Source organism: Balaenoptera ricei, chromosome 20, assembly GCF_028023285.1.
Source record: "Balaenoptera ricei isolate mBalRic1 chromosome 20, mBalRic1.hap2, whole genome shotgun sequence".
Taxonomy (NCBI): Eukaryota; Metazoa; Chordata; class Mammalia; order Artiodactyla; family Balaenopteridae; genus Balaenoptera; species Balaenoptera ricei.
The window spans coordinates 36,246,245-36,534,602 of NC_082658.1; the positions used below are offsets into that span (position 1 = coordinate 36,246,245).

General features: G+C 39.9%; 1 protein-coding gene across 1 annotated transcript; it reads left to right on the plus strand.

Moving 5' to 3' along the window:
* Positions 1–101,225: 101,225 nt before the first annotated feature.
* ANKFN1 (ankyrin repeat and fibronectin type III domain containing 1) lies at positions 101,226–239,973 on the plus strand. The gene is made up of 17 exons (XM_059907590.1): positions 101,226–101,426; positions 104,213–104,423; positions 117,570–117,764; positions 119,530–119,643; positions 169,628–169,725; positions 172,751–172,841; positions 178,233–178,340; positions 185,507–185,606; positions 185,897–186,029; positions 186,507–186,623; positions 194,670–194,885; positions 203,701–203,867; positions 206,506–206,656; positions 208,209–208,377; positions 218,009–218,175; positions 225,269–225,482; positions 239,177–239,973. The coding sequence occupies exons 1-17, from the start codon at positions 101,241–101,243 to the stop codon at positions 239,971–239,973; spliced, it is 3,234 nt and encodes a 1,077-aa protein (XP_059763573.1). The 5' UTR covers positions 101,226–101,240.
* Positions 239,974–288,358: the final 48,385 nt, after the last annotated feature.

The following is a 288,358-nucleotide window of genomic DNA, read 5'->3' on the forward strand; positions in this document are numbered from 1 at the left end:
CTACCAAATATCTATTGTCATAAGTTCTCCAAGATTTGCTCAGCCACCCATTCATCAGTGTACAGCAACAACCATTGTTTCCATTTATTGTTCACCTCTCTGTGCCAGCTACTTAACTATGTTCCTTATATAAGTTGTGTCTGGAGAAAAAAAATGTTTGTTGAATGAATGTAAAATTTAACATGTCATTCAATAATCAGAACAATATTATTCTTAAGGCTTAGGTTACTATTTTCATGTAGGTGGAAGACAGAGATTTATCGAGACCATACAGTGAAAACAATCAGGAAGCTGGAATACAGGCATCTATCAGGCCCCAAAGACCACGCTCTTCCCCTGAAAGACCCTACCTGAAGGTTACCACAGGTGGAGTGTCTTTAATTTCAGGTTCTGAGAATTAGACTTTATTACATTTGGTATGGAAATCTATGTAATACTTGTCAAGGTTTCCCCAGAAGCAGAGCCTGAGGCAAGGATAAAAGTACATGTGGTTTATTAGGAGGTGATCACGGGAAATATGGGTAAGAGAGAGGAAATGGGGCATAGAAAGGAAAGCTAAAAGGTGCATTATCAAGCAAGTTAATATGTGGACAGTTGGAACTTGATCCCACCGGGAGACTAGGACCAAGGGAGACAGGGATGAGGAGCACGCTGCCATTGGGAACAGCATGGAATGGAGCTGAAAACTCCTCAGTCATGGCCAGTCTAGCCAGAACAACTCCAGTATCATTAGTCAAGTAATTCTCACCTGTAGCTAAGATCAACCTAACCTTTGAGATTTTCACAAGAAAAGATTGTTGAAAGACATAAGAATAGATTTGATGAACGGCCAGAATTTTCATGTTCATGCACAGAAAGTCTCAACATTGTAAAAATATAAGTGATCTCCTAATCTGTAAATGAGAAAGAAATTCAATCAGAATACCAACAGGTTTATTAACAGAACTTGACAGATTGATTTTAAACTTCATATGGAAGAACAAAAGTGCTAGCATAGCCAAGACAATTCTGAAAAGGGACAAAGGTTGGGCAAATTTGTCATGAACAGATAGCTAGACTTATAAAGTTGCAGTCATTCAGATAGTAAATACTGTCACAGGGTTAGACAAATAAATACTGCACTAAGATAGAGATCCCAAAAATGGTAAGTAAAGGAGGAGGTTGTGAGACTTCGGTGGACTATTCAGTAAGGGCTGTGAGTCTGTTGGCTTTTCACGGGGAGATAAATTAGAATAGGGGTTTTGCTCTTTTCCATATGAAAAGCCAATAGTCCCACAGCACTTACTGAGATTTAATCACTGGGGCAGGTTCCAGTGCTTCTGGATTTTTCTGCTGTACCATTGTTGGCATTTTTTTCCATGGAAAAAAAAAAGCTTCTGTGAAATAGTTTTACTATATGTATTTATTACAGTGGTTGAAAAAGGGTTAGGACATTGGACATCCCCTCAACAACTTCCCCTCTCTCCCAGTACCTCCCTAGGCATAGAAGGCCTGTTTTCTCACAAAAAATGGAGCAGAAAGGATAACGTAACCTAAGGATTCTCCATCCTCTTTTTCCTTTGAAATTTTAAGGTTCAAAAAACTCAGTTTTATTCTTGGTTTAGAATCCAGGCAGTGATATACAGGCCCTCTGCTATATTTTGCCTGCTTCAAAATGCAAGGCAAATAAGTCTCATCTTACATGTGAACTACAATCCATTGAAACAGTAGTTCAAATGCTCTTGAAGCCGAGTCCCAACTCATGAAAAAGAATGTCAGAGTTGATTAGTAATGTCTGCCTTGAGCACAATATGGGAAAGTGACAGTACGCTGGCCAAGAATTTATCATTCTTTAATTTGACATGTTTCTATCCAGAAATATAAACATAATTTTATGTCATTAATCTAAGAAGCTTGATATTATTATTCAAATAAATCAATACCAATTTCTGCCCAAAGAGTATTTTTTCATAAAGCATCTGGTTGGAATATGCCACACAAATCAGATCTATACGTCATGTTATAGCTCTTCTAGAAGGAAAGGGGAAAGCATACCCTCAAGAGTTAAGTTGTTTGGCTTCAGCAAACCAAACACTTGACTAGAGAATATGATATGCAGCCCAGGGTTTCCCTTATAAATACAATATACAATTACGTATGATCATGTATCTAAAATGGTATAGGCATCATCAATAATCACTTGAAACTTTATTACTTTTAAACAATTTGAACAATTTTTCCCATGCAGGCAAGTTGGAGGGCAAGCTAAACCTGACACATCATTTTATTTGTTGAAAGTACTTATATTTCACCTCTTTCCAAAAAAAAAAAAAAAAGGAAAATTGGAGCCACTTACAACAAGAGCCATATACAATCTTGTCAATAAAAAAAAAAAGATAGTCTTGTTAATGAAAAAAGATTGGTTATTTTTCTCCAAGTAAAGCCAAACTGTGTTTACTCAATATTTTTAATTGGTCTCCTTTGATATGGGAGCTTTGCATAGCTTTGCACTGGTGTAAAATAATATTTCAACTGTAATTTATAAGAGGTGCTCCTAAAAGCACTATCTTTGACTCAGGGAATAAAGTAATAAATGAACTCTTATGAAAGAATAGGTAGGTGATTTTTTTTTTTTAATGAAGTCTCTGTTTCTAGGGTAGTTTTCATTCTAGTTAAGCCAGCATTTGACTTAGTTGCATTTATATTAGCACAGACTTTTGTTTGCAATTAGCAGAGAGTATACCTCTTGTTGCCCAAAAGGTTTTCTCTCTGATGTCCAAATTTTCAGATTAAGCAACCATCTCACAACTGCACAGTTTTCATTTTCACTTATTGTTTTGATGCTAAGGACCACCCACTTAACCTCATCTCATTTGTTGTAACTCCCACTCCAGATGAAGCATGAAGGCTAACATGGAAATGCATGTTCCATCAGGAGAATTAAAAGAAAAAAAAGCAACAATACTCCTAACTTCTGTAGAAAGAGATCTTGTGAGTCCATAGAAAAGTTTCCTGGTATATGAGCATTAAGAATCTAAAAGTAGAAAAATAAAGCAAGGGGTGAGGAGAGCTTATAACATGAATGCCAAGACATCCTATTCAGATGCTGGAGTTGAGTTACAAATCTGTCTCTAAATCAGTGGCTTATATCTTTTTGTATTGAGTTATGGGTCCCTTTGAGGGACCCATGAAGGATGTGAAGCATTCCCTCAGAAACAAACAAACAAGAAAGAACCATTTATCAAAAAGTTATCAATAAAAAAAAAAAAGTTATCAATAAAAATAACAGGTTTTTTAACACCATAAAGTTTTCCTAACAATTTAATTTTAATTGTAATAATACTTACAAATAGATAGATGTTTAAATGCTAATTAGGAAAAATAACTGGAAATATTTTTTTCAGAAGTATCATCATAAATCTTTAGAAGTAGTTCCCTACTTCTGGGGTTGGGAAGTGAGAGGGTCAATGTACCACGAAGTTATATGGGGACTAGGAATCCATATCCACATTAAGAATTATTTGTCTACTGAATAACTCTTGCATGGATGTAGCAATCTTTATGTATATAGGTGTTATTCTAATAAATGAAATAAAAATTACTCAAAAAGAAAAAAATCCAAAATTTGAGAAGCCTTTGGAGAATATATCCATTCATTCATCACTCTATTTATTTACTCAACAAATAATTAAATGTTTACCAACGCACCCTGGTATATTGAGAATGAATTTCAGGGATTTCCATTAGATCATAAACTCCTTGAGGGAAGGTACCAAGTTGGCTCAAGGCAATTAGCTGTCAGGTATTTCATTGTGAATTTTATGCGCTCCGTGGCTCCCAAGCTGGGTTCCATCTGTCATTCAGTACCTTTCTGGGTTGATGATGTATGCTCAGAGAATGTGAATTCCTTTATACATCCAGGGTTGTCACCACTGAGGGGGACTTTTATAATCATACATTTCCACTTCTTCACCTACAGATAGAGAAACAGAAGGCCTGTGGGATAAAGTGGCTTCTCTAAAGTTACACAACTCACCAGTGATGGAACCAAGGCTGGAACTCTTGTTATTATGTTCTTTTCACTAAAGAAAAAATTAGGGCAGTAAATTTGCAAAATAATTATTTAAATGCATTCCTAGGCCAATTGCATTTATTTTTCTGCTTGTTTACTTTCCTTCCACTTCTTGAAAGGTTTTATTTTTTTCTAATTTGAAATACATACAGTGTTAATAAGATAAAAATAACAATTGAGGGAATCTGGAGAAAGAGGAGGTGAGAAAAATTAAACGAAGTGAGAGGTTATTTTAGTAGATGAAATGCACCCAATAAGGTTCCACACAGTTACTAAAAATGGGTCACCAATGAATGCTGTATTTCCTAGCAGCCAAGGAAGGAAGGAAACAAAATTCATTGTAGGTATCCGATAAAAACAACCAAAAATGGTTCTGAAGAACCTAGGGGCAGGGCAGGAATAAAGACGCAGATGTAGAGAATGAACTTGAGGACACGGGGAGAGGGAAGGGTGAGCTGGGACGAAGTGAGAGAGTGGCATGGACTTATATATACTACCAAATGTAAAATAGATAGCTAGTGAGAAGCAGCCGCATAGCACAGGGAGGTCAGCTCAGTTCTTTGTGACCACCTAGAGGGGTGGGATAGGGAGGGTGGGAGGGAGACGCCTGAGGGAAGAGATTTGGGGATATATGTATATGTATAGCTGATTCATTTTGTTATAAAGCAGAAACTAACACACCATTGTAAAGCAATTATACTCCAATAAAGATGTAAAAAAAAAAAACAACCTAAAATCTGAAAAGGCCACATACTCTGTTATTCCAACTATATGACATTCTGAAAAAGGCAAAACTACGGAGGCAGTCAAAAGATCAAAAGTTGTCAGGAGTTGGGGAGGGGAAAAGGAATGAATAGTTGAAAAAGGAATGAATAGTTGGGGAGGGGAAAAGGGGATTTTTAGGGCAATGAAATACTCTGTATGAGATTATAGTGATGGATATATGTGACTGTACATTTGTACAAACCCATAGAATATGTAACACCAAGAATGAACCCTAATGTAAACCATGGACTTTGGGTGATTCTGATGTGTCAATGTAGGTTCACTGATGGTAACAAATGTACCCCTCTGGTGGAGGATGTTGGTAATGGGGGAGACAATTCATGTAGGGGGGCAAGGAAGTGAATGGGAAATCTCTGTGCCTTCCTCTCAATTTTTCTATAAACCTAAAATTGCTCTTAAAAAGATAAAGTCTTTATGGAAAAAAAAAAAAATCTCGATTCTCAGGAGAAATACAATGGCTCCTGGCCTTGAAGCCTCAATTAAATTTCTCCTGTGGGTCCTCAGAAAATGCATTGCTGCTACGGATTCAATAGTAAATTTCAACAGGCTGGTTCCTGAGCCATTATTCACAGAAGACAGGGGGATTGCAATGCCCGGGAGAGAGAAAGCATCTGGACAAGAGGCTGGAACACTGTGGTCCAGGCACACGGCTCACTGAGGGTCTGGCTTCATCCAGGAATAGCATTTAGACTACCTAGAGGAATAACAAACAATTCACCTTGATTGAGCCCTTGCCATGTGCCCAGACTGTTCTGAGCATTTACATGTTATCTTCACATCTTCTGGGCAGGCCCTAGTGAATATTGTTGCTTAAAACTGGGCAGGCACTAGTGAATATTGTTGCTTAAATATTGTTGCTTAAATATTGTTGCTTAAGGACTGAGCAATGGAACTTTCAAGGTTATAAAGGTCATATATTCTGTCAAGAACTTGGAGAATAAATATTCAGTATTGCTCTAATTTTTTCTAATGCTGAATCAGTAGTCTTCTATGAAAATTAAAACATTTCACCAGAACATGTGCCAGAAAATTTTCAGAGGAATAAAGACAAATAAAATAATTCTTTAGCATATTAGGATCCCTGAACCTGTCTCGTCCCCACCAGGAGAGCAGGTAATTGGGAATTTATAGTATTTGAGGCACTCCAGTATATATGAGAGTGCAAGGTGTGAATGTTTTCACTAGTTTTAAGATTATGGCTGTGAGACCTTGTTACGTGGCCAACAGGAGCCTGAGTGTCAAATTAGCAATTCCACTTTGGGGTAGTCACCCAAATTAAAAAACACTAATTCAAAAGGTTATATGTACCCCTACGTTCACTGCCACATTATTTACAATAGCCAAGATATGGAAGCAACTTAAACGTCCAGTGATAGATGAATGGATAAAGATGTGGTATATATATACAATGGAATATTACTCAGCCATAAAAAAAGAAATCTTGCCATTTGCAATAACATGGATGGATCTAGAGGGTATTATGCTAAGTGAAATAAGTTAGACAGACAAAGACAAGTACCGTATGATTTCACTTACATGTGGAATCTAAATTAAAGAACAAACAAAATGAAACAAAAACAGACTCACAGATGCAGAGAACAAACAGGTGGTTGCCAGAGGGAAGGGAGGTGGAGGGACGGGTGAAATTGGTAAAGGGGATTAAAAAGTACAAACCTCCAGTTATATGATAAGTAAGTCACAGCAATGTAATATACAGCATAAGGAATACGGTCGATCATATTGTAATACTTTGCAAGGGGACAGACGGTGACTATCGTGATAATCATTTCATAATGCTTGCAAATGTCAAATCACTACGTAGTAGAGCTGAAACTAACATAAGAGTGTACATCAACTACATTTCAATTAAAAAAACACAGTTAGTGTTTTTTATCAAATAACAGTTACAGCAAATCTGCTCTTACTACATTGTCTGTGTGTACCGTTACGCACACAGGATGATTAGTCGAGCCTGTTAACCAGCTCACACTGCCTCTCCACAGCCAGAACTTCCAGGTAATGCCTTTCCCATGGTTACATCTCCAGTATCTATTTTCCTCTGGACTGCATGCGGTCTGATGTCCCTAACACCCATGTGGGTCCTCATAAAGAAGACGACTCCTCCACAGCAGAGCTTCTCAGCATCCCCTACACATCAGAATCACCAGAGGAGCTTTGAAAAAACCCAACATCCAGGCTGGACCCCAGCACGGGGATCTCAGAGCCTCTAGGGGTAGAACCTTCACAAGACAAAGATGGATATAAAAATAGGACACACTGGGGCTTCCCTGGTGGCACAGTGGTTAAGAATCCACCTGCCAATGCAGGGGATGCGGGTTCGAGCCCTGGTCCGGGAAGATCCCACATGCCGCGGAGCAACTAAGCCTGTGCGCCACAACTACTGATCCTGCGCTCTATAGCCCGTGAGCCACAACTACCGAGCCCACGTGCCACAGCTACTGAAGCCCGTGCACCTAGAGCCCGTGCTCTGCAACAAGAGAAGCCACCACAATGAGAAGCCTGCGCACCACAATGAAGAGTAGCCCCTGCTCACTGCAACTAGAGAAAGCCCGCACACAGCAACAAACACCCAACAGAGCCAAAAATAAATAAAATAAAATAAATTAATTAAGAAAAAAAGAGGACACAGAACTCGAGTCCCATGTCCCTGGCATCCCGGAAGCGGGGAGAAGAGATGGTGAGGAAAGAGACCAATCAAAGGGCTGGAGCCTGTGGCAGAAAGGAATTGACCCTGTGGCTCTGGCTGCAAATGTAAAGCAACTCCCAGACACAAAGGACCCTGCTCCTTCCCCACTTGCTGTGCATCCTGCCTCCTGACACCAGACCAGTCCTGCCTCTAATCCATGAGCACTAAGGCTTAAATGACTACAGTCCGAGAGGGCCAGGGAGAGGAAGAATGAACAGTGAAAGGCCATGAACAGGAAGGAATGAGGGTAGGGGAGAAAGGCAGCAGGGAAAGTAAGTCCTGGGTGCTAGCCTACCCTTGACCATGGCCATTTGATTCAGTGATTCTCTTTTGTGCCAGCCCTGCACTGATGGTGTTTTGGTGGAGACAGCTGGTCACAACTGGTGGTTACGTTTGCACAATCCTTGAGCTTGGAACTATAGAATATACTGGAAAGAGCACTGGTGCCTTTGGGTACAGAGAGGGTGGAGGAGGTGGGAAGTAAGTCCAGCTTTTTTTCAGGCTCCCTGCTTTTGAGTCACAGCACAGCTCCAAATGCCTGGAATGTAGGATTTAGCCCTCTCTGCCAATTCCATCCACCAAGTACAGACACTTGCCCCAGAAGAGGACACTCGCTACTCCCTTTAAGCTCAGGCTGTGTGGAAGGGGATACTCCTTGTGAGAAACACACTCGTAAAAAGAAAAGTGCATTTCCATCCTTTCCTTGGTACCCCCAGAGAAGTCCAAATTAATTGTATAAATTTAGAAGTGGCTAATTTTTAATGGAAATTTAATCTGTATGTTACCCCAGTGAAAAAGTAGCCTGTTTACAAAGCAAGAAGGTCAGTGTGGTAACTGTAACCCAATCATGCTTTGTAAATGGTCAACTTTTCCCTGGACTATTGTATATCACACAGCTTTTACACAAGCTTGTTAAATTTTAGATATTCAAGACAATCGAGTCTAAAACGTTTGAGTGCCTTGGTTATATTTTGTCATTACTGGTTAAGGCTCCATATTCTAATAACAGGAATTTATATAAGAACTGCAAATTTACTGTGGAGAAGAATTAGTAGATAATGACTCTGCCTAAATAAAGAATGTGTCATGAGCTAAGACCTACCCAAAGAGTGGCTGTTTCTATTCTGAATTCCTTCATTGTCCAGCAGTGTAAACCACCAGTGCTAGCCTTAGTCCGAGAACAGCCTGTTAGGAGTTAGAAAAGATTAATGAAAACATTTTCAAAAACTCAAGTCAAGCCATTTCACTGGGGAGTAGAGAAGTGTTGATTTTAATCCATTATCTGTGAGCTTGGAAGGAAATCATTATTTGCAAACTACAAAAATAAGAAAGATGTGATATTTCTCTTAGTCTCTCAAAATTTGAGTATTTTCCTCTTGGCAGACCCAAGCCTTCCCTCCTCTACTTCTCTCACCTTATGAAAGGAAGCTGGAATTCATCAGGTTTGTTTTTTCATCATATGAGGCTGAGAACTTGGAGTAAAGAGTCGGGGGCTGTCATATTCTGAAGGTTTAAGGATGGTAGGCAGAACATGAGGCCAGCTTCCCTTGACTTTTACCTGTCCAATTTTCTTAAAAGATAGTTTTAGGTCACTTGTAATAAGCAATTAATATAAACATTCAAGGTATTTAAAAATAATATGCAACACATATTAGTGACCAACTATGAACCAGACACACTATATATTGTATTTTAAAACTTTAATAACAACTCTACAGAGTGGTTACTTTTATCCCTATTTACAGGTACAAAATTAAGCTCAGAGACATAATTACCTGCCTAAGGCTACACATCTACAAAGTGATAAATTTGGAATTCAACCCTAATTCTAGCTCTTTTGCCAAACAATTATTATCTTCCAATATTATCAACAGTCACTGAAGTGAGTTAAGTCAGAATGGGCCTTTGTAATTATTTGTTTATTCATTTATTCATTCATTCATTCAAGTTAGGTCTGGATTACCTAACTGCATACTGACCAATGCCATAAGCTTCGAGGTCAAGTCCTAGGTCTGTCACTTGCTATCTTCGTGGCCTGGTCAACTCATTTAACCTTGGGTTCCTGATTTATGAATAGGAAATTGTGGTGGCACCAACTTCAAAGGGTTACTAGTAGATTAAATTAAATGATATCTTAAAGCCTTGGTTTGGTACCAGAAATAGTAAGCTCTCACTTAGCTTTGCGTTGATGGTGGTGGTGATGAGGAGGAGGAGGATGCAGTGGTCCTGGGGGTAGAGATGTCATTTATCTACTAGGAAAAGCTGGTACTTGAATCCTGCAGCTGATAAGGACCTTCGAGATTCATCTGTTCACTTGCCCTTGGTTGTAGATTGAGCTGTAAACAACAGGGCTGCATTAATGCCACGTGCTACACGACTGATTTTATTCACTGGCCCTTAAATATTAACAGTCTCTCTCTTGCTCATGACTCTGGAAAAAGAGGGTCAATCCCACAGGCTCCAGGCTTGCAGACACCCCAGTGACACGGTGGGGAGCATTTTCCAACAGTGTGTAAAACCCTCCACTTGGACTCTCAGCTTCTTTCCCAGAATGATGTGCTCTTCAGAAACCCTGCCAGTTTACTCAGAGTCGCCGACCCTCCAGGCCACAGCAAATGAGGACAAATCCCCTATTCAGAGGATTCCCTCCCCCCAGCCTTCATCCAGATGTTTGGCACCATGGAAACAGGCATAGCCACAGTTTCCTTTGGACAATTTAAGAAATTAATATTAAAGGATGTGTCACCCTGGATCTAGAAAACAGGTCGCCATCGGTTTTCTCCAGCAGCATTTGAAGCTCCAGGAGGGGATTTTGGAACCAAAGGGGAAACGTGCACTGGTTAGCTTACCTGTCTTGCCTCCCAGCACCCCTGCCTTCCAAGAGCACTTGTCAGCCTCTTGCCCTGTCCTTATTCAAATGCTACCCTGGAAACCTCACTATAATTCCTCAACCTAAGATAAACAAAAATCTGGAACTAACCCCAGCTTCTGTAGCAGACTGATAATGTTGTTACTAAAAGTCTCTGCTGGAAGTGTAGCATTTTAGCCAGAATAAGAAGTGTTGAGTAAAGGCTTACAGATTTAACCCTTCCTTGCCTCCATGTTCACTTGCACATGATGATTTTATTAAAATGATACAGTGTTTTTATTTGCCATGAAATCCCCATCTCACAGTTCTAATGGGATTCAGATGTCTTTACCTGATAGGTGAACTTTTAGGAACTTTCATGACCCACGGTGCAAACTAGAAATCATAATGCCCTACTATGGCTTAAAAATTATATTTGAAAGATAATACTAGGCTATAGATGTGAAAATAGTAACAACATTAATAAATGATGGCTGTAATGCTTTTTTTCCGCCTCTAAATAGTCTCCATTCTGCTTTCACATTCATTGCCACAGGATGTGAGAGTTTTGTTCAGAGTTCCATGTCGGGAAGGTGCTGACCCCATCTATATGCTTTCTGTTGCAGAGCTGGGTGTGCACGGATCCTGCCCATCACTGGGCAGGATTTGGAATAAAGAGTGGGTACAGAAAGGACTTTAGAACATATACAAATTATCCAGTCCACTGCAGCTACCCTGGTCTCTTTATTCATAAAATTCCTTTGCCCTGATGAGATCCCCAAATTATTAGTGATATAGAGTGACTGTACAGAGGAGTAGAAAGAATGTCAGCCATGATTTCTTGAGTGTCTATTACATCTAGACATCATTGCGTGGAGTGGCTTATGTAATCTTCACAACAGCTCTGTAGTTTAGGTACTATTATGATGCCTATTTTTGAGGGAAAGAAGATGTAGCAAGGTTAAGTAACAGGCCTAAAATCACCAACCATTGAGTGGGGAAGTCAGTATTCAAACACGCTTCACAAGTCCTCATTTCTAACCACTATGAATTTGACTTCAGGAGTCAAAACTTCTATGTCCTAGTTTTGTTACTAACTCTTGGACTTCTGTTTCTGCTTCTGTAAAATGAAAAGGTTAGAGTAGGTGAGTGTTCCCAGTATAATTTATACCATGAGATTCAGGGGAGGAAGACAAAAAGGGTTTAGAAAGAGAGTAAAGTCCACTGGCATACATTGTCATGGAGGAGAGAGAACAAGGGGACGGTAACAATTTGCCCCTCTAGTTTGTCAGTGAGCTTGATGACACAGGTTCAATGACCTTAACTAGTCTTCAACTAGGACTAAAGAAGACTATATCCCGTGTGTTTCCCATTAATGTTCATGGAAACACATAAACCATTTCACGTTGATTCTCTCCTCTTTCTCAGCATACAATTCCATCTTCAGTCCCCTCTTACCAGGTATATTTAGCGTCCAAAGGATTTGTTATCACACGCACGCACACACACTCCGTTCAAATTACTTAAAGGAAGTAACTTACTCACGGATGCAATTTGGCTCATTACGTGCAATTATGATCATGCATCTGCCATTCAAGCAGAGCACTGCCCTGGGTTTCATGTGAGGATAGCCAAAAATAGGTTTATCGAAACCACGGTGGCTTAAAAATTATCATACCAAGTTTAAACTTTGGGACAGTCACCTTTCCCAGTGTGACTTCCTGTTTTGCAGAAAAGGGCTTGATGAAATAATAATAATAAAAGAGGCTCGTACTCATTTCTGTTTACCAAGTGGCTGCTCCAAACAACATTTTAATGATTTAAGTGTAAATGAATCAGAAGCATATGGATTAGATTTCCCTTAAAATGCACACGGATTTTTAAATGAGGGAGAGTGGAATGAAGAATTCCCCCAAGTTTAGTGCTCCTTGCAAATGGCTTTTCTAATGTTATTAAAACTTGGTGGTGCGGGGGTGGTGGCTCACTTTGAACTACATTTGGCAAACAGGGCTGAGGCAGGAGAAAGCTTCCTAACATCTTTAAAAGGGGACCAGCCTTCTCCTTGGGCATCGACTAATTCATCCCAACCAGCATTCTTGATGAGTTAAGTGTAAATGAATCAGTAACATACGGATTGCATTTGAAATACACGTGGGATTAAAAAGTGAGGGAAAAAAGCACTTGGTAAAGTATGCCTGGGGTTTTGCCAAACCCATAATGCTTAAAAAAAAAAAAAAAAAAAAAAAAAAGGTTTGAAACAATTGATGAATTCCTCCCAGGCCCTGTCGTTCTCTCCAGGCGGAATGGACGCAGGGCTGTTTGTGTGACTATTCCAGGCCCCTCCCTCTTAAACAACACTGAGGAACAGCCCGGGCCCAGCCTCACCTGCCTGGTGCCCAGGTTGTTCCCTAATTTTAAGCTTCCATCTGAAAGAGGATCACTTCTTGAGTAAGAGAGAAAGCTAACATACTCATAACCCTCTTGTGAGAGTAAGCAAATATAGTACACTTGGCTATTCAGCCATTTGTTTTCCTAGATACACATAAGAGGCAACTGAACAGAGATTGGCCTCTGTCCCTGATTGGGATCTGATCTTGTGTTTACTTTTCAGTTTCCTCACTTGGCATCCGAATAAAAAAAGGGGTGATTTGGTGCTCTGTAGCCCACACGGAGCCCCCCTAGACCAGTGGCTCCTCACTTTTCACCTCCATGGACCTTGTTATCCTCCTTTCCTCTCCGAGTCCATATTTGTGAAGGATATACACCAGATGCAATTACTGAAAAACAATTTCCTCATTTTGTTATTGATCAGAAACTGCCATTGTAAGAGAACCAACACAAACACATTGAGTTGATAGGACTTGAGTTAGAAAGGTTTTAGCTCTCCTTCTCAGTCTGAACCCAGTTAGTTCTGACTCCAGTGGGTGTTTCTGACATATTGGGAATATCTCTGAGACGCCCGTCTCCTCCTGCATGGGTCCCCGAAGGGCCAAAATCTTAGGTACTGAATCATTAGCCTAACAGGTGTGACAGTCATTTTAAGGTAGAGAGATTTCCAGAACAGCTCCAATGGAGTTCTGTGGGTAAGCCCTCTCAAGCATCCTGATATCCTTCCCAAATACAGGGCAGGTCCAAAGACTTCGTAGCTCTGAGAATCATCTCAGAGAAGAGGACCGGAGAGGCCACTCTCCCCAACACAGAGCTCCCGGTTCCTCAGAGCCTCTCCCCTTCACTCTGGGGCATCCTGCTCCTCCTTTGGAGCCCGAAGCCATCTGGCCGGCTCCAGTTAGGACCTCTGCAGAGACTTCAATGGTTTCGATCCGTCCGCAGCCACCCAAACCCCTATTTTATTTTCAAGAAAATTAAGTGTGTGTCGTCAGGGCTCGTTAGAGGGCTTAAAGGAAAATTGACTTTATTATTTCCCTGCTCTGTTTTTGAGGGTGGGGTGGGGGAGTGGACAGAGTGGGAGGGAGTGATTATGTGAAGAGCTATGTAAAACGGGTAAGCTGTGACAAAGTGAGAGAGTGGCATGGACATATATACACTACCAAACGTAAAATAGCTAGCTAGTGGGAAGCAGCCGCATAGCATAGGGAGATCAGCTCGGTGCTTTGTGATCACCTGGAGGGGTGGGATAGGGAGGGTGGGAGGGAGGGAGACGCAAGAGGGAAGAGATATGGGAACATATGTATATGTATAACTGATTCACTTTGTTATAAACAGAAACTAACACACCATTGTAAAGGAACTGTACTTCAATAAAAACGTTAAAACAAAACAAAAGGGCTTCCCTGGTGGCGCAGTGGATAAGACTCTGCGCTCACAATGCAGGGGGCCCAGGTTCGATCCCTGGTCAGGGAACTAGATCCCACATGCATGCTGCAACTAAGAGTTCGCATGCCACAACTAAGGAGCCCATGTGCCGCAACTAAGACCCTGTGCGACCAAATAAATAAATAAATAAATATTTTTAAAAAAACAAAAAAAAAATTCAAAAGTTCATCTAGTCACATCAGAACTTCGGCAAACATATTCCTGCGTGTTTTTAGTGGAGTAGGTAGGAAGGCAGCTCCTTTCTAACATTTGAAAAGAAGCTTGTTCTCTGAATTGCTGCAACAGACACAGCTCTGGCAAATGCCTCGGGAGACCCATCATCTTGAGACAGCTGTGGAAACAGTTTGACATTAATGAAAATGTGCAAATGAGATAATAAACTAGGATGGAAGAACCATTTCAAAACAACCTGTGACCCTTTTTCTTTTCTTCCTGCCGCACCCACTCACGGAACACAGATGTTCAGAGAAATGTGCCACAATAGGATTAACGATGACGGAAAAAGGAGAGTGTCCGTCCCCTTTTGCCTGATGTCCTTTCCGGTGTCAAGCACTGGAGTTAAGGTGCTATTGTCACACTAGGCTGCGCTTTGAAATGAATTATGTCTGTGGCTCAAATGACTGAACCTCAGCAGAAGGAGAGTCCTGGGAGCACGCATATATGCTTAATTTTATTTCAGGAAAGCAATCAAACCAGGGGCACTTAGGCCTTGCAGTGGGGCCCACTCAGAAACAAGACGGACAAGTTCACAGGCCATCGCCCAGGAGCCTCCGAAGGGCTGACATGAGATCGATTGGCCATCCTGGGCCATTTAGCAAACAGTTTACATAGGCAGCCTGGGTCCTGGATTTAAACTAAATGAAAACTATCGGGAGAATTCCCTATAAAGTGGACTTGATCTATATTAGGGAACAGGCTAATTATAGGGATTGGCATATATGGAATCAAAGCGAAACACTATATGGGACTAGAGAGTGGTGGTCTTTTATACCAGGGTGGTCTGAAACCGGGGTTTAATGTATGTACAATATACAAACATTTTTGACAGACCATTAACACCTATAATCTTGTAAATATTTGCAATTTTCTAGATCATAAATATAGCTGCATAAGCAGTTCTTTCAGAACATCATTTATACACCATTAAAGGTTAATTTACAAGTTAGTACCTTATAGAAAGAAGATATGCAGGCTTTATGCTAACTTTCTGTAAAGGGAGACTGGTGTCTCCAAAAGCAATTTGTAGCTCTCCTGTGGGTCTGACTGGGGGCCTATTCAAAGCACTATTTGAATTCTTTTCATCAGCTCATGTTCACAGCAAACTTAATCTTCTGTTTTGGGGGAAAAAAGAAACAGAGGGGAGAGAAAGATCTGAGGTCTTCAGGCTGTACTTCCAAGCATCCAACTGTTTATTTGAACAGTCTCTCTTGACACCATTCTCATTTGTCATTGTCCCTCTGATACCTGCTGTTGTACCTTAGCCTACAGCCCAAAGGGCTTCAACAGTTCTCAACTTAAAAACCCCTCAGAGGGACCAACCAACAGTGAAAGTCTGACCTCTGAGGCTACCATCATGTGACATTACATTTTGTGAAAGATCAAAAGGGCGTGGATAAGAGGAGGGAAAGTGTTTTGTGGGGGGACTCTTTTCCCCCTCCAGTAGGGCAATACTAGAGTCTCACTGAAGATGGTGATAGGGACCCAGGTTCCTATGGGAGCTGTCCACAGATTAGGGCGACGGGAAGATACTGGGGCTCACTGGGAAAAGAGCATCTTCTCTGTGAGAGGGTTGGTAAAAGTGGGTCAAATCCGTGAGGAGGAAGCCACAGAGTGAGGTCAAGTGACCACATCGGATTTGTGCTGTCTGTAAAGAAGCCGAACTGTGAAACTTATTCAGTATGTGGAGTCTCTTTTCCTCTGCAGAAGGATTCCATCAATATCATTGCCCTTTTCCTGAAATATGAACAGCTGCCTGCCTGCCTGGCCCTGGCATTTTTCATGCATCGTCTGCCTCTTGGACCTCCCGCATGGAGAGACCTCCGTATTTTCCTGGTGTTCAGGAGCTCGTTAGGACACCGGAAGCAAATTTCAAAAAGTTTGCAGTCTACATACGTACGCCTCCCTTCTCTTTCTGTTGATTTGGGGAAATTTCCCGAGTGTAACCAATCTCCCCTGTGCTCTTCTGTCCCCTCAAAGTCAGCCCAGATCTCAGGACAGCAAAACAGCTCTCTCCACACTTGCAGCCCGTCCAAGTCATGTGGCAAATACACTAATGAACTGGGAGTTCAGAGGTGGGTTTTGTTTGTTTGTTTTTTGGCCATGCTGTGCAGCATATGGGATCTTAGTTCTCCCCAACCAGAGATCAAACCCATGCCTCCTGCACTGGAAGAGCCAAATCTTAACCACTGGACTGCCAAGGAAGTCCCCAGAGGTTTAGATTTTAACCTTGGCCTTGCCACTATCTGATCTTAGAGAAATGACAGTCTTCTGGCCTTCAGTTTTCTCATTTGTAAGTGACTCATCCATGACTCACAGTCTATCTTACATATTTCCTCTGGTTTGGAACCCATAAAACCTATTAATACTCTCCTCTCCCCTCTACAAAGCCTTCGTATGGGGGAGTAAACAGCATTACCCTCTCCAAGCCCTCCCCCTTCCCCTCTGGCCCCATCCTCACATCCTTTCTAGCATTTTCCTACAGGAGCCCATCTAAATCACAGCCACTGTGAGCAGCTTCCGTTGCTTCTTTCTCTGCCCACGTTTCCCTGTTTGTGCTAGTTTCATATTATTAAAAATAAATAAATGTTGATAGAGCTAGATAGAGCTCATAGGTTTTGTGGGAATTAAAGAGTCCCTGAAATTCTGAGAAGAAACCCAATATTTGAGCAAATGTTGCAATGTTTAATAAAATTAGAGTTTAGGGATTTGGGGAGCCTGAATAGGACCATCACAACCTGGAGGCCAAGTGTTGGACAAAGTGACCAAAGGGTACAGTATTTGATGGGAGGGACATATGAAAATGGCTCTTGTAACTGTTAGGATGGTCAAGTTATTAGCTTTTCTCTGAAACAACCAGAGTGTAGAACGTTTACATCGGTGAACAGTGAAATTTGGTTTTCTTGACATTTTTCAACTGTGCTTGAGTCATTTGTAAATTACACTTAATCTGAGTGTTGGGGGTCTCTTCCATTTGGAAATACAATCAATCATTTTGAACCCTGGGTTGTATATTGTTCCTTCAATTTTTGATTTGGGGCTTCAGAGCTAGGTTTCATTGTACCAGCACTATCTTAGGCCATCTACTCTCTGAGAATTTTACCCACTTTTGAATCTAATTCTGTGGCCTCCAAGACACATCCTTGCTGAATCATCATGAGTCTGTACGCTGCTTCCACCTGAGCCCTTCTCCCTACTATTCCTCCCCCTACTTTCAAAATGATCCTGCCCTATACACATTTCACTCAGAACCCTATTCTCAGCTTTCTCCAGTAGCACTTAACCAAGGTAATAACCAACTCTGTGCACATCAGTGATCTCCACCTGGTTAACTTGTTAACTCTCCCTCTTGTGAGAGTCCCTGATCTGTCTACGCCCCGTGTGACTTGAGATCACTAAGTAACGTGCCAGGCTACAAGACCTTAGTTCACTGCAGATATTCCCACGAAGGGCTGTGACTTCATACTAAGTCTTTGGTTTTTGTTATATGTTAATAGAGGAAACAGCCATATGAAGGATGTTTCTATGCCTTCTGTAAATTCGCTGTTGAAGACCATCTAATATGTTATTCAGTGTCTCTTATATAAGAAGCCATATGATCAATTATTTCTTAGAATTAAGTGTTAAAACGAAAAAGAATTCTTTGTCTCTCTCAAGTACCTATTTTACTTGCTTTTAGGAGGTAATTAGAGCCACAAAACTCAATTCAGGAAGGAGAGTCATTACGGTTTCCCCTCCTGTCTGCCGTGGTTACCAAGAGGCTCAGGGCCTGGTCTTTCCCTCTGTTGTCACCACTTCCCTTATCCTACTTTCTGAATGGGCCCCATACTCTTCCTCCCTCCTCCTCTTTTCCATACTCCATCCTTGGTCTCTTAGCCATTTGTTCCATTCTTCTCTCCTCTGCACCTCCACTGGTTTGTGGAAAGAAGAGAGGATAAAATAATGTTACTTTGCCCCAGCAGTATGTGACTTTGCAGGGGTCTTCTAGGGAAACAATGCCTTAACCCAAGACCCATAAAAGGATGTTCTTATGAGCGGCTCCTCCAGCCAAAGGAAAACAAAACAAAGAGTTCTCTGAACAAAAAAAGTAGGAAATATATGCTCCAGCTTCCTCTTGGAGATTCTCAAAGAATATTAGGAGAGTTAAATCTAAAAAAGTCCTGAAGTAAAGAAAATAAATGTGTTTGAACACACAGTCCTTTTATATGTGGTATTCAGAAGAATATACTTTGAGAATGTCTGACTTAATCCAAATAGTGGATTCCAGTGGTGGCTCTTTCAGGTACTGGGTCAGTATGAAATGGAGGGGTGGCCTTTCCTGCTTCCCAGATTGGACCAGAGGTAACTGCTCTCTCCTTCAAGACTCATCCCTCAACCCTAAATTACTTCTCCAGATGCTAACGCCATTCAAATATTCCTGGCTCCTACAAATGATCTGCTTATCTTCATCAACTAACACAGCTTCCCCAGCCAGTAGTAACAGGTCTACAGAGCACCTTACCAATCATATTCAACTGTTTCTTTTTGTTTTTTTAACATCTTCATTGGAGTACAATTGCTTTACAATGGTGTGTTAGTTTCTGCTTTATGACAAAGTGAATCAGTTATACATATACATATGTTCCCATATCTCTTCCCTCTTGCATCTCTCTCCCTCCCACCCTCCCTATCCCACCCCTCTAGGTGGTCACAAAGCACCAAGCTGATCTCCCTGTGCTATGTGGCTGCTTCCCACTAGCTATCTATTTTACGTTTGGTAATGTATATATGTCCAGGCCACTCTCTCACTTTATCACAGCTTACCCTTCCCGTTCCCCATATCTTCAAGTCCATTCTCTAGTAGGTCTGTGTCTTTATTCTTGTCTTGTCCCTAGCTTCTTCAGGACCATTTTTTTTAGATTCCATATATATGTGTTAGCATATGGTATTTCTTTTTCTCTTTCTGACTTACTTCACTCTGTATGACAGACTCTAGGTCCATCCACCTCACTACAAATAACTCAGTTTCGTTCCTTTTTATGGCTGAGTAATATTCCATTGTATATATGTGCCACATCTTCTTTATCCATTCATCTGTTGATGGACACTTAGGTTGCTTCCATGTCCTGGCTATTGTAAATAGAGCTGCAATGAACATTTTGGTACATGACTCTTTTTGAATTATGGATTTCTAAGGGTATATGCCAAGTAGCAGGATTGCTGGGTCGTATGGTAGTTCTATTTTTAGTTTTTTAAGGAACCTCCATACTGTTCTCCATAGTGGCTGTATCAATTTACATTCCCACCAACAGTGCAAGAGGGTACCCTCTCCACACCCTCTCCAGCATTTATTGCTTGCAGATTTTTTGATGATGGCCATTCTCACTGGTGTGAGATGATACCTCATTGTAGTTTTGATTTGCATTTCTCTAATGATTAATGATGTTGAGCATTCTTTCATGTGTTTGTTGGCAATCAGTATATCTTCTTTGGAGAAATGTCTGTTTAGGTCTTCTGCCCATTTTTGCATTGGCTTTTTTTTTTTTTTTTTTTTTTGATATTGAGCTGCATGAGCTGCTTGTAAATTTTGGAGATTAATCCTTTATTAGTTGCTTCATTTGCAAATATTTTCTCCCATTCTGAGGGTTGTCTTTTCGTCTTGTTTATGGTTTCCTTTGCCATGCAAAAACTTTTAAGTTTCATTAGGTCCAATTTGTTTATTTTTGTGTTTATTTCCATTTCTCTAGGAGGTGGGTCAAAAAGGATCTTGCTGTGATTTATGTCATAGGGTGTTCTACCTATGTTTTCCTCTAAGAGTTTGATAGTGTCTGGCCTTACATTTAGGTCTGTAATCCATTTTGAGTTTATTTGTGTGTATGGTGCTACGGAGTGTTCTAATTTCATACTTTTACATGTACCTGTCCAGTTTTCCCAGCACCACTTATTGAAGAGGCTGTCCCTTCTCCACTGTATATTCTTGCCTCCTTTATCAAAGATAAGGTGACCATATGTGCGTGGGTTTATCTCTGGGCTTTCTATCCTGTTCCATTGATCTATATTTGTTTTGTGCCAGTACCACACTGTCCTGATTACTGTAGCTTTGTAGTATAGTCTGAAGTCAGGGAGCCTGATTCCTCCAGCTCCGTTTTTCTTTCTCAAGATTGCTTTGGCTATTCGGCGTCTTTTGTGTTTGCATACAAATTGTAAAATTTTTTGTTCTAGTTCTGTGAAAAATGACAGTGGTAGTTTGATAGGGATTGCATTGAATCTGTAGGTTGCTTTGGGTAGTAGAGTCGTTTTCACAATGTTGATTCTTCCAATCCAAGAACATAGTATATCTCTCCATCTGTTTGTATCAACTTTAATTTCTTTCATCAGTGTCTTACAATTTTCTGCATACAAGTCTTTTGTCTCCTTAGGTAGGTTTATTCCTAGATATTTTGTTCTTTTTGTTGCAATGGTAAACGGGAGTGTTTTCTTAATTTCACTTTCAGATTTTTCATCATTAGTGTATAGGAATGCTAGAGATTTCTGTGCATTAATTTTGTATCCTGCTACTTTACCAAATTCATTGATTAGCTCTAGTAGTTTTCTGGTAGCATCTTTAGGATTCTGGTAGCAGCTTTAGGATATGTATAGTATCATGTCACCTGCAAACAGTGACAGCTTTACTTCTTCTTTTCCGATTTGGATTCATTTTATTTCTTTTTCTTCTCTGATTGCTGTGGCTAAAACTTCCAAAACTATGTTGAATAATAGTGGTGAGAGTGGGCAACCTTGTCTTGTTCCTGATCTTAGTGGAAATGGTTTCAGTTTTTCACCATTGAGGACGATGTTGGCTGTGGGTTTGTCATATATGGCCTTTATTATGTTGAGGAAAGTTCCCTCTATGCCTACTTTCTGGAGGGCTTTTATCATAAATGGGTGTTGAATTCTGTCAAAAGCTTTCTCTGCATCTATTGAGATGATCATATGTTTTTTTTGCTTCAATTTGTTAATATGGTGTATCACATTGATTGATTTGTGTATATTGAAGAATCCTTGCGTTCCTGGGATAAACCCCACTTGATCATGGTGTATGATCCTTTTAATGTGCTGTTGGATTCTGTTTGCTAGTATTTTGTTGAGGATTTTTGCATCTATGTTCATCATTGATATTGGCCTGTAGTTTTCTTTCTTTGTGACATCTTTGTCTGGTTTTGGTATCAGGGTGATGGTGGCCTCGTAGAATGAGTTTGGGAGTGTTCCTCCCTCTGCAATATTTTGGAAGAGTTTGAGAAGGATAGGTGTTAGCTCTTCTCTAAATGTTTGATAGAATTCACCTGTGAAGCCATCTGGTCCTGGGCTTTTGTTTGTTGGAAGGTTTTTAATCACAGTTTCAATTACAGTGCTTGTGATTGGTCTGTTCATATTTTCTATTTCTTCCTGGTTCAGTCTCGGCAGTTTGTGCATTTCTAAGAATCTGTCCATTTCTTCCAGGTTGTCCATTTTATTGGCGTAGAGTTGCTTGTAGTAATCTCTCATGATCTTTTGTATTTCTGCAGTGTCAGTGGTTACTTCTCCTTTTTCATTTCTAATTCTATTGATTTGAGTCTTCTCCCTTATTTTCTTGATGAGTCTGGCTAATGGTTTATCAATTTTGTTTATCTTCTCAAAGAACCAGCTTTTAGTTTTATTGATCTTTGCTATCATTTCCTTCATTTCTTTTTCATTTATATCTGACCTAATATTTATGATTTCTTTCCTTCGGCTAACTTTGGGCTTTGTTTGTTCTTCTTTCTCAAGTTCTTTTAGGTGCAAGGTTAGGTTGTTTATTTGAGATGTTTCTTGTTTCTTACGGTAGGATTGTATTGCTATAAACTTCCCTCTTAGAACTGCTTTTGCTGCATCCCATGGGTTTTGGGTCATCGTGTTTTCATTGTCATTTGTTTCTAGGTATTTTTTGATTTCCTCTTTGATTACTTCAGTGATCTCTTGGTTATTAAGTAGTGTATTGTTTAGCTTCCATGTGTTTGTATTTTTTAAAGATGTTTTTCCTGTAATTGATATCTAGTCTCATAGCGTTGTGGTCAGAAAACATACTTGATACAATTTCAATTTTCTTAAATTTACAAAGGCTTGATTTGTGACCCAAGATATGATCTATTCTGGAGAATGTTCCATGAGCACTTGAGAAGATTGTGTATTCTGTTGTTTTTGGATGGAATGTCCTATAAATATCAATTAAGTCCATCTTGTTTAATGTATCATTCAAAGCTTGTGTTTCCTTATTTTCATTTTGGATGATCTGTCCATTGGTGAAAGTGGGGTTTTAAAGTCCCCTACTATGATTGTCTTACTGTCGATTTCCTCTTTTATGGCTGTTAGTATTTGCCTTATGTATTGAGGTGTTCCTATGTTTGGTGCATAAATATTTACAATTGTTTTATCTTCATCTTGGATCGATCCCTTGATCATTATGTAGTGTCCTTCTTTGTCTCCTGTAATAGTGTTTATTTTAAAGTCTATTTTGTCTGATATGAGAATTGCTACTCCAGCTTTCTTTTGATTTCCATTTGCATGGAATATCTTTTTCCATCCCCTCACTTTCAGTCTGTATGTGTCCCTAGGTCTCAAGTGGGTCTCTTGTAGATAGCGTATATATAGGTCTTGTTTTTGTATCCATTCAGCCAGTCTATGTCTTTTGGTTGGAGCATTCAATCCATTTACATTTAAGGTAATTATCTATATGTATGTTCCTATTACCACTTTCTTAATTGTTTTGGGTTTGTTATTGTAGGTCTTTTCCTTCTCTTGTGTTTCCTGCCTAGAGAAGTTCCTTTAGCATTTGTTGTAAAGCTGGTTTGGTGGTGCTGAATTCTCTTAGTTTTTGCTTATCTGTAAAGGTTTTAATGTCTCCATCAAATTTGAATGAGATCCTTGCTGAGTAGAGTAATCTTGGTTGTAGGTTTTTCTCTTTCATCACTTTAAATATGTCCTGCCACTCCCTTCTGGCTTGCAGAGTTTCTGCTGAAAGATCAGCTGTTAACCTTATGGGGATTCCCTTGTGTGTTTTTTGTTGTTTTTGCCTTGCTGCTTTTAATATTTTTTCTTTGTATTTATTTTTGATAGTTTGATTAATAGGTGTCTTGGTGTGTTTCTCCTTGGATTTATCCTGTGTGGGACTCTCTGTGCTTCCTGGACTTGATTAACTATTTGCTTTCCCATATTAGGGAAGTTTTCAACTATAATCTCTTCAAATATTTTCTCAGTCCCTTTCTTTTTCTCTTCTTCTTCTGGGACCCCTATAATTCGAATGTTGGTGCATTTAATGTTGTCCCAGAGGTCTCTGAGACTGTCCTCAATTCTTTTCATTCTTTTTTCTTTATTCTGCCTCTGCAGTAGTTACATCCACTATTTTATCTTGCAGGTCACTTATCCGTTCTTCTGCCTCAGTTATCCTGCTATTGATCCCTTGTAGAGAATTTTTAATTTCATTTATTGTGTTGTTCATCACTGTTGGTTTGCTCTTTAGTTCTTCTAGGTCCTTTTTAAATGTTTCTTTTATTTTCTATATTCTATTTCCAAGATTTTGGATCATCTTTACTATCATTATTCTGAATTGTTTTCCAGGTAGACTGCCTCTTTCCTCTCCATTTTTTAGGTCTGGTGGGTTTTTGCCTTGCTCCTTCAACTGCTGTGTGTTTTTCTGTCTTCTCATTTTGCTTAACTTACTGTGTTTGGGGTCTCCTTTTTGCAGGCTGCAGGTTCGTAGTTCCCATTGTTTTTGGTGTATGCCCCCAGTGGCTAAGGTTGGTTCAGTGGGTTGTGTAGACTTCCTGGTGGAGGGGACTAGTGCCTGTGTTCTGGTGGATGAGGCTGGATCTTGTCTTTCTGGTAGGCAGGTCCACATCTGTTGGTGTGTTTTGGGGTGTCTGTGGCCTTATTATGATTTTAGGCAGCGTCTCTGCTAATGGATGGGGTTGTGTTCCTGTCTTGCTAGTTGTTTGGCATAGGGTGTCCAGCACTGTAGCTTGCTGGTCATTGAGTGAAGCTGGGTTTTGGTGTTGAGATGGAGATCTCTGGGAGATCTTCCCCGTTTGATATTACATGGAGCTGGGAGGTCTCTTGTGGACCAGTGTCCTGAACTTGGCTCTCCCTCCTCAGAGGCACAGCCCTGATGCCTGGCTGGAGCACCAAGAGCCTTTCATCCACATGGCTCAGACTTTTGGGAGGTCTGAGGTCTTCTGCCAGTGTTCAGTAGGTGTTCTGTAGGATCTGTTCCACATGTAGATGTATTTCTGATGTATTTGTGGAGAGGAAGGTGATCTCTGCATCTTACTCTTCCGCCATCTTGAAGCTCTAAATTCTCAACTGTTTCTAATAAAGGTGACAGAAACCCTTTTGCAGAAAAAGAGTGTTATTGGCTTAAGTAACTGGACTTAAGGTATGGCCGAGTCCAGGGACTTGAATTCAGTCATCATATCTGCTCCTTTCTCCTTCTCTTGGCTCCATTTCTGACTGTTCATTGACATCACCTTAGTATCTCTCTCATGTTGGGAAAGAAGGGCGCTGACTACTCTCAGCATACATGCTATGAACTAACAATGCAGAAGGAAGATGGACCCTCTCTGTCTGCTGTTCTTATACCAAATAACGTGGAAGCACTGTGGCTGACCTTGTTGACAAGGTCACATGCCCATCCCTGTACCAAGAGCTGAAATCAGAGTGTTGCCCCAGAGTGATTGCCCAGCATGTGTCATCCACCTGAATACTGGCATATGTCTTGCTTGTTTTGGAGGCATGAATTATCCTATTTTGTTTTAAAATCTGTCTTTCTTAAGAAAAAAAAAAAGCCTTATTTCATTTTACTTACAATTACTTACATCACTTTGCTCTCACTTGCAGTGCTTCAATTTTATTTTTTTTAATTACATCTTGTCTCCACAGCTCTTCCAGGACAAGAATCATGCTTCCTTTTTATTTTCTATTCCCCCCTCGTCTACCTGGTACTCTTCATTCTTTTACTCATTCTATAAAATTGTATTGAATATCTTTTGCATTCCAAGGACTATGCTAAGCTCTGGAGATTTTTTTAGTTAAAAATATAGGATGCTCATAAAATGCTTTACAAATAACTGAACCTCATTCCTTATGACCTTTGCACTGCTAAGAGTGGACCTTATTCTCTCAGCATAGGCATTGTACCATTTTTAGTGAGATAATTATATGACCTTGGGTCATTAATTTTCCCCTTTGGGCCTCAGATTCTTCAAGTGTGAAACAGAGAGATTAACAAGATGCTCTCCGACCTCTAAAATTCTAGGTTTCTAATTCATGGAGAGCCAGATACTATGGGTCAGAAGAGATGCTGCTCTTGAATTCATCCTTAATTATCTCATTCCAACTTAACTTACATCCTCACCCCTCTCAGCATAAGAGGTAAGAAGAAAACAAATTCATTTCACTGCTCCCTCTACCACACATCACTTCCAGATAAGTTTGGTGTACCATCTTAAAGCCATTCACAACCTTCTGGCACATTCATTATTATTAGCCATTTTAAAAGTGCTCTGCAATTTTACCTGGCCCTCACAAACAACTCTTGGAAGCACATAAGATAAGGAGTTGTCCCGTTTTACAGATGAGAAAGCTAAGGTTGAAATATTTAACTACTGTCTTGCTCAAGGTCAAGGAGCTGGTAAGGGTTTCTGAATGGTACCAAGACAGTGCCCTCTCTCAAGCCCATAACGCTGCAGCACAGCCTAGAAGATAGAGTCAGTTCTTGTCATCAAAAGCCTGGATCTCATGAGAACAAAGTCTGTGAACTTCTTAGGATATTTAAGTCAAAAGGGCTTTGGTGAAGCATGTTTTAACCCACAGCATAATAAGGCCTTTGGCAAGGAAACAAGGAATACCAGGAACATAGTGTCTGCAAGGAAAATGCAGCAGAATACCATATATATCAAGCAGCTCTCACGGTCTGGGGATGAAAGAAATTAGAGCAGGGGAAAACTTCACTATGTTTGGGGCCCTCCATTCTGTGAAGTTCTCATTCAGGTCCTTGCAAACTCAGCCATGCTTTCCCTCATTCTCCTAACCCCTGCCTTTCATTTTTAAACCAAAGTGCCTGCAAAAAGAAATCCAGTGCACATGTTTCTGATTCATTTACACTTAATTCATCAATAAGCCATTGAAGGTTTTTACCAGCATGGCCATGCTTGAGTTGAGCACATGTAAACAAAGTAGGACACCTAAGAGCCTAGTGGGCATGCAGGCCCAGTCTGCTTTGAGACCAAGAGACAACGCTGGTTAGCAGAGTCTCCTGGGCTCCATAGCAATGGGACTCCACTAGGGGAGCCCGAAGAAGCTTGAGACACTGCAGCTTGCCCAGAGCCAAGCCCACGTAGTTGTCACCAGAACCAACAAGAAGCAGACAGGGCTGCAGACTTGAGGTAAAGGGGTTACCCTGTCCTGCTCAGCTCCAGAGATCTGGAAGGGTAGAAAAACTACGGAATAGCCCAGAAGGCGATGGTTATCCCAAAGAAAGAGAGTTCTGCTCACAAGGCAGGCATCCCTTACCACCATCATCCCTTGCCAGGACCCCTGCAACAGCCTCCTGGCTAGGGTCTCTGCTTTCACTCTTGACCCCTTACAGCCCAGATTCCACTCTGGCAGAAACCAGAATAATCATTTAAAACAGAAATCATAGTTTGCCTCTTCTTGCTTTAGAAATTTCCAGTGGCTTCCTGGGGTACTTTGAATTAAATCCAAATTCCTTGCCATGGCCAAAATATTCATCAGAAACACGTCTCAGCTGCCCCTCCAACTTCAGACCCTTCTGCTCAACCCCACTCACTCCACTCCAGCCAAACAGATTCTGTTCTCTGACTTGAATGTCTCAAACTCATTTGAACCTCAGGGGCTTTGCATTTGCCTTTGCCTCAGCCTGAACTGTCCTTCCTTCAGATCATCATATGGCTGGCTCCATCTCGCATTTGTTTCTTCATTTAGACATCTCCTTAATTCTGGCTCCAGTGGCGCTTTCACCTTACCTTGTTCTTTAATGTTTAATTTTTTTCTTAGCACTTACCACCACCTGAAATTGCCTTAATTGGGTCTTTGTTTATATGATTATTTCTGTTGACTACCTCCAGAGTGTAAGCTCCAGGAGGTTGGGGACTACTCTTCCTTACTCACCTCTTAATCTCCATGCCTAGAATAGTACATGGCATGGGGTAGTAACTGAATAAATATTTATTGAGTGGATGAATGAATGAATGTCCTTGACAACTACTGTAACTCAGAATCACACATAACCTCAAGAAGGCAGGGAGATGCCTTCCAGTCCTGAGCGGCAGGAGCAAGCAGATCTAGCAGCACCTTGCCTCTGTCTTAGATGAGGTGGCATCAACCCATTGCTCCCAAGCATCTGTCCCTTAAGGCAAATTCTTAAAAGATGCAGCTAGAGCCAGGTAAGCCACAGCCCACATCCCACCAGTGACATTCACTGACCATGTGCCTTTGTGCAAGTCATTTACCCTCCCTGAGCCTGTTTACTCTTTTGTAAAATAAGGATAATAATATCTAACTCACAGAATGTTGTATTATATAAAATGAATAAAGTACCAAACACTGAATCTGATATAAAAAGGTTATTTAATAAATGGGAACTATTGTTACTGGAAAGAGTAGAGGTTCAAAAATCCTAATGATGAAGCAGAGAAACATGGCTTTGTTGCAGTATTAGGACATGTACTTGTCCACACTGGAGTGACCTGGGGAATGTCTCCACCCACCAGTTATATTTTTAACTGGTAGCTCAAGGAGGGAAATGCAAAAGGTGAGTGGAATACCATGTAGAAGGGATCCTAATTCCACACTTCACCCCAACTGTCTGGGAAAATGTTCTTCAGTTTGTTTTCTTTAAATCCCTGCCAGGGAAAACTGATAGATGATGCCTGGATTGGGCCCCTGGTTCAAAAGCCCAGATATTTTTTCTAGAAATAGTTGTTAATGCATCTTAAGAGACTGAGTCATCACTTTGACACAAAAGACAACAAATTCTAACTCCTACAGGACATGTTGCACGTGTCTGGAACTCTGAACCTCTCTGACAAGTACTTTGGGGTTTGCCTTCGTTCTTTCTGTGTATATATGATCAATATACATAAAATATTTTACATGACTGAATTCTTAGTATGTGTAATTTCAGTATCCCTTTGTCATTTAACATAATAGCATGTTCATTTTTCCTTGTAATAAACAACTCTTTGTAAATATCTTTATTTAATGCAAATACAATATTCAGTTCTATGACTGGCTCATAATTTCTTAGCCGTCCCCCTGGCTAAGAAACAACAGTTCAACAACAGTTCAAGAGTTAACCTTTTCAGGGGGACCCTAAAGATGGCAGAGGAGTAAGACGTGAAGATCACCTTCTTCCCCACAAATACGTCAAAAATACATCTACATGTGGAACGGCTCCTACAGAACACCTACTGAACACCGGCAGAAGACCTCAGACTTCCCAAAAGTTCAACCCTTCACCCCTTTACTCTGTGGTAAACTGCACAAAGGTTTTGGCAAGGTGAGATTTCTGATGTGTGAACTGCTGATTTTCGACAGTGAACTCTATGCTGGAAATGAAGTGATACATAACTCTCTTTTTACTATTTCCAAGGAGGATTAAGAATAGGATATATAAGATCAAGATCCATTCCATATGGAAACAGAGTCAAGGATGGACACTCGAATTAAATAAATAAATCAAGCCTAAAGTTTGGTCGTGTGGCTCACAGGGTCTTGGTACTCTGGCCAGGTAACAGGCCTGAACCTCTGAGGTGAGAAAGCCGAGTTCAGGACATTGGACCACCAGAGAACTCCCAGCCCCACGTAATATCAATCATTGAGAGCTCTCCCAGAGACCTGCATCTCAACGTTAAGACCCAGCTCCACTCAACGACCACCAAGCTCCAGTGTTGGATAACACCACATGCCAAACAACTAGCAAGACAGGAACACAACCCCACCCATTAGCAGAGAGGCTCCTAAGATCATACTAAGTTCACAGACACCCCAAAACACATAACCAGATGCAGTCCTGCCCACCAGAAAGGCAAGATCCAGCCTCATCCACCAGAACACAGGCACCAGTCCTCTCCACCAGGAAGCCTACACAACCCACTGAACCAACCTCACCCACCGGGGGCCAACACCAAAAACAATGGGAACTACAAACATGCAGCCTGTGAAAAGGAGACCCCAAACACAGTAAGCTAAGCAAAATGAGAAGACAGAGAAATATGCAGCAGATGAAGGAGAAAGGTAAAAACCCACCAGATCTAAAAAATGAAGAGGAAAGAGGCAGTCTACCTGGAAAAGAATTCAGAATAATGATAGTAAAGATGATCCAAAATCTTGGAAATGGAATGGAGAAGATACAACAAATGTTTAACAAGGACCTAGAAGCACTAAAGAGCAAACAAACAATAAATGAACTTAAAAATTCTCTGGAAGGAATCAATAGCAGAATAACTGAGGCAGAAGAACAGGTAAGTAACCTGCAAGATAAAATACTGGAAATAACTCCTGCAGAGCAGAATAAAGAAAAAAGAATGAAAAGAATTGAGAATAGTCTCAGAGACCTCTGGGACAACATTAAAGGCACTAACATTTGAATTATAGGGGTCCCAGAAGAAGAAGAGAAAAGAAAGGGACAGAGAAAATATTTGAAGAGATTATAGTTGTAAACTTCCCTAACATGGGAAAGGAAATACTCAATCAAGTCCAGGAAGTGCAGAGAGTCCCTTAAAGGATAAATCCAAGGAGAAACAGGACAAAACACATATTAATCAAACTATCAAAAATTAAAAACAAAGAAAAAATATTAAAAGCAGCAAGGAAAAGCAACAATAACATACAAGGGAATCCCCATAAGGTTAACAGCTGATCTTTCAGCAGAAACTCTGTAAGCCAGAAGGGCGTGGCAGGACATATTTAAAGTGATGAAAGGGAAAAACCTACAACCAAGATTACTCTACTCAGTAAGGATCTCATTCAGATTCAACGGAGAAATTAAAACCGTTACAGACAAGCAAAACCTAAGAGAATTCAGCACCACCAAATCAGCTTTACAACAAATGCTAAAGGAACTTCTCTAGGCAGGAAACACAAGAGAAGGAAAACACCTACAATAACAAACCCAAAACAATTAAGAAAGTGGTAATAGGAACATACATATAGATAATTACCTTAAAAGTAAATGGATTGAATGCTCCAACCAAAAGACATAGACTGGTTGAATGGATACAAAAACAAGACCTATATATACGCTATCTACAAGAGACCCCCTTGAGACCTAGGGACACATATGGACTGAAAGTGAAGGGATGGAAAAAGATATTCCATGCAAATGGAAATCAAAAGAAAGCTGGAGTAGCAATTCTCATATCAGAAAAAATAGACTTTAGAATAAAGACTATTACAAGAGACAAAGAAGGACACTACATGATGATCAAGGGATCAATCCAAGAAGAAGATAAAATAATTGTAAATATTTATGTACCCAACATGGGAACACCTCAGTACATAAGGCAAATGCTAACAGATATAAAAGGGGAAATCGATAGTAACACAATCATTCTAGGGCACTTTAACACCACATTTTCACCAATGCACAGATCAACCAAAATGAAAATAAATAAGGAAACACAAGCTTTAAGTGACACATTAAACAAGATGGACTTAATTGATATTTATAGAACATTCCATCCAAAAACAAAAGAATACACTTTCATCTCAAGTGCTCATGGAACATTCTCCAAGATAGATCATATCTGGGTCACAAATCAAGCCTTGGTAAATTTAAGAAAATTGAAATCATATCAATTATCTTTTCCGACAACAACACTATGAGACTCAATATCAATTACAGGGGAAAAAAGCTGTAAGAAATACAAACATATGGAGGCTAAACAATAAGCTACTAAATAAGAAAGAGATCACTGAGGAAATCAAAAAATACCTAGAAACAAATGAAAACACGACGACCCAAAACCTATGGGATGCAGCAAAAGCAGTTCTAAGAGGGAATTTTATAGGAACACAATCCTACCTCAACAAACAAGAAAAATCTCAAGTAAACAACCTAACCTTGCATCTAAAGCAATTAGAGAAAGAAGAACAATAAAACCCTCAAAGTTAGCAGAAGGAAAGAAATCATAAAGATTAGATCAGAAATAAATGAAAAAGAAAAGAAGGAAACGATAGTAAAGATCAATCAAACTAAAAGCCGGTTCTTTGAGAAGATAAACAAAATTGATAAACCATTAGCCAGACTCATCAAGAAAAAACGGGAGAAGACTCAAATCAACAGAATTAGAAATGAAAAAGGAGAAGTAACAACTGACACTGCAGAAATACAAAGGATCATGAAAGATTACTACAAGCAACTATATGCCAATAAAATGGACAACTTGCAAGAAATGGAGAAATTGTTAGAAATGCACAACCTTCTGAGACTGAACCAGGAAGAAATAGAAAATATAAACAGACCAATCACAAGCACTGTAATTGAAACTGTGATTAAAAATCTTCCAACAAACAAAAGCCCAGGACCAGATGGCTTCACAGGCAAATTCTATCAAACATTTAGAGAAGAGCTAACACCTATACTTCTCAAACTCTTCGAGAATATAACAGATGGAGGAACACTCCCAAACTCATTCTACAAGGCCATCATCACCCTGATACCAAAACCAGACAAAGATGTCACAAAGAAAGAAAACTACAGGCCAATATCACTGATGAACATAGATGCAAAAATCCACAACAAAATACTAGCAAACAGAATCGAACAGCACATTAAAAGGATCATACACCATGATCAAGTGGGGTTTACCTCAGGAAAACAAGGATTCTTCAATATATGCAAATCAATCAATGCAATAAACCATATTAACCAATAGAAGAATAAAAACCATATGGTCATCTCAATAGATCCAGAAAAAGCTTTTGACAAAATTCAACACCCATTTATGATAAAAACTCTCCAGAAAGTAGGCATAGAGGGAATTTACCTCAACATAATAAAGGCCATATACGACAAATGCACAGCCAACATTGTTCTCAGTGGTGAAAAACTGAAACCATTTCCACTAAGATCAGGAAGAAGAAAAGGTTGCCCACTCTCACCACTATTATTCAACATAGTTTTGGAAGTCTTAGCCACAGCAAATCAGAGACGAAAAAGAAATAAAAGGAATCCAAATCGGAAAAGAAGATGTAAAACTGTCACTGTTTTCAGATGACATGATTCTATACATAGAAAATCCTAAAGATGCTACCAGAAAACTAGTAGAGCTAATCAATGAATTTGGTAAAGCAGCAGGATATACAATTAATGCACAGAAATCTTTTTCATTCTTATACACTAATGATGAAAAATCTGAAAGAGAAATTAAGGAAACACTCCCATTTACCACTGCAACAAAAAGAATAAAATACCTAGGAATAAACCCACCTAAGGAGGCAAAAGACCTGTATGCAGAAAACTATAAGACACTGATGAAAGCAAGTAAGGCTGATACAAACAGGTGGAGAGATATACCATGTTCTTGGGTTGCAAGAATCAACATTGTGAAAATGACTATACTACCCAAAGCAATCTACAGATTCAATGCAATCCCTGTCAAACTACCAATGGCATTTTTCACAAAACTAGAACAAAAAATTTCACAATTTGTATGGAAACACAAAAGACCCTGAATAGCCAAAGCAATATTGAGAAAGAGAAACGGAGCTAGAGGAATCAGGGTCTCTGACTTCAGACTATACTACAAAGCTACAGTAATCAAGATAGTATGGTACAGGCACAAAAACAATATAGATCAATGGAACAGGATAGAAAGCCCAGAAATAAACCCACGCACATATGGTCACCTTATCTTTGATAAAGGAGGCAAGAATATACAATGGAGAAAAGACAGCCTCTTCAATAAGTGGTGCTGGGAAAACTGGACAAGTACATGTAAAAGTATGAAATTAGAACACTCCGTAACACCATACACAAAAATAAACTCAAAATGGATTAAAGACCCAAAGGCCAGACATTATCAAACTCTTAGAGGAAAACATAGGCAGAACACTCTATGACATAAATCACAGCAAGATCCTTTTTGACCCACCTCCTAGAGAAATGGAAATAAAAACAAAAATAAACAAATGGGGCCTAATGAAACTTAAAAGCTTTTGCACAGCAAAGGAAACCATAAACAAGATGAAAAGACAACACTCAGAATGGGAGAAAATATTTGCAAATGAAGCAACTGACAAAGGATTAATCCCCAAAGTATACAAGCAGTTCTTGCAGCTCAATATCAAAAAAACAAACAACCCAGTCCAAAAATGGGCAGAAGACCTAAATAGACATTTCTCCAAAGAAGATATACAGATTGCCAACAAACACGTGAAAGGATGCTCAACATCACTAATCATTAGAGAAATGCAAATCGAAACTACAATGAGGCATCACCTCACACCAGTCAGAATGGCCATCATCAAACAATCTACAAACAATAAATGCTGCAGAGGGTGTGGAGAAAAGGGAACATTTTTGCACTGTTGGTGGGAATGTAAATTGATACAGCCACTATGGAGAACAGTATGCATGTTCCTTAAAAAACTGAAAATAGAACTACCATACGACCCAGCAATCCCACTGCTGGGCATATACCCAGAGAAAACCATAATTCAAAAAGAGTCATGTTCCACAGTGTTCAGTGCAACACTATTTACAATAGCCAGGACATGGAAGCAACCGAGTGTCCATTGACAGATGAATGGATAAAGAAGTTGTGGTACATATATACAATGGAATATTACTCAGCCATTAAAAGGTAACGAAATTGAGCTATTTGTAGTGAGGTGGATGGACCTAGTGTCTGTCATACAGAGTGAAGTAAGTCAGAAAGAGAAAAACAAATACCATATGCTAACACACATATATGGACTCTAAAAAAAAAAAAAAAAAAAAAAAAAAAACAAGTTCTGAAGAACCTAGGGGCAGGACAGGAATAAAGATGTGCCGATGTAGATAATGGACTTGAGGACATGGGGAGGGGTAAGGGTAAGCTGGGAGAAAGTGAGAGTGTGGCACTGACATATATACACTACCAAATGTAAACTAGATAGCTAGTGGGAAGCAGCTGCATAGCACAGGGAGATCAGCTTGGTGCTTTGTGACCACCTAGAGGGGTGGGATAGGGAGGGTTGGAGGGAGACGCAAGAGGGAGGGTAGGGATATATGTATACGTTTAGCTGATTCACTTTGTTATACAGGAGCAACTAACACAACATTGTAAAGCAATTATACTCCAATAATGATGTTAAAAATTAATTAATTAATTAATTAATTAATTAATTAAATTTAATTTTAAAAAAAGAGGCGTTTCCTTCCAATTTTTCACTATTATTAGTAACGTGATACATAACTCTTGCCTGAATTTTATGTAGCTTCCATAAGTGTGAGTGTGTCAGAAGTGAATTTCTGGATCAAAAACAATGGACATTTTAATGGATTTTTATAGTATTGTTAAATTGATTTCAAGAATATAGTACAATTATATATTATAAACAGATAATCTCATTTTTATTTACATATGTGATTAGTAGTTAGGCTGAATTTTTTCATGTTTGTGAGTTACAACACTAGATTGGTAAATGAAGAATATTACTAAGACCTAAAGGAAATAAAAATGTATAGAAAAGAAAAAATAGAAGCATAAAAATAAATTCCCAAAGTATAGCTTAGAATCTGAGAAAAATTAAAATAGGTAATACTATGGTGTAGTTAATATGCATCAGAAACTTTGTTAATTGTTTACATTGAACTATGTTTTATCCTCATAAAAAGTAGATAGTATGGCTAGGACATTTTCAACTATAAAGTATTATGTATAGTATTATGTATAAGGTATGAAGCAACTAAGTCATTTAACTGAAAGATCTGGGATAAGTTTGGCTTCAGGTATAGCTTGATTCGAGGTCCCAGATGATATTTTTTTCTGTTTCTTGACTCTGACTTCCTCTATGTCTGCTTCATTCTCAGCAATGAATGGTTGCCCAAGAGCCTGGGCCAAAGTCTCATCCCATCTCACTGACTCTCACCAGACCACATTACTATGGCTGTGTAATACAGTACCTTTATTGGCTAGATCTTTGTCTCATACAACAGCATCCAAAGCACATGAACTGAGAATAGTGTAGAAGACAGAGCTCTGAAGGAAATTTGGGATCCTTTGACTAGGGTAAGAGAAAAGGATGCTGAGCGGAAGGGGTAACTCTACTGTAGGCAGGTGCTCTTACTAACTACATTTTCACAGATAAGAAACAGGCTCAGAGAGCTTATTTGACTGCTCCAAGATCACACAGCTAATATGCTGCAGATAGTGATCCAAATGCAGTCTCCATCTGTCTGACCCTAGCAGAAGCACTGAAGAGCTTGACGGGACCCCCAAATCTCTGATCCAAAGGTAACCTCACTCTAATCCCTTTTGAGGCTGACAGTTTGCCTGGGTTCTTCCCTCAGCTCTGGGTGTCTACATAAATATATTCATTCAGGATGAAAGCATCCATTCATTCAGCTTGAGGAGGAGGCTTCCTCTCATTCTGTCTTCCAATGCAATGGACTCATGGTTAAGAACAGGGGAGTTGGAAGGCAGGCAGACTTGGGTTCATATCTCGTCTCTGAACAATGTACCTTGAGGATATCTAAGGTATCCTCACTTGCTAAGCTTCAGTTTCCTCGTCTATAGGTGGAATAACCAACAGTCCCTACTTCACAAGGTTGTTGTGAGAATTCAGTGAGCTAATACATGAAACCTATTGAGATCCACATTTGCTCCTCATTGGTACCCAGTGATGGTCAGTCATTAGGGGCCATGGAAGAGCATTGTCCCCACCTCCTCATGGGCTATAACCACCGTGCCTACTCATCCTCAGGAATGGTTGCTTACAATTTCTAATCTAATATCAAAAATTGGATTTGATACATGATAGTGAGACAACCAAAGTAAGAATGATCATTCTTTCATAGCAGAGGATTTAACCCGTTTCAAATTGGAATTTGTGCTGATTATTAAGGAGGTGAATGTTATGAGAGTTTATTCTTAACTCACAAAATTTTCACTCTCTTTATTCTTAATAGCATATCTCTCCTCCTGAATTCTTTTTTATTCATTATTATATTTTGACATCTCCTAGGCTATGTTTACATGCCTCAGATGAGGCAGTTTTGTTTTTTTTGTTTTGTTTTTTTTTTTTTGGCTGAGAGCCCCAGCTTCACTCCATTTTCCTTGAATTGTGGCAAGTTCACTTTCAAGGTTTATTTGAGAAAAAAGAGGCTTCTCAAAAAGAGTGCACTCTATGCACTTGGCAGTAATGTTTGTGGGTTACCCTTTGTCAGGGTTCTCCAGAGAAATATAACCAACAGGATATAGTATATAGATATATAAAAACAGATATATTATGAGGGATTGGCTCACAGGATTATGGAGAATGAGAAGTCCCACAGTCTGCTGTCTGAAAGCTGGGGGCCAGGAAAGCTGGTGGTGTACATCTTTCTAATCCAAACCCGAACGCCTGAAAACCATGGGAATCAGTGTCCTAGGTCGGGAGAAGACATATGTTCCAGCTAAAGCAAAGAGCAAATCCACCCTTCCCTCTCCTTTTTGTTCTATTAAGGCCCTCCACAAGTTGTATGATGCCCACCCACACTGGAGAGGGTGATCTTCTTTACTTGTTTTACTGATTCAAATGCTAATCTCTTCCAGAAACACCCTCACAGACACACTCAGAAATAATGTTTTACCCGCCATCTGGGCATCCCTTAGCCCAGTCATGTTGACACATAAAATTAACAATCACACCTAAACTCCTAAAATCCCAAATCTAGAAACGATATAGAATATAGGAGCAATTCAGGGCTCCAAACCACCAATTGGTGACTGTTTGGTAGGTCTGGTTTTTGTTTAAATATTTATTTATAAATAATTGATTCTCTTCTTGAAATTCTCCAGGAACAAATCTAAATTCAGGAGTCAATTCCAGGATTTTTTTATTCCTCAGATTCAAATGTCATATTTTTTACCTAATCCTGATTGTCATATACAATATTCAGTTGAGTATCATCATAAAATATTCCGTAAGAAAATAACTATTTGACTGAATATTAATAAAGTAACTTTCATCTCATTCTTAAGTGATAACTAAACAAATCCTAGACAAACTTTGATAATAAGAAGTATAGGAATTTACCGTTCCAAATTCTACAAGTTTCACTTGCAAGATATCAATGTTCTTTTTTATTTAAGACCATTTCTTGTTCATTTACTGACCTACAGAATTATCCCGTAGTAGTGGAATAATGATGATGAGGATAATGATATAATAATAATAGTAGTAGCTCTCATGTCTTGAGTGCCTACTATGTGCCAAGCACTGTCCTGGGGGCTGTATGTATATACATCTTCTCATGTAATCTTCACAGTAACCCTGAGAACTAAGTAGTCATATCTCCATTTTAAAGAGAATGACATTAAAGTTAAAAAAATTGTGTCCAAACTCTCACGATAATAAGAACAGGACCAGAACCAAACCCAAATATGGCTAACTCCAAAGTCTATACTACTTTAGAACTGAGATTGCAGTCCTTCAGAGTCTGAGTTTTAAAAAGTTGGCTCACCATCATAGAATCATATTTTAAGTCCAAATGGTCAATCTGAAGAAGTAACAGTGATTTGACTAAAGCCTGAAAGCTAGTGGTGTAGGTAAGTGTTTATGGAAGAGAAAACTGAGTCATATGATCTGTAGTGTATCTAATAACACGGGACAGTGGTGTCACTGTCAGTGGCATCCTCACACTTTTCAATATACCACTCTACCAATAAGAGCAAGGGATGATACCGACTCTGTCAGCATATCTGAAACGGGGGGGTTGAAAAACCCTTTCTCCCTTAAGGAAGTAATCATTGATCAAGCAGATATCAACTGGCTCTTTATTACCAACAAATGACTTTTTAAATTTTAATTTAATTTTTATTTTATATTGGAATATAGTTGATTTACAATGTTGTATTAGTTTCAGATGTACAGCAAAGTGGTTCAGTTATACATATACATATAACCATTCTTTTTCAGATTTTCTCACATAGGTTATTACAGAATATTGAGTAGAGTTCCCTGTGCTATACAGTGGGTCCTTGTTGTTTATCTATTTTATATATAGTAGTATGTATATGTTAATCCCAAACTCCTAATGTATCCCTTCCGCCTACCTTTCCCCTTTGGTAACCATAAATTTGTTTTCAAAGTCTGTGAGTCTGTTTCTGTTTTGTAAATAAGTTCATTTGTATCATATTTTTAGATTACACATATAAGTGATATCATATGATATTTGTCTTTCTCTGACTTACTTCACTTTGTATGATAATCTCTAGGTCCAACCATGTTGCTGCAAATGGCATTATTTCATTCCTTTTTTATGGCTGAGTAGTATTTGATTGTATAAATGTACCACATCTTCTTTATCCATTCATCGTCAATGGACATTTAGGTTGCTTCCATGTCCTGACTATTGTAACTAGTGTTATAATGAACATGGGGGTGCATGTATCTTTTTGAATAAGGGAGCAAGTGTTTTTCAACTAAAAGCCACTGTGAATTACCCTCCACCGCAATATCAAAATGATCAAAGTAGCTTATATCTCATGCTGAAGGCTATCTCCTCTAAATGGTTCTTGGCCAACTTCTCTAGCATTCTTAAAGATAACAGCGGTGAAGTACAGTTCAGATTCTGGCAGGATGGCTCCCAAGGAACCTTCCCTTCCCTGCTGCCCTCCTCCCCCTCCCGTAGTCACTCCCTCCCTCAATCGTCCCCTTGGATCTAAGTTTTCCAAAATCCCCAAATTAGGTATTAAATACATGTTTACTCCATCATGATTTTCTCCTCTAATCTGGGAGATAAAAATAACAGAAAGACATGTCTGTAGTCTCATTTTATCCTCTACCGTCCCTAAAGTAAACTCGGAATGTCGCCCATCTCCTGCCTCCTCTTTCTTCTTTTGGCCCAGTCCAAACAGGATGGCTCTAAGGGTGGACCCCACATACAGCTCTAGCTTAGAAAAATTACTGTTGCTTTAGGAACATGCAGACTGGCTTTGAATATGTTTCTGGCACATCACTTGTATTTTTTTAAAAAAACTGGTTCTATTTCAAAGACTAGAGAATAGGTTATTTATTGACAACAGTAATTCTGAGAATTGATGACCAATAGGCAGCTTGAAGGACAGCTTGAAAGATGCCTTATGACAAAACACAAATAACGATAAACAATTTAGAAGCCCAATGTAGTTAGAAAATTTCCTAACTAAATAGGTACATTGGGGGACTTCCCTGGTGGCGCAGTGGTTAAGAATCCGCCTGCCAATGCAGGGGACATAGGTTCGAGCCCTGGTCTGGGAAGATCCCACATGCTGCAGAGCAACTAAACCCGTGCACCACAACTACTGAGCCTGCGCTGTAGAGCCCGCGAGCCACAACTACTGAGCCCACACACTGCAATTACTGAAGCCCGTGCGCCTAGAGCCCGTTCTCCGCAACAAGAGAAGCCACCACAATGAGACGCCCGCGCACCGCAACGAAGAATAGCTCCCCACCCTCCCGACCCCGGCTCCCTGCAACTAGAGGAAGCCCGCGCCCAGCAACGAAGACCCAAAGCAGCTAAAATAATAATAATAGTAAAAGGTACATTGGAACAGTCTTCTTTTGTCTCGAAACACCTTGAAATGAGAAAAATTGTGAAACTATGACATTTATTCTGAAAGATGTTCAACATGATGAAGCTTAAAGGTGAAAGATCCACTTAGCATGCATTGTTTTAAAGCTTTGAAATGAAGAGTGTCTGATTGTTAAAATAAGAACTGTGGGACTTTTGTTAGAGACGATCTAATGTGGCCCTTAGTTTTTCTTCTTCCATAGGATAGTTCTGTTTAACACTCATTGACAGCCCGCTATGTGCCATACTCTGTGCTAATGAGTTTACCAAGTAAGAAAAATGTTTCCTGCCCTCAAAGACCTTAAAAATCTTAAGTTGGAAAAAGAGGCACTATAAATTCGAATATACTCAATTAAAGAAGTAATAATTGTATAACACCAGTTTTTCTATTTATTGTCCTAAATTTCTACTTTCTGAACAGAAAGATATTGAATCCCACAGAGAGAGAAAATAAATGTGCATGCTGAGCAATGTTCTTTTTCTTATGATGTTTAAAAGCAATTTTCTTTAAAAGAAATTTAAATAGAAATTGCTAATATTGAAATTAGTAATATTATCAGATATTCTATGTTTTTACCCAAGAAGCATAAGGCTTCAGGCTTCATCATGTTTCTCCAAATAGTATTTTGTTTTTATAGCTTGAAAATTGACAACACAAAGACAGCTATTGACTTGGCATCCAGGGGAAGAATAACACACCTGGCCCTAATGCCTGTGTTATTTCTTTCAATCTTCCCCCCTGGACATTCCTTTTCTTTGTTACTTCCCGGAGGAAATAAATTCACATTTAGATTTTTCTCAGTATGACACAAAGAGCTAGATAAGATTCTCTGCTGGCAAGAAAGTGGCAGCTATTTAGTCTTGGTCGGGAGCTGCGGTGGTGGTTGTTTTGTAAGGTTTACATAATTTTTTTTAAACAGCCATATGACATTGCGTGAAGAGCAGTGGGTTTAGAGTGAGTCAATTTGTAACTTTTTTGTAAATTTAGGCAACTTGCTTATAACTTCTGGACCTCAATTTCCACATCTATAAATTTGAGCACCAAACCAGTGGTCCCCAAAGTTTGCTGCATATTAGAATCATCAGGAGAGCTTTTAAAAATCCTGATGCCCAGTTTGCAAGCCAGACCAATTAAATCAGAATATCTCAGGGTGGGAGTCACATATATGTGGTTTAAAGATCCCCAGGTGATTCCAGTGTGCAACAAGGTTAAAGAACTACTGCAGAAAACTGCGATTTATCCAATGTCTTTTCCAGCTGTAGTATTCTAAATTCCATGGCTCTCTGAGCTTCAGTTTGCTATCTCTATTATGAGGCTCAATCTATCAACAACTTTTCTATAGCTTCAATGGAACAACAATCAAAAGCCCAGTGGGCTTTTTTGTGGAAGTTGACAAACTAATTCTAAAATTTTTATGGAAAAGCAAAGGATCTAGAATAGTCAAAGCAATTTTGCAAAAAAAAGAACAAAGTTGAAGGTCTCAACATTCTCAAACTACAGCAATCCAGATATATGGTATTAGTATAAGGATAGACAAATAGATCAATGGATGGTCCAACACTTTACCTTCACTTATACAATCAACTGATTTTCAACAAAGGTGCCAAAACCGTTCAATCAGGAAAAGAAAATCTTTTCAATGAATAATACTGCAACAACCAGATAATAATTTGGAAAAAAATGAATCTCAATCCCTGCCTCATATCAAATACAAAAATTAATTTTACATGGATCACAGACATAATTGTACAAGCTAAAACTATAAAGCTTCTAAAAGAAAATATAAGACAAAATATTTGTGAATTCCTAAACAGGACACTGAAAATACTAACCATAAAAAAGGATAAATTAAAAATTCAGAAGGCTGCATTAAAAAATATTAATAAGCAAGCCACAGCCTGGGAAAAAAATATTCACATTACATAGGACTTGTATTCAGAATATATAAAGAGCTCCTAAAACTCAATAGCAAAAAGAGAGACAACCCAATTTAAAAATGGCAAAATATGCAAACAAACACTTCACAAAAGATAGAAAAATAACCAGTAAGCACATAACAAAATGCTCAAACTCATTAGACATCAAGGAAATGCAAATAAAACTCACAATGAAACTGAAATGAAAACTACACACACACATTAGAGTGGCTAAAAAGACTGACAATGCCAAATGTTGGCAAGGATGTAGAGCAATTGGAACTCACATACATGGCATGTGGGAGAATAAAATGGTATAGTTACACTGGAAAACTGTTTGGCAATTGCTTGTAAGGTTAATCATATATGTCTCCTATGACCCAGCAATTCCATTCCTAACTCTTTACCTAAGAAAAATGGAAACACTTAGCCATACAAAAACTAGCACAAAAAATGTTCATAGGAGCCTTGTTTATAATATCCCCAAACTGGAAATAACACAAATGTCCATCAATAGATGCATGAATAAATAAATTGTGGTATACTCATACTCAGCAATAAAAAGGAGGGAACTACTAATACAAACAACAGCATGGATGAATCTCAAAAACATGTGGAGTAAAAGAAGCCAGACACAAAAGAATACATACAGTATGACAATATTTATATAATGATAAAATCAGAACAATGGTTGCCTCTGTGTGTGACATGGGGAGGGTGTGCAATAGACTAGAACTCTCTAGGGTGCTGGAAATGTTCTATCTTGATTGCAGGGTGGTAGTTACATGGGTGTATATGTTTGTCGAAACACTTGCTAAAACTATATACTTCAGATTGCATACTTAAGATCTGTATGTAAATTATACCTCAAAAATTAACATTAGGGCTTCCCTGGTGGCGCAGTGGTTGAGAATCTGCCTGCCAATGCAGGGGACACGGGTTCGAGCCCTGGTTTGGGAAGATCCCACATGCCGCGGAGCAACTGGGCCCATGAGCCACAACTACTGAACCTGCGCGTCTGGAACCTGTGCTCCACAACAAGAGAGGCCGCAACAGTGAGAGGCCCGCGCACCGCGATGAAGAGTGGCCCCCGCTTGCCGCAACTAGAGGAAGCCCTCGCACAGAAAAAAAAAAAAAAAAAAAAAAATTAACATTAAAAAAACACTTTTGTAAATTACAAAGTGTTATACAAGTACTAGAAAGTGTTTTAGTTTTTAAAGTTCTCCAAGAAAAAGATGAGTCTGAGATGGCTAGAGTGTTGAACTGATGCTAAACAATCATATGGCAATGAATATCCCATTTTCATCTGGATATTTGAGGTGATTGGCTCAAATATGATGAGTTTGTATCATAACTTAGAAAATGAATACAGTGTCTTCTAACCACCCTAGCTAACAATTTTTTTTAAAAAGCTTAGTACCAAGAGTGATCTATGTATAAATATATAGAACCTTGAGCAAAGTGTTGGCACATTCACTTTATGTATTGTAATTGCTGGTAATTTTAGAGAAGTGCCTTGAATTGAAGCAGAAAAAAATAGAAGTTGAAGACAGGACACTAGAAATCACATTCTGTAAACCAAATTCTATTAATAACTGCACAATATAAAAGTATGTGCATGAAGCTAAAAAGGTGAAAACTGAATTATATTATTTTACAACAAAATCTCAACTAAATTTTTCAGATGGTCTCACACACAACACAAGGAGCCTCTCCTTAAGCACTTAACTAGGCATAAAGTGGTATCTCTTGGTAGAGGGCAAGCTCTTTGTGGGCTTTGCTCACTATTAATCCCGATATCTAAAGCATAGTAGGGGCTGAGTGCATTTTGTAGACTGTGACTCAGTGAATGGATGCTGACCCCATGGTAATGGTTCATTTTAACCATTAAATGAAGGAACATGTTCCAAGTGTTGGCAGAGTACCTAATACCTAGGTTGAACTTCAGCTCCTTTTCTCTTTCTCTTTACCCAGATTTTTTCCCCCCTTCGGGGAGCTACTTCCTCTTATTAGATGACTAGATCTTATTCCTTTTAACCACCACAACCCAATTCCTCTCAAAAAGAGGAAATAATCTGATATCATTTACACCTGTCAAAAGACTGATGACGCTTTGACGATGTACCTATATTATGGTTTATATGTTTCTTCACCCAGCAATGGACTTTTAGACACTTCTGATTGGGGAACAAAATACCCTATACCCTGATATTTGATAAGAGTTCCCAGAGATATCTGGAAATTGTGTGTGTGTGTGTGTGTGTGTGTGTGTGTGTGTGTGTGTAATGGGCTCAAATGCATGTGTCCGTGTTTGTGTATGAGGAAGATTGATTTGTAAAATTCCAGCAATGGATTTAACTGTTATAAATTCCATTCCTAGAAAACTAAAAAGTATTATAAAATTTCCAATTATAATCCACCTTTTAAAGTTGTCTTAGAAGGTACATTGTCAAAAGTACTCATAAGATCTTTCATTTTCCCTCTTTTTCTTCACAAATGAACACAGTCAATCTTCTTAAGTCTAAAAAGTATCTAATCAAGCTAATGATTTCCAATTTATCTTGATTGAATTTTGCTTGATCTAATAGAACAGGCCAGCATAGGAAGCACATCTTAGAACGGAATGGGATGGATGCTATTAGAGTACAAAGCAGGGTGCTTTGTTGAGTATTAATACCATCTTATGAAATTTTTGTTTCAGTTTTATATATGTGATGTGTGTGTTTACTGGGTCACAATGTAAAAAGTGTCCCTTAACGTAAGTCATGGTCAAAGAAATTGAAAGCCACTACTCTATACAACAGCATAAAATGCCCAGGCAACAGTGGTGGTGAGAAAGTCCAAATATGGTAAAAGAACAGGGGTTTAGGTACGTCAGTGTATGGAAGGGCAAGAGGGAATCCCCAGGCAAACTAAAGAGAGGCTTCATTTAGTACACTGAGATAAGCTTAGTGAGATGAAGAGAGGGTCAGGCAAACTCTCCTCTACTTCCCAGAAGAGGGACAACTGCCATAACTGTCAGAAAGAACCCAAGTTACCTGGAATGAGCTATGTAAAATATAAAGCACAAGTCAGGATTCTATTTATTCTGTGACTATATAAATATTACGCTATTTTTTGATAGAAAGGAATCTTTGACTCCTTCAGTAAATCATCTCATGGAGAAATCTACAACTATGATGTCCTTATAATCTGTTCCCTTCTCACAAAATTTTAATTGAGCCATGCCAGTGTCATTTAGGGTGACAGCAGGGGTGTGGTTGGGGACTGTGTGTGGTCTTTCCCTTGCAGACAAATTCCTATTCTTTAAAGAGTATGAGGCAGAGACTGGACAGGCTGCTAAAGGCTTATGCCCTCAAGCTGCTGGGCTGGAGGTGGCCTCCCACCCTCACTGCCATCCTTAGGGTCTTTAGGTCAGGAGCTACCAGCTCCCCAACCCAGTTCTGCTCCAAAACAGCCTCCCTCCAGAACTTCATTCTACCCCCTTTCTTATTTCCCTGTCTTTTCTACACATGCCCCCCCCAAACACAGGCACACGCACACACACTCCAGATGACTCATGCCTCTCTCCATCTTTATTCCACTTCTAGATAAAGAGTTTCTCAAAACAAAATAGTTGAAGTTCACACTCTTGGTTAAGAGAGGTCTCAGAGGGCTTCCCTGATGGCGCAGTGGTTGGGAGTCCGCCTGCCGATGCAGGGGACACGGGTTCAGGCCCTGGTCCGGGAGGATCCCACATGCCGCAGAGCAGCTGGGCCCATGCGCCACAGCTGCCGAGCCCGCGCTCTGCGGCCAGCGAGCCGCAACTGCTGGGCCCGCGTACCGCAGCTGCTGGGGCCCACGCCCCTAGAGCCCGTGCTCTGCAACGGGAGATGCCACCGCAGTGAGAGGCCCACGTGCCACAGCGAAGAGTAGCCCCTGCTCACTGCAACTGGAGAGGGCCTGTGCACAGCAACGAAGACCCAAAGCAGCCAAAAATAAATAAATAAAATAAATTTAAAAAAACAAAAAACAAAAAACGAGAGGTCTCAGAGCTGGAGCAGTATAATGCTGATGTTTTTTCCTTCTTGTCTTTCTGTCATTAAGAACAAGCCTCCCTCTCCTTACCCAGGACTTGAATCCTGCCTCTACACCCAGCTTTGCGACTCCGTGTCCTACTGCTACAAACACAGACTTGCCTGTCCAGATCTCCAAACTTTTCTTCCTAAATTCCGCCCCACCAGCCCAGCTAGTCAGCAAGCCATTCAGGACTCTCATCATCTCCTTGGTGTCAGCCCAGTCTCTAAATCCCAGTTTACCTAGGACACCCTCATCTACACCTGTTGCCCCAGAGTAACGCTTAGTAACACGTCCTTTCATTTTCAAAAGCATCCTAGTGTGAAAAGTCACCTAACACCAGCTGGCTCAGCCTGCTTGGTTAGCTCTTTTCCTGTGGGCTGCAGTGGCCCATCCCTTAGGTCTTTGGTTCCAGGTTGGCCCAGACTCAACATCTCCTGTCTCCCAGCATCTTCTTGAACTCCAGAATGGAAAGCCTCCCTGGCAAAATGAACCTTAGAGAAAACTGTGATGTTATCTTGGAGTCTTTGTGACCCTGTTTTAATGTTTTCTTATATTAGGTATCTTTTACTGCTTAACAACCTACCCCAAATTAGTGACTTAAAACAATAATAATCATTTATTATCTCTTACGGTTTCTGTGGTTCAGGAATTCAGATGGGGCATATTGGGGCCAGCTTGTCTCTGCTCCAAGATGTCTGGGGCCTCAGCTGGAAGATTCTAAAGGTTGAGGCCTGCAATTATCTTAAGGCATATTCACTCACACACAGATGCTGCTGTCAGTCAAGGCCTGGTTGTGTTTGGTGCCGGGAACACTCAAGACATGGCCTTTCCACGTGACTAGGGCTTCCTCACTACACGGTGGCAGGTTTCCAAGCACAAGTACCTGAGCCAGGTGGAAGCTGATCTTCTTTATCACCTTAGGCTCACTTCACATCGAGTCCCATAGCATCCCTCCACCATACTCCACTGATCAAGGAAGATGTTAGCCACTGCCAAGATTCAAGGGCAAAGGACATTCGATTCCCATGTCCTTCAGCAGGAGAAATGTAGTCACCTTGTAAAAAGATCATGTGGGATGAGATATATATATCCATGTTTGGAGAATAACAAGCCACTTCTTCCAAGCACCCCACCAACCACAGGCAAAATGTCATCATCCTTGTTAATGCCTTCTATCAAAATTTTCCAAGGATAAGTCCCCTGATATAATGACACGGAGTGATAATTTTCTAATCAGAAATGCTACTACAATCCCTCAGAGTTGTGAGGTTTGTTACAGTTTCACAAATCTTTGCATTTGATCCTCACAACCCTGTGAGGAAGATAAGGCAGGCCTCACTCTCCCCATTTTTTCAAGCAAGAAGGGAAACACAGCCAGGTAAATAATTTACCCACAGTCACCAAGCTGAGACTCAGTGCAGTCAGTTTGATATGGAATCAGGTTTCTTTCCACCACCAGCTGACCTCTGCCAATGGGAAAGCAGTGCAGCACTGGAGTCTGAGCCTAGGCTTTGGAGCAAACAAGCCTGAATTTGAGTTCTGGTTCTACAGCTTGGTGGCTTTGGATAAAGAGCTTAACCTCCCTCAGTTTCCATTTCTCACCCTTAGAATGAAAGCAATAAAACCTACCTTATGTTTCATTCCTGCCATGGAATTATTTATTTATTTATTTTTGGCTGTGTTGTGTCTTCGTTTCTGTGCGAGGGCTTTTCTTTAGTTGCGGCGAGCGGGGGCCACTCTTCATCATGGTGCGCGGGCCTCTCACTATCGCGGCCTCTCTTGTTGCGGAGCACAGGCTCCAGACGCGCAGGCTCAGTAATTGTGGCTCACGGGCCCAGCTGCTCCGCGGCATGTGGGATCTTCCCAGACCAGGGCTCGAACCCGCGTTCCCTGCATCGGCAGGCAGACTCTCAACCACTGCGCCACCAGGGAAGCCCCTGCCATGGAATTAAATGATGTTCATAAAGTGCCTAGTGCAGTGCCTAACGCATCTTGGGCACTTAGACAGTAGCTAAGAAGTAAATTTTAATGATGATGTGTGATATAACAGGTGACACTACCTATTTAGAAGCTGCTCTTTAAGAAGTAAATGCTGGGGCTTCCCTGGTGGCGCAGTGGTTGAGAATCTGCCTGCCAATGCAGGGGACACGGGTTCGATCCCTGGTCTGGGAAGATCCCACATGCCGCGGAGCAACTAAGCCCGTGAGCCACCATTACTGAGCCTGCGCGTCTGGAGCCTGTGCTCCGCAACAAGAGAGGCCGAGACAGTGAGAGGCCCGCGCACCGCGATGAAGAGTGGCCCCTTCTTGCCGCAACTGGAGAAAGCCCTCGCACAGAAACGAAGACTCAACACAGCCATAAATAAATAAAAAAAAAAAACAAACAAAAAAAACAGCACCTAATCCTCTAAGGCAGAATGTAATCCTATGAAACCACAGAAATATTAAAAAAAAAAAAAAAAAAAAAAAAAAGAAGTAAATGCTAATCCTGGCCAAACAAAAAAAAAGGGAGATGCTCTACATCTGAGTATAGATGGGGAACCATCCTCAAATCACCTCCGCAAGCTGGTCGTCTTAGATCTTTCTCATAGAGAGGTGCTGTTTGGTAGTTCGAAGAAGAAACCTTACAAAGGGCAGCCAATTCTCAAACTCATCTATGCAAACATTATTAAATGGGATACAGGCTAATAATTAGATCTCCAGCTCAAAAGGCTGCTGGCAATATGGAGGTTTCTTTGTTATGCAGAGCAGGAATCCGCGTTACTGGTAGATGATCTTGGAGTTTGCCAACCCTAGATGGCTGGGGCAGAGTGCAAGGCTAACACTATTGAGAGGCTCTCAGCACGGTACTCTCCTGTGTTATTTAAATGTAACTTTGTACTGCATCCATTTCTGTGAAGGTGGATCCCCATTCATTTAAAAGCCCGCATTTTGCTCCTATTGTTTCAAGCGAACAGAGTGTTCTACTGGCAAAGACTACTATTGTATTTGTCATCAATGAGTGACAAGTGAAGAGACTAAATTAGTCTGTGTTTACAGTATCTGAGAAATATGTCATGAGGGGCGGGGAGTCTCATGTTAAAGTCCCAGAAGATGCCTTGTTACACCCTGAGAAAAAGGTATTTTTGTTAGAGTTCAGAAATAGTTTTTCTCTTTCTTCTGTCCCATCACTTGGGCCCAGCTCTGAGGACTTAATTCTGCTTCCAAGGCCAAAAGGACAGCAGATTCACTCATAAGAAAGCCCATGGGATACTTAAAGTGTGCGAGCCAGTCCTCATCTCCTTACCAGGGTACAGTTCTCATTCATGTCAGCAGGAAGCCTGCCTACAGGGCAGGGCACCTCAATTGCGTTCCTTCTCTGCTTTGCTGGTTCTCAATCAAACTCGCCCTGTGGCTGCTTTAAGTGTTGATGTCTTGGCATCAAAAAGCAGGGAGACAGCTCCATTTCTTCTGGCGCCTAGAGCCAGTTCTTCAGAGCAACTCACCCCCTCCCTTCGGGATTGCTTTGGAATTCTGTGTTTATAAACGAAGCCCACATTGGCCCTGTTGTAACATGTGGCACTCCTCACTCAGTAGCAAGGGGGAGTTCAAACGTCTTAAGTGACCCTCCAGGGTAACCAAAACCCTGAATTCCCTAAAGGAGTAACTGTCTGCCATCATGCTGCTTAGAGTTGAACAGCACTCTGTGTTTTCCAAAGCTTCTTCTTACACTTAAAGGAGCTGTGGTCTCCTGTGGTCTGGCAAACCCTGCAAGGGAGGCACAGCAGATGTAATGAGTCCATTTCACAGATGAGAAGACTGAGATTCAGACAATTTAATCATGCAGCTGGTGAGTTGTGGAACTGGGTCCTAACCTCCCAGCTGTTGCATCTTTCCCACAATTGCTGAAGGTTTACTTTCTCTTCCTTCCCCTCTTCTCTACTGATTTCCCCCTTCCCATTACCTCTCCCATCCCTCTCCCCCCACCTTTCCTCTTCCCTTTTCTCCTCCTTCCTCTCTCTCAATCTCTTTCTCTACGCTCTTTCCTCAACTCTCTTATTCCAACAAGGATTTCAGGCAGGATCGTGAACACTACAAAATTATAGCACCAACTTCACCATTAATCCAGCAATTTTTTTTTTTTAATTTTATAGCTACTTTTTATTTTTTATTTATTTATATTTATTTTTGGCTGTGCTGGGTCTTCGGTTCGTGCGAGGGCTTTCTCTAGTTGCGGCAAGTGGGGGCCACTCTTCATCGCGGTGCGCGGGCCTCTCACTATCGCGGCCTCTCTTGTTGCGGAGCACAGGCTCCAGACGCGCAGGCTCAGTAGTTGTGGCTCACGGGCCCAGCCGCTCCGTGGCATGTGGGATCTTCCCAGACCAGGGCTCGAACCCGTGTCCCCTGCATTAGCAGGCAGATTCTCAACCACTGCGCCACCAGGGAAGCCCTAATCCAGCAATTTTAATAGGAACTTAAACTCTCAAGGGAAGCTCTCAAGGGAAATCTCTTTGCCTCTCTGTGACTCATTTTCTCCCTCTATGAAATAAGGATGCTATGTGGGTAATTACAAGATAACAGAAGTAAGAGCCAGAGACGTGCCCAAAGAAATACTGCTGTAGGAGATACATACAACCTGTATTTCTTTAGGTAAAATTCATGTGTGCCTTGATGTCGAAATTTCACTTTCTCTTTTAGAATTAGGAATTATGTTTGATTAGAGCACTTGAGTTGCAGCCAAACCTGGAGCATTTTCACCACACCACCTTTTCTACTTGAAGAGACATACAAACTAAATATTCCAAAGGTCCAGTGAAGAGTTGAGTCTACCTGGTGCTCTAAATAAGGATATCTTAGCAATTCTAAACAAAAGCATGCAATTTTTCATTCACAGTCCAACTTAGGCAGATGGTAACTAGTCTCATTAGTCACTGCACCGATGCCTCCTAATAGCCCCTCTCACCTCAATTTCTATTGATTTGCAGATGTTTGGAGGACTATCTGATATTGAAATTACTCTGAACAATGTCTGATCTCATTTCCTCCCCTCCTGTGAAAACTAATGACGTGAAGACAAGCTTTCATGAGGGCCTGTCTCCAGCCTCTAGGCTGTGATGGCTGTAATGCTTGGAGAACACTGACTCGCTATGAGGATTTAAATACCTCCAATCTAATCTAGAGAGTCAAAGAAAGGTAATATCTCAAAACCATGCCCCTTGACTCTTAAAAGCAGTAGGTCCAGTTTGTAAATAAGAGTCTGGATCATTCCACCCTGACAAATGACCACAGCCTGGAGAACCCTGTTGAGACTGCAAATAATTCCTTAGGGGCAAAATGTCTGTAAGAGAATATCCCTGGATCATTGCAAGTGTCTGTGTGTATTTTGGTCCTATTCCCATATCTCTTCAAAATCTGTTCTACATCTCCCTTAAATTGCGCATCTGATTTCCTCTCTGTAAAGGCCCTGGATGTGTTTTAACTCATTAATTGACTGAACATATGGGGTTTTCTATTTTGAATAGATTCACTCATAACATCAGAGGATTGGAAGGTACCTGCTGAAAGTGATGGGTGTTGTCCAGGTAGGGCAAATCAATCCAGGTCCAGACCATGTCAATGGACATGGGGTATCCGACTACATAGAACTAACCTTCCGATGCCCAGATGTATAATAGCCCAAAGCACATTTAGGGGCCTAATTGTACTGTTCCTGATTTTAGTCCAGCTAATTTAACCTTGGCTTCATTTAACTGGGCTGACCGGAACACTGGACAGCTGCCTATTACAGTGGCCTTGGGTAGCCTTCACTTCTTGCCCTATTTGGCCTATAGTCCTTTGCTGCAGGGCTTAGAACCTAATAGCAGGACCAGCAGAAGACCTGGCCACCCAGCATGCTACTCGCTTTTCCCATGGGCCATCCAGAAATTCTCCAGGGTTCCTCTGAAACAAGGAAGGGCTGTGGCTTCTGACACTTGGTCCAGAGGCATCTGTTGAACTTCTGTAGTCTGATCACCTATTTCTCGAAAGTATCTTCTTAGAGCCAGATACTTGCCTTGAAAAGTAATTAAGTGACCCCAATTTAACACCCAATTTAACAAAGAATCAGGAGCTAATTAGCTTAAGAGATGGGTACTTAATTCACTAGGCTACATGAAATTTCCTTACAGTTTGTGACAAATTCTTTATCTTCTTTAGAGCTGCTGCCAGTATTTTGTTCTTCATTTCAGTAGAAGGCAAGAGAGCCAATCAGGTGGCATCTTAGAAGGAGCATGTTGCTGAGAACGTACGTTGCTACATAGTGGGCATCATTTGTACCTGCCTGGTTTTCCTTTTCATCACTGGCATGGAAATCATGGTACCTTCCAAAGAGGAAGAGGCTGAGTCAGATTCCTACTATAACAAAATAAAACTTGGTTTCCTGAGGAGTACAGTCGAACTGACTCAGAGGCTGATGACCTAACAATCAGAAAAGGAAAAACAAACCAAATTTCAGTACTCTTGGTCCTGTACCATCTTAGGGCTGCCTTCCAGGGAACAGAGGTGATGTGATCAAAAGTAACCTGTGGTCTCATCTTCATAGAGTGTGGCTCTGAGAAGCTAAGGCCCACGTTTGGGGGAACAGACTTGCTCTAGCACAGCGTGCCACATCCAGAAGGAGACCTCTTGGGAGAAACGGAGTGTCCACTCTTCTTCTCTGTCTGCAGGGGTTCTCCAGGTGGTCTTAGGAGGATAAGGGTGCAGACAGCAGTATATGTTGTTCATCTTCTCTAGACCTTTCTTTTCTCTGGTACCAAATCAGACAGTTTCTCTGTTAGCATCTGTAACCATTTCTAGTTAACATCCATATTCCCTTAAGCAACTGGAAAGCCAATCAAATAAATGTAGAATGTCTAAGCAAAGCAGAGTTTGATTTAGAAATGAAACAAGACAAAACACTGCCATCTCACCTAGCTAACCCTAACATGTGAGAAAAGACCGCAGGATGAAGGCAGACTGCCTGGGCTGCTGAGTCAACAGCAGGAAAGAGCTTCTCATGCTGAAAAGGCAACCAACAGCCCTATTAAAGTCATGCTTTTCTCACCTACCCACTATAACTTCCCGACTGCTGAAGCAGAATAACTATTCCCAGTGAAGCCTCGCTCTTTGGCTTGAACATTCATTCATTCATTTGTTCTGATAACAAATATTTATTTAGCATCCACTTATATTCCAGTGGTTTTCAATTTCATGCATCCATCCATTCATTCAGAAATGACTTATTGTTGAACCCCTACTTATGGACCAAGTACTGTCTTTGGTACTAAACGTATGAGACACAGTTCATAATATGAAAAGTTTATAGTCTAGTTAGTAATTCATACTCTAGTCACTCATCTAGTCATTCATCCATTCACTCATTCCTTTGATGGATATTTGCTGGAGACCGACTGTGTGCCAGGTACTGCATTAGGCACTGGGACAAACACATTCACCCTCATCTTATTCTCGACCTTCTTTTTAACTCATTGTATCACACATAGGCCACCACCACCACCACTGCTAAGCACAGAAGCAAAAACATACCCAACGGTTTTGGGGGTTTTACATGTGCGTATTTGTGTGTGTGGTTATTTTAGGGGGAGAGGTGAGAGGGTTTCAGGTGGGTGGGCAGTGGTATCAAGTTACACAGGGCTCATGCAAGGAGACATTGGTTCCATTCAGGGTGGAATCCAAGAAGGCAGATAACGGATTCAGTACAGTACAAAGTGAACCTTTGAGCCGTGATTGCTGTGGAGCAATGGGATAAGCTGCCTCACAACGTGGCGAGCTTCCCACCCCAGTATGTGGTCAGAGGTCAGGTGATGATCTGCCAAGGACAGCACAGAAGAGATGCTGCTACCCAGGAGACTTCTGATCTCTGATCTAGAGTCTCTTTCTACTCTGAGATCTCAGTACCAAAACAATCTCCCTGGCACATTCTAAGTATTCAATAAATACTTGTCAAATGCATGATTAAATAAGCATTCAGCCATTTATTGGCCCTTGAGGTCCCTGAAAATAAGAGCTGGGCCTTATTCATCCCTTGCAGTCCCAGGGCTCCAGCCCTCTCCAGGGTTCCAGCCCGCTCCAGGGCTCCACGGAACAGTCTGCAGGCCTTTGTACTGGAGGACACCCAAGCTCCCTTTTCAAAATTCTAGGCAGAAACGTCTTCTGCTTGTGGTTTAGCTACCTGGCAGGTTCTCTCCGCAAGGGGAGCATCCTTTATAGGCATACTCAGTCATCTTTTCCTTAAACCCCAAGCTTTGTTTTCTTCCCAATTAGCAAATTGCTGGTCCACCTCCCCCACCATGAGGCCTTATGTACTCAGGGAACAAAAATTTGTTTTGCTATCAGCTAGAAAGGCAAAATAGCTATATAAAGAAACTGAATAACGCCTTCCCAAAGCAAACAGTAGAACTGGCTTCTGGGTTAGCTCTCTTTGGGGTTATCTGTGGCTGTTTCCCTCCCTCCGGTGGCACCCGTAATCATAAAGAGAATACATGATTGCCACTGGAAACCGAGTGATTGATCTACAGCACTGTGGGCCAGACACCACTGCCTGAAGAGAGGCAAGAGGCAGGGGAAGCCAGAGCCGACTTCAAGATTCTTGGGCCACAGGCCACACCGTAATTCAGGTCATCTCACTTTGCCAAGGAAGTTTATCAAAGAAGAAAACAGACCGACATTTTCTGGCCCTCTGGTTTGCTCTCAGAATTTGAGGTTGGAAGTCAGCCTGGCTTTCTCCATCCTGGGGAGAGATAGCAGAAATTTGAGAATTTTATTCTTTGATAGAGCTGAATGTGTGGCCTGGTACAGCATTGTATATGCTGTTTTACTTTAGCAAAACAGCTCAAGACACAAAGAATTTCAAACTGGAGCAAGGACCTGACCTGCTTGTTCATGGCTGTGTCATTCAGGGACACCCAAATCTGGCAGAAATAGCTGAAGTTTTCTGCCACAGAACTCAACCCGTTAATTTAGATGAAAATATTACTGAGTGAACACTGATTCTAAACTCCCTCTACTCCAATATGCCAAGAAACTTCCGGAAGCAATGTACACAGGACAAGACCTGAGCTATCAGGGAGCTGGGGAACATTTCACAGGGCATTTTGGCAGGCAAATCTGAGAAATCAATCACACTTTTAGCAAGGGAGCATGATCTTTCCAGCAGCAGGAGGAACATTCAGTTCCTAGGACAGCTACAGAAAATGAATAAGCTTGTTTGCAAACATCTCTAAAATTACATCAAGTAACAAAGGAGTCGATACCTTCTCCCATTATTGATGTAGAGGAGACAATCAAAAAACACTGGCCTTCTCTGGCTTTTATCTGTTAACGACCACCCTTGGGACTTCAAGTGTCACAGCTGTTCCTTGGGAAACCCCCTGTGTCATGACATGGAAGACTCAGTATGAAGTGGGCCCAATTCTCCAGGTGATCTGCTCCCCGGTCGAATACACCAATCCATCATTTCAGCAGACAGACAACGTGGCACGGAATTCAAGAAAGAAAGGTAGTTCCCTTTAAAATATTGTAACACTAAAGCTATGGTGTGGATAAAGGGTGTCCCAATGCCCCCACAGACCACAGACCAAGCCACCGCCTCCAGGTCCCCTTGCCCATAAAAAAAAAAAAAAAATACAATAACATAAAATATTGTGGCAAACACTTCTTTCCCTGTAAGGTAAAGCTTTGGCAGATCCTCTGCCCCTCTACTCAGACCAGCTATATCAGCATCACCTGGAACTTGTCAGAAAGGCAGATTCTTGGGTCCTTCCCAGATATCCTGACTCAGAAACTCTGGGGGAGGAGCCCAACAGTCTGTGGTTTCACAACCCTCCAGGTGATTCCAGTGCATGCTGATGTTTGAAAACCACTACTCTACATATTTATGTAACTGAGTATGTATAGGACCAAGTGTATATATGTATGTGTGTATGTATACTTAGGGCCGCCATATATATACACACATAATCATACATATATGTAAGTACCAAAATTATGGATTTTTTAAAAAAATCAGTTTATTTTAATACGATAGTAACTTTTATTCACACCTCAGGCTAATTGATGTGGTAACTGAGTCCTTTGTAGACTATCTTCACATGCTTCCTGTGGTCTGAGTGCCACAGACGGTAAACCAATAACCCAGGAAATCAGAAGACTTTCTTTTGGCTGATTTAAAATAGGCTATTAGGAATCTGATCTACCATTTAAGATTCTCTAAAAAAGCAAAATGCTTGGCCTTCTTTGGCACTTAGATGAGTCTGGTGAACAGAAAATTAAACAAATATTAGATATCTTCTTAAAAGAAGCTGATCAGAATAGTGGTAAAGAACATGGGCTTTGGAGTCAGATAGATTTGGGCTTAAGTCCATCTCCATCACTTGCCAGCTGAGTGAAATTGGGCAAGTGGTTTAACCTCTCTGGTCCTCCATTTATTTCTTCATTGGTAAAATGGGAAGAATAATAATACTGAGCTCTTAGGGCTAATGTGAGGGTTAAGTTGGATAATACACATCTGTAGCATGCTTGATAAATAACACCATTCAAACAACATTTGGTCTCATTGATACTATTTTACTGAGTTCACCCACAGAGAGTAGTATCAAAGTGTCCAGAGATTCCTCACTGTGAAATGCAGCTTCATTGGATCTCCCTGGAATTCTTCGGGGACAGTGTGAGACCATCCGATGAATGAGGAAGAACACCCTAGATTTTTGTGAAAGTCTGGGGAAAGGTAGGGGATAAGAAGCAAGGCGCAGGCGTGGGGTGAGGGGAATTCGTTAGTAGGGTGGAGGCTACTGTGTGTCTTTGGCCTCTGAAGCTCTGTGGTGGCCACGGTTTTCCTTTCTCATTGTTAATGGCGTCTGGGCAGAGAGGAGCTTTGGAGCCAGACCTCTGAGGCTGTGTGTGGTGAGCCTGCATGGGCTGGCAGTCGCTAAAGGCGGAAACCACTGTTTGGGAGCTGCTGGCAGTTTAACTGTTTCTGGTGCTCATTGCTGAGGATGAGAAAAAGGCAGAAGGGCCAAAGCATTCCACACTGTGATTCTGTTCGTGGTGACCAAGAGTGCCAAAGGTTTCTTTGGAACCATAAGCTTATCAAGCAACTTCTGGAACAAGATTTTTAGGTGGTTGCATGTCATAACATCAGTCTCCTAGACTGTTATCTTGATTCTCTTTTTCTACATATTTCAAAAGAACCACTTGGCCCATTTCAGAAGTCAGTGATAACTGCTTTGGGAGAGATACAGCTTCTGGAGGCTTACAAAGTCCTTGCGATGAAGCTAAAATGATTTATCAGAACCATTCCTATCGGGGATGTGATCATTACGATCCTCTAAAATGCAAAGTAACTGTTAAGTGTAAATGTTCCCTCTTATCTCACAGCCTTAGGTGTGTGTGCTTCTGTCCTAAGGCTTGAGGTACATCTTAGTGTTGTTTTCTTAAGTAGGACATCCTCCAATTAATGGGTATGGAAAAACAATAGGAGCACGGTTAACAAATCACGTAATACTATGCAAGCATGAGAAAAGATATTTTCAAATAATTTTAATACTCTTGATGCAATGTGAAGTGAAAGTAGCAAGAATGAAAGCCTTATAGAACAGTGGATCTCAGGGTATGGTCCCTGGAACAGAACCAGCAGCAGTGCCTGTAAACTTGATAGAAATGCACATTCCCAGGTCCCACCCACACCTGCTGAATCAGAGACTCAGGGAGTGAGCCCACAGCAGTGTGTTTTCATAGCCAGGTGAATCTGATGTATGTTACAGTTTAAGAACCACCCACAGAGAGCATGAATCAATGTAACTATGTAAAATACATGCATATGGAAGAATATACACAAAAAAGATAAAGTGGTTCTCTCTGTCTGTGATAGGATTATGGATGATTTTTGCTTTTCTCTGTTTATCTTTTGTGGGTTTTATATATCCTACTTTTTCTAAAATGAGCACATATAGCTTTTATATTTAGAGAAAAAGTAGGAGTAAAGTTATCAGATATTTCTTTTACACATATATTATGTCAACTAATACCATATTAACATTTTCTTGAAGACTTAACTATTCATGCACCTTCAGTGTTCTTCCATTTCTTATTCTTACAATTCAACCTCCTTATATTTTCTTTAATAAATTTTCTCAGCCCTGCTGCCTTTTTATTGATTTTTCTCAACCTCAAGTCTTGAAGTTAATAAATTGCTATTAATTAAAATTAATATTAATAAAATTTATTAATAAAAAATATTAACAAAAAATAGCATTTTGGAGACTGTCAAAAGTCTGTATGCTTGGTTTGTCACAAACAGGTGAATAGTTGGGTTTTTTTAAGCATCATATTTCCTTTTGTATATATTTAGAAGTTAATATATTTTCATGCATTAGTAACAATTTTTAGCTTCTGCATATATTTTCATGCACAATTTACATTTTGTTTGGATTGATTTTTTTTCTACTACATCAACCCAAAGCATTTTTAACAACTTGACCTTCTAATTTCAAGAGTTCATTTACAAGGTAAGCAGCTATTGCGGATTTGCACTTATAAAAGGGGGTTTAAGTTCTAAAATGAGCAAATAAGGTAAATATCACATACAGTCAAAATTATTCCATCTCAGTAATAGACGGTTATTCCTCAAGCCCTGGAACAGACTTCACCTGAGTACTAGCTAACACGATTAGGGACCATGTTATGCAAAAATGTGCACCTTTCATCTCTAGAATCACTGAGTGCTGTGAGATGCTCACATCATGAGAGGCTCTCAGAGTTGGACCCGAATGAGAAAGTAACAGACTGCTCCTCCTATCTTACACTCATTTTCTAGGAAATGGCAGATTAAATTGCCTGAGCTATTTAAATTATTTTGGAGAGTTTGTTTTCTTTTGTTTTGGCTGATGATACATAATTGCATTTGCCTAAGTACAATGTACATTCAGTGTGATTTCCCTGCATTTCTGCAGTATCTCCTGTTGTGCCCTAAGCTTCCTCCTCTCATCCCCCTCGTGGATGTTCTCCAGGCAGAAATGACTCTGACCTCTCCCCTGGTATTCTGATGTTACTCATCCTTCAAAATCTTTTGCAAAAACTCCTTCCTACACAAAACCTTCCTAATCTCAGTAGAAAGTGATCCCTCCATGCTCTGAACGTCTCTGGGACATTCATCACTCTTTATTGTATTTGCATTTGAGTGTGGCTTAGCTTGGCCAGAAGACTCTAGGGTTCTTGAAGGCAACATCCAAGTGTCTTTAACACCAATCTTGGTTTTGAATCCTAGATCTGCCCTTTCTAGTCAATCTTAAGTAAATTACTAAATCCCTCTCTACCTCCCTCCTCCTCTATAAAATGAAGATAGTCAACAGTACCAACCTCTGAAAGCTCAAGCGGGCATTAAATGAGATACTGCACAGTAATGGGCTGGCACAATACCCAGAATATAGTAAACCCCAATAAATGTTAGCTGCTTTTATTTCTATTCTCCATTGTGAAAGCAATAGTACATTTTTGCTGCATAAGCATTTGCTTATTGAATATATGAATGAATGAATACTATAGTTAAGTTCATACATACCCCTCTGAATTCTCAGTGCTCAATGGGGAGTTTATACTTGCCATTTGTCTATGAATCCATTATAGAACTTAATGAACCAAAGAGTCTCTTTTATTCTCAAGGCAGGTGTGGGGTACATATGGGTAAAGTTTCTGTCTTGAAGAAGCTGCCCCCAACCATCTAGCTTATACCTCATCAAGCTCGGTGTTTTCATCCATGAAATGGGAATTAGAACGCTGGTCTGTGATTCTGCCTAGACACAAGGAGAACCCGAGGAGGACTAGGGCTTTAGGGAGAAATTTTATAAACAGAGACTGTTTGAGGTAATCTGAAGAATCAGAGCATGAGTTTGTAAATTAGCGTATTTCAGTTAGAGAGCTTCCAATCACATGGGACTCTAAATGTCGCTCAATGAGGGCACAGGGCAAAACCAGCTGCTTTTTGGGTTTGTCAAGCATCTCAAGTTATTTCTCAGGAGCTGGGGTTTGGCAAAGCCTGAAACCCACATTGCCAAGTCCTTCTTTCCCCCTTAATTTTTAAGCCCATGTGTATTTTAAGGGAAATTTAATCCGTATGTTTCTGTTTCCTTTACACTTAACTCATAAAAATGGTTTGTCAGAGCAATTTGATGTCCCAAAAATCTTTGGAGCCTTTATAATGATATTTTTTAACCTTTCCTCCCTCCCTTAGACACAGGAAATTGCGTTTTTTAAAAGAAAATGAATCAAACTGAAAGTCTCAAGGTCAGTATTGATGGGTCAGACACACAAGCTCAAGGAACTGAGCATTTGCAAATATGGCATCTTCCACTGCTGCTCCTGCAGGGCTCTGGGGGTGAGAGAAAGATCAATTTCACATGCAGGCAGATGGCAGTAATTGGCAGTGCGTTGTGATAGAGTACTCAAATATTTGATTGTTTGCCCATCAAGCTGAGAGTCCCTCTCCCATCTGTACTTCTGTATTGAGAGATCTGCTCCTTAGAATTTGGGTCCCTCCACCTTTGTCAAACCCTGAAGTTCAGTATCAGAAGTTCATGCACAGAAGTAGTCTAAGAGAAGTGAGACCACTAATTCTAAAACACAGTAACTGTCTTCTAATCTAGTTTTCCACATCATCATCCCTAGAGAAAGAAAACAGGAGTCAGCATGCTTGTATTAATAGCCAGAGGAAGTGTCCTCACAAAGTTTTGTAAAGATAGCACTCCCCCAGAGTTAGTGAGTCTGCTGTCACAGGAAAGATTCACATAATCCCCAGACATCCATAGGGCAGGCAGAAATACACCATGCATTGCTACTACATCTCAGCCATATGAGGGATTATCTGGGGTTGTTTGACCTGCATCAGATCCAGGTTTGTAGCGATGCCACATCTTCTACCATCAGCTGGAGTTAAAGTCCAGTCAGCCCTCTTTCTGGCAGCATGTTCACTGCTGGATTGGATCAGGTCCTTCTGGATGCTAAGGATCACAGAGTCTCACAGTGCATGGCATGTAATAGCTTGGGACAGATCAACCACAGTGGATCAGTTTTTTGTTTTTGTTTTTTAACTTATTTATTTTATTTATTTATTTTTGGCTGTGTTGGGTCTTCATTGCAGTGTGTGGGCTTTCTCTGCTTGTGGCGAGCAGGGGCTAATCTTCGTTGCGGTACAAGGGCTTCTCATTGCAGTGACTTCTCTTGTTATGGAGCACGGGGCTCTAGGTGCACGGGTTTCAGTAGTTGTGGCACGTGGGCTCAGTAGTTGTGGCTCGTGGGCTCTAGAACGCAGGCTCGGTAGCTGTAGCGCACAGGCTTAGTTGCTCCGTGGCATGTGGGATCTTCCTGGACCAGGGCTTGAACCCATGTGCCCTGCATTGGCAGGTGGATTCTTAACCACTGTGCCATCAGGGAAGCCCATGGTGGCTCAGTTTAATCCAAAATGCCCTAAAATCATATGGCTGGCTTATCCTATCCCACTTTCACTATATGGTATTAGAACTCTGTAACACAGTGGCCCAAGCTGAGACTCTCTGCCATATGGACCAAAAAGCCACATGGACATTCAACTCCCAAAACAAAGTTGCAAATAGGAAGTCCAATCAAAGAATGTCCTGGTGGCTCTGTCATTTTCAAATGGGGTTAAGCGCAGAAGAGTTCAACTCATTGAATGATAAAGATTCTGAGCTTAGAAATACTTCTCTCTATCACTAGGTTAGCTTCTGATACAGATGGAACAGTGAAATTCTGGACCTGGATGGCTGACTGAAGGGTAAAAGATGGGCAAGTCCAAGGAACATGAACACCAAACCAGTGTACTGACACTGCATGTTGCTTTTATTTTGGATCTTGGATAAGAACTGACATAAAGTGGCCAGTTTTGGAAATTCAATGAGTCCACGGGGGCCTGGTGGGCATCAAGGTTTTACATGATTGATAAGGCTTAGGCAAATGAGCTAGTCAGAAATCTACCATTCTTCAATAGTCTAGGCAGTGGCAAACATATACAAATGTTCTTTATAAATTAACTGCTTTGAGCCAGACTCTGGATCAAATGTTTATTTTACTTCACTGAGTTCATATAACTTTATAAGCTAAGTATCATTATCCCCATTTTACAGATGAGGAAACTGGAGATCCTAAATTTACTTATTGGGGAGATTAACTGACTTGTCCAAATTAGCATAGTTAATGAAAGTGCTGAAGCTTAAAAACAAGTCAGTCAAACTCCAAAGCCCATGCTCCTTCTTTAAAACGCCTTTGACTGAAAGGTGCAAAAGTTAATAAATACACTAACAGCAAAAGATCTGAAAGAGAATTGAAACAATCCCATTTACCATCACATCATAAAGAATGAAATACCTAGGAATAAACCTACCTAAGGAGGTAAAAGACCTGTACTCCAAAAACTGTAAGATGCTGATGAAAGAAACCAAATGTTACACAAACAGATGGAAAAATATACAGTGTTATTGGACTGGAAGAATTGATATTGTCAAAATGACTATACTACCTAAGGCAATCTACAGATTCAATGCAATCCCTATTAAATTACCAATGGTTTTTCACAGAACTACAACAAAAAACTTTAATTTATATGGAAACACAATAGACCTCACCCACATAGCCAAAACAACCTTGAGAGAGAAAAACAGAGCTGGAGGAATCAGGCTCTCTGACTTCAGACTATACTACAAAGCTACAGAAATCAAAACAGTATGGCACTGGCACAAAAGCAGAAATATAAATCAGTGGAACAGGATAGAAAGCCCAGAAATAAACCCACACACCTATGGTTAATCTACAACAAAGGAGGCAAGAATATACAATGGAGAAAAGACAATCTCTTCAATAAGTGCTGCTGGGAAAACTGGACAGCTACATGTAAAAGAATGAAATTATAACATTCTCTAACACCATAGATAAAAATAAACTCAAAATGAATTAAAGACCTGAATGAAAAACTGGATACTATAAAACTCCTAGAGGAAAACATAGGCAGAACACTCTTAGACATAAATCGCAGCAATATCTTTTTGGATGCATCTCCTAGAGTAATGGGATTAAAAACAAAAATAAACAAGTGGGACCTACTCAAACTTAAAAGCTTTTGCACAGCAAAGGAAACCATAACAAAACAAAAAGACAACCTACAGGATGGGAGAAAATATTTGCAAACAATGCAACCAACAAGGGATTAATCTCCAAAATATAAAAAGAGCTCATACAACTCAATATCACAAAAAAAACCACAACCCAATCAAAAAATGGGCAGAAGATCTAAATAGACATTTCTCCAAAGAAGACATACAGATGGCCAAAAGGCACATGAAAAGATGTTCAACATCACTAATTATTAGAGAAATGCAAATCAAAACTGCAATGAGATATCACCTCACACCAGTCAGAATGGCCATCATCAAAATGTCTACAGATAATAAATACTGGAGAGGGTGTGGAGAAAAAGGAACCATCCTATACTGTTGGTGGGAATGTAAATTAGTACAGCCACTATGGAGAACAGTGTGGAGGTTCCTTAAAAGACTAAAAATAGAGCTACCATATGATCTTGCAATCCCACTCCTGGGCATATAGCTGGAGAAAACCATAATTCAAAAAGATGCATGCACCCCAATGTTCACTGCTGCACTATTTACGATAGCCAAGTCATAGAAGCAACCTAAATGATGTCCATCAACAAATGAGTAAAGAAGATGTGGTGTGTGTGTGTGTGTGTGTGTGTGTGTGTCTGTGTGTGTGTATAATGGAATATTACTCAACCATGAAAAAGAGTGAAATAATGCCATTTGCAGCAACACTGAGGGACCTAGGAATTATCATACTAAGGGAAGTAAGCCAGACAGAGAAAGACAAATATCGTGATATTTCTTATATGTGGGATCTAACAAAAATGATACAAATGAACTTATATACAAAACAGAAATAGACCCACAGACATAGAAAACAAACTTATGGTTACCAAAGGGGAAAGGTGGGGGATAAATTAGGAGTTTGGGATTAACATATACACACTACTATATATAAAATAAATAACCATCAAGGGCCTACTTTATAGCACAGAGAACTATACTCAGTATTTTCTAACAACCAATGAGGGAAAAGAATCTGAAAAAGTATACATGTATATATTGATATATATAACTGAATCACTTTGCTATACACCTGAAACTAACACAGCACTGTAAATCAACTATAGTTAATTTTTTTTAAAAGTTAATGATATTAATAGAAACCTATTTGAACATACAGAAATAGAGTACTGAGTTAAAGTCCCTCATAATTCTACCCCCTCCCAAGATAACCTCAATAGCATAGAGTATATATTTCTAGTTTTTCTATGTATATACTACCAAACCTAAAGACATACATACCCATTTTTTACACAAAAATTAGAACAATAATACATATCTACCAGATCTTTTTATTAGCTACATGGTACTCCATTATAAATATGGTTTATTTAAATCTATCAAGTATTTTGATTCCAGTTTTTGGCAACTAGAAGCACTACTGCAATGAAATGTGCATTGTTTGTTTATATGTTATTGTACATTTATGGAATGGTAACTACAGAATAATTTCCTAGAAATGAATTTGTTGGGTGAAATAATATACAACCTATTGTATATAGGTTGTATTGTATACCTATTGTATACTCTGTCCACTATACAAGGCCACTTCCTTTGGCTTCCTTTGGCTTTATAATTCCTTTGATCTCTGAGTAAGTTGTTTTCCAGAGTGACTGTACCATTTTACATTCCTACGAGCAATATATGTGACCCATGTTCTTTGTATCCTTACCAGCACTTGGTGTTGTCAACTATTTTTTAATTTGAACCATTTTGATAAGTTTGTAATGATATCTCATTGTGGTTTTAATCTGCCTTCCCCTAATGGCTAGTGATGTTGGATATAATTTCATGTGTTTATTGCTTATTGGCTATCTCTTTGTTGACATGTCTCTTCATATCTTTTGCCCATTTTCTAATTGAAATGTTTGGTTTTTAATCATTGAGTTTTGAGAATTCTTTATATATTCCAGACATCAGGTCTATTGTGAGACATGTGGTTTGAAAATATTTTTTCCCACCCTGCAGCTTGTGTTTTCATCCTCTTAACAGGATCTTTCACAAAATAAAAGTTCATGCTGATGAAGTCCAGTTTATCAATTTTTCCTTTTATGGATTGTGCTTTTGGCATCAAGTCTAAGAACTCTTTGCCTAGTCCTAGATCCTGAAGACCTTCCCCTATATTTTTTCTAGAAGTGGTATATTTTTTCATTTAAGTTCATGATCCATTTGGAGTTAATTTTTGCATAAGGTGTGAGGCTTAGCTTGAGGAAAATTGACATCTTTCCTATGTTGAATCTTCTAACCTATGAACGCATTATGTCTCTCCATTTATCAAGATCTTTGATTTTTTAAAATCAATGTTCTGTAGTTATCAGCATAGAAATCTTGTACCTGTTTTGTTAGATTTACACCTAAGATTTCTTTTTTGAAGCAACTGTAAATGGTATTGTATTTTTTAATTCATGTCATATATTCATTGCTAATATATAGAAATACAATTGAGTTTTGCATGTTCATTTTGTATCCTGTGACCCTCTTGAATTTGCTTATTAGTTCTAGGAATATTTTTGAAGATTCTTTGGGATTTTCTGTGCAGACAATCATTTTGTCCACAAATAAGGACAGTTTTAGTTCTTTCTCATCTGTATGCCTCTCATTTCCTTTTCTTGCATTACTACACTGCAAAATCTCCCATTACTATGATGAATAAAAGTGGTGAGAGTTGACTTACTTGGCTTACTCCTGATCTTAGGGGGAAAGCATTCAGTCTTTCAACATTTATTATAATGTTAGTGATAGATTCCTTGGTAGATGTTTTTTATCAAACTGAGGATGCCCCCTCTATACCTATATTTTTCTAAGAATTGCCATCATGAATGAGTGTTGAATTTTGTCTAATACATTTTCTGCATCAATTTATGTGATCATGTGAATTTTCTTCTTTAGTCTCTTAATATGATGAATTACACTGATTGATTGTCAAATATTGAACCAGCCTTGCATGCCTTGAATAAATGCCACTTGGCCATGGTGTTTAATTCTTTTTATACATTGCTGGATTCGAATGCTAATATTTGGTTAATGATTTTTGCATCAGCATTTATGAGGAATATTGTTGTATCATTTTATTTTTGGTATTGTCTTTGTCTGGTTTTATCACAGTAATATTAGGTTCGTAAAGTGAATTGGGGTGTGTTCTCTCCTTTTCTGTGTTCTGAAAGAGATTGTGTCAAATTGGCATTAATTCTTCTGTAATTATTTGGTAAAATTCTCCAGTGAAACTAGCTTGGACTGGAGATTTCAATTTTTGGTGTTTTTAAATTATGAATTTAATTTCCTTAGTAGATAAAAGACTATTCAGATGATCTATATCATATTGGCTGAACTGTGGTAGTCATTGTTTTTTAAGAAAGCAATCTATTTCATCTAAGGTGTCAAATTTATGTTTGTAGAATATTCATTGTATTTCCTTATTATCCTTTTAATATCAGTAATGTTCCCCATTTAATTCCTGATCTTGATAACTTGTGTCTTCTTTTTCTTTTTCAGTCTTAATAGAGGTATCAATTTATTTATTATCAAAGAAACATCTCTTGGTTTCATTGATTTTTCTCTAATGTTTTTCTATTTTTAATTTCATGGACTTATGCTCTTATCTTTATTATCTCCTCACTTCTGCTTAGTTTATTTTGCTCTTCTTTTTCTAGAAACAGAAATTAAATTCAAAGATCATTGCACTGAACATGAGAACATTATTTTCATATGAAAAATGAACCACTTGTTAATGAGGAAGATAAGTTTAAAATTTCTGTCATAATTAAAAATACACTGATAGATGAATCATGAAGCCACTTTTAGTTTCTTATATGACCTATACAAGTTACAGGAAATACTAGAGGAAACAATACAATGTCATTGTATACAATTATGTACATTTAAAATTGAATTAGGACAAAATTAATTTGTCTAAAGAATTACAGCTTTTCAGAAATTTTTTTTCTGCAAGTATCATCACCTGTTGTTATACTAATATGTGTACTTCAAAATGAGTTATCAAAAATTTATCGAAGGGAGCACACAGCAGAAGAAAGAAGAACTACAATCCTGCAGCCTATGGAACGAAAACCACATTCACAGAAAGACAGACACAAGGAAAAGGCAGAGGACTATGTACCGGATGAAGGAACAAGAAAAAACCCCAGAGAAACAACTAAATGAAGTGGAGATAGGCAACCTTCCAGAAAAATAATTCATAATAATGATAGTGAAGATGATCCAAGACCTCGGAAAAAGAATGCAGGCAGGGCTTCCCTGGTGGCGCAGTGGTTGAGAATCTGCCTGCCAATGCAGGGGACACGGGTTCGAGCCCTGGTCTGGGAAGATCCCACATGCCACGGAGCAACTGGGCCCGTGAGCCACAACTACTGAGCCTGCGCGTCTGGAGCCTGTGCTCCGCAACAAGAGAGGCCGCGATAGTGAGAGGCCCGCGCACCGCGATGAAGAGTGGCCCCCGCTTGCCACAACTAGAGAAAGCCCTCGCACAGAGGCGAAGACCCAACACAGCCAAAAAAATTAATTAATTAATTAATTAATTAAAAATTTTAAAAAAATGTAAAAAAAAAAAAAGAATGCAGGCAAAGCTCGAGAAGATGCAAGAAATGTTTAACAAAGACCTAGAAGAACTAAAGAACAAACAAACAGAGATGAACAACACAATAACTGAAATGAAACATACACTAGAAGGAAACAATAGCAGAATAACTGAGGCAGAAGAATGGATAAGTGACCTGGAAGACAGAATGGTGGAATTCACTGCCACAGAACAGAATAAATAAAAAAGAATGAAAAGAAATGAAGACAGCCAAAGAGACCTCTGGGATGACACTGAACACATCAAACATTCACATTATTGGGGTCCCAGAAGGAGAAGAAAGAGAGAAAGGACCTGAGAAAATATTAGAAGAGATTATAGTCGAAAACTTCCCTCACATGGGAAAGGGAATAGCCACCCAAGTCCAAGAAGCTCAGAGAGTCCCAGGCGGAGAAACCCAAGGAGAAGCACACTGAGACACATAGTAATCAAACTGACAAAATTAAAGACAAAGAAAAATTATTGAAAGCAGCAACGGAAAAATGACAAATAACATACAAGGGAATTCCCATAAGGTTAACAGCTGACTTCTCAGCAGAAACTCTACAAGCCAGAAGGGAGTGACACAATATATTTAAAGTGATGAAAGGGAATAACATATAACCAAGATTGCTCTACACAACAAGGATCTCATTCAGAATTGACGGAGAAATCAAAAGCTTTACATACAAGCAAAAGCTAAGAGAATTCAGCACCACCAAACCAGCTCTACAACAAATGCTAAAGGAACTTCTCTAAGTGGGAAACACAAGAGAAGAAAAGGACCTACAAAAACAAACCCAAAACAACTAAGAAAATGGTAACAGGAACATACATATCAATAATTACCTTAAATGTGAATGGATTAAATGCTCCAACCAAAAGACACAGGCTTGCTGAATGGATACAAAAACAAGACCAATATATATACTATCTACAAGAGACCCACTTCAGACCTAGGGACACATACAGACTGAAAGTGAGGGGATGGAAAAAGATATTCCACATAAATAGAAATCAAAAGAAAGCTGGAGTACCGATACTCATATCAGATAAAATAGACTTTAAAATAAAGAATGGTACAGGAGACAAGGAAGGATACTACCTAATGATCAAGGGATCAATCCAAGAAAAAGATATAACAATTATAAATATATATGCACCCAACATAGGAGCACCTCAAGACATAAGGCAAATGCTAAGAGCTTTAAAAGAAGAAATTGACAGTAACATAAAAATGGTGGGGGACTTTAACAACTCACTTACACCGATGGACAGATCATCCAAACAGAAAATTAGTAAGGAAACACAAGCTTTAAATGCCACAATAGACCAGATAGAATTAACTGATATTTATAGGACATTCCATCCGAAAACAGCAGATTACAGTTTCTTCTCAAGTGCACATGGAACATTCTCCAGGATAGATCACATCTTGGTTCACAAATCAAGCCTCAGTAAATTTAAGAAAATTGAAATCATATCAAGCATCTTTTCCGACCACAATGCTATGAGATTAGAAATGAATTACAGGGGAAAAAACGTAAAAAACACAAACACATGGAGTCTAAACAATATTTTACTAAATAACCAAGAGATCACTGAAGAAATCAAAGAGGAAATCAAAAAATACCTAGAGACAAATGACAATGAAAACACGATGATCCAAAACATATGGGATGCAGCAAAAGCAGTTCTAGGAGGGAAGTTTATAGGAATACAATCCTACCTCAAGAAACAAGAAAAATCTCAAATAAACAATCTAACCTTACATCTAAAGGAAATACAGAAAAAAGAAAAAACAAAACCCAGAGTTAGTAGAAGGAAAGAAATCATCAAGATCAGAGCAGAAATAAATGAAATAGAAACAAAGAAAACAATAGCAAAGATCAATAAAACTAAAAGCTTGTTCTTTGAGAAGATAAACAAAATTGATAAACCTTTAGCCAGATTCATCCAGAAAAAGAGGGAGAGGACTCGAATCAATAAAATTAGAAATGAAAAAGGAGAACTTACAATGGACACCGCAGAAATACAAAGCATCATAAGAGACTACTATGAACAACTGTATGCCAATAAAATGGACAACCTGAAAGAAATGGACAAATTCTTAGAAAGGTATAACCTTCCAAGACTGAAGAAAGAAATAGAAGAAATACAAAATATGAACAGACTAATCACAAGTAATAAAATTGAAACTTTGATTAAAAATCTTCCAACAAACAAAATCCAGGACCAGATGGCTTCACAGGTGAATTCTATCAAACATTTAGAGAAGAGCTAACACCCATCCTTCTCAAACTCTTCCAAAGAATTGCAGAGGAAGGAACACTCCCAACCTCATTCTACAAGGCTACCATCACCCTAATACCAAAACCAGACCAAGATACTACAAAAAAAGAAAATTACAGACCAATATCACTGATGAACATATATGCAAAAATCCTCAACAAAATACTAGCAAACAGAATCCAACAACATGTTAAAAGGATCATACACCATGATCAAGTGGGATTTATCCCAGGGATGCAAGGGTTCTTCAATATACGCAAATCAATCAATGTGATACACCATATTAACAAATTGAAGATTAAAAACCATATGATCATCTCAATAGATGCAGAAAAAGCTTTTGACAAAATTCAATACCCATTTATGATAAAAACTCTCCAGAAAGTGGGCATAGAGGGAACCTACCTCATCATAATAAAGGCTGTATATGAAAAACCCACAGCAAACATCATTCTCAATGGTGAAAAACTGAAAGCATTTCTTCTAAGATCAGGAACAAGACAAGGATGTCCACTCTCACCACTCTTATTCAGCATAGTTTTGGAAGTCCTACCCATGGCAATCAGAGAAGAAAAAGAAATAAAAGGAATACAAATTGGAAAAGAAGAAGTAAAACTGTCACTGTTTGCAGATGACATGATACTATACATAGAGAATCCTAAAGATGCCACCAGAAAACTACTAGAGCTAATCAATGAATTTGGTAAAGTTGCAGTATACAAAATTAATGAACAGAAATCTCTTGCATTCCTATACACTAACAACAAAAGATCAGAAAGAGAAATTAAGGAAACACTCCCGTTCACCATTGCAACAAAAAGAATAAAATACCTAGGAATAAACCTACCTAAGGAGGTAAAAGACTTGTACTCAGAAAACTATAAGACACAGATGAAAGAAATCAAAGATGACACAAACAGATGGAGAGATATACCATGTTCTTGGATGGGAAGAATCAATATTATGAAAATGACTATACTACCCAAAGCAATCTACAGATTCAATGCAATCCCTATCAAATTGCCAATGGCATTTTTTGCAAAACTAGAACAAAAAAAACTTAAAATTTGTATAGCGACACAGAAGACCCCAAAGAGCCAAAGCAATCTTGAGGGAGAAAAATGGAGCTGGAGGAATCAGACTCCCTGACTTCAGACTATACTACAAAGCTACAGTAATCAAGACAACATGGTACTGGCACAAAAACAGAAATATAGATCAATGGACCAGGATAGAAAGCCCAGAGATAAACCCACGCACCTATGGTCAACTAATCTATGACAAAGGAGGCAAGAATATATAATGGAGAAAAGACAGTCTCTTCAATAAGTGGTGCTGGGAAAACTGGGCAGCTACATGTAAAAGAATGAAATTAGAACACTCCCTAACACCATACACAAAAATAAGCTCCAAATTGATTAAAGACCTAAATATAAGACTGGACAGTATAAAATTCTTAGAGGAAAACATAGGCAGAACACTTTTTGACATAAATCACAGCAAGATCTTTTTTGATCCACCTCCTAGAGTAATGGAAATAAAAACAAAAATAAACAAATGGGACCTAATGAAACTTAAAAATTTTTGCACAGTAAAGGAAACTATAAACAAGACGAAAAGACAACCCTCAGACTGGGAGAAAATATTTGCAAATGAATCAATGGACAAAGGATTAATCTCCAAAATATATAAACAGCTCATGCAGCTCAATATTTAAAAAAACACACAACCCAATCAAAAAATGGGCAAAAGACCTAAATAGACATTTCTCCATCGAAGACATACAGATGGCCAAGAGGCACATGAAAAGCTGCTCAACATCACTAATTATTAGAGAAATGCAAATCAAAACTACAATGAGGTATCACCTCACACCAGTTAGAATGGGCATCATCAGAAAATCTACAAACAACAAATGCTGGAGAGGGTGTGGAGTAAAGGGTACACTTTTGCACTGTTGGTGGGAATGTAAAGTGATACAGCCCTATGGAGAACAGTATGGAGGTTCCTTAAAAAACTAAAAATAGAATTACCATATGACCCAGCAATCCCACTACTGGGCATATACCCAGAGAAAACTGTAATTCAAAAAGACACATGATCCCCAATGTTCATTGCAGCACTATTTACAATAGCCAGGTCATGGAAGCATCCTAAACGCTCAATGACAGACAAATAGATAAAGAAGATGTGGTACATATATACAATGGAATATTACTCAGCCATAATATTACTCAGAAACGAAATTGGGTCATTTGTAGAGACGTGATGGACCTAGAGACTGTCATACAGAGTGAAGTAAGTCAGAAAGAGAAAAACAAATATCATATATTAACGCATATAGGTGGAATCTAGAAAAATGGTACAGATGAACCAGTTTATAAGGCAGAAATAGAGACACAGATGTAGAGAACAAACGTATGGACACCAAGTGGGGGAAGCGGGGTGGGGTGGTGGTGGGATGAATTGGGAGAATGGGATTGACATATATACACTAATATGTATAAAATAGATAACTAATAAGAACCTGCTGTATAAAATAAAAGTTCAAAACAAAAATTCTAAACATAAAAAAAAATTTATCCAAATATTATAACTTGTAAAATACTTTTAACAGGTCAGTAATAATTGCATCAGCAATAGATCCTCTCGAAATTAAAAACATATTTTTGAGATTCACTTATATTGTCAAGTAATATTCCTCAGAATGACTAAACCACAATTTGTTGATCTGTTATCCTATTGATGACATTTGGTCTGTTTCCAGATTGGCTATTTTGACCAAAGCTACTATAAGTACTCTCATACAATTCTTTTTGTAGATACTTATTTTCCTCTCTTTTGGGTAAAACCCAAGGTAGAATTGCAGAGTCATAAGGTATATTATATTTAACTTTATAAGAAACTGCCAAACAGTTCTCCAAAGTTATTATACCATTTTATACTCCCTTTAACAATCTACATGCATTCAGCCAGTTCTCACCATCCTCACTAACATTTGATGTCAGCCATTGTAGTAGGTGTAAACTGGTATCTCATTGCGGTTTTATTTTGCAATTCTCTGTTGACTAATCAAGTTGAGCGCCCTTCCATGTGCTTAGTGGCCATTTGTATATCTTCTGTTGTGATGCGTCTATTCAAGCATTTTGCAGGGTAACTACTATTAATTCCAATTTATAGATAAGAAAATTGAGTCTCCCAAAGTCAAGTGACTTGCCAAAGATTCACAGCTAAAAAGTAGCAAACTCAAAATCCTTTAGTCACATTTCCTTACCCTAGCTGGTATTTCATTTCCCAAGTACTCTACTTTTCAACGGATCCCTGACCTCAGCTTCCCTCATCTGTAAAAGTCTACAGTGCCTGAGGGTCTGTTAGACAAGGGTGTGGTAGAAGAAGGTATAGATGTGGGGAAAGGAAAGCAGTAATGATGTTAGGTTAAATGAAAGTAACCATGGTCCTTTTTCAAACAAAACTCTAAACCATTTCGCTCTAACTCTGGGGTTCTTATGTGATGCCTGATGCCATCTCAGAAAGGAATCTACTCTCAGTCTCAACTGCTCAGTGCTACCAAGCTCAAAATAAACTCTTCTTGTTCAAGGGCAAGTGCGTTTCACTGGGCTACATGTAACTCTCTTCAGCCTATGTAGTCTTAATTTAATCACTTAAAATATAGCCACAATTTCTCCCACCCATATGTTGCATTGCACTAAATTAATATTTGGTTGATGAAGTATAAATGCTCCTAAGTGCTTGATTTTCTCACTTATATATCTAGAGGAGATGGTGAATCTGTAGTGTGGTGTGTGTTAGTGTTTGTATGTACGTGTGTGTTTTAAGAAGTAAATGCATTTTGGAAGTGGACTATAACGAAAATCCCTACTTTTCTTTGATGCTGAAGGTAAATTACTGAACGAGCAGTGAGAATGAATAACTAGCTTTGGTTGTATTTGACATGCTGAGTTTAAGTGTTGAGGATCTGAGAAATAAGTGGAACTTTGTGACCTCCTTTTCAAACCAAGCAGAGACTATCCTAGCTAGATTGGCAGTGCAGATGGAAGATGCCTGTTGCAGTCCTTTTAATCCTCTCTGAGCAAAGTCTTGGATTTTCCCCCCAAATAATGAATGAAGTGAATAAGCCATTGAGCCTCTAATTCCATTCAGTGCCTTTGCTCTCTTGCGAGGTGCATCCGGTAGGTCTGACAATGCCATAGAAGAATTACATTGAATATCTGGCGTATGTAGTCCTTGAAAAAGCTCTGCTGAGCAAACTTACAAAGTGGCCAGGGCACCCCATTTGGCCCCTCCTGTGTCTGCTCTCATGGGATTTCAGAGTCTGGGACAGAGTAAAGAAAGGGAAGTGGGACAGAAGTCTGAAGACAGAACTAGGCCAGGAATAAAAGGGCTGTGCCAACATCTGTAAGGGGAAGATGGGAATAATAGAGATGAAGCTAAATTTTAACAAGATGAATCTATAAAGCCTTCTTTAAAAGTATTATTACAACTTCTTTAACTTTATTTTTATTTCTTCCTGTTTATCTTTCTTCTTCAATTCCTTAAGTACTTCTTCGGTGCTGTGTGCTTTGGGTCAGATGCTACTGACATTTGCACAGCAAACTTGATCTGGCATTTTTAGGAGAAAGGCAAAGAAGTTTTTCTCTTCTGCTGAGAGTAATTTTAATGGGTAAAGCGGCATTTTCGGTCCAGTGTTTAAGTGACAGTGTAGACTACCTTTATAATTGCTGGGTCCTGTCCCACAGCTATAGGTCTTCATTATTATGTTTGAATGAGCAAATACAATTAACGTCTTCACTTCTCCTTTAACTTAGTATTTTGAATTCTCAACTCTTTGTGATTATTTACAAAGACTTATGTCTTCTCTGCTAAGATTCTGATGTTGTGAAATTATGGAAATAAACCATTTGTCAAACTGGTGAGGTATTCCTTGTGGGGATAGGCAGGTAAGCAATCTGGTGAGGACTGGATCCCAGGCCATCCACACAGCTATCATCTAAGAAACTCTCGGGCTGCAAAGTAAATGGAGAAAGCAACCTGGAAAAGACGGCAGACCTCTTCAGAGATTTATTTATTTATCAGTTAACCAAGGATAAGAGGACATGTTGTGAAATTTGGTCTTAGGCACCGAGAAGTCAACTTAAACCTGGACTTAAACTCCAAAGAGAAATATTCCTGGAAGAGTTTATAAAAATCCATTTTTGGCTGGCACTCAGGAGAAAAAAATAAATGAGGGTGGGAGGAGGAGAATTTTCCCTATGGCTTGACTGACCACCAAAACTACCCAGAGTATTACTCATGCAAATCACTCTTCACTGAGTGAAGACCTAGGGTAATCAAAGGATCAAATGCTCCCATGCAATATGGTAAGCGTATACAAAAGCATCAGTCCTACCAATAGAAACATGTTGTTGACTTTATCCAAAGAAAACATGAATAGATATAGGGTTCTATTAATGAGGGAGGCATATCTACATTATTTATTTTTTAAAAAAGAAAACATTCCTGATAAATAAAACGTGTTATAAGCAGATTTCAATGCACTCTAGGGAAAGAAAGTTCACCTATATTGGTTCTGAAGTATCAGATCATACAGTGGACCCTCCATATCTGTGGGTTCCACATCTGTGGATTCAACCAACCACCAATGAAAAATATTCAGGAAAAAAATTCCCAAAAGTTCCAAAAAGCAAAGAAATTTGTCATGAACCAGCAACTATTTACATAGCATTTACATTGTATTAGATATTATTAAATATTTAGAGATGATATAAGATATACAGGAGGATGTGCATAGGTTATATGCAAATAGTACACCATTTTTTATAATGGACTGGAGCATGGAGGGGGCGGGAGGTTCCTGGAACCAATCCCCTGTGAATACAGAGAGACAACTGTATTTCCAGTACAAACCAAGAGCAGCTGTTTAGAAATAAAGCAATTTGTCTTTGCGGCAGAGATACTCTTTTATGTGCTAAGTGCTCTTAGTAACCTTTTGATATCATAGCATGCTAGAGCCAGAAGTGCCCTTCAAGATCTTCTAGTTTGACCCCTTCAACTAATAGAGGAGAAAGCTAAAAGTGTTCTTTTTTCAAAAAAAAAAAAAAAAAAGGTGGGGGGGGCGAGAAAATCTTTCAGAAGATTCTAGTTGATGTCAAGACACTACATATCAACCTGCTCAGACACTTCTGCAGAAAGGGACAACTCAACACGCCTTCATCTTTGACTCATAAGAAAGGTGTAAATTCCAACCATGTCGTTGGCTTTCCTGCTGGACTGTGGCTGATTTTGAAGTTAACAGAGTTAAAGAAGCCCATTGTAAAGTGTTTGTTTGGAAGGTTAGAATCTAAACTTACACTCCCTTGTCATGGTTATTTTTTTTTTAAGAAGATGACAGATTGGAGCTGCAGGAGGAGAGAGAATCCACCCATACTAGGAATAAGAGGATGCTCTTTCTGGTTTGTTATTGTTACTGTTGTTTTCCATGTGCTTCTGGGGATATCAGGTTGAGTCTGGGAATGTGGTGGATAATGTGACAACAATTTCCTTCCTGGGATGTCCCTGAATGTCCAGCACAGTCAACATGTAATCAGACAATCTACAGCTGCACTGTTGCTGCTGACAACTTCATTATGCCTGTGATATTCAGCTGGGTAATTCATTTCCCAAGCATGGCTATATCTCCTGATATGCCTAATGAGTTGAATGTAATTTTGTAATCTTTTGAAGATGAATGTCTACCCTTGTGTTTAGCTTTGTCCTAATATGGGAAACAATGATAGCCACCATTAGGAAACAGCATCGTAGCATTCAGCTTTTTAGTGCAGGTTGGGTCTCCAAACCACAAAGGCAGGAAACATTAGTGATTGGAATTATACACTAGATGTGGGTCACTTAATGTCCTTTGTAATGGCTTTTTTGCCTGCCTCTGCATTTAACCTCCCTATGGCCAGGGCATTCTACAAAATACAGTGGCCTTGCCAAGGATATAAAATTAGCTAATTAACGGTTCCAGGGATGTGGTGGGCTTTGGCAGTCACTTACCAATGCTGTCCTGAAATGGAAGAACTAGATGAGAAATAAGAAATGTGACCAATGTGTAGTATCCAACACCCAAGCTGCAATTTTTCTTTAAACTAGGAACAAAGTATAAAATGCATTCCTCTGAGTTCTCTTCAATTCAGTTGAATTAAACATATATGCATTGAATAACATCAATGATCATCAATGATGATACACAGGGGCCCCATCCTTGAGCTGAGAGGCAAATCCAATGGTCAGTGAGGTCTGAGTCCTGCCCTCCTAGAGATCTCAATCCAGTAAGGAAAGGAGAGCCCCAAGTAACTCTAACAATGTTAGACTGTGCTGAGAGCACTAAAGCAGTTACAAATACCACAGTGAAACAAGAGAAAGACACTCCATTTGGGGAACATAAAAGAGAAAGTTAACATGCAGTCTCCAAAGCCTTCTACCTTCCAATCTGAATTCTTTTGAGAGACTCTGTTCTCCTGAGAATCTTACTTAAGTCAACTTCTTAGCTCTGAGAGTTGGGACTCTTCATCTTATCTGATTTCTCAGTGCTTTTCAGTTGTCATTGATGATGATCAGTTCCAAGTATCCCATACGAAAATGGAGAAGTCAACATAAAGATAGGTCTAAGCATCTTTCAGCTTGCCCTTTTTTCTACCACCACACCTGTTTTCTTGACTTTATAAAAGTAAATCCTACTAGGCAGACTCTTATTGGCAGCTAGAAAATAGAGATAGATTCTGTGCTAATACTTTTAACTACATATTTTTTATATTAAGATTTTCTTTACAAAAAAAAAAAAAAAAAAGGAAGAGGAGGAGAAAGAGAATACATAGGAGTAGGAGGAAGTGGAGGAAGAGTACACCTAAAATTCAGAAGTCATTTATCCTTCAGTATTCTGGCTCATCAGCTTGACTACTTTGACTTGCATATTGAACCCTTATAAAAGTCCTTATGGACTCCAATTTCCATGCTTCCTGGTGAAGATTCATATGATTTGATGGGTCAGTGTATATGTACATAAGGTTTTGAAACCATGTAGTCCGCCAGTTGCTTTATTGTCCCGATCTAAGCAAACTCTTTCTCTGAATTATAAACACACGAACTATCAAATTCTACGGCATTAACAATTTCATTTTTAAATTGTTTTAGGATTCTACACAACATTCTTAAAGTAAGTAAAGACACAAAAGTCCCTTTGATTTTGAGTTGCAAACAAAAGACCTCCCCAGAGAAATAGCCAAAATGAATGTTGTGAATGGAGAGGAGTCCCAGTGTCTCTGGGAGGGCTCATCGTCCTCCCCTACAACCTCAGTACAGTCCAAATTTCACTATACAGAGGCATGATCACGATCTATTTAGCAACCCATTTACTGTAAATGCTCTTCTTTATGATAGAATGTAGATGGCCTTGGGGGTGGTTGCGAGGAGAAGTAACCTGTGCTAATTCCTCTTGGAGAGATTTAGGTGAATGCTGCCACCTATTGATAGGTGAAATATATGCCACAAATTCCTACTGTGACATGGTATTGTGCTAATTAATGTTTATCAGAGCAAATCTCATTACTCAGTTGGCCAAAACATTTTAACAGCCCTAAGTTCATAATTCTTCATGTATTTGTCATTAAAAAATAAGTACGTTATACTAATTTAAAACAACCCACAAACTGTATTTCTGGGAAGAGGCAAAGGAGTGAGGTACAAATGCCATGAGTTTTGCAATCAGAGATCTGGGTTTGAGTCCCAGATCAGCCCCTTAGTGCACATAAACACGTTAACTAATCTCTCTGAACCTTAGTTTCCTCATCAGTAAAAAGTGGATAATCCTCTTTGTGTGAGGATTCAGTGGTACTGCTGTATGACACACAGGAGGTATTTGATAAATGGCAGCATTTATTATTATTTTTTCACTGAGTTATTAAAAGTAACTATTTCTGATGCAATGATTGGTAATATGACAAACCACATCATGTTTCAGACTCTGGTGAACTCTTCTGCGTGGTTCAGTTATCCTTCGGCAATGCTACTTGTCTAGCATAGTATCTTTGACATTCAAAATTAAGACAGTGTGAACATAAATATTAGAACTTTAAGTGTGCCAATTGAGAAAATGAGGATAAATGAGCTTCATTACCAAACGTCTCCCGACTGCCCTAGAGGATATATGGGGCTGAGCAGATAAAGAATTATGATAAAACTTTAGAGCTGCGTATAAATGGGGCTTTGTGACCTGCTGGATAAGGTTGAGACTTAGAGCCAGACCTAGGAGGTTCACATTCCTTCCTCTGCATGGTGTGGGGATCCCGGGCTCACACAGACAATAGGGGATTCATAGCTTGAGAATTCTAATGATGACTGAAAGGAGGGTGGCAGCCAGAACAAGAAGACTTTTCAGAAGCAGGACCCTGATTATCACATCGGTGCTACAGCCCAGCGAGAGGCTGCTGAGAGGCCGAATGAAGCCGTTCTTGGAAAGCTTTCAGTGAAGTGTTTGTAACCTCCTTAAGAGAATCCCATTTCTCAAAAATGCAACTCTGGAAAATCTCACATGATTAGTTCAGATAAACACCCTGTCATCAAATCATACTAGAAGTCATACGGACCATCTCTTTTTGAAGAGTCTTTTTGAATGTCATGAGTCTAAGTTTCCAAGACTTAGAGAAAAAAATCCAAAAGAGGGTTTCTCAGGATATTTGAGGACCTTTACTTTTAGTCTGAAAGGTCAGCTGGCGCTTAAAACAAAATAATCAAGAAATACCATGCCTATGAACAGTCTGCACCTTTTGAAAAGGTCTGCTTGGGACTGAATAGCCAATGCCCTCCCCCACCCCTTTTTCTTTTTTCTTTGGGGCTTAGAAATTGAGAGGGAGGAGGAGGAAGAGTTTCACATTCATTACTAACAACTTCACACATAATAAGCATGTTCAGATACACCCTGGGGTGTTAGTTTTCTTTTCCTATTTTTTGTCTCCTTTTTGGCAGCTTTTCCTATTTTTTTGTCTCCTTTTTAGCAGCTTTCGATAAGTAGCACATTTTAATTTTGAAAAAAGAATCAGAGCCGTTACTGAGCAGCCTCGCCCTAAGGAAGGTCAGGAGATTAGGGAGCGGAAGTAGGCTGGCCAAACTCTTTACTGACCACAGTAAGGGACTGCCGTTTTCTTCCCATAATTTAATTTTGGGACTCTGATGAAAAGGCACCCCCTTAAAAAAATCTTCACTGAAAAAAAAGAGTGAAAAACGGTTAGAAAATGGTCATCAGAAAGTGATCAATTTAAATGTGTCTTACAAACAAACCACATGGAACTCACCGCAGGGCAGACATGCATTTGCAATGGACTTTCTCAAAATATGGGCATGCTTTTGCAAGAGACAGTGGACATTAGTAGCTTCTGATGTTGGTGGATTTTGGCCTAATTTCACAAGTGTTCTGAAATTCTAAACGTTGCACTTCACAAATCAGAGAACAGTACAATACTAAAAGGAATCTTTGAATTTAACTGGCCCAACTCCCAGTTTTCAAGTGGGAAAACTGAGACCTCATGATAGAAAGTAACTTGCCCAAGGTCACACAGCTGGTGAGGAGAGCTCAAGGACTCAAAGTCCCCATCCCAAACCAGGGTTCTTTCCACTGAGCTAAACAACTCCAAGATGGGAAACTACAAACCCTCACACTTAATCAGGAAATCTTTCAAGGGAAATTCTACACCCTTCCCCTTGCAAATGGTCCTATGTGTTGCCAGAGGTAGTTCATCTGCCACAGCCTCTACTGACTTCTTTAGTTGCTGCTGAATGGCTTCTTCAAAGCAGTCTAGGCACATTCACCTGGCTCCAAGGACTCGGTCTCCTGCTCTCTTCTCTGTCTTCAAAAGGTGCTCACAGCACGACGTGAATGCCTAAATTATCTCTATGTTTGTGTAGGGGGATCGATATCACTGTCATCTGCCATCATGCAAGTTAAAACTCAGCTTATTTCTCCATTTCACTTCCTCCACCTGACCTGCTGACAAATCCTTTAAGTTCTACCTCCAAAGAGTGTCTCATGTTCATTTCCTAATCTACACACTCACAGACCCTCACCATCAATGTCCTCCTGCTTCCAGGTTCTTACCACTTCAGTTCATGGTCCATGATGGCTAGACTTAGAGGGATCTTTAATCAGCTGCACTGACATTCTCCTGCTCAAATCTCTGTCACCTATACGATAAAGCCCAAAACTATTTAATGCAGTGTTTGAGTGCTCTCCATTCTAGCCCCTGTCTACTTTTGGAACCTAAATTCCATTAGGTCCTCCCATCACCATTCACTCCAACAGGACTACTTGTCAATCCCCAAATATTCTAGGAATTCTGTGCATTGTCTCCATTCCCTTCTCTTCTTTTCAACCTCCAGAGGTCTTCATTCCTCCAGATCCAGTTTAAATGCAACCTTCTCTGTAAATCTTTCCTAAGCATCTCGGAAGGAAGTGATAATTCTTTTGTGCTCCCTTAGCACATTGCTCATACTTTTTTATGACACATTTACTTCTACCCTGTATTATAATAAGTTTCACCTCTCTCACTAAATAGATCTCTTTTATCTTTCAAAAGATGTCTCATTCAACTTTGTACCCCTCCTCACCGTACTGTTTCATCCAATGCTTTGCATATAATAAGTGCTTTTCTTTCTTAATATTTATTGAGCATTTACTATCTGCAAGATACTAGGCCAGGCGGTGTAAAGGCTGGAGGAAGAAATTTTGAAAAATAAGTAAAATGCAATCCCTGTCTTCAAAGGAACTTTAATCAGTGAGACATGTTCACGAATAACCTAAGCAAGTGAACTAACCGTGGGGGTGGAGCTGGGTGGAGGGGAAGTGCTGAGCATGGAACAAACATTCTCAATGTTCCAAATGAGAACACTGATATTATGATGTGGAGGGTGGGGCGATGGGGGAGGGGCAGAGGGAAAGAAAGGGCAAGGCTGCTTTTAAACGCCATCTCTGAGCTGTGGTCATTATTAGAGTCCTGTCTAGGTCTGGCTGATCCAACCCATCCTTCCCCCAATACCAGAGTAATCTTCCTAAAGCAAGACTCTGATCATTTAATTCCCTGTTCAGATGTTTGTTGTTGAATGAATCAGCATCAAATAATTGCAGGCTTACGTTAAGTGTTATGGAGAATACCAGTTTGTAGAAATGAGACAAACTCCAGGAAACAGCTGGAGAACAAAAAGCAAGAACATGCTGTGAAAGTGCTGGGGGGTATGGGACAAAGTAAATGTGTGATCAGTATGGGCTGAGATTAATCGAGAAGGAATAATCAGAGGAGACAAGCATTCAGTGATGGCCACTTGGCAAGAAAAACTAGATGTACTAAGTGAACTTTAGGGTTCCTTTCAATTCTCAGACCCCTGTTATTCTTTGAGATGGTTTATTCATCATTCAATAAATTCATGCTAAGCCCTTCAACAAAACACTCACTAAATATTTTTTGAGCACCTTCTATGTGCCAGGAACTCTGCTAGACACTGGAGATAGAGCAGTGAATAAAAGACTTTGCACTTAAACTCTTACAGTAAAATGGGGATGATTGATGTTAAACAAGTAAATGCGAGAAAATGTGATGGATATAATGATGGGAGGGTATAAGGTCCTAGAGGTCCACAGAGTGGGGACCCTAATAGCCCAGGGACTAGAAAAATATCCCTGAGAGATGATGTCTGAGTCAAGACTCTAAGGCCATACATGCGTTAGCCAGACAAAAGGGACTGAGCATTCAGACAGAAGAAAATCATATGCAGAATTCTGGAGTTAAGAGACAGTATGGCATGTCCAAGGAACTGAAAGACATTCAAAAAGGCTACAGCATGGAAGGCAAGTAGGAAGGTGGTAAGAAATTAGGCTAGAGGGATAGGCAGAGCCAGATTATGGAGAATTTTGCTGAAGTATGTTTGGGAGTTTATACTTATTGGCAGGCTTTTCATAACATTAAAGTATTTGGCACAGTGTATCTAGCCTACTAAGTAATAATAAATGTCTGTTGAGGGGTGGATTAATAAATGAACAGATGAATGAATGGATCTCCTTTGCAATAGACATGGGCTCATGAAATGACTCAGTCTTGAGCATTTGCTCCAGAAAGCAATGCCACTATTACCGGCGGCATCATCCCCTTAGGTTTGCATAGCAGATTAAACTAATGACCCCTGTGAGGCAGCCCCTAACCTTAGTAGAATTACTCAGTCACCTGGCTTACCCCAGCAGATGGAATTTAAGTCAATCTGCATTAAAGTCAAAGCTTTCCTAGAGATAAGGGTAAAGTTTTACCTGGCAATCATTTAGGCTTAAGCTGTGAAAGGGTAGCCTGACTCTCTCTTAATCCTTGATGAAAAAATAGCCTTCTCAACCTCAAGGGCATGCATATTCCCAAATTAGATTATTTCTAGCAATGCTTCCACGGACGAATAAATTCAATGAGAGAAAGAGAGAAAAAATGTTCCAGAGAGAGAATTTCCCTTTCAAATGAGAAAAGAAAAAGTAAAACAATTGTGGAAAACTTAACAGAACTCCTCCTTTGGACACCCAGGTTTTATGTCACTGAGCCTTACCTCGGATCCCGGCTCTAGAACAGCCACTTGTTAGGGATGAGTAAGATGCTGTCTCTAGAAAGGGGGAGATTTTCAGGAATACAAGATATCATTCCCGGGATTCTAATGAATTACCAGGCCAAATATTAACACTCCACCCTCTGGTTTATAACCAAGAGACTTTCTCCTGATTTGCTACAGGGTCACATTCAACATAGGGGAGTTGATTCAGCTCCAGGTGTAAATCACAGACCAACATCAGTGCCTAGTAAAAGAGTCCAAAATTATTTCTGAAGGTATCACAGAAGCTAAGCTTTCATTTGGCAGAAAGAGAATCTGAATAGAGCTTTAGAAAGATTCTCAATGCTGTTGCTAGGGACGTGTGTGTATCTATGTGTGTATGTGTGTGCGTGCATGTGTGGTATTCCTATGTGCTCTCAATCAGCAATGCCTCCCTAAATTTAATAAGCAGCCTGTGAAGATCATTTGTCATTTTATTTCAGAGAGAAACATGATAAGTGCCTACATAAGTGGCTTTCTAGGAAATCCATTCTGTGTCTTATTAGTCACATAAAGCATAACGATGTGAAAGGAGCCAGGTGCATCCAGATGAGGCTGGAATGGAAGCACTGAAATCTTTTTTCCTAAGACTGAGGCTTTTGGTGTCCTAAGTCCCAAGTCTGCTGACTACTTTCTCAGAACCCGCTCAGGCAAAAACTCTAGCATTGGCTGAGCAGCCCCGACTGGATTGGGAGCTTTCTAAAGATGCCCCTAGTTCCTGCTGGGAGCTTGTAAAGGATTGCACATGTGCCACAAGGTGAGAGGATGTGGCTGCCACCTGTGTGCTTCTGGTCCCAAGCAGCTGTGGGAGTAAGGGAGTGCCTGGACCCAGGAGAGCTGTGGACCATTTGCAGTTACAGATTGCTGGATGGGCTCCTGGATGCCAGACGATATTTCTTCCCCGGCAGTTAACATAGTGCAAAGCTAACTGGCTGCCTCATTGCCCCTTTGCTCATCCTTGAGTAACAATCCATTTCGATTCAGTCTTGTTTGCCATGTAGCTGGTTGTCCAGGCCAGCCTTTCCTGATGGACCTCACAGTTACAATAGGCTAAAGACGCAAGGAAGTCATGGCATCAATTTACTACATGCGCAAGGGCTTGAGAAATCAAGCCTTCCCGGGGCTGCAGTCCTGAGAGTACACCTAGGTTCTGAGCCAGGCTGTTTCCTTCCCCTATTCTCTCTCCGTGCATCATTTGCTCTTTTGTTTTGCATTAAGAGTAGCTTAGTGATCATGGACTTCAGCTCTCACCTGTAGTGATCCTCCTCGCATTTTATTCTTTACACAGAATAGGAAGGAGGTTTGCTTGCTTTGCGCAGAGGCTGAGCCAAAGGAGAAAGCAAAGCCAATGTGATTTATTGAATGAAAGCACTGGACAATTACCAACAACTTGTTCCTCTGCTGCCTCAGACAACCTAAACTGGTAAGTCCAATTTATTGTTGTCTTTCTTCATGTGAATGTGGGGCTTTCTTAGTTACCGATTATTTTTCAAATGTGTATGTGTTGCTGTGGTTTAAATGATTTTAAAAATCTGCATCTTCCAAAGTTAGCTGCAGGCAGTCCATGAAGAATGCACACAAGACATACTGAGTGGCTCTGCAGTAGCACATACACGTTTATGTGGATAGGTAAGGATGGGGGTAGAGAAGCCCCATTTCTGATAATTGGTCATTTTGTTTGCAGCAAACTTAAGGACATTTTGTGCTTGCATAACTGATTAGCATTAGCTATGAAAAATACATTATTCTTTTGCTGTGTAAGATCATTTTCCACTCGGGTTCCTGAGTACCTACAAAATACTTGTTGGATCAGGTAAAGATGGACCCCATCACGCTGATAATCCTGAATACAAATGCAGGCATATTGCAGTCTTTAATCCAGTTTGCAGGGTGGACATCCAGAAAGGAATGCCAGCATTCTGTCCATCCTGGGTGGGCATGCTCATAAATAACATCATGATTGTGATGTTGAGGATACCTGCCAAGGGGACACAATGGACATGCATGCAAACCCTTGCTTGATCCACTGCCACTTTTACCCCCATGTTTCTTAAGTCCTTTACTCCATGAAGATATATGGTTGGGAGGATGCCCTAGGTTTGAAAGTGGGATATTTTGAGTCCCCTGTTACCCATGCTGGTTGTTGGCCCAGCCAAGGCTGCTGGAAATACCATTGATAATCAAGGCTAAGTTTGCTTCTATGCTGGGCCCCCCAAATCCCTGCACTCTCATTTAATTTTCTCATTTCCTAAATAAGATGCAAGCCAGTTTCTGCAGAGGGGGAAAGTGAATGGAGAAAGCTGATGCTTTTCCTACCACCACCACGTCGCCTTAGTCTTTTGTTTGCCTGGCTACTGCAAGACTTTATGGCAGCATCAATCCATCTCTGGTGGGCTCCGAGTCCACATAAATGTCATATAGAATTTAATGTCTTTGGTGCACTCTATCTGCAGTATATCATTGGCTATTCAGATGAAGTTGTGGCCTTGGGTGCTGACAAGGATGGATGATGTTGGAACAGTGAGCAGCATGCTTCTTTAAATAAAAGCCAAAGTTAAGAAATCTGAGAGATGGGTGGCATTTTGCCTGGTAGAAAGTATCCCCAGGCCACTCAATCACAAGGGCAGGGTCATTCTCCCACATGATTTGGCTGTTTCACAAATGATGGCATCCTAACAGAAAGGAGACAGCATTGCTTAGTGGTGAGAGACGTCAGGAAAGCAAGTCCCTTTTGCTGGTTCTGAGACTAAGTGTGTGTCTTTGAGAAATTCACTTACTCTCCCTGAATCTCCATTCCTTCCATTCCTGATTGTTTCAAAGAAGATATGCTAAGCTCGATTAATGTATCCATGAGATACTACTTAAATCTTTCTTGTTAAAGGATGTAATAGGTAATTAAGATCATTGTTCATACACTTTAATCCAGAGATCATGCATCAGAAACCCACAAATGAGATTTTATGTGGGGATGAGGAGATGCCTGCCCCTTCCCCCATCTAATGGATATGGAGTAGTCTGAAGGAAGCACGATTACCCTTAGGGAATTAGAAGGGGAGAATAGAGATGAAAAATGTCATTTTTAAAAAACTTAAAATTCAAATAAATGGGTCACGTAAATAATTTTTTTCATTATTGGTCAATAATAACTGATTTTCTATACCTAGGATGACAAGATACTGAAGGTCTTAAATGTTTGAAATAAACAAATGTGGAAATATTTGGGCAGAGTTAACTCAGGAATGAGAAAAACCCATGTATTGAATTTATGACAACTTTCAGATGTTCAAATTACCCCCATAACCATGTACATGGAATTAGCAGCTGTAAATGTACTGTGATTTCGTTCTAGAAGGCTCATTTACGAAAAAAATCACACACAAAAAAACTTCCATCTCTAGGATTGAGGTACCTGAAATTCTTTTATCAGAAATTCAGTTAAGTATTGCTGTCTTTTATTAAATACAGATATTTCTTAGGAGGAGTAATAAATTAAGCCACCAATACTTTATCATAAATGAATGTATTAAATGTTTTCTACCTCAGGGGAAACCCAAAGAATGCTGCATTAATATTATATTAATTATCCTGCTTTCTTTTGATTTCATACATGTCTCCAAGAACTTCCCTCATAATTATTATTTCACTCTTGATCAGAAAACTAAGTAGTCTTTGGGACAAGCCAAGTCCTTTTTGTGTGGAATGCTTGGCTTAGACAATATCATCTAGATTTCTTCTAGGCCCTCGAGAGTCACACTGTGGAAAGCTGAACTTACCGTCTTTCTCCTTTAAATCCACTCTTCTTCCTGTGTTCTTTTGTTTTGTTTTGTTTTTTAAATTATTGGTGGAACCATTATTTGGCTAGTTAGCCAAGCAAAGCTCATAGAAGTTACCTTCATATTTCCTGATTCCTTTAGCCCTTCCACCCAATCACTAACAAAGCTTGGTCCATTTTACTTTCTTCATCTTTTTAATCTGTCCAGCCCTCTCCATGCCTATTGTCACATACTGTAGTTGAAGTCACTAGCTCTCACAGGGACTTCTTCAAGACCTTCAGACTTGGTTGTCACTTGTCACTGGTCCCACCACAACCCTCTCCCTTTCAAATCACCCTCTGGATGCCTCCAGAGTAATTCTCTAAAAATGCAAATATCAGCTTTTTCTTAAAGTTCTCTAGTGATTCCCTGCTGTGAACAGGTTGAAATCTATGCTCCTTAGCATGGCATGTGAAGTCCTTGATAGCCTGGCCCTCCTACCTCTCCAGGCCCCTTTCCGAAGTTCCTGGCATGGTGGATGAAATGTACCAGTGAACGTGTCAGAGCTCAGAAAAATACCATTAGGGCTCCTGTGGACATTGACTTACCAGCAGCACCATGACAGTTCACATTTCCATGTCCTAACCTGAGCTATTCTACCTAGAATGACTTTTTCTTTCCTTCCTAAATTCCTGCTCCAGCATCACCTTCTCTAATCCATTTCCCCACACCCTGTTCTCCCATGACCACCTCCTGTTACCCATGAAGTTAATCAATTATCCCTTTTGCTACTTCTTTGCCTTAGGCATTTGAGAGCAGTGTCTAGAGGTTAATTTATCAGATATAGACCCATATTACCTGGGCTTGAATCCCAGATCTGCGCCTTAGAAGTGTCTCAATTTCTTACTGCGTAAAGTGGGGATGATAATAGTCCTTACTTCACAGGGCTGTTATGGAATTCTGTGAATTGATATATATAAAGGCATTATTTTACATAGTGCCTGGCTCACAGAAGGTGCCATAGAAGTAAAAGATATTATTATTCCATAATTTCACACATCACACTATTTCATAGCCACATGCACTTGCATAACTGCCCTCCTTTTTAGCCTATGAGCCTCTTGGGGTACAGGTAGGGTAATCGGCTTGTTTCAATTTGCCTAGGATTTTCCCAGTTTTAGAACTGTAAGTCCTGTAACCAGGGAAACCCCTCAGTCCCAAGCAAACCAAGAGAGTTGGTCACCCTAGGAGGACCCTATCTTATTCACCTTTGAATCACCAGGGTCTATCACAGGATACATAGGTTACAGAGTAGACTATCCATAAGGGTTTATTGAACTATAGAACCAATACTAATTGCCTTTTCACTTTCTACCTCATAAATATGCTGTTAAACTTCAAAAATCAGTCTTCTTCTTGCTGTGAAGTCACAGCTGACTTTTCAAAACTTGTCACTGAATAACTGAATATATTATTTTTTTAAAAAATGCACAGGAACTAGAAAGGATGATTCCACCATGTTATATATCATCACCGTAATAGAATTGGCCACGCTTTAGCAATCGAAAACATAACTGTCACATTAACAACAGGGGAGAATGGGGGTGTCATACTTTCTTTTCTATCTAGTGACAGGCAGGTTGAAGTCTGAAGGTCCCTAGTTCACATCACAGCCTGAAGAGCAACCTTGTCCTAGTCAGAAATGTTCCCTTCACTGAATGTATCTGTCTACCCAGTTGTCAAGAATGGCTAGAGCTCCTGTTTCTAATATGCTTTGTCTTACAACCGCTCCTCATCCAAACTGGCTCAGATCATTTTTCACAGTACAAATACAGTAAGAAAGCCCCACAACCAAGATCCTGTTAGACAGGGACTCTGGACATGCCGGAACTCATAATGAGGGCAAGATCTTGTCTTCAGAATCAAGGTCTAGGAAGAAGCTGACAGGCAGCCAGACCAAGATCCCTCAGGCAGAATAATAGCAGAGTTGCTAAGAGCATGAGCTTTGAAGTCAGAGTTCAAATGCTACCTCCTCCATTTACTGACTGTAGAATCTTGTACAAATTAATCACCTCTCTGGGCCTCAGTTTCCTTGTTTGTAAAATGAGGATGTAATAACAGTACTGACTTTCTCATAGGATTGTTATTACATTTTGCCTTAGCCTGTGAAAACAAAGCCTGAGGCAGAATCAATTGCAAATATTCTATTAAGTATTGGGAGATATAACCTCAGGGCATCAAGAGTGAAGGGAAAAGGGGAAATGAGTCAAGGAAGGAGGGAAAACAAATACAGATGGTTTGTAACTGAACTAGCCAAGGCATCATAAGAAAACACATATGGCTGTTTGTTTGCCTGTGACTGCTTCCAAGAAGCCTTCAAAACAGTCCACAGGGAAGGAATGGAGAGGAAATTATCTGCTGGCTACTTCCAGTCTCCTGTCTCTCATTGGTCCAGTTTTTTTCCATTTCCAGATAGTACTACCCAGTCCTTCAAGGTAGACATGAGTGAAGCTGAAGCCTCCCTCCACGGGTCTGGTTGGGTCAGAGCTGTTGCAGCTCTGTCACAGCAAGCATGATGGACCCACCCTTCACTTGAGACAGCTGGTGGCATTTAGAGATAGGGCGATGGCAACAGCCAAAGCTCTCTATTTGAGCAAGTGGCCAAAGCCCAGGGAACAGGTAGTTTTGAAATAAATCTGAAGAGACTCCACTCTCCACAGGTTATTCTCGCCATTTTGGACCTGGATTGTCCAGGCTACTGTCACTCTTTCCTTACAGCTTGGCTCCAGGTATATTCACAGGTCCTCCAAAAGTGTAACTGAGATCAGGCCATAATATGTCAAAGAGCAGAAGTCTTTAATTTTCATGAAGTTCAGTTTATCAATTTATTTTATGGTTTGTGCTTTTTGTGCCTCCTCTAAGAAATCATTGTCTTATTCAAGTTCACAAAGACTTTCTCCTATGTTTTCTTCTAGAAGTTTTACAGTTTTAGCTTTTGCAGTTAGTTCTACGATCTACTTGATTTTAAGTTAATTTTTACATATGATATGAAGTAGGAGTTGAGGTTCTTTTTTTTTGGCATATGTATATCCCATTGTTCCAGCACTATTTGTTGAAAAAATTCTTTTTCTCTATTGAATTACCTTGACACTTTTGTCAAAAATCAATTGATAATATATGTGCAGGCTATTTCTGGGCTCTCTACTCTGTTTCATTCACCTATATGTCTATCCTTATGCCACTGTCTTTATCTATATAGCTATCCTTACACCAGTACCATGTCTTGATTATTGTAGCTTTGTAAGTCTTGAAATCAGGTCATGTAAGCAATTTTGTTCTTTTTCAAAGTTGTTTTGACTATTTTAGATTCTTTCCATTTTCATACAGCTTGTCAATCAATTTCTAGAAAGAAAGAAAGAAAGAAAGAAGGAAAGAAAGAAAGAAAGAAAGGAAGGAAGGAAGGAAGGAAGGAAGAAAGAGAGAAAGAGAGAAAGAAAGAAAGGAGGGAGGGAGGGAGGAAGAAAGAAAGGAAGGGGAGGGAGGAAGGGGGAGGGAGGGAAGGAGAAAGAAAGAAAGAGAGAGAGAGAAATAGAGAGAGAAAAAGAAAGAAAGAGAGAGAGAGAAAGAAAAAGAAAGAGAAAGAAAGAAAGAAAGGCTGCTAGAATTTTGTTTGAGACTGAATTGAATCTATAGCTCAGTTTGGAAGAATTGGCAACTTAACAATACTAATTCTTCTGATCTGATCATGAAGAAGGTATATTTCTATTTATTTAGGTCTTCTTTAATTCACTCATTAATGTCATGTAGTTTTATGTGTATAGGTCTTGCATATATTTTGCTGTATTTAGTTCTAAGTAGATTTTTGTAGATTTATTAGATTATTCTACAAAACTTTCATGTCACCTGCAAATGAAGACTGTCTTGTTTCTTTCTTTCCAATCTATATGCCTTTATCTTTCTTGTCTTACTTCACTGGCAAGAATGCCTAGAACACTAGAAAAGGTAGAAGTGGACATTCTTTCACTGTTTCTGATCCTAGGAGGAAGCACTTGGTCTTTAATCATTAAACATAATGTTGGCTATAGGTTTTTGCAGATTCTCTTTATCAGGTTGAAGAAGTTCCCTTATATTCCTGAAACTTTTTTTAATCATAAATGGATGTTGAATATTGTCAAATGCTGCTTTATCTGCATTTATTAAGAGGACCATATGGTTTTTTTCCCCTTTATTCTGTTAATGTAATAAATTATGGTTGAATGTTATACTAAGTTGCTTTCCTGCAATAAACCATGCTTGATCATGATGTATTATCCTTTTTGTATACTGCTGAAGTTTATATGCTAACATTTTGTTGACATTTTTTGCCTCTATGTTCATGAGAGACATCGGGCAATAGCTTTCCTTTCTTGTAATGCCTTTTTTCTGGTTTTGGTATCAGGGCTTCAAAAATGAACCCAAATTTTAAAGAGGTTTATGTAGGATTGGTATAATTTCTTTCCTAAAGGTTTGACAGACCATAACATTTAACATGACTTTTATTAAAGATTTGGGGATAAAAAAATTATTAGGATGCAAAAAAGAAAATCATAAAACTAGAAATTAGTTTTCCCATAGAGAATCTCTGCCTGGCTAATTATCTCCTAAATTCTAGTCCTGTATCCATGTTGCAGAGACCAGCACACCTTCAATCTGTGTCCCCTTCTCTTTGTAACTCAGGTCTCCTAATCCTCTCTCATGGAAGAAAAATATATATATTTTCTTTCTTTAGAGCAAATCCCGAGTCTTATTAAAGTCTTATTATTACTAAAATAATACCTTAAAATTGATTAATAGTGGTACACCCATACAATGGAATACTATTCAGCAATAAAAAGTGAAGAACTACTAATAGACATTACAATATGGATGACTCTCAAAATAATAAAGCTGAGTTAAAGAAGCCAGGTAAAAATATAGATGGCCAACAGGCACATGAAGAGATGCTCAGCATCACTAATTATTAGAGAAATGCAAATCTAAACTACAGTAAAGTAACACCTCACACCAGTCAGAATGGCCATCATCAAAAAGTCTACAAATAATAAGTGCTGGATAGGGTGTGGAGAAAAAGGAACCCTCCTACACTGTTGGTGGGAATGTAAACTGGTACACCCACTACGGAGAACAGTATGGAGGCTCCTTAAAAAACTAAAACTAGAGTTCACATACAATCCCGCTCCTGGACATATATCCAGAGAAAACCATAATCCAAAAAGATATATGCACCCCAATGTTCACAGCAGCATTATTTACAATAGCCAAGACATGGAAGCAACCTAAATGCCCATCAAAAGATGAATGGATAAAGATGTGATTTATATATATATATACACACACACACACACACACACACACACACAGTGGAATATTACTCAACCATAAAAAAGAGTAAAATAATGCCATTTGCAGCAACATGGATGGACCTAGACGTTATCATATTAAGTGAAGTAAGTCAGAGAAAGACAAATATCATATGATATCACTTATGTGGAATATTAAATAATCATACAAATGAACTTATTTACAAAACAGAAATAGACTCACAGACATAGAAAACAAACTTATGCATAGTTACCAAAGGGAAAAGGAGGGGGAGGGATAAATTAGGAGTTTGGGATTAACACATACACACTACTGTACAGTAAGTCCCCTACATGCGAACCTTCAAGTTGCAAACTCAAAGATGCAAACGTGCGTTCGTATGTCCAACCACGTAAGTTAGTTCATGTGTCTGGCGTACATTGTCATGTTTATGCATCCTCTACAAGTGGTTGTGCTTTTGTGTACTTTACTGTACAGTACTGTATAGAGTACAGTAGTACAGTATCTTTATTTCAAGCTAGATCTGCAAGAGGACGATTTCATTGAACTCTTTGCTGTGCAACACAAGGAGCTTACTAATGAAGACCTGATGGAGTTGGAGGTCCAGAGAAAGGACAAAGAGAGACAAGAGGAAGAAGAAATAACTGAAGAACCGAAGAGATTCACGATGCAGGAAATGGCAAGGGGATTTTCTTTATTTAAGAAGGCACTGTTAGTTTTTGAGGCACAGGACCCAAACGTAGCATGGTACACGAAGGTTGCAGCAGCTGGTCAGAATGCAATCCAGTGCTACCGTATTATCTATGATGAGAAAAAAAGAGCTACTACCCAGACATCACTGGATCGTTTTTTCAAGAGGGTAGATAGAATTGAATCCAGCAAGGAACCAGAACCTATGCCATCAACATCAGGCGTGAGTGAAACTGCAGCTTGTCCTCCATTCCCTATTGCTGATGATCCTTCAGCTCTACCACCTCCCACCTCTTCTCCCTCCTCCAGTCAGTAACGCTTCTTACCTGTTCACTCGATGCCAGCCACTGTATGCCAGCTGTTGTACTGTACTACTGTACCTTTCAAGGTACTGTACTGTAAGATTAAAAATGTTTTCTTTGTTTTTTGTTTTTGTTTTTTATGTATTATTTGTGTGAAAAGTATTATAAACCTACTACAGTACAGTACTATATAGCCGATTGTGTTAGTTGGGTACCTAGGCTAACTTTGTTGGACTTACAAACAAATTGGACTTATGAACACGCTCTTGGAATGGAACTCGTTTGTATGTAGGGGACTTACTTGTATATAAAATAGATAAACAACAAGGGCCTACTGTATAGCACAGGGAACTATATTCAGTACCTTGTAATAACCTGTAACAGAAAAGAATCTGAAAAAGAATACACATATTCTTATATATAACTGAATCACTTTGCTGTGCACCTGAAACTAACACAACATTGTAAATCAACTATACTTCAATTTTAAAAAATTAAAATTAAAAAAAAAGAAATGTTACCATTAAAAAAAAATTGACCCTCGGGACACCTCTGGTGGCGCAGTGGTTAAGAATCCACCTGCCAGTGCAGGGGACACGGATTCAATCCCTGGTCCGGGAAGATCCCACATGCCGTGGAGAAACTAAGCCCCTGCACCACAACTATTGAGCCTGTGCTCTAGAGCCCACAAGCCACAACTACTGAGCCCACAAGCCACAACTACTGAGCTAGCGCGCCACAACTACTGAGCCCACGAGCCACAACTACTGAGCTGGCGCGCCACAACTACTGAAGCCCAGGTGCCTAGAGCCAATGCTCTGCAACAAGAGAATCCACTGAAATGAGAAGCCCATGCACCGAAATGAAGGGTAGCCCCCACTTGCCCCAACTAGAGAAAGCCCGTGCATGGCAACGAAGACCCAATGCAGCCCAAAATAAATAAATTTATTTTAAAAATTGACCCTCAAAAAAAGAAGAAGAATCCAGGTTAAAAAAAAGTGAATGATGATGATTCCGCTTGTATGAAATTCCATAAAATTTATTTTATCCTAATTTATCCTAATTTATAGTAGCAAAAAGCAGACCAGTAGTTGCCTGGAAACAGTGGGCCTAAAATAAATAGATGTTCAAAAAATATTTATTGAACATCTGTTTATTTCAGGTACTCTGCTAAACAATTGTTATGTATTATCTCATTTAAAACTTTACTATCCCTTTAGACATGACTATTAAAATTGAGATGGGACCACTGTTAAGATGAGGAAATTGAAGCTAATATTTTGCTATACATCATACAGCTAATTATATCTGATAAAATTATTTGAATAATTTTCTAATAAGTAGAAAAACCAAAACCTAAAAGTAGATCAGCCTTGTATCAAAGTCCTTGCTTTTGATACTGTGCTTAAAACCACTTCCTTCTGGCCTCTTATCATTTTCTGGTGAAAAACCAGCTGTAAATCATTTTGAGAATTCCTTGTACATAAAGAGTTATTTCTTGCTTGTTGTTTTCAAGATTTTCTCTTTGTATTTAGCTTTTGACAGTTTAATTATGATGTATCTAGATGTGAATCTCTTTGACTTTATCCAGCTTGGTGTTCACTGAGATTCTAGGATGTGTAGGTTAATGTTTTTCATCAATTTGGGGATGTTTTTGGCCATTATTTTTTCAATATGCTTTCTCCTCCTCCTTCTCCTTCTGGGATGCCTATTACATATATGTTGGTACATTTGATGTTGTCACACAGATCTCTTAAGACTCTGGTTCTCTTCATTTTTTTTTCTGTTTTGCTCCTAAAACTGATTTCAATTGACCTATCTTCAAGTTTGCTGATTCTTTCTTCTGCCTGCTCAAATCTGATATTGAGTCCCTCCAGTCAATTTTTCATTTCAGTTATTGTACTTTTCAACTCCAGAATTTCTATTTGATTCTGGCTTTTTTTAAATAAATTCTACCTTGTACTGATATTCTCTATTTGGTGAGACATCATTCCCATAATTTCCTTTATTTCTTTAGACATGAATTCCTTTAGTTCTTTGAACATATTTAAGATATTCAATTTAAAATCTTTGTCTAAATGGAATATTACTCAGCCATAAAAAGGAACAAAATTGGGTCATTTGTAGAGATATGGATGGACATAGAGACTGTCATACAGAGTGAAGTAAGTCAGAAAGAGAAAAACAAATATCATGTATTAACACATATATGAGGAATCTAGAAAAATGGTACAGATGAACTGGTTTGTAAGGCAGAAATAGAGACACATATGTAGAGAACAAATGTATGGACGCCAAGGGGGTAAAGGGGGGGAATGGGATGAATTGGGAGATTGGGATTGATGTATATACACTAATATGTATAAAATAGATAACTAATGAGAAACTGCTGTACAGCACAGGGAACTCTACTTCACTTAGCTGCACAGTAGAAAGTAACTGAACATTGTAAAACAACTATACCCAAAATAAATAAATACATACATACATAAATAGATAGATAGATATTTAAAAAAAATAAAGTCTTTGTCTAATAAGCCCAACATTTGGACTTCTTCAAGGGCAATGATAATATACTGCATTATTTCCTGTGAATGGAAAATATTTTTTTTGTTTCTTTGCATGTCTCATTTTTTTTTCTGTTGAAAGCTAGGCATCTTAAATAATGTAATGTGGCAACTCTAGAAATCAGATTGTCCTCTAACTGAATTTGTAAAGTACAGAACTAAATCTGTAAAGTCTGTATTCTTGTCATATGTGGCCACTGAAGTCTTTGCTTGGTTAGCTTAGTGGTCAGCTAATGATTGAACACAAATTTCCTTAAAGGCCTAGAACTGATCTTGGCAAATGGGTTCTATGTATATGTTGGGGCACACCTTCAATACTCATCAGGCAGTTGACAGCTCTGCCTTAGCCTTCACATCCTGCTTGCATACAACCTCAAAGTCAGACAGCGATGAGAGCTTAGGACCTTCTCAAGTACTTTATGAGAATGCTCTCAGCTCTGGGCATGCCTGTGATCTGCCAGATCCCCAGGAATGTGTCAGAACTTTTCAAAGTCCTCTATGGACATCTAATTCCTCAACTTTTCCTTTTAAGCTTTTTGGTTATCTACTGTTTGCTGCCATTCTTATCCACCACCTCAGACAGCTGTGATATTAAGCCATTGCTGATGTTTGTTTTCAACAGATGCCCCAGAGGAAAAGGTTATTTGCACTTGGTGAGCTCAGAGTCAAATAAATTAAAAAAAAAAAAAAAAAAAAAAAGCCTTGTGAGTGAGTTCTTCCAGGGAACCACCAGAAGTGTCAAATAATGATGATTCTCTCAAAATGGGGTTTTAAAGATGCTCCATTACTATTCTGCACCATCCAGTGGCTGCCAGGCTACTGGTTTTTACTATGAATGTAGGCTGTTTAGTCTTCAAGGCTACCACAGAGCTGAGGAATATGGGAATGAAGCAAGTTAAAAATGCCACAAAGCTTACTATTCTTACCAAATTCAGTTACTTTTCTTGAATAAACACTTCCTGGATTGCTTCAAACCTTTGGTTAATTTCCAGCGTTCTGAAAAATTAATTCTGACAATTTTTGCTGATGTTCTCATTGCTTTTATGTAGAAGAGGATTTTCAGAGGTCCTTATTTTGCCATTCCCACTGTCATACTTTTCTTTTGTTTTTAATATTTCTGTGAAATGTTTAATTACGTGTACCACTTGTAAATGGTAATTTAAAAATCTCAGTTGGAGAATTTTATCTTTTATTAGGAAAAGTAAACCATCTGAATGTATTGCTCACATATTCAGTCTTAAACCTACTCCTTCATTTTACATTTCTATTTATTATGTTTCCTAATTTTGTTTCTTTTTATTTTTCAAGTATTTTTAGACATCTTTATTCCTCTCTTCCCTCTAACAGTTTGAAGCTCTACTTGGTACTTCTGTTTTACCATAACTTACTGTAAACATACACACTAAAATATCTAAACATATTTTTATCAAAGTAAAAATGAAGTATAATAAATACATAAAATCAGATTCAAAACAATGTTTAAAACAAACAAAACTATTTAAATTATTACAGTGTACTTTGGTGTTTCTGGTTTGGGAAGAAGACTTGAAGTAACCTTAATAATTGCTGCTATTTACTGAGTGGCTACTATGCACCAAACAGGATGCATACCTTTTATTTGTTAATTCATTTAATCTTCACAACTCTGTAATAAATCTTTTTATATATTACACAGACTCAGAGAATTTTATTAAAGTGCCCAAAGTTACACAGATTACAGATAACAATATCATGGTTCAAGCTTGGGTCTGCCAAATTCCAGAGCCAAAGCTCCTCTGCTTCTCAAATGCTTTTCCTTTTCCATGGTAAAAATTTTAAAGCACATTTAGCTGGGAGGGGTGTGCATGTTTATGAGAACAGATAATAGAAAGTTGTCTTTCTCAGTATCTCTCATCAGACAAAATTTTAAATATAGAGAAGGAAAAGAAAATATAATGATAGATGAAATCTAGAAAAACAGAAACGTGCTAAAGGATGGCCTGGAAGGAAGGGACAGCTGGGGTAGTATGAGAAGGAAGTCAAAGAGACAGAGAAAGTCAACCTATTTTGAGTGAAGGGAACAGATGGGAGATGAGCAAAGACAAAAGAGACCATGTGGGTAGGTGTCATCAGTTAGAGGGCAAGTCACTGGAATTTGATTAATCGACAAGAATTTATTTACTGGACTCCAGGGCACTGTGGGAGATACTAAAGAATGTAGAGTTATTTGGGGAACGATAATGATGTAGACAAGACAGATGGCTTAACGCTGAAGGAAAAGGCTAGAGATGGGAGGCAGAAGTAAATAAGTAAAGGCAATCCCCATGTAAGCTAGCTTGCATATCAATCTGGAATTTCTGTGGGAATGGTTAAGATATAGAGGAAGTGCTACGGCTGCTATTGAATTATAGGTAAAAGATTTGTAGGCAGAAAGAGAAAGATGCCAAATCACCTACTGCTTTTGTGTAAATTAAAAGATTATTAAAAATTAATGAAAATATACCCACATGTACATACACACTACAGACAGTGATTTACATCCTCCTTCCAAAGTAAATATGGCCGTTTAGCTAAGAATGGGTAGGGCCTGATGAACATGACTAATATTGAATAGGTCTGACCTCCTCAGAAGGCACCAGGAAGTCTGTGTTGGAGAAAATTACAAGCAAGACTTAAAAGGTGCCTAAAGACATTCAACAATGTAATGAAGATGGATCTCCATTTGTTAAAGTGCAAGTAAGTCAAGGTTAGTTGGTGCTAGTGGACACGGAACCCAGTTCAGAAGCATGAGAGGAAATGAGCTTTCTGGGTAGACCCTTACTATATTATACGTAATAGACTCTCAAATGTGCATTCATTTACTCTGAAGTATCTGCTGAGTATCTTCTATAATAAATATGACAGCTGCCAGAAGTCTGCCTACATTCTAAGCTATTTACATTCATTATCTCATCAAATCCTCACAACCATAATATGTAGTTGTTGTTATTTTCTCTATTTTAAAAATCAGAAAAATGAGATGCAGACATGTTAAGTAACTTGCCCAAGATCCCATATTCAGTAGGTGGAAGAGGAGATTCACATCTTAATCTGTGTTATATTTCTTTTACCCTGAGACAGGCACATTTTAGGTACTGGGGATATAAAAAGTAATATTTGGCAGTCCTTGTTCTTGTGAAGCATATAGACTAGCTGGGAGACAGAAAGCCAAACAAACAGTTGTAATGTGCAAAAAGTATTTACTGTAACAAGCATATACTGAGTGAATGAGTAAAGAAATACCCAAATTTGCCCGGGGGTGTCAGAAACTACTTGAGCATAGACTTTAAGGATCAACAATTGTTTCCTAGGGGATGAAGGCACAGATGGAATTTTCATACATACAGAGCAGTGCATACAAAGACCCAGAGGTAGCAAAGAGTTTGAACCACTTAGGAAACTCTAAGGAGGTCAGAAAGACTGAAACCTAAAATGTAGAAGTACAGAATCAGATGAAGCTGGAGAGGCAAGCACTTGTAAGTAAAGCTAAAGAATATGGTTATATCCTGTAGGAGTTGGAGAATCACTGAAGTCAGTCCTGTGAAGAGTTTGGTCAATAAAAGAGATTCTACATGATATTATATCAGAGTCCATAAAGCTAGAAAAATTCAAGGACTGGAGATGTCCTAAGGGTCACAGCTTAGTGGCAGTGGCAGCATTACAAATGGAAGACTCCACTGGAAATTTGACGGCAGGTGGTGGGAAGGCAGCCGCATGCTCCAGAGACCTGGGCCCAATGCACCAGAGGCTGCACCAAGGGTGGAGACACCTTGCACATAACTGCCTTAGCCAGTTATTTCATTCATACATTTGTTCATCCAATACACACATGCTAGGCAGCAATAGCTTTGGTAGCATCAATATTTCAATAGCAATACCCAACATAATGGTGGACAGCTTTTGAAATCCACAGCTAACCTCCTGGAAATTGACTTCAGGTATGACGTTGGTGAGGACCTGTTTAGAGATTTGTGGAACAGCAGTCAAATACTACTTGGAGAATGCCAGTAGTAAGTGTCCTGGAGAACACTATCTGGAGTATCTGGGGTGAGCAGGGATGAGCCTATCGGTACAAATTCCCCAAAGCTCTGGGCACTGCGATAGTCCAACAAATCTCAAACAGGCACAGTCTAACACCTTGAGAGAAGGGGGATCTGCAGGAAACAACCACACTCTCTTATACACCCAACAGAAGACAGCATCTAGAGTATAAGTTGCAAAATTCCAATTATATATAAGCCAAGAATAATTGAACAGACTCCCTGGGTTATAGAATTGAGATACTTCCTCCCAGTGGGACAGAGATCAAAAGATTTTTCGTAGAGGCTCAAGTCATATATGTTTGTATGTAAATGCATATGTTTATATAGTAAATGGATGTTGTCATTTCATTCTTGCCACCAATTAGCTATATGGCCATAAACAAGCTGCTTCCCTTCCCTGGCTTTCAGCTTTCTCATCTATAACATGAAAAAGCTGGATCTGATGATCTCTAACGTCCCTTCCAGCTATAATATTTTATTAGGATTCCAGATGGTTATTGGGGATGATAAAATTTTTTGTCAACTTATAATTATGTTGTGTAAATTATTACGACATTAGATTTTTCTCTTCTTAGGAATTGCCGTGTGAAAATGACCCAACAAATGCAGAATTTACATCTTTCTCAGTCAAAAAAAAATAGCGCCCCATCATCTCCCAGTGCTGCCAAACGCCTGTACCGGAACCTCTCTGAGAAACTGAAAGGGAGCCACTCTTCGTTTGATGAGGCCTATTTTAGAACAAGAACTGACCGGCTGAGTCTCAGAAAGACTTCGGTGGTAATAAAACTCTTTATTTTCATCTTGGTTTGATTAGTGCAGTTGTGTTTGGATTTAAGGAGGTACTACGATGATCCACGTTTACTTCAGAACCTGATGTTTGCAAGTTTATAAATGTTGAAAGTCAGGTAGGGTAGGAACTGCACATATATATGTTAGCCGAAGTTTAAGTGACTGTGAGATTTTCCCTTTCTTTTTCTTAATTTCTTTTCCTTTATTTTCCCTTAGTTTTTCTTTCTCTAATAGACCATAGAACCCACAAAATAGCAGCTTGACAAATATGGAGTTTGAGATTAAATAGGCTTTCTGAGAGATCCAGTGTTCACTCAAATCCAGTGTTTATTCAAATATTGAACGAACAATGAACAATATTTTATTTACTTATTTATAATGTATACCCCATATGCTTTCCAAAGGCATTCAAGACAGAATCCAGGCCAAAAAAAAATGCATATGTATTATACAATGGTAAATAAGTCAATAGCGATGGTGATTGTAGGGGACAGCAAGGGAGCAAGAAAGGGAAAAAGAAAGAAAGAAGGAAGGAGAGGAGGGTGGGAGGGAGGAAGGAAGGAAAAAAACTAGAAAAAGAAAATAGTGGGGATGGAAAGAGAAATAGATATACCAAAAACCTAGGCAAATACAGTACCTAAAATTTATCATTACATTTACCTCTGAGTTCCTAGTCAGTCAAAGCAGAAGGGGAAGGACAATTGGTAATAGCATTCCGTTAGCTAATAACTGAAAGTATACCAAATGAATATCTTCCTGTTGCTAAGTCCTCTGGCCTCTATAAGATGCCATAGTGAATTATGTAATGGAGAATAAAGAGTAGTATTGGGGATGTTATAAACATTCTCACATAGCAGTTTCTTATACTGCCCCTCAGTAAAAGCTGAGGGCATAATATTAACATGCTCAGCAAGGGTATTTCTGCGGGGGGTAATGGCACCATTTGTTTGCGCTTAAAACAGAAATGAGCCCTAGCCTTTCCAGATAGAAGCATACTAGCGTTTGCCAACAAAAGCATGGCGAAGGAAATGACTTAAGAGTGAGAGCAAGTATGGCATATGAGAAATTAGGCATACTAAGAATCACAAACAAATAAATACACAACTGTGTTGTTTGGACAGGGCAACATTTTAACTTTGCACTCATTTGTTTTCTACTTTGTTTTCTCATTTCAAACTCATCTTCTGGGAGGGCTTGGTTGTGGCTGAGTTACGGCCTAAGCATCAGAGGCTGTTCAGCTTAGCAGATTGTCGACAAAACACTTTTCCGTTCAGCAGACTGCCATGTAGCAAAGAGAGCTGCATATCAAACAGTTCTATCCCCTGGGTCCCCATTGTCAAAACAAGCATTTGCATAATAGCTTTGTATTTTCCTCGAATTTCATTCATGTGTTACGCACTCAGCTAAGTCGACCTGTAGCCTTTGATGCGGAGAATCGATTTTTGATGAGACTAAAAATAAAACCTGCCAACCTAAATATGTGGTTACTGAAGACCTTCCACATTTTAATCAGGCAACCCCTATGCTAGCTCAGGACCATTGGTATTTCAACGTGTTTAAACACCTGGCAACTCTTGGAGAAGATACCAGATAAATGTATGAATAGTATATGTGTTGTTCTTATCCCATGAGCTACAGAAATATGTATTTGAGAGAATTCTAAAGTTTTTCTCCTCTGCTTACTATTAATCCCCTGAAAGAACTTTTCAAAGGAAAGATATTGTCTTTAGTTATTCTCTTCTATAGGCGATTTGTATCCTCTGAATATTCAACTTTTGGCCCTCTCAGGCCCCAAAGCAATTGCCACCCATCCACTGAAACCCTCCCTGGACACCACCTCTTGAGCCCCTCACCTGAGGTCTCAGAAATGCCAGGTATTCAGTGGCTGGGGCTCAGGGTTGAGAAAGTGTAGAGGTTAGTATAAAGGAGTCTAGGAGTTAGGGAGTCAGCCTGCAGGCAGTGTGGACCTACTAGAGATTTGTAAATAAGGAAGGGACATGTAGCAGTGTAAATTTTAGAAAGACTACTCTTGTATCAGTATGGAGTAGGGATGGAGGAGACTAAGACTAGCAACAGGTAGGTCATTGCCATGATCTCGTAACAGTCTGAGAAACAGTCAAAACACGGGGATGGAAAGGGAGGGGATGAGTTTGAGAAACAGAGAAAGTGTATTCCAAGCTAGTCATAATTTAAATTACCTGTGCTATGATATCTATGCCAGCGTTTTCCAAACTATGTTCAGTAGAACCTTATTCCAGGACAGTTAAAACAAATATAATGAAAAATATGTCCTGTGAAAAACTATTTGAAACAGGTCATATTTCTCACCTATTAGAGAGTCATAATTGCATGTCAAAATTACTAAAGGGCTTGAGAGGTCTTACAATAAAATAATGCAGTAACTTGGTTTAATCTAATGTTTACCAAATTCATTTGACCACATGCTACTTTCTTCATAGAACACCTTATAATGGCCTACTGAACAGTATTCCACAGAAGACTGGTTTGAGAAAAACTGATGTTTGCTCTTATCTACAGACTGCATACTATATTGCCTCAATGCATCTAAATGTACAGATCTTTTCAATGTTCATGAAAAAAGATGGAGGGAGGGTCCAATAGTGTTTACTTTGGAGACCTTGGAATAAATAGCAGTTATACCACTTGTTAAGTGGGAATGCAGTCACTGAAGCAGTCCCTAAAATTCAAAACAGCTAGGCCATGAAGACAAGCTGGTCTACGAAACTGTGCTCACCTGCTTCATTCTTCTCCAGAACTTCCAGGGCAACGAAGCCATGTTTGAAGCGGTTGAACAGCAAGACATGGATGCTGTGCAGATCCTCCTGTATCAGTACACGTCGGAAGAACTAGATCTCAACACACCTAACAGTGAGGGATTGACACCTCTGGATATTGCCATCATGACCAACAATGTGCCCATTGCTAGGATTCTTCTGAGAACAGGGGCCCAAGAAAGTCCACACTGTAAGTAAACTCAAGAATAAAACATGTACTATTAAGGCCAGACCACAGCTTTATGCCACCGAAATAGCCATCGCTGGCCCTTAGAATGAATGGTTGACTAAGCATAGGCTCTGAAATCCTTTACATGTTTTCATGAACTTTCATGCAAACAGTGAGAGTGTTTATCAGTCTAAGCATCAAGTTATGTTCTAAATAGAATACACAGAATGTTATTGTAAAGGAACCTCAAAGGAACTTCCTCTTAAGAACTGAATGCAAGTTTTAAGATATGTGAAATACCCCAAGTGAGGCTACAGCACAGGACATATACATAGAAAAAAGAATGAGATAGAAAAGAGAATGAGTATGTGTGCATTAATGTCTTTCTGTCCACAGTCAATATGGTGGTTCCATTCATTCATTCACTCATTCAACAAACAATGAGGAAAGGGCATGTTCTAAGTACTAGGAATGCAGTGGTGAGCAAGACAAAAATCTCTACGCTCAAAGAGCTTACATACTAGGGGAGGAGATTTCCAACAATCAAGTAAATAAATTAATACATAAATTCAAATAGTGATAAATACTATGAAGAAAATAAAGTGAATGAATGGGTGGAGATTGATGGAGTGGGGACTATTTTAATAGGGTTGGGCAAGAAAAGCCTCTCAAATGCAGTAACATTTGAGCCTAGTCCTAGGCAATATCAAGGAATGAGCTATGAGAAGATATGGGGTCAAATTTTAGGCAGAGTGAATGGCAAATAGAAAGATTCTGAGGCAGGTAGGAATGAGATTGCCATATCTGAAGAACAAGAAGGCCAGTGTGGCTAAAGCAAAATGAACAAAGGGGAGAGTGATGGCTGAGGGAGAAGTCACAGGGACCAGATCATACAGGAGCAGATTAGCCAAAGTGAGAAGTTTCACTTTGATTTTAAGTGTGATGGGGAGACAGTGAAACAGTTTAAGCAGATGAAAGACATATTCTGGGGAATTCCCTGGCAGTCCAGCGGTTAGGACTCTGTGCTGTCACTGCTGGGACCCAGGTTCAATCCTTGGTCAGGGAACTAAGATCCTGCAAGCCGCGTGGCATGGGAAGGAAGTGGGGGGGGGGGAGGGAGGGAGAGAGAGAGAGGGAGGAAGGAAGGAAGACATATTCTGCTTTACATTTTAAAAGATCACTACAGCCGTCTGTGGAGAATACACAGTGGTTAGGGCAACTGTGAAATTGTAAAAAACCAATTAGAAGGCTATTCTAATGGTCCAGGAGACAGATGCCAGTTGCTTGGACTAGCACAGTAGTGACACTGATGGTGAGCAGGGGTGGAATTCTGAATGTATTTTTTAACAGCTTTATTGAGATATAATTCATATGCCATACAATTCACTCACTTATCGTGTACAATTCAATGGTTTTTAGTATATGCACAGACTTGTGCAACCATCACCACAGTCAATTTTAGACCATTTTCATCACCCCCAAAGAAACCCCATACCCTTCGGCTATCTCACCCCAACCTCCCCACTCCTCCCAGTCCTGGGCAACCACTCATCTACTTTCTGTTTCTATAGATTTGCCTCTTCTGGACATTTCATATAAATGGAATCACATCGTATGTGGTCTTTTGTGAATGGCTTCTTTCTGGATATATTTTGAAGTAGAGCTGATAGTACTTACCACAGGGAGCTGCTCTCAGGTCACAGACCCCGCCCAGGAGTGGATGGGATAAAATCATATAGCCCTTGCCCTGTGCCAGGCACTATTCTAAGCACTTTACATGTATTGACTCCTTTAATCCTCACACAACATTCTGAGGGAGGCACTCATATTCCCTTAGGTGCAAACTCTCTGACCCAATGTCCACAATGGCTCTGAGCCATAGTTTTTATGTTTCCTAAAAGAAAAAAGTAAACTCATCAAATTGTTAGTTTCACTAATACTGATTCACTCACTTCCAAGTGGCGGGACCCAGAAGGCTGAAAGAGAAGCAAGTAAATATATAATTAGAGGTCACATCTCTGCTCCTAAATTTCATAAACCCCTGCCACCCAAAAACTAGGTACAGAGGCAGAACCTTGTATCATAAAACTCTTTATTTTAAAAATGCTAAACTCACCACATCCATGTCAAAAAGAATGAGGACTTGGGTTCAGTAGCATTGGGGCTCTTCAATAAGAGCTCCATCATCAAAGTGCTGTTTCTTTTTAGTGGAATTGGAGGATTTGGAGGGATGGGCAAATAAGGATGGAAGAAATCAAAAAGGTTTATTTGCTGCCTTCCAATTTATGCTGCAATAATGTCTGTCCTAAAGATGCAGTGAGAGAGCGGTGGAGAGAGAATCAAGGGGTCTGAACATAGAGAATGCAGACTGAGCCCCATTCTATAGGAACAAGGAGACCATTCATCCAGATGTTGCCTGCACTGAGCTGGATGAAACATTAGTCTTACTTACCTGAGACGCTGCAAAGAATTTCTGCGTTTTCCATGAAACCAGTAATACTCCCAATCTCCCCAATCCCCCTTGTGCATAATTAAATCTCCATAAAATAACCCACGTACTAAATATTTAGTTAAACCAAAAGCAAATTCATTCAAAAGATCCCTGGTTTTTCTCATTCCCTGTGGGATGATAACTGCATTATCATCACAAACTTGTAAAGGACAGTGAGAGAGAAACCCAGGATTTAGCTTCTAGGAAATATGACACCTAAGTCACCTTGGCCACCCAAAAAGTTAAAGAGATAGGATCATGTATAGACTCCCACATGTGTAAAAATAGCAAAGGACTATTGATTGAGAACCTATGAAATCTCCACATACATTATCTCCAGTTTTCACACTAGCCCTTCAGGATGATGTTATTAACTCCATCTTGAAGAAGAGGAATTCGTGATTCTGAGAGGTTAAGTGACTGACCAAAGGTCACACATCTAGCAAATGAATAGGGATGTCAAGGATTCAAGTCCAAGTGTGTGAGATACCATGCCTGGAATCCTGCTGTGCAAACTCACTGTCTTTCCAAATAACTAATATAGAAGGCTGTGGCCACCGGGCCCCTGTACCTTTCCCTTTGTGCCTTTGCTAAAATCCTATGGTGTATTTCTTTGTGCTATTCTATGAGCTGAGATGCCATTCCTGTTGAAAAAAGGCAGGATAGAAGAACACAGTCCATTTTCAGGGATTTTTAGTTCACTTTATGTATCAAGTACCAGAGAAATCAAATTGCTTCTGTGCATGAGGATGAGCCAGCCCATGAGAAAAACCAGAGTCTCCCAGCTAGAACCAGATAAGCAAGCACCCACTGCAAATTGATCCCCAGAAGCTGCAGAGGCAGGATAGAAGAATGAGGTCTTAAGTTCTTAGAGTATTTTACACATTGCAAAAATGCTTTTGCTTGCATCATCTCATTTGATCCTGACCACTGGCTTGTGAGATGAGTTAGTTTTCTCGTTTTGATCAACAAGGAAACTGAAATAAAGACAAATAATTCATCCAGTGCTCCAAAGCTAATAAGTGGTGGACCCATGATTTGAACCCAGATCTTCTGTATTAAATGTTTTGGTATTTGTGGGAAAGCATTAGCACACTCACTGTCACACTGTAGGTGTTCAATTCCTTCCTTCCCTGACTCTCCATCTATCCTCTTCTAATGCCTGTTAAATATTTCAGGATTTCTAATAGGGTAAATTTTCTGTCTTCCCTTCCCCTGTGTGTTCCCTTCTGAAAACAGCCCAATACTCTTTTCACTATGCCAACCAAAGATCCTGACATAACTCAGAAGAAAGCCCTCTGTAATTCTCTCCCTTTCGTAACAGGAATCACAAAGACACTGATACGTTTAGGGATTTACCTCCTAAGCCACTGGTCAGGCATGTCTTCTGGGCTTTAGCCCCTGAAATCATAGAGCTATATGAAGGTGTTCTGAATAAACATGGCTTGAAATTCAACCATGTACATTTCCTTATTCATAAGGAAAGTTCCAGAAGTGGCCACTCAAATTTGCACACTGCCCCTAGTTTAAATATACACAGAACCTCAGCCTGCTCATTAGATGAATCTACTATCTTTATTCGGCAACTTTTTTCTGTTCCTCCCACCTTTAGGTAAGCAGCACAAAGTAGTATTCATTCCTTCTAGGAGAAAACATCAGCCACTGTTGAAGTAGAATCCCACCTACGTGTGCCGAGCTCAGGAAACAGGCCCAGAATCTGAAAGGACTAGCGCTAGGAAAGCTAATGTACAAAGGTACTACAGGATACCTGGGGACTATACTTTTGACTTTTTCATCCATTCAGTATCCCACTTGCCATAACTCATACTCAGTTGAACAACGGCTGAAAAAGACTTGCTCCATAACTGAAAGTCCCTCGTCATAAACCCCTCCCTTATTCTAACTCATATCCTGCCTCCACCCTCGAATCACACTTCAACAGTCTCCAGGAAGAATATACCGAATCATCAATGAGGTCCTTGCCTTTCTGAGGCTGCTATCTATTTGGCATCATTTCGGCTCTATAAATAGTAACCATAAAGAAACTAGTTCTTTTTGGATACCTACCATGTGCAAATCTGGTCACTCATATGGATGTTATCTCATCTTTTGACCCCAATACCTGGCACATATGTAGGTGCTGATAAATTTTCAGTTGAAATTTCAGTTGAATTTTAAGCCCTGCCTTACACTGCTGGGAACTGCAGGTATCGAATTTTAGCACATACACACACACACACATACACTATGTGTACAGTGCACGTGCACACATACATACGTGCACTTGCACACACAATGTATGAAGAAAACTTTGTCTTCAAGTAATTTACACTGTGGGGAACCTGTTGTTGTTGCCATTATTGTGTTTTCCAGGCACCGTTTTGAAATTTGGTTGCAGACGTAGCCTGTTTTTATTTTTACACTGATTAATAATATGGCAGAACGCTCCTCATTTTTAGTCTTTCTGCCCTTTCCTATAGCTGCATTCTCCCTTCTCTCTAGACCCTCTCCTCTCTCTCTCTGCATTCCTTTGTGAACTCCTCTCTCTCACTTTCCCTTGGATACTGCCTGTGGAACTAGGAAATGTCTCCCAGAATTAGTTATGTTCAGTTACTTCATAAAGTATGATCGCAGAGTAGCTGTCATCTGAGTGTGGTGCAGACGCCAATGTTAACATTTTGGCAGACTCGTCAGGATGCACCACTATTTCTGCAGTAGTCAAGGGTCCATGTTGGTGCTGGGACGGGTTCAGGGCACGTCTAAGAGGTGTGACTATAAACTAATGAGGCTGGCTTTATGTAAACAAACACACCAGAAAGTCTGCAGTCCATTCGAATGTTATCCTTTAAGAGGGTCCACATGGGAGACCCCACACTTGCTGCAACAGTGCCGCCATTGCTCTAAACGCTTTTGGATTTGTCCTCAGAGCCAGTTTATGAGAAAATCTGACTCACTGCTTAGAGTCACAACTGATTTTTGTTCCAAAACAGCATTGCTCAGCGTCATCACCCGCCACGCTCACCAGTCTTGGTTTCCAATGATTTAGAGAGGTTTCCTGAAATCAAATCCACCCTCAAAAGACAAAGATTTGCAACCATTAAGACTATGTCAAGAACAAGCCTTAGGCGGGTTGCTAGAATGCGTCCCCAGATATTTTTATCTGCTTCATTAAAATAGGTGTAAAAATCCTCACCCTGACTTACAAACTTGCTCCTCCTCAAACCTCATCTCATACTGCTCACCACTCACCCGTGACACACCAGTCTCCATTCCATTCCTTGAACACTCTTCACTATCTTATTAGAAGGCCTCTGGATTGCTATTCCCTATGCTTGAAATGATCAAGTGCTTTTAATCTTGATCATTACTCGGTCTACTCCTTCTTAACATTTCACCTTAAATGTCACATCTTCAAGAGAGGCTTTCTTTGGCCACCAAATCCAAAGTCTAAAGTCACTTTCTAATCACATCACTTTATTTCAGTTTTCTGCATAGCGCTGAAATCACTGTATGATATTCTCCTCAAGTTTTTGATTCCCTTATTTTCTGTCTCCCCTGCGTTAGAATGTAAACTCCACAAGAGCAAAATTTGTCTCATTTGTCACTGTATCCCCAGCAAACAGAAGGCACTCAAAAAATGTGTTTAATTGAACTGAATAAATCCCAAGGCTACTTTCACTTGTTTTGAAGGGTGTGAATATATTACTAATTTTGAAGGGAATGATTTCACTGAATATCAAGTGAATGTATCTCTTTTTGTTTGTTTCCAAATAATTATTTAGACATCAGGTGGCCATAGCCTAAGTTCCAGTCACTTGCTCTTCAAGAGTTGATAACTGTCCTTTCATTCTTTTATTTTTGATTTTTAAATATACGTGCAACACAGAATATATTCTCCTTGCCAAAAATTAAAACATATAAAGTTTAAAGATACCTTTGTTGGCCCACCCAACACATACATGTGCACATGCACACACTCACTATCTAGGTTCCTGTCCCTCAGTTCTGCCAACATAACCATTGCTATCCTCTAAAGGCATGATTGAGCCAGAGGATCCACTGCCAAGCTTACTCAGAGTGACTGCTGGTGAGAGACCCGTGTTCCTTCCTGCATGGGCCTCTCCATAGTGCTGCTCCTTTACATGGCAGCTGGCTTCCCCCAGAGCAAATGATTTAAGAAAGACAAAGAGACCAACCAAGATGGAAGCAACAGTCTCTTTTATCACCTAATATCAGAGGTGATATATTATCATTTTTGCTGAATCTTGTTATCTTTTTTTTTTTAAAGGTACAAGACTTTTTTTTTTTAATTTATTTGTTTATTTTTGGCTGTGTTGGGTCTTCGTTTCTGTGCGAGGGCTTTCTCTAGTTGCGGCAAGCAGGGGCCACTCTTCATCGCGGTGCGCGGGCCTCTCACTATCGCGGCCTCTCTTGTTGTGGAGCACAGCTCCAGATGCACAGGCTCAGTAGTTGTGGCTCACGGGCCTAGTTGCTCCGTGGCATGTGGGATCTTCCCAGACCAGGGCTCGAACCCGTGTCCCCTGCATTAGCAGGCAGTGAATCTTGTCATCTTGATGACCAACATAGATCAACCCTGGTACAGGGTGTGAAAACTAGGAGACAGAGATCACTAGGGGCCCTCTTGAAGGCTGGCTACTCCACTACCTATCTAAGATTGTTGAGAATTAAAGGTAATAGGTTTAAAACATTTCCCTGGCACATTGTAAATGGTCAAAAAGATTGTTAGCCAATATAACTCACAGAAACAAAATAAAACAACCCAAGATTTTCTGGTAGAGAATTTAAATATTTTACCCATCTGTTGTATAGTGTTGTGAAAACACTGTCCAATATAGGCACTTCTTAAAGTTTGTAGGATTTTATGTTCTAAAACTATACTAACATAGACATATGACTGTTGGTACTTGAAATGTGTCCAGTCCAAATGTAAAACTTACACTGAATTTTCAAGACTTAAGTACCAAAAAATATATAAAATATCTAATTAATAATTTTATACTGATTGCACGTTGAAGTGATAATGTTTGGATCTGTTAACTAAAATATATTATGAAAATTAATTTCACCTATTTCTTTTTGCTTTCTTAATGTCACTACTAGCCAATTTTAAGTGATGTGACTCACACTGTATTTCTATTAGACAGCATCGAAAAATCAGAAGATACAGCTATCTTATTTCATATTTAAACTCCCTATGATGTCATTGGGTAATCTGCTTTGGATTTTCTAAATAATTTCTTCAAGTGTTTTGTGTGTTTGTTTCAGAGAAAATGTCCATTTGCCCCCCTGGAGTTGGGGAGACCTGGGCAGGAAGTCCCTTTCTATGTCAATGGCTCTGGCTTCTTAAGAGCAACGATTACAACTTAAACTATATAATATGGACTACGTGAATCCACATTCTGCTGAAAGTAGCAGAGAAAAACATTCCAGAGCCCCATGTCCAGGGTGTAATGAGTTCTAGGAGAGGAAAGTTCACAGTAATTTAAATGAAACACTTAATCTCCAAATCACTAAAACCTTTCAGAAACCACACTCTCAAAGTCCTTGGGAAAACCCGAAAATAAGACAACAGGTTGAGGCCCAGGTGAAACCAAAGTGAATTTTGAGCCCTGAACCTTATCAAGACAGGTAAACTGCAACTTACGCTTTGAGTTTTTGAATTAAAAAACATTTAATTATTAAAATACGTCCATATTATTTCTTTTGACATTCCTAGCTGAAAACAAGTCAGTTGTAAGGTTGTTAGGAGGCTGTCATTTATGATCAGCAAAGATAAATATTATTAACTGCTATTCTTGGTTGCCCAGAGGACATTGGCTTATAATCAAGGGTTATACCTAAGTGACCTTGTTTTCTCCTTTGAAATAACAGGGTTGAAATTGACATGACTTAGTATATAATATATTTCTGGATGGTAGCTAGAACAGAAAATTTTTATCTGGGGCAAGAGATTTTTTTCTTTTTTGGATGGAAGAACACAGAGCTATTTTATAAAAACAAGTATTTGATTTATTTTTGTGTGCCTCTTAAAAATATAACACAGACTAATAGGTTTAATAATAATAATACAAACCTCTACTAATTGATAGTCTTCTATGTAAGATTATCACAAGGCCACCTTGGTGAGCAGTGACTTCCCCTCATGAAGGAAATCATACAGGGCCAAAGGTGCTATAGGAAGAGGCACTTAAGGCTGATTGTAAGGATCCTTCTAACACTGCTGTTAAATGATTGTCTTGGTGCCCCATATTTCTCATCAATAAAAACAAGGAAAATGCCAATAACAATAGAAAAGTTGTTGCTACATTGCAAAATGGCATATCATTAGTAATGCGCAAAGGTATTTCTTTAAGCAAGTCAAATGAATTGTTCCCTAAAAGCCTCAGTTAAAAATTAAAATTAGTTTACATTTTACCCTCATTATATTTTTCAAGCTTTAAGAAATTAACAACTAGGCCCAAATTCACCAATTGCAGGGCAAAGGCAAAATTAAGAAATGTAAGGCTAGTAAGTAGTTGGCAATCAGTAGGTTAGATTCTTTTTTTTTTTTAAGTTTTTTTTGATGTGGACCATTTTTTAAAGTCTACTGAATTTGTTACAATATTGCTTCTGTTTTATGTTTTTGGTTTTTTGGCCATGAGGCATGTGGGATCTTAGCTTTCTGTCCAGGGATTGAACCCGCACCCCCTGCCTTGTAAGGCGAAGTCAACCACTGGACCGCCAGGGAAGTCCAACAGGTTAGATTCTGATGGTGAAGAAAATCCACTTGGTCTGATTATTATTTATCTGAGGATTTAAACAGTAGCCATAATTGTATTCTTTGAACACCAAGTTCCTGCCCCTCCCCCCACTCCCACCCTGTAGTTAATTAGCTGGGCAGGTCTTATAACAAATGCCCACTCAGAAACACTGGGTGGTAGAAATGCTGTTGATAATTAAACACCACAATAGCACGGAGCCTATTTCAGGAGCCGCCAAGTGGTCTTGCCCCAGCCGGACAGCTCACCACACACTCACAGACCCTCTATTGTGCTGGCTATGGCTGCACAGAGGGATAGCTGCTTGACTGGAGAAGGGATCAACTGCAGTAAGAGTGAAAAGGCCAAACCTTGCAAACAGATACAGGAGTTCTGGACTCAAAATATCCAGAGGGTAGAAGTGAAAAGAGAATGGACCCAAGAAAAAGGGAAGTGGATGGGCAGGAAAATTAATCACAAAATTGACATTAACCTTTCTAGTTTCTATATCCAAACAGCCAACCAAAATGAGTTCACCAATCGTGTGCCAAATAGATAGCAATTAGAAAACTGCAATACACAAAGAATAGGTTAATTTGTGTTCCATTTAGGTTTAGAGGAAGTTCACTAAGTTTAAGGTTTTTAAGGAAACCTTGGATCATCATCCCACCTCCCTGGGTATCAGTTTCTTTATCTTTAAAAATAAGGGGGTTGAAAAGGTTCTCATTCTGGGGTGGAAAAAATAGGAATGGGGCTCCCCAAACAATTTCCAAGGTGTCAAAAACTTAACCAACACATCATTACTCAAGATGAAACTACAAATTCTAATATGATTATCATATTTATTTGATTTTCCTTAAAACATTAACCCAGTTTGTTAGGTCTGATTATCTAATACTGAAGATATGCTTCTATTGGCTGTTATATAGGTCATTATTAATAGGGAGAAAAATGATTACTTTAAGTCAGCTGATTTGGCAGTCAATAAAGAAAATCCTTCAAAAGAGAGTGTTTTATTAAACTATTAAAAAATCCATAGGATAAAAATAATAAAAGGTTTGCTTGGTGAAATGGTTTGAAACCATTGGCTCAGTTAGTGCCTCTCCAACTCGTGCATGGAATTACTTCTAACAGAAGCAAGTGAGTAGGTATACTCCCAGGGGTATCTGGGAACTTAGCCTGGGGAAAAAAAGAGAGAGAGATCTATAAACTTTCTTTTTTTATCTTAATTTTTTAGGAAAATGTTCCATTCTTCTCCATAATAGAAGTGTTTGTTTTAACTTCTAAATAATTTGCTTTCATCAAAATCTGCATTGAAAATTTGATGCTCCAGAAAGACACACATATTTATTCTGAGGCTTCAGAGATGCCCACTGCACCCCATCAACACCACCACCATGCTACGCTGCATGTTAGGTATCTCACTTTGAGAAGCACAGGGATCTAAATGATCTTGGAAAACTTACTTGGCTATAAAATTCTGTGTATCTTCCTTGTTGTTCTACGAAGAGGTGAATGCTTTATCTTAAAGATACAGAATCTCTTTACCACTACAACTCAAATAGCATCAGGTCTACAGTCTAGGAGTAAAGGCAAAGTCTAGAAACAAAATGTTTTGTGCTAGGAAAAGCAGGAAAAATTTCCAGGGGGAGCCAAGCATAGCTCAAGAGAAGCTGTCCATCTGAAATGCCACCTGGATTCACACCAGTAATAACTGTTGTGGATATAAAAATTAATAGGGGGGATTTCATAGTATTAGAAAAATTTATTTTTATAAATCATGTGTCTATCACCCAAGTGTTGACGCATGCATGCAATTCAAACATCAGGCTTTCAATAAAAAGCTCACTGAATGACTTAGCAAAGACAATTCCCCCATTTTCTCCATAATTTGGAGTGGAAGAAGGAGGGGGGGAGAGTGTAGAGGGTGCAGTTACTGGGTCAATTAATCAACCTGAAAACTGTGACACAAACTCTGACGCCTAACCTATGTCTAAAAATACACAAATGTATACGAATTTGTTTTAAACTGTCAATGCCTATATTTAGGACCTTCCCAGCAAGGCTATAATGAGACTGTGTTTGAGGGCTTCAGTCACAGCAGACTCTAGCATTAATCTGAAGTTAGTTAAATTAACAGCATTTAGTACTGACTTGTCAATCTCACTGCTCCAGGAAATTGCACCTTGAGGCCGCTAATATTGCCAATTTTTCCACAGGAGTATGTGCCCATGTGTGTGTATGTGTATTTTTTTTCTCCAGAACCTCTGTGTTCATACACCATCATTGCTTCCCTACATCCACAGCACTTATATTATCATTTATTCTGGCCTCCTTTAGCCTTCCCCAGGGATTATGCATAGTGTAGCTGCTCAGTGAAAGAGTTTTTTAGCTTTATATTTGTTTGTTTATTTTTCTGTCATGGCTCATGACTGAGACTTTAAAAAAAAAGTGTGACAGTATTTAGAGTACATGATTGACTGCTATAGCAACATTCATTAACCATGACAAATGTGCAGCAAAACACAGTCCTGAGTGTTCTAAACAGCAACTTTAAAAAGAAAGAAAAAGAAAAAGACGCAACTAATTTTTCATTGACCTCATCTATAAATAAATTTAGACTGATGGTGAGCAGGGGCAATAATAAATTAGTATTCGTTTCCTATAATTAATGCAAACATGACTATATAACCACTTAATTTCCATTTCAAAATATACCTAACAAATTTTCACTTGCATTATCTTCATAATATTTTCTCTCTGGATTTGAAGAATGAAATGGTTGGATTTCTTTCCCACCCACCAGGGGGAAATATTGTTTTGGTCATAGAGAATGTCAACCACATGTTGGTGACAGATCCGCAGAACTTGACTCTGATCTGTTTCATTATTTGTATGATCCTCTACCACATGCCCATGCTAAGGCTGTCTTCTTTCTCTGTCACCAACCAGGAAGGGCTCCACTGAAGTGACCAAGTGAGCACCTAGGCAGGCCCTCACATGCATGAGTGCCATGAGTAAACAGTAAGAAGCAGACTCCCAACCTGACATAAGAATTTGAAATGTTCTATCATTGACATGAACGTTCACTCACACAAGGGAAGGTTGGGTAAACAATATGATGTGAATCAAATAAAGATTATCACACACTGAATAAAACAGAAATATCAAGCCTGACAACCTCTCTCTGCAAGAGGAGCTAGTATAACTTGCTCTCTTGGGCATGGGCATCTCCAGAAACCATTCCTCCAATCAGACCACAATCAAAGATCAAACTGATCAAAGATCAATGTCTGATCACACCCAAGTCACCCAACCATCAGGACTCACTAGCTCTACTGGGGCAGCAATAGTGGAACACTTTGTTAGCAATAAGTAAATTGATTAACAAGAACAAAATTACCACTAAGACACACATACAAAAATCTCTATGAGCTGGGAAGAATATATGAACAGAAGATTTGAATCAGGTTCTACAAAAACAAACAAACAAAAAACACCAAAAACAAAAAAAACCAAACATATTCTTCAGCAGAATGCAACTTGCCTCGTGGACGACTTTTCTTAAGGCCTTCCTAGTCCTACAAAGCTTTTGCCCCTTAGTGTTTTTCCCTCTGAAAATCACGGAAACAAATGTGTGCAATGTGAAACAGAAGTGGGCCTCATACTAGTGGAATTCTAATTAACTCTGCTAGGCAGCTATTTGGGCCAGAGGGCAATGGGAATATCTTAAGTTGTTAGGTGTACGATCAACTGGTTGTGTCACCAATTAGACCTTATCATAGTAAGATAGTTAATAATGAACATAGATTCCACTTTCCCCAGGCATTTTTAAAAACCCATAGTAGACTCTCAGATATCCTGCCAACGAAGTAGCATTTCCCCAGAAAGGGAGTCACCCCGTTTTTTTCCCTTCAGTTGTCAGCCTGGAAAGCCGAGCAATGCACCTCAACACACTGGTGCAGGAAGCCCAGGAGAGGGTGAGTGAACTGTCTACTCAGGTGGAGAATGAAAAATTCAGCCTGGACAACACAGAGAAAGAGAAACAACTGAAAGCTTGGGAGTGGAGGTACCGACTCTACAGACGCATGAAAACAGGCTTTGAACATGCCAGTGAGTATAAGCAGAGGACTTGTACATTTAACTAGACTGAACCCTGGTTTGAGACAGCCGGGCCTTCCTTCACTGATTTTTTGCAGCTCTACAGGGTCATGGATGGCCGTCGTCAGCCTATGTGGAGCAAGGGCTCTGGGAGGCTGTAAAAGGATCTTTTGTCTTGCTTGATTTTCTGGCTCCTGATAGGTTCTCTGACAACAGCCATGAGGCTTTAGTGCTGCTGGCTTCCCTCCACCATGTCACACTCATCTAGCACTTTCCACCCGCTACACCCTAATGCCCAATGACTTGGATGGTCTGATGCCCTAAGTGCCTATATTTTGGGATGTGGAGGTGGAAAACCATTTGTTTGCCTACTTGTCCAGTTTCTGCTTCAAGCTCCAGTTTAAGTTGTTTTCAACTCTCTACTATATACAGCTTATATAAACTGACCTTCAGTTAATACAGGCAACAGAGAAGGACAATCAACCCATGAATTACGCTTTTGTCTGCACTTCCATTCTCTTTACCAGTTCTAACAAAAGTTAGTTTAAGAAAAGCCTTGTTTCTGGATAATACTCATTAGCACTGGAAGGTACTGCTTAGTGCCGCCCTTGATATAAAAATTCATATAAAATCCAAACACTTGTGAAACAGTAAACTCTTATTCCAACAGGTGATCTTATTTAAACAACAAAAACTAAAACTTAGGCTTGAAAATTTAAACATAAGGGAAAGATAGGTTCATTAGGCTGGGAATTATCTGCCTCTGCTTTGTGATATAAATAAACACCAAAGGCAGGGAAATTCTTGTTTTCTGTAGTATTGTATACTAAATACCAAATCTAGGCCTAATCCTTTCTCTTGAAGCAAATAGCTTAAGTAACATTAATGAAAGGTTGCTTTTAATATTAACAATCTCTTCAGCAATGCTGATACACGTTTTTTAAAAAAAGATATTCAGCAATTGTTTCAATAAATGTATTTACTATGGTACCTCATTCAGAACAGATTAATACTAGAATCAGTCACATTTTTAGGCTTGATGCCATTTTTAAAAATTTTTCTAAATTACAAAACATCTTCTGGGTGTTAAAAAGTACCTAGAGTGATCAGAAGTCCTTTAAAACCTGAGGTTAGTGGACATGACATTTGCCCATGAAGTCTTTCTTAGAAAAATAGTACCTGATGTAATTGGAAGTAGCCTGAGAGCAAGGCAAGTTAGCATTCCATACTGGCAAGAGCCCAGAATTGGGCATCTGAAGCCATGGGCTTCCATCCTAGCTATGTCTTCACTGTGTCCTTGAACCAGTAATTTGGCCTCTTTGGGTTGCAGTTTCCTCATCCTAAAAGTGGGAGTGCTGTTACTTTCTTTCTTTCTACCCAACAGCCTTGCAAAAAGGCTCCAACGAAATGATTTACATGAAAGTACTTTATGAAATGTAACAGTCTCTATCTACAATGTCGGTTCCTGCTAACACTTTCTGGCCTCCTCTCCACTGGTCCAGCCCAATCTCCTATTGTGTTTCTAAGATAATTTGAGAAGGCTTAACTGGTATTATTTACCCCTTCAGAAGATGTTCTAATGCTCAAATAAGACCACAATGGCAATGAATAAAGGCCATTGAGACTTCCAATGAAAATGTTCAAAAGCAAAATCTATTAGGCTCTACAAACAAATGTTTCCATAGTGTGTGTTTCAGGGTACCCTTTGAAGAGGCAGGAACATTGTTTGAAAAGGATTTGCTATATTAAGATCCTTGTGCTTCTCCTTCTGTCCCAGGAGCCCCTGAGGTGCCAACCAATGCTTGTCTCATGGTAACCAGCAGCACATCACTCACTGTCAGCTTTCATGAGCCTCTTAGTGTCAACGCAGCTGTAGTAACCAGATATAAAGGTACTGGATTCCAAATATTTTTGTTACTGCTCCTTCTTAAAAAACAATCCATTGTTTGGGGATCAATTGTGCATTTTGTATGTTTGTTTTTCCTGCTGATGGTATTTTTTCATCCTATTTACTTTTTGGAGTTGAAATATTTCCATAGACAGTCAAACACAGAGCAATAAAGTGACTAAGTCACAGACTCAATTAATATTAGTATTAATATTTCATTCTTGTTTGCAGAGGGCCTGCTCTGTGCATAGCATACGGTTCAGGACAGGACTGAGTAGGACACACTAAAGAATCAGCCTTGATTTACAGGGCTTAGAGGCTAAGATATGGAACGTACTAAATAGGGGGCATATAAATTAATAGCTGTAATAGCAGGTAACTAGGGTTAAGAACTAAAACAACAACATTGGAGGTCAGAAAAGAAAGAGGGATGGTTAAATGACAGAATCAGGAAGGCCCCAGGGTAGCAGTGGCAATGGGGCCTGGTTTTCAAGGACAGCTGGGATTTGAAGCAGAAGATATTGGGAGGAAAGTGAACGCCAAGTGGAGGGAACAGTGAGCACAGGTATAAAAGCAAGAACATGCCAGAACAGGTAGAAGAGAGTAAGGGAGCTTGCAGTGGCTCCAGGGGAGGGTTCGTGAGAAGAAGCAGTGAAATGTAATTAGAAAGTGAAACTTAGGGTTAGGAGGAAGGGGTAGAATGAGGCTTGAAATCAAGATTAAGGAATTTAGACTTTATGTGATGAACTCTGCGGACCACTGAATAAGATAGGGACAAGAGCAGAAGTAGACTTTTCAAAGATTTAAGTGCAAACACTGTGTATGATGTATTGGAAGAGATATGGATTTAGAATAAGGAAATGAATTAGGAAGCTATTCAGGAGAGAGGTCACAACAGCCTGACCTGGCTGCTGTAGCAGCACTGGGAAAGGAGAGAGCCCACAGGAGAAAGATTTTATGGAGATGCTATGATGATAACAGCCAAGGCTTACATAGTGCCTACTACGCACCAGGCACTGTTTAAAGCCTATATATGTATTAACTCTATTTATTCTTCACAACAACCCTATAAGGTAGGTACTATATGGTTCCCACTTTGCAGATGAGAAAACTGAAGCAATGAAATTAAGGACTTGCCTAAAGACTCGCAGCAGAGCCACAAGTATCACATTATGCTGATTCTACATATGGAAATACCCTGAATGGTCCTAAAATCTGATAAGACTCTCCGCACATATTCCAAGATGACAGGCCATAGTCCAAGAATTTCTGTGTTCAGGTCACTACTACTCCCTTGGGCCACAAAAATGTCCAAGTAGTATATGTGCTTCCTTTCTCCTTCTAGAGCCTGTTTCCAGGAGACACTCCTATGTCTACAAACATTAGTCTACCCACACCCTGTAGCTTTCTGAGTTACTTGGAATTTTCCAGATAACTCCACTGTGTTTGTAATAACTTAGGTAAAACAGCATTGAATTGGTTATCACTTTGGGTTTTCTGTATCAAGCTAAGAGAAGGCAGCCTGAGGCTACTAGCAACAGCAAATAAATGAAGCCACCAAGAATGGCTGCCCACAGCCATCCTTCAATACAATTCTGATACTTCCTCTTGGTTGCCAAGACTTTCTGAAATTCAGAGCAAGTGTTTGCAGGCAATGTTAGACATGGGCATTTTCCTTTCTTTCTACCTCTCTGCAGGGCTTTGATAAAGGGTTTCATCAATGCTGCCCAACTTGACATTTTCTTACATTTGATTAGTGAGCTATCAGGAGCTAATTTATCCAGACCATCAGGTAAATAATATGTGACCATAATGCCAGCAAATTCTATCAACATTCACATATTAACACCTATCATCTCAGGAGACTTGCATTTGGGGGAGGTTGAAATGAAAGGTCACAAATGGGATTTGTTAGTGACTGGAGGGGCTTAATTAAGCATTATAAATAGAATTGTCTGTTGCATTATGGAGCAGGTTTCCCTCTGTTAATTTATAAGGTCATAAATTGAGTCCTTAACCTGACTGCTCTCAAGGGTTATTTAAAACAGCTGCCAGACTACTGTACCTAGAGACAGCAGGACAGTTTTTCATTCAGGGTTGAAGTAATTATATAATTATGAAAATATTAGCAAAATTACCCTGAGACAAGGATATTTTGTTTGCGTTAAAAGAGAAGAAACAATTAAATCCACAGAATGAAATGGCAATTATCTAATGGGTTAGAGGGAAGGTTTAACCCTGCATTATTTAGGGTTTGGCAAAAGCATCTCATACTGTTCCCCAGAACTTCTGGGTTCAGCAAAACCTCAAGCCTATTTTGACACCTGGATGTTTTCCCCCTTCACGCTTAAGCCAGTTTTTGAAAGAAAATCTGAATCCTTCTGTTTCTTCTCATTTACACTCAACTCATCAACATGCTGGGTTTTGTTTTGGTTTGGTTTGGGTTTTCTTTTTTCAAAAAAAAGTTTGTTGATATCCAGAAATATTTTAAAGAGCATCTCTTTATACACCTTCTTCAGGCCCCGAGGGCAATGCACCAGGCCAACTGCCATCACAATTTGGAGATTAAAGGTGTAAATTTCAGCTTAAAACCCAGAAAACAGTTTTGAGTGAGACCCCCTGGACTTTTCCGCCTGCATCTTCCCTGAAAACAGAAAAATGAAGCTAAGAGAGCTACAGTCTGTTTCTAGGTGTTTCCTCCTTGGACTCAAAGAGTGCTTGCATCTTTTGGTCCCATCTCACCAGGTTTCATGGCTTACAGAGCGAAACTAGAGTTATTTCAGATACGTTGATGCTTTGGACAATTGCCAGAACTTCATTCCACATTTTCTCCTCGCTGCCTTGGGTGACCTACCTGGAGCTCTCATTTGCAGAGGATATGTCATTTCCCAGTAGTCCCAAAGCAGAAAACATTTTCAAAAGTGATTTTACTGCTCTTTGCAGGGTTAGGGGTGGATAGGAAGGTATCCTTTAACAGGTGCAGTGCAGCATCTATTTTCCATCTGCAGGATGAATTATTTTCTAGCTTTTTTTCAAAAGCAAGCCTTGAAGTGGTCACACTTTGGAGTCTGCCAATGACGTGATGCCTCTGTAGTTGTTCCAGTGCATGTGGGCAGTACCCTGGTTTGGATGATGCCCTTCCCCACCTCTCTTCTCATCTTGTTCCCTCACAGATTAGAAACTGCCACCCTAATTCCTCCCTACAAAGGCTTTAATAGCAAATTATTAAAGCCTTTGTAGGGAAAAGTGGTGGGGAGGGATAAATTAGGAGTTTGGGATTAACATATACACACTACTATTTATAAAACAGATAATCAAACAAGGACCTACTGCATAGCAGAGGGAACTCTGCTCAATATTCTGTAATAACCTAAATGGGAAAAGAATCTGAAAAAGAATAGATATATGTATATGTATAACTGAATCAGTTTGCTGTACACGTGAAACCAATGCAACACTGTAAATTAACTATACGCCAATGAAAAATAAAAATTTCAAAAAAAAAGTCGAGATTTACCCTTCCCCCAAGGTCACATCCCTATCACCAAGTTAATCTCTGTTATGAGTTTAATATATACCCTTACAAACCCTTTCCTGATGCACGTACACATATATGTATATACACATGGATGTATAGTTTTGTTTGTGTGCTCTAATATAAATATCATACTATTTGTCTAGTTACACAGCTAGATTTTTTTTTCAGTTCAACAGTATACATATGTCAGTGTGTTTGGATCTTCATTCTTTTAAATAGCCGTATAGTATTGCTATTCCATAGACAGAGATGCCATAATGTATTTAATCATTCTCCCACTGATGAACATAGGTGGTTTCAATTTTTTTCCTGTTATATAATGTTGCAATCCTAGTATGTGTCTCTTACCTGTGAGAATATTTTTTTTCTGGGATTGTAAACTGGAAGTGGAAATGTTTATGTATTCACATACTCTGTCTCACTGATCTGCCTATACTTATGCTAATGCCATATAATAACTTCATAGTATATTTTAACATCTGGTATAGCAAGTCCCTACCTGTGGTAATATGTTCCCTTCAAAATGAATTTTAGAATTGGCTTGTCAAGTTTAATTTTTTAAATCTTACTGAGATACCATCATATTCCTAAATTAATTTGGAAAGACTTCCCATCCATGACATGTCTTCCTAATAAAGTTGAATTTTACATATTCAGGAAAGTTTAATAATTTTATTTATTTATTGGTCTTCTTTCCTGTAAAGTTTCATGCTGGATATATTTTACAGTTTTTGTGGCTATTATAAATGAACTCTCTTTTCAAGATATTCTCTAATGGGCTATTGTGGGACAGTAGAAGAGCTATTGTAATTTTAAAACAATCTTTAGTTGACTGCTTTACTGAACTCTCTTAGTAACAGCTTTTTTTTTCCCAGTAGATTGTCCTGCACCTCATGAATATTTTTTGTCATTTCATCTTCAAGAAAGGATCATTTTGTCCCTTCCTTCCTAATACTTTGCATTCTTTTTCAGATCTCCTTCATTAACCAGAATCAATGTGAATTCTAGTTCCCATTATATTGTGTATAGTAACTGGGATAGTAGGTGTTCTTCTCTCTGACCTGTTTTTGTCAACATGCATCTAATATTTTACTATTAAGTATGATGTCTACTGTAATCTTCTGGTAGATATCTTTTACCAAATTACAGAAGTTTCAATTGGATTATGATTATCGATATAGTGTTGAACACAATTTTTAAATCTCCCCTGTGGTTAGAGACCCTTTAGAACCTCAAAAGTCATGTATTTGTGTCCTTTTTTTAGAATTGTTGATCATTTGTCTATTTTATTGGTTTGTTTGAAGAATTGACTTTTTTGATTCATAAAATGTGCTTCTTGCTTATTTTCTATTTTATTAATTTTTGGCTTTAGCTTTGCCAATTCCTATTGCTTTCCATGGGTTTACTTTATTACTTCTTTCCTAGTTTTTTTTTTTTTTTTTTTGAAAACCTAATTTACTTCTTTATTTATTTTTGTTTCTAATTCATGGATTTTAAGGCTATATTTTTCCCTTGATTACTGTTTTGTCCATACCCAAAAAGTTTAAAATGCATTGCTATAATGATCACTTATTAATAAATAATTTATAATTTGTTTCATTTCCACTTCAACCAAAGTTTTTAGATGAGTTATCTTAAACTTCTAACTGGCCATATTTTTTGCCATAGTTTTATTGTTAATTTCTAATTGTATTATATTACAATAAGAAAATTTTAAAATGTGGACTGTACCCTGTTGAGATTTTTTTTAATTCTTACCTGTGGCTAACCAATGAATCATGGATATGTACCATACTTGGTGTTTGAAAAGAATGTGTAAACCCCATTGGGTATAAAGCGGGAATGTGTGTGTGTGTTATTTAAATCCCTGTTTTTTTCTAAAGTACTTGTCCCTTTAATCTTTGATCTCTGAGAAGCTGCTTTATTTGTCTTGCTTAATGCTGTTTGCCTCAGTTTCTGTTTGTAATTAACATTGCTTTCTGTGGTTCCATTTGCCTCCTGTCTTTTCTATCTTTTTATTTTCATCCTTTCCATGACATTTGAAATACATTTGTCTCTTGTAAAAAGTATAGAGTTAAATTTATTTACTCTGAGAGTCTCTTTCTATACACTTTTAATTTTTTTTTTGTCCAAAGTGATATATATCCTTATAAGAATAGTATTAAAAAGCATATTTGTACTGAAAGGCTTATTTATAATGAAAAAACAACCCTTATTTGCTCCATTATTACCATCCTTCTTCCCCTCAGAGCCAGCCTCTTTTTAACGCCTCTACTTCTCATAGTTACTTGTCTACTTTAATCAATAAGCTTCTATGGCTATTTTTTGATTTAGCAATTACCGGTCTTATGTATGCAATTAGAATTATAAAAGAAAAGAATTTAACTCTCTCACAATACCACACTCATCTACACTTTCTTATTCTCTCAATATAATTATATTTCTATTTTTAGTTAAGGCAACAATGCTTATACTATTATGAGTTTAAGTTTTTGACATTGCAAACTCAAGTAGTATACTTTGATTATATTTCCTTTCCTATGTATTTTCCTCAAATCTCTAATTATATTTTTTTCTTTCTTACCCTACTTACCATTATCTTATTCAAAATTCATTTCAAATGATCCTTTCAGGGTGGTACCTATTTTCCCAAGAGTAGTTTTTACTTTCCCTCTCAGAATACACTCTGCTCATGTTCCACTGTATAATAATAACTCATTAGGTTTCCATTAGGGAAAGGCTCATTAAAACCACAAAGAAATATTACTACATGCATATCACAGTAGCAAAAAATTTAGAATAGTGACAGCACCAAATGGCCAGAATGCAGAAATATCGCATCACCCATACATTGCTGGTGGGAATGTAAAATTATACAGGCACTCCGAAAAACAGTTTGGCAATTTCTTAAAAAACTAAATATGAAAATACCATACATCTTACCAATTGCACTACTGGGCATTTATTCTAGAAAAATGAAAATTTTGTGTTCATATAAAAACCTGTACACAAATGTTTACAGCAGCTTTATTTGTAATAGCCCCAAACTGGTAACAATTCCGATGTCCTTCAACAGATGAATGGTTAAACAAACTGTGGTACCTTCATGCCATTGAATACTACTCAGCAATAAAGAGGAACAAAGTTATTGATATACTCAACATCCTGGATGAATCTCCAGAGAATTATGCTGAGTAAAAAAGCCAATCCTCAAAAGCTACACAGTGTATTATTCCATTTATATAACACTCTTGAAATAACAAAATTATAAAAGTAAAGAACAGATTAGTGGTTGCTAGAAATTAAGGAGGAAATGAGGAGGAGAGAAATGGGTATGTATGGCTCACTTTTTTGTTTTCTAAATAATTGATATATTTTTACATAACTTGTTTATCTTTTAAGAGATTTGGAGAGAAAAACGGTAGGCAGGCATGTGTCAGTTTGGCATCTTGATTCAATCTCCAAGTCAGTTCTCTTTCTTAGCCACGCTGTATGCTCAGTAAACATGACCTAATACTAGCATTAGCCTAAGCCAACAACTTATGAAAGCATATCTGCTATTTCAAAAAATTATGTAAGCTAGGTAAGGACAAACATGAAATTGGGTTTTTATATCAGCTAGTGAAGGGTTATTCCTGACACTGATGTCTTCTTCCTGTTATATTTGGAAAAGCATAGATCCATATAGAGTAATAAGGAGTTTTTGTAATGTTTTTCTCTAAGGTATGAGGAGTTCCTTGAAGGCAGAAATCTTGTCTTTTTCATTTTTCCCTTCACCTCCTACATTCCAGTGGCATTGGCCTTCTTTCTGATCTTAAACCATTTCCCTCGCTGCATGTTCTTTGCACGTGATGATCCCTTTGCCAAATACAATAAAATAGGAGACTTAAACACCCCACTCGTATCAATGGACAGATCTTCCAGACAGAAAATCCATAAGGCAACAGATATCCTAAGTGATGTAACAGAACAGTTAGACTTATGATATTTTCAGAACATTACACCCCAAAAAACCAGAATATACATTCTTTTCAAGTGCACATGGAACATTCTCTAGGATTGACCATGTACTAGGACACAAAACACCCCCTCAACAAATTTAAGACGGTAGAAATGATTGCAAGCATCTTTTCTGATCATAACAGCATGAAACTATAAATCAACCACAAAAAGAGAAATGAGAAACAAAGATTACATGGAGACTAAACAACATGCTACTAAAAACCAATATGTCAGTGATGAAATCAAAGGCAAAATTAAAAATACCTTGAGACAAATGATAATGAAAACACAACCATACAAAATCTATGGGATGAAGCAAAAGCAGTTCTTAGAGGAAAGTTCATAGCGATTCAGACCTTCCTTGACAAAACAAGAAAAATCTCAAACAAACAACCTAACCTACCACCTAAAAGAATTAGAAAAAGCAAAACTTAAAGTCAGTGGAAGGAAGGAAATAATAAAGATCATAGAGGAAATAAATAAAATAGAGATTAAAAAAAATAGAAAAAAATCAGTAAAATTAAGAACTCATTCTTTGAAAGGGTAAACATAATCAACAAACCTCTGGCCAGGCTCATCAAGAAAAGAGAGAGAACCCAAATAAACAAAAAAAGAAATGAAAGAAGAGAAATAACAACTGATACTGCAGAAATACAAAAAACCATAAGAGAATACTATGAACAATTATATGCCTACTAACTGGACAATCTAGAAGAAATGGACAAGTTTCTAGAAGCATACAGTCCACCAAAACTGAATCAAGATGAAACAGATAATTTGAACAGACCAATCACTAGAAGTGAAATAGAGTCTGTTTAAAACAAAAAAAAAAAAACTCCCTGCAAACAAGTCTAGGACCAGATGGCTTCACTGGGGAATTCTACCAAACATACAAAGAAGAACTTATACTGATCCTTCTCAAAGTCTTCCAAAAGATTGAAAAGGGGGGAACACCCCCAAAGTCATTCTATGAAGCCACTATCACCCTGATACCAAAAACAGAAAAAGAAAATACCAAAAAAGAAAATTACAGTCAATATCTTTGATAAATATAGATGCAGAAATTCTCAACAAAATATTACCAAACTGAATCCAACAACACAATTAAAGATCATACACCACAGTCAAGTTGGATTCATCCCAGGGTTACAAGGATGGTTCCAAATATGCAAATCAATCAATGTGATAAACCACACCAACAAAAGAAAAGATAAAAACCACATGATCATCTCAATAGATACAGAAAAAGCATTTGATAAAATTCAACATCCATTCATGATAATAACTCTTATCAAAGTGGGTAAAGAGGGAACACATCTGAACATAATAAAAGTTATTCATGACAAACCCACAGCCAACATAATGCTCAATGGTGAAAAGCTGAAAGCTTTCCCACGAAAATCTGGAACAAGACAAGGATGCCCAGTCTCACCACTTTTATTCAACATAATATTGGAAGTTCTAGCCACAGCAATCAGACAAGGAAAAGAAATAATGGTTTCCAAATTGGAAGAGAAGAGGTAAAACTGTCATTATATGAAGATGATATGATATTATATATAGAAAACCCTAAAGATTCCACACAAAAACTACTAGAACTGATAAACGAATTCAGCAAGGTAGCAGGATACAAGATTAACATACAGAACTCTGTTGCATTTCTTTACATTAACAATGAAATAACAGAAAGAGCAAGTAAAATCACATAAAAATCACATAAAATCACATTAAAAAATACTTAGAACTAAACCTTACCAAGGTGAAAGACTTATATGCTGAGAAATAAAAAACATTGATAAAGCAATCTACAGATTTAATGCAATCCCTATCAAATTACCCATAACATTTTGCACAGAACTAGAACAGATAATCCTAAAATTTATATGGAACCATAAAAGATCCAGAATTGCCAAAGCAATTCTGAGGAAAAAGAACAAGCTGGAGGCATAACCCTCTCAGACTTCAGATAATACTACAAAGCTATGGTATTCAAAACAGGATAGTACTGGCACAAAAGCAGACATATGGATCAGTGGAACTGAATAGAGAGCCCAGAAATAAACCCACACACTTACAGTTCATTAATCTTTGACAAAGGAGGCAAAAATATACAATGGAGAAAACACAGTCTCTTCAGCAAGTGGTGTTGGGAAAGCTGGACAGCCACATGTAAATCAATGAAGTTAGAACACACCCACACACCATACACCTAAAAAAACTCAAAATGGCTTACAGACTTAAATATAAGACATGACACCATAAAACTCTGAGAAGAGAACACAGGCAGAACATTCTCTGACATAAATCATACCAATGTTTTCTTAGGTCAGTCTCCCACGGCAATAGAAATAAAAGCAAAAATAAACAAATGGGACCTAATCAAACTTATAAGCTTTTGCATGGCAAAGGAAACCCAAAACAAAATGAACGGACACCAAGAAGGGACACAGAAGCAGAGGAATGCAAGCAGCCTCTAGAAGCTGGAGAAACCAAGGAATGAACTCTCTCCTCCAGCCTCCAGTAGGCTTATAAAGATTAACAGCATAGAAGAAGAGGCCAGAGGAGATTGGTTCAAGATGGCGGAGCAGAAGGACGTGCGCTCACTCCCTCTTGCGAGAGCACCAGAATCACAACCAACTGCTGAACAATCATCAACAGGAAGACACTGGAATTCACCAAAAAAGATACCCCATGTACAAAGACAAAGGAGAAGCCGCAATGAGATGGTAGGAGGGGCGCAATCACTGTAAAATCAAATCCCATAACTGCTGGGTGGGCTACTCACAAACTGGAAAACAATTATACAACAGAAGTCCACCCACAGGAGTGAAGGTTCTGAGCCCCACATCAGGCTTCCCAACCTGGGCGTCTGGCAACAGGAGGAGGAATTCCCAGAGAATCAGACTTTGAAGCCTAGCAGGATTTGACTGCAGGACTTTGACAGGTCTGGGGGAAACAGAGACTCCACTCTTGGAGAGCATACACAAAGTAGTGCACGTACCAGGTACCAGGGGAGCAGTGACCCTGTAGGAGACGGAACCAGACCTACCTGCTAGTGTGGGAGGGTCTCCTGCAGAGGTGGGGGTGGCTGTGGCTCACTACGGGTACAAGGACACTGGCAGCAGAAGTTCTGGGAAGGACTCCTTGGCATGAGCCCTCCCAGAGTCCACCATTAGCCCCACCAAAGAGCCTGTAGGCTCCACTGCTGGGTCGCCTCAGGCCAAACAACCAACAGGGAAAGAACTCAGCCCCACCCATCAGCAGACAAGCAGATTAAAGTTTTACTCAGCTCTGCCCACCAGAGCAAAACCCAGCTCTACCCACCACCAGTCCCTCCCATCAGGAAACTTGCACAAGCCTCTCAGAAAAGCCTCATCCACCAGAGGGCAGAGAGCAGAAGCAACAAGTACTACAACCCTGCAGCCTGTGGAATGAAAACCACATTCACAGAAAGATAGACAAGATGAAAAGGCAGAGGACTATGTTCCAAATGAAGGAACAAGATAAAACCCCAGAAAAAAAGCTAAATGACGTGGAGATAGGCAACCTTCCAGAAAAAGAATTCAGAATAATGATAGTGAAGATGATCCAGGACCTCGGAATAAGAATGGAGGCAAAGATTGAGAGAATGCAAGAAATGTTTAACAAACACCTAGAAGAATTAAAGAACAAACAAACAGAGATGAACAACACAAAAATTGAAATGAAAAATACCTTAGAAAGAATCAATAGCAGAATACTTGAGGCAGAAGAACGGATAAGTGACCTGGAAGACAGAATGGTGGAATTTACTGCCACAGAACAGAATAAAGAAAAAAGAATAAAAAGAAATGAAGACAGCCTAAGAGACCTCTGGGACAACATTAAATGCACCAACATTCACATTATAGGGGTCCCAGAAGGAGAAGAGAGAGAGAAAGGACCTGAGAAAATATTTGAAAAGATTTTTGTCAAAAATTTCCCTCACATGGGAAAGGAAATAGCCACCCAAGTCCAGGAAGTGCAGAAGAGTCCCAGGAAGGATAAACCCAAGGGGAAACACACCAAGACATTTAGTAATCAAACTGACAAAAATTAAAGACAAATTATTAAAAGCAACAGGGAAAAACGACAAATAACATACAAGGGAATTCCCATAAGGTTAACAGCTGACTTCTCAGCAGAAACTCTACAAGCCAGAAGGGAGTGGCATGATATATTTAAAGTGATGAAAGGGAAGAACCTACAACCAATATTGCTCTGCCTGGCAAAGATCTCATTCAGATTCGATGGAGAAATCAAAAGCTTTACAGACATGCAAAAGCTAAGAGAATTCAGCACAACCAAAACCATACCACAAATGCTAAAGGAACTTCTCTAAGTGGGAAACACATGAGAAGAAAAGGACCTACAAAAACAAACCCAAAACAATTAAGAAAATGGTAACAGGAACACACCTATCGATAATTTCCTTAAATGTGAATGGATTAAATGCTCCAAGCAAAAGACACAGACTCGCTGAATGGATAAAAAAACAAGACCAATATATATGCTATTTACAAGAGACCCACTTCAGACCTAGGGACACATACAGACTGAAAGTGTGGGGATGGTAAAAGATATTCCATGCAAATGGAAATCAAAAGAAAACTGGAGTAGCAATACTCATATCAGATAAAATGACTTTAAAATAAAGAATGTTACAAGAGACAAGGAAGGACAGTACATAATGATCAAGGGATCAATCCAAGAAGAAGATATAACAATTATAAATATATATGCACCCAACATAGGAGCACCTCAATACATAAGGCAAAAGCTAACAGCTATAAATGAAGAAATCGACAGTAACACAATAATAGTGGAGGACATTAACACCTCACTTACACCAATGTGCAGATAATCGAGACAGAAAATTAATAAGGAAACACAAGCTTTAAATGCCACAATAGACCAGATAGATTTAACTGATATTTATAGGACATTCCATCCAAAAACAGCAGATTACACTTTCTTCTCAAGTGCACATGGAACGTTCTCCAGGATAGATCACATCTTGGATCACAAATCAAGCCTCGGTAAATTTAAGAACATTGAAATCATATCAAGCAACTTTTCCGACCACAACGCTTTGAGATTAGAAATAAATTATAGGGAAAAAAACCGTAAAAAACACAAACACATGGAGTCTAAACAATACTTTACAAAATAACCAAGAAGTCAATGACGAAATCAAAGAGGAAAACAAAAAATACCTAGAGACAAATGACAATGAAAACACGATGATCCAAAACGCATGGGATGCAGCAAAAGCAGTTCTAAGAGGGAAGTGTACAGCAATACAATCCTATCTCAAGAAACAAGAAAAATCTCAAATAAACAATCTAACCGTACACCTAAAGGAACTAGAGAAAGAAGAACAAACAAAACCCAAAGTTAGTAGAAGGAAAGAATTCATAAAGATCAGAGCAGAAATAAATGAAATAGAAACAAAGAAAACAATAGCAAAGATCAATAAAACTAAAAGCTGGTTCTCTGAGAAGATAAACAAAATTGATTAACCTTTAGCCAGACTCATCAAGAAAAAGAGGGAGAGGACTCAAATCAATAAAATTAGAAATGAAAAAGGAAAAGTTACAATGGACACCGCAGAAGTACAAAGCATCATAAGAGACTACTACAAGCAACTCTATGCCAATAAAATGGACAACCTGGAGAAAAGGACAAATTCTTAGAAAGGTATAACCTTCCAAGACTGAACCAGGAATAGAAAATATGAACAGACCAATCACAAGTAATGAAATTGAAACTGTGATTAAAAATCTTCCAACAAACAAAATCCAGGACCAGATGGCTTCACAGGTGAATTCTATCAAACATTTAGAGAAAAGCTAACGCCCATCCTTCTCAAACTCTTCCAAAGAATTTCAGAGGAAGGAACACTCCCAACCTCATTCTTCAAGGCCATCATCACCCTGATACAAAAACCAGACAAAGATACTACAAAAAAAGAAAATTAGAGACCAAAATCAGTGATGAATATATATGCAAAATTCCTCAACAAAATACTAGCAAACAGAATCCAACAACACATTAAAAAGATCATACACCATGATCCAGTGGGATTTATCCCAAGGATGCAAGGGTTCTTCAATATATGCAAATCAATCAATGTGATACACCATATTAACAAACTGAAGAATAAAAGCCATATGATCATCTCAATAGATGCAGAAAAGGCTTTTGACAAAATTCAACGCCCATTTATGATAAAAACTCTCCAGAAAGTGGGCACAGAGAGAACCTACCTCAACATAATAAACGCCATATATGACAAACCCACAGCAAACATCATTCTCAATGGTGAAAAACTGAAAGCATTTCCTCTAAGATCAGGAACAAGACAAGGATGTCCACTCTCACCACTATGATTCAATATAGCTTTGGAAGTCCTAGCCTAGAAGCAAAAGAAATAAAAGGAATACAAATTGGAAAAGAAGAAGTAAAACTGTCACTGTTTTCAGATGATATGATACTATATGTAGATAATCCCAAAGATGACACCAGAAAACTGCTAGAGCTAATCAATGAATTTGGTAAAGTTGCAGAATACAGAATTAATGAACAGAAATCTCTTGCATTCCTATACACTAACAATGAAAGGTCAGAAAGAGAAATTAAGGAAACAATCCCATTCACCACTGCAACAAAAAGAATAAAATACCTAGGAATAAACCTACTAAGGAGGTAAAAGACCTGTACTCAGAAAACTATAAGATGCTGATGAAAGAAATCAAAGATGACACAAACAGATGGAGAGATATACCATGTTCTTGGATTGGAAGAATCAGTACTGTGAAAATGAGTAAACTACCCAAAGCAATCTACAGATGCAATGCAATCCCTATCAAATTGCTAATGGCATTTTGTACAGAACTAGAACAAAAAAAATCTTATAATTTGCATGGAGACACAAAAGACCCCAAAGAGCCAAAGCAATCTTGAGGGAGAAAAATGGAGCTGGAGGAATCAGACTCCCTGACTTCAGACTATACTACAAAGCTACAGTAATCAAGACAATATGGTACTGGCACAAAAACAGAAATATAGATCAATGGACCAGGATAGAAAGCCCAGAGATAAACCCATGCACCTATGGTCAACTAATCTATGACAAAGGAGGCAAGGATATACAATGGAGAAAAGACAGTCTCTTCAATAAGTGGTGCTGGAAAACAGGGCAGCTACATGCAAAAGAATGAAATTAGAAAACTCCCTAACACCATACACAAAAATAAACTCAAAATGGATTAAAGACCTAAATGTTAAGACCGGACATTATAAAACTCTTAGAGGAAAACAAAAGAAGAACACTCTTTGACATAAATCAGAGCAAGATCTTTTTTGACCCACCTTCTAGAGTAATGGAAATAAAAACAAAAATAAACAAATGGGACCTAATGAAACTTCACAGCAAAGGAAACTATAAACAAGACGAAAAGACAACCCTCAGACTGGGAGAAAATATTTGCAAATGAATCAAAGGACAAAGGATTAATCTCCAAAATATATAAATATTTACATATATAAATATATATATTGAGCTCATGCAGCTCAATATTAAAAAAAAACAACCCAATCAAAAAATGTGCAGAAGACTTAAATAGACATTTCTCCAAAGAAGACATACAGATGGCCAAGAGGAACATGAAAAGCTGCTCAACATCACTAATTATTAGAGAAATGCAAATCAAAACTACAATGAGGTATCATATCACACCTGTTAGAATGGGCAACATCAGAAAATCTACAAACAACAAATGCTGGAGAGGGTGTGGAGAAAAGGGAACCCTCTTGCACTGCTGGCGGGAATGTAAATTGATACAGCCACTATGGAGAACAGTATGGAGGTTCCTTAAAAAACTAAAAATAGAAATACCATATGACACAGCAATCCCACTACTGGGCATATATATACCCAGAGAAAACCATAATTCAAAAAGACACATGCACCCCAATGTTCACTGCAGCACTATTTACAACAGCCCAGTCATGGAAGCAACCTAAATGCCCATCAGTAGACAAATGGATAAAGAAGATGTGGTACATATATGCAATGAAATATTACTCAGCCATAAAAAGGAACGAAATTGGGTCATTTGTAGAGACGTGGATGGACCTAGGGACTGTCACACAGAGTGAAGTAAATCATAAAGAGAAAAACCAATATATATTAACGCATATATGTGGAATCTAGAAAAATGGTACAGAGGAACCAGTATGCAAGGCAGAAATAGAGACACAGATGTAGAGGACAAACATATGGACACCAAGGGGGGAAAGCAGGGGAGGTGGGGTGTGCGATGAATTGGGAAATTGGGATTGACATATATACACTAATATGTATTAAATAGATAGCTAATACGAACCTGCTGTATAAAAAATAAAATAAAATTCAAAAAAAAAAATGAACAGATAACCTATGGACTGGGAGAAAATATTTGCAAATGATGCAACCAACAAGGGATTAATATCCAAAATATACAAACAGCTCATACAACTCAATAACAAAAAAAATCTACCCAATCAAAAAATGGGCAGAAGACCTAAATAGACATTTATCCAAAGAAGACATACAGATGGCCAACAGGCACATGAAAAGATGTTCAACATCACTGGTTATTAGAGAAATTCAAATCTCATTGGTGTGAGCCCTCTCAGAGGCCGCCATATTCTTAAGACCTGGCCCCACCCCTATTTGCACACTTTTTAATGATGGCCATTCTGACTGGTGTGAGATGTACAAATAGGGGTGGGGCCAGGTCTTAAGAAAATGGCGGCCTCTGAGAGGACTCACACCAATGAGAACTTCCCAGGGCTGCCACTGCCTGTGTCTTTGTCCATGCAATGGGCCACAGCTGCCCTCCACCTCTCCAGGAGACCCTCCAATATTAGCAGATCATTTCCTCTTTGCTTTCTATGCTGCTGGCTTCCTTTGTGATTTGAGGAGTTTTTGTAGTGGTTTTAATTCTAGAAGGAAGAATGTTTCCACCAGGTAATATAACCATGATTCCACTGAATTGGAAGTTAAAGCTGCCACTCAAGAACGTCAGATTCCTCATGCTTCTGGAACAACAGGCAAAGGAGGGAATTATGGTGTTAGCTGGCATAACTGATCCTGACTACCAAGTGGAAATTGGTCTACTATTCCAAAATGGAGGAGGATTATCTGGCATATGAACACTTCTGCTACTTGAAATAAGTCACAAATTAAGTGAATTGCAGGACTCCACTTCCCATTAAAAAAAAAAAAAAAAAACCTAAAAAGAGGATGTCTTCTCTTTCCTTCTCCCTGGCTGTGGGAATGTTTTAAGTTTAGTCAACTGGATGCCCCCACCTAGGACTTGAAGCTTGACCTGGTGACACAAAGAACCTGAAACAGTTGGAGATTTTTATGGTGGTAGCAGCAGAGCCAAGTGGTTTCCCATTCATACTGCTCCTGGGGCCTGACCTCGGCTGTGCTTTCAGCTGCCTGACCTCTTCACTCTTGCACATTTTTCATGTCTGGTGCTTCAGCTTTCTTGTCAATTTTGTGAGGTCCCAGAAATCCCTCCAATAAATTTCTTTTTTGCTTAAAAAACAAAAAGTGTACAAAAAACAAATGCTGGAGAGGGTGTGCAGAAAAGGGAACCCTCCTACACTGTTAGTGAGAATGTAAACTGGTGCAGCCACTATGGAAAACAGTATGGAGGTTCCCTAAAAAACTAAAAATCGAGTTGCCATATGATCCAGCAATCCCACTCCTGGGCATATATCTGGAGAAAACTAATTCGAAAAGATACATGCACCCCAATGTTCACAGCAGCACTATTTACAATAACCAAGACATGGAAGCAACCTTAATGTGCCATCGACAGATGAATGGATAAAGAAGATGTAATATATATATATACACACACACATACACACACACACATATATACATACAATGGAATATTACTCAATCATAAAAAAGAACAAAATAATGCCATTTGCAGCAATATGGATGGTCCTAGAAATTATCATACGAAGTGAACTAAGTCAGAAAGAGAAAGACAAATACCATATGATATCACTTACATGTGGAATCCAAATACGACACAATGAACTTATTTATGAAACAGAAACAGACTCACAGACACAGAGATCAGACTTGTGGTTGCCAAGGGGGGAGGGGCGTGGGGGAGGGATGGACTGGGAGTTTGGGGTTGGTAGATGCAAACTATTATGTTTAGAATAGGTCTAAATGTAACAAGGTCCTACTGCACAGCACAGGGAACTCTATCCGATCTCCTGGGACAAACCATAATGGAAAAGAATATGAAAAAGAATATATATACATATATATATATATAAATGTATAACTGAATCACTTTGCTGTACACCAGAAACTAACAAAACATTGTAAATCAACTACACTTCAATTAAAAAAACAATGATCCCTCTGCCTAGAACACTGCTCTCCCATTCTCTGCCCACTGATTGCTCATGGCTCTATTATAAGTAGTTTCTTCAGGGAAGCATTTTCAAGTATTTAATATAAATCAGGCCTATTATAAGTTCTATCATGTCTTTCACCTTTTCTCCAAAGTAGTGGTCTCGGCTTGCAAACACCTCTACTTCTGTGATATATTTTTAAGTTTAAATAGGTTTCTTTACTATAGAACTTATTGGAGTCTTCAATATCTAATACATATAATAAATTATTTCCCAAATTTAACTTGAGCATCATTGGATGTTTCATGGGAATAATGTTTCATGAAACCCTGAGAGTATTTAGAACAGGAATTCTCAGACTAAGTCGAACAATAGAGTCATTTAGGATCCATACCAGGGTCGATTCCAAGACCAATCAAATCTGAGTCTTTGCAGGGTAGGAATCCAAGCATAGATATTTTTCAAGAGCCATGAGATGGCTCTAATATGCAGCTAGGTTGTTAATGTGTGGTCATGTTTTTGATACCTATCCCTCCCTTCAGACTGTAAGCCTCATGTGAACAGGGACTTTTTATCTCTGTGTTCCTAGAACTTGGCACAGGGCTCAACATTTTTATGATGGGTAGTCAATTAATTCATTGTCACAATGAACACAATAAACACAGTCCCCTTGATAATGGGGCTTAGAGGTTAGTGTAGAAAATTAAGCTCACTCACGTAAGAATTCAGTTCGCAGTATAAGGAAAATAGGGCCTGTCACTGACCAAAGTGTTGAGGCTGGAGTTTTTAACTGGCTTTGTCCAACCCCCTCTTCTATTGAGCCTCACCCTTCATCCCTGTCCTTTATAAGTAGTTTATAGTTCTCTTCTCAGAGCCCCTCCCCTTGCCTTCAGTTTCATTCTTCTGTACTATGCTGGCTCCCCTAAGCTCGCTGTCTTCAACACACTTGCCACTGGAAAGTTTCTGCAAGGGTGATCACATCACTATTGCGTACAGCAGCTTATTTCTCCCTCCTCCCCGTCGCACACCCCTCTGGAACTTTGGAGCCACGAAGCCTCTTGGCGGAGAGGGAGGCCCACCAGGCAGCTCTTTATTGCCTTGCAACTGTGAGATTCTTCCCCACACTTCCTCCTGAGGAAAAGTCAGCCTGTCAATCGAGATCTAACAGTGGAGCCGTGCACCGTAACGTGACAAGCCCCGCTTTCCCCGTCAACCAGCCCCATCACCACCTCCTACCACCATACCCACCCCCGGACTGAACAAACTGTATCACTTACCCCCTGGGAGCCTGGCAGCTGCTGAGCCCAGACGCCACAGGGGCTGGTGAGTTTCCAGTGGCCACAGAGGCAGGTCTCCACTCAAGGCACAGCTCTGTCCATGACTGCCCAACTGGGCACACAGCTGGCACTACAGCTGGCACTACAGATGATGAGCCACTTCCCGAGCCACCTTCTCCCCATGGAGATTTTCCCTTGATTCCTTTTTGGCCAGAACCCTTTGCAGCATTATAGTTTGTCAATAGCCCGCGACTGCTTTCTAGAATTTCTCTCCAGGAGAAAGTGTGTTTTTCTAAGAAATAGGTGTTCTAGCCTAAAGCCTAATTTCATGTGAGGGCTCAAAAATGAAACAAAAATAATCACCCTGAAGTCTGGAAACTGAGAGGCCTCTCCACGTCGTGAAGAGTGCTTCCTTTTGGGAGGTGGGAGGCGGGGGTGGTCCTTTGTGCTTAAGTACAAATTTTCCAATTATAAAAATTATGTATGCTCCTTGTATCATCCAGGGTCCCAGCAGAAAACACACTCAGCTTGAATTTTGAGGAAAGGGATTATTTACAGAGGATTGATCAGGGCCCATAAATGAACAAGAGATAGCAAAGCATGCAGGACTCGCAACATTGGGAAGCTGTTATCACCCCTGCTCCTGAAGGGGTAAGGGGCAAAGCTGGAGTGGGGACACCAGTCAGGAGTTGCTGTGCGAAAGGACACACCTACCACCAGACTGAGGCACTGGATGAGCCCAACTAGAAGCTGGGGGGCAAAAGGCCCTGGGGGATGTATCCACAAAGGTCAGCCCCCAGAGGAACACAGAGCAGCACAGTAAAGGTAAAAAAAAACTTCTGGGGTGAAAAGAGGGTGGAAGGACAAAAGGAAAATCAAGCATAATAATTACAGAACATTGCAAAGAACAGAAATTTTAAACAAAGAAACAAATCACTCACCCTTAATCCTACATCTCAAAGAAATCTACTCCTTGAAGGAATGTCCAGTATTTCTTGACATATCCATTAAATCTGATATAATATATTTAATAATAATGGTGAACATTTGTCAAGCCATGTACCAGGCACTGGGTCAAGGCTTTACAAGCATTGCTTCTTCTAAACCTCATACAGCCCGACAGAATAGGTATAATTATCATCTTCTCCTCATGAATGGGGAACCTAAGGCAAAGAGAGGAACTTGCTGAAGGTCCTATAGCCACGCCAGAGTTCAACAGAACCTCAGTCATCGATCCCAGAGCCTCTACTCTTAATGACTATACTGTACTGCCTTTTCCTCGTCACATCCCCACGTTACAACTTTTGCTTTGAAGCACTGTTTTAATCCATATTTACCATTATATGGAATATATCTATATTTTCTTGATTGTTGGCTATTCAAGTTGCTTCCAACTATTTCACTATTATAAGTGCTGCTGTCATGAACATCTCTGTATTTAGAGTCTTTCCTGCACTTCGGAATATTTCTTAAAAGGAGAGTTCTACTAATTTTTCCTCCATTTTTTTAAAATTAAGCAGTATAATTATTGGATGTATTTAAGACAAGGGTTTGCATATGTATAAAAATTCTCAAAACATCAAGTTGGGTTCAAATGCAGCCATGAAAGTTAGCAAACAGGAACACATCTACAAAAGAAATTTTGATTTTTTGAAATTAAAATCTAATACAGTAATCATTCTTTAACCCTTTATAAAAAGGGTAATTTTTCCTCCATTTTAAAATCAGTCTTGATTTTTCTATCACTTCTGAGTCACACAGTTGTAAATAGCTAAATGTGGACGTGGGAAATAATATTAAAACTCTCCTATTCTACCACTCTACCCCATCCCCAAAGAAAAGAAAAATAAAATTAAGAAAAGGAGGGGAGGCATAATGAGTGAAGGAGCTCTCATTTACAAGAAAGAGCATCTAAATAAGTTGAGAATCCATCGCCCCTGCCTAATCCCCATCCCAGGTGGTAAGTGGAAACACATCCATGAATGATGAGCACAGGGCACACAGAAGTGCTGCACACACATGAACCGAATCTAAACAAATGGAGTTAAATCTCTTCTATTCCGATCAACCATTTCTACTTCTGATTAAGTCTGTGCTAAGGACTACACTGATGGAGTGAAACAATTGGTCAGGAGAACTTAGGTCAAACTGTTGATTGCCAAAAAAGAGTTGTCCATTGACAAAGGAAGGGTTTAGGATATTCTACAAAGTGGTTTAAATTCTAAAAATGTGCATTTGGTTTAGGGACATTCATCCCACCTTTAAGTACAATAACTGATATCCCACTCAAGGAAAATGAGATAAACTACATTCTAAAAACTACCTAGCCAGGAATTGCCTGGCAGTCCAGTGGTTAGGACTCTGCGCTCTCACGGCTGAGGGCCTGGGTTCAATCCCTGGTCGGGGAACTAAAATCCCACAAGCCGTGTGACACAGCCAAAAATTAAATAAATAAAATAAAAACTACCTAGCCTTACTGGCAAGTGTTTGTCAAAATCTTGATTTGCCTGTTCTCTACAGTGCGCTGATTACGGCATGGTATAACTTAAGTCAAAATAAAACAGTCTCCTGTGGAGCCCATGATCCATGAAGGATGGTGTCATTGCAAACTATGGTAGCTGAGCATGAGTCTGCACTAAGAGGTCATTCATTATACAGCAGGAGGGGTCCTAACCAAAAAGTCAGGAGGCTGCTGTTCTAATCCTGGTTCTACTCGAACTAGCTAAGTGACATTCCTCGGTAAGTCATGTCTCCTCTTTCAGCCACAGTTCTCTCCTCTGAAGAAATGAGGGAATACGATTAGATGGGTGGTTTTCAAACTGACCCATGGAATCTTAGGTCTCCACAGAGATGCCTCAGGACGACGTGGCAAGGCAGTTTTGGGGGTGGGGGGAAAAGCAGGATGTTTTCCAGACTCTACAGTCTAAATAATTAAGTCTTCCTGTTATATTCTTTCAGAGCACCATGTAAGTTTCCCTTATAGTCTTTTTCCAGTTTGTAATTACGCCTTTATCCATCTATTATTTGCTTGATATCTGTTTCTCTTACTAGACTATATTCTCCATGAAGGCAAGGACTATGCCTATTTTTAGTTCACCATTATCAACCCAATGACAAGCACAGGTGGTACATGATTATTTGTTGAATGAATGAATGAATGAATTCACACCTATCATTTCTGGTCCTGGAGGTGCTTAAAAACATGGAGATGATTAGTTTCAGTAAAGTACATACAATATTTTTGTCCTTCTCTTCATTAGTAAACCAAGTGAAAACAACTATCTCTGAGTTCTGACTTGACCCTGACTTCTTAGAAACTGTATGACCTTGGGCACAGAGATCACAGCTTCTGTGAGCTTCAATTTCCTCTTTTTATAAAATGACCAGGATAGTCTATGATCTCTCAGGTCTCCTCCTGCTCTAACATTCTATGATTTTCATGATTTTGTCCCTTTTTCAATCCAAAGAAGTTTAGATAAAGCTGATGATCTGCAAGACTTAGAACTCTACAGCACAGAGTTAATCTATGGAAATGAACAACCTTTCTGGTGTAGAGAAGTATTTAGGGAATATCTGAAATATTCTGAGAGGTGTACTATGAATTGGCAAAGGCAGCACTAAGAGAAAAGTCATCACTCTTCCACCTACTAGCTTTGCTTGTGATCTTGGGAAAACAGTTCACCTCTTCTGGGCTTCAGTTTCTTCATGTACAAAGTAAGGACAGAAGTACCTGTCTCAGCTGCCCTGTGTGATGTTATAAGAATCAAAACAAATGAAGTAATATAAGCAAAAATGCTTTGTAAATGATACCATGCTATATATATGTAAGATGATGCTGTCATTATTATTATTAGGTTAACATAAAGGTCATGATATTAACCCATTATAAAGCCAAAATAATTAAACAATGAAATAGTGGAGCATAATAAGTCTATAGGTTAGAAGGGAAAATCCATTAGTAGCTCTAAATGCAGGAATTTAAAATAAGATAAAAGTAGTATCACAAATCAGTGGGGAAAAGATGTACAATTCAATAAGAGGGCTACTGAATAGAAAAATAAAATGTAATTGAATTAATGTCTCACAGTTTATTCCAGGATAAATTATAAAGAGATCAGAGATTTCAATGTAAATAAAATATAATCATAAAAGTTCTAGAAGAAAACATGAGAGAAATCCTTTACAACTAACATAGGAACAGCCTTTATAACCATGACTCAAAATCTAGAATAAATTCAACCTCATTAAAAAAATATCTTCAGGGACTTCCCTGGTGGTGCAGTGGTTTAGAGTCCACCTGCCAATGCAGGGGACGTGGGTTCGATCCCTGGTCCGGGAGGATCCCACATGCCGCGGAGCAACTGAGCCCGTGAACCACAACTACTGAGCCCAAGAGCCACAACTGGTGAGGCCCGCGTGCCTAGAGCCTGTGCTCTGCAGCAGGAGAGGCCACCGCAATGAGAGGTCTGCACACCTCAGTGGGGAGTGGCCCCCGCTCGCCGCAACTAGAGAGGGCCCACATGCAGCAACGAGGACCCAACAGAGCCAAAAATAAAATAAATAAAATACCCCTTTAAAAAAAAAAATCTTCAGCAGAAAGAACTTTAGCAACATAAAAAAGACAAAACTTCATACAACAGGCACAGGTTCATCTTTCTAACATATAGACAAGCTTTTAAAATCTATAAGAAATAATGAAGGAAGGATAGTTCATAGAGAAACACAGATGGCTCCTAAGCATATAAAAAGAAGTTCAAGTTCTCTCATTATTAAAGAAATGGAATTTAAAACTGACCTGAGCTATCACTTTTCACCTTTCCAAATGGCAAAAATCCAAAAGTTTTAATATAAACTGTTGATTAGGCTCTAATCTAATAGTCACTCTCATATAACGATGATGGAAGAAAAATTTTTATGACTCTTACAGAGGGCAGTTTGGCTATATCTATCAAAATTACAAATGCAAATAACTTTTAACCTAGCAATCCTTATTAGGGGTATTTATCCTACAGATGCACTTAGAGATGTATAATATAAAATATGCACAAGATCATTCATATCATTGTTTGAAAGAGTAAATTACATCACATACAGTTTATAAGAGTAAAACACAGAATATCTATCAACAGAGAACTAGTTAAATAAATTACCATACAAAGTAACTATAAAAAAGCATGTGGAAATCATTATGTAGTGTATGGAAAAATCTCTAAGAAAAATTAAATTTACAAAAAGTTTAGAAGAATACATATAATACGCTATCTTTTGTGTAAAATGGGGGAGGGAGTGGGGATCTGTATTCCTATTTGTTTCAGTATGCATGAAGAAACTCTGGAAGGATACATAAGACACTAAGAACAGTGTATACCTATGAAGGGCAAGTCTGGAAACTGACAAGATGGCAGACCAGGAATTGAGGGAGACTTATCCCTGTATCACTGTTTATACCTTTTGGTTTTTGAACCACATGGATCTATTCAAAACATTAAACTTAATTTTAAAAATTAAAAGAAAAAACAAAGTTCATGGGATACAGAGGAAAAAAGGTGAGGCAATGGAAAAAGACATATCAGACAAAAGATACCATGAAGTGATAGCCTTTATGGAAAAAGTGAGGCCAGGTAGAGAGACACTTTTCTTCCCATGCCCAGGAGTAGAAAATGCTCAAGAGTACACCTAAAGAAGGAGAACAAAATTTTTCTATAAATTTCCAGTGTTTTTCCCATATTTACAATCATGAGAGAATAATACAGTAAGCCAGAGTAGGAAAATTATTTCAAATCTTTTAAGGGGAAAGAAAAAAATATCTGTTGCTATCATTTCTGTGACCATAGGGGGTGAAATCCATGGAGCAGGTTTCCATGTTATAAAATAACAAATTCTCCAAAGGAGTCTTTTGTAGTACTTATTTAAGCTATCAGGAAAGTGAAGAGTCTTAAATGACAAGAGTGCTTACATATTTAATTTTTGTGTAACATTAGAACCATAAAAGTCTCTCTACTTAAGATGGGGAATATGTGACACATGCAGTTAATTTCCACATTAAATTATTGAATGAAAAATACACACATTATCCATTGTGACTCCAGGATTAGGTCAGGTCAAATTTTATTGCTTTTGGCCAAGGGCTTTTGTAAGACTTATAAGGCTAAGAGCAGGTACAGTGTTATCTTTGGTATAAGTTATAGAGTTAGAATGAGGTTCTGAGTGGGAAAATACTTAGCATTTCAGAGGTAATTTCATGAAAGTCATCATGAGACTAGCACATCACTGTGTTGATTTAACTGGAACTTTATAAGATCACTTTAGCTATGGTTTCTGAAACTGCCAAGGTTCATGTATCCGCCTGATAATAAATAATCAACCTCTTCTAGATTAATCTGTAATGGATGCTAATTTGAACTACCTCCAATAAGTTTCTGGCATGAGACCAAATAAATACGGCAAGAGAAAAAAAGGGAAGGAAATGTGGAGGATCCTCCAGCTCAGGGTTTCAAAAGTAAACATTTGATGGACTAAAGATGTCTAACAGTATCTACCTTCAAACCTGAACATGGACATGGAATCTGGAAAGGGTTTAATTTTTCTATCCGAGTAAAGAAAATTTGTATATGATAAAAACAGTCTACCAAATAGGGCATATTGAACAAAGTGCTATCCCTTAGACTGGCTTATGAAGAAATGTAGCAGAAGTGGTAGCACTAATAGTAGGAAATATTTATTGAGCTTTTAGTATGTGCCAAGATAAATGTTTTCAATGTATTATCTCATTTAATCCTTTCAACAGTCTTATGAGGTAGGATCTATTCTTCTCTTCATTTGTAGATGAGGGAAATTAAGAAGTTGCCCAAGTTGTACAGCTAGCAAGTGATAAAGTCAGGATATACATATTTCTCCAAAAAGGCATATTCATAACATCACACTGGACCTCCATTTATGTTAAAACATATACAGGCTTTTATTGTTCTGTAGTAGGTCAGAGCTTACTTATGATCAATAGATTCTTTGTATTTGATTATGGCTTCTGAAACATAGGCTTGAAATAAGGGGATCTCAACCACTCCTAGCACAAACTGCCAAAGTATCAGAGGACTACAAGTAAGATAGAAAATAATTTAGAACACTTTGACAAATAATTTTAGGCTATATTTTCTGCAGATCATTTCAACTCCATACATCCATATCGGAAATAAGTTAGACTGGAATAATCTCAGAACCATATTTTAACAAAATGTGTGGATGCTTTCTTCAGTGACTGCAATTACTACAACTATTTTCAATATGAACTTTCTAGAAAAGTATTTTACTAAGCTTAAATAGCTACATATTTAAATTCCTTATATTGGTCAATTAGTTGGCCCATCATAATATTCTGGGTGTCTTTCTGAAAATTATCATAGGTGTTTACAGGAGTTTTATCTCCCTATGTACATTTGTTAACTATGTTTCCTCCATTTGTTTTCTTTGAGACATTCTGTTTAAACCTGGATTCCTATTATGAAGTAGCAGAGGTATAAATTGCTAGTGGATTAGGATAAAGACACCTGTGGAAATGATGGGAGCTTTTATGTGGACCTGCCATGTATACTCTCTTGTATTATCTTAGCGGTGGAGGAAGACAGCAATCAGATTATATTTGTCTCAATGTTATGTTCCTTATTTTAAAAATAAATATTTTCTTCAAATCTACAGAAAAAGTCAATGAATGGTATGACTTCCATAAGTAATGATTATAAAACTCTTTTGAGAATGCCTAAAATTTTAGGTTTCTATGGAAAGAATTCATTTTACAGTCTCATTTACTTAAAAGCCTGTTCATAGTGGCATGTGAATAAATCCCTATAGCTAACAGTTCCATGATGAGGAAAACTCTACAGAAGTTCATCAGCATCTCTTTCAATGAGACTCAAATAGCCTTCATGGCCTTGTTCCTCCTCCTTACAGCAAGTTATCCCCAGATAACTAAATCATGGCCTTAATACTCTTAGTATGCCTATTTTTTTCCTAAAACATGAGTTTAATAAAGGAAGAACAGGTACTATTTTTTAAACATAAGCAGTCACAATTCCCTGCCTCATTCTTCTGAATTTGTTCCCAGTTCCTCTACTTGTTAGCTGTGTGACCTCGAGCAAGTACTTAACCCCTCTGGCCTCAGTTTCTTCCTAAAATAGGAAGGCAATGTTTCTGCCTTCCTATTTTAGGAAGTCATAAAAATGGATCCACAGTTATTTCAATAATACACAATTTAAAATAACTGAGAGCACAATAGCTATTAAGAAGAAGAAAAGCTGGGCCAGTTTTGAGAGTTGAAGCCCCAAAGGACATTTTCTTTGCCCTGAGGCATCTCCTTGTTATAACCAGGAACCTATTAGAATTCTCCAAAGTCCATGTTCTTTTCTTTCTCCAACAAGTTAGGTCTTAAGATAGTTTTGTCCACAAGGAGAAAGAGTACTTCCTGTAGGCTTTACCTTTCCTACATGACTGTTTTCTTGAATCAGAATATACTTTGCTTTGTTAGTCAGGGAGAGGGAATATAATTTCTTGCAAATGCTACTTGAGTGGTTTTCACTTGAATAGTTTGCCAAAACTTCCCCATGATGTCCAAATAAAGGTATCGTTTTAAATGATAGCGACTTTCTTTTCTGATAATTTTATTCTTCCATATTTAAACAGTCCAATCTACCTAACACTGGGGTGGTATATTCTTTGTTATTTGGTAAGGAATTAATAAAGCTAAGGAATGTGTTTTTGTTGGTTGGATGTTCTTTGAGATCAGAGGATAAAGATTTGGACTTATGGATCTTTTGCTAAAATGGTCTGATCTAATTCTGGAAAATCAAAACCCAGTAAAATTTAACAAAAGAATTGGGATTTTTTAAATGGTCTTAAGAGATGACCATTTGTTTTAAAACATGAAGAGTAAAACAGAGTGATAAAAAAGGATAAAATAAAAAATAAAAATGTATAAATATAAAAACATATAAAAATCAATTTTAGAAAAGAGTTTTACTTAAAATGGTGGTGAGCTCCAAAACGAAAGAACAAAATAGTAAAATACTAAGAGCCACATAAGATATGTATAAAAAATAATAAAAGAAAACCCCAGGATCCTGGAATTTAACAACCAAAGAAAAGCAGAGATCATTTGGTTCAACCTATTCTTTTAAAACTAAGGAAACTGAGACCCAGAGAGGTGAAGAGACTTGCTCAAGGTCACAAAAATATCTGGCAGAGCCAAAATAAAAATCCTAGATTCCTGCTCCCAATTCACTATTATTTCCCCTGTAGCATATCATTTCCCTAGTAAAAATCTCACCAGAAACCACAGAGAGGCCTGAAGCCTAGGCTAGGAACTTCAGGGGTTAATGCACCTAGCCCATAATCTGAGCAATTTGTAGAACTGAGGTGAGATTTCTTGAGTTTGCAGAAGTTGAGAATTCTCAACAAAAGGAGCTTGTTCAATTCTGATCTCCCTGGGATTAGAGTAACATGCTGAGAGTTCTTAGACACTTGCTACTTCTGCTGGCATCAGAGGTTCACAACTTAAGCCTCAGATTCTTGCATTTCTAACCAGGGTGGGATCATGGTAACCAAGACATCAGGTCAGAATCTCCAGAAATCTCCAGTTGGTGCATGGGAGTAGCCCACTGGCCCTCCCTCTCCAGGACTCTGAAAAAGAAACTAATTTAAAAGACTGACTTTGCTCTTCATGTGGTTTCTAAGTATAACCAGCTTTAAGTGGTGATGACATGGGTCCATACTCCTTAACATGTTGACAGTCTTTTCACAACCTGGCCCCAACATTCCTTTCCAGCTGCATCTCCCACCTCTTACCATCTTGCATTCTACAGCTGAAACCATGGAGCAGCTCACCTTCCCTTGGGCTCATCATACAATCTCATGCCTTCATGCCCTTGCACATGCTGTTCCCCCTGCATGGCATGCCCTTCCACCTTCTCCCAACATCTAGACTGAACAAACAGATAGCTGGATGGATGAATGAATGGATGGCAAATAAAGGAGGGAATGAATAAATATAATTTGAGAAGCACCAGAAAAACCTGCCATCTTAAAGCAGCTCCAGCTCCCATTCAAAAAATTAAAATAAGCCCCCACTATTTGAGTAGTCTCAGCTTCCCTACTAGATCACAACAGTGTTGTGATTTTCAGCTGTGAGGCATTTAGTAAATAGTTTAAATAATGATTATGATACTGAAGTTGGAGTCTTGAGTACAAAAGATGTGAAATTATACCTAGGGTGCATGTAATTGGGCACAACCCTGTATATATCAATGGGAGTGCAGCATATACGGGAACCCGTAACCCATTATGTTTGCAGTAGAGGAAACAAGTTTGGAAACTCTGTAGTAGAAATAATGCCCTATGTTTTATCTTCTTTTTCTTTTCTTTTTTTTTTTTTTTGCTAGCTAATATTTTATTTTTTATTTTTATTTATTTTTTGGCCGTGCCGTGCAGCATGCGGGATCTTAGTTCCCCAACCAGGGATCGAACCTGTGCCCCTTGCAGTGGAAGCGTGGAGTCTTAACCACTGGACCACCAGGGAATTCCCTGTTTTATCTTCTGATTTCCTATCTTAAAAACATTTTTGGGGAAAAAAACAAATAATTAATCAAAATACATAAGTGAAAATAGTCTCAGGGCATGTCTTTATGCTATTAGCCATCATTCATACTTTGATGTAAAGTAATTTATTATTAGATGTGTCTTTTATTTTTTATTAGAAGTTTAACTTTCTTCTGGGACAGCTGGGTTCAGAATTTTGATAATGGGAGAAGGCAGGGTGGTAATTTGGAAGCTTGGCACAGTGGTGCAAGAGACTAGGCTTATTTAGCGGAACAGGATAACTCAGTGAGGAACATATAGACATTGTTCTGGATGAACAGGAGAGACCCAGAGAATGCAAGTTAGAAGGTCCCAAGGACAACTCTGAACTGTTTCACAGTCTTCATCCTCTCCTTCCTTTGATGCACATTCAATGAATAGGGCACAATCCCAAGAAAACAGAACTCAGGGTCTAGAATACTGGTTCTAAACAACTTTGGTATCATTCTCCCTTAGAAAAGCTCATGGACACAATGGCTTTGCCTACCCAGAAAAACACAGAACAAAACAAACCAAAAAATGCACTTATGCATATATACCAGTATATTTTATCTACAATTTCTGGACTTTCATAGACACTCTGAAGCCAAGACTTAGATTTCGTAGTGGTCCATTAACTTCAGGTTAAGGACCCCATGACTGGTTAATATTTGCAGACCGTTCCAAAGTTTGTCAAGTATTTTTCATATCATTACGTCATTTAACAACCCAATTCCCCAGGCACCCTGTCATATTACTCATGAGAAAATAGAACATCAGCCTGGTTTTTCAGAGTATATCTTCTATTTCTATCTATATGGAAAAATATCCAGAAGGAAAGTCAAGAACTGGTATCAGTGCTTACCTCTGGGAAGCAAGTTACGGGAGAATTTAACTTTCTGTAGTGTTTGTATATTTTCCATGTGTGATGTCACTTTTTTTAAAAAAAGAAAGATATCAGATCTCCTACTTTCAAACCTGCATTTTTATATCCCTTTCAATAGGTGAAATAATGGGTATACTTAGAAAAATCAGATATTTTCAATGTCTTCTGAAAATGAAACCTTTTAATACAATTTATATATCATTTTAAAATCACTTATCCCTTAACACTAGTCATATAATTTACAGGTAAATAATACATTTTAAAAGTAAATTTCTTTGCAGCATGACGAGATTGTATCTTGTTAATATACAGCACTTATATTTGTAACAATTAAATGTTTTATTGGGTGTCCTTGGCTTTTTACCTGCAAATTAGTTTTCAGTAGAATTATTGGACTGTGGAATTATATGCCAGATTTTTTGATACATATTTTACTTATTTTTTGGGCTAAAATAAGTAAAATTTCTCTTCTTCATTCTCCAGTTCCAGGCAGCATTTAGCCACACCTCCCCCACTCCCACACACACACATTTTTAAGTATTTCTTCTCTTTGTGTGCTACTAAAATTTTTAGGTAACTAAATAATCAATATCTAGTGTTTGTACATGTTTTTTAAAAATCAAAACCCTGAATCGTGAAATGCTTATTACTTTTCTATTTTGAGGCTTAAAGAAATAAAAAATGGTGGGACATTTGTAAACAAATAAGGATGATGAACACCTTGATGTAAGACCTTACCAATCAAAATGATTCAAAATAAATTATTGAGTGGTGAGCCGGAAACACTTAAATTCAGTTGTGATCCAACTCCAGTAGGTTTTTTAGTTTATATTAAAAATGAAAGAATCGGGCTTCCGTGGTGGCGCAGTGGTTGAGAATCTGCCTGCCAATGCAGGGGACACGGGTTCGAGCCCTGGTCTGGGAAGATCCCACATGCCGCGGAGCAACTAAGCCTGTGAGCCACAACTACTGAGCCTGCGCATCTGGAGCTTGTGCTCTGCAACAAGAGAGGCCACGACAGTGAGAGGCCCGCGCCTGCGATGAAGAGTGGCCCCCGCTCGCCACAACTAGAGAAAGCCCTCGCACAGAAACGAAGACCCAACACAGCCATAAATAAATAAACAAATAAAGAAATAAAGAAATAAGCTTTCATTTAAAAAAAAAAAAATGAAAGAATCTATTCCATAAAGCGGAAAGCCAAAGCAGTGTAATTATTTTTGGTTTCTGCCTGGACTTTCATTTACTGCTGAAGCTCAATGGCAGATCTGGTGATGCAAAGGTGAACTTCAAGAAGAGCCTTCCATCAGCTTTTCCACAACGAGAGAGACCATGTTTCAGGTCTAGAACTGCAGTTGCCCAGGTTCCCAAAGTCCTGGTCATGGCCGAGGAGGGTGAAAGCAACAGCGCATTTGTGCAGCAGCAGTCAGATGATGTGATTCCAGCATTTGTCAACACCATCCAACAATTACTCTGAGTAGATTCATCTTAGTGACTGAGTTGAAGTGAGGAAAAAAAAAAAGAATTGTGTAGAAAGGTCACTGTTCTCAGGCATGCCAGACCTTCGTGGGAAATCTAAGTTATCTGTGCACAATGTTGGTAGGGAATGAGCTGGGCAGACACCCCAAACATTATAAACCATAAGCCCTACAGAAAACAAAGAGTTTTGGGGCCATGTGTCACACAGATATGTGGTTTGGTTTGTATAAGAACTGAAGTCAGAAATTGTACAGCTGAGTTGTAATACCTGCACCTACTAGCTATCTGAAAGTCAATGAAACACTCTTAGGAGTTAGCTCCCTTACTTGAAATGTAAGAATAAGAATTAACCCAGCAGAGCTAGTGAGATTTAAATGTCTCCCATTACCCTGCTTACACCAACACTGGTCATCAAGTTAAAACATGAACTGATCGGGCTTCCCTGGTGGCGCAGTGGTTGAGAATCTGCCTGCCAATGCAGGGGACACGGGTTTGAGCCCTGGTCTGGGAAGATCCCACATGCCGCGGAGCAGCTAAGCCCGGAGCCTGTGCTCCGCAACAAGAGAGGCCGCGATAGTGCGAGGCCCGCGCACCGCGATGAAGAGTGGCCCCCGCTTGCCACAGCTAGAGAAAGCCCTCGCACAGAAACGAAGACCCAACACAGCCATAAAATAAATAAATAAATAAATTAATTAAAAAAAAAAAAAAAAAACATGAACTGATCATGTCATTCCCCTGCTCATTAGCCTTCACTGGCTCCCATGAGATAAGAAAACCAACCCTCAGCACTGCAATCAAGGAATTTCACATATCAGCCCATCCCTCAGCCCCCACATCCTTCTTTCCTCTGCTGCAAAGCATCCCTCCTCTATCTTATCATGCTCAACTCTTTCAACCCTCAGCTTCTCCCCCTGCAATGCCCTTCTCTGTGCAGTAAAATCCTACTCAATCTTCAAAACCTAGACCAAACATTGCCTTCCTTTATTCCAACCCCTCTTCCAACTTTGATGGTCCTTGGAACTTCAACAACACTTTGTTCACCTGCAAGATCACATCTTACTATAATTGCCTGTATCTTTATCCATCTGCCCATTGGTCTGTGAGTCCTAGGGCAAGGATGATGTCTTATTTTGTGTTTATATCCCCATCACCCAGCTCAGTGCCTTCCAGTCTTAAAGATGCTCAAAAAATTATGTACTCATATATGGAAATGTGAATACATGAAGGTGTTTTTAAACTGGAAAGTGTCATTTAAATGTAGTAATTAGCATTATTAAAGGAGAAGAACCTGAGCAATAAGGAGAATTTGGTCCCAGAGTTTTGTACTTGAAAAAAATTTGTATCACAACCCTTCTTAATCTAGATGCCACATGTTTTTCCACGATCCTGCAGAGGAATGGGTGGGTGCACCAGCAGGTGAACCCCTTGGAGTTACAAAGCATAACACACCCTACCCTTCATTATGGGACAGAACTGGTCCATGGAACTGTACCTTCATCTGACAGCTAATTGAAGATTCAGAAGGAACATTTCTCAGACTTTCTCCAAATCAAAACTCACAAACCTGTGTACCTCTATGATTTCCTCTCTACAGCTACTGTTTTCCTCACCTCTCAGTACATGCTGAAGCGTCATTTAACTATGAGGGAAAGAGGTACTGGATTTTGAGACCAGACACAGGTTCGAAATCTAACCCCCCCATTCATTCCCAGTGTGTGGCCTTGGAAGGTGTACTCAGTCTTGCAGAGCCTGTGACCTCACTTCTAACATGAGAAAAAAGCGTAACAGGGTGGTTGTGAAAATCAAATGAGAAAAATGTGGAAGAAGGTTAAAACAATCTAAAAATGTTTTAGAACATTTAGAAAATGTGTTATTCCCATGACGAGAGGTAGACTTAGCAGCCACAGTTTCCCCTTCTTTTGTTACTTCTTCCCCCAGTTCTCCCTCCTGGATTCTTTGCAGAGGACCCACAGTACAGATATACATCTCACTGGGCTTGGGTCTGCTTTTGCATAGAGGGGTATTTGCTCGAGCCCCTAGTAAGTCTGATCTACTTTCTTCTCCGCAAAGGAGAACTTTTGCAGGGGAAATAACAGTTTCAGCAGCCCCTGTGGTAACAAAGCATTTCTTTGATCTCTTGCCACTATCTGAGTGTTGTTTTGAAAGCTACTTAAGGATGAAAGTATCCTCCAAAAAACCTACTGTCAAAGAAGATTTCAGTTCACCTCAAATTCAACCAACTCTTGAGGTTCTGCATGTGTAAAAATGAGATGGGGACAGCTACGTAAGTACTGAACGAGCAAAGAAATGTCAATGTTTTTATTACTGTTTGCAATTGAACTTTGAGTAAAGCTGAGACCAGTTACATACACCTGGAGAGAGGGCATGGTTTTTGATATGACCACGATATTTGATTTGGAAATTTTTAAGTATACAGTGTTGCTAATAGCTCTTAGTTAAAAAAAAAAAAAAAAAAAGTTGAACTCTAGTATTCACTATTTCCTATGAGAACATGAAATGCCAAATATTTGAGTTTACATAAAAATTTGGCTCACAAATGCCTCAGTGAATAGGAAAAGGTATCTCGTGGTGGCTAAAAAGAAGTCAGGCACTTTCCTCCTCCTCACAAAGGGCAAAGATAATGCCAGCCCTGAGCGGGTACCCCATCGCACATGGATCACAGCATTAGTAGTATCCTTCTGGTCTCCCTGACTACAGCCTTGCCTCTCTCCAGTTTTTCTCCCACAAGCTATAACAGTGATCTTTCTAAAATGCAAATCTGATCATACGATGGCTTAATCTTTCAATATCTCCAAAATGCCTTCAAAATAATGTTGACACTTGTTAGCATGATGAGCTCCTGCCTCCCTGTGGAATCCCATCTCTGACTAAAGCCACACCCCCATCCCATTCACCTCTTCTGTTCCCCATAATCCCCCTGCCATTCCCTGACCACAGCACAGTTCTGTGCCTTTGCACACCCACAAACTTCTGCCTGGAGTGCCTTTAACCATTCTCTTCCCTTGGCAGACCTACACATCCTTCAAGAGTCTGCCAAGAGCCAGCTTGTCCAAAAGCTTATCCCTAATCAACCCCTTCCCCGACTGTTGAGGGTGCCCCCACTCTAAGCCTGCCTCTATCACAGCACTTATCTTATTGCATTATAACCTCATATTGACTTGTCTGTGTACCCCGTTGTCTTGAGGGCTAGGATCAGGCTTATTCATATTCACATCCTCAGCACTTTACATCATCTGGTGCCTAACAGGGCAGCACAGAAAGTTTGATAAGTCAGTCAGCCAAACAGCACTAGATTGAAAGTTGAATTTGATTTCTTATCCCAAACATGCCAGCAATTATCTTGGTGTTGGACAAATAGATACAAAATTCAATAAACTCAACTATGTTTATTTATTGAAATCCGATTATGTATATATCCCTCCAGCAAGTCCACATAATTCTTTCTCTGTCTATGGGCCAAGTACCGTACTATCAAGATTTAAATATCGCCACTGACTTTCCTGCCCTGCCTTGTTATCTTAGAATAGATAAAAGACTTCTCACAATCTGGAGAGCTTCATCTTACCACAAGTGAGTAACCTCTTTTGAATGCGCAAAATAGCACTCTTGTTCTTCATTTTTAACTGTGAATGTGACAAAGTCTTCTTTATTAAATAAATTATTGCAATCATTCATTTAAGACATCCGTATTGGAAACCTACTAAGTGCCATTTGCTCCCATGGACCCAGATAAAAGGCATGGGTGGATCTGCCAGTTAAACAAATGAGCTGTAAAACACTCAACAAACATTTTAGGTCCAAGCTACTGATTCAAATATGTTTTGTGAGTGTTGAAAATATAGAGACTTCACATGTAAGTAGAAATGTTGAAACCAAAGGCAACAAACAAAATAGAGGTAACTACAGCACTACCTCCAAGAAAAGTAATTAGGCCCTTCAAATAGCTCCAGCTAGGATATACATCGTGCGCTGTGATGTGTAACCTTTCAGAGGGATCTGAGGGGAAAAAAATACATGTATGTTGCTTACAATATGAAGGGTTTTCTTTAATACCCTGAAGCCCATATGGGATTTCAGGACCCCAAGTAAAGAACCCCCATATCAGCATATTGAGGTTTGTGCCCTCAACATCAGCTAGTCTGATCATCCACATAGAAGCAGCACCTGAGTCTGGGATTGGAGGACAGGGCTCTCTGTCTCCCTGAGAAGCTCTGAAAGGCTTATTCTTGCCTTGATGGGAAAATCTAAAGACTGAATTTTTCAGGATCAATAAGGGCACCTTGTTGAGTAATTTACAGTAGAACGTGAAAACAAATACTGAAGGGAAGTGCCCCAAATAGCACATTCCCCTTGGTGACACACAAAGGGAAGAGGACTATGGTTAGCTGCTCCTAAGGTGGTCTCGTTCTTCCTTTTCTTTGCTTTCTTCCTTCTTCCTTCCCTCCTTCCTACCTTCCTTCCTCCCTTCCTGCTCATCTCTCTCTTCCTTCCTTCCCTCCTTTTGTTCTTCTTTTCCCTTCCTGTCTTCCTTTCCTTATTTATTTCTATTCTCCCACAAATTCCTCTGGATCCTGGGGGACCACTCCTGCTTTGGAGTTGGTTGGTTCCCAGGCCGTTCATCCTACCTCTGACCTCAGCTTAAGCATCTCTACCCAGAGGAGAGAGAAACGGGTGAAAAAAGACATGGGCCTTATTCAGGACTGGGAAGGGCTAGAGTTGGCTACTGGAGGAGGGCGAAGGAAGACTATCTGGCACCAGTGAGGTTACATACATAACACGAAACAGCCTCCAAATGTATGCCAGCAATTTACATGAGTCTTCCGTGACTGTTCACGCTTTTGCTGTTTTGTTTTCTTTCATCAGTACTTATCTTGGCCACCACAGCTACACGCAGCTGACACAAAGTACAGAACACCTTCATGAGACTCACAGACCCTCAGCCTCAGTGCAGTCCCCTGCTCTGCTCAGTGGCCACCGCACACTATCCTCGGTCCCTCCTGAAACCACAACAAGGAAACCACAGTACTGGAGACGACTCTGGCCCTTGGGGAAAGGAGGCAGAGGTGCCAACCAGGAGCCCCTGCCGCAGGTTCACTCAGTAGAGATCAAACATTATGAATTCTGCAGACTCTTCACAGTTGGGGCTTTCTCTAGCTTAAAAGACCTCAACATGGCTGTTAGTCCATTTATCACTTTCTCCTCATATGGGCTTGAGAGGAAGACGAGAGAGACAGGGGTTCAAATCCAGACTCTGCACTGATAAGCTGCGTGGCCTTAAGCTAGTTATTTAAAAGCTTTGAATCTCAGTTTTCTCATTTGTAAAATGAGACAAGTATTATTTATGATATAGGATTGTTAGGAGGATTAAGTAAACTATTTAGAAGTAGATCAAAGTACGCCAATAAATATTAATAGATGTTTTCCCAGTATCCTCCAAAGATCACTAAGCACTAGCTTCATATAAACCATTATGTTTTTAACTAATTCAGGATTTTCTTTTTACCTTTTATTTTTTGTAACATTTTACACATGCCATATTTTAAAAGGCAATCTATAACCTTTTGAAAAATAATTGGAGCTATTTTCATAGGAAAAACTGCCAACCACACCTTTTGCCAATAGTTCTTTCCCATTATCAGAAAACACCGAGCCTAACTCGGCATCAACTAGAAATACCCTTTGTTGGGGCACTTGAGGCACCCATAGCTAATGTTCTCTGAGGAATATGCTGGGATTCATGGCCCCTCATTTAAAATGTGCCCTCAAACAAAGCAGTATAGATATAAGGTGAAAAAGATGCTGTACACATTTTACTGTTTCTTGGGGTCCAGCTGACAACAAGTGTTTTCTCACTTTGACTCAGGAGGAAGAGGAAGTAAGTGTCTGGCATTTTATTCAATTAACAGCTATTTTTGGAACTATTATTACTCCACACAGGACACAATGTTGGCCACTGTAGGGGATGCAAAAATGAGTCAGACACAGTGTCTTTCCTGAAGAAAACTAAGGGGAAGATAAAAATTCTCATTTAACACAGTTTTTTTTGAATGCCTACAATGTGCACATCCTCTTCGAGGCCTGGGGATACAGTGGGGGATAAAAACAGACAAACTCATGAAGCTCATATTCCTTGAATAAACAAGTAAATTTAAATAAACAAGACAATTTCAGATAATGATAAGTACCAAAAATAAAGAAGGATGATGTATTAGAGTGAGATGCAGATGAGCTTGGGAGAAATAACTTAGTAAGTTAGAGAAAAAGAAAGTGCAGAGGAAGCAAAATGGGTAGAACAGTAGGATAGGGGATTCCAAAGAAGTAGGCAGGCGCCAGATCATGACTCCTTGTAGACTAGGGGTCTACATATAAAGGATCAGATAGTAAATATTTTAGGCTTTGCAGGCCATATGGTCTCTATTGCAACTGTTCAAATCTGCCACTGAGACAATATATAAAAGAATGAGTGGGGTTGTGTTCCAATAAAATCTATTTATGGACACTGAAATATGAATTTCATATAATTTTCACAACTTACAATATATTTTGATTTTTTTTCAGTATAAAAACCATTCTTAGCTCATAGGCTATACAAAAACAGGTGGTAGGCTGGATGTGGCCCACAGGGTCTCAGTTTGCCAGCCCCTGTTGTAGACTATGTTAAGGTGTTTGGATTTTATTGGAAGTGCACTTACAAGGTTTCAATGAAGGAAGGCATTGTGATATTATTTATGTTTTGAAGGGCCTGCTCTGGCTTCAGTAGACTGGGGGCAGGGGAAGTGGGTATGCACAGAGACAGAGAGACCTTCTAGTTCAGCTCTGAAACTGCCCTAGGAGTTCCAGTATGCAATGATGGTAGCTTGGATGAGGGTGATAATAATGGAGTTTAAAAAAATTAAAAGGAAACAGACTTGAAATATATTGTGCAGGTAGAGTTGAAAATACATTGCATGAATCATTATAATACAAAATAGAGAGTATTAATGTCAGAAAAAATGACAGATAAAATTACTCTGGGGAATCAGGGAGAATGACCGGGGTTGAAGGAGCATGAGCTTTTCGTTCAAGTAGGTTTTGACAAGAGGAGATGGGAGAGGCATCAGGCTGGAAAGACAACTTGTTTCCTAAGAGTCTGCATGGTGATGAGGAAAGAACTTTGGTCTGAGATAGACTTGACCTCTCTGAACCTCCTGTCCTCACCTGTAAAAATGGACCATAATATTAAAGTGTAAGCTTCTTAAGGCCAGGGACCATGTCACTTGCCTCTCCATATCCCCACAACCTAGCTGGACAATAATCTAATATCAATTTAGTAAATATTTACTGGCCTACTATATGCTATGACATATGCTATTAGAAAATATATATTCATAGCAACTGTCCTCAAAGAGTTTGTAAGATTAAAGAGATAACTGCCCTAATAGGTAGTTACTGTGCTACAAAGGGACAGTATTATATCTCTGAGATACATAACAGGGATGTTAATTTTATCTTCGGATCAGAGAAGGCTTATGTGTGGAAGTGACATTTACACTGATTCCTGAGGGAAAACGAGGGATAATTACGAAAGTCAGAAAGGAGAAAACATTTCCCGCAAAATAAATAGTATGTGTGGAGAAGAAGCCTGACGTGTTTGAGGATCTAAAAATCAGAGAGAGAAAGAGAACTGGTGGGTGCCATGAGTCTGAAGCTAGAAGATGGAGAAGGCCCATGTCACCCAGGGCCTTGCAGGCCAGGATACAGATTGAGGATTTTATCCCAGGCTCAATAAGAAGTTATAAGTGAGTTTTGGGTTCACACAGACCTGGCTTTAATTCCCAGTTCTGCCACTTGTTAAATTGGTAGAATTGCTGAATGAGTGACTTAGCCTATCTTGCAGGAATATTGTGAGAAAAAAATGACAAAATTATCTGTGAAAGAGCCTGGTCGATTTTCATTAAGTGTTAGTTTTCTTTTCCTGGAACACAGGGCAAATTCAGGGAGTAGTGCAAAACAAGCCTCAGAAATGAGGTTAAATGCCCAGCAAAGAAGTCCTTATTTTGTAGATCAAGGGAGCAAAATAGAACTCTGAGGACTGTCCCTCATTCATCAATGTCCACATATAAACCCATTCAATTTGACTCAAGTCAAACCCACTCTATTTGAGCCTATACTCCATACTTCTACAAGAGAGTGGGGTGGGTGTCCAAAAATCAATATGGCATGACTCCTTTCCTTAAGGAGTTTAATTAGTTAAGGTTATAAGGAGGAAAATGGGATGTTAAAAGTGGGTGTGGTAAATTTACAACAGCTAAGATTTGAAAACAAGTGTAAGTGCCCCCGTAAGTGCTTCATGGATGAATGAATGAAGATGTGGTATACACACACACACACACACACACACACACACACACACACAATGGAATACTACTCAGCCATAAGAAAAGATGAAATCTTGCCATTTGCAACAACATGGATGGACTCTGAGGGTATTATGCTAAGTGAAATAAGTCAGATGGAGAGAGACAAATATTGTATGATTTCACTCATATGTGGAATATAAAAAAATTTAAAATAAAATAAATGAACAAGACAAACTAAATAAAAACAAATGCATAGATATGGAGAAGAGAATAGTGGTTACCCAAAAGGAAGCGGGGGGCAGTGGGGGAGAGCGAAACAGGTAAAGGAGTCAACTGTATGATGACAGATGGAAACTAAATTTTTGGTGGTGAGCACACTGTAGTGTGTACAGAGGTAGAAATATAATGTTATACACATGAAACCTATATAATGTTGTAAACCAATGTTACCTCAATATTTTTTTTTTAAAAATGGGTAGGAAAATGACCCCCATCCCCAAAGCCAAATGGAGTCACCTTCTCTGAATGAAAGTTGTCATCTGGCAAAAAAGTTGCAATGTTTTTGATTTTGCCCCTGTGGCTGGTTATTTTAATTCCACGAGGACTCAACAGGATTCAGAAAGCTGCGAACTGATCACATATCTTGGACCTTGCGCGTGTAAATCAGACAGATCCTGCACTTCCCTACTTTGTATCCTTTAGAAAGTAAAATAGCTTGTCAGAGTTCTCTCCCTGCAGACAAGAAGGGCATCACGCTGCTGGAAACAAAACAAAAACAAAATATCTCAGCATCCCAGGAAGCTTCCCAGAGCAGCTCTTACCCCATGGAACAGATGTCAGATGCTGCCTATTCTCAGAGAAGGAGTGTGGGGCGGCAGTCCCAGCCTTCAGATCTCTAATTGTCACTTGGTTTTGAGTCCCTGCCATTGTTCCACTTTATCCGTTGCAGCCTTTTAAAAGCTTCTACTTCTTTAATGAACAAAAATTATCTGGACAGTTTCTCTTAAAAAGTAATCTAAAACAAGTGAAAATTTACCTGGACATCTTATAACTCAAGGATATGGCAGTGTTCCAAAGAAAAAGGAAAAGTGAGAGGTTTGCCTGAATTAATAACCGATGTTCATATTTTCAGTCCACAGTGTCTTAAAAGTGCCCATTCATAAAACCCAGATAATCATGAAATAAAATATAATAATAATGTGTAATAATAAAACATAATAAAGAATAAAATAATAAGGAAGCCCAGACAGTTCTGTTTAGGCATGGAGCTCTTTCAGGCCATCAGAAGCAGTGGACGGGGATGCTTGCCAAACCTACTGGAGGTTAGGTTTCTGCTGGCCAGCCCCTGACTCTGCCATCCTTGCTGCAGTCAAGTGCACAGGTGCCTGCCCTACAGGCTGTATGCTGTGCCAATTTCAGGGCCAGCCCTGGCTTGGGCAAGAAGAACTGATGCAGGGAGTCTGAGCACCTGTACTGCCCAGTGCCTGGGTCTTAGCCACTGAACAGACCTCTCAGATGGTGACTGCTTAGTAAAGTGAACTTTTGCCCCAGATTCCCTCACTGTGCCGCTCCTGCCTCCTAAAGGGGCTTATGTACCTCATTTTCATCTCCTGATAACAGAATGTCACCTAAGTTATATCTGAGAAATCTGCTCCCCTTGGACACTATACCCTGCTGGTCAGGATACATCCACCCTGAGTCTATAGGAGCAACCACCTAGCATTTATCCAGTGGCATGATGGTAAATGTTTAACAATTGGATCTCTGAGGAAAAAAAGTACACACACATACACACACACGCAAGTCTTCTATAAATTCTACTAACAGAAAGGATATGTAGCACACAATTTACAAATAATAATAACATATACCATACACTTTTTTATAAATTCCTCATAGCCTATCAATTCTCCCAAAATGCTTTTGTTTATTTTCATGCAATGAGTGTAGTTACCATGTAAATGTTGGCTGATATTTTCATTTACTTTAAGGAATTAAAACAAAAATGAAACAATACAGACTTATAACTTGACTCATCAATGACATTCTTTGTGTAATCAAGTTACAGTTTTCGAGTACTGGAAGACTATTTCCTCAATTGTTTTGTGCTACCCGCAGTGTAACAGCCACAGAAACTTCTAACTTTAATCTGAATTATTAACATTTTCTCCATCACTTTCTTAAGGCTAGACCAGTGGTCAGCAAATTTCTCCTGCAAAGGGCCAGAGAGTAAATACATTAGGCTTTGTGGACTACATATGGTCTCTGTCACATATTCTTCGTGTGCGTGTGTGCATGTGCACGCGCTTTTACAATCCTTTAAAAATGTAAAAGCCAGACCTCAGGTCGGATTTGGCTTTTGGAATTGTAGTTTGCCGATACCTGGTTTAGGCAGTCCACAAAATAAAAACTCAAGCCTTGGTTTTATAGCATTTGCTCATTGCTGTGCTGCAAATATTCCCACCATGGCCAATTTCAAGCTACCAATGTGATGTCACTAAACAGATTGGGAAGATAAGTGCAGTAGTACATCATTATATGCTATTTCCACCCTATAGATAAAATAGGTATCAATAATCTCAAGAGCATAATTACTAGTAAAATGCAGTAAATTAGGGAGTCATGAGTTTTGAGTATTTACTGTCTTTTTCTTTAACACAACTTATTTAAGTTTATACAATTTAATTTTTAATGATGGCTGTGTTTAACAACCAGCTGGCAAAATTCCTAACATTTTAACAATCAGCTCTTGCGAGCCATATGGGTCAACTCCAGCACCCGCTGGATTTATCCCATCTAACTGTGGATGGAGCCAAGCTCTGGCTTTCTCCTTCTCCCACTTTGTGCTGCCTCTAAAAGCTGCCCTATTATGCCACCTAATCTTAGATGTGACATGATGAGGGGATTTTGCACTTTGTACTTTGTGATAAATCTGAGACCTTCCCAACTCTTAATTTAATCTTCTAGGAAAACCAGTAGGTGAATCTACTAAGGAAAGAGATCCTATAAATGCAAAGAAAAAAATGATTTCTATATGATCTGGGGCTTGGGGATTACCTTTACTTCCGATAACTCTACTAGTGCAGAACATTCAGACTTTCTCATCCCCAAATGGCAGAAATTACTGAAGGAATTTTTGTTTAAAGTCACTCCTGGTTAAGAGACCAAAAAAGTACAAAGGTGAAGCTCCGTGAATCTCACTGAAGACATTAGGCTGGCAGCAGCTGGGTCTCTAGAAGACTGGTATTCTTTCAACAAACACTTCATGCCAAGCTTGGAAAAAGAGAAAGAACTCTCAGCAGTAGTAAGAATCACAAAAATTATAGTATCGTTTATTTAGAAAGCAAAGACCATCAAGAGAAAGAATAAATTCAGCCATAACAGGAGAGCCATTAGGAGATAAATAAAGAAGCAAATAGACCAGACTGTGGAGCTGACTTTTTTGTTGTTACTTGTAGTATTACGTACTTTTCAAAAACCTGAACATTTAGAATCTCTGCATCATGTCTGTATCTGTAGGTAGCTCTGTAATACGGCAGGCAAAACTAAGACAATACACAATGTACATAGGTAGGGGCATATTACTTTTGTAGATGGCAGAATCTGACAATAAATAAATGAATATAGCCTTCCAATTCCAACTGTGCTTTTAATCTTCTAGAAGTAGTAGGTGCAGGAAGGATTTATTAGTGTCCAAAAAAAAAAAAAAAAAAAAAAGCCTTTTGCCCTTAATTTAAATCATTGTTTTTCTAGGGAAATTTAATTTGGGGAAAAAAAATGTTTTTCTAATTAACTGGAAGACTGTGTGCTATGCAAACAATAAAGATTCTTGTTTGAAAGTAATGCATGCCCCTACTCCTAGAACTACCAAGGGAATTTAAAATAAAAAATGCAAGCAGCTCCAACCTCGTATTTTGCCAGAGCTAAACAGAATTCCCAGATCCAGAGTTTTCACACGTCATTTCCCAATTTAAAACGCACAAGTGTTGAGTGGGTTCATGCTTCAGCAAGACACATCTTCTCATCTCTAGGAATGAGTGTATTTGATCTTTTTCTGGGTTTCTCGGCACATCCCTCTCTCCCTCTTGCTTCTTCTTGTGCTATGGTTGGACCGAAAGGTTAGAAACTGCACAATTAGATGGATCAGGGGAAGATTTCCTAATGCTCTGGTGCTGGGCTGAGCAGTCGAGCCAAATTCCATTCATTAGCTAAGGCGCCAGGGTGAGTGTGGCCAGTAAAAATGCTGTTTTGGTTCCATAGAAGTGCTGATAGGGAATAGGAAATAAACTTTTATTTTTGGGGTCCTTAGAGGCAGTATGGACAAGTGAGGAGTCTGGGATGCTGGGAATCTGGAAGCCAGGAATTAATCTCCATCTTAACTACTTACTGGGCAGCTCAAGCAACTTCCATTCTCTTTTGACCGTATATTTTCTAACACTGTTTTCTTATTCTTTAAGTACCAGCGCCAGATTTCTGTCTACCTTATTCTTCAAGCATTCCAAAGTCATGAATCAAGTATTCAATTCACCCAACATAAACTGAGCCACCTATACTGTGCTAGGTGCTGTGATAGATGCTTTGGAAACTGGTATTAATACAGCTTGGTTCATGCTCTTAAAGAGCCTATAGACTAAAGAGGAGACAGATCTCTTAAATACAAAACAATAAAGCAAGTGCAATGTAAGAGACATATTAAAATTACTATGGGAAAGTTGGCAAAGGAGCTTCCCTTGGAAAGCCAAGAAGAGCTATGGAAACGAAGGATCCTTGAACCAGGGGTTTGAATGAAGGGGTAGAAGATTTTGGGGAAGGAGAGCATATTAAAATAGAAAACAGCATAAGCAACGGGTCTGAGGTCGAGTGACCAGTGAGGCTCAAGTGGAAAGCTTGGGTAGGGCCTGGGCAAGAGGCAAGACGCAAGAGGATAACTTTTACAGTCTGTCCTCCTGGTGTGTGAAGAGGATAAAACAACTCTAGACTTTGAGGCATTTGAGATTCGAGGGAGAACCTGGACAATAGCAGGTTTTAGATTTTTTTTTTTTAATCAACTGAATAGAAATTAGACATTGCTGCAATGTTATCTCTTTATGCCTTTACTTTTGCACAGTCTTCACCTCTCAAAAAGCTGGCCTGAAGAGTGTTATCACTCTTCAGGGTTTGTTAGTCACACAGTCCACACCATGAGGCTTGAAATTTACCTGCACTTTGACTAAGTTCTCTGCTTGTGCACCCTAACACTTCCAGTTATGAATTTTCTACTCTTCCCACTGATTCTGGGACATTTCTCCTCACATCATAGACTTTAAATGACGAGGGGAAACCTTCAGGAGCTCTTCTTCCTCTTAAGCTTGGTCTGTGGTTTATATAGCTGCCATCAGGAAAATGGTGATGGTTCAGGTAGAAACTCTCTTGCCCAACTGCTCTACATTTCTAAAGCTTAGATAAAAATGAAATATTTGTTAAAATAACAGAACTTCACATTTAAAATATTCATAGCTATTTGATACAAATATAGTGAATCACAGTTTGAGCCAGAGCCAAATTTTAAGAAATACTAACACCTAGGTTTTGTCTGGTACCTTTCTTACTAATGTTCAACTGCTATGAGCCACTGCATGATTGAACCCTGCTTCTATTTCCCAGACCTAAGTAGAAACAGTTGCCCTGATCTTTATCTTAAAACTGTAAGTCTTATATAGTTTTAAACTTCATATACATGGCTCCAACCCTTCAGGGATTTAGAGCAGACTTATAAGTGATTTTTCTCATGGCTTTAATATTAAGTCTTTAAACTACCTACACATAACTTTCCAGAGAGACCATGCTAAGTTGCCTTCTTAGAATTCCCAGTTGGCTCTCAAAGTGATTCCGGCTCATTCTATTTCCAGAAGTGAGCAGAAGCTACTTTCTTTATGTCAAGAGTCCATCAACCCAAGGAAGTACACAGAGGGAAAAAAACTATAGGTTGCCCCAGAATAGACTGGCCATTCCAACATGGAGAATTTTTTTCCTTCCATGTAGATCTTCTCTTTCTCTAGACCCTTCCCCCTTTGAAACCTCAACATATTATACGATCTAATTAGACTTAAATGCTTAAAACTTTCTATTAACTCCTAAAGAAGAACACACCTCCCTACAAACCTGTTTCTATTTGGTTTTTTTTGTTGTTGTTGTTGTTTTTCAAGAAGCCAGGCCCTCTTTTCCACCTGAAACATGCTTTGTAGAACTATTTCAATAGAATATGACAGCTTTCATTCAAAAATAAATTGTTGTTTCTTCAGAAATTTTAAAGATTGCATCTTTGAGCAACATTTCTTTAATCATTTCTCAAATAATCTGGTCTTGTTCCCACTAATCCCTAGCTCTTCTTTTGGGATGTTACCCTGAATCCTTAGCCTGAAATCAGAAGCTCTTGATCCTCAGTCTTGGGCTTGGGGCTTCACCACATCAGTGAACCATGCATGTCTCAATGGCAACCAAAGATATTTTTGTTTCTAGAATTTTCCTATATTCTTTGTTCTTTCTAGATGTCCTTGCACATGTGCTACTAATTTTCATTTTGTTTGTGATAATTCCCTCAATGACTGCTCTTTTTTCTTTAGCTTAAAATAATATGCAACACTATTCTCTGATTACAAACCCTCTCTAATTTGACCTTAAGAAACTTGGCTTTTTCAAGAGCTAGTAGCTCATAGTCATAATAAAACATCTGGGGGAAAAATTATACATACATACCTATATATATATATATAACACATATATTAAAATACATGCATATATATGTTTTAGAATATGTATTTATAATAAGGTATAGGCTTGATTTGAGAGTAAACATATAACCTTAATCATTTGATTCTAATTAGATTTTACAATATGCCTAAGAGCTTCAAAGGGCAAGAGTCTGGAAAAGGAGAAGATTCACATGGAAGAAAAATATCTCCATGTTGGAAAACCAGTCTATTCTGGATGTGTGTGTGTACATATGTATATGCATACAATAAAACAAATATATATGTATTTGATTTGTACAATATTTAGTAAGCATTTTCTATGCACCAAGCACACAGATCCAAGTGTGGATCTAGAGGGGGAAAAAATGACTAACACTTTTCTTATTCTCAAATTTCTCACAATCTAACAAGAAAAAGAAGCATAATATATGTGTAATAAATCTTGTTTTTATATAAATTAAGGACTTTGGGAACACAGAAAAGATGTATTTAATTAATTATTCCTGAGGAATTTAGAGCCTTAGTAGGGTTTTGACAAGCAAAGGTTGGAAGATGAACACAAGACAGAGGCATAAAAATGCACAGAATAATAAACAGGTAACAAGGACTTTGCTTTGGGAAATGGCAGGACATAAGGATAGTAGAGTAAGGCTGGGACTAGATTATGAAGGTCTTTGAATGCCTTGTTAAGGTTTCATTTTACTTTGGAAATCAACTGGACACTACGAAAAGATTTTATGAGGAGAAACTAAACAATTAGATCTGCATTTTAAAACTATAATTTGGGCTATAGTAAGAAGATTGTATATAAGGATAAGGAGATGAACAGAAAAATCAATTAGGAGAGTTTATTAATTAGGCCTACAAAAAATCAATTGCAGAGTTGATGCTCATGATTATAAGGGTCTGCTCTAGAATAGCTTCAGTGTGAGGGGGAGAGGGAAATTTATGGGAGACATTTAAAAATAGAACTTACTGGGTTTAGTAATCAACTGGTTGTGAGGAATTGGGGAAAAAGAGGAGGCAGGATGCACTGAGTTTTGGGGTTGGTTGACTGGATGTGTGGCCGTGCTAAATGAGCTAAAATTAAGAAAAAAAGAGGAGAAACATATTTTGGTAAGGAAAAGTACTTAATGGAGTACTTCCACTCAAGTGGAGTGGGGACACTCAGGTGGAAATTTACAGAAAGAAGTCAGAGCTCCAGAGAGAAGCTAAACCTTGAATTACAGTTTCAAGAGTCATTGTTGGAGCCATAAAAGTGGATAAGGTCACTAACTGGGACAAGCATGTGGAATGAAAAAGGAGCCAAACCCTCAAGGAACAACACATCAAAGGACAAAGAAAGGGAGGAACCAGGGAGAGCCTGAAAAGAGGGAATCAGGAGGTAGAAGAAGCAGAAGACAGGGTGCAACCGAAACCAAGGGGAAAGAAGGTTGCAAAACTTGGGGGAGGCCAAAGTGGCAGGATTTCCCAAGAAGAGGCTGTTGCGGATGATCAAAGCACTAGGAATTTTAGGAGAGCAATTTCAAGAGAGTGAGGATAGCAAGCTAGATTCCCAGGAGAATAATGAAGAGAAGCAGAAGATGCAGGGGCAGCAACTCTGAACAGAGGGATTGTGTGACTCTAGGGGAACAGCAGGATTTAGAGATGGTTTGGCTAAATTTTGAAGTATTTAAGTGTCATAGAGAATATAATTTAAATCTAAAGGCCCATAGCTTGTCATCATGAGGTTTAGAAATATGCAGCCCTTGTCTTCCATGTGACTGAAGCTCCTGCTTCATGTAGGATTGCCTCAAATCCTGCCGTGTGTAAACGGTCACTTAGGACACTTTTTACTGATGATGTACAATTTCTCTCTCCTGACCACGGTTTTTTCAACCAGTGGAAAATGTTATGAAAGAGCATGTCTCACAGTAAAATGGGGTGTTACAATTTGGGTGTTAAGATTTAACTGTGAATGAACACCCACTTTGGGGATGTCAGCTGTGTGGGGAGCACCAAAGACATCAGCCACAAATCCCAAATTCTTCAGCTGAAAAGAAGCCTAATGAAAAAGCCTGGAAGACAATATCAGGGAGGAGAAGGAAAGCCAGGGGAGCAGCATACGAGACACTAAAGGAAGAGGGTGATTCCAGAAGGAAAAGGAGTCAAATTATGTGGAAGGAAATGAAAGGAGCCTTCTTCATTTGGGATGAGAATGCCCCTGGGAGCTTGAAGTAGCACTCTCAGTAAAATGGTGAAACAGAAACCAGACGTGGGGAACAAACAGAAGGTAATATCCTAATGAACCCTTCACTTCTCACATGAAGTAAATATCTTCTATATACAATGAACTTTTATATATAATGTGCCTGTGCATGTGTGTCCATATACATATATACATACATACACATTAAGGTATATTATTCACTGTTGAATGATTACTTTTTTCCCCACCTTTGTTTTAAAAAATAATGGTGAACTTGGAAACTGACTTATGCCGCGGAGAATTGTTAGATGTGCCAATATAGGGAAAAGCGGGTAAACATACTGTTTTTGAGAGAGATTATATGCTAGAGTTTCTATGATGCTTCTTGGTAGATGACTAGTCTCTCTCTCTTTCTTTCTTTTTCTCTTTCCCTCCCTCCCTCCCCTTCTTCCCCCCTCCCCTTTCCATCCAGTGGAATGGAGCATGTCTAAAGACTTTTGTCCTTTGGCTGGAGAAATCATCATGGAAAACCTGCAGACCCTGAGATGCACAATCACAGGACTTACAATGGTAAATACCAAATCCTCCTGTTAGACTTCCCATTCCCCTACTCCTGATGTTTGTGCTGGGATATTCATAGCAAATGCCTACTTTGGAAGCAACAGACAACGCCCAGTCCTCTGGCAACAACTGCCACTCGTTAAGCGTGATATGTCTGGTATCCATAATCTGAACCCCACAAAGGAGTGAGCAGACAGCATGAACCACTTTGTAAGCTGCCATGTTCTACAGAGATCAGAAAAAGACTGGCCTCATGCAAGCCTTGAAAGCTGCTGCTTTCTGGATCACAGTCTAATCTTCGGGGAGGGATCAAAGGCTCTATGAGATCCAATTTTGACTCCCTGTCTGATGGTAAAAATAATAGCTTCATCTAACCCTCATCTCCACAGCCTCAGTTGAGATCAGTCATCAATTGGAGTCACACAATTTCCTGAGAGAAACCCTTTTCCCTTGATTAAAAAAAAAAAAAAAATCTGTCCAAATGTGCTTTCACAAAAAAGAAACTATATATGGTGGCACTACATTTCTCAGTAACCTGAACCAATTTAAACTGTGAATGAAAAACTGGAACAGACTGTGCTTATTTGTTTAACCAATCTAAACTTAAATGTTAATTATTTATAGAACTATAAACCATATAAGCCTATGAAATGCAGAAAATAAAAACACCTAACAAATCAGTCCAGACTGGAACAAACCCTATATTTCCTCAAACAATTAAATGCAACAAAACTGGATCATCAAAATCTTTTTAATTGAAAAACATTTTAAGTAAACTTAAATTAAACCTGTATTTTTTTATCCAATTCAAATAATTAAAATCTTAGGACCTTCATATGTGAGAGGTAGAAGGAGAATTTTCTTGTTGTTTTTCTAAAAGGTTAGTCAATTAAAACAGTTACCTGTAAAGCATAATCCTGAAGCCCAGAATTAAAAATCTGTGTTAGGTTGCACCTCTTCAAGTGTGAACCAGCTTATTCTAATAGAATTCTTGGTGGTTGGGTCACCATCACAGAATCTTAACTTTCAGTCTTACTTACACATCTACACCAGGGGCCAAAACCGTGGATTAGCAGAACAAACCAACCCCTGAATGGGTGGCCCCTAGAGATGCTATCATCATCTGATTCCCAACCCTATAGCTCACATGATGGAAGAGGGGCAGAGAGAACCCGAGGGAATTTCTGCTGCTTAAAAGAAAAAGTGATATGGTGATAAAAATGGAAAACTCTCCATAGAGAGTTTCTCTAATATTTGAACTAATTTTTACAGGGATTAAGTTTTTCCAGTTGGTCATCCAATGAGAGCAACACAGATACTATCCTAATCACATAAAAGCCTAGAAGTAGATTTACACTTCACAGAATCTCCATATCCTTGAGGTACCTAGAAACCCATTTTTAATGTTTTAAAAATTAAGTTTATAATATGGTAAGGCCATTACTATTAAATCCCTAGCAAAGGCTCTACAAAGATTGCTATTTTTTTTTAACTTCAAACACCACTTTACAGATTTTGCAAGCAATGCTTTAACAAGTGCTGACTTCTAAAACACCCCTTTGGGTTCATCAGAAAAAAAAAAAAATTCCTCAAAGCAAAAATATAAAAGCATAAAACATTTTAAAATATTATAAGCAAACAAAAAACAACTCCTTAATTCTTTTTTTTTAAATTGAAGTATAGTTTATTTATAATGTTATATTAGTTTCGGGTGTAGAATGTAGTAATCCAATACTTTTATAGATTATACTCCATTTAAAGTTATTAGAAAATATTGGCTATATTCCCTGTATTATACATTATATCTTTGTATCTTATTTATTTTTTACCTGGTGGTTTGTATCTCAGTTCTCTTTTCCTATCTTGCCCCTCCCCACTGGTAACCACTACTTTGTTCTCTACATCCGTGAGTCTATTTCTTTTTTGTTACATTCCCTAGTTTGTTTGTTTTATTTTTCAGACTCCACATATAAGTGATATCATACAGTATTTGTCTTTGTCTGACTTATTTCACTAAGCATAATAACCCTCCAGGCCCACCCATGTTGTTGCAAGTGGCAAAATTTCACTCTTTTTTATGGCTGAGTAATAATCCATTGTGTGTGTGTGTGTGTGTGTGTGTGTGTGTGTGTGTGTAATCATATCTTCTTTATCCATTCATCTGTTAATGGACACTTAGTTTGCTTCCATACCTTGGCTATTGTAAATTATGCTGCTATGAACATTGGGGTGCATATATCTTTCAAATTAGTGTTTTGTTTTCTTTGGATAAATACCCAGAAGTGGAATTGCTGGATCATATGGCAGTTCTATTCCTATGTTTTTGAGGAGCCTCCATACAGCCACAACTCCTTAATTCTTAATGTCATAAAACATTAAAGCATATAAACCATTGTTTTAATAATGGTTTTAAAACTGAAGTAGCATCAAAGAATTAATTTTTAAAATGTTTGAACAACTGAGTAAAGGATATTTATTGCAGCATTATTTATTTAGCATAAAATGTGGAAACAATCTAAATGTCCACTAATGAGGGATTGGTTAAATAAATGACTGTGTTTACCCAAAGTGAAGTAAACTACTAAAAGAATGAAGCAGATCTTTAATTATTAATCTGAAAAGATGTTCATTACAACTTGTCGATCTTGTAAAGCAAGTTGATCAGCTAGAAAAAGGTGATAGTAGTTGCCACTGGGGAGGAGAAAATAAGGAAAAAGAGGTAAGGGCGAGAAATTGCAGGTTTTGGTAAACCTTACAGAACTATGACTTAAAAATTGGTGTATAATGGTTTGGGGAAGGTCAGGAAAAGCAACTATGATATTCCGATTTTGAAAAAAGAAAGCACAAAGAAACTAAGAGGGCACCCCAAATATGTTTATTATCATGTAAAAACGTAATAGTCAAGAAAAGCTAGAAAGTTAAAGTATGGGTAGTGGGATGAACAAGTTCATCAGACACAGAATAAAGCTTCTAGGGTAAAACTGACTAAATAAAACTCCCAACGCATCAATCTCTCTATTTCGATACTTTGCAGGGCCAACAGTATTTTGTTCAAGTCTCGGCTTATAACATGAAAGGATGGGGACCTGCTCAGACCACGACACCAGCATGTGCCTCTCCTTCTAGTAGGTGGTGGCTGTGACCTCTCTCAAGCCTTGCCAGACTCCAACTCCAGTTCCATCCTCAGGATGCCATTGCCATTCCCTCTCCCCACTGCTTGGGACTAATAAGACCTCCTCAGAGTAGCATCTGGCCACATAACGAATAATTCCTCTGCAGAAATGTTCCCCTGGGAGGCAACTCAGTGGAGTGAAAGAAGAGGGAATTTGGAACCAGCAAGACTGAATTTGATAGCCATTATACCTTTTATTAGCTGTGTGGCTTTCAAAATTTACTGAAAGTGTCTGAGTCTCAATTCAACATCTGTAGAATGGGTCCGATCATACCCTTCACAGGGCTTTTGTGGAGATGTACTGAAATGGCACAGTAGGAGTGGCTGGCCCAGAGTACATGCAGTCCATTTTAGACCTCACCTCCCCTTCCTCACCAGAAGTCTAGCAAATTTTACTTACATTCTGTCAGAAGAAAAGCGTTCTTATTAACAGGCACTCTGATACACTCTGCCACAAATAGAAATCTATAATATTTATAATGGTGGCTGAAAAACCCAGCAAAGCCCCTTCTAATTATTTTAAACTTAATAATTTATGTCTGGTGTATTTGGTAATTCTCTGTTAACCAGAAAATTTAATTAACAGGAAGAACATCTCCAGACATACTACATGATAGATTTTTCTGCATAATGAACCTATTGTTCTGAATTATATTTTATTTTAAAAATCTTCACTAATGGGATCATTTAAAATGGTATCATACACTTCTTGTGAAAGTGCAAACTGCTCCATCCTTTGTGGAACACAATGTACCATATTATATCAGCTGCTATAAGAACATTCATTTCTTTTTACCCTATAATTATACATCTAAGAATCTAACCGAAAGAAACAGATGCAGACACACAATCATGAACAAATATGTGCACGGCAGCCATATATTGATATAGTGAAATATCATGTGTGGGGGGGAGAACAAATATCCAATATTAACTCTGTGGTTGAATAAAGTATGATATACTTTAATAAAGTATGATATATAGATCCATACTACAGAATAAAATGCAACCCTTAAAAATGGTGTTTTAAGAAACGATTCATTGTATAGAAGAAATTCTTATAAGTTTTATGTAAACAAACATCATAATTTTTTTCATATAACATTTAAACTGTGAGCTTGACTATAATTAGGTAGGTGTGTCTGCATATACCTATTAAAATTTAACAGCAGATATTTGGGTTATGAGATTATGGGCTCTTTAGTTTCCTATTTTATATATTCTTGTATTTTTCGAGTATTATAATAACCCTTTGCCCAGGAAAAGCCATGAGTCGGGTGGTATATTATGGGCTTTCACATTCAGTGTCTCACTGAATCCTGCCAACAGCCACTGTTCCCATCTTGTGGGTAAGCATCTTCATTATCATCTGTATCACTATCAACACCAGAGCTAACGTTTATAAAACTCACTATATGCTGCATGTTAATCTAAGAACTTTACACAGATTAACTCAATCTTCATAACAAACCTGTTGAGGTGATTTTTATTATTTTACTGATGAGGGAACTATTAATATTGAGGTACATACACACATACATACAGCCCAACAACAGAAAATTAGCAAGCACTGAAGTCAGGTCCAAACCCCATGTTCCTTGCTCTTAACCACTATGCTGTCCTCCTCCTCTATTAATAAGGGAAATTAGGATTCAGAGAGGGTGTTGCCTTGCCTGGGGTCACAACTTTGGTAACACGGCTGAGCCAGGATTCAAGTCTGAACTAGTCAAGACTCTGCTGTGGTAGCTAATGCCCTGCTATCAGGCAGACAATCAGACTAAAAGCCAGCCAACCATTCCTGACTACTGCCTCTGGTGGATTCAGATAGCTAAATCAGGCCATACAGAGCCTTGGACCACAAATACCAGGGATCTCTAAGACTCCTAAGTCCCCTAGCATTTGATGATTTAAATATTCCAGTCTTACTTGGACATCTTTCTTATTGAAGACTTACCAGAAACACATGCGGGGAATATTGGAAGATTAAGATACTTAGGGAACCCATCTCATTCTACGGGGGTAAAAAGAGTATGTATTTTTGGAGATGGAGGGATAGAAGGGATAGAAAAGCAAAAAAAAAAAAAAAAAATTAGACCTGAAGGTGGGTCAGAGGAAAACCCACTCCAAACGCAGACCCCATGCAAATTCTGATCTGCATGATGTATTTACTTATAAACATCAGATGTCCCGGTTCTATAAACTTCAAATTCTATTCAGATACTCTCCCTCAGAGCCCATTTGAAGAGCTCTCTCCAGAATGAAAAGAACAGTTGTCCAGGGCTGGGAAGAGTTACTTACTACTTGGTAATTAACATAGCAAATGGCAACACTTTCTAAAACAGCACATTTGATTAGTAGGGGTATCTGGCAAAGAACTGAAATCCAAACATGTCATTACAGTCGCTGCAGACATGCCATGTCACTTGGAAAGAACAATATAAAAACACTCTGGTTCTATTTATAAACAGAGTATGACATTGTGATGTAACATATATCAGTATTCAGATATTTACTAGAAGACAATGTATTCTAACATGACAGAATAATTGGAAATTTGGTAATATGTTCCAGTAAGCTATAAAACTTTTTAAAATATTTTTACAAAAGGCCTGAATGTGTTTTTATAGACTTATGTTATATGGTATGGTACATAATAAGAGAAAAGGACCCAGACAGGCTTGTCTGAGTTACGATCAGGAAAGCCCTGATATCACCAGTGAATGTAAGCTCTGCATTGCGTTGCAATTGAAGTGTCTCATTACCAGAACAGTGAGCAGTATTATGTGGCATGATCTGCTCTTTTCCTACCACACTAAGTTTATTCCTGTCAGGCTCCTGATTTCTTAATATATTTTCAATTTTCTCCCTCATCCCTAAAGTCTCCTATTTTATGTAGTCATCAGAACCTTCCAAACATCTATGAGAAAGACTCATTCTTTCCAAAAACCTTGGCATCATGTCCAGTGCTCACTCGGGCTGCAATTTAGCATTAGCAATTTTCTAATGTATCATAAAGTCATCAGCTCAAGCTCACCTCTGATGTAATAGGCCTCAGCTGAAAGAGCCAGGTCCACTTCATCTCCCCCTGCATTGATGGCAGTATTAACACTCATTAGAATGTATTAGCATGTTCAGGGCCATATAGTAATTGTCCCCCAGGAGTCTTACTCAAGCCAACAACATTGCTCATCTTATCTGAGTACTTCAGATACATTCATCTAACTAAGGAAACGAACTCATAATGGCCTTTGGGAATTCATGAGAGCAATGTTTATTCTCACTGTGTCCAGATACCAGGGAAACTATAGATAGTCCAAGGGCCACTTGGAGTTCGTTCCCTCAAACATTTCCAAATTTCCCATAGCCCATCCTACGTGAACACCATAATGCTTCTAGTCACAATGCCTCACCAACATTTAATGAGCATCTCCAATGTGCGCAGAATGGTGCTTTACTTGCAGTATTTCTTTGAAACCACAAATAACCTAAAAAGAGACTCAAAAGCTCACTTTACAGAGAAAAAACCTGAAGCAAAGAGAAATTAAGTCACAGTTTCTGCCAACAAAGAACAGAGTCCACAGAAAGCACCTATGCCAATTCCCTGTCTCCAGAGTTGACCACAACTAAGCCACACCACACAGACTCCAACCAAACTCTGACCCTCCTTCTCAAAAGAAAACAAAAACAAAAACATGTCCATGGTATAAGGAAATGAGCACTAGACGGAGGGTCATGAGACTATGTTATACTCCTAGCTATGCCACCACCACCACCAAGCTGAAAAATTTAGAACTGGAATGGTTATCTCTGGGCCGCAGCCTTCTAAGAGGTAAAATGAAGAAGGGTACATGGGGGAAGGTGGGAAGGAGGAGGGATTAGAAAATCTCTGAGGCCTTCCTCTCCAAAGGGAATTATCTGCTAAGGTAAGAAATGATGTCTCCATACTCACCACTCAGGAAGTTAACTTTCCATCAATGAGTTCCCTTCTTTTTAAGTTATTATTTACATAAGGTTTTCCACATAACATTGCACTGGATAGCTAATATACCTCTCATTTAATCCTCACAAAAATCCTGCAAGATAGATACTATACTCTTTTTTCATACTACGGAGTAGAGGCCCTGTCAGTGTAAGTAACTTGTTTTACGGACACTGAGCTAGGAATCAGAAGAACCGGGGCTCAAACCCAGGTTTATCTGACTCCAGAACCTGCATTCTTTCTAACTATGTTGTACTACTCGGCCTTGGATGGACCAATGTGGAATGTTTTTACCTAACTTTAACTGTCATGGCATCTGCTTAAGTTTCTAAACAAGGGAGACTCCATATTTTAAAGTAACTCTAGGTGGAGGGAATTTGAAACTTGTTCAGTTAGAATTTAAGCCTCAAATATACTTGTGAACTAACTGGCTTTTCTCGAAAAGAATGTCTAGCAATTTTAGAGAAAGCATTTCAACCAAGAAGCACTTAAAGTTGTTGCTTTTGAAAGATCCAGAAAGTAAAACCAGGGGAAAGAGAATAGGGATGGACTATGAAATGACTGACCTGCCGAAAAAAAAAACCTAGAGTTGGAGACAGCAGAATTATAATCTTGACATTAGTCCCGTACGGGTTATTACTCTTGATATCATTATAGCCAAATGGAATGAAAATAGAAGGGGGAGAAAAATCTCAGTGGGTATTGCAATTTAAATTTGCCATGTAAGCTAATACTGTATATTTAGAGACTGAGCAGACAGGGTGGTTGGTGGCTCCGAGTATGTGCAGGAGTTGCTGTGCCAGCTAACCAAAGCAGACATTCATTAGAGCAAAATGTAGATTTCCATTTCTTGGCATCTGACATGGGCTCTTTCCTTGGAAAGAAATGTCAATTTGGCCAAAAGTGTCAAACCTACAATAAAAGCATTGGGACCGTGGATTTCATCTAGTCTGCACATTCCCACCCCTTTCTTTCCTACTGTGGAAATCCAGTGGCGACTTGGGGTGCTGAGTGGAGAGGTGACAGGGGAACTGATTAGGACACAGACGCTGAAAAGGAGGGTAAGGAGCTGGGGGAGGGGAAGATGGACTCCCAAATTCTCTATTTTCTTTTGGCTTTCAATTACCATTTTCTCTTGCCTTAAAACTGCCCAACACAAGAAACCAACCACAATTACTGTTTTGCACAGGGCCTGAAAAATGGCAGCTTCCAAACCCTTGGTAATGCCTGCTAGCTGTGCAAGTACTGGGTGCTTATCCACACAGTCTGTGGGTAGTATGAGCAAAATTCAGCTCCCGAGGCAGTGCAGGGAAGAGGCCTCCCCTACTTGAAAATTTTACTCTGTTTGTTTCTTTTGTTCAATAGACTGGAAAGACTATGACGACAGAGCGCCCAGACACAAGGGACAGAGTGAAGTTTTGGAAGGTCTGCTGCAGCAGGTCCGAGCCCTTCATCAGCATTATAGTTGCCGGGGTAAGGATAAAAATCTGTCCTGGGCCATCGACTGAGGTCTCGGTGGCGCCGGTAATTTTAGCAGTTTCCTAACTGGGTCATACCTTCTCATTCATCAGGGAGGGAGAGAGATATTAATATTTGTACATCTGGAATCACTTTACAGCACTATCTTACTTTAACCCTTCAGAAGAGACTTCCCTCTCCCTTCCTTCCCTTCCTCTTTCTTTCACACCCTCACTCCATAGGAACAGTTTGAAAACAAGCACAGGAAAAATTGCAGCTGCCATTAGTTCCCTTCTCTTTAAATTGTACCTTCACAAAACTTCTCAGTGTGCTGAGTCTTCGGGATATTCACCCTCAAACTTTTCACCTGCAAAAAAAATTCTGTGAACATCCCTGAGGAAGCACAACCAACTGTAACCGCAACAATAATATTAAACTTTTGTGTACATTTATTATAAAATTTACATACAATTCACATCCAATATCTCTTTTTCATCCTCATTTTGGCAATTATCACTGAGGCTAAGTGACTTGACCAAGGTCACAATGCCAAGAAGAGACAGAATCAAGATACCAACGTAGGTTTTCTGTCTCCAAGCCAGTCTTCCTGCCACACCTCGTTTTTGTCTCCCACCCTTACATCAGGACAGGGCACTGGATTTTAATCTCACCCTGAATTTTAATCTTCCCCTATACTACTGCTCAAGAGAAAGTAGAGCATACGTTCTCTAGACCTAGCCAACTACACCCAGAAAATCTCTGAGAAGCTTTAAAAAGATTATTTTCTACTTGGGCTGTTCAAATGGGACAGGGTCAGGTTTCTGATCGGTGTAATGATTCGTGGAGCAGGCACTTAGGTTTATTTGGAGAATTAAAGTTCCATAAAGTTTTCATTTTCCGTGCTCCTTCACCCATCACATCTCTAACTGCATTGTACTCTCTAGATTCAGGGCACTACAGGACCAGCTAGGTTAATAATCTATGGTTGAAACTAAGAAATGTTAAATGAGTTTTGACTAGGTATAAAGAAATCATACTTAGCATTAGCAAAAAGTTGTTCCCAATTGCTGTATAGCTATGACAAAAGAGCCCTTCAGAAATGTTGGCTATAGCTAGAAATGAGGGCAAGTGTTTGCAAGAAAATAATGTTCTAATGAGTGGTTGGTTCATTAGGAGATGTAAATATGCATGGAAGAGGCTTAGGAAATCCAAGTGGGATTTCATTCTCGGATCTCTAGGAAAACTTTATCCAGACCAGGGCCTTCAACATTCCACACCGACCAAAGTACATTCAGTTCTCAGTTATCCAGGGCCCATTTAACCAGGACAGGCATTATCTAGGCTCCTTTCTCTTCTTCTCCCTCTCCATCATTTCCCTGCCCATTGGTTCCTGCATGGCAGGCAAAAATAATGAAGCAATTGGATAGATTATTCTCTGCAATTCATAAGCCACTTTGTGTTTGGTCTTTATCAGAGGGGGAAAGCTAAAACTACTCATGAGAATGAGGGATTATTTTTTATATTATCTGAGGATGTAGATGTTCTCCCCATTACTACTGGATTACATTCCAACAATCAAGAAATGATTGTCTAGACAGCCCAATTATTTCTATGGTTGCCATCCAACTTTTATCATGTACCTATTTTCACCCCACAGGGATGTAAATATACACACAGTATCAAGAAAGATTTAAGTAAGGCATAAGGTAGAACTTCCCAAAAGGGAGGAATATTTTTATATTGAAATGTACTTTGGACATTTAAACAGTACCCAAAGTGTGTTCCACATAAGAGTGGTTCTATAAGATGCTCAGCTGAAAAAGGGTCTCTAGTCAAGTATATTTGGAAATTGTTACATTATATATCCCTCTCTTGGAAATGTAAAATAGACATTAAAATATTAAAGACTCTAATAAAAAGAAATTTTGAATTTGGTTAAGCAAGCATTTTCCAAACTTACCTGGCCACTGTAAAACATTTTTTACAGAATTAGTGTTCCAAGGCACAAACTTTGGGGAACACTGACCTATGATATGCCAGGATAAAAGAAATGACCTTCTGAGATGATACAACATAAATCTCTCTAAATCTAAAAGGATAAATTAAGGATAATTAGGTACTGCATACAGAAAACTACAAAATTGTTATTTAAAATAAACTATATTGATACTACATGGTTTACAAATTTTATAATTAGAAAAAACAATTATTTCAAACCCCAGTTCACCCACTTACTGTGGGTACTTAAGAAAAGCACTTAACTTCTCTGAGCCATAGCTTCCCTATCAGAAAAAAACCTGCATAATAATATGTATCTTTCAGGACTGTTACAAGAATTAAATTAGATAATGTATTAAACTCATCTGGCATGAGTAGGCACTTTGCAAACTCTAGCTTATTTTTTTTCATTGTTCTTCCAAATGAAGAATGAGGTGCTCTCCATCCTCAGCATTTTATATGTCCTAGAATTAAAATGTAATCATTGACTCCACTGTAATGAGCCTGGAGTACTCAATAAATACACAGCATATTCTAAATGCAGAACTAATAATAAAACATCCCTTCTCCTACCAAAGCCCTGCATGGGAAATACCAAAACCCACATTAATTTCTCTATTTTTGGCTAAAGAACTGGCCACAGCTAATTCGCATCTTTAGTACTGGGATGGAAATTCAATGGAGATTTTGAGTGGCCTTTATTGTCCACAGGGTTGATGCCCTGACATACATAATGAATCATAAAGAAGTCAACTGTGTTCACTAAAGCAGTCCCCTACAGGAGTGAATTTCAATTATCATCCAGTTTTTCAATTGGCAAACATTAATTGAAACACTGCCTCCTATGTGTTAGGTGCTAGACATACCAGTATGAATAGCATAAGCTCTCTATGCTCCAAGCACTTAAAAGCTAAAGATCTGCTGCATTCAGAGTCCAGAAAACCAACCATTGCTCCAGAGCCCTGAACTAAGCAGAGACAGAATAGAAGCCACAGTGGTTCTTAAGAGAAAAGTGAGTTTAGACCTTGTATCAGTCAAGATAGGCTATATCATGCTGTAGTATCCAAATGACCCCCAAAATATTTATTTCTCCCACATGCTATAGGTCTACCACTGGTTGGCTGAGGGCTGGCTGTCCTTCTGTCTTGTCATGATCCTCTTTCTAGAAATATATTTCAGCACCCATGGGAGAAGGAAAAGAGACTCTTGAAGGTCTCATATGGACAAGACTTTATCATTTACTCTCAAAATTCATTGGTAAAACTGGTCACATGGCGCCAACCCAACCACAAGAGCTCCAAAAGTACAATTGTATTGTACCATGTGCCCAAACTGGAGGAGACCTGGAATATTTGACATTTTCATGGGCCCCTTTCCCAACTGGTAGTAGCATTTCTCATTTTTCTCTTTTTTTAGTCTAATTTTTTTAGTTGAGTTTTCATTTTTATTTAAGTTATATGTGACTATACTCTGAAGCCAGATTATGTGGGTTCAAATACAGGCTAGACATTTACAAATCTGCATGACCTTAATAAGCAGGTTGCCAGCTTCTCTATACCTCACTTCGCTCACCTGTAAAATGCAGATAAGAATTATATAAACCTGTCAGCCATTTGAGGACTGAATTACTTAAAATAAGTAAAGCACTACAAAGAACTTTATTATGAACGAAAAAACAATTTCTCCCATCCTCCATTTTCTATTCCCTAGAGGCTCAATTATTTTGATATTTTCTCCATATCTCTAAATAACAGGCTTATATTGCTAATTCTTGATTTTTAAAAAAATATACAAAGTAGAATTGGTCCTTCATTAAAATGATTTGTATGTTAAAAAATATATATACATATAGTTATTGTCTAAGGAAGATGATTATTTCTCTCTTTTTTATCCCTCCACCCTCTTATATGCACATGTAATTCCTACTCCCTCATCCTCCTAATATAGTCATTTTAATAAGATCAATATTTATTGCTAACATTATAATGATCATACAAATTTTATGATTATTTTCCTTTCCTGGGTAACTTGTTTCCTCTGTAGACAATAATCAACTTTTATTATGTGTTTTTTTATTTTTCCATGTGGTTATAACCAATTAATCCCCAAGCTCTTCTCCAGTTCTATCAATTTTCTCTCAGGACAATCAGATACATAAGTATTGTTTCAAATGGCATCTTCTTAAAGAAACCTCTCATAGACCTCTCTGACCTGCTCCAATCTAGCCTGGTTACTGGCTGCCTCTATGTCTGTTACTTACTGGCACCCTAGGATCTCCTTTCACCACCACATTGAGGACTCTTCTTGCCACTCTCCAATACTGGATTTCTTCTTTTTTGTTTACCATCTCTTCCTTTTTCTGGGGTTTGTCTGCCATTGGTGGAGCCTTTCCTCTAGTAGCTTCCTGTCAGAATACTTGGGAGCTAATTTTTGGATACATTAAGTGTCTGAAGACGTATTTATTCTATTTAATATTTATTTAGGATAAATAAGTATAGAAGTGGATAAGTATAGTATTCCCAACTGAAATAATTTTCCTTCATATTTTGAAGGTGTTGCTTCATTGCCTTCAAGCTTTCAGTGCTGAAAAGTCTGATACCATTCTGATTCCAGAAGTTTTATATGAAATCTACTTTTTCCTACCCTGGAAGGTTTTAAGTTTTCTTTTTACCTTCAGTATTCTAAAATTTCACTGTTATGTACCTTCATGTGGCTCTATTTTTGTCTGTTGTGCTGCACATTTGGCAAGCTCTTTCAATACAGAAACTTACAGCCTTCAAGTATGGGGTATTTTCTTAAATTATTTCTTTAATTATTTCTTCCCCTCCTTTTGCTCTGCTCTCTCCTATGAGAACTCTTATTCAGATACTGAACCTCATGCACTAGCCATTTAGTTTTATTTTCCCCCCCTCCTACTTTCCATCCTCATGTCTCTTTGCTCCACTTTCTTGCAGATTTCCCCAATTTTATTTTCTATTTGGTTTTTCAGACTTTGATATTTTTAATTCCCAATGCTCTCTATTGTTCTCTGAATACTTCTCTTACAGACCCTTATCTTTTTTACAAGGATGCAATGTCTTTGCTTGTCTCTCAGGCTATTAATGATAGGCTTTGTTTCATTTTATGTTTTCTTTTCTCAACATGGTCTCCCCTCTAAATTGCTTTTGTTTGTTTTTGGGCTGTGTTTTTTCTGTTACATGCTTTTAAAACTGCCTAGTGATCCTTGGATGTGTACTCAGATTTAAGAGAAGAGAACACAATAGCTGTTGGGAAGCTCTGAGCACATGGATAGTGCTCTTTACTTATACAGATCACTGTAGGGTGACCTGGCATGGCCTTATCTTTAGGAAAGCAATAAAGCCAATGTCAGAATCTTTAGGTGTACTCTTACGCTAATCAGAGTCTCCAGAGATGCTTCTTCCAGTGTTCTGCCTGGAGAATATAAATTTGAGTACCACTGCTCCAAGAGTCCACTGGGGAAATATTCTGTATGGAAACTTTCATTTAATCCACCTGTTTTGAGTACATACCACTCCCTCCCTCCATTTTTTAACCATACACCATATCTTTCACTCTAAAGATCTCTGTTTTTATGCTTTCCAGGGAATACGCTACTAGCTTTCTTCTAGAGTGGGGAAAGGGTAGGAGAGGACATCTAGAAGTCTAACTACTTTTTAAACAGATTTCAACAAAACCCTCTGATTTTAGCTCCACATTCACCACTCTTCCAGCAGTATATGGTGCCCATGGGGTGAGTCAGGTTACTTCTCAGCTTTCTCAGGTCTGCTAAATCCATCTGTCCATCTGCTTTCTAGCTACCAAAATTCACTTGCTTTTGTCTCCTTTCCCATCTCTTTGCCTTTATAGATTTATGTCACTTCCTCTTTTTTAAATCTCTTTACTCTGCTTTTAGTAAGATTTTGGGAGATAGTAGTATGTGATAAATATGTTCAATATGCTGCCTTTAATCAGAAGTCCCAGCAGCATTATTTTCAAGTAGAATATAACCAGCAAAATACATGTTCAAGTTAGAAAAAAAAATGCCTTTGCTTTGTTCTGCCAGGAATAACCATTACCAACACAAGCTTGAAGCTGGCATGAATGCTTGTGTCAATCAGCTCATTCCCAACTGCTCCTATAGGATCATAGGCAGAGCCACACTGGGCCTCAGCCATGGGCCATCTGCCCAGGTTTCCATGTCAACAGCAGTGATATGGACCATGTTCTCATCCCCAGTAACATGTCTGTCAGGAGTTTGGTGATGACCCCAATAACCTCAGCTTCCCTTCATTAATTACATTTAAGATGAGAATTAAATCAGTGATCATCTAGTTCAGCTCTAGGGAGCACAGTTTGCAAAGACTGCTACAGGAAATCTACTACTTTTAGCAGTGAGAGTTCCAGTTGTAAATAAAAGAGCTAAACAGAAGCAATGGATGATTTGTTCATCACTGTAACCATAGAACCTAACATATAGTAGCGTACCAATAAATATTTATTCAGTGAACAAATGTTTGTTTTTCTGGGTACTGCCTTTTTTATCTTGGACAATCCACTTAACCTCTCTGTCTCAGTTTCTTCTTCTGAATAATGAGGATAATCATACCTATGCCTACAACTATTTTTGTAAGCCAACATACACACTGGAAAAAAACTACACCAGAATGCTAGCAGTGGTTCTACTAATGTGGCAGGATGATATGTGTGGGATTTTGTTCTTTTTTTCTATGCTCCAGACTTCCTGCAATGTGCCTATATTAATTTTATAATGAAAAAAAATTTAACAGAATATGCAGACTAACAAGGAGAGCTTTGCCAACATTGAGAAGTGTGTGACTATTAAAAGGCAATGGGAGCTGGGGACAAAAGTTGATCCCATTTCTTTTTATCCCACCTCATAATAAATAAGGAGAATATAAACAAAACACTTAAGTGACTTCACCTGGAGTTATAAATGTTACTCATTTCCAACATTTTTGAGGAGCTGTGCATTCATTAACTACTGGCATCTCAAGATACAAAAGCGTCTTGACGGAATGAATGGGCTGAATCCCTACATGAAACTGAGTAAAAGTGACACTGAGGGGACAGGAGACAGAAAGGCAAAAAGATGGGAAGAAGGCACTGAGAGTGTTGTTCTTCCAGTGGAATTTACACTGTTTTTTTTTTTTTCTGTGTTCCAGAAAGTTCAAAATTACAAACCACGGGCCGCAAGCAGTCAGTCTCTAGGAGCCTGAAACACCTATTCCATTCCTCAAACAAGTTCGTGAAGACCTTGAAACGGTGGGTCCTATGTAGTTTTTCCAGGAAGTCTTAGCTTCTCAGGAATCTGCTGCTTTTGGTCTGAGTGGAAACTTGGTAGAAATTTCTTTTTTTTATTATTAAAAGAATGCAAAATTCACTTTTCTTCTGAAAATTTGGACAAGATAGCCAATAAATTTGTGGTATTTAAGAATATGCTCATAGGTATATTTTAAATTATCTTTTATCATGTCCAAAAATATTTTTTCCATGATCCAGGCTTGGAGGAGAAGATGATTGAGGACAATTTTTATTTTGCTTCTTCTTTTTAGGGGACTCTACATAGCTGTTATATTTTATTACAAAGACAATATGTTAGTCACCAATGAAGATCAAATACCGATTGTTGAAATAGATGACTCTCACACCAGTTCCATTACACAAGATTTTCTGTGGTTCACAAAGGTATCCTGAGTTCTAATTTTATTCTTCCCCACTTTGCACCAACAGTCTGTGCATAAATCTCTGAAACTTTAGTTGAGGGGTTGAGGGGTCTTCAGTGATCAAAATATTGGGGTGGGAGTAAATTATCTCAAAGGTCTCTTTCAGCCCTGATTTGCCCTATGTCATTAAAAATGCCAAAATAGTATCTACACTACATTTTCAAAGCAAAGAAGCTTCTATCCTGTCAGATTGTGTCTCCACTATTCTGAGTTATGGGATAATTTGGCAAAGACTAAAATGTGAATCTGATTGTTTCATTAACATTCAGATCTTTTTCCAATTGGACAGAGATCAAAAAGTTGTTTTGCATGTATCTGAAAATGGACTGGAGAACAAACATCAAGGGTCAGGTTTCCTTCTCCCTACGTTGCTTTGATGCCACAACCTAAATCATGTACTGGCTTGGACGATGATATGACCTCGTGACTTCTTTTGCAGCTGTCTTGTATGTGGGAAGATATAAGGTGGTTGAGGCAAAGCACACCTATCTCCATGTCCTCATCCACAGTACTACAAACTCGGCAGAAGATGCTTGCAGCAACAGCCCAGTTACAGGTGAGGGGCCAGGTTTCAACCCAGACCTCCAAGGAAATTTTAGAAAAACATGTCAGTTCAGTTACCAGTCCTACCTGGAAAGGATATATGAAGTCTTCCTGGACAGTTTGAGCTGCACACCTGCCTTTGTAGGGAACCTGTGCTTTTGGCAGTCTCCTGGAAGAGGAACAGGGGTCTAACCTGAAGAGTCTAGGTGTGAACAAGGAGTAAAGAGACTTGAATTCTGGATTTGATGTTAATCGGTCAACTCATTTCTCCTTTCTGGGTCTGAGTTTCATCACTTGCAAAATAAGAGTTTGACTAGCTCTCTTGAAGACCTCTTGATGCTCTGGCATCCTGCGCATCTATGAGTATATGGAGATAGAGAAAGAGACCCCCAGATATTTTAAGGAGTTTCTTGGCTTGATGCTTATGGCATCAACGATGCAAAGGCATATGCATACATTTTTGATAATTTTAAAAATAAAAACTTCTTAAAAGCTTACCTTTAATTCTGAATTTAATCCTTCTGTATTATTAACCCAGATCAGGTCCCCAAGCCCTGCAAGAATCTTTGTAGGTTACAGAGCCCCTCCTAGAAATGATATTGAATTCTAACCAGTCTCTTCTGGGTTTCCCTTTCATTGTTTTTTGTTTTGTTTTGTTTTGTTTTGTTTTGTTTTGTTTTGATAGTATATGAATTTGTGCTTCTTAGCACAGAAAAACATCTGCAACATAGAACTGGGGCCTTTAAGATATCGAAGAGCCTTGATCAGGGATGGGTATCTACCTACAAAGCTGTCAGTTACATCAACCCCAGAAATACACATAACAGGAATCTACATAAGCTGTGTTCGTCCAGGCCATACCAGCTGAAGCATAAAAATAGAGTCATAATAACAAAAAAGATTTTCTACAGCTCCACCCCCACCTGCAATTACAAGAATTCCATTTCTTAACCCATGCAATAATCTGACTCCTTGCAATAATAATAATTATTGTCTTTCTATTATAATAAATTCTGAAAGGTAACCCTTAAACCTCCTGTCCTCTATACTCCATTGCATAGGCGGTACTTTGCCTTTTGTCCTCAGTAAGATTTTTTAAAAACGTGCTCTCCACTTCAACTCACTCTTGATTACAGAATCTTCTCCTTCAGCTCAAGAAGTTCTTGGAGCTGGGCCACGATGACTGTGCTGAATTCAAAGAGCCTCTTCCTTTCATCACTGACCCGCTTGAGCTGGATCAAGCCACTGTACCTCAAAAACACCTCTTTCTTTAGGATAAACTTCATTCCCAGTAGGCTCCTGGGTCCCTGAGTAAAGTTCTTTCCCAGGAGTCCTTAATGGACCCTCCCATTAGCCCACCATACAGCCCAGATGTGCTTAGATCACAGACTGAACAACTTTAGAATTTCAAACGGGGCTCTTTATTTTATGTTTATTAGAGGCTTCCTAGAACACCTTCATCTGATATCAGTAACATGAGAAGGGTTAGGCTGTCACAAGCCATTGCAGTTAAACACTGAGGGGCTAGAGGGAAGCCATGATGGTCAGTGTGCCCTACTCAACTATTATTTCCATTGCAACAGCTCTTGGATTTGGCCCCCCAAGGTACTGACCCCCATCGCTTTTCATAATGCATCAGCCCCCTTCTGAGGTCATTTTCTTCCTTGTCTAGCTTATATTACTTAGCCCATCATAATCACTCCCTTGAAAATCCTCTAAATTTCTGGCTACTCTCTCCCTCCATATTATCTATTTGGAAAAAAATCCAAGCCTGGATGAATCCAACATGTCTACACACTGTTACAGAAAAAAACATCACTGAAAAGGAGGGGTGAGGTATGATTGGTTTTATGTTAAATTCATGACTACAATTCTCACATGTAAGGTTACCTTGTGATCCCATTCCATTTCTCCACTAAATTCACTTTCCCAAATTACAAGGCAACTATTTAAAACCTTCTCCATTCTACCACATCCCTTCCCCTTCCCCACATTCTCCATCCCCACATCAGGGGACACTTTACTGTATAACTCATTAAGAAAATAAATGGGAAATAATTCTTTTTCCACTGCCAAATTGAAAAGCCTCCTTGCACTGATGTTACTTTCTCTTCCTCCCCCCCTCCCCATTCCAACAGATAAAGCCTCACTCCTCCTACCAAAGGCTCATTCCCTCACATGTGCTCTGGATCTCAGTTCTTCACTCCCTCCTTCAGCTACCAATCTCTCTTCTCTTCTTTAGAACCAAACTTCTTGAAAGAGTGGCCAACATTCTCCTTTTCCATTTACTTCCTCACTTCCCATTTAGTTCTAAGCTCCTTCCCTGACTTTTGCTACCACCATGCCTACCAAACTGCTCTCTCAGGCCACCAATAATCAGAGGCAGATGATGCGCATAAAGCTTGAGCTTCGGGGACCCTCACTTGCATGATCCCCTGTGAGTGTGGGAGTCGTGGAGTGCTTAGGGAGGGGAAGTTGGGTTACAATCTTTGTGATAAACTGCCTAAAGAAACCCAGGAGGGAAAGGGGATCAGAAATTCCAAATACTCCAGTATTTGGGGAGATTTTCTTTCTCAGTCTAAATACTCACTTTTATTTTTTTAAAAAATCACTTTTATACCTAACTTTCATATTTGTAATTTTGTATTCTTTATCTTAAAGAGGACCCCAAAATTGTGTGGTACAGGCCCCTACAAAACCTGGATCCATCCCTGCCAATGACTTCAGTTTCACTATATCCAATTGACACTTTTAAATCCTCTTTGCAACTGACATCTCAGCAGCATTCGATACACTTGGTCCTGCTCTCCTTTTTTAAACTGCCACATCCCTTGGCTTCCATGACTCCACACTTTCCAGATTTTTCCAACTTCCTGGCCTGTCTTTCTCAGTCTCCTCTGCTAGCTTAAATGCTGTTTCCTCTGCTTGGAATCCTCTTCTACTTCTTTGTCTCACTAATCCCTACTTATCCTTCAGATCTCAGCTTCATTTTTATACTTCCTCAGGGAGCCTTTCTCTGATCTCCCAATTAAGTGAATCACTCACATAGCACCTAGCATTCTTCATTCAGAATGGTGATCGTAATACCATTAGTTAATTATTTGTATCATTATCTGGTCACTGACCAACTTGGACTGTGAGTCCCTGAGCCCAGGGAATGAATCTGCCTTGGTTACCACTATATCCCCCATGTGTGGCAATGTGGCAGATCACCCATAAGTACTGGCTGGATAAATAAATGTATTTATCAGTCCAACCCCTGTACCCCTAAGATCACACTTGAGGGTACTCTATCTAACCAAAGGGAAAAGGGATCACAGAAATGTACCTCATGCCATAGTTACCACCTGGAGAGCTCTCCAGCCCTGCACAGTGACCAGTGCCCCCTAGTACTTAACAGTTACCCCTTTCAGTGCCCATCAAAGGTCAGAGCACCACCTGCTTAAACAATAGGAGTCACTTTCATCTTTTTTTGTAGTACCTATTGCCCAAACTCCTTGCTGACCTTTAGAATGAAAATGTCTAGAAATACTGAAGCCACTCTTTTTTTTGGGGGTGGGGGGGAAGGGCGGGGGGTGACAAGGCACAGAAAAAACTTTTCAGAAGAGGAAGAAACATAAATTTGGAGAGATTTACACTTAATATTTTAGATCTCTTTACTAATCTAACATGTCTTACAATGTTCTGAGAAAAGTTAAAAGGCATTCTGAAGTAGCTTGATTGGCATCAGCCATACATAAATCCTATTGTTTTACCTATGGTGTATCTCATTTTACTCTCGCCCCCTTTCCAGCATCACTACCACTGCTTCATTACTCCAGTTATGTCAAAAGCCTCCAAAGTCATCCTCCTGCTTCGGGTCTTAACACCCTCCAATCCGTTCTCCACACTCCTGCCAGCGTAGCCAATAAAAGATGCTGACCATGTCATTCCCTGACTCATACTCTTTCAAGAGTGGCGCACACATCTTCTCATGGCACACAAAGGCCTTCCTTGCCATCTTTCTCCCCCTCCTCCGTTTCCATGGCACCCTGACTTACCTTCATCAAGTGCATACAAAACACTGTGCATCCTGCGCCTTATTTTCCAGTTTCTGTTCTATAGGGAGGTTTTTTTAAAACTAATTTTTATTAAGAGTATAGTTGCTTTACCATGTTGTGTTCGTTTCTACTGTACAGCAAAGTGAACCAGCTATACGTATACATATACCCCCTCTTTTGGGATTTCCTTCCCATTTAGGTCACCACAGAGCATTGAGTAGAGTTCCCTGAGCTATACAGTAGGTTCTCATTAGTTATCTATTTTATGCATACGAAGGTTCTTTAATACATGATAATAAATAATAATCGTGAAACAACTTTCATTTATCTAACAGAGTAAGTGCCAGGCACTGTGCTCAATAAGTGCTTTCCAAACTATATCTCATTTTATCTTCACCACACCATAATGAGAAAGTACTAGTATCGATATTCACTTAACACATGATAAAACTGAGGCCTAGAAAGGGAAAATAACTTGCCCAAGCTTGCACAAATAGGAAGTAGCAGAGTCTGGATACAAACCCTGATCTGTATAACTCCAAAGCCTGTATTCTTTCCAGTATGTCATCATCTTATTGTGCATTCGTTTTACAAAAAGCAGACAAAAATTTTAAATAGAGCAAATTATATACGTTACAGTTAAAAAAGAAAAGGTAAAAGTCTATTCTGTATCATTTGGAGCCTATCTAGGAGAAGTGGTCTTAAATTTTATTTGGAAGAAGGTAAAGTATGAATTAATATTACCTAGGTAGGAGAGATAAGTATCTGCCAGCATTAGGATTTAAAAAAATAATAATAATAAGATTAGAAAGCCTGTAAGTGGCCAAGACCCCACATTGTTTTTCCTACTCTCAGGAAAATGGCAGAGGCCCCAAGAGGCAGAAGGGCATAGTCCTCTTACACTGAGAGATACCCGAACTACTTATCCTCAAAATACAGGAATAATCTGAAACTAGATTGGGTTATATTAAACTTTCCTCCTCCACAGATTTTATTTTTTTTCTGCAAACTCTTATTTTATTTTTTATTGGAATATAGTTGATTTACAATGTTGTGGTAGTTTCAGGTGTACAGCAAAGTGAATCAGTTATACATATACATATATCCACTCTTTTTTAGATTCTTCTACCATATAGGTCATTATAGAGTACTGAGTAGAGTTCCCTGTGCTATACAGTAGGTCCTTATTAGTTATCTATTTTATAGAGACTAGTGTGTATATGTCAACCCCAATCTCCCAATTTATCCCTCCTCCCCTTTCCCCCCTGGTAACCATAAGTTTGTTTTCTACATCTGTGACTCTATTTCTGTTTTGTAAATAAGTCCATTTGTACCATTTTTTTAGATCCCTCCTCTACAGCTTTTAGAAACGAGTGTTAGTGAGCTAAAGCCAGGTAACAATTCATGAATACTATGTCTTTTTCATTTTTCAAGGGGGGGGAAAAGGTTTCCCCAAAATTTTACTCTTCTTTTCCAGGCCTTCATATCTCTATGCCAGACTTCCTTCAACTTCCCATGTCACCCCAAACTGAATAAAAGTCTCTAAGTATTGTGCATCTGTCTAGGGTTTATTGACAGACCTGTGATTTGTTGTGGTTATAACCTAGAGGCATTCCTGTGAGCCATCAGATGGCTTTTATTTATCTTTACCTTGTAGAATCCTCAGGGTTCCCAGATCTCCTAATCTTGATTGCAGAGCATGACAGGTATTAACATGGTGTGTTTTTCCTTTAGGCACTAAAGAACCCCAAATTTGCCCCCTTAGAATGTGGTTGCAACTTATTTTCACAAAGATATTCTTCTTTTAAATTGGGCTCTTCCCAGAGCTAGCTATCCAACCCAATTTGCTATCAATAAAGAATTTCAGGAAGACTTTTAGTGTTTCTTGTTTAGAGCATTAGTCAACATATCCAAAGTTAACAGTGAATCACTGATAATAACTCTGCCTAAATGAAACGACCATCTCATTCAATGTCCACTCACCCACTTTGATCCAAAGCAAATCAAATTTTCCAGTGTCCTAATGATGTTACTTCAGTCAACAAAAATTTCTTGAGCTATTACTATGTACCAGGCACTGTGCAAGGAACCCAGAGAAACAGAGATGGAAAAACCATGATTTCATGACATGTACATCAATACGCAGGAAAGTCAGAGTCATGCTAAGATACAAGTTGGTACACGAAGCAGTATGGGACAAAAAAGGAGATGATAAATTCTACCTATGAGAGTTGAGAAAGTCCTCCCAGAGAAGGTGAAACCTGGGCTGAGTGCTGAAAATGAGTAAGTATAAACCAGGGTGGAATTCCAGTTGGAGCACTAAAGAAAGCCCATACCCTGCCTACTTGTATCAAGCTTGAAAGTTTACAAAGCACTTTCTCATACATTGCTTGACTTAATCCACCAATCATTCTATAAGGTAAGGATTAGCATAAGGGATGTCTGAGCTGTAAGGACTCTTAATTTTAGATGATGAAACTCAAGGCCAGAAAGAGTAAGTCATTTTTCAGAAGTCTAAGTGTTAATGAACAGCAGCCAACCCTGAAACTCAACACCAGGATAACTAAAAGCTTAACAGCAGTAATGTGCTGGAGCCAACTTGTACTCACTTAGGAGAGCCAACAGTTAAGTATTCAGAGATTTTCAAAGCCTGTTGTCACAACCTTTGGTAGCTTGAAATAGGCTACTGTGGGAGTATTTACACCACAGAAATTGGCATATTATATATCAAGCCTTTTTTTTTTTTTTGATGGCCAGTTTACCAGCATGCCATTGATGATTGGCCAGTACTACTTTGCAGCAAACTGCTTTATATAAGACTGTAGTACTACACAGGGCTGGATTAAAAGCCTTACCCAATTACTTCTCTATGATTTAGAAGTTAATTGTTAGAAAGGGATAATCTGACTGAGTAGTTAGGCCATTTTTAAAAACAGTAATCATGCCAAATGAATTTCTATAACATGTCAATAATTATTTATGAAATTTCTTATTTATGTGTTCTGTCCTTGCAAATTAAGAAGAAAAAAAAAGACATAGTCCCTACCTATGAGGAACGTTCCACTGTTTTTGTAAATGTGAATACTGATCAGCTGGCTCATTCATTTTTAGGTCATCCTTATCACTTTCACAAATTCCAGTTCTATTTTTGCACTCCTGCTAACAGGTTATCTTGTCAGCATTTATGTGAGCTCACAAAAATAACAGCCAGGAGCTCTGAGATGATTAATTATTTTAAAAAGCTATAGATATTCAAAGTAAAAGGGTGTTTTATCCTATTCACCCAGTGCTCTAAGTTAGAAATCTTCAAACCTTGCATATTTGTAAAACTGCTTATTTTAATAACATCTACCTGGGCCCCTTCACATTTAATGTGGCATCCTTCTCTTCTTACCTTTCTAAAAGTATTGTCTACCTTGTTGACCTAGCTCACAAACAATTTTAACAAAATTTTAAATAAACAGAACTCTCTGAAATGCAGATAAGTCAAACCAGGCCAATCTCCCAATTAAAGTATCTTGAAGGGAATGTGCAGTCATTTGGGGACCTGTACAATGTGCTACATTGTCAATTCACTTCTTCATTTTAAACAACCCCGCTTCATACCAGCTTACTGTAGATCTCTTGAAAACTCCACAAGTAGCATACCTGAAATATCAAGCATTTTTCTTTAAAACATCTGGGATTCTCTTCAAGTGCTGGTAACTGAGGTTTATGTGCTGGTGTGTCTATGTGGGTAAGAGATATTTACAGGTATTAAATTTGCTTTAAAAAAAAACATAATTTTTTTGCCTCTTGCTATAATCTTTGCAGGCTTATGGTGAAAACATCTTCTTTGAGCTTCTGTTAAGTACGCTTGTATGATGCTACATATTCTATTATAGGTTTAAGTCTGCTCAACAACAACCACCAAAAAACAGCTTCTCAGAAACATCAGATAATTATTCAGTGTCTTTTGTTGCAGTTATGTTGCTTTGTTTGCACATCATCTAAGCTACCAGAAATCTGTTTGTTTCTAGAATTTACTTGGGACACACAATTTGGGAAGAGTTTACTATGAACCCATTAAAGACCGGCATGGAAACATCATCATAGTCACCATCAGAGAGGTGGAGATGCTCTATTCATTTTTTAATGGCAAATGGATACAGATCTCAAAGCTGCAAAGCCAGAGGAAGTCTCTCTCAACACCTGAGGAGCCAACAGCCTTAGACATTTTACTGATAACCATCCAGGTATGTAGTCTTTTCAATTTTCCTAATAAAAGTTCCACACACACTTATTGAGGCTCTAGTGAAATATATCAAGAGCCATTTACATATGCAGTAATGGAATGAAGAGGTCCAGAGACATGTCATTGTTTGTATTCCACACATAGGAAAGACTGAAAAGCATCAATCAGCTCGTCACTTCTATAACGCCCTTCCAAGGCCCTAAAAACTTCACATTCATAATTTTGTATTCTTTTCCTTAAGAAAAGCACAAAAAATTGTATCAGCTTAAGGCCCGACCAAACTTGGATTTGCCCCTAGACACACAGCTAGAAAATGGCAGAGCTGAAAGTTGAACTAAGATCTTCTGATTGGAAGCAGGCTTCTTTCTGCTATATTATATCACATTTGGAGGCAGGAGTTATGATTTTAATGAGTGAGGGATGGGAGATGAAATAAAAGACGAGTCACCTGAGAACTAAATAGCCACCAAAATTCAAAAATCAGGCAGCTGAGATCCAGTCTCTTAACCTGGATGGCAGAGCTAGGATACAAACCTATATCCTGTGCTCCTGAGTCTAGCACTCTCTCCACGCCACCACATTGCCTCACATGTTCTTATGTAAACATGGGCTTCAAGCTGTTTCTTTTTCCTTCTTTTAAACCCAGTGATGGGCATGAGTTCTGTAGAGCTCTCCAGTTAGGTGGCAAAGCTAGGAGAAACAACTACCTTGAGGCCTACACAACCAATGGCATATATCGACAAGACAGCCAATCTGGAGTAATGGGGAAGAAAGGGCTCAATCTCAGACAAACAAGCCAAACCCAAGTCTTGGCCCAGTAACCCCTCAGATCACCCTAAACAGCTAAGTAACCAGCCTGCTGACTTACTTTCATTCTCCACTGAGGGGCGGCTAGTACAATAATCTCACCTTTCTATTACTTGCTCTGGCCCAGACCAGGATAAAGTCCAGTGTAGCAAAGGTAAGCCAATTGGTCAAAGCCAATACCTCTGGATTTGATTTCATGGAATTTGGGTTCATATGAAATTTATAGAGGGTGAGGGTGGGTGGGTGTGTGTGTGTGTGTGCGCGTGTGTGTAGGTGGGAGCATGGAACACAGACACATTCGTGGTTCCCCTCTTCACCTTTTATAAGTAAGTGCTAAAAGAAATATTTACAAAATCATAATAAATTGAGCTTTTACAGGGTGACTAATACACTAATCCCCTATAGGGATAAATTGGAGTCTGGGCTACCTTTGCTCCTAGAAACACAGCACAGGCCCCAGCATGATATAATACCTGGTTTCTCCTAGACTTATTACATTAAAAATGTGTTACAGGTGCAGAAAAATTCCAATCTGGCAAAAAGTTGTTAGAGAAGGAGACCAAAAATAGAGGCAAGATCAGGTTTCCACACAGATCCAAGTGGAAAATTTACCCCCGCTGACTGGCACATTCCTGCTTGATGTCATTCCCACCCACCCCCTACTCTCCTTTTTTTTCCTTCTACTTTTTCTCTCTCCCCTCCTTCCCATACAGGTCTTACACTGGAGAGGAAATGGGGGAATAAAACTACTAGGGCGGTATTCAATTACTCCTAGACTTAACATTTAATTATGTCAGGAGGTAGCCCCACCAATTCAACATAGAGATAGGTCTTGGTGGTTGACCAAAGCAGGCTGGGTAATTCCCACAATTCCAGGCCACAAACCACTCTTTTTTCTCAGGGTCATAAGAGTGATGACCACCAGGCCTTCTGATTGGAAGCCTGAGCTTCTTTCTGCTACATCACACCACATTCTGAGGCACCACTTTGGAATCAGGCTGACTGGGTATGATTCCTGACTCCACCTTTTCTGGTTATGTGACTAGAACAAGTTACTTAATTTCTTACCTCCTGTATTTCCTTCTCTGCAAAACAACCTACTTCACTGGGTTCTAATGAAGATTAAATGAGTTAAATACATAAAGCATTAGAAGAGTAGCACAAAGTGAGTGCTCAATAAATGTTAGTTATTTTTATTATTTCTCTACTCAGAAAAATCCAACCAATGCTAGGCTCTCCCTCAGGGCACACTCAATCCATCTCCTCCTCATCCCTACTCTCCCAGGAGACCCTAGGTACTGGCTCAGTCATTTCACTACTTCTTCTACCTTTTCATAAGAACTAAGGAAAAATTGTATAAAGACTATATGATCCACAATGGAGTTTTCAAAACAAATAAGGGCTTTAACAAAATCTGGGCCCATAACTAATGTACTAATCCTTTAGGGCCCCAGGGGACCTCCAGGGTCTAACCCGCTCAAATTCCTGACCCTCTCAAGTCCCAGACCTTCATAACAGGCGCCTCTCTCATATATCTGGAAGGGAGAGAGAAATCCTTCCCACACTTGCCTGGGAAGGAAAAGAGAGTTATTACAGACAAGTTAGAATCCCCCTGAGCAAACTAACTGGCAACGAGAGTACAATTGACCCTTGAACAAACAACATGGGGGTTAGGGGTGCTCACACCACCCCCCCAGTAGTAAATCCACATATAACTTTTGACCCCCCCCAAAATTATAATGTGAAAAAGAAATTCATATTTATTTAGAGGTGTAACAATTCATGCATTGATAATAAAGAAGCAGCAGTATGACTGCTTTATGGTAGCCTAGTGTGATTGATACAATTGCTTCACGGTAGCCTAGCCTATATACACTTATGAACGGTCATAAAATTTTTACAGCATACAGTATTATAGTCACATTCATAATACAGTATTGGAAACACTGTTACTTTTTTTAAAAAACCACTTACCTGTGATGATAGGCTGATAGGCAGTTTCTCCAATTACAAGAGACAGGCATACTGTATGGTAATGTAATTCTTTGAAAGAAAAGTTATAAAACAGTAAGAAAACTAAAACATTATTAATTTTACATTAACTATTACTCACCTTTTGCCTATGTAAGGATAGGTTATCCACTTCAATACAAGTCTAGCACAATACAAGTGTGCACAATGTTCCACACATATATTTTTGTATATTTACTGAAATCCAGGTATAAGTGCACTTACACAGTACAAACCCATGTTGTTCAAGGGTCAACTGTGTTTCCAACAGAAAGGCCCCTCTCAGGTGCTGAGTTTCTCTGACCATAATCTTCAGGGGTCACTTCAATAACTGGAAACCTCCAGGTTTCCAAGTTTTCTCTGAAGATTAATCTCTCACATTTGTACTACACTTTCAAGTTTATAACACTTTGTCACATCTATATCATTTGATCCTCATGAAAACCCAGTGAGGCTGAGTGGGAAATCTGTGTCCAATTCATAAATGAAGCTATGGATTTCAGGGAAGTAACTCACCAAGGTCATATCAGCCAAAAAAGCAGCCTGTGGGACAAAGACACAAGTCTTCTGACTCCTAGCCTGGTGCCCTTCCCATTCTGCCATGCTGCTTTACACACCTTCCCCGTCCTTTTCTCTAGATCCTTTTTAAAAGTGTGATCCTAGAGAAGCTGTGGTGAAGCTTGCCCTCCATCTCCATCCCATCCCTGCTTTCCTTCTCTTGATCTCCTTAGGCATTTCTTGTCACCTACAAGGACCCAGCATCTTCTTCTTACACCTGAGGTGCCCAGAACCTACTATCTCTTCTGCCCTTTTCTGCTTTTTTCCTGCACATTCCTGCTCTCTCTACCTCCAAGGAACCCCTAGCAAGGGGATCAAAAACTACTGGAATCAGGAAGATTAATGGAAATGAGTCAACTGGGCTGGATATAAGAAACAACTGGGGTCACACAAAAACTTGTTCACCAATGTTCATGGCAGAAGTATTCACAGTAGGCAAAGAGTGGAAACAACCTACATATCCAATAACTGATGAATGGATAAACGAAAGTGATGTATTCATATAATGGAATATTATTCAGCCATAAATGAAGTACTGATCCATGCTAATATGGATGAAAACATTATGCTAAGTGAAAAAAGCCAGACACAAAATGCTACACAATTAAATATTCAGTACAGGCAAAGCCATAGAGACAGAAAGTAGATGAGTGGTTCCAGAGGCAGGAAGAGGAGGGACTGGGGAATGACAGCTAACGAATGGGAGTTTTCTTTTTGGAATGTTGAAAATAATCTGGAATTAGATAGTGGTGATAGTTGCACAACCTTGTGACTATAGTAAAAACCAATGAATTTCACACTTTAAAAGAGTAAATTTTATGGTATGTGAGTTATATCTCAATATAAAAAAAAGTGGAAGTAACAAAGACTATAGTAATCTGAAGAGCCCTTGTCTCATCTAAAGAACAGCCCTATTCAGCCTCAGCTAATTGCAATGGAAGAAAGTGGTCCCAATGTTGAAATATTTTTCAATTTTTAAAGAGAAGTTGAAAGTCCAGAGTTTTGGATAAAATCTCTTTATTTTTAAAAGTTAGAAAATAATTCAGAAAATTTACATTCTTGGCAGCCTATATAATCTTGGGCCACAGGCCACCATTTTATGACCTCTGCTAACCCTGGACAATTCAGCTTCCATACCCTATCCAACAAAACAAAAGCCCTGTAGTAACTGGAAAAGCAACTACATATTGTTCCTCTAACAAGCTCTTAGGATATCTGATCAATGAAGAGAAGAAGGGTATAGCCTCCTGGTCACTGCACCAACACAACATATTCTCTCCCAGAGGTTCAGCCCCAGACCCCCACTACCTCTGGGCCTCTCACTTCATAGTTAATAAACATTTTTTCAGCACCAGCTAGGTGCCAGGAACTCTTCTAGGTGCTATAGGAAAAACAAATGAATAATTCAAGGTCCTTTCTTTCAAGTTCAGTCAAGGGAGGGAGACAGACTTGTACACAAATCAAGGTAATACAAGGCAGAATTAAACCAGAACCTGCTAGCAGCACAAACAGTGTACTATGAAAACACAGACAAAGCAAGTATTAATTCTACCAGGAAATATCAGGGAAGGCGTTGTAGAAGAGGTGACATTTGGCTGAGCCATGAAGGGTAAGTTAAGTTTACCAGGTGGAGAAAAAAAGAAAAAGAGAAAGACAGGGAGGAGGGAGAAGAAAGGATGGGGGGAGGGAAGAAGAAAGGAAGAGAGGAAAGAAGGGAGGAAGGAAGGAATTAATTAAATAGAGAATTAAATTAAATAGAGGGCATGGTACAAAAAATTAAGGTAAAAGCTGGAAAAGTAGATCCCCCCCCTCCCTTGGGTCCACAATGGACCTTACACAACCTTTATCATACTGGGTTAAGAAAAACTTGCTCACATGTCTCTCTCACAAACTGAAATATGAGTTCCATGAAAAGAAGGATCATGTCCTATTCATCTTGATGTCACTGACATCCTAGCATAATGCCTGATACACAGTAGGTGCTCGATAAAAGTTGGTAGAATGAGTGAATTCATGAACCAACAAAGAATCAAAGAAGAGAGATTAGGCTATGTATGAGGAAGGAAAAAGCAATCCATTTTGGCTGGAGATAAGAGACACAAGAGGACTGTAGTGGAAGTAGAGACTAGAAATGCAGGTTAGAGGTCAAATCAGGCAATATATAAACCCACAGGCATTTGATTTGGCTTAGGAGGCCTTTCTAATGTACCTCAGATTATGTGAATAGGACAGCTTCTTTCTCTTCCCATGCATTTCTCAGGCTCCAAAAACATTCTGACTAATGAAGGGTAAATGACTATGTAAAGGCAGGAAAACACATAGTAGATGCTCAGTAATAGTCTTTAAAAAAATTGAATGAAAGAGTGAATGACTCCATCCCAGAATGGTGTTGTTTTTTACATAACCACAGTATGTTCCTAACTCACATTCTATTTGTGGTCAGTTCTGACCCCCACATGTTTTTTCTTATACTCATACCCACTCTATATTTGTACTCTTGGGTTTGGGTCTTTACAAGCACATTTTCTTATTACGTTTCAACCCTAATTATGATAGGCTCATTTTTCCAATGCATAAGGTCATTCAGAGCTTTATTACTATTTTCCAGAAAATCAAAACCACACCAAATTTGGGACCCACAAATTTGATACACACATTCTTCATTTCTTTGTCTGGAACATCAATAAACATGATGAACGGACTGGCTCTCAGGACCAGTCTCTACTGGGCCATCACTCAATATGTCCTACTATTGCCATACTATCCCCATCATCCACAAATCTTCAACCCTGATATTCAGCTTATTAAAGTCATGTGGTCAAGATTCTATTAATACTTTTCCCAGATTATCTAGTGAAACAGATTATACTGGAGACAACTCCCTGGTCTATGGATCTTGTTCTTTTGCTATTAGAAATTAAAGTTGTCTGTATGATTTGCCCATCACAAAACCATGTTGACTCCTATTTAGTGTCTCAGGGTTTCCTAGGTGACTGCAAATTGATTGACTGATGGTTTGTTTTCATTTTTCCCAAAGATCTATAAGTTGGTGGTTTTTAATTACTAGCGTCATTCTGTGTTTCTCCCCTTCCTGTTTCAAAGATAGGCATATTTGCCCTTTTCCAGTCTTTAGGGACTTTTCCAGTTCTCCATCACTTCTCAAAAATAATGACCTGTGGGTTTGTGGCCACATCTGCTTGTACAGCAAGCACCCCTAGGGTGCATATCGTCAAATTCTGCTGATTAAATACTTGCATTTTTCCTTCTCTCATTAACTGTTTCTCTCTCTTTGATTACCTGTTCATTTCTCAAAATTTCACCTTGACTGAACTTCCTCTAGTCAACTAATTATCTGCAATCTGTTCTGAAGAGACAAGATGAAAAAATTCAGCCTTATCAACCTCCTTATATTAATAAGAATTCCTTCCTTCTTAATCGTGAAGTCAAATTTTTCTCGTCTATTTCTTTGCCAAATATCTTAAAAGTTATTTAGTCTTTGCTTTTCGATACATGCTAGTTATGTCTTCCTTCCAACTGTGACCATTCTTATTTTGTCCCTCTTCTGCTATTCTCATACATTCTGTTTTAGGGACAAGGCCTGATTTCCACATGTTGCAAACCTATTACATACAGAAACAGTACTGGGCACTAAGAAGAAAAAGCAATTTTAAAAAAAAAAAAAAAAGCCCTGCCATTAATTTCATAGTCTAGTTCAAGAAAAGAACATAAAAGAAGAAAAATATAAGTTAAGTACTCCTTCCTGTGTATGCCTACATTGTCTCTATTATAAACTGGTTTCGGTATATTGTGATCATTCCTTTACTCATCTGTCTTTCTTGACCTCTTCAAAAGCAGGGATCATATAAGGTTCACCTGAAACCCCAATGTCTCCTATAGTACCTGGAACTCAATATGTTTGATAAGGATGGGACAAAGGAGACAATACACAATATAGCATATGTTAGATGTTACAGATGGTTAATTCTACAGAGGAGGGGTCATTTCTTCAGAGTATACTGTCAAGGAAGACCTCATACCTTTCTGTTCCATACTGAGTTCTATGTAAGTTTAAACTTTTTTTTTCCTCTTCTCTTTTGCCTTCCCTACATTTAGTGGTAGAGTTGATTCCCTCTTTTTTACCCCCTTTGAAAACTAGGCTAAACTCTGGCCTATAGAAATCCTTCCCCTATAATCAGTTTCCTGAGTCATCACTCCTACTCTGTTTCACCCCTACACTGCCCAAATGTATAAAAAGTCTTACCTACTGATATATGGGAGAGGGAGTGTCTGTATTACCAAGTATTTATTACCTGAGTTCCTGCAGTTGTATAGAGAAGCAAAAGTCACAACCTTAATAGTTCACTAGAAAACTGACCACATAGAAAACAAAACTCCACTCAAACATTCCTCTGTGCTTAACTAGGTTGGCACTTCCTATTGCACCAACTTCATTCAGTCTCCGCTGCCTATGGAATATTGTGATGTGACAATACAATGCAAATGCAGTGCAAATCTATTACAAGGTAAATTTTTAAACCTTGTAAAAGATACAGAATTTTGTGAAGCTGATGAAGATGACATGGAGACTAATCAAATCACATGCAAAGCTACTGACAATTGAGAATCTAGCAATGGTAGGCCAGTTAACAACTGAAGACCACACAATGAACAAGGATTTTAAAAGAGAATGACCTGAATATCAAATTTTTTTAATGCAAGGGGAAAAAAATATATGGAGCCTTCAAATACTCTTGCAAAAATTATCCTCTTCATGATCACATTGTGAAAGTCAAACATTAGGAACAGCATTTCAGCTATCACACAATTTAGTCTAAAATGTTAACCCAAGAATCAATACTTGATTCTCTCTTCATTCTCAGAATTAGTGATTATAACTCGAATGTTAATAAGATAAATAAATCTATTGCTATTGCTTGTTTCATTTTTCAAGATAACAAATCAATCAAATCCTTTTTTTTCTACTTACTATAAAATTTTGATCCTTTTCCTGACACCAATTATCCTGAAATAATGAGGTTTCCTATACTGCTTTGTCAGTTTTTACACTTGCAATTTGTTTTCCCCCAGCTAAACAATAAACCCTCCAAGGACAGAAATTATGAATTCTGTTTTTCTTTAGTATCTGCCTCCACCACCACCAGACCATTCCCAATCACAACCCACACACCTATTCGTGGAACAGAAATCTGAGGAAAGTAAGCATGCAGAATATATTAATGGCTGAGTACCTGACTTGGAGGCTAATTCTCCTGAAGGTAAGACTGGCTGTACCACCAACACATTCTCAACATTCATGGTGGTATCCAAGGTTTCTCACTAATTACTTAGCTACAGCTCCTTTAATTCATGACATGGTGTACCTAAGAAATGAAAAGAGATTGCCTTTTAATGTGTTTTTTGTTTTGTTTTTCCTCCTACAGGATATTCTCTCCTATCACAAAAGGAGTCATCAGCGTCTCTCTCCTGGATTATATCTGGGTTACCTAAAGCTATGTAGCTCTGTGGATCAAATCAAAGTTCTTGTTACCCAAAAGTTGCCTAACATTCTCTGCCATGTGAAGATCCGTGAGAACAATAACATTTCCAAGTAAGTGTGAGGAGTTTAGATTTTCCTCATGATGAAACAATGGCTAAGTGATGGGTTTGATGTGCCAGAAGGAAACTGAAATGTTACTTCTGAGTGAAGTTTCTATGATGAGAGGTCCTCAGGGGCCAGCACACTGGGGCAAAGGCATAGCTCAGTTTTAACATTAGGATAAGGAGGGCTTGTAGTATTGATTGGTGGAAGGAGTGGGTCAATTTAAAGGGGACACTATCCTTTCACTTTCCTCTATGCAACCACTGACATTCAGGTTAATGAATAGATGTCCTTTTCTTTCAGCACTGCTATTTCCAATATCTTTTCTCCACAACCTAAAAAGTCACATTTAAAAAAAGCACTTGTGTAAATGGGTTCTAGTAGAGTAACTGGTCTCTCCTTAACCTTAAAGGACCCTCCCTACCCTCATTGCCCCCACCCCAACCCCCTGGCCAAAGGACTTGGTATGTTTCCTACACTCTTTATGGTTCTCTAGGGAAGAAAAGAAGTAATAAGGCCTGACCTTCTGGAAATTGCTCTATGATTTGGCATTATGGTGAATTACCGTTAACTTTGGAAAAGTTGCCCAATCTTGGTAATCTGACTCAGCTTTACCACTAGCCCTCTAGTACACCTCTGAAAGTCTACTAAAATGAACTGAACTGTGTTCAACACAAAAAGAAAAGGAAAAGAAAGAACATATAAGAAAAGAAAAAGAACTTGAAAAAGAGTTTGTCAAGCTTCAGTGTACAATTTAGATCCTCAGGCTCTAGCTGCACCTACAGATTTGCTTAACCAAAGGAGACTCTGATTTGGTCATTTAAAATTTGGTCCCTAAAGTGAGAAGAACTTTTTAACTAGAGTATCTCACAATGTTTATTAAATACTACTTGGTGACAATGAAGGAGATGATGATGATGATGGTCTCTTCAGAGAACTCACTAGCTGCCATACTCTCTTCTTTCACTTACCAACTACACCTAGACTTAAGTCTGCCATCTGGTGGCCACTTCTACAATCAGCATTAGTTATCTCAGTCCTTCCCAAGAGGCTCATTTGTGGGTTGATTTTGCAATGGTTACTTTCATCCATTTTCTAGATTTGTGTCTTAAAGGTTTAGACTCTATCTTTTAGTGGTTGTACCAACTAATTTCCATTTGCCAAGGATCCAAGTTTCATTTTTACAAAAGACTCCAGTAGCCTTCCCTCTGCCAGTTCCATCTCCCTCGTCCTTAAAGACTAAACTGATTAGTGGTAGATGTTTCATGGTATTCTTCCTGGTAATTTATTTTCTAATTTGATTACAGATAATATTTTAGCAATGTGGTCCTTTAGATTTTGTGCATACTTGTGCTAATCAGAACCCCTCATTTAGTTCAGTATCAGTGATGGAAGAAAAGATATAGTTCCCAAGCAGGTTCTCAAAGATTTCAATTATTTGTGAGGCCAACAGTATGCCCAGATTGAAGCAGGATTTAATTTTCTTTTTTTTTTTTCCTCTTATTGAGACAAAGGGTAGATTTTTCCATAGTCTTTTCCAGTGTGGGAATTGAAATGAAACTGATATCATGAAAACAGAAACTTTTCTAAGAGGGTAGCTGGTTAAAAGAGAGTGTATTCTGATGAAAAGCTCATGTCACAATCAATTTCATTTTCTGGCTCATCGCTTGGAGCCCCAGTGAGTATAACCCATCAGGGAGAGCCCTCAGATGATATTCACGAGGGTGGGAACATATGTTAGCACCTCCTGTCTTTCCATCCCAAAACAGGAGGGCTTTCCTTTCCTCTCTAGCCTGCTCCTGAGAGCATATTGCTGCTCCCTGCAGAGTTAGAAAATGTGCCAACTGAATGTGTTTAGAGATTTGTGCTAAAATACCTGTCGAAACAATGTTGCCCAAGAGGCATTTACCTTGATCTTTTCAAGATCCTTTTGAAGAGCAGCTTTTGGGGGACAAACCAGATGTGCTTTCCTCCCACCACCATTCTTTTCCCTTCCCTTCTGCAGGACATTTGGAAAAGTTCACTAGGAAGGACTGTAGAGCATGCAGAATAAAGACACAGATGACTGGTTTGAAAGGAGGATGGAAGCAGTGGTGTGTGTCCCCTGGTTCCTTTTATTGGAATTGTCTGCTATTCCTGTTTGTGATTCTCCTCAAGCTTTTGGAAGGGGAAGGAAACCAAAATAGTACCCACGATCACAACAGGCCAGGGTTGAAACGTGCCATGTGGTTTCTTGCCTGAGTTGGACCAGAGTCCTGTGGTTACCCAACTGCTGAATTAACCAGCAGATGCCCCTGTGGTAAAATGTAGGGTCTTAGAACTTACAGGGGATCTTCAGGAAAAGAAAAATGAAGACAGGAAATTATTACAAAATATTTCAAAGCTCCAATCTCAAAAACTGATTCATTACAAATCAGACCTGCTGTTCTGAGGTGTATGTGGTTTGATAGGTGAAATAAGCTTACGTTAGAAAGAGTTCATTTTAAACTCCATTTGGGTGGCAAAAAAGTTCAAATTTCAAGAATTGCATCAAGTTTTAACCACCAAAAATTGGTTATTCAGGTTCTGGACATATGCAGTAAAAATGTTCTGAGCTGTGTTCTGAACTTTTGTTATATTTCTAATTTTAACTTGACTCAACATACAGAGAGGAGTGGGAACTGGTCCAAAAGCTTTCTGGCTCTGAGTCTATGGAAAGTGTGGATCATACTTCTGACTGCCCCATGCAATTGTTCTTCTACGAGCTCCAGATGGCAGTGAAAGCTCTCCTTAAGCAGATCAATATACCTCTACACCAGGTACTAGTCTTTACCATTTTTATCTTCTTTTTATGGCTCATGGAAACTGCATTATGGGGTAAGACTCAAGAGGTAAAAAAATATATGTATACGTATTTTGTTCATTTATTTACATACCACTTTGCACATACATGCACATTTTCAATTTGATGCCTATAAGTGGACACAGACTGCATTTCTGTACCTTTTCTCTAGCTCCCCCATGTTGACGTCTTCCAAAGTTCCCAGAGCCCACTTCACTGTGGTTTGGTCAAACAAGGAAAAATAATTGGCTAACCCACCTTGAAAGACATCAAGTCTCAGCTTCACGATAGCATGAAGCAAGGGGAATAAATAAATAAACAAATAAGTAAATAAATAAGTGTATGGTTAGATTTGCAAATAATTTACTTAAAAACAGAAGACTATCGGTAGTCTAAGTCTAGAGCAGTGGCCAAGGTTATGCCATGCTATCTTTCCACAAACAGAAAATTTGCTGTCAAAATCACTTGTCTTGTCTAAATCAAGATGTGCAAATCTTACCTCCACTAATAAGCAACTTCAAAAAAAAAAAAACCCTGTAGGCACAGAAGAGAAGAGTAAAAGTTTATTAGGTTCTGTCTAGTAAGCTAACATCATGTAGCATTAGGTTAGATTCTTTTTTTTTTTTTTGACCTACATTCACCATCTCTCCCCACTCAACACACACACACACTACTATTCCTATACACACAGAAAATAAACCAAGTTTAGCCTGCAAACAGGAAGACTGCAACAGGAGTGACTGGCTCTCTTTAAATAACAGAAAGACAACTATGAATTGGCCTCTGACCCATGGAAGCAAGAGTCTATCGGAGAGTGTTCTTCCATTGGGGTACTGCTCTGATTACAAGTCAATATTGCAAGCCTAGTCCAAAACAGCCAACACTGATGAAGAATAAATTGCACAAGATGCTATAAAGACACTAGAGGAGCCACTGGATTATTCTGGGGGTGGCCATGTACTCAGGAGGAGGAAAAAAAATACCAGCTCAACTTGCAACAGTAGATACCATTAAAGGGTTTCTTGGGCTTAGAAAGTTTGAAGCAGCTCATATTTCACTGGTGACTCTTGGGCTACGTATACATGTTGGGAGAAGGCTGCCTAACTGCCTAAGAGTACATACTTTTTTTTTTTTTGGATACTTGTAAAATTTTCTCAGTCCTTGGCCAGAAACTACATTTTCCCCCCTTAACCAACTTAAATTGAAACTAGTGGATTTTTAATTCAATCCATTTTTGTTGCTTCATGTAATTATATTCATCATTTTGAAAAGCCCACAGAATGCAATCATTTTCTGCTTTTATAAGAAGCATAAATGTTGTTTTCAGAGTTTATGTGGAACATTACTGCCTTAAATCTTGATTTTATATAGCATTATTAAATGGACTGAACCCTAATATTTATGTTGTATAAAAATTCCAAGCTTGAAGTTGTGTAATTTTGTTAGATGTTTTATGCCAGTTTGGTGTTGTTTATGTAAGTGCCATGTTGTAACTCTCCTATTTTTCCTCCGCGCGTGTCCCTCTGCAGGCAAGGAACTTCCGCCTCTACACACAGGAGGTGTTGGAAATGGGTCACAATGTGTCCTTTCTTCTCCTGCTCCCTGCCTCAGACGACGTCTGTACAGCCCCAGGACAGAATAATCCTTACACCCCACACTCAGGGTTTCTTAACCTCCCTCTTCAGATGTTTGAACTTGGTATAGTAGCTTGTTTCACCTAGAAATATTAACCCAGCCTCCTTATAATAAAATCACAAAGTTATATCTGTTCCCCCTTGTCCCAGTGGAGGGTCAATAAATCACATGACGGCTTTGGCAACAACCCTTCCTAGAACTGTGTACAAGTCTGAGAGAAAGCAAAGCTCCAAAACTATGTGCCTGAGCAATAATTATTGAAACCTAGCTAAGGCCCAATGGAGAGGAGGGACTTCTAAACAGAAAGTTCAGTTATCAGGCTGCAGTTCTTGCCTCCCCTTTGCTTTCCTAAAACATAAATACAAGAACTAATGTTTTCATGAAAAGCACTGCCCCTTCTCTTTCTTCCTCCCTTTTCTTTTTTTTTCTTTTCTTTCCTTTTCTTTTCTTTCCTTCTTTCTTTCTTTCTTCTCTCTTCCCCCCTTCCCACCCCTTCTTTCCTCCAAATGGGAAAAAAAATACTGAAATTAAAATGTAAAGTATGTATCACTTTAAAGGGGAAAAAAGTCTATAAGTAGTGCTAATTTATTAAATAGACTCAATTTCTAGCAGACCATTTGAGAAGTTGACAGGGTCTCCCAGGATGCAATACTGTGATTATAATGTGGGATTCTGAATGGGGGAAGATCTTGTCCTAACTTTCAAAAATGAATAGCCTGGGCCCCAGGTTCTCTATTTTTGCAGAGACCCCTGCTGCCCACTGAAAATGTGAATAGGGAAGCTTTGTCTCTTCCCCACGCTTCATTTTGTAACAGGCCAATAAGAGGCAACTAACAAGAGTTCCATCAGTTCAAATGGATTGCAGGATTTGTGGGAGTGGGAGTGACTGGGTGGGTGGAATGGAGGCAGACTCTCTTTGGACTGCTCCCCAGCCACCAGATTTAGAAACAGACAAGGCAACTGCCTGATGTCTCATTCTGAGACCTGGGCATCTGAATCTGAATTTCTCTCTTGAGGATAAATGGATAAAGTCTCCCAGTTTCCCTTGCTCCAAGCAGTTTACATGCCCAAAAGCTGATGAACAGCAATTGCTATTTCCAGAGGAGGGAGAGTTATAAAGAGAAGGCTGAATCAGACTTGCAGACTGGGACTTGAGAGTACTGGGTCCTCTATTGTGTGGCGCTGGCAATCATTTAACCTTCTTGTACCTCTTCTGTGCCACATCATTAATAATATTGGCCATACCAATCCCAAAATGCCTGAATGTGAATGTGACCATTTAATGAGTTCCCCATCCAATGAACATTTTTAGTCTATGATATAACTGAACTGCTATTACAAAACATAGTTTGAGTCAGGGTATTTCAATTCAAGTCACTACATGCACATTAGGTACCTACTGTGGAGATTAAGAGATGAGTTAAGACAAAGGCTCTGCCCTCAAGGGGCTTTTTAGTACAGTGGTAGGAGTAAAATAAGAACATGAGTTAATTTTTAAATGATGTATAATGTGCCAAAATCTTACGCGTTAAGTGATATTGAAAAAAGAAATGAAAGCACATTTTCTCAAAGAAGGTATCAAAAAGCCATCTTGGAGAGGGGATATTTGATATGGGTGTTAAAGACTGGACAGGATGCTAATAAACACGGATAATGAAAGCTTTTTTTGTCAGAGGGAGCAGAATGAGCAAAGACGTAAGCATAGAAGAACTCAGAAAGAATCAGAAGAAGAACAAGTGGTCCAGTTTGGCTAGATATGAGAAATGAACTGAGGAAGCAGTAGACGTAAAGCTGTATGGACAAGCTGTAGCCATACTGGGCAGTACTGTTAAGAGTCAGGCTGAGGAATCTGTTTAAGATGGATTGAAAGCAGGGTTGGGAAGATAGTTCAGAGGTTATTATAATATTCCAGTGTTAAGATAGACACAAAACAAAAAAAGGAAACAAACACAGATGTAAGAAACACTGGAAGTAATCGACAAGACTGGACAACTGTTTGAATGAGAAAAGGCAAAGTTTAGAGACTTCTAGAATACCCCCATGGTTTTTAGTTTCAAAGACTGTGAGGATATTGCTGCCATTAACCAGACATACATAAGGAAATCAGAGAAGAAAATGGTTTGGGGAAGAATATGATACTTTTAGCTCTGAATATCTTGAGTCTGTAGGTGCTAATTCAACATCCAAGTAGACATATACAACTGGCAGTAAAAATGCAGGAGACAAAGTTGGGTACCAAACACAGAAATTTGGCCAATGTCTACTGATAACAGCTGAAGCCATGAAAGTGAATGATTTCCCAGGGATAGATAAATGAGAGAGAAAAGAACTAAAGAAAATACTTCACTGGAGAGCCAACTGGGAGTCCACTCTGTGTGAAATGGTCATTACTGTTCCATGATTACAGGCAAAATACATGAGATTCATTTCCCCATGCCTCAGTAGGCAATGGGAATGATCAGTGATTTAGTATCAGTCATAATAGTGACTTGACTTGACTCTCAAGACCCTGGAGGACCAAGCCCTGCAAGTATCGTATCCTCTCTATCTTGCTTTCTGGGAGGCTCACACACTATTCTTGGGCAACCACACTTTATCCTACTGCTGTTACTCTCTATTCTACAATTTCCTCTCTTCACTCATTTGTTCACTAATTCAGCAATAAATATTTAAGTAACCTACTATGTGCCAGGCACCATTCCAGGTATTGAAGTATCAGCAATGAACAAACTCCTCATGGAGCTAATAACAGTCCAGTGGGGGAAACAAATGGTAAACTAATCAACAAACATTAATATTGTAAATGTCAGACAGTAGTGAGAGCTGTGAAGAAAAATAAATCAGGAGGACTGGAGTGCAGTGACAGGAACTACAATTTTGTATAGGACGACCTGGGAAGGCCTCTCTGAAGAAGATACATTTGGGCAGAGATGCAAAATTTCCATGCAATGAAAACAGCAAGTGCAGAGGCCTTACAGTAGGAGTGTGGCTGGCTAAGAGATCAGTGTAGGTGGAATGTAGTAAGCAAGAGCAACAAAGATAGGAAACGATATCAGAAGATCAGCAGTGGCCAGATCATGCACGGCTTCATAGATCATGATAAGGACTTTGGATTTTACTTTAAGTGTGTTGGAAATACAATGGAGATTTTTGAGTAGTCGAGTAACATATTAAAAGCTCTTCAGAATCTGGTAGTCCTCCCCACAAAAAAATAAAAAGCTTAACTTTGTTTAACCCAACATTTTCCAAATTCATTTGACAACAACTAGAACCATTTTGGGCACGGCACCTATTACAAACCCACAGAAAACATACCTCAGGATATGACGCCCTAGAACAGTGCTTCTCAAATTTTAATGTACATAAGAAACACTTAGAGAGCTTGTTAAAATCGATTCTTGGAGTCCCACTCCAGAAATGCTGAGTCAGTAGGGGCTGGAGAATTTGCATTTCCAACAAGCTTTCAGCTGATACTGAAGCTGCCAATCCGTGGACCACACTTGAAGCAGTACTGCCTAGAACACAGAGGAAAAGACGTTTTAGGAACTTAGAAAACTAGGGTTGTGGTTAGCAAAGGAATAGAATCCAACAGTGTCTATCTCTTTGAACCGTCTTACCTCTTCTTAATACTAAAAGCAGTATAAGACCATCAGGTACCATCCTTCCCCTATGAAAACCAGGCTATAGATCAAAGCCTGGATCTCAACAGTTCCTGACTTTAAGATGGTATTTTTTCCTAGAGTAAAACATAACTTCTTACCCCACTGGTTCTCCGTTGTTACCATATCATTGGTGACCCAGCTGATTAATGAAGGCCATGTAAGTTTCCAGAAAAGACCACTTGATTGGGCTTGTTTCCACTGGCATACACAATCCTATTAGTCTTTTCTAGGGATCAGGAGGAAATATTGCCAGTATCAGAAAATTAATATACTCTAGTACTATGCTTATTGTACTTTAGCACCACCAGCAACAATTTTTTAAATACTACTGGGCCTTAGTAAGAACCATGATAAACTCTCTTATTTCCAAGCAATCAGAGCTTCCAAAGAGGCAGATTATCAGTTACTTCCTCCATCAGACATCAGCCTGCAAGCACTTAATAATACCGTCTACAGGAACTCCTAAGAGCTTGCTACAGTGGGCCTAGGCCCCTCGAAGAAAGACCTAAGCAATTTTTGCTTGTTTTTGTATAGGTAGGGACTTCTATATTCCATAGACAGGTCCATAGTAAAAGGTCAATAGATACACTAAGCATTCCTGAGAAAGAGAATGTTGTTGAAAATTCAATCAGAACTCAGAAAATTGTAATAACAACATAAGAGTTCTAAGAAAACTTGAAAAGTGCAAATTATGGGAATATGCACCCTATAACAGAATAAAGTGTTATACTGTATTTCAGTCTGACTTGTATAAGTCATCCCTTATACAACGAAAAGATCTGAGATTTGGCACACTGACCATGTTCCTGCCAGTGGCCCGAGTGAATCATAAATAACTTGCTAACCAGCTATGGAAAACTGTATCTGTGCCCATTCCAGCACAAACTAGATCTAGCAAGGACGAAATGATAAAGGAGCTTAGCCCTCCGTCTCCTGGAGTGAAGACTAGGCTGAGGAAGACCCACAGGATGCTCTTTCATAGGATTACTTGTTGGGGAAAGAGAGAGACCATCATACAGGAGGATGCTGTGAGACCTCTACGAGCAGGGCTGAGCTGAGGCAAAGTGGTACAATTGCAGACCCACTCCCCCTCCGCAGCGTGAGAGCTGATGCTCCCCGACCCTTTGGATAGGAGCAGGATAGCAGTCCTCTGCAGTAATAAAGTATGTGCCTAGGGAACAACAAGGATCACTATTTATGCTGTTCCCAGAAGTGAAAGGAAAAGCCCTTAGAAACTCTGTTCAGTGATATGGTCTCTGGAGGATTTGCCTAGCCTGCACTGAGAAGGTCACCCTGCCCTGACCCTGTGGGCAGTCACAATTGAGAGCAGGCCTATGAAGAAGAAAGTTGACTTTTATCAATTTCCTTGGCTCTATGATTCCAACTGACTTGACTAGCAAGATTAAGAAACTGGGGAATTTTTTAGAAACAGTTTGAAGCCTGGTATATATTTCACACTTCAGTGCTTGGCTGCATCCTTCATTCAACAAATATTTACTGAGTTTCCACTGTATGCAAAGTACTGTGCTGGGGCTGGACATACAGACGTTAATAGGACACAATCTGCCCACCAGAAGTCTAGAATCCAGTGGAGGATACAGACATCTACACCAATAGTCCCAATGCAAAGAAAATCCTGCTGTAAGATGTAGGTTGTTGAATTTCAGAGGAAAGACACCTAATCCTTTCTTACAGAGATAATATTTGAGATAGACCCTGAAGTATAAATAAACATTCAGAAAAGGAAAGAAAAGGTAGAAAAGGAAAATCATTTTAAGCAGAAGGAATAGCATGCACAAAGGCTTGGAGACGTGGGAAAATGCAGCTCAATTAAGTACACTCTTAGTAGTTCATTGTGAAAGATGCTTAAGGCATCTGAGGAAGAGTGACAGAAGATAAAACTAAAATTAAAACAAGTAAAAATCACAAAGGGCTAGGCCATCCTAAAGCGGTTAGATTAAGTGGTTAGATTTTATCCTATGGGCAAAGAGGAGTCTTTTAAAAGATTTTAAGAAAATGAATAATATGGTCTTACTAGGTTTTAGCAACTCTATGGATTGCAAGAAAACAAAAAAAGGACTGAGGCTAGAGGCAATGAGACAGTTAAGAGACTGGCCCAGGTGGCCAATGATAAGAACTCAAACCAAGACTGCCACAGCAGGGGTACAGAAGAGAAGGCAGAGGCAAGAGGAATTTAGAAGTTAAAATCAATAGGACTTTGTGACTGATTTAATGTGGTTGGAGAGCAAGATGGAGGAGCCAGAGAGTCTGAATAGGGTGCTGAAATGGATAATGCTGCCATCTACCAAAACAGGAAATAAGAGGGGAGGAACAGGTTTGGGGGGAGGGGAGAGATGATGAGTTAGTTCAGTTTGACAAATGATGAGTTTTGTTTGAGGTGCCTGTGGGATATCCAGGCATTGAGCCTAATGGAATCCAGGCCACAGGCTTATAAGAAATGGCACGGTCTCAATCCTCATTCCTAATGCCCATTTTTCATGATTTAGGGTACCATTCCTGAACTCCAACATCAACTCATTCACTACCAGGAATCTTTAGAGAGGCATCTTATGCCCAGGTTCCTTCTGACACCTTGGCAAAGAATCACGGAACTAAACTGACCCTAGGAGGTAATCTTGTTGGTTCCTCAGCTTCCAAACTAGGCTACACGGCCGCGATTGATTAGGACTTTATTGAGTTAGAGATCTTTAGGAAGAATATTCTAATCTCAATCCCATTCTAATATTCTACCTACTAAATGCCTCATTCTTCCCAGGGGGGACGTGGTAGGGATGTGAACAAAAATTTATTTTATATCTGATATGTGCCACAATGCTATGCTGGGTACTTTACTGCTTATTATTATGTTGTTTTATCCTAGGTAGACATTATTACCCCTGTCTTAGATATGAGGAAACGGAGGCTCCCAGGGGTTATATGCCGATTATGATGAAGGTTGTAAGTGGCAGAACTATGATTCAAATCCAGTTTCATCTGACACCTAAGCCTGAGTACTTTCCACTCTACTATACTCCTAATCTCACTTCCAGTGTCGGTGCTAACGGCATTTTAGTCTGTCACTATTTTATACAGAAAAAAGAGAGAGAAAACACCACAGAAAATCAGTCTTAGTTTGTAAATTAATAACAAATCATGTGGTCTGGGATAATGCATTTTTGTATCCTTATACCATTTTGCCTGTAAAATGCATGTGATTCACATTAGAAAAAAATTAGAAGCTTCCAGTCTATCCTCCCCTTCTCAGTGATGGCTACCAAATGTATCATTGCTAAACCACAAAAGACTATGTTAAAGTAACATTTGTTAAAGTAACATTAAAGGCTCTGGCTAAAAACCACTAGAGCGGGAAAGTGAAGCCCTGTCCTTGTCGTTGAAAGGTCCTCATAGCTCACTGTGGTGAGTGGCACGGGTGGTGTGGGCACTGTGAGACCACCCACTGATCCAAGGCTCTGACCACAAGGAGACACAACAAGAGAAAGTTGTGGACACCCTGGCGTTCTAGAATTCAGATGGGACCGATAGTATTTCCTTTAAAGAAATTCTTCAGTGCCTCTCACTATCTTCCCAGTCATATTTTAGAAAGAAGGAAAAAAGCTGATTTTTTTTTTTTTTTTTTTTTTTTTTTTACAACTTGGTTTGGAAAGGCAGACTGTGAGACACTTCACTCTCTTCACTCTCCAGCCAAGAGAGGACATCTGTCAAGTGCAAACAGGATATAATTCCTCCTTGAAAGGCATAAAGACACATTCAGGGAGCTACAAGGGTCAAGAGTAAGCTAAAAAGTAATGGTGACTCTTTCCTGTAGAGCGGCCAGTAAATAGCACAGACCTTAAGTACACCTTTTGAAACAGGAAAAGCAAAAGCACCTTGAGAAAAGAGGATGGAGGGAAAGAGGAGACTTTGGAGGAAGGGTCTGCTCTCTTCAGATCAGGGTGCACATTTTGTTGTTGTTGTTCATTCAGTCAATAAACATTAACTGAAAAGTTATAATGTTCCAGGTTTTGAGGAAGTAAAAATTAATAGGAGACACGGTTCTTGCCCACAAAGAAATCACAGTCTAATACCAAGGCAGTCAAGTAAACACATTATTACAGTAAAGCAGGATCAGTGTCCTGATACATTTAGAAACAAGTGGTCTAGGAGCACAAAAGAGAGAAACTAATTCTGCCTGGAGGGAAAAAAGTGTCCATGAAGATTTCACTGAGGAGAAGATATTTAAACTGAATTTTCAAGTATCAGAAGATTCTGACCTGAAGGTATTGGTAAAAAAAGGGTATTGGAGGAGAAGGAAATGGCATGTACACAAGCATGCAAGCACAAAAGGACCTGTAGTAGGTTCAGCTTGACCAAAGTGTAGGGTCAATGCAGGCAGAGGGTAGAGGGTGGTTGCATGACAAAAGATATGACTGAAGATAAATTAAAATCCTAGATCTCAAGGAGCTTGCTTTATAGTGATGTTTGGATTTTATCCTGAGTCAAGACGGAGCTCTACAGAGGTCTGTAACCAGGGAAAAGCATGAAAAGTAGATCATTTGGGAAGAGCTCAATAGTTTGTCATTTAATGAGATCAGTTCTTCTGTCAGACAAGGAAGTGTTAGAGCAGAGAAAGTGAGAAGGAAGGATCTGACACCAGAGAGAAAAAAAAACCCAGAACCAAAACTACTTGAATTCAGAAACACTGCCTCGAAATGGTGCACAGCTGGAATAAGGACAGGCCACTGGAGCCCTCACTCCATTCTCCTCTACCACTTCAATAGGAGGAAACACAAACAGGGCAGGTTACCCTTACACTCATCTGAGTTTCATCCTGAGAGAAAATCAAGTAAGGAAGCAGGCAGTGGTAAGATGGGAATTGTAGGGTACACAAAATCTCTCAATGTGCATTAAAGCAGGGCTCCCTCAGTAAGGTGTATAGATGACCAGATGCCCCATTTTGAGGTATGTGGTTTTCGTTTCCCTAAATGTCCAGGTCTAGGTCTCAGGAATCAACAGCAAAGAGGCCCAAGGACAGTAATTAGATGTTCTTCCTAGAATTCCTCACCAAAGAAGCCAAAATAAAAATGTTTCCATTCCACAGATCTGTTGAGTTATTACAGCCCTATTTCCAAAGCACAAAACACACTGATACAGGTCAGAGGCACACAGAGTAAGTGAGGCTCCTGGCGAGTGAGTCTCCAAACTCAGCAATGGCCAGGAAGAGACTGGTACTACACTAGTCTGAATTGGGATGCTTTCCTCATCTTACTGGAATCTGAAGTTACGGTATATGATCAGAGCCAGTCAGAGAAGTCTGAAACATCGGATCACCTCAGGTTGCCTGCACCAGGCTGAGTCCCACACTCCTCTCTCCCTCCTCCATGATAGAGATGAAGATTAGACTGTTTCCTTTGGCCTCTGGCCCATTATCTTTTAAGAGAGGAAGGTGAAGACAAAAATGGTCTATCGAGCATTAGCTCCATCATCCTTCCAGCGGAGCTGAGGAGTGGAGAGGCAGGAGAAGAATCAAAACTCATCATACTAGGTCTATACAGACATTTTCCAGCCAGACAAAAGACAAAACATACCCTGAGAAAAGCATGCCTTGTATCTTCTGGGACTTCTGGCCTTGGAAAGGAACATGCAAGATACATACTGGAAATCAGACATGGCAGTCAAAACTAGGTTTCAAATTGCTACTTGCTTTTTTTTTTTTTTTTCCTTTAAAGTGATAAGCAAACTTACTCTCCCAGTAGTAGCCCAACTTTAGGGGCTGAACATAAACTGCAGCTTTAGCCGACTCCGCTTCCCCATACCTTACCAGGACTTGGTAAACCTTAAAAGGGAATACTGTATGACTAAAGCCAGACAACTGGCCCCTTAAGAGCACATTTATAATTTATTTATGGCCTAATATTTTCCACTGATAGGATTAATAAATCATGTTTTCATTCAACTTGTTTTCTCTGAGGTATGAATTTCTCTATTTTGATACCAAATCTTAACATGTGTTATTTTGCTTGTCCGTTTTCCAGTTCATTTTTGCAGCTACAGGGAGAAATTTATTAGTCTGTATTGCCGCCTTTCTGCTGTTGTGGAGCTGGATTCTCTGAATACCCAACAGTCCCTGAGGGAAGCAATCTCAGACAGTGAGGTTGCAGCTGCCAAACAAAGACACCAGCAAGTGTTAGATTTCATTCAGGTAACAGTTTGTTTCTTCCGAGGTAAAAGGGAGAAAGAAGGGACATGGTGGAGGGATGAGAACCAAGCCTAAGAAAGAACAGCAATCTGGGCTAATTTAAAGACAACCATGTGCAAACAGCTTGTTGATTTGGTTGAAATGCGGAGCTCAGGGAAATGTGAGTTTTTATACAAAGGCTTAAGAAAAAGCTACAGATCAAACACTGTGTTAATAAGAGCTGTATCAGCCACTGTGGTAGGTAGCAGTAGTCTCCCATACTGGAGAGAAAAATCACTGCCAGAAGAAGTAGAGATCAGAATATTATCCTTACCCAGCAGCCCACTGATAATTCCAACAGAGAGAAAAACTGTATTAATTAATTCAATATCCCGGAGAAAAAGAGAAGAGAATGACCCATCAGTTTATGTTAACCCAAATTCAGCTGGACCTAAGATTCCTCATTCTTTGGACTTCTTTCTGGCAGAACTGACACTTTAATGTGTAGCTACAGAGGTTAAAAAATGTGTTCCCTGTCCATGGTCTTTTCTGGAAAAGCCCTATGGTGACATCTTAGGGTCTTGAGAAAGGGGTACTGATTACTCAACAAGAGAATTTGGATCTAGTCTGAAATTGCCCCTAAATCCCTTGGACAAATCTTATGATCTTTATGCCTGTAGTAACCCAATTCACAAAATGAATATACAGTAGTCCCCTCTTAACCTCAGGGGATACATCCCAAGACCCCCAGTGGATGCCTGAAAACTGCAGATAGTATCTAACCCTATATATACTATTTTTTTCCTATACGTACATACCTATGCTAAAGTTTAATTTACAAATTAGGCACTGTAAGAGATTAACAATAATAAAATAGAACAATTATAACCATACATTGTAATAAAAACTATACGAATGTTCTCTCTCTCTCTCTCAAAATATCTCATTGTGCAAATTTAATGCCTCTTCCATCTTAACTAAGCACTTATCATGCACTGTTCCCATAACTTTTGCAGTTTGAGGCGCAAGAGCAAAACTACAAAGAATTTCTTTTCCTTCAATTTCACGGAATGAAGATTCATTCTTACCACAGATCTTAGCAACTTCACCATATATTTTTTTTTTTCTTTCCTTATTAAGTCAAGAACTTTCACCTTTTCACTTAAAGGAAGAACTTTGTGGCTTCTCTTTGCCATAACCAAATTGCCAGCATCACTACGTCTTGTGCTTTGGGGCCATTATTAAGTAAAACAAGGGTTACCTGAACACAAGAACTGCAATATTGCAACAATCTGATAACCAAGGTGGCTACTAAGTGACTAATGGGAGGGATACGCTGGACAAAGGGATGATTCACGTCCTGGGCAGGACGGCGCAGAATGACAGGAGATTTCATCACACTTCTCAGAACAGTGGCAATTTAAAACATATGAATTATTTATTTCTGGAATTTTCCATTTAATATTTTCAGATCTCAGTTGACCAATGGTTACCAAAACTGCAGAAAGCAAAACCATGGATAAGTGTGGACTTCTGTAATAGCAATAGCCCCATCATAAATATCACTTTGACATATATTCAGGTCAATCTAATAAATATTTGTTGGACACCCAGGTGTCAGGCACTGTAAGGGAGATACAAAGTTGAATTACACATGGTCCCTGACCTTAAAGCATTTAAAATCCATTAGGGTAGACAAGAAATGTGTAAAAATACTATTTGTAAAATGAGTTAGGTGCCAAAAGAGAGGTACAAAAAAAAAAAAAAAAAAAGTTTTGTGCCAACACAAAGAAGTAAAAATTTACCTACATTTGTGGGTATAAAAAAGTTGTCATAGAGGATGTAACTGATACCTGAGCTAGGCCTATAGGGATAGGTTAGTCTATAGTGAGGAGAAATAGACTAAGAGGCAAAGAAAAAGAATAAACAGATAAGGCAGAGAGAGCAGAAAAATTGTATCTGGGGAATGATGAGTAGTCAAGATTAGCTGGGGCATAAACTGAGTAAAGGACAGTAGTGAGAAATTAGGTAAAAATGAAAGTAGCAATGAGATCAGATCATACAAGGGCTTTATTAAAGGCCATGGTAAGATATTTGTACTTGATTCTGCAGGCAATAGGAACCTGGCCAAAGTTTTGGAGAAAGTCAGTTATAGGATCTCACAGATGTTCAGGACAGAATCAGGCAGGGGAGGATATTCCTCCCATTCGCATTGGTATGGCCACACTGGTTGTTTATAGTAAGTACTCATTCTCACTGGCTACTAAATAATTTACATATCATTCCTAGATTTAAGGAGAAGTAGACTAAAGGCAGGGAAACCAGATACGAAGCTATTGCAACCCTCCAGGCAAGTAATGAGGACCTAAGATGAGGAAATGCTGTGAGCTTTGGGCAAATAAAGTTCTCTAAATCTCAATCTCCTCATCTGTAAAACAGGGATGATGATAATAATAGTACTAGCTCTCAGTGTCACTGAGAGAATTCAACAAGGTAATGCATGTAAAGCATTCACTAAAGTGCCTGCACATAATAAGTATGGAATAAATTATACATTCATTCATTTATTAATTAATAAGAAGGGAAAATGCTTTAAAACATGATATGCAAGATTGTGGGTTTATTAAGTACTCAGGAAGAAGATATCGTAATATGCTTGCAAAGTGTGAGCAGACAAATCCTATCCTACTTCTCTCATCCTAAATGAGATATTTTAGGTGACCTCTTAGACTAAAAAAATAAACCTTTCAAGAACTTACTTGCTTTCTTGACCTGAGAGTGTAGTATTTAAAACTTCAAAACATTTACGTCATTTATTTTATTTCCAGTAAAAGTAGAACATTGACAGGGGGAAGGGGGTGGGAAAAGGAAGAATGGAGCATGAGGAGAATACGAAAGATTGACTTATCTTTTGAACCCAATGTAAGGAATAGTGGAACAGAGTAAGAAGAATAATGACTAGAAGACAATTAGCATACATTTTTAGTCCTGAATCTTCTACTGATAAACCTTGGAGTACTGGACAATTCATTTGATCCAGGGGCCTCAATTTCCTCATATATAAAATAAAAGAATTGGACTAGATGCCTTCTTAAGCACCTAGTTGGCTCTAACGTTTCATGACTTCTTTAACAACCATAAATATTTTTAGAGAAGCACTTCTCTAATCATACCTTAAGTTCTATTTCTGCTTTATTCCACTTAAGGCTCCCCTGAATCCACTATGTTCAAACACAAGAAAGCTGACTTTCTTCAGTCTGTCACAGTCTCAAACTACTCCAAGAGTTTCTGGCTCCATTCTTACTTCCAGATGACTATCCTCACTCCTGTTTTTCACCTAGTCTAGGGCTCCACTGCCTTTTTCTCCTTCCCTTTCATCACACTATTAAGCGGGATGGATAAAGGCAGGCCAGGCCAGGAATTCTTTAAAGTTCTAGCCTGCACTGGCCTCCCAAAGCAGGTCACTTGAGAGTGGCCTCTACACACTCTTCCAGCCAGCCAGGTAAACGCAGACTTGGATAAAAGCCAATTCCCAAAGGGTTCAAAAAAGCACTTCTTGGCCAGGCTAAAACCAGACCATCTCCTTGCACCCACAGCCTTCAGTGGACTGCCTTGCTCCATCCAACATGGGTGACTTCACTGAGTAGAGTTAATGCAATATCATCTCTCCCCTTATCTACACTGAGCTTCTCAATCTCTCTTGCTCAGAATGAAAACCAGCTGCAGCCATTCACCCACTGGCATTCACAGCTCAGCTCACCACACACCATAATCTGCAGAGGCAAGTGCCAGCTGTGAGAGCATTTGTATGATTCCAGATCTAAGACAGTGTTGAAGGCACTACACAAACCAAACATTGTAAACAGCAAGGGAGTCTATGTAAATACAGTAAGGAAAAGAAGCCAAGGAGTGCAGCCAGAAAGGGGAAGGGCTAGGCCAGGGGAGGTGTAGAAAATCACAGGTAAGGTATACAGCCTTTATAGACAACACATGCAGCAGAAATGTCAAAGTGTTGAGACTTGGCACTTGGCATATTCTAAGCTGCTAAAGCCTAAAGGGTAATTAGGCTATAATTTATATACTGTAATGCTTCAAATGCTCCTAAGCTGTAACAGAAACACAGCTCATTAAATATAGCCAATCTATCATCCCCTCAAGCACCTTGTAACGGTGCTGTGAGAAAACCAATCACCTTCACATTTTAATAAAAATATTATCTTGCCTGAGTACAGAGAAAGGGGTGTCATTTATGGGATGAAAACCAAAATTTTTAAAGGGCAGGGTGAGAAATGGATGCAAAACTTTTAACCAACAGACCTAGTAAGTTCATAGTCCTTCTTTTTAAAAAACGTGTCAGCAAGTTTTTAGAAGCTGAATTTGGACATTAAAATCAGGGGGATTATGTTGTCAGTTATTTTTAGATCAATGGTATAAGGTAAAAATGGGTGAAAATTGTACTTCTTTTAGAGCTACTTAGCTAAGTCCATTAAACTCAGTCCATAGGCTTCCCTGTACCTATGTTTTTGATTTTTCTTCAGTTAATACCTCTTCACTTCATCACTGAGAAAAATTAAGAAATAACCATTGTTTCTACACATAATTTTTTAAATTTCTACACTAACTCTCACTATCCATCCTCAACAATAAGGCAAAAGCAATCTATCCAAAGAGAACAAGTAGATTGTTAATAATTGTATTCATTTCCTAGGGCTGCTGTATAAATTACCACAAACGGGGTAGCTTAAAACAACAGAAATTTATTCTCTCACAGTTCTGGAGCCCAGAAATCTAAAATCAAGCTGTTGGCAGGGTCACACTCCCTTTGGAGAGTGGGAGAATCTGTTCTCTGCTTCCTCCAGCTTCTGGTGGCTGTTGGCATTCCTTGACTTGTGGCCACCTCACTTCAATCTCTGCTTCTGTGGTCACACTGCCTCCTTCTCTTCTGTCTGCCACATCTCCCTCTGCCTCACTCTCGTAAGAATGTCTTTATGAGGACATTTGCCATTGGAATTAAGGCCCACCCAGATAATCCAGGATAAACTCCTCCTGTCAAAATCCTTAACTTAATCACATCTTTTGCCATACAAGGTAATATTTACTCTTTTATCATATAAGGTAATACAAATTCCAGGGATTAGGACGTGGACATGTATTTCGGGAGGCCACATTCTGTCCACTACAATAACCATGACTGTCATTGTAACAACTGAAAACTTTGTAACAATGTACAGCTTACAAGGTGCACTCATCTACATCATCTTACTTAATCCTCATAATAACTCTGTTCGAGGGCAGAGATCTAAAGAATTAGATAACCATTCATTCATACCTTCATTCACTGAATAATCATTTACTGAGTACCTATTCTTTGCACAGCCAAAAGTTAAAGGTACAAAAGCACAGTACCTGCCCTTGGCAGGACCTCTAAAAGTTGTCCATAGTCATGCAGTACCTTAAACTTTGAGATGAGAGTATGCTGCATGAGGTAGGATCAATAAAAGCTAGCTAAGAAAGCAACAATCCCATTAAGGAAATCTGCCCAAGTCTTGACTTGGACTTCCATTTTAGCTTTACCCCCTGAACTTCAGATTTCTCTCTTTACATTGTTCAGAGCCTCCTCATGGGCCTGCCACTGCTGAACCTTCAGTCCAACTCACTGCCTTAACAAAGCCTGAAGCTCAATTTCATGCTTTCATTACAGAACGTTACTAGAAAGCAAGGGAAAATGGCTACCAATGATGCAGTGCCATTCACTAGTTCACTCAAGCTTGCCTGTCACTCTGAACACCACAGACTATCACAATTTCAGAATCTGTGTTTGTTGGAGGGAGCACCAGGTTTGTGGATTCTTTAAAGAGTATTCTTTAAGTACACATTAAGGCCCTAAAAAGGAATTTTGAAAATAAAATAGAACATTGGATACTCCCTTCTACAATCAGAGAGACCTTAACCTTGCAGTATTCATACAATGAACACCTTCTACCTGGAAACTGAGTGACACCAACTTTCCAAAGGTTCTTCAAAAATAAATCATAAAGTGTCAGAGCTGGAAGGGAACTTAGACATCATTCGGTACAACTTCTTCTTTTTACAGCTGAGTAAATGGGTCAGAAGTTAACGGCTTGCTCAAAGCACCCAGTGAAATTAGATGCAAAGCCTATCACAAGCTCCAGGGTCCCATGAAAAAATGTCATTAACAACCTCCTTGGAGAGAGTCAGAATAACCAGAAAGTTTATGGATAGTGTCTATTAAGATTTGGGAGAATATCTGTCATCTACAGAGACAGACACATAAATATGAATGACTTTTACAACTGAGTAACAACTATTATACTTTATAATGAAAATGTTAAAATCTCTTTGGTAACCCAGAAATCAAATGGGCTACTCTAAAATTACAAGGATGTTTAAATTACTTAGAAGAATACGCTGTTTAAGCTGGTTTGTACTTTAGAAGCACTTATATGTAAGAAAGTAAGTTTAATATATAAAAGTTATTTCTATTAAAATAGGTCCAAGAATCTCTGCTTATTCCAGTAATGCTTTGTTCTTCTAGTTCACATAGAACTAAAACTACATTCCTTTCTTCACCTGTTCTGAAATTCAGACTTCATCATATGCCTTCCCCATAATATCCTAATGAGTAATATCTCATTACATGCTGAGAATTAATAACACTTCATATGTACGAGAAATGTACCCTGCAGTTTTTACAAAGGACCTTCAAATATATCATTTCACCCAGTCATCACAGCAGTCCTGTGAGGTATAAAAGGGGAAACGTCTTGTCCACATTTCACAAATAAGGCAACTGAGGCTGGAAAAGGTCAAGTGATTTGCCAAAGGTTGTTACAGAACCAGTAAGTTGTGGATCCCAGCTGGAATCCAGGTCTTCCACTATTTGCACTAAATGAAATAGCCTCTCAGGTAAAAACATGCAAGACACAAGAGATTATAAAGAAGAGGTGTTTTCTGGTTTAGCAAACCTATGTTGAAAATATTTTACCCTTGCTCAGAACCAATACTGTGGAAAATGTATCATCTTGGACTCTCAGGGAAACTTATACCTTTTTAAACCTGTTTGATAATTAATGTCTTTTACCATTTTATCCCAAAGCAAATAGATGAAGTTTGGCGTGAAATGAGGTGGATCATGGATGCTCTACATTATGCAAGATACAAACAACCAGTTTCTGGCTTATCCATCACTAAGCTGATAGACCCCTCAGATGAGCAGAACCTAAAGAAGATCAATTCTACATCATCACATATAGACTGCCTTCCATCACCATCCCCATCCCCAGAGATGCACAGAAGAAAGGCAGTGAGTGGTAAGCAATAAGATCTAAAGTTCTATATTTCAGTCACCAGATTCTTGGTCCTGTCTCCACTGATGAGGTTCTTCTGTGCTAAGTCATTAGTTCCAGCAAGCAGTAGGAAACACTGCTCAGTGGTAAGAGTCTAGAAGCACAGAGGAAACAAAATCAGAATGGGGAGGTGTAGGAAGCTAGGGCAATGACCTGAGATCACCTCCATTTAGGGGTGGGGAAGATTCAGTCCAGTTCTAGGCCAAGCTTCCAAGATACAAAAGGAATTTAACCAAAACCAGGTAATAAAGAGAACAGGCCCAGCCTCCAGTAAATAGGGAGAGACTGACAGGAATGAGGCAGGAAGTAGGTCCTAGTCTGGGTAAAGTTCATGGCAAACTTCCCACCCACATGGCACCAACATCCTGGGGTGAGAGTTGGGAGAGAAACTGTGGATACACTAGAATCCTGAGCCTGAGGCCAAATAAGTAGATTAGTCTCATCATGGATACAACAATCAGGAGACAACTTACAGATAAGCTGGAGGAGAGGCCTAGCAAGTCACCTCCACTCTTGGGAATTAAGTTGGAGTTTACATAGCAAATACTAACTGGAAAAAACATAGCTGAGTTAATACAAACTTCTACAAAACACCCTTATGCTTATAAACAGAGAGAAAGCGTACTAGTCACAGACAATATAATGCTCTTGCCTAGAACATGTTAAAACTAATGCCATTTTTCTAGTTGATTAAAATAATGGTATTCAAAGCATCTTTCCTGATTCTGTAGCTTATAAAAGCTCAAATTTTATAAGCTTTACAATGATAATAATTGATATTTTTAATAAACAGTTCTGAAATGTGAACTTGTCCCATAGGGGGCAGCATGGCGTAGCAGAAAGAGCTTGGGCTTAGAAATCAAAGACCTGGATTCAAATTCCAGCTTTTTTTTGCTAGCTATATGCGCTTGAACAGATTACTACATGTAAGTCTCAGTTTCTGCATATGAAAAATGAGAATAATAATATATACACCTTGAAAAGTTATTTGTGAATAAGACAATCTATGTCAGAGGTTCATGGCACATAGTAGACAATAAATTGTAAGTATAGTATTTAATGTTATTCTTATTACAGAAGACTTCAGTGGGGGCATGAACCTTTTCTATAAGTAAGGTTATGTACATTTTTAAAACATCATGTCTGAAAATCAAAACTTGGCTAGTGCAAGAACTTGGGGGACAGCTAATTTACATTACCAAAGAATTCTATGATTTAACAAATAATTCAACAAAATAATTAAGTAGATTTTTATAGATTCCCAGTGGGCTGGGGATACAAATAAAATACCATCCCTGCCAGAAGCTAATCTAACAGGGAGACAGATACATTAACAAACAATTTCATACTAATTGCATATGTGCTATAATGAGGACATGCATAGGGTGCTATAGAGTCTAATGAAGGTGTTAACCAGGAAATCATAAGATCAAAGAGAGCTTCCTGGAAGAGGTGACAAAGTCAAGTACTGACAGATAAGTAGGAGTGGAGCTGAAAAAGAGGAAAAAGGAAATCATTATAGGAAGAGGAAGCAGAATGTGCAACTGTGTTGTAGTTCAGGGAACTGCAAGCAGTCTGGCTGCACTCAGGATCTAAGGACATGGCCTTTTTTTTTCATTTAAAAAAACATTCATTGGCTACCCACTATGTTCCAGGCACTCTTCAAGGTAACAGGGATATAATGATAAACAAAGCAAAGTCTGTGCTCCCACAGAGCTGACATGAAAATATAAACAAGATCATTTCAAACAGTGAATATTCCAATGCATAATACAAAACAGCAATCAAGGTGGGTAGGGAGAGTGCTGAATCCACTAGGATGATCAGCAGAGACCTATCTGTGAAGGTTACATTTGAACCAGCCACAAAAAAAGGATCCAGTTATACAAAGATCTGGAGTTGGAATATTCCAAGCAACAAAACAGCAAAAGGCCCTGAGGTGGGTGAGGGGTGGAAAGAAAGCCAAAGTATTGGAGCAGAGTGAACAAAGGGGTTAGTGGTAAGAGATGGGGTACAGAGAAAGGCAAGGGCCAGACCAGGCAGGGCATGGTAAGAAGTTGGAATTTTATTCTACTTGTGATGGAAAGCCACTGAAAACTTTTAAGCAAGGATTGATATAATCTGTATTTTCTTTATAATCCAATCTGTGTGTTGCTTGAAGAGACCAATGTTGGAAGCAGGAGATCAATTAGGAAGCTTATTAACAGAGGAGACAGTGCCTCAGGACATTATGATGCTATTTACCAAAAACAGGTTAGACAGGAGAAGAAACAAGCTTGAGCGAATGGGCATGTTGAATTTAGGTTGGCTTTGGGACATCCCATGCAAAAAGAAACATTCAAAAAAAAACCAGGATGTATAGGGTCTGAAGCTCAGAAAAGAGAACTGGACTAATAATATAGATTTAATAATTGTTGACATATGAATGATGAAGCTATGAAAATGCTTGATATTTCCTAAAGAGAGCAGGTAGAGTAAGAGAGGAGACTATGGAAGGATCCCTGTGGAACAGAAGAGCGAGACTTCTTAAACTAAGAAGCAACAACCAGAGGAAGAAGACAAAATCAAGAGAGTAGTGTCACAGAAATTAAAACATATCAAATGATGGTAAAAGGTTAAATAAAACTGAAAAGCTTCTATTTTTTTGTTTTGTTTTTTGTTTTCAACAAGGAAGTCGTCAGTAGCCTTGATGACAGCAGTTTATAAAGGAAAGGAGATAGAAACCGAATAGAAGTAGATAGGGGAGTAAATGGGATCAGCAAGGATACACTCTTCAAAATCTTGGCTGTGAAAGAGAAGAAGGAGGGAGGGCAGTAGCTGGAGAGGTACAGGCTTGAAAGGGCATTTTTTTAAAGGCAGGATAGATATACCCTATGTTGTTCCCCAATTCACATAATTCTACAAACAACTCTTCAATTCTACTTCCACTTCACAGCCCTTGTCTGCCCTCTCTACTCACAGAACTTTCCCAGTGTTTAATCTTCTCTTGGCCACAGGGTCCTAAGTGGGTCCCCCCTGGCTGTATGAGGGTGGCCTCTCCTGTGCCACATAAGTGCCAAATTCTCACGTTGGCCAGATGACGGGTTACACACACTCCCTGCTGGGAAGATCTGGCCAATTACACTCGGATTTTATTATTAACTTAAAATGTGAGCGATCATCATTCTGTTTCTTAAAATATAACTCTCTCTTGGGTCCATTTATTTCTCTGAAGCCAAGATTCCATGGGCTGTGAAACACAAAGACGTGAAGGGCAGCAAATGAAAAATGGAACCCAGTGACAGGGAAACTGTTGAGAACTGGGAGAAACATTTAGCACTGCATCCCCTCACAAAAGCACAAGCATTTCAGAGCAATGAAATCTGCTCCTGCATACTCTGTCCTCTCCACTAGTATGACTATTTTTAATTGTTTGGAAACCATTTATGAAGAGGGAAAAATCCAATTTAGAGGTATATCCCCATTGGTTGCTCACAGGGCAAAGTCTGCCACACAGTTCCATTCTGTGTGAGTAGGGGTCACTTAACTTCTGAGAAGCCTGATGGAAATACAAAGCCTATCACAAGCCTAGACTCTGGTACCAGCCCAAGATTCTGTTTTAAGGCTGTTGAGTACCTTGGATTTGTTTGTGTGTGTATGTGGTTGGACAAACAGGGTGGGAGAGCAGTGGAACTCTTTAACTTACTTCCCATTTCTGTGTGGTTTTCAAACACAAAGTAGAACTCCTCTGAGTCAATTAAAATTAAGCATCTCCCAAGGACCCAAGGAGGAAAGTTGGCTCCTAGAAAAGGCAGCGCAAGGCAGGGGTGGAATGATTGGTCCATCACATGGGTATTTTCTCTCCCACTCCTTTTCTGTGGGCATAGTAGTCACAGGCAGCAGCAATTTTTTTTTTTCCGATACCGCTATTTCTCCTAGTGACGCATGGGTGAGGCAACAGGGGGGAGGGGGGCATTGTTTCCTTCAGATGCATGTGAAGATTATCCTGATCTTCCAAATGTAAATCTTCCTGGTAAGCTTTTCCCAGATGATGTTAAGATTAAGAACACTATGGCATAAATGAAACAGATCAAAGAAAAAAAGCATCAACAGGAATCTGAAGATGGGAAATTAGAAGGTGAACAAGCCCCTGAGGTTCTACCCAAGGCCTGATGAGAGATTTATTAAAATTCTTTGTTTCTAAATTATTTAAATTCTACTCAAACATAGTGGAAACAGATTCAATGAGGCACACACACAAAAAGCAGCAATTTGGACAGTGATATATTAAAAATGTGAAGACAGATTTTTAGGGCAAATACTACTAATTATTCCTTTCTTTCCATCCTGCCATGCCCCCTGCCTTTAAGAGAAAAGCAATGGCTTTAAATCAATTCTTCTTCCCTGCAATGTCATCTCCCCATAAAGCCCTCAAAATCCACATCAATTCTACTCTGCTGTTGTTGGCCTGATCCACAGAGACCAGGAGTTGCAACACCCATTACAATGGCAAGAAAGCCAAGCTTCCTAAGCTAGCACTAATACTATGGGCAGAACTTCCATCAAACAGCTCTTGGGTCAACCAGAGGGGAAATGCAAGGTTCTACCAGTGCTGGCCTGCCCAGTGGGCCCTCTAAGGGAAATTGAGGCGCACAACCAGGTTTATTAAAAATAACAGCTGGGCAAGGCGCCTACAATGCTTAATGGAGCATATGGCCCGGATCTGGGGATGGAAGCTGCACTTTGCATTCTTTTCCAGGAAGGGAGGGAGTGGCAGTGACCTAAATCCCTGGAAACTCTCCTCAGTGCCCTGGCTGGCATCCTGGAGATTTTCCCAGCTTGTTCTGGGAGGGGTATCCCACTCTAAGCAATCGGTTCCACTAAGTCCTATAATAAATAATACAACCACCATGGAAGTCAAATATTTAGATTCCCACTAGAGCAGTGTTTCCAAAGTGTAGGTCTTTGAACCTACAAGATAATATTTACCACTCCATACTCAAGCCCTTTTTCATCTCTTTCCTGGGTTACTACAGTTATAACTAGCTCTTCTCTTGATTTATCTCCTATCTCCCTTGCTCCCGGGAGCTACAGTAAAGAATTCACATCATTTACAAACTCAGTGCTAAATCTAGGATGAGAAATACAGTACTGGACTAACTAACACAAGACACCCTTCAAGAGATGACTGTTCTCCTTTATTCACCATTCTCACAGCAAAATCTTGAAGTTTTTCTGATTATTGGTTTGTATTTTAATGAGTCACCTCTTGATATGCTTTCTAGTTATTCTCTATTTAAAAGTGGAAAGAGTACTTCCCTGGTGGTGCAGTGGTTAAGAATCCGCCTGCCAATGCAGGGGACACAGGTTCGAGCCCTGGTCCGGGAAGATCCCACATGCCACGGAGCAACTAAGCCCGTGCGCCACAACTACTGAGCCTGCACTCTAGAGCTCGTGTGCCACAACTACTGAGCCCCTGTGCCACAACTACCGAAGCCCACGCGCCTAGAGCCCATGCTCCACAACAAGAGAAGCCACCGCAACAAAGCGTAGCCCCCACTCGCCACAACTAGAGAAAGCCCGCGCACAGCAACAAAGACCCAATGCAGCCAAAAAATAAATGAATAAATGAATAAAAAAAAATTTGTTTAATAAAAATAAAAGTGAAAAGGATTTCAATAATATTAACACCTTCTCTTTGTAAGGCACTTAAAGTATTTTAAACAAATTTAATCCTCATAGCACCAATGGAAGATAGGTAACATAATTACCTACATGCTACAGATGAAGGGGCTAAGTTCAGAGGGGCTAAGTGATTTGCTCAAGATCATATACACAGTAAGGAACAAGACAGGACTTCAGCCCAGTTTTGTCTAGTTTTAAGATAATTGTTCTTTCTGCTACAACTGGGCTGACTCAAATCAAGTACCACCAAATATAAAGCAAAATGAAAAAAATAAAATAAAGCAAAATGATTTAGGTGATTGTTTTCAGACATTTCTATGGCAGATTAAGTAAATCAGATCTTTTCAGGCTGCTTTCAGTATTGTTTTTAAGAGGCAATCAAATCTCTTTGCTCTTTAAGCTCTCCGATTTCAATATTCGTTTCAGTTTCAGTTCAACCCAGCATTCTTTACTGAGAGCCTTGTATGTACCAGATACACCACAAGAGGCTAATAATACAGTGATGATTAATTCACACTCTAGTCCTCATGGTCTGTTCACATGTTCATGCTCAGATCAGATGATCTGGGAAATACAGAGGATCTGCATGTCCCTTTGCTTGACTCCTTCCTTAGCCCATTCCTTCACTGACTGGCTTCTTCAACATTTACTAAGCAGAGATGAACAAGACACAGTGCATGCCCTCTAGAGTTCACAGTTAATGAGGGAGATAAAAATACAAGTGAATAATTTATAATAAACCTTGATAAATGCAATAACAGAGATATAAATAAAATGCTTTATGAGCCATGAGAACTGAGCAACTAACTCTACCTGGGGAAATCAGCACAGGCTCTTCCTGAGAGACTGAGTCTTAAAATATGATGCTCCACTGAAATATTAGAATGTCAGCCCTTTAAAGCATACCTTCATATACTCCTTATTGCCCTACAACCAACAAATGCTCACTATTTGTACGCTGAGAGGTCAAAGTGCAAACTGTTCTTATAGCGCATTTGACCTGATATAGGCTGGAAAGAGGAAAAAAGTGACACACACTCCTCAGCAGTTGCTTCTAGATGTATCATTTTTACTATCAGACTTCTAGTGGGTTAAATGGTGGCCACTAAAAAGACACGTTCACGTCCTAACCCTCAGAACCTGCAAATGTGACCTTATGTGGAAAAAGAGTCTTCAGAGATATAATTCAGGGTCCTGAAATAAGATCATCCTGGATTACCCAGGTGAGCCCTAAATCCAACGACAAGTGTCCTTATAAGACACAGACGAGAGTTCACTTGAAGACAGAAGCCGAGATTGGAGTGATGCAGCCCAAGGAATGCCAACAGCCACCAGAAGCTGTAAGAGGCAAGGAAGTATTCTCCCCTAGAGCCTCCAGAGGGAGTGCAACCCTGCTGACACCTTAATTTCAGACTTTCTCGGCTTCCAAAGCTGTGAGAGAATAAATTTCTGTTGTTTTAAGCCATGAGTGTGTGGTAATTTGTTACAATAGCCACAGGAAACTAATACAAGACCTAACGTGTTTCTCTTACTAAGAGCTTAATATAGCTATGTGTGGGCGCCACGCAAAGTGAATCAGATGAACCAGGTCCCAGGCCTCAGAAAGCTTCCACAGAAAGCCATGGGAATTCTAAGGTAAATGGCAGTACAGCAGGTCTTTGGAGTGAGACAAATCTGCGTGTAGGTTCCTATTCTGCCACTTACCAGCTTATATGAATTGGAAATTTTAATAAGCCTAGACTTCAGTATTCTTATCTGCAGAATGGGAACTGGTGTAAAAATTAAGTAAGATAAAGCACCTAGAGCACTTAGCATGATGACTGGCCCACAGTAAGTACTAAGTAAATAGCAAGTATTGTTATTACTATTGTGGATGCAAATGAATAGTACATATGGATAGCTGAATAGACAACAGTGACCAGATAAATAGAGAAGAAAGTTCAACTAAAGTCGATTTTCAATTAATTGCATGGATCTTATTTCCAGCCCAATTTCAAATCTTCAGTTAACCTCTCTTTTTCATGACCCCTATGGCACCCACCACTGCCATCATCAAAAACAGCCAACAGTTCTGACAGCCTATTACTCGCAGTTTCCAATTTTTCCCACTAAAGATAGGGAAAAGTACTGCCTAAAATTTGTTTTAAGAATTTCAAAGTCATTCATCCCAAGCCTTTATCCAGTTCTCGCCTTTTAACTTGAAAAGCTATGTCTGTCTTCTTCCCTAACCAGGAGTCCTTACATCTTTTTCACTAAAGACCAATGACAGCACTTGTGCTCCCAAGTGATCACCCCGCCTTGTTATTTCCATCAACGTACTACTCATATCTTCAACAGTTCCCTTTCCAACAGTTCCTTCTTCTCTACCCAGAAACATCTTCCCTCAACTTTGCTACCCTACCACATTCCCATTCCATCCCTCCAGGATGCTTTGGCCAACTGCTTAAGTTCAACCTGTCCCAAATTAAATTTACCATCTCTTCCACTGCCCAACCCTGTTGCAATTAAACTCCTCCGGTTTAATGCTACTCCTATCTCCCAGGCACCAAGGCCTGAAACCTATTAGTCATTTCAGGGCCTTTGCACTTCCTTCTCCAAGTTGTCTGAAAGACTGCTCTCTAAAATGTCCACATAGCTGGTTCCTTCTGATCACTGAGGTCTCATCTAGACTCCAGAGACTCCTCCCTTGGCCACCTTATTAAACGAACCTCCCTCCCAAGTCACCCTCTAGCTGAAGTTCAGTTTCATTTTATTCATAGAACTTCACTCTTTGAAATTAATCTTATGTATATTCTTATTGTCTAATCCTCCCTCTGTGAGCTGCTTGAAAGCAGAGACCATGTCTGTCTATCACAAAATAGGTGTTCAGTAAACATCTTTGAATGAATGATCTTCCTGGACTTCTCTTCTCTTCCACGTAACCACCACTCTTGCTCAGGCCCACAACCTAAAAAAGGTAAATATTTAAAGGAAACATAGCTTGGACAACAGCCTCCCAGCTGGCCTCCCTGCTGTTTCCTCCTGATCCAGTTCTTCTTACATCCTACCTGCTACATAATTATCCTAAATCACAGCTCTCATCTTGTCAATTACTTCTTCAAAATTCGCTGATAATTACCCACTAGTGACAAAATTAGGTACAAACTCCTTATCTAGGCATTCACTGCTCTCCTCTGACTCCACCCTATCTTTTAAAAAAAATTAAATAACCTCTTTTAACCATTTATTTAAAATAATTATAAGAACAGCAGGTTGCAAAGAAATGTACAGGAATTCCCATGTTCTCTTCCCCCAGCCTCTCCCCAGTGTTCACATCTTACACAGTTCTTATATCAATACAACATCAAAACCAAGAACCTGGTATAATCCACAGTTTATCCAGATTTTACCAGTTATACATACACTTGTGCATGTGTGTATGTGTGTGTGTGTGTGTGCACATGCACATAAGCATGCAGGCTCGCTTGTATAGCTCTATGTAATTTGTCACATGTGCAGCCTTGGGTAATCACCACCATAGTCAAGATACTCAATTGTACCGTCACCACAAAACTTCCTCTGTTACCCCTTTATAGCCTTACCCACCGCCCCTCCCCACATCCTTGCCCCTGGCTAGTACAAATCTGTACTTCATCTCTATAACTATTTCATAAATGTCACATAAATGGAATTCTTTATTTGTATTGATGAGTATTATTCCATTGTATGGACGTATCATGCATCCACAGAAGGATATTTGGGTAATTTCCAGTTGGGAGCTAATACCAATAAAATTGCTATGAACATTCATATACAAGTTCCTGCATGAAAATAAACTTTATTTTTCTAGGATAAATTCCCAAGAGTGAAACTGCTGGCATCTTACTTTTGTAGCCTCATTTTCCCAAAATTCCATTCCTGTTCCCATATTATAGTCAAACAGGACTACCTGTATTGTTTCATTTTCCTCTCTGGTTTCTAAGCCTCTCATCAACATTTGCATATTTATTATTAAAAGCTGCCTCAAAACACTTTTTGAAAGTGAAGAAGTAAATTAATATAGATAGAAATAGAGATGAATGAATGGAGAGAAAAAATAGAGATGACAGAGTACTTCATCAATCCTGTCCCAATAAAATGTGATCTCCTTCCTATAAACCTGCATCTTATTTGCTAAACTTCTTTTATAAAAGATATGTTCTTCCACAGTCTCATAGATGCATATATGCCCCTGCCTCCATTAAAACAGTAAAATCCCTGAAGCAGATCCTTTGTTATTAATTTTATATTCAGTCAGCCACCAAACACAGTGTTTCTGTTAGAGCAGCAGCTGAAGCAAAACAAAATCTTCATTGTTGAATAAATGGATGAATTAAATATCTTTGCCCTAAGAGGGCTCTGGTCCAACCAGGAAACCAGGATGTTATATTTGCATTTAAAAAGATAACTAATAATACAAGTCTGTACAGGCTAAGTGCCAAAGGATAATTGAAGGAAAAACTACTTCAGCAGTGCAGACAAGTGGGCAATCCTTTCTGGGACAGTTGGGGGGTGCTTCCTAAAGAAGGCTTTGTTTGAGGGGACCCTTGAACAGATGAGTAGAACCCCTCAAAATAAAAAAGGGAGTCCTTTTTGATAGCCATTATTTAAAGAACAACATAAGGGTTGATCTCATTCTTTGTAGCTGCTGCATAGCATTCCATAGTATGGATGTGCCCAAATTTTTAAACCATTCTCCTAATAATAAACATTTAGGCTTGTATCACTTAGGATTAAGTCTGGATCCTTGTTACAGAAAACCCAAATAAGGGTGTCATTAACACAAGATATTTTATTTCGTTCTTATGTGAAAGAAGCCCAGAGGTAGACAATTCAGCGACAGTATGTGGACTCCATGGTCTTCAGATACCATGCCCCCTTTTTCAGCTCCACCATCCTAGCACATGGCTTCCTTTTCCAAGGTTGCCTTGTGAGCCCAGCCAACACATCTTGTTACAGGCAATTGGAAGGAAAGAGGAAAAACAAAATGGCCTATCTCCCAGCTAAGCCAGCTCCTCTAATGCAGCCTTCCAAAAGTTTCATATCATACTTTCAGTTCTATCTCACTGGCCAGAATTTAGTTATGTGACCATGGCTAGCTGCAAAGGAAGCTGAAAAAAACGTGGTCTTTTACATGAATGCACTGCTGCCTCAAACAAAATTTAAGATTTTGTAACTAAAAAAGGATAATGGATATTGGGTAGCAGCCAGCAGCGAGAGAACAAAAAACTGAAATCTTGCCCTGCCAATGAGTAAGCAATGTCATCTTCTACAGTCAGGAAAAAGAAAAAAGGAAAAGAAACACTTCATACCCTGACCCTGAAATAAACAAACAAGCAAAAAATATATATATTACATCTGGTCCTAGTCCCTAAAATAGAAGAAACCTTAATCCCATTTGTGTAAATTACTGACTCCCTAACAAAACAATTTTTTTCCCTTAAGTTTACAGTATTCTTATGATAATCATACTGATTTTCCACCATGCACGACTAACTATAACCTTGTAACCCTGTGGGTTTTTACTTTAAATACCTGTTGTATTTTTTCATCAGCAAGCCAGCACTGAACTTGGACTCCCTTGCAGAACTTTGCCAAGTAAAGTATTTTTCTTTTCTTAAACTATTTTTCTTTTCTTAATGCTTCTGTGTCTCTAAGTCTTCCTTTCACAGTAGTCTCAGCCACAAGATTATTTCTAGTTTTATAAATCACGTTACAGTGAACAATTTGTAAATGCCTCCATGTACACATAGTGACAATTTCTCAAACATAGATATCTGAAAAAGGACTTGCTGGGACAAATGATATGCACATTTTTAATATATTCTACCAAGCTGCTATTCAAAGAGCCAGACCAGTTTCTAGTCCCACCACCATTATATGAGGGTTCCTGATTTCCCACATGTCACCAATACAAGAGATTATCATTTTTATTTTCAGCAGATCTGATGGGCAAAAAAATGCTTTGTCTTTGCTTCAACTTGCATTTCCCAAATTACTACCTAATTAGTAATTATAGTCTACCTACGTTGAATATCTTTATTATGCTTATTGGCCATTTGTATTATTCTTTGAATTGTTGGTTATCTTCTACCCGTTTGGATTGCCTTCTTACTGATTTACAGGAAATCTATATATATCCTGTATATTAATCTTTTGTTATACATATTACTACTATTTTCTTCCAATCTACCACTTATCTTTTTACTTTATGCGATCATTTGTTTTACAAAGTATTAAACTTTGATGTAGTCAAATTTATCAGTCACTTCTTTTCTGACTTCTGGGGTTTTGTCTTGCTTAGAAAGACCTTCCTACCCAAAATTACAAACATATTGTCTTCTAATACTTGTAGAGTTTGCTTGTTATATTTAAACTACATGGAATTTATTTTTATATTTGAGATGAAGCAGGACTTTCCTAATATTTTACTAAAGGGATAACCAATTGTCCCAACACTATATACTGAATAATCTATTCACTCCCCTACTTTGAAATGCTATCTTTACCACATGTTCAATTATCACACTGAATTAAGACTGTTCCTGGTCTTTATATTTCTGTTCTACAGATCCATCTGTCCATCTGTACACCAATACTACAAAGTTTTAATTACCAAAGCTCTATAATATGTTTTGATACCTCATAAATCAGGCTCCTCCCTACTGTACCTTAAAAAAAAAAAAAAAAAGTTAGCTATTCTCACAAATTTTCTTTTCCAGATAAATTTAAAAATCAATTTTCTAAATTCCATTTAAAAACCCTATGGAGGGGACTTCCCTGGTGGCACAGTAGATAACACTCCGTGTGCCCAATGCAGGAGGCCCGGGTTCGATTCCTAGTCAGGGAACTAGATCCCACATGTATGCCGCAACTAAGAGTTTGCATGCCACAACTAAGGAGCCCACCTGCCACAACTAAGACCCTGTGCAACCAAATAAATAAATACTAAAAAAAAAAGAAAAATCCTATGGAGATTTTTGAACGGGATTGCCTCAAATTTAGAGATTAGAGATTTCTTGTTCTTTTTAAGAGGACTTTTCATGTTTTCAAAATTAGCATATATTTACCAAGTACCTATTATGGGCTGAGTTCTGTGGGAAATTCAAAGGATTTTAAGGCAGTCTTTGCCCTACAGAAATGTACAACCTGACTGGGAAAAAGATACAAACAACTAGTGCACTAAATGACAAATATCTACAGAACTAACTTGTGGCTCAGTGTGATTAGTGTAGTATGCCCTTTGAGGGTGATTTTCACCTCTGATTTTACTTATGTTTTGTTTTTTTCTTTGGCCTTATTTTTTTTCTTTTTAAGCACCTGACAACATGGTAAGTATTTATATATATAAACCATTTATTTTTTTTTTAGTCACCCTAAGTAAGAAGTTCTACTGTCATCCCCATTTTGCTGATAAAAAAACTGAGGTTCAAAGAAGTTAAGTAACTTTCCCAAGATCACAGAGCAGTCTGGAGAACAACTAGGATTTGAAGCCAGGTTTCCCTGACTTCCGCCACCATAGTGCCTCCTCTCCTTCCTTCCCCCTTTTAAGTTCCTGCTACTTTATCAAATGTAAAAATCATCTCTGAAATAAAACTAGGGAACAAATACATGAATGACATCCAGCTTTGTTTCCTGTTTCATCCTCTCTCCACAAGCCCAGTGAACCGTAAAATCGGATGTGGGGAAGGAGGGCATGTTCCCCTCTGCTTCTGTAAGGGTGGTTGGTCCTGTCCGAGTTCCTCTCCTTCCTTTCCCTTTTAGCTAAGAACTTACAGGGCCCTACGCCGAACGAAAAAGTGGGGCCCCTTGTTCAAAAATTATTAAAACGTCAAGAAATGAGAGCAGACCACTAAACGAAGCGCAAGCCCTTCTAGGCACGGAGGAGGGATGGGGGAGGGCCTCAACCACAGGACCCTCCTTGAGCCCTGGCTAGGAGTTTCTCTTGTTTCTAACAGCAGTCTCTGGCTTTGCAGATTCACAGCCCTGCTCTGACGAAGAAGGCTGCTCCGAAGTCTTCCTCCCCACTGACAGCGACTACGACTCCAGTGACGCCCTGAGCCCCCGAGACCTGGACCTGGTCTACCTGTCATCGCACGACATCGGCCAGCAGGCCCGAAGCGGCCTGAGCGGAAGCGCCCCCGACGTCCTGCAGGTGCACGACATGAAGCCTCCGTCGGGGCCGCGCCAGGACGCCCAGGGCCGCGGCCCGGGGCCCGAGGCCGACCACTCGTGCACCGAGCTCCTGCACAGCCTGACCCTCACAGCCCCCGCGCCCAAGAACCACGCCAAAGTAGCACCGGGCGCGCGGCCGCCGCTGGGCTTCCTGGGAAAGCGGAAGCTGGCCAAGCCCCCGCACTACGGCGGCTTCAGCCGCCACTACCGTTGGCTGCGCATGCACAGCGAGACGCAGTCGCTGTCGCTGTCCGAGGGCGTGTACACGCAGCAGCTGTCCCGGGCCTGCGGCCTGGCCCAGGAGCCCGGGGGAGCTGAGCGGCTGGCACCTGCCCAAGAAGGGCCGCGGGGCCTGGCTCCGGCCCACGCCGCCAGCCTCCCGGAGGAGCGGAAGGGCAGCCTCCAGGATCCAAGGCCTGCGGTGCGCCGCATCTACGTGGAGCCCTACCCCGCGGCCCTGGTGGACGCCAAGCCTTGGGAAGCCTTGAGCCCGCCCGCCGGAGGCCCCTCAGGTCTGCCCAGCCTCACGAGCCCAGAGATGAGCCCAGAGGCCCCGACCCCCTCCCCTGTGTCGGAAATACTCAGCAGCGTGCTTTAGGGAGGCCCACGACTGGCTGTCCACAGTTCCACTGCGCGTCCTTGCATTTTCCATCACCCTACCCCCAGCCTGCCCCCACCCCACCGTGTCCCCACCCATTTTAAAATGGTTTGAATGTTAAAAACCCAAAGGTTAACAGGTTCAAGGTCCTCTTTTTTAGAGTTGGAGTGGAGGCGAGAGTTGCCGGTGTCATTCCCAGTTCAGCCTATAAAGGGCATAGAAAAGCTTTTGTGTCAACATGGAGTGCTGGACACAAGGGTTCAAACATGCCATCCTATTGGTGGCACCTGTGGCAGAGGTAGGACAACCCAAAGAACCACCCTCAATTCTGCAGCTGGCTATGTAATCCGACTGCTGAGCTTAGGCTCTTTCATGCATTTGTGATTGACAGGGAGGAGTTCTATAGATGAAAATAAGATTAGCATTGTTTTTCCCTCCATCCCAAACCTTTAGAAGAGTTTGGGGAAAGAAGCCCAGTTTGTGTCTCTAGGGAATAGGGTCAGTGGACTTGTCCTGGGTTCCCCGTCAGCTAAACCAAGTCGTTCCAAAGTGCAGCGTTCTCAGCAGCTCACCAAATCCAATCTATCGGTCAGCACTGATCTAGTTAAGTAGGCCTTGGACAGGCCTTTTCTTCACTTAGTGCTGTATGGAAACCTCCAGAAACAAACGTAGAGGAGGCTTCTCTTCTAGCTCTGTCTTGCAAAGATAGAATAGGGCGGGAAGCAGCCCTTCCTGTACACTCAGCTCCCATTCAAGCATGAAAATGGGCTGTGTATTATTCCAGGGTGCAAGGAGATGGCTGAGTTAAGTGAAAGCCTGGATTATACACAAGATAAGGGGAGGGAGAGAGACGTGCAAAATTGTGTTTCCTTTCCAATCCTAAAATAAGTAAAGCCATGGTGGGGGCTGTGTCTCTGAGAATGATAATGGATCTGCTGCAGATTCTTAGGTGATAGATTTGTAATTGAACAAGAAAGTGCCCTTCAGATGTGGCCAGGCAGGGATGGAGTTTTCTCAGTGACACAGGCACATCTACTCTCCCCCACGTAACGGGTCATGGGACAGACCGTCCAGAGCTTCGGTTGCTGCCTTCCCCTTTTCAATCCACCCTTCCAAAGTCAGTTTTGCCCCTAGATCAGTTGGCCCATTGGGCTCAGGGAAAATCTTTCCTTAGAAGGCCTTGCCAGTGGTTCCAAGGCTATACTCAAAGACACCTGAAAATCTTGCTTGGGTCTCACTGCCTCCCACCTGGCTTTCTCACAAAGGAGAAACCAAATCAAAGAGCAATCACACTGCATATTCAGAACAGGCATGAGCCTTCTCTCCTTTCCTGGAGCCAAGACCCATTCAGTTCACTGATATTCTAAATGGTCCTTTTCTGCTTCACAGGCATTTTGGTTAAATATTGCTCTTTATGACCCTACCTCTGTCCTCGCAGTTCTACCGGTCCTCCTCATGGGAGTTCACACAAAGTCCCCTGTTCACAATGTTATTCCGATTCCTTCCATTTTTAAAACATTTGATTTAAACATAAATAATTACCCTGGAGGAAAGGTACAGATTTGGCCCATGGCCTATGGTCATTAGAAAACTAAAACCCAGAGCTCAGTCTTTATTTTTTTAAGAGACTTTATACTCAGTAACCGACCCCCCCGCCCCCCCACCCCCACCCCAGCCGAAGAATCTTGATCAGAATCACTGCAGCTCCTTTTCCATGCCTGGGAGGATTTTAAAATGCAATTTTCTTCTGTTCTGAGTGAATTCTATATGTATGGAGTGTTTTAGAACTAGAACTAGAAGAGAACCTAAAATTAGTCTAAGTCCTTGCATTCACAGATGAAGCAGTTAAGGCCCAGAGAGGTTAAGTGACTTACTCAAGGTCACAGAGCTGGTTTAGTCTCAGAGTTTGGGTCAGAATCCAGAACCATTCCCTTTATAGCAGACTGTCCCAGTGGGAATTGGTACATACCTAGTCAACTTTTGATTTTCTATAGGCTGCTTACCTAGTTTACAGGTAATTCCAAATTCAAATCCTTCTCTCAACCTTTACCTAACAGATTTCCAATATCACAGAGCTCTCTGTTGCCAAAAATTACAAATTTCATATACTAGATATCTAAGCTAATTAATTAATTATAATTAATTTAAAACCGAATCAGGAGAAATGCATTTAAAATTGCTCACCATATGACTCCCATTTAAAAACAAAAATAACACAGAGTCATCTCCACTCAGTTTCTTACTTACTTCTAATTATAAGACAGGTTATATATATTGAATGAGTTTGTGAGATGAGATGCTGAAATCGTCAAGGACTCAGAAACCAAGTGATTCCCTGATCATGACCTTTCTGGTGGCAAGGAAGGAAGGCTGTGTCTGAATTAGATGGAAGACATTTGACAGGCAGCAAGAGCAAAGACTGACCTGTCCTTCTGACCCTGCATTTGGTCAGCACGTTTTGACACATTGGACCAAATAATAACTCATTAAGTAGAATGGTGTTAAATTCAAACCCACTAATTTATATTAGGCACATGGGGTTATTTTTTCACCTTCTATGAGGAACAGAGATGCGTGCCCATGAAATGAATAATGAACGTTAGATTTCAGTGGGCATACTTAATCAACTTGAAAATGCATTTTCCTAGCGATATTCCTATAGAAAGGTGGATGCTATATCCTCAATAATTCGCTATTTGTTCAAGAAGTTTCCCTCTACCCACACCTCCACTTTGCAACTTCTTATGAGCCTAGTTTAAATTAAAACATTCTTGTGAGAGATAATTGTTTTCTCTAAATCACAGTCCTTTATTCATTTGTCCAGTCTTCTCATTATAGAGACTTTACAAAATCTGAGGATTTTTTGTTTGTTTTCCTTTGTCTTATCGGCTTTGTTTTGTTTGTTTTGGATAGATGGACTTTTGTCTTTCATTCTTTTCAAATCCAACTGGGGAGCCTCTGGAGGAAACTTTCCTGTTTCAGGTCTTCTTTTCCACCGTGTTTCTGACATGCTTCTGTGTTAGCTCGTCATTTGTGAAACCCTCAAAAATCATTGACTGAGGTCCTCCCGTATGTCCGTCTCTATTCTAAGTCCCAAAGAGAACAGAAGAATCAAGTATGAAACAGATTCCCCGGCCACAAGGAGCTCACATTCTGCTATGAGTGTAGCCGTCATCACCATACATTTTCTTATCAATGTCTTAGACGAGGCAGGAGCCTGTCGCCTCAGCCAGGCCAGCACAGTGCATGTTGGGCTAGGCATCTTTGATTTCGCTCTTGCTATCTATTGATAAAAGAGGATAGCCTGGAAAATGCAATTCATCAATGTATATGCTCGGCAACCATTTATAAGGCTATCACATCCTCTTCCTTCGCAAGGGTACTTGGGAGACAGTCATCAAAAACATTAACTCTAGGGAGTGGGTATTTTAAGAAGTGGTTACTGGGCTTCCCTGGTGGCGCAGTGGTTGAGAATCTGCCTGCCAATGCAGGGGACACGGGTTCGAGCCCTGGTCTGGGAAGATCCCACATGCCACGGAGCAACTGGGCCCGTGAGCCACAATTACTGAGCCTGAGCGTCTGGAGCCTGTGCTCCGCAACAAGAGAGGACGCGATGGTGAGAGGCCCGCGCACCGCGATGAAGAGTGGTCCCCACTTGCCGCAACTAGAGAAAGCCCTCGCACAGAAACGAAGACTCAACACAGTCATAAATAAATAAATAAATAAATAAATAAAAGAACGTGAATTTCAAAAAAAAAAGAAGTGGTTACTTAAGAACCATTCCATTTTAAGAACATTCGCTAATGTTCAAAGCAATAATTACACTGGAGAAAATGGTTGCATTTAATTTGAAAGTGGAATCCCGTTAGTAATAATATTCCTCCAGCCCCCATTCCTGAAGGATCCCAAAGCACTTTATGAAAAGCACTGACTGAAGCCTGGCTGTGCTCCCCTAAAAAGACCTTGTCCGGGAGCCACCTGGCAAACACCTACCCCATCCTTGCCAGGAGATCATGCCAGACAAGTGGGAAAGAGGACTGGCCTCTCATTCATTGTTATCCTGCCACACGAACGTGCACCCTGATGAATGCTGAGCTCTTCCCTCGAAGACAACGATTTTAGACACGTAGGCATACCAGAAAACCCCAACTCCTTGGCCCTCTTTTGTTCATCACGCTCCACCCAAGATGTAGTCCCTTTCTCTTGGAGAACTGTCAACTCAAGCTGTTAAGGGGTCTGCAGTGCATTTCAGTTCCCTAGTTATGTCAACAGCACACAGAATTCACTGGCTCTTTAAAACTGATAACTTGTTGGAAAGATGATGCCATTATTCTATGGCTCTCTCAACTTTGCACGTAGCAGAGCTACAGCAGAGAATGTGCATCTCTTAATATTTATTGAACTATAACATACCAATTAGAGAGGGTAATTATAGATTAACAAGAGAGCACTCTCAGCAAATTGAAAGTGCTACATTGTCACGTTATAAAGTCTAAATATTTTTCCAGATGATTCAATTACGCAAATATGAACTTTTTTCTTTTTTCACCTTTAAGGAAATTTGTAAAGGAGCTATTTGGAAAGCAATGATACCTCTTCACAGGTAGTAGGGTGAAAAAGGAAAAAACCTGTTTCTTTGCTGGTCACCTTTCATAAGATGTTCAAACACATGGCTTATGACTGTTAAGCTAAACTTCAGTGCGGCCTTACAAACAACAAGGGTAGTGTATTTGAAACTATGTTGTACAGCTTGGAAGCTTATTCTAAGATCTAAATTCAGAGTTTTTCTGAGGTGTTGAACTTTGCCATTAGCAAAAAGTATTTTTAGAGAAATCCATTGACTGTTTATGAAGCACTGATTTTGCCATATTTCGGGTCTCTGGTTTTTCCACCACATCTGCACACAGTAGTTATATATATATTTTTAATTATTTCTTCCATTTCCATTAATAATGAATTTGTAAAATTGTTATTCAAAAGGACAGCTGGTTTTGCTTAAACAATCAGACAGGTGGACTGTGAAAATATTCTGTTTGGATAAAGGAAGTAGGAGATTGTTGTTGTTTGTTTTAAATATTATCCTAGGGTCTTTCCTCTCCAGATATATACATTTTTTACTTTAGCAAAGCCAGTATTTAACTTAGTGGTAAATGTTAAGAAGCTATTAGTTAATACTCTTTGCTCCTCTTCCTTTATTCCATGACATGAAAGTCTGACTATGCTTTCACAGTAACCACCATCCAGTAGCTGATTTATAAAAAGCCAAGACTGGCAAATTGTTGTGTTCAGTCACTCTGAGTTGCTGTGTTGCTTCTTGCCCTGTGACAAAGCTGACGTTTGGGGATTCTCACGTATATGGTCACAACATCAGTTTAATGTTTGTGATGGAAAAAGAATTTAAAGAAGTGTGGGGTGGGGGAGTAGGGGTGTTTGTTTTATAGGAAAAGTAATTTCACTGACATTCTATCAGGCAGTGTTTAATTGCTTCCTGCCTAATGTGTACATAGTAATTTGGCTGATTATTGGTTGTTATTCGTTCAGAATTTATTGTATCTCATTGCTATGTATGCAGCTGAGTGTATGTAAAAGTTTAGACTTCGGTATGTTATCTGCACAATTTTGTGTGCTTTAAACCTCTGTAAGTGTACAGATGAATCATGTATGGTGTGTTAAATGTGACCTCCAATCTTGAAACGATAATATTTTGTAGTATGTACTTTTGCAGACTCTTTGAACATTTTAAACAGACATTGTAAATGGCCAGAACCCTCAATCAAAAACAGCACTGGTAAAATGCATGCCTCTTGAGCCTACCAATTTATAAGAGGTCAGGGGTTAACAAGAATTAAGATAATTTTTCTAACGACAAGTATTTTTGATAATTTCCTACCTGCCTAATTGTATTTGAAAGAAAAATTGTCAACAGAAGAAATCTTACCTGTCAGAGGGAATGAGTTTATTTCATAGGCATTAAATAGTACTAATATATTTTACTTTATATCTAACTTGATGTTGTTGAAATCTAGTTCAAGGGTGAAGAAGTCAAAAATATTTTTGATTCTTCATAAGATCTTTTGTTGTTTAAAGGACAATTTCCAAGCCCTTGTCTTCAGTGTGGAGAAATGTCAATTAAATAATAAACGAATAGAATTGTCAGTATTTGGCTTACCTGATGCTTTTTCTAAGTCTCAATGAAGACAATAATTTTTCAGTTTGAGTTTTTAAAATCTTCTCACTGAAACATTGAAAAAGTTACTATTTAGGGCATTGTTTTGACAATTATTGGAAAAGTCTGACCACTTGGCCCTTGACTGATCAATAGCTTTTGAGTTATTTCTCTTGCATAATTGGTTAATGCCAAGTATTGAAAATACAGCAGCAGACTACCATGGCAAATACTCTCACCAAATTGCACCCAGGAGTTCAGACATCTTAACCTTTGCCCTTCTCCACTGCGTGCATATTTAAATGTCTTCAGTGCACTTCTGCCTGTGCTGTCCTATCTCTATTTCTCTGTGCCTTTATTTCCACACCCACAAAGCTCCTCCCTTACTGCTACTCCCTCTGGCTGAGATTTGAGATTTCTTCTGTGTTTGAGAATACTACAAAGAGATTACTTCAATCCCAGGAACTTGCACAAAGGTTCTCCTGAATTCCCAAGAGCAGGAAATATGCTGCTTTGGACCATGTATTTGTCTTATGCTGTTTTACAGAATTCTTTTAAATACACACACACACACAAACACACACACATAAATTCAACTCTTTATTGGCATGTTTGTGGTCGGCTTTCCTGACAGCCTCAGAAGGCCGTTTTGTTGTCCTGACCAAATGTGCTGTTTTCCCTATGTAAATTGTCATCTTTCTAAGCAAACCATTACTTTCTTTTCCTAATTCTGTCTTTAAATAAAAGTTTACCTTCTTTTTCAAACCAAACAGATGACATTGCTCTTTAATATCCCCTTTCTCCTATGAACACTCCTGGGGAGGTATTGGGGGAGGGACAGAATGGAGTCAGAGCAGCCCTTTCAAATTCAAGGTAAGAAATGTGCCTTCACTGACTGGGTAGCCCTTTTGATAAGGTATGCCAAGCAATATGCAGTATTTCCATCTGCCAGCAAGAAATAATTCCTTCTTCTCTATAAAAATTTTTGAAAATCATGTTAGGGAATTAGGCAAGCTTAAACCAGGAGTTTCTTATTGATTTACAGTGACTATCAGGCAGGGAAAAACACTCAGAAGGAAATTTTTTTGCCCAGTATTATCTGTCAAGTAAGTTAGATCTTTACAATGATTCCTTGGCTGTGAAAATGCCTTTCTTCTTCAGGTAGCATATGGCACGCTCACCTTTGCGTAATGCTCCTTGTTCTGTCAATACTACTACGAGTAATAGTAGTAATAATAGTAATAATAATAATAATCCTTGTTCTGTCATAATCCCTGCCCTGTCAATCATTGCATTGTTATTTTGCCACAGAAAGGACTGGCATTAGATACAGACTAGAGGAAGTTAGGCCCCAGCTGTATACTAGGCTAGATCAGATGGTCTAAGTCAAAAACAACTGCCTGTTTTGTTTTGTTTTGTTTTTCCATTATGGTTTATCACAGGATATTGAAAATACTTCCCTGTGCTATACAACAGGGCCTGTTGTTTATCCATTCTATATATAATAGTTTGCATCTGATAGTCCCAAACTCCCAATCCATCCCCCCACCACCCTCCTCCCCCTTGGCAATTGCCTGTTTTTTGATCATCATGTCCCCAACACATTTCATAGCTCCTGGCAAAGACCTGTTAAATGGGTGATAAACTGATGAAGAGATCACTGAAAATCAGCTTAATTCTCATAATTTGCTTAATTTCTCCACAAAGAAATGAACTCAAGGACCTTTCCAAATGCCTGTCAGCCTGAGGCTCTCTATAATGACTCAGAAGAAGCTCCACTCAGGCTGCCTTGAATGTATTTCTTTGGGATTTCCTGAAAAACTCCACCACCCACCCCACGCACCATCACCAGAGTGCTTTGATTAAGGTCAGCCCCCTGAAGGAAGCAAAGGGCCTGGGGAGAAAGGTGCGCTTCCAGACAGCCCACCGTTAGATCTGAGTGCCCAGTATCATGTCCAGTGATTGGGCACCATGGAGATGGATATATGCAGGTCTCCTATCCCAGCTGCACCCTCTGAGCAAGCGGAAAACCTGCAAAAGTCTTGTCCCAGTGCCCAAAAGGCCACTTTTGCCCACACCATTTTCCCCATCGAGCTTTTGATAACTGCAATCTCCTATATGTGTATAAAATACTTTCACAAGCACCATCCTATTTGAACTTGACAAACCGCCCTGTGAGGTGATCAGAGCAAGAACTTTTATCTCCGTTTTGCAAATAAGGAGCTTGAGGCTCAATAAAGTGAAATCTAGGGTCCGAGACTCCTGACTGTCTGGTATGCCACATGCCACTGAATTAGGTCTTATGAGAAAGGAAGGACAATGCCTGAACTGGCCACTGGAAGCTCTCTCTCTCTCTGGAACAGACACCCTGCATAGACAGACACACAAGGGACATTATATACACACAGATAATGACCACAAATGAAGCTAAACCAGACAGCAAAGCACACAGACCCTTTCCCAGGGGGCCCAAGTTCTAGCTCAGAGTCAGGCACTCTGTGACTACAAGCCAGACACTTTTCCTCTCTGAACTTACAGATGAAGATATCTATCAAATGTGTGGGATCTTTTTCAGCTTTGAAATTTCATGAATCAAAAATACTCACATTGAGGACATATGAGAGATGCGTCAGGATTCTTCTCAGAGCGTTTCTGTTTTGGTGATATTTTTTTGTGCTGCCATTGTTCTTTGGGGGAGGGCAGGTGGTGGAAGATAAGCAGACATGACCTTGAGCCTCTTGTAGCTAAAGGAGAGTGGAGAAGGAAAATAACTGAGAGATCCATGCTCAGCATCCTTTTCCAATACCCCCCCACACACCAAATTCCTCCCTCTGCCTCGCTCTGACCCCAGTCTCTCTCAGAAAACAGTTCCACCTATTTCAGTTCCCCTCTCCCTGGCCATCCAGACCACTGTGCAGTCACAGTGGATGGGGTCTGGAATAGCCCTTGGACCTTCCCTGGCATCCTGACTTGGCATCCACATCACCCACCAGCTGTTCTCTTAGATCCTGCCCAATCACTGCCCTACCATCCCTTCCCTGGAGTGTCCTGGAAAGGGTCAAGGCATTGCACAACTCCGGGGGGCACTATTATTAAGTGTGGAATGTACTCCGTTAGCCATTTCCCAGAATCCAGGAGTGAAGCAAGCAGGCCCTTTGCCAGACAGCAAGCCTGCAGCAGGCATCTCCTTTGGGGTGGAAAGGGAAGTGGAAGGATTGGCATGGGACAGAGCACAGGCCCCCTTTATGTGGGATGTTTGTGCTACCACAATGGGGCCTGCTTTGAGGCACGATGTTGGACACACATTTGATTCTTTCAAGTCTGGGGCAACTTGAGCATGAGCTTGGTCCTCACTTGGGCCATTTGGCTTGGCCAGAGCCAGGTGCCAGCCATTGTTCTCCCGCTGAGCTCAGCAAAGTCTGCGAAGTCAGGACAGCATCATTCCCTGACAAACGTTCAGTACATTTCCTCGGGTCCCAGGAGGCCTGATATTGAAATGTTTTCCTCCCCATAGTTATATTTTCCTTGGTTGAAAAAGTTTTGTTTTGGAAGTTGCTACCCTGTCGAGGTAATGAGTCAGTTTGGGAGGCCGGTGCAGAGGGGAAAATGCACATCATTGGCAGAGGCCAGAAGGATGGGGGTGAGAGAAGATGGGAGATTCCGGGTGGGAGAAAGAGGTCCACACCCTCTGCCCCCTCCCACTCTTTCAGGAAGAGCACAGCCCCTCCTTCCCAGCTAGGGGCCTCTTCACTGGGGTGAGGGGGCCAAGCCCTGCTGCTGCCTTGGGGCTTATTCCTGGGAAAGGCTAGGTAGGCAGGGAAGGAGCTAATGTTATGGGCCACCTTCTGAGTGCCGTTGAGTCATCTACTTTCTGTGAAGGTTGGTAGTGTTATCAACCACATTTTACAGATTGGGAAACTGAGGCTCAAAAAAGGGGGAATCACGTGCCTGACATCACACAGCCAGCAAGTGGCCGAGCTTAGAATTCAAGGAGTCCCATGCTGGCTCTGCCACATGGTCTCACTACAAGACTCATTCATTCCCACCCAGAAACGGACCCAAGTGACTCAGGGGAGGGACACGAAGACCCACCTAGAGAGACACCTGGGGAAGGACTGTTGGCAGAGGGAGAAGAGGGGGCTTATGGACTTGAGCCATCCTCGCCTATCTCTGCCATCTTCTCCTCCCCTCAATTTTCCACCCCATACATCTTTTCCACGTGGAAAGAACAGTCACAGAGATACAAAAACACACATAGATGCACCAACACGCTCAGATCCCCCCCCCCCAACACACACACCACAAACACAGCCGTCCACACAAGCACAGAAGCACACACATCTGGAGGTAAATCTCAGGATTCAAGGGCTGGCTCCACGCCAGCTCTGAGCCCCAAGTAGCCCACTGAGGAGCCCTGGTCTGCCTCACTTTGGGAGGTCAAATCAATGAAAGAGCCCTGGTAGTTTAAAAAAGAGAAAGGGAGAAAAAAAGAACACCAGCACCTCTCATGATGGGAGGTCAGAGCAAATGAAACCAGGAGGAGGGGGTAGCTGTACGGGGGCTGGGGCGAGAGCATGGGGGTGGGGAGCCTGTGCTGGCAGCTGAATTCCTACCCTGGCCCAGCTCCAAAAGATTAAAATAGAGCTCTTAGAGTGTCCCCTCCACAGACCAGCCTGCCAGGGGCCAGACAATACGTGGGTTTGTGCTCCAGCTTAGGCCTCCAGAGAGGTGATGTTTTTACCCGGACAGCTAAAGGCACAGAGGCAGGTCTAAAGCAATTCCAAGGCTCCTTTGGCCCACAGTCCCAGAACAGGCCACAGCAGAGGGAGAGCTGCCGGCTGCTAGGACGCACACAGATCTGCTCTCTTCTCTTCTCACCCTAGGGCAGGCCGCTGGACTCACACTTCTTCATTTTATCTGCCCCCAAAACACCCAACTGGCAGGGCTATGTGGGATGAAGTCTTAGCGAATTCGTTACACTTTAATTTGGAAAAAAAATCTCAGCCTGGCTGTAAACAGGCAGTTCTCCTAATGAGGAATGGACAGGGCATCCCTTGGGGTTATCTGAAATATCAGATAAGTACAAACACCTCATTTTCCCTACCCAAGGGACAGAGCTCTCCCAGAAGGAAGCCCCACTGGCCACTTGAGGTTTCATCTGCTTCCTTGTAATTCTTAAGGATTTCAGGAAGCTGGAACTTAAGTCCGACATCTCAGACCACTTGCTAATACAGAGGATGAAGACAATTATGCATCAGTTAAGCGCACAGGCTCTGGAGTTTGCCAGACGTGAGTTCTAATCCTGACTCTGCCACTTAGTAGCTTTTTGAATGTGGGCAAATTATTTAATCTTTCTGGGACTTGGGTTCTTTATCTCTAATAGCACCTACTAGTGATCATAAGGGTTAATTGAGAAAATACATAAAATGTGGTCAAATCAATGCCTGGCATATATCTAGCAAAAGTTAGCCAAAAACAACAACAAAAAATTCCCTCCTACTGGGTTTCTGGAAGACCCTCCCCCATAACTAGGATGAAAATATAATTTATCATCTAAACCAGAACACCTTTGATAGTGGGAGTGGACACTAATTGGACTGACCCTGGGACACTGGCTTACCAGGGACCGTCCCTGGAAAACTGGGACATATGATCCCCCTTCCTATAACTTTCTAAAGGGTCCCTATATAACATTCCATTAAGATAATCCTTTGAAAACGGTCCTAAACTTTATTCTATATCATGAAGCCCATTGGAAGTAATAGCCCTTTATGACATACTATGATATTCACATATGAAATTTTAATTTAAAATATAATTTTATTGTAGATTTAAAAATCATAAGGTTATAGATAAGTGATAAGAGATAAAGTGATAAGTCATATTTGGATGGAGGACTGAAAATTGATAAAATTCTGCTGCTATTTTAATTTTTTCTTTTCTGATATTTGAGAAAAGCAGCTCATTCAATTTTAATGGAAGACCCCTTGTTCCAGTTCACAGAACATTAATATTCCATAAAAGCAAAGTTTGAGAATCTCAGCCTTAAAGAACCAAGAATAACCCCCAGGGAGTGAGGGATGGAGGGCAACTTTTGTGGTCATGACATATTTTCTTTTCTTTAAACAGTTTTAGCCATTCAGGAATAAAGGTCAACAGCAATCCCACTACTGGGGATAGACCCTGAGAAAACCATAACTCAAAAAGAGTCATGTACCACAATGTTCATTGCAGCACTATTTACAATAGCCAGGACATGGAAGCAACCTAAGTGTCCATCAACAGATGAATGGATAAAGAAGATGTGGCACCTATATACAATGGACTATTACTCAGCCATAAAAAGGAACGAAATTGAGTTATTTGTAGTGAGGTGGATTGACCTAGAGTCTGTCATACAGAGTGAAGTAAGTCAGAAGAAGAAAAGCCAATACCGTATGCTAGCACATATATATGGAATCTAAAAAAAAATGGTTCTGAAGAATCTAGGGGCAGGACAGGAATAAAGATGCAGACGTAGAGAATGGACTCAAGGACATGGGGAGGGGGAAGGGTAAGCTGGAACAAAGTGAGAGAGTGGCACGGACATATATACACTACCAAATGTAAAATAGATGGCTAGTGGGAAGCAGCCGCATAGCACAGGGAGATCAGCTCCGTGCTTTGTGACCACCTAGAGGGGTGGGATAGGGAGGGTGGGAGGGAGACGCAAGAGGGAGGGGATATGGGGATATAAGTGTATACATAGCTGATTCACTTTGTTATACAGCAAAAACTAACACAACAATGTAAAGCAATTATACTCCAATAAAGGTGTTTAAAAAATAAAAGGAATAAAGGTCAAGATGTAGGAGGCCTCGGTTCTTCACCAGGTGTATCTCTGCATAGGGCTGCTTGAGTGTCCTCCTGGCATGGGTACCTGGCTTCCCCCAGAGCAAGTGATCCAGGAGAGAGAGCAAGGCTATCTAATGCGCCCAGGATTGAGGACAGTCCCAGGCATATCACTGAGTTGGTTGCCTTAATGAAAGAAGAAAATACCTGAGAAGTATACCTGGATTCTTAGTCCAGGACTCTAACCTACAGCTTTAACCTATTAGAAAGAATCTTTACACCCAATATCAAAACCAGACAGATCTCCAGAAGAAAGTAAGCCTGGTCAGCCAGGTAAAGTCTGGGTCCTCAAATGCAGAAAATGTTTGAGCAGCTTTTTGTGTATGACTGTTTTGAAATACACTACTGATTGTAAGCTTCTGATATCTTCCACTCAACCCAGCCAGCCCCTCTCTAGTCTTTGGGCGCCATTGGGATTTGTCCTCCTGAGTTTCTGGAAGACTCCTAAGGTCCTCGTGGCCCCTTTCTGACTTTAGGTGTTCATTGTGTGTTAAAAAGAAAGCATCTTCCCCTGGAGTGTTTTGATTGCATTAAATGCATTTGAATCACATGTGGAGGGCTGAAAGGCTTACAATGTGATCTCTCTTTTAATTGTCACAACCTGTAAGGTGGTCACTGGGATGATGCCCATTTTTCTTATGAAGATATCGACTCTAAGAGAACATAGCCAGTAAGTAGAGAACCAGGAAATGCAGACCCAGGTCTTCTGACTTTAAATCCTATGCTCTCTGTACTATAACACACTTCGGTATTGCACTCCATTTGTTTTATTTAATATGAAATGATATTTAGATATGCTTACTCCTTGCATTTCAGCTAAGTCATTTAAACCGCAACAGACACACACATTTACACGTACACTCACCAACACACATAGACCAACTTCAAAACTGGGCCCATATAAATTAGCCCACCCTACACCCCGACTCTAAGAGTGAGTAGATGCATTTTCCTGTATTTTCCTTCAGCCACATTGCCACTTTGAGAAATTGGCTACTGCATAAACAAAATAGAATTACGGGTTAGAGATTTGGTTTAAGGGAGAGAGGACAGTACATCGTTTATTATACCAATAACCAGCATAAAAGAATGTAAAACATGCTACCAAGTAAAACCAAAATCCCACCTTGGGAAATCTATCCAATAGAGATAAAAGCACCAGTAGATAAGAATATTTGTACAAGATGCTTATTGCAGCTTTGCTGGTTGTGGCAAAACTAACTAGAGACAACCTGAGTGCCCACAAATACAGGAAGAGTTGGACAAATTATGCTGCATCTATAGTGCTATTATAATGAATAAGAGTCATTTATATTGACCTGTAAAGATCCATGATGGGTTGAGAAGGCAAAAAGAAAAAAAAGAGGGGAGGGAGGGGAAGGAGGGGAAGAGGATAAAGTGTATTTTAAGACCCAGCTTGCTGTAAGTAATTTTTAAAAATCCTATTAATGCATGTACATGTTGTGTGTGTGTGTGTGTATGTGTGTGTATATATATATATATATATATATATATACACATATATATACATAGAAATAAATATGCAAAGAAACATAAATTGTAACTTCAGAGTTTGGACTAGCAGAGGGAATATTGACATTTTTGCACACTTCTGAATTATCTGACTCGGTAAAAAGAGCACATATTATTTCTGTAATTTAAAACAATAATAAAGCAGATCAAGATAAAAAATAAACTAAGACCAGAATTTTGCCAAGCCTGATTTGAGCAAAGAAAACTCAGATTCCTGCCCTTACATCTTTTAGTTTATCCAAATGCACTCTCTTAATTGGCCCCAGACACTGACATCTGTGTGGAATACATCCACTCTTCACTCCCTACATTGGTTTTCAAAATGGCCACCTCTGCTGGATGTTAAGACTTCAGCTGAGGCCCACCTTCGCCACCTCCACCTCTCCCTCCACCCAAAAAAGACTTTGGTCCCCTGCGGAAAAGGCCAAGAATAAATGCTTTCCGCCCCAATTATTCTCCCCACTCTTTTCTCCCTAAACTCCAGATGGTGAACTCTGGAAGTGGGTGACTGTGGGAGGTGGTGGAATCTCCCTTTCTACAGTTCTTTCCCAAGAGAGAGCCACATCTGTGGAGGATGGCTCGGACTTAACTGCCTTTAGAACAAGTTAGTTATGGATGGTTTGCCATTTTTGGAGTGCTGATTGCATGCAGAGCCCAGTGAGAAGGAGAGATAGGAAATCAGGAGCCCTGGTGGCAGAGCAAGTATACACAGATGAAATCTTGGTAGCCTGAAGAAGCAGTATTTAATCAGTAACTTCTATGTACATTTTCGGAACATAGAAATCTAGGCAAGATAGCTTATACTAGTGATAGGCTCATAATTCAGAACGATCTTGATCAGCAGATGTCATTTAGTAGGGATTAAAGTTCCATATTTAGGTCAGAAAAATCCAAGAACGGTATGGGAGAATTGTAGCTGGGCAAAGGATTTTTAAAAAATTGATTTAGGCATTTCACTTAACAAACTCGAATTAAATAAAAGTATAAAAATCTGCTAAAAAATAGTAAACATTAATTGAATACCTGCTACGTGACAAACACTGTACTAAGCATGAGTTAATGAACTCGAACAATTACACAGTCTTCTGTATTCATATGTTGAGTCTTATGCCCAATTCAAGGGACCATGTTTCGGCTTCACTGGCACATTACATGAGAACAGTAGGGGGATATACAGCAAGTCATGCATGCAATAGTTAAAAGAATTGAGGATATTTAGCCAGAGGTGTTAATATATGATAACTGCAGTCAGATATCTGGAGAGCTACCATAATAATTTAAAAGACTTATATTCTATAATATCATTTAGGAGAATTATGACTGTAGTAGTTTAAAAATGTATCCACAAATTCTTCAGTACTCTTCCCTTCAAAAGGTGGAGCCTAAATTCCCTCGTCCTGAATGTGGGCTGGACTTAGTGACTCCCTTCTAACTAATAGAATGTGACAGAAGTGACAACGTGTGACTTCCAAGAGTAGGTCATAAAAGGCATAGTGGATTCTGCCTTGCTCTCTCTCAGATCACTTGCTCTGGGGAAAGCCAGCTGCCATGCTATGAGGACACTCAAGCAGCACTATGGAGAGGTCTACCTGATGAGGAATTGAGGCCTTCTGCCAACAGCCATGGGAGTGAGCCACCTTGCGAGCAGACCTTCCAACCCCCAGTAGAAACTCAGTTGCCTGACCTCCTGACTGCAGTCTTGACTGCAACTTCACGAAATACACTGAACCAGAATCACACAGCTGAACTACTCCTAAATTCTTGACCCTCAGAAACTCTGTGAGATAATCGATGTTTGTTGTCTTTAAGCTGCTAAATTTGGGAGGAATTTGTTATGCAGCAACAGATAACTAACATAACAACCAAGATGGATCTGGCAAGGAGACCAATTTAATTTTAACAGAAAAAAATTCCAATGATCACAGTTGTCTAATAGTGTAATGAATGGTAACACCTGAAGTTGAAGTAGTGAGTTCCCTATGTTCAGCCAGGAGGACCACCACCTCTCAGGGATACTGTAAAGGCAATGTCTACACTGGGTGCCTGAGGATGAGCTTAGAACCCAAATTCTTCATTTTTCATCTTTATCCTTCATATTCCAACCAGCCACCATTGGTTTCCAGACCTTCACTCCTCTCTCTGGCTACGGAAGTAAGGTCACCTTCATACTATGGCAAGACAACTCTAGGATGACTTTCCTCTGGGTCTTAATTTGTATCCAAATTGGCTTGTCCCCACCAGGAAGATGCCATTGCTTTGTTTTTGCAATACCATCTCTGCCATGATTTAGAGACCCATCAAATGGAAACTGTCTTTAAGACATCACTGGCCCTGGATTGCACCAAGAGCACAGTAATCTGTAATCAAAGCCCAAGTTGCCACAGTCAACATTCCCCCTGCTGCTACTGATAATTTGTACCATATTGACTAGGTTACTTAGCATTTGCAAATAGGATTCTGTAGCGGCTGGACGTCAAATACATGGAATAGATCTTCATCAACCTGGAGCCTGGAACCCACCCTCTCTGCCCACACTTCAGCCACCAGAATGTCGGGCAGCCCAAGCTGTCCTTACCACCCACATACCCAGCTCACTGCCCTGCTCCTGCTCAGGATAGAGACCTCAGCCACATCACGCATGCAGCTCCTGGGGGGATGGAGAAGAGGGCATCAATGGGGACAGGGGAGTCCATAGAACAAGCCCAAGGCAGGTGAAACATGCTCAGGACCCTGAAGGATCCAATTAAGCCCAATTCACTGGGATCCAGTTTTCCTACCAAATTCCTGAGGAAACCAAATTGAATAATGTGTGGCTTATTCAGAAACACACATCCCTGTGTTGTTGGCCGAGGCGAGGGCAGTGTGGCAGGGGGCTTAGGCAAGGGGTGCAGGTGCACCGAAATGAAAACAACAGGCTAAAACAACAAGCTCATGCCTATAAAGAACAGCCCCGTGTTTTGCCGGATTCCTGGGTTGGAGCGTGCGTGCATATATATATATATACGTGGACTCTTGTGTGCATGTGCAGCTGGGCCTGGGGGTGGGGCGTGGGGCGCCTTCCAGGGTGGGAGCAGGAACGTGTCTACATATTTTAAATGGCAACTGCAATGAAATCCATCAGAGGTGCTCTAACATACGTCTGGCACTGCCTTGTGCCAGCTCCTACAATAACTTCAGAATCCCCTCCCTCATTGCATAAACATTTTATATACCTTTTTAAGTGGGAATATTTTTGCTCATTTGGCAAGAGAGTGCCTTTATGCAGTTCAATCAGCCTGATTTGTGCCTTACATGCTTCTTCAGGGGTGGGAAGCAGGAGGAGTGATGGTTGCTGAAAGGTGGGGTAGGGGGCACGGTGGGTTGAGATGGGGAGAGAGTTTAGGGACAGAGAGGAGGAAGGCGATTCTATGAAAAAGAAAAGTTCATCATTGCCTTGCTTTGGGTCTGTTCCACACCTTTCCATGGAAAACCTGTTTAACCTGCTTTAAATACACACACACACACACACACACACACACACACACACACACACACACACGTAGCAATTGGAAGTTATGAGTAAGGGTTGTGTTGCTTTTCTGTTCAACCTCCACTCCTGCAGACCTGAACAATTCAATCTCTCTTTCCCCAGCTTACCTGCGGCATGTGGGTCCTGCCTGACTTGAAGAAATGGCTGTTTATGGATGATAGCATCTGGTCCGCCCCTGATGAGATCACCTTGTTATGTTAAATATTTCTACCTCCTGGTGGAGAGACTGAAGCTGACTGCTCTCAAGACCACCTCTGCCTAGCACAGAGAACATAGCTCCCAAGGCAGGATCTACATCTTTGAAAGGCCAGTTAGACTCCTCTGTGAACTTGAAGGACTCCTTTCAGGCCCCAGGAGCAAAGGATCATGACTTTGGCCTAATAATGCCAAAATTCATACTACATATGGAGAACCTATTCATAGAGGGCTCTGAAACACCTTGTCTGCTTCCATTCTCACTACAACCTTGGCAAAGGTGTTATTGTTGCTTTGATTTCCATTCTACAGATGAACAAACTGAGGCTTGAGCTTGCCCAAGGCCTCACCCGAACGAAGTGAGGAGAAGACACAGGATTTCAACTCAGGTCTATCTGGCTTCCACATTTAGGATCATCCCACCATAGATTCCGGGGAAAACAACCTGGAAAAATGAAAAGAATCAGAAATGCTGTGTGGTCCAATGATTCAACCTCCCTGTGTGTCAGTTTCCTCATCCATATAAAGTGGGAAATGACCACCCTTACTAGGACTGTCATGGGTCAGCAGAGATCTTACAGATGATTTGCAAATTTATTGAGTAACTCGTGGCCAGTTTGTTGACTGAAAGAATGAACCAGTGAGTCCATACATAGATAAACATTTCTTCAAGTGAATCCCACTGTTACTCAGAGGAGGAATCCACTGCTGGCTCCTGGGTTCCTGAACAGAAATGGCAGATATGGAGCTAGAAATCCACAGTTTCCCAGATGAATCAAAGAGCTGAAGCCCTCTCCTCCGCAACATAACTCCAAAAAAGACATGTTTTTCCAATATTCTTTCAGTAGCTATCCTAGGATGTGGAAGAACATGTGAAAAAAATAAATGGATTCATTTTTTAATGAGGTCAGAAAGGCATGCCACACATTTCAGATCTCCAAGGTGTCTGCTTCCCTCCAGCTAGCCACGGTTTTCAGCTGGGTCCTGAAATGGAGTTCAGGACACCCAGACAAGTAATTCTAACGAGCAGTGCCAGGAAAATATTAGAGTTAAAAAAAATAAAGCAGAGATTCATTTATTTTTTTTAATATATACATATCTTCCTGTAACGTCCCTCACAACAAAGAACTCTGGACAATTCTGCCTTCGCCTGACCAGAATTAGCCACCTCAGAGCCAGATCTATTCATGTCTTGCTTACCCCAACCTTACAAACATTACCCCCCCCCCCCAACCTCCTTTTTCCTCTTGATGCGGATTTTCTAGAGCTCACTCCCCTGTGGGATGAACTGGTTCTCTTCCGAAGACGGTGGGGATGTTCTGCTGTGATGACGCCTTTGTGGTAAGCAAAGCCTCCAGAGCTATTGGGTCTGAAATTCTCTCCAACCCTGGCCTTTAGACGGCCAGTTCCCCAGATGGGGCAGCCATGGCCTGCTGCCTCTGCCTTGAGAACCAGCCTGGGGGTCGCAGAAAGAGACCCCAGAGAGCTGTAGGGTTAACCAACCAGTCATAAACATTACCTCCTCTGTTGATCTTCAAAGGCTCTGGGAAAGAAAACAAACCACATAAATCTTTATCAGGGCTCCTTACAACTGCCCTGGGAGGTAGCTCCTAGAAGAGCTGGGTGGTGACTCTGTACAGAGGACAAGAAATTATTTCAGTCAGTGGTGCTGAGTCAGAGATGGATCGCTTTTATTTTTCTTTTCTCCTCTTTTCTTTCCCTCCCCGACTCCTCCTTTGGGAATGACTTCCTTTTGTTATTTGCCAGCCAGGAGCTCCATAGTGAGAATCCTTGATCTTCTACCTGCTTCATGGTTTCCAATCTAAATAATTCCCTGATAATTCAAAAGAAAGGAGAGACTGTGGAACAAGAGCTACCGTGTTTAGAAACCAAGGACACGGTGACCACGTCTGTTTTAGAGGTTGACCAGGTAACTAGCCTAGCTACTGTGAATGAGGTTACAGAGTAGGAAGTATGATTTTCACCCCGTGTTGAAAATCTTTCAATAATACACCTTTGAATCCAGGAGAAACTCTCCAAACCCATTCCGAACTCCTGCCACACATACATGGCAGTGTGGCTTGTACTTAAGTGCACAGGATCTAAATCCTACTTGTGACATTCTCCATGGAAGCTGGGGCAAGTCATTCATCCTCTCCAGGCCTCATCTCCTCACTGTAAGTGTCAGAGTAGGTGACACTTACAAGCCACCTAGTAACTCCAACTTAGCATGTTACTGAGTTCTTATGTGTCTTATTAAACACATAGTTCCCACCATAACTCTCTGAGGTTTTACAGACCCCATTCTACAGATGAGGAAACTGAGACTTGGAGAAGTTAAGTAACTCATCCGAGGTCACACAAAACAGGGATAATAGCGCTTACCTCATAGACAGATGAGGAGTGGATGAGATAATGTCTGCAACGTGCTTAGCATGACTCCTGGCACCTTGTGAGCTCTCTTTCAGAGTCCACTCTCCTCTAGAAATCTTCCCTGACCCCCTAACCTTCTCCCTCCCCCACTCCACACACCTCTCTACCAGATCTCTGCTCCCAGGCCCTTGTTGGTCTCCTAGCCCCAGGAGCTCCTCAGAGGTAAAGATGTATCTCACCTCTGTGGTGCCAGCCAGTGCCTGGCACACAGTAGGGGCAGAGAGAGAGTCAAAACAATGAATGAATGAATGAATGAATGTTTATGAACAAATGCCCAGTTAGTAGACAGCTTCTGAAAAAAAAATAGTCAAAATAAATACTACTAGTAAAATGACTTGTTCTAAAGATGGTTAAAGATCTAAACTTTCCTGGAGGAGATTGTGTGCTAGTGGAAAAATGTACAAAAGGGAATGAGGAACGAAGTCATCCTGTTTTTTTTAAATACCAGCTTTCACTGTAGTTTAAGGGCCTCACGGACTTCTCCAAAATGCTTATGAATCATAGGAAGAGGACCCAAGAGTCCTGAGTCCCAGCCACTCTGACTAACTTCAGCAAACATCCTCTAGCCCCACGGAAGGGGGACCTGCAAGGAAACCACACCCATATCCACCTGTACACACACACACACACACGTACACACAAACACACACATGCCCGATAAACAAATCAAACTCTCAGCATTGACTGAGCACCTACTCCATACAGCACCCATTACAAAACTCAGAAAGAAACTCATAAACTATCCTGAAGACCCCAGGAAACAGTGGAAAGAATGGACAGTCTAGCTGCTGAACTGGGGCTGTGGGAAGTGAGGTTGGCGAAAAGTTTATTTTCTGGACATGTGCCAGGGGCATTCCCAAGGATATGTGTGTAATTTGAAGTACAGTTGACCCTCGAACAACATGGGTTTGAACTGCACGGGTCCACTTATATGCAGATTTCTTTCAATAGTAAATACTATGGTACAACACGAAGGTGATTGGTTGAATCTGTGTTGCGTGTGGAACTGTGACCATATAGGGCTGACTATAAGTTATATGCAGACTTTCGAACACATAGAGGGTCTTCACCCCTAACTACACATTGTTCAAGGGTTAACTGTATATTCGTTGAGCCCCTATTATGTGGTGGGCACTATTCTAGGTGATGAGGCTGAAACGGTGACCAAGCTTACCTTCTAGTCATAGAAGTGTAAAAATTATAAATTTACTTGGAAATAGCAACAAAATACAAAAAAAACTACAGAAAGTTAAGCTTGACACAATGCTTCCCACTTACTGGGGATACACAAAGATGGGCATCTACAGAGGGAAAGGGGCAGTGGCTTCGGCAGAATCTCCAGGAGTTGGGGTGGAGGGCGGGGTCTTGTGTGTTACTGAAAAGGCAGAAGGAGTTACAAGACGCCTCCAGAAAGTTAGGGCACTTACCCAATGCCCCTTAATTCACAGCCCAGGGATGTTTCCACGAGTAAAATCCCCTCCTCCTTCACATCCTGAACCACATCAACAGGATATAGTCAGGGAAAGTCCATCAGCCCCGACACCAGAGTGTGTGTGAACCCAAAGCAGGCACTCCCTCCTGACAGGACGCTCACTCACCTCCCTGGATTATTATGTGACCAGGAGCCAGAGTGTAAAAATCCCTAAATATCAGAATCTACTATTGTTGTTGTGATTGCCAGAGCCTTCAAGCTCACCCCTTCCTCAGTCTCTCTCCAGTCCTGTCCATCTTCTGCCTCAAGGCTTCAGATAGATAAGGGCAGTTGACACTCTTTACTATGGGACAACATAAGGCACTGTCCACACATTATCTCACTTAATCCTCTCAGCACCCTGAGAAGCCCCTATGCCCAGTGACTGGCACAAAATCCCACAACTGGGAAATGACCAAGTTGGCCTTTGATTCCAAGAGTCCAAGTGCTTAACCACTGGGCCATACTGGCCCCCCAGGCTCCTGAGAGCACTGCCTGGCCCATGAGCCCCCCTCAACTCCAGAACCTCTGCCAGCCCCGGTGATGGCCAGCTGTATCAAGTCCGAGCACTCACTCTGGTTGACCAGATCTCCCTATCAGCACCTGCCACACCATTCTCCCTTCTTCTGGTGTGCTTTGCCATGTGATTTCCCACCCTGAGCACCCTTTCTTCAGCCCTCTCTCTATTCAAATTTTCAAGGCCTACCTACAAGTCATTTCCTTTCTCTGCCGAAGACCTTTCTTAAGCCTCTCCATCCCTCCCTGACCTCCATCTTCTCTAAATGTCTAGCTCACATTTACAGTCACCATTGCCCAATTTAGCATCTACCTATTCTCAGCTCAGCAAGCCTTTTTGGAGCCTCTTCTATGTGCCAGGCACAGCATGCAGACACTGAAATAGAAAGATCCTCAAGGATCCTATAGTCTCTCAGGGGATGACAAGACAGCATGCACACAAGGCAACACAGTGGCAGGTCCGTTGGAGAGGTCCTTGCGGTTTCACTTGTGTTTGTTCCTTGTCATCAGCTAAGTGCATCTCAAACAGAATAAGGCAGTACAAGATGGGGATTAAGAGTGTCGGTTGGGGACCCAGAATGCTGGGGCACAGACCATCAACAGTGTGACTTTAGGTAAGGTACTAAACTTCTCTGAGCCTCGGCTCCCTCATCTGTAAAAATGAGGACGAAAATAGTATCTACCCACTCTGGTGGGGGATATTGATAATGGGGGAGGCTATGTATGTGTGATAATAGGGGGTATATGGGGTATCTCTGTACCTTCTTCTCAATTTTACTGTGAACCAAAAACTATTCTAAAAAAAGTCACAAAGAAAGAGAAAGAAAGGAAAGAAGGAAAGAGAAAGAGAGAAAGAAAGAAAGAAAGAAAAAGAAAGAAAGGAAGGAAGGAAGGAAGAAAGAGGAAGGAAGAAGGAAAAGAGAGGAAAGAAAGAAAGAAGGAAAAGAGAGGAAGGAAGGAAAGGAGGAAAGGAGGGAGGGAGGAAAGGTGGATCTACCTCATGGGCTTGTGAGGATTAAATGAATTCATGGATGTAAAGCTTCCCCTCATCTCTGTGCCTCGTACATAATAAGTGCTCAATAAATGTCTGCTTTTATCAGCATTAATATCATTACCCAGGCAAAGGGAAATTCCTCGCTCCACTGTTGTTTGTTGTTTTCTTTGGCTTTTTTGGTATAGGGGAATTCTTTGCCATCATATCTACATACTGTTTTCAGACTATATCATCTGAAGCCCCAACAGAATTTTCTAGCTGGTAGTTGATTGGGGCTGTTATGGATTTTAATCTGTAAGTTGCTGCTTTCCTGCCCTCCCACATTTTAACAGATTGCTATTGTTTTCCTGTCTGTGGAAGGAAAAGGGGAGTGCAATTTTCCAAGTAAAATCAATGCATAAAGCAAGGAGCTGGGCTTCTCCTTCCCACAGACACAGCCCTGCCAGCTGCTGCCTGTCCCTCTTTCACACAGGCAGCCCTTCCAGTTTATGCCTCCCAGCGGGATGGTAATTTTCAGCTCAGGCCAAAAGGCTTTGTTTAAATGTGGCGCTTATGTGGTAATAGAGCGTATTGCAGGGCTTGTTTTCTCTGAGGGTCAATGTTGAATTTAGTCTCCAAATAAACAAGTCTATCTTCTTCCATCCTCTCAAAGTTGTGGGTGGGATTGAAAAAGGTGGAAGAGACAAGAGGCTGAGGAAGAGAGAAGGAAAAGAGGAGACAGGAGAGAGTCCAGGAGAGCTCAGAGAAGGAGAAGAATAGGCACCACTGTCCTCCACAGATAAGACCTCCTGTCTGCCAGAACGATTTCTAAAATAACAAGTGCAACTATTTCCTGAGAATCAGCTGTGTGCCAAACAGTGTGCTCAGTATGTTAGCGACACGATCACATTTAGTTTTCATAAAAAGCCCTCTGGTGTATATATAATTGTGCCCATTTTACAGACGGGGACACTGAGGCTCAGAGAGGTGAATTAACTTGCCTCAAATTGCACAGCCAGTGAGATGGTCAAGCTGAGATGGGAATCCAAGTCTCTTTGAGTGCATTGACCAGACTCTGTCTACTATCCCACAGGACAGCAACTAAGGGCTGTTCAGTAACAGGGTTGATGAGGGGAGAACTGTGGATCGTATATTCCAAACCAATAATTGACATGGAACTTTTGTGATATGAATTGTAACAAAGCCGTGTAACACCTGATATTGGATCCGCCTCAGAATATGTAAAATAAGTAGTTGCCCTAAGAGAGGAGGAGGCTGAGGTGGGAGGCCACAGGACAGGCAGGAGATGGTGAGATGTGTCATTTAGGAGGGGTCTTGGGGATGTATTATCCACTGGAGAGTGAAAGGAGGGAGGACTGGGGACTGGGGAGACAGAGAAACAAATAGTTACTTTCTAGAAGTGGGCCTAGAACTCATGGAATGCTGCACAAAGGGATCAAAGGAAGCCTTGAGTCTTGTTGTGTTTTGGGCAGAGGCAAAAGTGCATCCCAGGAGCTTTACAGCAATAGATTATCACAGCCACCACCTAAGTGTCCCCAAGCAGTTATGTTGGACTCTTAGCACAGAGGGGTCTGCAGATTTTCCAGCACTCCTATTAGAAATTTTAAAGGGTTTATGTTTTCTTTCCAAGAACCTAGCTCAAAACCACTTCTCTGCCAGAAGTGCTCTCCAGGAACTCTTGCCTGTGAATATCCTTCTTACCCAGTTATTTTATGGCATGGACATCCCCATCCTGAAACAAATTGAACTGGGGAAAATTGGAAGTCCGGACCATCTCTCTAGTCTGTCTCCAGAGAGATGTGGAGAATGTTGGGGACATAGTGACCTCAGACAAAGTTAGACAATATGGACACTATGCTTCCTCAACCAGAATTTTGTAAGGACTTAAAAACCAGTCCTTTACGGGGAGGCGGAAGGGTAAGGTGGGACGAAGTGAGAGAGTAGCATTGACATATATACACTACCAAATGTAAAGTAGATAGCTAGTGGGAAGCAGCCGCATAGCACAGGGAGATCAGCTCGGTGCTTTGTGACCACCTAGAGGGGTGGGATGGGGAGGGTGGGAGGGAGACACAAGAGGGAGGGGATATGGGGATGTATGTATATGTATAGCTGATTCACTTTGTTATAAAGCAGAAACTAACACACCATTGTAAAGCAATTATACTCCAATAAAGATGTTAAAACAAAAAACAAAACAACCCAGTCCTTTGTCACTTCAAGCCATTGATATACCTTTGGGCTTGTTGATGTATTATTTATGTTCTTGCTCATCCCATGGAAGTAGCAAAATAAGAAATAAGCATCAGTTCACAAGAACAATAATGGCTGATGATTTGGTGTGTGAGCATCCAAGGAATCATGATGCACGCTTAAGGAGTCAAAAGTCAAATCTTATTTAAAGCACCATAATCCACATTAATATGATGGACCAGAATAACTCTGAGGGAGCCATTATGGACCATTACGAAAATAACATTCATTTGCAAAACGAGGAACATACCAAAATGCAACTTGTTCCAGTTCTTTCAGCTAAATTACACATTAAGCAAGCAGACTTCCTCTTCCAACATTTTGAAATGGTTTAATATGCACTCAGGCTGACCAGGGCATGGATTTTCTAAGACAGCCCCAAAGGTAAAGCCTGGAAAAATGCAGACTGATTGCCAGGGAGACATTCAACCCTGCTGGGGTGTTGATCAGGTGGGCATGATTGTGCTTTGGAACTTCTCCTGGGGGACAGGACTGACACCAAGAAGCAGCTGTGAATCCCAGCTGGCTTCATCCAAGACCTTATTGGCTTCTCACCTCCAGTGGTTTATTGGTGAGAACTTAGGGATGAAGTGCAGTGGACGTTTGTTATTTTTGCCTTTGGAGCATTCATTCATACCTTTTTCTGGTAATGGTTCCCTAAATTTCTTTTGGGAGCCGTCCCTTCCCTATTCTTGGTCCCTGCAGTAATAGCTAAGAATGATAACAAATGTGCATTAAGCTCTCACCGTGTGCCAGGCATTGGTCTAAGCATTTTACATACATTAACTCATTTAATCCTTATACAAAGGGGGGCTATTATTATCCCCATTTCAGAGATGTGTCAGCTAATGTAGAAGCAAATATGTACTTTTCACTTAAGTGGCAGAAGCAAGATATACAAATCCAAGCTGTCTGCATCCAGTGCCGTGGTCCTAACCATGAGTGATTAGAGCTGACCTCTACTCCAGTTCCAGGGGTAGGACCATGAACTAGATCTGATCAATGCAAGCATTGTATAGATTCCCTTCCAGCGGTGATTTATTCAGAGAGCGATGTATTAGCCATGCTAGGCCAATCTTGTCCAATCAATGCAAACCCAAGGAGCTCTGCTTGAAAACTAGAAATAGTTTCTTGAAATAGTGTTTGTTTCCTCTGACCATGAACCTGAGACAGGAAAGCCTTGAATGTCTGGGAACCATCATGTCGGGAGAACCTAACAATGAAGCCGATGCAGATAAGATCAAAGAGGAGAAGTTCTTGATAATAGTGCTTGAACCCCTGAAGTTATTATATGCCCTGACCTCTTCTATGAGCCAATCAACTGTCTTTTTACTTAAGCCAGTTTGACTGGAGTTTTCTGATATTTGCAACATAAATAGTCCTATTTAATACAGAAATCAAATGTTAAAACTTTACAATTGACAAGATTTTTGGTATACCTTACTTCAACATTACATTCTTTTACTCATCTATTCAATCAATAAGTAAACCTTTACTGTTCATCTAATTATAGTCACTGACATAAGTCAAGGGGATCCCTTCCCCCTCTTCTAGATATAGTTAATTCCCATAATTTTGTGCCTATCATTCTTATAGCACTAACCTCTAATTACTGTCTTTGTTCAGGTGTAACTTAGGAAAATATAAACTCCTCTGAATTAGAGATTTATTTATCCTGGGATCCCAGATGTCCACCTGGGTCCCTGGCACACACTCATTCGTTCCTTTAACAATACTTATTAAATGTCTTTCGTGCCTTAGTTACCTTGCTGGTATAACATCCTTGGTTGTACATAACAAAAAGCAACTCTAGCTAACTTACCTAGAAATGAAATTTCTGGTGGGGTATCAAGTAGCCCAGAGGATCACCAGCAAGTTTGGAGAACCAACTTGTAAGATGTATAGGCAAGACTACGGGAAGCAGGCAGCCAAAGCGCAGCCAAAGCTGTACCCAGAAGAGTCAGTTAGGGTGTCCAAGCTGCCACCACTGGACAGAAGATGCTACTACCAGGGCCACTAGAATGAATCCTAAGCCCATCCTGCTTCTCTGCTTTACTAGCTCCAGATTCAAAGACCCAAGAAGGAGCATCCAATTAGCTGAGCTCGGGGCACACGCTGTGAGATACAGAGGCTATTGACTTTCCAGCTCTCTTTCTTGGAGATAAAACCTGCCTCCCCAGAAACTCACACCATGGGAGGTTCCCCAAACATTTCTTGGTGTCCACGAAGTGACAATTGTCCACTACAAACGGTGAGCCAACAAGATGAAACAAACAAACAAAGATCAACATGGTCTTTGCCCTCATAAAGTTTATAGGCTATTAAGGAAGAGGTCATTAATTAAATAATCAGGCAAGAAACCTGCAGCCACAGCTGTGGTGACTACAATGAAAGAGAGGAATCATATGCTGTAGGAATATAATGCTCTAAGTGTGTTTCAGTTATCCATTGCTATGTGACAAGCAACCCCCAAACCTGATGGCTTAACACAAATATTTACTTTTGCCTCTCATGGTTCTGTGGACTGACTGAGCTCAGCTAGGTAGTTCTGACTTGGGGTCTTTCATACAGTTGTAGGCAGATGGCAGCTGGAGGTGGACTCATGTGAAGACTCAACTGGGCTGGACATCCAAGATGGCTTTTTCACATGATTGTCAGCTGATGCCGGCTTTCAGCTGGACATTAGCTGGGCTCTTGACAAGAGCACCTGTCTATAGCCTCTCCATGTGGCCTGGGCTTCTCACAGCATGGCAGCTGGATTCTGAGAGGGAATAGTATCCCTCCTAGAGCAAGTATTCCCAGAGGCCCAGGTGGAAGATGCAACGTTCCTTATGACCTAGCCTCAGAAACTGCACAGTGTTACTTCCGCCACATCCCGCTAATCAAAGAAAATGAGTCACAGGGCCAGAGTAGATTCAAAGGGAGAGGACTACAAAATGCATGAATGCTAAAAGGTGTGGGTCTTTGGGGGCCATCTTTGGAGACTAGCTCCCACAAAGAGTGTATAGCAGAAGAACATGGCCTAGTATGAGGAGTCAGGAAAGGTATCCAAGGAAGTCTTATAAATGAGGAGGGATTCACACGGTAAAGACAAGAAGTATGTTCTAGGCTTAGGAAATAGCATGTGCAAAGGTCCTGTGACAGTAAGAAGAATGACACATGCAAGTACATAAAGAAAGCAAGTATGGCTGAAGTGCAGAGACTAAGGCAGGATGTGGGTCAGGATAAGATGGGAGAGATCGGGTGGGAACCAGTTCCAGAAACCCTTCTACAGGCTATGTTATATAGTTTGGTCTTTATGTTCAGAGCAATGGGAATATTTTAAAGTGGCACTCGGAAAATATTTCTAGATTACATGAATGAGGGAATGACTTCATTCAATCATTCCACAGATAGCTACTGAACATTGACACTGGGCAGGAATAATAAGTGCTTTGAATAAAATTAACTTGATAGAAGTGATTGGAGCAGAGGATGTCTGGCTTCTTTAGAGCAGGTCATTAGAGATGGCCTCTCTGAGCATTTGACATTTGAACTGAGACACACATGATGAGAAGGCACCAGTCATGACAAATTATGAGGGAAAAACATTCTCAGGAGAGGAACACAGCAAATGCAAAGGCCCTGTGGTAGAAGCGAGCTTGGTGTGCTCTAGTAACAAAAAACAAGGGCCAGTGTGTCTGGAACACTACCACCCTTGTAGGGAAGAATTCAAAACTGGCTCTCTAAAAATGGCAAGGCCACCAGCAACGATTTCATATCAGGACAGCATATCACCAGGTCTGCGGCTTCAGTGACTCCGGAATGTCTCTTTCTGCTAGAATGTTTGGAATGCTCTTTCTCTTCTGGCCTGGCCCTGCCTGTCCTCAGCTATGAGACTCATCTTTCATCATGTACTTGCAAAGCTCAACAACCCCCAAGGAAGCAATCTGGCAGAATGTTCAAAGAACCTTAAAGATGTTCATGCCCTTTGATTCAGTGATTCCCCATCTAGGGATCTAGCCAAAGGAAATAATCATAAATATGGAAGAAGACTATTACATGAAGAAACTCATCCCAGCATGATTTATAATAATGAAAAAAGCTAGTAAATCAAATATTCAACCATAAGGGAAAGATTAAGTAAATTAATGTACATCTCCTAGATGTGGGCATTAAAAACCGTGCTCCTGAAGGACCGAAATAACATCAGGAAGTGCTTGTGTTATAATGGTAAGATTAAAAAGCAGGATATAAAATAGTATATATGTGATCTCTACAACTATTTTAAAAATTACATGCAAGAAAAATACTGACATTAATCATTTCTTTAAGGGGAGATTATGAATGATTTATTTTTCTTCTTTTCCATAATCCTTCTACTTCCTATAATGAGCATTATTACTTTTAGGATGGAAAATAGATATTATCTCCTTAAAAGAAAAAAAGAAGCAATTGCTCCCCACTACCTTTAGGATCACAGGCAAACACCTTAGCAGATATTCAACCTGGCCACAAATTACAGTTTCTTTTTAAAAATTATATAATTCTTTTGTCTCCCAAGATTTTTTTTCATACCAGAATTTGATATCCCAGCTAACACATGTTTGACTTCTCCCCCAGATGACAATCCTTTTTGATAGTAGACATTTGGGCCTACTACCTTCTTCCTACCCAGGGCTTAAGGAAGGGAAGGAGGGAGAGAGGAAGACCTCTTCATCTACTCTCATCTGGTTAAGTCCTACACATCTTTCAGCCCCCACCTTGACCCACTCATTCCCCAGAAAGCCTTTCCTAACTAAGCTGGCCTCACTGGCCTCCCTTTCTAACGTAATGGTCTATAGCATTTCCATGTCTGTCTATACAGTTCACATTGCAGGCTCAACATGCCTGGTCCACAGAGTCTTTGTCTCCCATTGACTCATCAGCTCCTGAGAGTTTTCTTGCCTTCCTGTAAGTACCACTCCATCTTGACCCCTAGCACAGAAACATCTTGTTCATCTCGTGAGGGTCAATCAGCTTTCCATAAGGGAATAAACGAGGGACTGCATTTGAACAAGTCTGACAGACGAAACAGCATCTTTGGGAAATTTCACTACATGCCGAGCTCAGGCCCAGCTCTTGATGGAGATGTCTTCCTCCGGCAGAACTCCCCCTCCTTCACTCCACCCTGCCCTCCTCCTCCATCCACCACCAACCCTGACCATCTCCAGCTCAAAAGGATGCAAAACCAGGGCAAGAGATGTCAGAGGGAAGTCTGCACATAAACCCCACACACATCAGCTACCCAAGAAAGGACCCTTTTGTTTGCTTCCCCACGGGCCCCCATAAATTATGAGCCACAGTCTTTCTTTTTTTAAACGAGCCTAAGGTGAGGGGAGAGAAATCGTAGCTCACCCCACAGAAGTGCTCTCTGTGGAAGCAGATGTCCCCTGGTTTTGAGCACATCCATACCTCAGGGCATGTGTCTCTGTTTTGGTAAACCTCTCATCTGCCTGCACGAGCACAGAGACGCCCAACTCTGCTCTGTGCTCCGACAGGGCACACCTTGGAGGGTCCCTCTCACCGTGTCGGTAGTCACTCCTTTGCTTGCATCGGTGAGCTCCCTGAAGGGCCAAGCTGAGTCTTAACTTGCCTTTATTCACTCAGCTCCAAGAACAGTGCCCGGTGCACAGAGGCCCCAAATTGCGTGTTTGTGGAGGGAGTGGATGAATGAATTACACAGGCCTCAGAAATCTCAGAAAGAGCCAAATATGGACTTTCAGGGAAAAAATGACTGGTTTATGCCCTGGATTAGTTTCCTAGGGCTGACATAACAAATTACCACCAACTTGGTGGCTTAAGACAATAGAAATGTGTTCTTTCACAGTTCTGGAAGCTGGAAATCTAAAATCAAGGGGTCGGCAGGGCCGTGCTCCCTCCAAAGGCTCTAAAGGAGAATCCTCCCTCGCCGCTTCCGGTTCCTGGTGGCTCCACTCCTTCCTTAGTTTGCGGTTGCATTAATCTAATCTCTGCCTCCATCTTCATACGGCCTTCTTCTCTTCTCTGTGTGTCTCTTCCTGGTGTGTCTCTTATAAGGACACTTCTCATTGGATTTAGGGTCCACTCGGATAATCCAGAATGATCTTGAGATTCTTAACCAAATTACGTATGCAAAGACCCTTTCTCCAAATGAGGTCACATTCACGGGTTCTGGGCATTAGGACGTGTACTGTATATATGTTTTGTGCCATTCAATCCAGTAAATGCCCTTTTTTATGGTAGAGACATATTGCCATCCACCCTAAAACCTAGTATAGGGTCAATTTTTAAAATGGGATGGATGGCTGCTTTGCCGCTACCCACATCTAGGACATTTAATTAATGCCTGCTAGCAAAACGTGGCTGGGAAAAGTTTCTCCCAGGCGGTGATACCATCTCTTGGGAACTTTTCTCCTAGCACTAAAGACTGATGCTCCTGGGATCACACACATTCTATCCCTCCATCATATCCCTGCTAACATAAAATACTGAAACAGCCATTTGCAGACAGGATAAATATTTTTACACAGACATCTTGGTGTATTAACTACACCAAAGGGTTTAATCAATGTTTGCTGTATTGAGTCATATCAATTTAACTCAATTCCAGAAAACTCGGATAATGAAGCTGAATTTTCTGAATAAAATGTTCCCTCTCCTGGGCAAACCTTAGAGCTGTCACCTAGTGAATCCTAAGTTTTAATTAAAGCCAGACGACATCTGTGTCCACCTTCCTAAATGTGGCTGGTCCCTCAGGTTAACAGGCTCACGATCAACAGCACAGTCAAAACCAAACCTCATTTGAATTGTTGTTGACCTGGCCTAAGTGAGGTGATTTTCAGCCCACATTTGTCTGTTGAGAGAGAGAAGGACAGAAGTAGTGTTATATGATTCCCTATAAATGGCACAATTTGGGGGCAAGCTTTCCAATGAGCAACACATGTGTGGAACCCAAGGACACAGGCACCCACAAGGCTTGTGTGTCACTTGCAATTGTGTGAGCAGTGGGCATTGGGGCTCAGCTTGACACACTCTGCGAATGCAGCTATTTTGGCAGCTTGAATCCCGGTGTTGGTAGAGGACAGAACAAACTCAAGTTAACCCTAGTTACCTCCTTGGGCTCTGTTCTTTGGGAAGGAGTCAGCCAGGCAGACAGCTGCCACTTCAAATTCCACTCCTGGGGAACAATGCACTTTATTTTTGGAAAGAGGATAAAACAAAGGAGAAGAGAGCAGTGCCGACAAATATACATTTGCTTTTCTATTTATGCAAAGCCCCTGCCCCATCATCACCTCAGTTACCAGTTGTTTAGAGCAGCCGTAGAATATAGAGACTTGTAAATAGTCACTGGCCTGCATCCCTGCAGAAAGTAATACAGGCCAGCTTCCAGGATGGTACATCCCACTGCTGTAAAGAGCTACGTAAATAACAGGATTATTTCCATGACAGACTGTTGGCCCACATGGTTGTGATTAATGCTCCTATACGACAAATACTCTCTCTAGATCCTTTCTATGTAAGAGTCACTCTCTACAGCAGTGGTATTCTAATTATGGGCTCTTCATTATACGAGAGAAAAGGGAAGGGAAAGAGAAACTGCCCTCTCATTCTGTTGCCATCATTTTCTGTCTCTATACTCACTACTTTCCATACAATTTCAAACATCATAATCATGCTCACTAAAGGATTATCCCACATGAAAAGCCCACTGGTGGAAAAAAAAAGAAAGGAGAGAGACAGAGATAGGCAGACAAACAGACAGAGACACAGAGAGAGAGACTGAGAGAGAAGAAGGAAGGCGGGAAAGAAGGAAGGATGGAGGGGAAGGAGGAAGGGAGGGAGGGAGGAAGGCAGGCAACAAAGCCAAAGAAAAATTTTAAAACAGCTTCATAGGAGCAAGGACTATGTTTGTTTTGCTTACCACTGCATACCCATAACCTAGCACAACCTAGTAGCCCTGGTACATAGTAAGCCCTTAATTAAGTATTTAACGAATAATTAGAATAAGTGCAAAAATTGTCTAATCATTGAATGGAGCTTAGTTCAAAGCGATCTGTATAATAGTTTCCTCCTTCTGCTGTTTGTCACCTTGTCACTTAACTTGTTCCCTCTTAGAGAAAGGATTGAAGATTGATATTGAAGGAACCCTACTACTATGCACCAATATGTTGATTTGATATGTCATGTAAAGCTACACAATGATCCTAACTATTTGATAAATGGTACATATATGCTGAAAGAGGTTAAGTAACTTGCCCATGTAAGACAGCTAATAAGTGGAGGAATGGGAATCTAAACGCAGGCCTGGTTGACTACAGAGCCAAGAAAATGTAACTATATCCTGCTGCTTCTCAGGAGATTATCAAAGTATATCAGCTGCATCCTTAGCATCAGCTTCTAAGATGGGACTGTGATTTACTAGGTCTCATTAGAACTGAAATTGACTGCGATAAACCCATTGGCTACGTGGAGGAATTTTTCACAATGAGATCTTAGTTGTAACGCATAATGCTAAGGGGCAGTATTGTAAAAAAAAAAATACTAGCCCAATTTGATTTACTCTCTGTGAGATTTCTAAAGAAGGGTTGCCTGAGAAATTAGAATCACTCATATGTGGAATATAAAAAACAAACAAACAAAACCCAAAGTAAATGAACAAACCAAACCAAACCAAACCAAAACAAACATGTAGATACAGAGAACAGAGTAGTGGTTACCAGAGGGGAAAGGGTAGGGGGAGTGCGAAATGAGTAGAGAGGATTTCTATGATGACAGATGGAAACTAAACTTTTGGTGGTGAGCACAGTGTAGTGTATATAGACGTAGAAATATAATGTTGTATACATGAAACTTCCATAATGTTATAAACCAATGTTAACTCAATAAAAAATAAATTTTAAAAAAGAAATTAGAATCACATACTTATCAATTGTTTATTGATTATATTTCGTTCCAGCTTGTGAGCAATGGCAAGAAGGGACCACATCTGTTCTGCTCACTATTATAAACCTAGGACCCAGAACTATACAGTGGCACTCCATATTTAATGAATGAAAGTGAGGGTAATGGACTTCCCATCGGGTTGACTTCTGCATCCCTGGGCTGGGGCTCCAGGCAGGCTGGGATGATATGTGTGAAACTGGGACTTCTTTGGGGAATCCAAAGCATGGTCCTGTGAAGCAGCTGGAGAAAATGAATTCAGACTATGGAGAATTACTCTCTCCCACTCAGTTATATTTCACATTCCTCCCACACGAAAGGCCCCAAATCAAATGGAAAGTAGCATTTACTCAAAATTCAAGACTTTTTTAGTTGCAGCCCAGCATCCTCCAATTTCCCAAACACTGCGTATGATGAATCCTGTCAGCAGTGGGCTGTGCAAAGAGCCTTGACCTTCTGTAAGGACTGAGTCTTCAGAGCTTTGGGACCCTGAGTCAAACCTCTCAGAAGTGGAGAGAAGCAGAAAGAGCCCAGGCTTTCTTTGGGGGCATGGCCTATTGAGACTGAAAGAAGCTTAAATATCCTTCTCATCTGTCACCTGAAAATTCGGACCCCAAGTCACCTACCTCATTAGTAGGAAAGCCCAGACTTGAACTCAGGTCCTCTGACAGCCTCTAATTCAAAATTATTTTATCACCCACGCACCCAGGTAGCTGTATAGTAGAGGACCAACACAACATGAAGAGGGGAACAGACAGCACAGGGTCACTATCCTCATGAACTATATGGTCACTGGGATTCTTAGCTAAGTAAAGAACAAAGAGAAGCAGCACGTGTTCTCTGGACCCTGAGGGAAACTGTGTGTCAGGCCACAGAGGGCAGAGAAGGGAGTGTTTTGAGTGCTGTCGAGCCAGGCAAAGTGGAGCTCTGGAAGGACATAAAAAGTACGTGCTAGTTCTACAACTTCTGGCAAGTTACTTAGTCGCCCTGAGTCTCAGTTTTGCCATCCGTAAAATGTGGACAGTACCAATCTTATAGGGTTATTGTCATCGTTTAATGAAATAATGAATGCAGAACATCTAGCAGAATTCTTGGCATGTAGGGGAGACTTGATCAACATTATGTCCATCCTTCCTCCATCAGTCTAGGAAACAGGAAGAGTGAATTAGTTTATATGAAAATGACTGGGATATGGCAGGTATATAATAACATTATTTCATTCACCATGACTGTGGTACAGAAACAAAATAAGACTTTTTTAAAAAATTATTTATTTATTTATTTATTTTTAGCTGCGTTTGGTCTTTGTTGCTGGGTGCAGGCTTTCTCTAGTTGCGGCGAGCAGGGGCTACTCTTCGTTGCAGTGCGCAGGCTTCTCATTGCGGTGGCTTCTCTTGTTGCGGAGCATGGGCTCTAGGTCCATGACTTCAGTAGTTGTGGCGTGCAGGCTCAGTAGTTGTGGCACACGGGCATAGTTGCTCCACGGCATGTGGGATCTTCCCAGGCCAGGGCTCGAACCCGTGTTCCCTGCAGTGGCAGGCAGATTCTTAAACACTGCTCCACCAGGGAAGTCCCAAAATAAGACTTTTAAAATGTTATATCTTCAGCAAAGACGTCATGGTTCTCTCCTAAGGGAAACTGGCATGCCAATTACCCCAGGAGAAAAGAAAGCCTCAGGCAGTGTACATAGAGTCATATGAAACCCACCCAGCCCTCCAAGTTGATTAGACCACAACCGGACTTCTAAACAAAGGTCCCCAGTCCAGCACCAATTACGCATGGACTGTCATAAAAGAAGACCTGGGCCAACCAGATTTTTTTTTCTCTCTAAAAGTTGAACTGAGAAATACCAGAGGAATAAAGCACTTAGCAGCAGAAGACAAAAGATCATGAGACAGAAATAAAGCAGTGAGACCGTGATGCATCATAAACAAGGTGAAGTTATGAGAGTCAGAAACTAGGAAGTCAAGAAAATATAAAGGCCTGAGGTTGAGGAAATCAGGCTGCAGGAAGAGGAAAACAGCCATGAAGAAGACATGAGTCATGAAAACGATGGAACACAGCAGTCACGATCCATACACTCTTGAGGCCAACATTCCTGGAACCACCCAGGATTCCAAATGACTTTACAATTCCGCTTTCAGTCTCTGTGTGGCCCAGATTCTGCTGGAGTTCTTTTTTTTTTTTTTTTTTTTAACATCTTTATTGGAGTATAAGTGCTTTACAATGGTGTGTTAGTTTCTGCTTTATAACAAAGTGAATCAGCTATACATATACATATATCCCCATATCCCCTCCTTCTTGCGTCTCCCTCCCACCCTCCCTATCCCACCCGTCTAGGTGGTCACAGAGCACCGAGCTGATCTCCCTGTGCTATGCAGCTGCTTCCCACTAGCCATCTATTTTACATTTGGTAGTGTATATATGTCCGTGCCACTCTGCTGGAGGTCTTGATCCTCTGAAGGCCAACTGAATAGCTTTTCCTGAGTTCCCACACACATGTAACCTTATGACAAACTTATAAATAATTTGAATGAATCTCTGTTTTCTCACCCAAACAAGTCTGATTAAATCAACCTACTTGGCTATATTTAACATATAGCCTGGATTTCCTGGGATCAGTCCAATTTCATGAATTTGCCCTAATTCTTTTTTTTTTTTTAATTTATTTATTTATTTATTTATTTATTTATTTATTTATGGCTGTGTTGGGTCTTTGTTTCTGTGCGAGGGCTTTCTCTAGTTGTGGCAATTGGGGGCCACTCTTCATCGCGGTGCGCGGGCATCTCACTATCGCGGCCTCTCTTGTTGCGGAGCACAGGCTCCAGACGCGCAGGCTCAGTAATTGTGGCTCACAGGCCTAGTCGCTCCGCGGCATGTGGGATCCTCCCAGACCAGGGCTCGAACCCGTGTCCCCTGCATTGGCAGGCAGATTCTCAACCACTGCGCCACCACGGAAGCCTGCCCTAATTCTTGAAAGGGGATTTATTACAACTATAAAAGAAATAAGATTTAACTTTCACACTTGTTTATGACATTTTCTGCAAATAAATTCACGGATAAGAATGGTTTTGGATTTAGTAAATATGGTCATGTTAATGATGTACCAGGCAACTAACCAGGCTCTGTGGGATAAGGAGGTGGTGAGGGAGGGCATAGAGCTAGGTAAGCCTCACTTCTTCCACTCAAGAGTGATTTCAGTTGAGTTATTTCAACAGAACCCTACCCAAAAATCCTAAAGCAGAATGAGTAATGAAGCTCCATAAGAGTAGATATCATGTTTGCCATATTCGTTGTGTATCACCAATACCTGGCACCAAGTCTGGAACTTAAACAGCACTTTAAAAATCTTAACTGAATAAAAGAAAAGAAGGAAGGGAGGGAGGCAGGGAGGGAGGGAGGGAGGGAGGAAGGAGGGGAGGGAAGGGAAGAAGGGAAGAGGGCAGAAGCCATGAAATGTGCTTCTCAGATCTCCTGCTCCCAAGTGCATAATTAACTGATGGCTCCAGCTGCTGATCTCTGAGTGTGCACCAAGACCATACACCCCACCACTGCTCTCAGCCAAAGAGTAAGCATGGCCAGGGTACTAAGGCCACAGTTCCTGTGGAATGTAGGACCCCTTTGGTGTGGACTTTGGCTCAAGGACTCCCCACTGACCTGGCTGAATCATTTTTAGAACTGCAGTGCTATCTAAGACTCTATCTATCCAACGTTTCTTCCTTTCTCCACAGGTGTCAGACTTGCATCATGGTCTAATGGTTCTCCCAGCCTCCTTTGGCCCCTTCCCCTTTTTTTCCTCACCATCATCTTAGCGTCTACATCTCAGAGAACCTAACCAATGTAGGGAGGGAAGAAATAAGAGAGGGAGGGAGGGTATTGAGCATGGCTAAGTTTGGAACTAGCCCATATCAAAAGTTCTTGACCTTGGAATTATGAGACTGGTTTTTCAGTTCTGTCCCAGTGGTACAGCTAAAGTTAGAACGACCTGCTTGACACACACACCCAGATCCACCCTCTGCCCTGCTCTGTGCCCAGGGAGACTGACTTCTATGGCTTGTGTCTTCTGGGCTCTTTCACTGGCTGGCTTCATGTTGGGTTTGGCCATTGAGAGGAGATTGGAGGTCAGGGAGAGAGAGTGAGCAGTCTACTTCTTCATTGCTCCTCCCTGCTTCAGCACTGTGTTTCTGCCAGTAACTTCATTCCCCTCATGACTACCAAGTGACTTCTACCAAGTGACTGCCTTTCTGTTGTTCCAGCTGAGATTTCAGCAAGTGTTTGATAGAAGAGAGAGTTTAGCTGATTGTTGGATTGACTTCATTACGCATCAGTTATTGGCCTTCCCTTGTCCATCTTTTGCCCTGTAACTTCATAGTCTCCTCCCACAATGATTCTGGTCTTGGCCATGTGGTTTGCTTTGGCCAATGGGAAAGAAGAATTGTAAAAAAAAACAAACACTTGAATGTTTCTACTTCCTCTTGCTTCTTTGCTATTACCATGAAACTGTGATAGCCTCACAACATGATAGGGTTAGCCTGTTGGAGGATTATTTTAAAAGTCCAGTCTTCCAGCCCAGGCTTCCTATACCAGCCTAGAGCCCACCAACCCCCAAACATATGAAAATGCTTAGGCAAGATCAGAGGAGTCACCTAGCAGACCCACAGCTCATGAAGAATATGAGTGAGCCCAGCTGAGACCACAAAAACCATCTGGTAAACCCTAGATTCATGAGCAACAATAAATATTTATTCTTTTTTTTATTTAATTTATTTTTGGCTGCGTTGGGTCTTCGTTGCTGCGCACAGGCTCTTCTCTAGTTGTGGTGAGCGGGGGCTACTCTTCATTGCAGTGCGCGGGCTTCTCATTGCGGTGGCTTCTCTTGTTGCAGAGCACAGGGTCTAGGCGCATGAGCTTCAGTAGTTGTGGCACGCAGGCTCAGTAGTTGTGGCTCGCAGGCTCTAGAGCACAGGCTCACTAGTTGTGGTGCACGGGCTTAGTTGCTCCACGGCATGTGGACTCTTCCAGGACCAGGGCTCGAACCTGGGTCCCCTGCATTGACAGGCGGATTCTTAACCACTGTGCCACCAGGCAAGCCCAATTTATTCTTTTAAGCCACTGTGCTTTGGGGTAGTTTTTTACACAGTATCATTGTGACAGTAAATAACTGATACAGTGTCTTAATTTGTTTTCATTTCAGGGAGGAAGTAAAGCCTGCCCAGCCAGACTTGCTTTGGGGGAGGAAGAAAGGGAACCTGGGGAAGGAGGAGTTGGCAAGGACTCCTTGTAGAGGACAAGCTGACTCTCCCTCAAGGAAGGACCAACATCCAAGGAACTGGTCTTGAGTGACTTCCTTGGCCAAAACCAGATCTAAGTCAAGTGTTAGAGGCCTAAGAAAGTCACTCTGGAGGGAGGAAATAAGAATGCAACTTTGAGGCTGTAGGACAGAGAAGCACTGAAGGCCAAATTCCAAGTGAGGCTGGAATTCCATCAATTTTAGAGAATTCCATCAATGCAAGAGCAAGATCCAGATGACTGGGGACTGATAAGAAAAGATGGAGTGGGTCCACTAACTGAGGACTTTAAAAAAAAATCTCTGCAGATGGTTAGCACCCTGAGGTGGAAGCCAAGCCCTGGGATTGAGAAAACTGGGCAAAATTGGACCCAGAGAAAGATCCAGATCAGATCCAGCCTTAGGCATGAGTAATTTGAACGGTCCTATCTGCCTGTGAATCAGAGAAGATGTGGAGTTTTTCTGGTGATGCCCTCCCCAGAGACAGCAGTCACAATCTATAAGCACTACTGGGCGGTATATTCAGGGAGAAAAATCAGGCTAAGAAGGCAATCATCACTAAAAATCGAGAGAGACTACATAGGCATCTGGCTGAAAAGGCATGTGTTCAGGTTCTCTATTGCTTCATAGCACACAACCCCCAAATGCAGTGTCTTAAAACAACACCAATTTATTTTATCTCACAGATTATATCTCAGGAATTTGGGCAAGGCACAACTGGCTGGTCATTCTGTTCCATGTAATGTCAACAAAGGAAGCTCAGTGGTATTCCACTGGTAGACAGAAGACAGCTTCGCTCCCACATCTAACACCTGTGTAGGAATATCTAGAAGACTAGGCTGGGCATAGCAGTAGCAGGGTAATCAAGCATCTAATATGACTGCTTGGGGCTCCCACAGAGAGTATCCTGAGAGGTCTAGCCCAAGGCTTCAAGGCTTCGTATGATCTAGCTTTCCAGAAGCAAGGAATTTGCAGCCACCTTTAACCTACCTCACCATGATGTAAACAAATGGTCTCCAAAGTTGGCTTTAACATTCCAGAAGACACACACAACGATCCCCAGGACTGGGAAAGGATGTTAGCATTTCAATGCATATTTATTTTCTCTTAAGAATGAACTAATTAAGCTTTATGACTATTTAATATCTAGGTTGGCACTGCAGTCTTCTTTGCTCCATATGTCGCAGGTCACAGCACAAACAGCACTGAGGGTTGAGCAGGATTCCTACAAGATAGAGGCTGACAGTGAGGGTATCCTCATTTGTTTGCTTGATTTCAGAGCATCTCTGTGTATTACAGTTCACATGTGCCTGGTTAAGTCGACTAATGTTTTCTGTTACTGCTATAGGCTGAACGTTTGTGTCCCCCAGATTCATATGTTGAAATCCTAATCCCCAGTGTGATGGTATTTGGAGGTAGGACTTTTGGGAGGTGATTAGGCCATGAGGGCAGGATTGGGGCCCTTATATAAGGGGCCCCAGAGGGCTGCCTCTCCCTTCTGTCACATGAGGACACAGCAAGATGTCAGCAGTCTGCAACCAGGATGAGAGCCTTCACCAAAAGCTGACCATGCTGCCACCCTGATCTCAGACTTCCAACTTCCAGAACTGTGTGAAATAACTTCTCTTGTTTATGAGTTACCCAGTCTGTGTAGTGTTTCGTTATAGCAGCCTGATTGGACTGTGACAATTACCTAATTTTAACCAAACTCATCTTCACAAAATGGACAAATGGCTTAAAAGAATTCTTGCAAAGAGAGTGAATGGAGGACAATACTGATAGCGACAGTACAAGTGACCAATGAGAAAATGGGAAGTGACACTCTCACTTTTCCTACGTCTAGTAGGAGCTCTCCATCAGTTGCATCATCAAATATGACAAGAAAATTGTCAAAAAATCAAATTATTAAGAAGACTATTCACAAAATGAGTGGCTATAAATCTACCTTCATTTACAATTAACCTTACCCCAAAGGCATATTGGTTAATGTGTATTTAGCTAGTACAGTTAGCAAGACAATTAAAACACTGCTAATTTGATTTTTATTCTTTTAAATTTCCCACTTCTGAACATACTTTTAATTGCATATTATATTTGCACAGCAGCTATATGTGTGTGTGTGTGTATATAAAATTTATAAATATCTAAGTAAATATCACAAATATTGTCAGTGTCTCATCAAAACCATTTTACTGGTAAGGGGCATGATCAAAAATATTTGAAAACCACGGTTAGAAAGAGCAGGCCGATAGCAAAGTCAGTAGCCAAAAAGAATGGAGTAAATGTGGGGGAGGAATGCAGAGTGAGCAGGTGAATTGCGACAGGCCTGGAAAGATCATCTCCTGAGAAGCATATCGGAAGCTCTTGTGAACATCTGTAGCTCCTGACTGGTCATCAGTTAGGCCCCATCCCCTCACCACCTGGTCATGTGTTACCACGGTTTCTGTGCTGGTCTCATCCCCAGTCCATTCAGCCCAAACCCTGGAATTAGAGCTCCAGGCCAGAGATTAACTACTGCTCATTCCCATCCCACCAGCATCCATTGCAGCTTACGTGCTGCCTCGTCTGGGAAGTCTGTCCTGATCTCCTTTGGCTCCTGGGTTAGCGGGCTTCCTCCATGTTCCCAGAGCCTCGGGTCTTCCATCCTAGCATTGGACTCTAATCCTAGCACTGTATTGTATCCCACTGCATCATCGTTGCCACTATTTGTTTGTTTTTCCAACTAAACTGTGAGCTCCTTGAGGGCAGAGATTTCACCTTATTCATTTTAATAGCCACAGCCTTGGCCCAGGCAGACGTGGCACGTAGTGGACATTCAATAACTGTTTGGGACATTCAATAGACGTGGGACTGATGCATGGTTTTCATAAAATGATTGCCACAATTCCTTCCCTGGTCCCTCTCTGCTCCCCCTCAGAAACACACTTCTATTTGTCCAAGGCTGAGCCACAAGCCACTTTGTTTTAGACAAGGCTCCTTTAATAACAACTCAAACTAGTTTAGGATTAAAAAAGAAGGGACAAGGAGACTATATTGATCCATTTAACCAGGAAATCGAAGGATGAACCTGGCTTCAAGCACACCTACATCCAGGAATTCAAGGGTGATCCTCAGAATCTTCTTTCTCACTCTCTTTCCCATCATTTGATACCGACACTTTCTATGTGTGGTCTCATTCTCATGTATTCTACAAATCAGTCTTTCCTAAAGTGTAAAGAAGATGCCCAGCAGCCATCTTCAATTCATATGCTTTTAGCTCCCTCACCTAAAAGGCAAGTGACCTTCTTCTCCAGATCCAAAGTCCCAGGGAGAAAAAAAAAATGTCCCAGAGAAGGATCCTGATGGGTCTAGCTTATGTCAAATGTCCATTCCTGCCAGAAAAATGGAGTTCTGTGATTGGCAGATCAAGACTATGCCCCACCCCTGCATCCAGGGGCATAAGAGACTGTGATTGGCTGTCCCACCGACTCCCACGATTGGGAACTGGGAGCAACATCTTAAAGGAGGAGGTGGGGGGTTGCTGGACAGACAGAAAAAAAATAACAAATGTCTTCTCCAAAGCTCTCTGGAAAGTGACCTGCATAAGAATCCCCATTGCTCCCTGGAAAATTCAGGCCCAGTCTTTGAGCTAAGGGGGAAAAAATCCTTGTGACAAATCACTCTCTCCCTCTGCCTGCCCATAGCCCTCTTCAAAGGAGATTCTGTTTCTCTCTTATTCATGTCCCTACCAAAATGACGCTGGGTGGCCAAACTTTCAAACCCCCCTCAGAGCCTGCAGCCAGACCCTGACAAGCAAGCCCAGGTCCCACCCTCAGCCCAAGAAGCCTCTTAGCACAGGGCCTCAGTTAGCTACAGGCTGTGTTGTGCCAGCCCCAGTCAAACCCAGGCCCGGGGGCCACTCTGAAGGCCAGCAGCACGCTGCTTTGGGAGCTGTCTCCTGCCAAAGTATTATCGTCAGCCCTCTGTTCCCAAGTGCTTCGAGGCTGAAGGCTGGTCTCAGCCTGGCTTTGATGGCCGGGCTCCGGGCCTGGCTGGGGGCTGCGGATCAACGGCACTTTGTCAGTCCGGCAGGCACACCTTCTAGAAGCTGAAGTGCACACTGAACGGAGGCGTCTGCAGAGCTAGGCCCTCTGTGTGTTTGGGTAAAGAAATATGCAGCTTGAGCTGTGGTCATCGCTGCCTGAGCCGCTGAGCTGCAATCAACATCAACACCACAAGGACACAATATTTTCTCCCGATTTACAACACGTTCATTTATTTTGGAATTTCTGTGCCAGCTGAGGCTACAGGGCGGTGACAGTGGAAAACTTGTCCTGGGGCCAAGCAAAAGAGAGAGTTGCAACTGAGCTCCTGTTCTGAAAAAGGGTGCTCGAAAGCAGCATAAAGCAAGCAAGGCTAAGAGGGTGACCTTCACCAGACAGCAGCCCACGGGCCCAGGGAGGGTGGGAAACGACTCATTTGGAGGTCTACTCTCGCTCCTAGCATGGCACTCTGCAGACGGGCAACTGGAACCAAGGGTTCCTGAGAAAGTACTGATACCCTTGGGTCTTGCATTATACAATAGGATCCTCTTTCTCTCTCTCAAAGTTCCCTGGGGAGTCAGAGATCATGGGCTTTTGAAGGCAAGCCCCTACCCTCCAAAAGCTGGCTTTACTATAAAATACCGTAGGGAAGTGAAAATGATGGGATTTGGAGTAAGAAAGACTTGAGTTTGAATTGTTCATACTGCTACTTACCGAATGTCTTTCGGCAGATGTTTTACCTCTTTTAGCTTCAGTTTCCACATCTGTTTTTAAATGGACATCATAATATCTAACCAACAAAGTTGTCATGGGAAATAGGGTAATTGATTGAAGTACACAGCACAATGCCCAACTCTTTCTGGGCACTCAGCACATGACAGTTCTGACCCCTTTGTCTTTCTGGTTTTTATTGGCTCATTTGGATGCCTCCCGCTCAGCTTTATAGTGTACCTGTAAAACAGACCAGGATGTTCCCAGGATGGAAAGACTGTTTGTTGGGGGACTGAGAACTTCTCCAGACTGGTGGATGGTCCAAGAAAGGAGGCCATGGTGAAGGGGATGGATCCCACTGTAGCGTGCGATGACCAGTTCCCCCAACAAAGAGGCCCTAGGAGGGGCCCACTCCAGTTATTATCACAAGAGTCCTCAACAGAGTGGTCACTATGTCCCAGGCACAGGCAGGCACCTACAACCGGTATCTGGGGCTACCTTCCATAGACAGCCTGCTTCTCCAAAGAAGTAACAGGCTCCTTGACTCAAGGCGTAGAGGAAGGGCACCCCAAGAGCACCATTCTCATCCTATTGAGAGAAAACTGATGCCTGCCAAGGGGAAGTGATGACTCAAGGTTTCATAGCTAGTAACAAGCAGGGCAGGGATTTAGAACCAAGTCTGGTTCACTTTGAGTCTGGTTATCTTCCTGTAAAACAATGAATTTTAGCAAGGGTGATCCTCATTATTCACGGTCGTTATGTTCTATAAAGACAACTGAATATTGAAGACCGAACCCCAGCTCCTGAGGAAATGCACAGTGAGGTTCCTGTGAGCCTCTTTTCTGTCAATCAGTCAATCCATTTACATGCATTTCTGTTTAAATACATTTTATTTAATATATATTGTTGACTCATTAATCCTGAACCACACCCAACAGCTCTATAACTCAGAACCAAACGAGGCTTATCTAATACACGTTATTTTTTTTCTGTACAGCACATCACAGCCTTCTAGCACTTAGGAACATGAAATAGCACTTCAGCACTATGCTTGGGGGTCATTTTAAACAGCAAAATCACCAACAAAAGGCAAGATGCAAAATAAATTAGACGTGGCACTAAATAGACCATGGAAAGGACACACTATGGGAGCTGAAAAAGAAGGCAAAGTATCATCTTGTTCAACCTCCGCTAAAACGTGCACAGCAGGCAACTCAATCTTTTGCTGCTATGTTTGCCCACAAATGACTGCAAAAGTGCCGTAAGCATTGATTTGGGAGTTACAAATAAATTTTAGCAAGTAGGTGAATTTACAAATACAGAATCTATATATACTGAGAATCAACTGTAATTTATCATCCACACCAAGACACTTTTATGGGTGAAAAGAGTTGCTACTACCAACTATACCAGGACAACTGATGTAAACTGGAACTGTCCCAAGCAAATCAGGATGTATGATAACCCTAATTTTAGCCTTTGAGGCCCCTTTGAGAATCTGATGAAAGCCACGGGCAGACACGTTTTTTGCAGACAATCCCAAGGAATTCACAGGCCCCAGGGTTCCTCAGGTTACACATCCGGCCCTAAAGAGCAATTAAAAACAATAATACACAAGCCATAGTATGGTAAAAGTATACCTAAAACTTGAGGCTAAAATAATGATGGGATGAGTTTAAGTAGAGGAACCCTCCTCTGGGACCCTAGGCATTCATAGACAAAGTCACTATCGATATACACTTGTCTACCAGGGCCACTGCCTCATTGTCGTAGATACAAATTCATTCCAAATTTGAATTCACACACCATGAAGCTGGGCAGGGAAAGGAATGGGGAATCCTGAAAGCTTGACATGGGTGTCCTCAAAGCTTTCCCTTACCCATTATCCCTGTGCCAAATGCCCCATCCTCAGCACTCACGCAGGGGGTCAGGCATGGAGAACGTCTGCAGCAGAAGAGGGACCAGCCAGGAAATCGTTTGGACTCACTTAGTAGAGAAACAATGAAAGTCCCCCCACCCCCCTAGCCTGGGACCAGGAACTAAGGACCACCAAAAGGTTAACTGACACCCCTACCACCCCATACTTCACCTCCACAGAGGAAAAGAAGGGAACCATGGCCACTGGTGGCAGCCATGGATAGCTCTGAAAATTTGCAATTCCAGTGTGATGGTTTGAATCCCTGTTGGTTGATGGGGCCTGGGAGCCACTACCTTTAATCCCCGCATCACACTCCTGCCCCCATTGCTCACCTCCTCACTTGGACGAGCATAGCTGCCCAGATGTGTGTTTCCCATTAACTCCACTGGCTCTAGTCTGGAATAAAGGAGACATTTTCATGCCAACTTTAAAACGACATGGAAATGTGTATTGTGTTGGGAGAATTAGCCTTTTGAAAGGGGTATGAAAACTAGGGAAACTGATTTCCTCACCCTGCCTGCAGACAGGTCATCAAAGCATCCCCTTCCTGTGAAGTGGGATGCTCTTTCCCCTTTACAGACTGTGTTAGCATCTCCATTATGTACCCCCAGGGTGGGATAAAGCACGGTGCAAAGGCTCAGATCTTTAAACTGCCTTGAGTGCCCATTAAGCACATTAGTAACATCTACCATCGTGAGTCTTACCAATATAATTTCCAACTTCAAGCCACGCGTGAAAAAAAGGGAAATGAGCTGAGTTTATCAACCAAGGAGACCACCTTAAATTAGAAGAGATTATGGGGCGATGGGGAAAGGAGAGTTAGCTGAGAGAATTTCAGAACACTCCTGACCATTAGCTGGCTACTTATTTCCCCTCCCCCACATCTATGTCATTGGAGGGAATGGGCTGAGCCAATCTGACCTTAAGAGGTTGTGTTTTTCTTGGTGATTATTATTATTATTTTTTAATTGAAGTATAGTTGACTTACAATATTGTGTTAGTTTCCGGTGTACAGCAAAGTGACTCAGTTATACATACAAATATATTCTTTTTCAGATTCTTTTCCCTTAGAGGTTGTTACAAAATATTGAGTATAGTTCCCCGTACTATACAGTAGGTTCTTATTGGTTATCTATTTTATATATAGTAGTGTGTATATGTTAATCCCAAACTCCTTATTTATCCCTCATCCCCTTTCCCCTTTGGTAACCATAAATTTTGTTTTCAATGTCTGTGGATCTATTTCTGTTTTTGTAAATACGTTCACTTCTATCTTTTTTTTTTAGATTCCACATATAAGTGATATCATATGACACTTGTCTTTGTCTGGTTTATTTCACTTAGTATGATAATCTCTAGGTCCATCCATGTTGCTGCAAATGATATTATTTCATTCTTTTTTTTATCAATTTATTTATTTTTATTTTTATTTATTTTTTTGGCTGCATTGGGTCTTTGTTGCTGCGCACCGGCTTCCTCTAGTTGTGGCGAGCGGGGGCTACTCTTCATTGCGGTGTGCGGGCTTC

What these genes read in the sequence shown, in the direction of transcription:
- ANKFN1 (XM_059907590.1), top strand. Translation starts at nt 101,241, where the DNA reads ATGACCCAACAAATGCAGAATTTACATCTTTCTCAGTCAAAAAAAAAT. An exon ending in TGTAGTAACCAGATATAAAG is followed by an intron (nt 119,644 to 169,627) that starts GTACTGGATTCC and finishes CTTTCCATCCAG; the next exon opens with TGGAATGGAGCATGTCTAAA. An exon ending in TTTTACTGATAACCATCCAG is followed by an intron (nt 194,886 to 203,700) that starts GTATGTAGTCTT and finishes TTCCTCCTACAG; the next exon opens with GATATTCTCTCCTATCACAA.